The following is a 229,790-nucleotide window of genomic DNA, read 5'->3' as shown; positions in this document are numbered from 1 at the left end:
TCAGATCTGCTTTAGTTTGTTAGTTGCAGCTTTCTTGTCAGTAGCTATTTAGGGAAATCTTTTCTGTTGCTTTTCTTACGCTCTGTTGTCTGGCTGTTTTAGGAAACTTATTTGCTTGACCCAGGAAATTTGGTGAATGATCTAAAGTTAATTTTCAGTTTCAAATCACGATTGCAATTACATTTGAAGCACCTTCAGTTCTCTGGATCCAGTAGATAGAATAGATTAGGTTTATATTCTCAGGTCTAGTAGTTAAAACTCAGCCCTTAATGAATGCGTGGCAGCAGCCGATCACTTTTTCGATTGTGTCGTAGAAACAATCTCGAGTAGGTCCCTAGTCTTTGTGGTTCGACCCCGTTCTTGCCGTTTATACTTAGTAATATTCGTTGCATTTGAGGGAAGTTATAAATCTTGTTGAAAGGAGGAACACGTGCACACGACACACGTGCAAAAATCCTCTCTTCAAAAGAGTACAATTATTTTTATTTCTTTTTTGAGAAAATAAGGTAATTTTATAAATTTAAGATGTTTTTTCAGATACAAGAGACAAAGTACTTTTTGGAATAAAGTTTGCCCCTATAAAGTTTGGACTTCTGGATAATAAGTGGGCAACACGATTACAAGCTCTATGGATGAATTGAAAATCGATGACGCCAACCCTTCTAGCAATAGCCAAGATGTCATCTTCCACAACCTCACTGTAAGGGTCAAGATCCACATCACCACGTAGTCCCCTAATCAAATTTTGGTTATCACATTGCACATATACCTTAGAGATATTCTGCAAAAGGGTCATATTCAAACTATACCGAATTGTGATACCTTCCATCAATGTCGTTGGCCCAGCCACTCGAAGTTCAGTCTTACAAGCGAAGACAACCGCCCCCTTTTCATCTCTAAAGATCACACCCAATCCAACTCGACCATTCTGGAGAACATTTATATCACTATTCATCATAAGAGTGCCCGATGGAGGAGGTTCCCATTTATGCAAACTGCAATGTTCAATTTTATTTCCAGCATTCTTTTCAAAAGTGTCAAGCATTTCCATCCAATTTTTGTGCGCCAATAAAAGAATTTCTTCCCAGTTAAAAACTTTTTGGTCAAAGTAAAATTCATTTATTCTCTTCCAAATATTCCATGCAGTATAAGCAAAAAGTGCAAAGGCTTCATGGGGTAATTTTTCCAAAAGAGACCAAACCACTTGCTTAAAAGAAGAGCTATTAAGGAGATGAGAGTCCAAGCGAAGATGGTCATACCTCTAGACATTAACCACTTCAGTACAGTGTAGCAATAGATGATCACTTGACTCACAACTCAAGCCACAAATCTCACAAACAGTTTCTGCATCAATGCCTCGACAATAAAGATTTCCCTTAGTGGGCAAGCTGTTTACACATGCTCTCCATAAGGAGTGTCGAATTCTTGGTGTAACTTTAGAATGCCACAATCTTTTCTAGCCATTTTCCAGTCTACTTGAGGAGGCTTTATATTCTTGACTTTTCCCAAGAAATGTACCTGTCAAATGATACACTGTCCTGACCGAATATATTCATTTCTTATCATATCCCCATATTCGTTTATCATCCAGTATGCGATTGCTAAGTGGTTTAGCACAAATATGATCCGCTTCATCCTTGTTAAAAAGTTTGTATATTGTCTCCTTTCCATATCAAATTTTGTTGGTCAATCAAGTCATAGACTTAAGAGTTTTATGTTCCTTGGAAGGTTTTTGGCGCTGAGGGGTGCAAGCCATTTATCCACAATTATTCAAAGGAGAAAAGAAATTGGAATCTGGAATCCCAAAATAATCAACTCCTTCCACGGTCTAATATTACAAAGCAATACAGAACCTGAAAAATAAACAAAGCATTACAGTAAAGTCAATACATGATTAACAACATAATTCCCATGGACGACGACGATTCTGCTTCTCTATTTGGGAACTAACCTTCTGTATCCACAATTACCAACTTTGTATTCCAACTCCTGTATTCTAACACTATTTACCATTTGGTTTGTTGATGTATTCTAGCACATCTTGGTTGATCTCGTCGAGGAAGGAGACGAAACCCATAACACTAGTGAACCCACTTCCTTCCACGTCCTGTTCCTCGATAAGATAGTTCTCGAACACCGTCGCATCGTCCTTCCCCCCTCTTATAAAAATCAGTTTAGGAGTAATACTCCGCTCTTGCTTCAGTTTGTTGATGTTTCTTCTCAAAAGGCCTGGTTAGGTATCTTTTATTAGCAAACGTGAATGCAATCGTAATTCTAAAAGGGAGGGGATAGAGAGAGAGAGAGAGAAGAAACAAATGAACGTTCACTTACAATCCTGGGGCGGAGGGAAAGGAAGGGAAGCGTCAGCTGTGGAGGAATAGAACACAATGAGCATAGTGAAAGCATCGAGGAAAAAAATTGGGCTGCCACTTGTTAGTAGTGCAGCGCGGCTCAGGGAATGGCGAGGGTATGCTTGTTTTTCTGGAGATTCATACGACACCAGTGAAGGATATACAGCACGGCTAAGTGAAGAAGGTTCCAGGGCACTGCATTAAAAAGAGTTGTGAGTTTTAAAAAGCTTGATGGCGCCATTATACAACCACTGAAGGTTGATGCAAATGATTATGTCCTGCATACCTGAACAAACACTGAAGATATATCCGATAGTCTGGATGAACACCTTCTTCATGAAACCGAAGAAGAGGATTCCGTAGCAAAGCAAAAATTAAGCGGGGCAAAGATTGCAGCTGAGGGAATTGACTGAAGGCAACATCAACACGGGAAGTTGTTAAACTTCCTCTTCCATTTTCAACAAGCTTGAAAGCATCATTATACTGAGCGACAAGATTTACAAGCCACTCATGCAGTAAAATCCTAGCCTCCCGAATTCCTTGCTCTAGTGAAGACAAAATCACCTAATAAGAATTTTAAAGAACAAAACGTTAAAATAACTTGACAGTATAAATGTATCAGCCATCAGCATACTCCTCGGTAGGGAAGATCAAATCCAAATATTTGGCTATAACTCAGCCACGCTGACGTGACAGTACACAGACACAATCTTCAACAAACGCATGCATAGGACAAAATATGAAATGAATCTTATGACACTTGCTTTAAAATGCAGTATATATGTGACACAAATCTGCAAATCCTCACCTCTCCTGTCGCTACCAAGCTTACAAAATGCATAGATATAGATAGCAACCACAACCTTCCGGAAATAGAGTTTACCTCGTGAACAAGTATGGAGAGAATGACTTCAGGATCCACAGTATCATAAATCTCGTTGATATTGCGAGCAGCTTCAAATTGTACAGTTCTAATCCTCAGTCTCCTTTGCAGGGAATATGTATCTCTGCATGAAAGTAGATCATACATATATAACATTGATCAACCGAACCTCATGCTGTAAAACTCAAAGCACGGGCGAAGGCTCTTTAAACAACAGCAAAAGCAAGTAGCGTATAAGTAACGGCCCAGTCCTCAACTGGTCAAATTAACGGGGCACAAAGAGCTCTTAGTGTGAGAATACTCATTTTAAGATATATAAGATCCAAAAATGAGAAAATATAGAAGTCATGGATAATTATAAAAGTTAATCATTTAACTCATTGTCATAATCCAAACAAGGTTATTTAAGTCAACTCCAGCACTATCTGAATTGTAAGGTCAGCAGAATCAACCTCACTTGGCATAATCCAGCAGAAAATATACATCAGCACTCACATTTTCAACATTTCATTATTCACAGCCAGTGTGCACGAGAAGCTAGCCAGAAAGATAGGGATAAAAAATGCCTCCCAAAATATTCAAAAACCTACACTGTAAATAATTAAGCCGCTATATCAGATTTTATGCAAATAGTATACCATTATGTGACCACTGGAATTAGTTCTTGCCATAATTGAGAACCGGATTTAACTTTGAATTTCTTGTATTACTATTTACATTCATAATCAGATTTCACAGAAGCAATTTAAGAATGACTGAATGAAGCATTTTGAAAATAAGTGAAACTATCAGAGCCAGGAGTTTTTTCGCAACCACCATTATTGTCATTGACACAACCTAACGATCACCTCAACTATTTTTGTGAAACTGCATTTACACTGAGCTCAATCAATGGATGTGTTTAAACTGCTTCCAAAACTACTGACCAGAAAATCACAAGATTCACGAGTTCTAAAACAGTTTATCAATCTTTCCTTTACATCATGGAGTCAGTGAACATGTTGTTCTCTTCTGAATCAACACATTAGATAGTTATTCATCAAGGTTTGACACTCAGGACCATTGCTCTTATGACCAGAAAGCTTCAACTGCACAAAAAGAAGCATACCTCTTTGAAGCTCCTGAACTTGACACTGACAGTTCATTTGGAGGCACAACCACTGAGTATTGAAATGCAATCTGTAATGTTGGGCGTTCTTTGCTGTGCCTGCATAAAAATGTCGATTGTCGTAATTTTATACAGAATCAAACTCAAATACAACAATGAAAATGTAGAGAATGGTAAGCGAAATGAAATTGAGAAATCATTGGAATTTTTTCATCCATCAAGTTATACACGAGTTCTAAACAAATGGCTTTACATATTGATTGAGTCCCCAGTTCATGAGAATGCAAGAGCACAAATAAAGGACTGCAAGATATATGAGGGATGTTGCAAGAGCATACTTGACTTCAGCTTATGAAAACAGCAAGCCAGAAAAAAATCTGAACTCTAGCAGAAAGGGAAAGATTTAGGGAAAAGATGTTTCTTGTGCCCCAACATCCTGGGGGGCTGGGAATCAGAGAAATAATGGGATCTCCAATTACACTAATTAGATGTTATGCCATGATTCATGAAGGTACTTTAGCTGTGAATGAAAATGAATTGAGTAGGATATCTTAAGATGAATCACGGTTAAAAAAGTAAAAAAGAAAAAGGATCTATGAATCTAAGCCAACAGAAAAGAGAACGACCAATATCACATAATTATTGTATGCATATCAAATATCATGGGAACATCAACTTCATGGTAAGTCTGTAATATGTTGACAATATGTACTAAGCAATAAAATCAAGAAATAAAAGTAAAAAACACTTGAGAACTACATAAGAAAACAGATAAGTAAAAGGAAGTATTCACGTTACAGTGAAAATCCAACATCACCCAGAAAATCAAAGTCATAGGCATATGTGGCAAAAGAGTCGCAGCAGATGATGTGCTGAACATTTTCATACTCCGGGTCTGGGAAGAAGTGCCCATACTGTAGCATCAGAAATGGGGAGTCATATTGTAAGAGTTTAAAAATGGCAAAAACAATTCAAAACTGGAACAGCCCATTCTTACTGAATGGTCAATCTTAAATTCAGATGATGTCCTGACACGGAGAACACAATTGAAAGCATATGGTCTACTTAACATACGGTACCTGCATCACATCATATATATCATCTAAGTGTCTAATTGAAGAGGAAAATCATAAATTGATTTAGTTTATTCCCAGCTATTACAAGATAATCCGAAATTAATATCATCTACAAGAATCATCATCAGGTATAACTTCGAAACTCACATATCTTGAGGAAGTGTTGAATCATCGGTACTTGAATATAGAAACAAAGAGCCTCCGCTCTCAATGCTTAGAAACTTCAAAGATGCTAGATCAGTATATTCATTTGTAACAGCAAATAGATCCACACATACGCCAGCTTGAACAGCAACAGCAGCCTGTGAAGCATAAATTTTCAGCTTATCATTTTATTACTTTACCAGTTTCTTAAGCGATTCGTTAAGACAAGCAAACTACCAAATCTTTATAAAATGGAGTCTGCTCAGGGAGTAAAGCACGATCAGCGTCCTCTCCTTTACTAGCATACTGTTCACCGTATCGTCTGGTGTCTAGCTGGCCAAGACCATAATCCGGAGGACCCGATAGAAAGGCAAAAACTCTGGCTGCATTCCACCAGAGGGAGAAGCAAAAGGGAGAATAATTAGAAGTCCTGACTAGGTCAGGGCATCCAGTAAACATATAGTAAATGAGAGGATTTGGCCAAAGTACCATGGTGAAGAAGCAGAAAATGGAAGCAAACAAATTGCTAGTAAATTACAAAATATTCTTTACAGGAATCGTTGATAGATTTATTGTACCCAGCGCATATGTATTCCCATACTCCGATCCAAGATACTTGAGCAGAGCTTCCATTGCAACCCCAAATCCTCGCCCACCAAGTAAAACACCATCTACTCCTTGACCAGCAGCTGTAGTCCGTTCCCAAGAAGTTGTTGGTTTTAGAGTTTCAAGGGCAGATGCAATAAGGTCTTTGCACGTGTCCACCTACAACATTGATATTTAAAGATGTGAGTACTGACTAGTCAAGATCCAAAGCTTCAACCCTACCACAACTCAGAAAAAATATTTCAAAGTGTAAACTAGCAGATATATAGTCTAATGAAATAATAAAAAAGCATGACAACACAAACATCATCAATGTACATACTGGAGCCAGAAATGAAAACAGTGGCATAACATCCTCAAGCTCCACTGTTAGGTTTTCAAGAGACTCTGGGTGAATAAAGACATTCTTGACTACAGGAATGGGCCCTTGAACATCATACAAGCCTATTTTATGGCTGAATGTAGCAAGACCAAAAAGTGACCCGGGCCCCAGTGCTGCAAAATTAGGAGATTAAGACTAGAATTCACTTTAGTAACAACAACTTCAATAGGAGATGGAAACATAACAAACCTTCCAATGCTGCTAAAAGAGCACTTTTAGTAAGTTCCAGAAACTCTTCTGATGCTGCAGAAGAAGACAATTCAAGGAGACCAAATGTTAGTCATACTGAAATTGCATTAACATACATGATTGGTCGAGAATGATAGTAATACTAGTCTACAGTTCACGCATTAATTTTTTTTTGGATAGACTGTTCAAGTTACATCTTCTTCACCAAATACTATCATAATAACATCATCCACTTATGCCTTCGTTTAGCATGGGAAATCTATTATTTCCTACCTTATACAGTTTATAACAGAGTTTGAACTTTTGAACCCCAAAGCATGATTTCCTGACATTACTTGCATTAACATACCCACTATTGTGATCCCAGTACAATTTGTACTCAACAACAGAGACCCATTTAAACCCCAAACTCGAGTGCGAATGATTGATTTATCTTATTTATTTAATACAAATTGAGATGCAGCAGTCAACAGTCGCAATAGGGATATACAATATCTTACAAGAGAGGTCAACAGCAGCAACATACACTGGCCTTGCCTTCATTTCTTCGGATCCTTCCTCTGCCACAACGTAATGAATAATGAAAAACACAAAACAACCTAACCACAGTTTCCAGCAAATCACATTTATAATGAAAGGAAGGCGCAAGCTTATGAATTACAACTTTGCACACAATAACAAGCTATGTGAGATGATCTTCCTGCACATTACTTCAACAGTTTGAATATATTTATGACGTAATACATTTCATAAATGAAAAGAATCAAGACTGATGATATCACATACATTATACAGATAAATAATGTGGCCAAGGTAATCCTATGTCTCCATATTAGATGTAATCCTATATCATAAAATGTGATAGCTAGTTCAACTTCCTGCTAGAGCAATGAAAAATTATTGCAACCTATAATCAACTATACTAATAGGATTGGATTTAAACACATTGAAAAGCTCGTAGACATCGTAAATGAGGAATTCTATTCAATCTCAGCAAGACTAGTTAAGGATTTCTATTCAATCTCAGCAAGACAAGTTAAGTATCTAGAATTGTTACCATTACTTCATACTGAAATTCTCAGTATTATGATTGTTAAATAGATTGATGAAAGGAAAATAAAACCAAATTCAGGCAACACGGAAAGGTCGTAGTGAATCAGCAACAACAAAAAAAAATAATCCAAATTCACCAATTCCACTGGCTCAGAAGCAGAGGAATTACGAGGTAATTCGAGGTCGATGAAGGAGGAGATATTCTCGGCGCAGGAATTTGGCAACGAGTATTGGGAGATGGACTGCGTGGAGAGGCCGTTGGTGGTGCCGCAGAGGGAGCAGTCCCACGACCACTGATCCAGCTCGCAGTAGGTGTTATAGTAGGCCCAGCAATTCTCGCATCGCGGCAGCAGCTCACCGTTGGATCCGTAGACCGGCGCGACGCCGTTCTCGTCCATGGCGGCGAACGGCGCCACCGTCATGCCCCACGGAACGCCGCACGCCTCCTCCTCCGCCGGGTTGAACGGGAACCGGGTCATCGTCTGGCGCACGGACATTGTGGATCCGGATCGCCGATTCGGATTGGAGGTAATTTGGGAGAGGTTTATTCGAGGTTTTTTTTATTAGCGAGGTTTCTATTTTCTGTCAAAAGTGAACGGAAAATGGTTAAACGACAGGACAGCGTAAGAGACACCAATCAGAAATTGACACGCTGGCTTTAATCCTGCCGTTGATGCACCACTTAACTATCATGGTTATTGGCAGAATTCCGCGAATGGAAGTTATGGAGGAACTTATAAGCCATTTGTACCGGGAAAAAAAACGTTTCCAGATAAGGGAAAGATGCGTCAGGCTATCGCGTGTTTTAACTAAACACGCATGAGGCTCTCGCGTCTTTAGTAAACACGCATCACGCTCTCGCGTGTTTCAATTAAACACGCATCACGCTAACGCGTGTTTACCTTGGATGAAAACCGAAGCTTCTGCCCTCTTTCTTCACTCCAGCGCTCCCCCTCTGCACGCGAGAAATCGGCGAAAACGAAGAGAAATCGACGAAAATCGAAGTGAATCTGACATCTAGCTGCTCCCGAATCTCTTTTAAGTGTTGTTAGGTAAGTTTTTACCCTTAATTTCATTTTTTGTTGGTTATAGATTTAGGGTTCAAGAGTTGAAATTTTTGTTTGAATTGTGATGAATTTGTGAATTATTGAAATTGGTGTCTGCCATTTTTTTTTTTGAATTATTGAAATTGGTTTCGAATGTTGAATGTTGGATGTTGGGATGAATTTGTGAAGAATTTTTGGATGGAATTGTGATGAATTTGGGAATTATTGAAATTGGTTTCGAATGTTGGGTGTTGGGATGAATTTGTGATGAAGTTTGCGTTGAATTGTGATGAATTTGTGAATTATTGAAATTGGGGTCGAATTTTTGTTTAATTATTGAAATTGGTGTCGAATGTTGTTAATTGTTGATTATTAGGATGTCGCGATATGGACCAGAAAATCCTTCTGTATTGCATTATCAGCACAGTCATATATCTCGCAAGGCGTGGGCAGGCGAGGAAACAACTCCTTTCAATATTCGGCGCTTTGAGGGCCATTTTTGGGAGATAGATAATCATCACAGACGCGTGATTGATTATGTCTGCAGATTTGGTTTTGGTGGGGTTTTTTACTGTGGGAAGGCGCTAGATGTAGATCATGCTTTAATAACAGCTTTGGTTGAACGTTGGAGGCCAGAGACACATACATTCCATCTTCCCGTAGGAGAAGCTACTATTACTTTACGGGACGTTCAAGTATTATGGGCTCTACGTGTAGATGGAGTACCATTTACAGGAAATGGGTATTGTGAATCTGGGTGGAGGAGTTCATGTGATGAACTGTTGGGCTTCTATCCCCTTCAAAGCGAGATGAAGGAAAACGGTATCTTGGCATCGGCTCTAATCTAGTTGATAATAAGATATCTTTTCATTCAATATAATAAATGATTTTGCACGAGGGGGATCATAAGCAACACCCAAACCTGGGAGCTGAATAATTTTCCCATCCCAATATAAACTCACAAACACCATCACACCTGCAAAATAAGTACGATAAACATCATATACTCTAAATTCAACCAAATTCAACAAAAAAATTTTAAACACCATGAACCGTAAATCTTATACCCAACTAAAATATACCAATAATAACCGAAACAAATGGTAGAAAGTTACCTAACAACACTTCAAATTGGAATGGGAGCAGCTAAATGTCAGATTATGGTTCGATTTTTGCTAGTTGGGATGAATGGGGCTACGAAGCAGAGCAGTTTTCGCGTCTGTGATAGGCAGAAAGCAGAAGCAGCAGCCTGGACTGAATTTTGTATCCAAGGGAGACACGCATCAGCTTATTGCGTGTATAAATTAAAACACGCATGAGCAAATCGCGTGTATACATTGAAACACGCTTGAGCCTCTCGTGTGTATAAATTCAAACACGCATGAGCAAATCGCGTGTTTAATTGAAACACGCATGAGCCTAACGCGTGTTTACTATGGATACACGTGTGAGCTTCTCGCGTCTTTCCCCTCTCTGGAAACTTTTTTTTGCGGAAACAAACGACGGATACTACCTCCCAGGAGGTCCATTCGTGGAATTTGGCCCATGGTTATTAGCCCAAATCGAATCGAATCCGAAAATAGTTCAAAATTAAAAATGAATCGAAATCGAAATACTGAAAAAATCAAAACCAAAATAAACTGAAAGGACATTTTCGTCATTCCTTATACATGGTAGTTTTTGTCAAAGCATCTGCATCGGTGTTATTAGCTAAGAGCAGGCGTCGTGTCGATGGCGAGGCCAACACCCTGCTCTTAGCTAAGAGCACCGTCGTGCCAACGGCAAGAGCATGAGCAGCCGACGTGGCATGCTCTGATTGGCCGTTGGTTTATCATTTTTTTTAATTCGAAAAAATCAGAAAAATTCAGATTTAATAAGAAAAATATTTTCCCACTTTCCAATAAAATATATCCATTTTTTCGACACTTTTAATTTTTTTTCATTATTTGTATCCCAAAATTCACACTTTCATCTATAAATACATTCATTTCTACACAAAAAAATCACACTATACCAAACAACTCTCTCAACCTCAATTTTTAGGATTTTAATCATATAATTTTAAATTTTTAGGATTTCAATTATGTATTTTTTATTTTTTTTGTAATTTGTAATAGTATTTCGGGTATTTTTAATGCATTTTAATATTGTGGAAATGTTTTTATTTAAATTGAATAATAGAATGATGAGACCCTTGAGCATGCTCTTGCGGAAGAGCATGGGTGTGGGTGTTATGCTCTTGCAGAAGAACAGAGAGTAAAAAATGAATAAAAGTGGGTCCGAGCCAACATCCATCTAGGAATTACTAGATATAAGTGTGATCAATGAGTGTTTGAGACCGATTAAGAGTGGTGGTAAGCCAAAGAACTCATCATGACCAATGAGAATTCGGAGTGGTCTAGCGAAGAACCAGTCGTGACCAATGATGATATTGGCCTTTAAGGGGGTTAATTGTTACGGACTCAATGCCTGATATCAGTTGTGAGAGCAATTGGTGTAGAGTTTATAGATATAATGTGACATCTCTCCTACAAACTAGTCTTTTAAGATGAGTTATCTTATTTAGTACTCTCTCGATTTCACCTTAATAGAGTTGTTTCATCTTTTGCATTCGTTTTCGAAAATAATAATAAATACTTAAAGTGAAAAAACAGTATAAAAGAAAAATAGTACTCCATGAAGGAAATGGATCCTCTGCTGTGGAGGATTCCACAGCATACAGTGCCGTGTTCAAAACGCAAATTTTAAAGCACTAAACGCAGGGCATTTTATTAGTTAATTCAAAACGCAAGTTTTAAATTATTAAACGCATATAATTAGTTGATTAGTTGATTTATTTTTTTGAGTCGGTTCATTTTTATATACTCCACTATATCATTTATAAGTTTATTTCGCAAATTTTTTATTTCATTTAGATAATTGTTTTATTTTAGGGATTACTGTAAATTAGAATTTACAAGTTTTTTTAATTTATAAAGAGAGCTCATTTTTATAATTGGATTTTGTAGTAGTGTTTCAATTGAGGGCTAAAACTACTCAAAAAAAATGTTTAGAAATATAAAAATAAAGCTTTTGTGACATACTCTGCAATTAAGTTTCATGCACAACATGTAAGAAATAATGAAAATTCTGAAAGGAAATGCGCTAGAATTATATTAATATGGATTAAGTAATTATAGTTGGGCTATAATTATATTAAGAGGGAACATTATTTTTGGTCCACGAACTTTGTCAAAGTATCATTTTAGGTCCGTGAACTTTGAAAATATCATTTTAGGTCCGTGAACTTTGAGTTAGTATCATTTGAGGTACTTTTTACTATTTCCAAGTTTTTTTGGACGAAAATACTCTCAATACCTTAAAGTTTATATATATTTTTAATAAATTTATCATATACTCGTATTTTTTTATAAATATCTTTACAATATATTTTTGACAAATTTTTTAAATATAATTTGACCTTAAATATTATCACTTAATTTTGTGACATGCAAGTAAAATTGCTTCTTCACTTTTTTATATTAATTTTCTTTAAAAATTGAATAAAGATCTTTTTATAAATATCTTTACAATATATTTTTGACAAATTTTCTAAATATAATTTGACATTCAATATTATCATTTAATTTTGTGACATGCAAGAAAAAATCTTTATTCAATTTTTTATTATTAAAGAAAAGTTCTTTATTCAATTTTTAAAAAAATTAATATAAAAAATTGAAGAAGCAATTTTACTTGCATGTCACAAAATTAAGTGATAATATTTAAAGTCAAATTATATTTAGAAAATTGGTCAAAAATATATTGTAAAGATATTTATAAAAAATATGAGTATATGATAAATTTATTAAAAATATATACACTTTAAGGTATTGAGGGTATTTTCATCCAAAAAAACTTGGAAATAGTAAAAAGTACCTCAAATGATACTAACTCAAAGTTTCAAAGTTCACGGACCTAAAATGATACTTTGGCAAAGTTCGTGGACCAAAAATGATGTTCCCTCTTATATTAATTCATAAGTCCAACAATCATAGAGCTCAAGTAACTTTTCAATTGTCTGACTCTTCATCTACTTGATAATAACTATTTATTCTTCATAGTGGAGAATAAGCTTGGGTGATTAACATGAAAGGTGAAAGTAGAGAGAACAGAAGAGTCATAATACAGATAATACGTAAAGCTTTGTAGAGAGATTTCCTAGTTTTCTTCTACATAGAAATTGTACCGGGATAATTCCTGCATCGGATTGGATTGCACATGGACCTCGATAGTAGTAGATTCAACCTGCAGGATTCAATCAATTGAAGAAAACAACACAACAAGTAAGTTTTAGTTTCGTTGTGTTTTACATGCTCAACTTGCAATATAATTATAAATCTAGATCTGTTATTCTTGTATGCTATTTCCGTTGCACTCATTAGATGAATACAAGAATTCCTAACAAATTCTAATACTCCACTAATCTAATAACAAAATGACCTGCGTTTGTGCTTTAAAATTTGCGTTTTGATCACAGCATTGTATGCTGTGGAATCCCCCACTGCAAAGGATCGACCCCCTACATGAAACATTTGTATCAAATTATCACCCAGTGGTGATAAAAACTATACTCATACAACATTTTGAAACATTTGTATAATTGGAGTGATTGGATGGACGGGTGTTTATCATTCTATCAAAAATATGCAAATCATACATTTAATTATTGTACTTGATTATTTTATCAAATCATAGTTACCATTCAAACCAAGTGCTCTCCTAAATCTTTCAATAACAAGAACAAGAAACAAAATAAATCGAGAAGCTTCATCTGAAATTACTCATTCCACGATAATGCACAACATTTATTACAAGTTTTGCAACTGAGGGAACAACTAAGTCTGCTGTGCTCCTTCATAGCTAACAAGCCAAAACATCAGCAAAACAACACACAATATCAATACAACTCACTTTCCTTGTGAGTGTGGATCACACAATCTGAAGTGGGGTAGGAAACGCAAGTGAGCAGGTACCCTTCCTTCATCTGATTGTCATCAAGAAACGAGCCATCCGACTGATCCACAGAGCCCGACACAATCTTGCCTGCACAAGTGGAGCACGCGCCAGCCCTGCACGAGTAAGGTAGGTCCACTCCTGCAGATTCAGCAGAGTCGAGGATGTAACAGTCATCAGGTGCCTCAAATTCGCACTCCTCACCATCTGCTCCGATCAATTTGACCTTATATGTAGCCATTGCAGATGCCCGGAAATCAGCCTTTGCTGTCAAGCCGAATGCTTTGGTGACACTCTTCACAGACCCCAACGAGGCTGGGATTCTGATAAACGGACTCACAGTTTGCTTTTGTGGCATGCTTGTGATCAGGGAGTTGGTAGGAACACGGGCGGTTGCCATTTCCTCCTGAAAGAAATGCCGTTCAGTATATTAGCAACACACAAACACAGCAAATACAGCATTGCATTTTCATGAAAGTATATGAAGAAATCAAGTGAAGGCAAATGCAGGACTGAATCTTATCGAATGTATGGGATGTACGCCTTGTTGCAAATGACATCAAAGGAAGACAATGATTCAATTGGTATTGCAACAAAGCAATATATGTTTGGAGCATTATGAGAAGGGCAGGCGAAATGCTCTTTGCCCTTCACTCGAAGCTCCAAGGCAAGCAAGCAACTAAGTTGATTTGCAGATACAAATTACCAACAATTTTAGAGAACAATAACAGAAAATTACTGCAAACAATGAGAGGTCGAGTGAAGATAGTCGTGACGAACATAACGTATAGAAAAAATCGACAAAATGCAGCTCTTCATGATGCTTAGGTTAGATACCAAATTACCAATTTTCAGGTTGAAAACTCATAGGAGTGTTAAAAAAAAGCAATAAATTTAAGATGTGAATTTAACATCCAACAAATTTTACCAGAGCAGTGATGATTTTATAAGATCAATATTAAAAAGTGTAGATCGATAAATAAACACGTTTCCAGAATCCAATTACAGAGAAGTGAATCCCAAACGTAATCAACCAATGCTCATTTTGATGGCTCCTCTGAAACGGTCTTAAATATTTAGAAAAAAAATGCAAAAATCAACATCTCGCCGCGATTTACACATGGATCTACGGTAAAATAGCAAAAAATTTCTAGTTCTCGATTTGCAAAAGAAACAAAACCACAAAAATAAAACAGAGCAGATACAGAACATAAAGAAAACTAAAATCAAGACCGAAAGAATAGCAAATGATTCTGCAAAAAACATAGCTAATCGACGAAGGCGAGAAAAATTTAGAGATAAAATGAAGACGTACACAAATCTAATGTGATACAGTGCTTCAGAAATGAGGCGGCCCTTCTTCAACGGAGAAACCGATGGAGGCGAAATAAGGGTTTAAAGAATTTTAGCAGTGCTATTGCCAACTATTTAAAGGAATATATTTCACTTTTTGCCTATTTCTAGAATATTCATAATTTTAAACAATCTAAGATGATTTTTTAAAGATGGTTTGTACTAATATAATATTTTCAAATTTTATACTCATGTATGTTATCAACCACTCTCCCTTTTCTTCATGAATAATTTTGAAACACAGGCACTGAAGAAATGGCTTGAAATACATTGTTGCATGCCAAAATTTTGAACAAAAATAACAATTAAACATTTACTACTCCCCTTTTTATGAAATTAATTATTAATCAATTTGATTAAAATATAAAGCCAGTCTAAATGAAACACCCCCTGTCGGAGTTGGAAGGCCGCATACATAGGGACCCTACCCTAGTGGGTTTCTTAATTTATACGAGTAGTAATTATAATAGTACGTAATTCGTTTGTGCAATGAAAGAAAAAGAAAGACTGGTTAATATTCCTTATGATTAACATACATAGAATTTTTACAGATAAGCCGCATATACGGATATGTGTTTTGGTTAGGAAATTTAATGAATCATAATTGGATAGATACTGAATTACCCACATAATCTATAGAAAGTGATTATACTAGAATTTTGTATAGAATAATACCCCATCCGTCCCGCACTACTCGCACTTATTTCCCTTTTGGGCGTCCCAAGTTACTTGCACTCTTTCTATTTTTAGTAAAAAATTTCACTACAGCCGTCATTTTTGACTTTCCTATACATTCATTCCTTAATCTCCGAGCCGAAAAGAAAATGAGCGAGTAGCCCGGGACGAAGGGAGTATATAAGTCAGAACCACTTTAATCATGATTAAATCAAAGGACAAGCAAGAGGCGGCTCTTGGGACGTGGTAACGGGTAGGAGAGTAGGAGTTGTGTAGCCGACTAGGAAGGCCGTATGCGCCGCTTTTAGAGCATCAGCAATGGCGCCTGTCCTGGCGGACGTCCGATCGGCGTGCCGGTCGTCCGTCATTAGGCGAGAGAGGCACGAATACGGACACCGGAGTTCCGCAGCATTCCCGTGACGTCCGCGCGGACGTCAGCCATTGCGTTGACACGACGAACGTCCCGATTTTTTATTTATTTATTTATTTTTTTAAAAAACTCTATATATGTTAGGGAGATTTTTAAGGAGTTTCGAACATTGTAAATCAGTCCTTCGACTATCAGATATTATATTTCCGGATGAATTTTCTACACAGCTCGATCCCAGCCAGGGGCTCTGCCCCTTGGACCCCGCAACTCGGGGGCGCTGCCCCGAACCCCTGTTTAATCATAATGAATTCAAACAAGCGTGCACTCCGCACTTCCAAACTTATATGATGTCTCATTATGACAATATTGATCAATCAAGTTAATCCAATTACACTAAAATAACCAACACGACATGCGCCAAAAACAAGCCCATATTCGACTCCAAAACGATATAATTGTAGAAGTATGGCAACAGAGGGGTATTTGTATTTATTGAAGTGTACTTTATTTTTAGTTTTTTTTTTTGTTGAAATTTACCTTTCTTTTTTTTTATTTCATGAAATTTTTATTCCGTAATTATGGCGAAATTTTAATTCCGTAAATTGTTTAATTCTGGAAATTATTTAATTTGTGAATTTGTGAATTTTTATTATTGTGGGAAGTCTGTCGGGATGTCTTGGGGATGTCCGTCATTGTGCAGTGGGATGTCCGTATGACGTGGCATCCGCAGTTGGGATGTCCGTATGACGTGGCAGGAGGTGTTTTTGGGATGTCCGTGGGGATGTCCGTCGGGACATCCGCAGCACTGATAATGCTCTTAGCTGTAACTACAATCACGATGCAAATTGTGTATTTAATAAATTACTATTATGACAACCAATAGTATATTAAAATACACTGTTTGGCTGTTTGCATTTCTCAAAAGCCCATTAGAGTGAATAGAGATCGATGTATAACTAAATCTTTGTATATATTTAACAAATAAATCTTTGTATATATTTAACAAATAAATTTTAGCTATTAGATATAAAAAATTGGAAGGATGACATTGTACGGATTTAAAAATACAGTGTTCACTATAAGAGTGTTTTGTTTCACTCCGTTCAAATTTGTGTTATGAACTACACACCTTTATAATGAACTAAAACGCCCTTATGGTGAAGTGGAGTATAACTTAAACCCTTCACTATAATGATATTTTTGTTCACCCTGTGTTTTCAAATTCGTGTAATAAACTAAAACGTCTTTATAGTAAACTAAAATGCTCTTATAAACTAAACTTTGTGTTTTAATCTCAAGGGGTGCATCTAAGTATTGGTTGACCTATATCACTACTCAGAATGATTATCCTTATGTTACCATTAGAAATATCGGCAAAATCGAAACTGTGTATATGCTATACTCTTCATTTAATTAATTCTTTTTAGGGTTGGCCCATTGCAATTAACTCATTTTCACTATATATCATTTTCACTATATAGTAAAATTTGACATGTTTAATTTCTTTTACTATATTCTCCATTTAATTAATTCTTTTAAGAAATTTTAGGTAACCGTATTATAATTGAAGAATAGATACTAAGACGAGGGAATCCCACTTTGCAAAGGATTAAGGATAGGTCACGAGCGACAATATTATGAATAAGTTGACGAGGAAGAATATCGAAAAATATAAAATATGTTATCATAGATACCAAAATGACAAATAATGAACATTTCGTGGTAAAACAACTCTAGAACAATGTTATTTACAATACACAAATATCGATTAGATATCCCGTCGAAAAATGTATTTTGTCAAATATTCTGTCTGAAAATGATAAAAATGTGTTTTGTCAAATGTTGTGTGATAGAGAAATTTGCAATTTAGAAAATTGAGTGCAAAGGTGTAGATGCAATTGCTACTAATACAGCATTATAGCATTGAGCAGCACTGAGGAACAAAATTATGATCTTAACGAAACTGTTGTTGCTATACCAGCCAGTATAGGCCAAAAGCATCTCAACATAAACAAAATTAAACGACCAAAATTCCCATGTAAACATAATATAAGTTCAAAAAAGCACATACAAACTGCACTCTTCCTAACACTCCAAAGAGACAACAACTCAATCAAAAGATGCGTTGCGGCTTGCCCATGGTACTCTTCAGGTACAAACACCTCACCTGTTATAAAAATAACATGTCTGAAATTAGTTTATCTTTAACAGATGATAATCGTAGGAGACACAACAAGATCAAACACCATATGAAGAAATATTTATAGATATCAATATCGGTTATAACATATGGACTCACATTTTGCCAGTTCTTTTTGAGAAGAGAGACCAGAAAGTTGACACTCATTTGAATGTTCTGAAATAGTTGTTTTTCTTCCATGTCCAAGTTCCCAACAGCTACTCCCATGCAGAGCACCTTTTTCAATTGGAACTTGATAGTTGCCTTAGTCTCATTCACCTTGGACTCAAGAGACTCTTGGTGGGTCACGAGTGTAGGGAACTTGCCTGAATTCAAGGACAAAGTGATTAACAAGCAAGCCAAAAAAGAGACTAGTGATTCAATGCCTTCAAACAACCAGATGCAAGATAAGTTTTGGCATGCCTAGCATTACTTAACAATTTTGAGCACATGAACAAATACCTGCTTTGTTTAGACCAGGTCCCAAAAGACGAGGAATCTGCTTGATAACAGCCTCGGAGGCTAAGAAAGCATGATACCTCTTGGCAAGCTTCTTCACCAATTTCTTGTTTTTGTTCAACTTTTTGAGAGCCTCCACATCCATGGACTCCAGACCAATTTTTTCAGCCTGTAGATATATTTGCAGTTTTGCACATCAAGTAAGTTAAACCCAACTAGAAACAACATTTAAACCTTCATAGCAGAATTCCTAAAGCTAAGGTGACTGATCAGATAACACAAAGTATATAATATGGAATTAGATATAATGCATTTGTTTGGTTTAATTGAGCTAACCTTAAAGAGATGTTCATATGGTATCAGAGTTACTATAATCACAAGTAGATTACAGCGGCAACTAAATTCCAATCAAGGAGTTTTTTGTGCATGAATGAAATCAAGCAGATGAAGATAAACAACAAATCATTATAATGCTTTTGCCTCAACTCTAGAAAACACACCTCCGCCACCAATCCGGAACACTGGAAATATAGCTCTAGTATCGAACAAAAAAGGGAAAGAACAGGGATGACTATGATCTAATATGTTTTTCAAAAACATGCAAAATAATAACTTTTCCTAACAAAGAACACAAGCAAAGAATGAAACTGCACCTCTTCCACATGCTGAGCATCACCAAGCATGCAAATCTTCATTTTAGGACGGGGAATATGTGGCAACCTAACAGAACCACTGAAACGCTTATCCTTTTGCGGGTCATAGTTTTTCAGACCAATTTGTAGCTCAACTGTCTCAGTGAAATTTCTCTTTTTCTCCTTGGCATCGGTTACTATCTGAGTGATAGTTTCTCTCAAGACTTCACTCTGAAGCTTACTGCAAAACCGTAATGGTGGAAACCAAATTAACACGCCCCGCCACAAAACTATCTACTAACAGTCTTTTCAAATAATTTAATGCATTAGCCATTTTTTACAATGTGAAAACTAGCTTATAGCTGTCTCCTCAATACAATTGGAGAAAAAACTCAGACTACACCCAAATTTTGCCTCGGACATTCAATTTAGATATTAGTCCGTTCATATAGGTGCAAATGCGTACGCAATTCGTAACAGAGCAATATAAAATCTACAGTATAGTAACAAAAAATTGAAGCTTAATCTCACCTCATCCTTCAAAACTTCGTGATTCGCAGCCTAACTCTGCACATACAAACCAAACAGAACATATCAGCACAAATTCAATCCAATAAAATGCTTAATCGAATCAATACGCACACAACGTAGACGACAGAGTTAGAGGAGAGAGAAGGACAGAGTTGAGGCAGTGAGCGAGAGCGGTGCGGGTGTACAGATAACTGATCTCTAACATAAGATAAACCCTAATGGGCTCCATTCTTTGGCCCACTGGGCCTAAATAAGCAATCCAATCTGAAGCTATATTATGTGTATGTATGTGTCTGTTTTGAGAAAACGCCTTATGGATAAATTGTTAAAACTTAAAATCATGAATCACTAAAGGATATACTTCCTCTATTTCAATTAAGTTGAGTCAAAATTTTTGGAGAAATATTAAAAAATTATATTTAAAAGTAGAAGAGAGGAATAAAGCATGAAAGATAAAGTAGAAGAGGAATAAAGTATGAAAGATAAAGAGAGGATAAAGTAGGTGATATAATAAAATAAAATGATTGAATGTTTTGATTTTTGGTAAAAAAAGGAAATGACTCAACTTGGTTGAAACATCCAAAAAAGAATATGTCCCAACTAAGTATTATTATAAATTTTGTATTTATACAGTAAAAGGTAAATGCGTTTATTCAGGAAATTAAAATATGTTGTGCATATATGATATATATGTATGTACCGAGTTTGTTTCTTTAATATCGTCGAACCTGCAAATTTTACAAACCACACTTGACTCAACTCTCAAGTGACTTGAGAGCTAAACTAGAATGAAAAAAACCAAATGCAGCTTTTAGAGATGTTATCAAATTACACCTGTTAATTTTGCGTCAAATTAGATAAAAAAAATCTCTCGTGTTAGAATTGTGTTTACATAGCGATCAGCTATATTTCGAAATCCAATCTTGCTAATGAACACGACAGGAGTACAATAGGAGGAGAGAGCAAAGAGAGAAACTATAGCAATGTCAAATCCTTCAATCCCCGCCACAACAAGAGTAAGACCCCTTTCAATTGGACACAGTAGTTGGAGGAAACTCACCCCTCTCTCAAATACCAACTCCACCCGACCCAGAAACCAGCACCGAAGAGGCAAGTATGGTGGTTGGAGGACAGGCAACTATGCTAGCTGGCGCTACATGTGTAGCAGCACGGATTTTCAAGAGGAGGAAGCCGAGAGAGCGGAAAGGGAGCGAAACTAATAGCATTATCACTAGTTGTGTTTGCATTGCAAAACTGTAGGCAATCAAAATCTGGAGAAATAATAATAGTCGTGTTCTACATCATGATCAAACAAATCATCATTATATACGTAGTACTACTACTTAATTAGCTTTTAACATTTTATCTGTAGAGATGAGATAAGGGAATCAAACCATGCAGATTAACAAGATAAGCTAGATCCTTGCAAGTTGCAAGAAATAGCGCAGATCAAAACTCTTAATCTCTAATTTTCGACCAGTTAAAGTTCATCAATGGTAAGTGCCAGCTTAGAATATTCCCATTAGCATCTAAGTCAATAAAGAAGTTTAATGTTTAAATAATTATGAAAACCTACACCATACGATCACCAAACGAAAGCAGAAACTGCGGCAAAAGAGAAAGATACCGAAAGGTACAGAAACAAGCAAGGCAAGTGCCTAAAACTTAAATGAGCACAAACTGCAATTGCCAAAACATCGAATTCTCATCAACTGAAGATAAATCATCTCTTTCATCATGCGAGTAACAATAAAAGCTTCAGAAGTAGAAAGTTCCCAGCAAGCAGTAGAAGCGCATTGGTCAGAACACCTATGTAGCTGAATCACCCCTCCACAAAAATAAAAGCTTGAGAAGTAGCAATAGTACTAATATGTTCTTCCAGTTTAGTGCTTAAACTTTGCTTTCGAACATGCCACCAGTCCTCATTCATAGAGATAACTTATTATGAGATAACCTATAGGCACAGGTTCAAATCTTAGTATTACATAATGCAATAACTAGGGAACAAAAACAGATATAGCTACACTTGTTAAGCCTAACAAACAAATAAATAAACTTTTCTACTTTCTTCACCCAATAACAACCAGATCAATGACCTTTCTAGGGTAAGGGAGAGATAAAGAACTTAACACCAACTAAAGCTAGAAACAGCATAGACCAGTTTCATTTAAAAACTCAAACCTGGAAAAGTGAAGAAAACTTTCTCTATTTACCTTTGTGAATAACCGAACAAGTGTTAAATACAGGAATGGCTATTTTGGGGCAATGAATTGCTGCAAAGTGACTGAATAATTAATTTAGGATCAAAGCTATGCTTCAGGTGATTCTAGCAATTACTAGTGTTATTTTACCTTTTAGGACTAACTCTAAAGTCTAAAGTCTAAACTCTTAAACCATCAATAATTCCAGCAAAGCTCAAACCAAATCCGATAGAAATTATCATGATGACTCGGTTCCCAAACATATCACTGATCCTAAAACTATATGTTGATGAAATTATACGTGAGAAAACAACTGAAAATTCACCCGAAAAGAATCCAGCGAGACTTAGAAATGCATAATCATTATCACCATCTACAAACAATTGGTTGAATATAACTCACTGAAAAAAGGAGCTAACCAGAGAATTAATATGAGAAATTATGCAGAAGAATCATTAGTCGAGGCAGGCTGGTGATTTACGACCAAGGGCGGGCGCAGAGCTCGGTGAGTAGCGTCTTTCTGCTTCCGAGCATTGTACATTTCTTGAGTCTCCACCACAACCAACCTTTTCACCTGCATTGAAAATTGTATATAAACATGGAGTACTACTGATTCAATCCAAGCAACATCACAACTAATTCAACCAAATAGAGAGACAGAGAGAGTACCTGTTGGATCATTCCACGGACAGTGGGGGTATTCCATCGCATGACGGTGCGGTTGCACTTGGTGAGGCGCAAGGCTTCTAAGGTGCGGCGGTGGAGCTTCCTCGTGCCCGGAATTCCTCTAACCAGTGTTATGTAGAGATTACGGCTCCACGCAACTGGAACATTCGATTTAAATGCGTTGTATGCACTCATTTTTGTTCTATCTTCTGCCTGAAATCACTAATCTCTGAATTTTGATGCAGCAGACCTGTATGAGAAGGGGGAAACGAGGGTTGCACAGATGATGATCGACGGCGTCGGCACCTACTGGGCCTGGGCCTATAGTCTTTTCATATTTAACCCCAAATATGACAATCAAAATCTCTTTTAATAAACGAGTTAGATTTTGAATTTTTTATGGCCTTGTAAAGGCTTAACTAAAATGAGAGAGAAAGCATTTTGATTCTTAAAGTTAGTTCTATGAATTATGGCAAAGTTTCGATATTTTATACGAACGTTTTAGAGCATCCACTACACCGTCCCCCCACCGTCCATTAAACTACTATTTGAGAGCTACAGTGTACTTTATTCCTTCATCCCTTAACTAAGGGACAGAACCTGCAACGCTCCGTCCCTTAACCGTCCCTTAAATTACTATTCATTCAATTTCATTTTTATTTTTTTTTCCAACTCAATTCAATTAAAACAAACACACTTTATTAAAATTAAAACAACATTAAAATTCAAAAAAATAGATAATGGACATAATTAAAATCTTAAAAAAAATAAAAATGACATAATTTAATTTTCTCCGCAAAAGTTTTCCCAAATGTGCTCAATTAGATCCTCTTGGAGTTGGGCGTGGGCGCTAGAGTCGCCCAACTCCAAATGTGCTCAATAAGATGAAATTGGAGTGGTTATAGAGAGGATTTGAGAGGAATAGATGTGTGTTTGTGTGTGAAATGAGTATGAAATATGATTATTTATAGAGTAAATAAATAAAAAAATAATAAAAAAAGAAAATAAAAAATTAACGGTAACATTACCGTTTGAAAAATAATTTTTTTTATTAAAATTCGAATTTTTTTTTAAAAAATGAATTATTACGTCATCCGTGACGACGCCCACTCGCGGGCCAGCGAGTGGGCGTCACGCATGCATCGGGGGCGCGCAACGTCGCCCCCGGGCGCGTGACGGGCCGGCGCGTCCCTTGTCTCGCGGATACAGGCTATGGGACGGGCTACGGGACGGGACGAACGTTGCAACGCGTCCCGCGGCGGAACCGTCCCTCCGGGACGGAACGCGAGCCGCTCGCGGGACGCGTAGTGGATGCTCTTACGGTAGTTCACATAGAATATATTTCGGCTGAAAAGTGAAAATATCGCAGGGAACTTAAAATTTGTAATATTTTAAATTAATTTTAATGTTTCTGAGAGATACTGGAATTATTTTAAAGTTTGTGATTTATGGACCAATACCACTAGATAAAATCAAACTTATTATAAGAACATCCACAATAGTGGACTAGCGCGCGGAGTAGTGCTAGTCCACTATTGTGCAGTGAGATGTCCTAGTGATGTGGCAGTGCAGTGGCTAGTCCTAATGACGTGGCAGGAGGTGTTTTTGGCTAGTTCTAGTGCTAGTCCGCCGGCTAGTCCGTTCTATTGTGGATGCTCTAAATAGATAAAAACTAATTTTGATAGATAGATCAAAATGATTTTTTTATAATCGAGAAATTACAGTTTTCTTATTTTAAAAACACCTAGTAGCTGTAATAATCATATTCAATTATGAAAATGATGTATCGCTCAAGGCACAAACGAAGATTGTGAACTTCATATGACTAACAACTTTTTTTTTTGTGTACGCCCAAATAATACCACCACAAGCAAACATTTCTTGAATCCTTGCCATAATCTCAACGTCAAACAAAAAAAGTGATAGAATGAGAAAAATGAAATAGTTGCTTCAACAAATCCTTGCATCTTTTACCAGCCAAGAAGCAATAGCTTCAAAACGGCCATACGAATGTAGAGGCCATTCTTGGCTTGTCTGAAATAGGCAGCCCTTGGATCCGCATCGACGTCCACAGTTATCTGAAAGGATGCAGCCCATCACAACTTTGAAAACAAAACACTAGCAATATAGTGGAGACAAGTCAAGTCCTACCTCATCAAGGCGTGGTAGAGGATGCATCACGACTGCATGTTTCTGCATTGCTCTCAACACATCCCCATCCACAATGTACTTGCCTCTAGCTTCTTCATAAAGATCGATTCTCTCTCCAAACCTCTCCTTCTGAATACGGGTTTGATATACCACATCACATTTAGAAGCCACCTCCATCAGATCATCACTCTCTTCCCATCCAATGCCTTTGGATGTTAGATAATCTTTTATGTCATCCTGAAAATTGAATATTGAAGCAGTGTTATATGAACTCACTGGTGACTGTAATCAAGGTAGAAATCTGCAACCTATATAAAAAACTAGCTTTCTCGCACAGATATTTGGCATCTACCTTCATTTTCACTGTTTCTGGTGAGACAAAGTAAATTTTGACATCTTTGTACTTGGCCAGAAGATAGGCAAGTGAGCGAACTGTCCTCCCGTAAGCAAGATCTCCCACAAGCCCGACCTTTATTCCATCAAGCTTTCCTATCTCTCGTTGAATCGTGTACATGTCAAGGAGAGCCTGTTCGCCAACATAGAAACGCATAGGCGTAAAATACATTTAAATAATCACAAAACAGAATTCACAAGATCAATAATTAGATGATTTATACGTTTTGGCCAAGTGACAATATTAACTTGTCACTTAACCTATATCTAATGTACTAGATCGCGAAGAACTGTGATAAGCCAAAGGACTCAGTCAAGCGGATAAATTTAGAGCATCTTTGTTTTACTGTGGTTGTGCACTGGCTTAACTTACTGTTCAGGATTCTCACATGAAGAAACCAAAATAACTCATCTTAATCTTATTTTACTAGCATAGGAACCATATCACTTTTCTTATGATCACCAGAAAGCAACGAATACACCACACATATTGTTCACTGGAGATAGATGCATGAAAATAATATAGTGTGGTCAACCTACATGAACCTAATTATAAATTTCTTTCGTTAGTGCTTACAGAGACCATTAGGAAATAGGAACTGATAAAGATATACTTACTATATTATAAACTCATACTACAAAAGAATGACTTAAAGCAACCATCCATATTTAAGCAGCAATATCAAATTAGCAAGAACGAAAATAGCACCTAGACCAAAACCATCAAAGAGTTCACAACCATTTCCAGGTACATTACAGGTATCAAGATAGTAACCTTCCAATAGCATATAGCAAGAAAAAAAAAATCTTAGAAAAACCTCTGTTCTGATAGCACATTCTAGAAATGTAAATACAAATAAATCCACCCTTCCAAAACCACCTTTTAAGCTTGAAAACTAACAAGTTATTAATAATTCCTTGCAAATTTTTATATGCTTCTCTTGTCTTCTGTCATGGACAAGGGTGAACTAAATGTTAATAAGCAAAAGCAATAAAACAATAATTTCATATCCATCTAAAGGAAAATCCTTGGATGTGAACAAGCCAAAATCTCAGCTAAATTTTAAGAATTCGATTAAAAAGCAAAAACTCATTGCAGACCTGAGTTGGATGCTGTCCAGGACCATCTCCAGCATTAATAATCGGGATAGTGGCTGTAGCTGCAGCCCTTCTTGCAGCACCACTTTCAAAATGCCTCATCACTATGATATCTGTGTATCCTTCAACCGTTCTTATGGTGTCTGGAGATCAATATGGATCAATATTAGCATATTTTCATACAGGCTCAAAAACAAATAAAAATGACTGGCTACCTTCAAGCGTCTCCCCTTTTGCTGCGGATGAGAACTCTCGTGCATTTTCCGTGGTTAACACTTCTCCTCCCAGACGTTTCATAGCCGACTCGAATGAAAGCCTAGTTCTGGTTGAGGGCTCATAAAATAGGGTAGCCATTAGATACCCCTGAAGAAGGTTACTTCCCGTAGAGTTCTTCTCAATCTTCTCCATCTCCAGTGCCACGTCAAATATGGCACTGAGCATATCTCTGTCGAACTGCTGAGCTTCAATGACATCTTCGAGTTGAAACTTACTCCCCAGTGAAAAGGAAGGTTTCCTCTCACCATTCAGCGCTCTGCATTCAACTCCTCTCCTGAGAGCCGAATGCGAAATGCCGGCAGATGCAGATATGGACAGAGACTTATATGTTTGTTTCGAACAATCATTGATGATCCTTGAAACTTTAGGAGCAAGTGCATTCCCATTCATGGTCCAAGCAGAAAACATGGAAGATGATGCCATATTATACCTGGTCATACATAAAGCTTAACATTTATCAGTCAGCACAATTCAAATTGCTAAATATTTGGAGTTCAAATCTCCACAAGCAGAATTCAACAATGTATTCTACAAATTCTTGAATAAATCATTAAAAAGAAACCTTTTTGTCGCCCCAATAATCATATCCACAACTTGGATACAATAGAGTTTTCATTTTGGTTGGTTGAACAAAAATTTTAATGTGGCAGCGAGGTTAAGCAGGCTCTTTGAGGCATAGCATCGAACACTTTGTGAACAATAAGAAAATAAGGTCCATTTCCAATCAAAACATGAGTGAATTTTGATTATACGCAGCATCTAAACATGATTGAAGAATATAGTGGACCACAAATGAATTGATGAAGAGTAAAATTGAGTGAGAAAATAATCTTACCACCAGTTTAGAGGAAAATTGGTCTTCTAAATCTATATCTATAGTATAAATTGCACAAGTATAATAACGTGAGAATGAGTACTGACTGAGCAGTGACCCCTTTTTTGAAAATGGTAGTCCTCGTCCTCGAATCGGCGGAAATACCGATTTAGTATAAAATTATTTTAAAATATTTCATTTTTATCGAACTTTCAATATTAAAATAAATTCTGAATAAAATTCAGAGTATTAAACCGAGTGGCCCAACAAATGAAACCAGATAATAAATGCAATTAACGCTATAATTTTGGGGTTTTCAAATAATTGCAACAGCCCACCTTACAAACCTATGTAGCGAACTTCAAATCTAAATCGAATATTTTGATATTTAAGGCGAACAGGCGACCGAGCTTATTCAAACTTAGTCGAGTGCATTTGGTTATTTGAGTTTAGAGTTTATATTAAGATAATAATTTATTTTTAAATACAAAGTACTTTATCCCCAATTATATTATTCAATGTACTTTTTTGTTGGTGATGAATCCGCGAATTTCTGATGTTAGTAAATGCTGGTAGAGAATATAGATCACGACACAGAGATTTACGTGGTTCAATTTACTGAAGTAAATCTACGTCCACGGGAAGAAGGGAGGGCAAGATTGTATTGCTTGATCTGGGATTACAGCTTACAACACAGACTTGCTATATGATGTTTTATCTCTAGAGAGCTTGACCTTTTTCTATCTGATCTAAGTTCTATTTATACATTGAACTAAGATCGTGGCTTGCATCACCACTAATGATGGTTGTGGATGTCGTGGAGGTCATGGAGGTCCTGCATGTAGCGTAGGTCATGGCCTACGATCGTGGCCTGAGCTGACACCACGTGGTAGTGGGTGTGTTGGAAGTTGTGGAAATCCTGTATGGGTCCACTAACTCCTTGTTCGGTCGAATACTGAGACCGAACTGCTTTGGTTGCCGATCTGAGAGCAGAGCTTGATGTTCGGTCGAATACTGAGACCGAACTGCTTTGGTTGCCGATCTGAGAGTAGAGCTTGATGCCGACCTGAGAGCAGAGCTTGATGTTCGGTCGAATACTGAGACCGAACTGCTTTGGTTGCCGGTCTGAGAGTAGAGCTTGATGCCGACCTGAGAGCAGAGCTTGATGTTCGGTCGAATACTGAGACCGAACTGCTTTGGTTGGTTGGCTTTTACCGAGCTGTAGGCTGGGGCCGAACTCTTTGGTTGTGCCGAACTGAACTCTTTAGTCATGCCGGACTGATACTCTTTCTTGGGCTTTAGGCTGATGGGCTTGTTTAGTACGTACTCCATCACTACCCCCCCTGGAAAGCGAAGTGAATTACTTCGGCATTCTGGATAAAGGTACGGGGTAAGTTGATGTTTGTCCTCGGTCTTATGAAGTGAACTCTTCTTTGACCGGACTCGTCTTTGGTCTGATGAAATAAACATCTTTGACCGGACTCGTCTTTAGTCTGATGAAATAAACATCTTTGACCGGACTCGTCTTTGGTCTGATGAAATAAACATTTTTGACCGGACTCGTCTTTGGTCTGATGAAATAAACATCTTTGACCGGACTCGTCTTTGTGTTCTAATTTGGCGATTTTCGTCGCCGGGATCGAACTTTCCCTTGTCCTAATTCGGCGAGTTTTATCGCGTGGATCGGACTTTCCCAGTTAACCGAAGTGGTCTTATGCAGTAAACCTCTTTGACTAGACATGGTCGTCCTCGGTCTTATGAGGTAAACTTCTTTGACCGAACTTGGTCGTCCTAATTCGGCGAGGTTTATCGCGTGGATCGGACTTTCCCTTATTGCAGTTCGTTTCAGACGAAGTGCTTATTTCTTAAGCCGAATTGTGGTCTAGTATCTTCCTGAGAAGCTTGGACTCACAATCGTTGGCTTATTGCAGTTCGTTTCAGACGAAGTGCTTGTTAAGCTGAATTGTGGTCTTGTATCCTCCTTGGAAGCTTTGACTTCACAATCGTTGGCTTATTGCAGCTCGTTTCAGACGAACTGCTTGTTTAAGCTGAATTGTGGTCTTGTATCCTCTTTAGAAGCTTTGACTTCACAATCGTTGGCTTATTGCAGCTCGTTTCAGACGAACTGCTTGTTTAAGCTGAATTGTGGTCTTGTATCCTCTTTAGAAGCTTTGACTCACAATCGTTGGCTTGTATATGTTCTAAGAAGGGGATCAGCCTTCGAAGAACAAGATACCTCAGTAACATTTGTAAGAGACGACACGCACAGAGACAGACAAAACACACAGACAAAACGCACAGAGACAAACAAAGACCAAGCAAACCAAAGAAAGCACATTGACCGAACAGGACTCAAGACTGACTGACCGGACTGTCTCTTACAAATGGAACTTTGAGGTTGGAAACGTACCATGTTCGGGGTACTTGTGCTCCTGACACGTGAGTCAATTTGTAAGACCCTTTGCCGAGGACTTCTGACACCCGATATGGACCTTCCCATGTGGGTTCGAGTTCGCCCAGCTTTTCTGCTCGGCTTACTTCGTTGTTTCTCAAGACGAGATCTCCCACTTGAAATTGCAGCTTCTTCACCCTTTGGTTGTAATACCGGGCTACTTGCTCCTTGTACTTGGCTGCTTTTATGCATGCCAATTCTCTTCTTTCTTCGGCAAGATCTAGCTCGGCTCTCAGTCTGTCCTCATTCAGTTCTGCTGAGAAATTGAGTTCGGGGACTGGGTACGCCGATCTCAACCGGAATCACGGCTTCAGTGCCGTACACCATCGAGTCCGGTGTGACTTCGGTCATTTCGCCTGCCTCTGACTCCGGCTGCTGTGATTGCTATACTTGATGGTGCCGAACTGATTGCTCGGCACTTTTAAGCGCAATCTGCGAACACACTTGCTCTTTTTCGATCACCTCGGATGACCGCTATCCCTCCTTTGGTGGGGAAGGTGTTCGGCGAGGAAGCCTCTGATCGCTATGATCGGGCTTCTTTTTGTCTTCTCTAGATGAGCTGTCTAAAGACCGTTTTCGACGGTCTGCCTCATCGGCACGAGAAAACTTGTCCGCAATGTCCCACATCTCTTGAGCTGTTTGCGGACTGCATTCCACGAGCTTTCTGTAGAGAGCTCCGGGCAGGATTCCATTTTGGAACGCCGAAATGACAAGTAGATCGTTGAGATAATCTACTTGTAGACATTCCTTGTGGAACCTCGTCATAAAGTCGCTGATCTTTTCGTCGCGACCTTGACGTATAGAAAGCAGCTGAGCCGAAGTGATTCGGGCTTCCGCTTTCTGAAAGAACCTCCTGTGGAAAGCCTCCATTAGATCTCGGTAAGATCTAATGCTGCCTTGGGGGAGGCTATCGAACCACCTTCTTGCGTTCCCGATAAGCAGCTCGGGGAACAGCTTGCACATATGGACCTCATTGAGACCTTGGTTCGCCATATTATACTGATAGCGTCCCAGGAAGTCATGAGGATCCACCAACCCGTCATAAGTCATCGACGGAGTTCGGTAGTTCTGTGGAAGGGGAGTTCGGGTGATATCGTCCGAGAACGGAGTCTTCAATGCTCCGTACATTGCGAACCCGACATCTCTTCGGTATGGAGGAGATGGAGATCTCCTGTGATTCCGGTGCCGAGGAGGAACAGGAACATGTCGGGGTTGAGGATTCTTCTTCCTGGAAGACACGGCACTACTGCGGTAGTGACTTTCATGTCTGGATGAGGAAGGAGAACCCACCGTTTTCGTCTTCGGCTGTTGGCTCTTTTGCAGGAAGGCTAAGAACTCATCCTGCTTCTCAGCCAAGAACAGCTTGACAGCCTCATTCAAATCAGGCTGCTGGGAAGACTCGGTGTGTGGACCTTTTGAGCGGCTTGTTCCTTCATCGTGAAAACTGGAAGTAGATGTCTCCCGAGGCTGTTTTCCGGACCTGCGGGCTGGACTAGCTTCCTCATGGTTTTCACGAACGGTATTACGGGTAGTGTGTGATCTGGTATGCATTTTTTTTTTGGGGTGGAAAAAGGGTCAAAAATTCGCTTTATCACAAATTTGGTTCTCTGCTTCCCACAGACGGCGCCAGTGATGAATCCGCGAATTTCCCATGTTAGTAAATGCTGGTAGAGAATACAGATCACGACACAGAGATTTACGTGGTTCGATTTACTGAAGTAAATCTACGTCCACGGGAAGAAGGGAGGGCAAGATTGTATTGCTTGATCTGGGATTACAGCTTACAACACAGACTTGCTATATGATGTTTTATCTCTAGAGAGCTTAACCTTCTTCTATCTGATCTAAGTTCTATTTATACATTGAACTAAGATCGTGGCTTGCATCACCACTAATGATGGTTGTGGATGTCGTGGAGGTCATGGAGGTCCTGCATGTAGCGTAGGTCATGGCCTACGATCGTGGCCTGAGCTGACACCACGTGGTAGTGGGTGTGTTGGAAGTTGTGGGAATCCTGTATGGGTCCACTAACTCCTTGTTCGGTCGAATGCTGAGACCGAACTGCTTTGGTTGCCGATCTGAGAGCAGAGCTTGATGTTCGGTCGAATACTGAGACCGAACTGCTTTGGTTGCCGATCTGAGAGTAGAGCTTGATGCCGACCTGAGAGCAGAGCTTGATGTTCGGTCGAATACTGAGACCGAACTGCTTTGGTTGCCGGTCTGAGAGTAGAGCTTGATGCCGACCTGAGAGCAGAGCTTGATGTTCGGTCGAATACTGAGACCGAACTGCTTTGGTTGGTTGGCTTTTACCGAGCTGTAGGCTGGGGCCGAACTCTTTGGTTGTGCCGAACTGAACTCTTTAGTCATGCCGGACTGATACTCTTTCTTGGGCTTTAGGCTGATGGGCTTGTTTAGTACGTACTCCATCAGTTCGATCGATTAAGATTACTCTTGCGAAATTGAGAGATCGACTATAACGAAGATTGCAGAACTTACATCAATGTCAAATCATCTTTTTAACTCTTTGATTTCTATGTAACGATTTTTCAAAAAGGCATTCCTTGTTTTCTGGTTACCTTCCAGATAATAACTAAATCCAACCTACAAAAGGACGAAAAAAAAGCCTATAAACTTTCTTTCCCCATATCATGACAAACATTCTTTTATTTTCAATTGTAGTAGTATATTTATATCAGATTTTGATATTTTTTCATAATATACTTGGGAACTAAGAAGTAAAAGAGCAATTTGATACGAGTATGTTACAAAACGCATTTTATATAACAAAATAATGTAATATAATTATTTCTTATTGTGAACACATGTTTTAAGAAATGTAAAGAATAACGAGTTAGAAAAATTAGTGAAATATGAGACTCACTTTTTATATTAGTTTTATAATAAAACGTGTGTGAAGTGAGTTAAGAGAATGTGAGATATACTTATCATTTATGGTAAAAATGAAGTTTGACTCTTATTGTGGGACATACCAAAATAGTAAAATGTGACTCTTATAGTTGGACGGAGAGAGTATTAACTTAATGACCGATGTATGAACAAATTGTCGTTCAATACACATATCTCACATTTCAATAAAACAGTACACGAGGTTTATATAACAATATTGTAGCCTTGTCATAAAATCGTCTTGAGTTCATAATATATTAGAAATTATTTATGAAATCAAAACCAAAAAATCTAACATTAACTCTCTTAGCTTCATCCACAAAAAGTGTGGTATCTTATTGCTAATTTGAATCATCCATGTAGAGCATGGTTTTTCTATTTTAGTATACCCCATAGGAGTATATCTTGAAAAATGATATTGTTAATCTTTTTCAACACATTTACTCACTTTATAATAACGCAAAGAGAGCCGAATTCATCATCACTTGACACGTAAAATTGTACCATGGATAATAGTAGGGCTCAAACAGTATATTAGAAAATGCTCCTTAATTTGTCTACAGTACTATACAAATGACATGTGGTCGTTTCCACTATAAATACAAGGGATTTTGGTGATTCAACCATAGAAAAAGTAGTTGTTGTTGAATGTTGATAATGATTAAGAAGAGATCAGATCCTCTTGTAATTGGTAAAGTGGTTGGAGAAGTGGTTGATAGCTTCTCCCCCACTGCCAAGATGTCTGTTATCTACAATTCCAAAAATCATGTCTACAATGGCCATCATCTTCTTCCTTCCACTCTTATCTCCAAACCTAAGGTTCTACTCCATGCTGCTGGAGATTTCTCTACTTTTTTCACCTTGGTAAATATATGTACCTCTCTCTCTCTCTCTTGCCTGCAAACTTGATCCAGTTTTTGAGTCGAAATTGGGCAAAAATCGAATTTTTAGGGTTTAGGTTTGCAAAGAGATGAAAATGAAGGTGTCGTATGTTGTAGTGATTAACTTGTTCTACTTGTTGCAGATCATGACAGACCCTGATGTTCCTGGTCCTAGTGATCCATACCTCAGAGAGCACGTACATTGGTAAGCTTGCTAAAATACAATCTTGTATTCTTCTTCATAATCATTTAACTATAGTGGACAAGGTTTCTCATATATGGAGTATAATTTATACAAAAGGAATAGCGTTATATTATGTTATGAAATGGATTGATGTTGAACAATACTACTATGACTATCCCTAAATTTTATTTGTATTTTTTCTGTTTTTATCACAAAGAAATAAAAAAAAAAAAGAGAAAAACTGCCACAATATATAATGGCTTAGTAAGGTTTCATTTTTACAAAATTTGTTGAATTTATGTTGGTGATACTGATATGATTTGATCATCCATATGTACAGAAAAACCATGTCCAAGTATATATGAGACATTAGTTGGTTAAGAAAAAAAATTAATTAGAAGAGTGAGTGATGATTTGATCATCTTTTTGAACAGGATAGTGACAAATATACCAGGCAGCACGGACTCTTCATTTGGTTAGAAATTATTTTGATTTTCTTCTACATGAATAAATAAATTCTGTTTTTTAGATTATTACTATTATACACTACTGCAGGGAGAGAAGTGGTTAGCTACGAAATGCCAAGGCCAAACATAGGAATACATCGGCTGGTATTTATTCTGTACAAGCAGAAGAAGAGGATGCAGTCTGTGAGCGTCCCTCATTGCAGAGATGGATTCTGCAGCAGGAAATTTGCCGTTGAACACGAATTAGGACAACCCGTCGCTGCCCTCTTCTTCAACTGCCAACGTGAGACCGCTGCTAGAGCACGCTAGCTCCTAGACCGTACTGCTCCTTAATACGAGAATAAACTATGATTGTAATTTGTAATTCTCTACTATATAATTAAAATTAAGTAGCTACTACGTGGAGTGTTGTATTTTGTTCGATGGAAAATGTTAATTGCGTATATTTAGGACAAGAGTAGTCTTTTTTATGTTACTTGGTATATACTATCTTTTTTTTGTTTCTTTGGAATATTTGTAGGTTTTTACTCTTGGATGTCAAATTGGAAATAGTTCTACAATATTTCCAAACTGACACCGGGAGGAACACTTGCAACATGTCCACTCCGGTCTCGTCCCTCCAGGACGGGACCATCTGCGTACGTCGCGGACAAAAAAAAAAAGTAAACCTCGAGTACTATAAATTGATATTTCTAATGTTTTTTAAAATTATAAAGTTGTAACTCTTTTTCTGATAATTTAATTAATTTATTTGTTTTTGTCAATATTTCTAATGTTAGAATTGAATTTTGCTTTTAGTTATCACACTAAGGTGTGTTCACTTTAGAAGAATTCAAATTCTAACATTTCCAAGATTAAAATCCTCCAAGAATTGAGGCATAACCATTGTTTAGTATACAAGATTTGAATTCAAATAAGGGCCAAATAGAATTATGGATTGACAAATTTATCCATCCAAATGAAAAGGTGGGGCAAATGTGTAAAACCAGTCCATTTCTTGGTGCACTTTTTAATGCACAAACAAATCTTACCTATTTGACAAGATTTCAATTCTTCCTCAATTGGTATGAACCGTGCGGGCTGACCCCCAATTGTAAGGCCCCCAACAATTAATTAGTGGAAGGTAAACAACCATAATTTCCCCAATTGGACCAAGAATTGCCCAATTCTTACATAATGAACACGCCCTAAGATTATCTGTATAATTAATCGTATCAACCCAATATGTTAATAGGCGACTATGTTAATTTTCCGAAATGGCTGAAAATTGAGTGGCGAATTATATGCTTTAGATATTGCGTTTATAGATATATAAATTAGATGTCGAAGCTTGATTATTAGGATTTGTGTCTTAACGCACTTAAAAAAAATAATTATAAGAGTTGCTTCATATCCTAAATGCGGAAGGTAGAAAAAAAATCTAAAATAAATACAGTATAAATCCTAAACAAGGCTTAAAAACAAAAAAAAGGGAATTTATTGATTAAAAAAATAGTGAAATAGTACTAGTATAGATTAAAGCACGTGGGGCGTTAAATGAACAACTATGAAGCCCAACTTTTGGAGCACAAAGTACAAGCTAGTAAACAGAGACCCTGGAGCTAAATCACGCCGGCCTTAATTGGGAGTTCAATTTAAAAAAAAAAACGTGTTTCGACTCTTGGCGCATGGATTAGATGCGAAGGTGCCCTCATTTCCCTTTCTCGTGGCCGGACACATTGATCCCCTCTCTCTCCTTCTTGGTTGACGTTGAGCTGGTGGATGTCTTTCCTCTCTGCTTATTGTTGTTCTTATCCATACTTATTTGTTGGCTATCTTGTTTCATATTTGTTGTCTGATTTGGTTATTTCTCCTTAACTGCTCATTGCTTGTTTTCTTTGGTGGTGTTCGGTTTTCAAGATAAAATAATTATCTCATGATTATTCATCTATGATTGAATTGTGGGATTATTTTAGTCATATGAGGTTAACTATGACTAATTATCCCATGATTATTCATCTAGGATTGAGTTGTGGGATTGAATCCCATGAACCAAACACACTATAAAATTAATCCCAGATACAATCTTGCAAATCAAATACCCATTTGTGTAATTGGATTATGTTACTGTTACATGTACTAATTATCTACTTTGTGGTTCAGCTAGGCATGTGAATTGAATTGAAAGGACAAAAGTTTGGTGGATTATAAGGTTGAAGATAGGACTAAATGTAGTTTATGTAGGTACAACAAGAGTAACCCTATAGCATCGTTCCACTTAAATTTTTCATGCAAAATGGTACCCCATAGAGATATAATTTAAGTTAATTCCTACTAATTGAATGAACAATTATAAGCCCGGCACAATTATTTGATCACTACATATAGTTGAGGCATTTCATTTTCTGCACTCGTTTTTTAAAAAATGATAATAAATAGTTAAAAATGAGAGAGAGTAAAGTAAGTGACAAAATAAGGTAGACAAGAGTCTTATTTGCACTATTCTCGCTCTTATTTTATTTTTTCTCTATTTTAACTATTTATTATCATTTTTCTAAAACAAGTGCAGAAAATGAAATGACTCAACTACCACAGAACATAGGAAGAATTAAATACACCATGCATGGATCATATGCGTTTTCAAAAAGAAGTTATATATATGCACCATGGTTATAATAGTGACATTTAATACAATGAGAAACACTACGTCTAACCATTCTTTTCAAAGTGTATTAGTTTTAGGTAGTGCTACTCCCAACTCTAGTTGACAAACGAAACAAATAAATATTTATAGGTCTCATGAATTACTATATACTTGTGTTATCCAGCCTCAATTTACCCATGTAGAAGAATGATTGGTGTTATTAAGTCTTTTACATTTTCTTTGTTTTTATTGAGGTTTTTGTTGGAATAATTGAGTGAATAATTACATAAAATTTTCTATGATGATTAACCAAGAACGATGGAGAAAAAACACAAACTGAAGAGCAGAAGCGTACCTTGATCCATCTAGAATTGAACGGTTGAATTGCTTTGCAGCGGCTATGAATCTTCCAAACGATCAGAGACATTTTTCACAATAGTTTACCGAGAGAATACAGAGATATCGAATGTTCTTCTGACGTCTGGGGACCATAACCCTAGTTTATATTTATATAAAATATAAACCTCTTTATTTTCTATTCAGTCCCTCATCAAATAGAAAATCGCATATGATATCTACACTTATTTCCATAACAAATAAATACACTTTTAGCCCAAACTATCTTTATAGGATCACTTTAATTGGACAACTGAAAGATAGCCATACACATTAAATTAGTCACGTGGAAGCCCAAATTTCTAACAATCTCCCACTTGGGTAACACATGACACCAAATAAATGTGTACAAATCGAATGAGCGCTCAAATATGCTATCACATAGTGTATTTCCGAACAATCTTATTGTCAACCATATCGACATAGGACTAAAGAGGCAGTCACCATATTTTTTCATGATTAAACCCATCAGTAATTACATATGCAAACAAAATCAACAACAGATCAATTATGGAGTGTAGCATGGAAATTTCATGCAAGGTGATCATACATGCTTATTTCCAACTGGTCCTCCCAAATCCTTAGTGAGATCAAACCAAAACCAAATTACAAAAGTAATGGATAAAACAAAATACTTTATTTCTGCTGAGAATAACATGAGTTTTATAACTTCATGTTCAAAACACAATATAGAGCAATAACCAAAACTACTCCCACTGAACGGAAGTACCCTTAAACAACATAACACTCATTTGGGCTACATGCTCATGAAAGACCTTGGGTGATAGCCCCTTAATGAGCGAATTTGTCATTATCAAATCCGTTCCCTTATGCTCTATATGTATTTGTCCATTCCAAACTCTTTATTTAACAACCAGGAAGCTCCTGTTGTTTTAGAATATAATACCGCAGAGTTATTGTCACAACATAACTTAAGTTGTCTTTCAATACTTTAACAATATGCAGCCTCGTGACAAAACTTTTGCAGTCATATTCAATTACTAGATGCCCCAAAATAAGTTACGAATTTTGTTGTCATGGCAGAAGTAGCTACAAGTGTTTGCTCAGCACTTCTCCACGAAATGGCTCCACAGCCAACGGACAAATTTAACTTAAAATGGATCATTTACGGTATTGGTATCTAACAAAATCAAAATCAAAATTCTTAAAGATCTCTCCAAATGATTTGATTTTCTGTATGTGAGCATGTAATGCTTAGTTCTCTGTATATATCTCATAACTCGTTTTGCTGTTTCCTAATGATCCATATCGAGTTATTGAGATATCTGCCCAACATATAAACAATTAAAACAAAAAAAATAGGTCTAATACATACTTGAACACACATTAGGCTCCCAATAGCCGAAGCATATGGAACCTTCTGTATTTTCTAAATCTCAAGATTTATTTTAGGGCACTGAATGAGACTAAGTATGCCCTCCTTAGTCATAGGAGTATTTCTTTACTTGCAATTATGCATCTCAAATACTTTAGGCACTTTTTCACTATATCCTTTTTGTGACAATCGAAAATTATTTCTTTCGATTCCAAATACAAAAGAGGCTTCCCCAAGATCTTTCATCTCAAATTTCTTCGAGAGAAAATTCTTGGTGTTGTGCACCATTTCCTTATTATTAATGACAATCAATATGTCATTGACATACAATACCAAGAAGATGCATTTGCTCCCACTGAACTTGTGATACACACAACCATTAATGACATTCTTTCCGAATCCAAATGAAAGAACTACTTCATAAAATCTGTGGTACCATTGACGAGAGTCTTGGTTGAGGTTTTTGAGGTTGATTTTAGATGATCTCATCAACATGAGATTGAATGTTTACAACATTACATACTGAGGTTCTTGATATGCTTCTTCTTCAATGGCATGAATTGATCTCTAAACATTGTCAGAAGCAGTATTAGGTGTCAAAGCAGACTCCTCCTCAAAAGTAATGTCCATTATTACATTTTTCCCCCCAAACTCAACATCCTCAAGGGATACTATATTTCTCGTCCCAAAATTAGTTCCTTTTGTGGGATCATAAAATTTAAAAACCCCTAAATTCTTCTTGATGATCAAAGTGAGAATATGTGCTACAGTCTTTAACGCCTCTCCCAAAGTGAATGTGACAAGGAAGAATGAGAAATCATATTCCTTTACATATCCGTAAGAGTTTTATTTCGTCTTTCAGCTACATCACTCATGCTAGGCGATCCCGGCATGGTGTACTAAAGGACGGTCCCACACTCTTCCAAATAGAAGGCAAAAGGTCTTTGACATTGTTCACCTAAGCAGTCATTTCTGTCGTAGTATTCGCCACCACGGCCAGATTTGACTTTCTTAATGCCTTTGTTGAGTTGGAGCTCAACATCAGCCTTAAATATTTTGAACTTGTCTAAAGCCCCAGACTTTTAATAGATTAAATGTAGGTGCCCAAAACAAGAATATTCGCCTATGAATGATATAAAATATTGTTGATCATTCCAAGAAACCGAAGGGAATGAACCACAAATGTCCATATGTATCAGTTCTAAAATGTATAGCTTTATTGGCACCTAATTTCTTATGTTTGGCTTGCTTTCCTTCGATACATTGAACACACAAATCAAATTCTGAAAAGATAAGTGTATTCAATATAACATCTGACACAAGTCTCGCAATCCTTTATTTTGAGATATAACCAAAACACTTGTGTCATAAATTAACCAAATTTTCATTATTTAATTTGCTTAGTCCCTTTTGATTCAACATGTAAAGCTTCTGAATATGAAGTAACATAATTGAGCATACAAAGATTGTTATATGCACTTAAGGAAACAGTGCCCACAATACTAGAATTATTTGAAGGAAGAACTTTATTATTTTTGAATGAACAAGAGAAACCAAATTTGTCCAAAGCAGAAATAGAAACCAAATTTTGTCTAAAAGATAGTACAATAAAGTATCCTTCAAAATCGAAAAATTCCAGTCTTTAATAACAACCTATAATGCCCAATAGTCTATACTTCCACCGATTTGTCATAATCACACTTAGATGTATCTTTCACCATTAGTTGGCTTTCGGCGGTTCAGACAACATTATAACTTTATGTGAGTAGTAGTATTAGAAACTACCCACCAAAATATCATTAGGGTCTGAAGCCAAATTAACTTTAGAACATACCAAAACAAGAATTGTAACTTCCTTTGCACACCATGCGTGATATTTACAATTCTTCTTTTTATATCCATGTTTACCACAAAAGAAACAACTATCATTATCCTTATGTTGTTTCTTTTGTGATGAACCCTTATCTATAACAACATTCTCAATATGCTTTTTCTTAATGCTCTTTAGTTTATATCTTGAGATACTGACCAAAATGTGCAACACCAAATGCACAAGCAAGTCTTTAGAATTCAAGCTTAAGTGAAGCAATGTGAGACATTTCCATAATGTGTTTCCTTATGTTTTCCTTGCCCTTATATACTTTATTGAGATCAAGCATGCTTGTCTCAACTTTATCGTTTTTTGCAAAACGTTCCTTAATTTCGGCAAGGTATTCACTCTTAGTGATATACTTAGATGCAGCGCCTCGAAAGGCTTCTAGGATGCTATACCTAATGATCAGTAGACTTACACGATTCGAGAATTCCCATTTCTCATAGTTACTCCTTTGATTGTAAGTACTACTATCGCCCGTAGGAGAAGTAGGTTGTTCAATCCTTAGCGCGTAGTCCAGATCCATGCAACCCAGAGCAATCAAAACATAATCATTCCAATCCATTAAAATTTGACCCATTCAACAATGACATATTGTTCATGTTGGAAGAAGCTAGAGGAGTAGATATCGTGACATAATAGAGAATCAAAACCGAAATAATTGTCATGCTCACATAATAAAATTCAAATAAGAAGGTAACATCTCGAGGTACCGACACAACATTCATATCAAGTCTTTGGACAGTAATATGAACTTGTAAGTGACAACCTCTTTGTAGTGATCAAACACTGACAATAAGATCATGTCAAATAAAGTCCACCTTTAGGCATCACAATTACTTAAAAATTAAAAGAGATTCCTTAAAAGCTAGCCTGATTTTCTACTGTCTATTAATATTTTGTTTTACCTTCCAATTTGAGGCACTTTATAGATAGCCTCATAGTCACATGTTAATTATCATGCATCATAACATAGCACTTAATTAAGTTGTGATTTTTTGGCGTATTCTCCTGCCAAATCAATGCAGTTATTATCTTTATACAATTTTGGTCTATTCATATTTGTATTCACAAAGGGGAAAATGTTGACTATATTTTTTGCACACTAATCCAGGAAGCAACTTTTGTAGTATTTTCTATATATAAGAAAAATCAACATTTTGGTCTCCATTATCTCGAACCATTTTCTCTATGTATCATTGTGGCTAAGTTAACCTCTAATACAGTACAATTGACTGACTATTGAGCAACCGAAATGTCAAATGCAGTTTGTGTTGCAATAGTTGCTAAGATTCCACAACAATTACTCCACGACTAATTAGAAATCCTAGACCTCCTTTTAACGCCACGGGCCGGACCGCACCTGGGTCCCGGCCCGCGGTCCCGCGCGATGGAGGTGACGAATTTGCGGCCCAGGCCGGTCCCGAGGACTCAGTCGCGGCCCAGGGACGCGCCCGGCATCTGGCCTAGCGGGCGATGGAGCTTCCGGTTGGAGGGGGTTCTGGCCGCTCTTGTGCCCCAAGTTCTGAATTTTTATGCATTTGGAAGAGGAAGAAGAGGGAGGGGGAGAGGAGAAAGAAGGAGGAAGAGGAAGAAGATGGAGAGGGAAAGGAGCGAGATTTTTTTGCATTTTTTTAAAAAAATTAAAAAAAAATTTGCTTTTTTTTTAATATTCTAATTTTTTTATATTTTTTAGTTTATAATTTATTATTTTTGTGTTAAAAATGAATTTCTCGTGTTATAATTGCTCAACGTTTTCAATTTTACAAGTAATACAGGCTGGAGTTGTGACTAGTGTAATTTAATAGTTGTGGCCCGGGATGGGGCCTGCAGGGTTAGAGCAGTTGTGGCCTGGGACTCAAATTTAGGGGAATGATGACGTGGAGGGGATTTGGGGCCTGAATCCGGGCCGGGGTTAAGGATGCTCTAACTGATTTAAAATTTTTAACAATCTATTTTTTAGAAAGTGTGAACGCTATAAATTACTCCCTCCGTCCCGATTAATTGTCACTTTTTTCTATTTCGATCCGCCCCTCAATAATTGTCACACTTCATTTTTACCATAAATGGTAAGTAAGTCTCATATTCTACTAACTCACTTCATTCACATTTTATTATAAAACCAATATAAAAAAAAAGTGGGTCTCACATTCCACTAACTTTTTCAACCAACTTTTCTTTGCATTTCTTAAAACTCGTGCCCGGTCAAAGAGTGACAATTAATCGGAGACGGATGGAGTATATTCTAGTGATTTAAGTTAATTAATCTGGAACATATATTATGGTTTAATATAACCATCTAAATGTTGTGTATACTAATTTATCTATTGATTTATTCAATTAAGTGATCTATTAAGTTAATATAAATACGAGACTAGCATAAGAAACTAACGCTCGGTTCACTCTAACGTTATCAATTGGAAGACAATTTCTTCATTTAGGATTTCTCGACTACATGAATACAAATACGCTTCCGCTTTCATCAATCTTTCGTATTTATTAGTATTTAACATGTATTAATGTGTGAATATTAATTAGTGATTCCAACATCTTCCACTGAATTACCATTGAATTGGTCAAAAGATATCTTTAACCGACGTGAGAAGTGGGAGTGAATAATAAAATTAAAATCGAGATTTGAGAGAAAAAAGTTTTAAGTTGGCTTAAGTTTAGGCTATTCTAGGATTCTCATAGTTGCATGTCTCTTTCCTTAAACCCCACCACTACTCTCTTGGTAAACTCTCAGCATGGGAGTTGAAACTGTTGCCTTCACAATTCTTGCTATTTTTCTTCAACACTTTGTTTCGACCTTGTTTATTCTTTTCTTTCTTAATTGAACAAAAACTGCAGTTTGTTGAGCTAATTAAAAGTAGATGAGTCTTAAAGATTATGGACATTTTTCTGAAAAATATTGAAAATTGGGACACTAGACATAATTAACCCTTTATTTTATTCATGCACGTCGTATTACTATATTATTAAGCTATGTTTAACAAGATTAATTAAAACATAAAACGAAGAATTCAACTCTATCGTGTGTGGAGATAAGAGTCAAGGAATGTAACACACGAAAAGAAAGTAATAAAAAGTGAAAAAAGGTTCACAAAAAGACGAAGGAAACCAAGATTCATAAAATTCAATATTTGGTTCAAGCTTTCTCACAGTATGAGTAATTTCTTCGAGTTCCCTCTCTTCTACCACCAACAACAAAACAATCACAGTCACGATCAAAAGACGATCCAATGTTTGCCTCTTCTTAGCAGATTTACGGAGAAGGAGGTGAAGGAAGAGGAAGACGACTGCAGAATGAATGAGAATGCCGCGGTGGCGCTCCACATAGGGTTGCCTGATATAGGAGAAATTGATGGAGATCAGAGAAACCGCTATGGTTTCAAGGAAGATGACAATGAAGAAGAAGAAGACGAAGAAGATGAGTATTCTGTGAAGAAGAAGTCTTGTAATGGAAGTTTGAATGGTGAGAGGAGATTTTGGATCCCAACTCCAGCACAGATTCTTGTTGGTCCCATGCAGTTTTCTTGCAGCATATGCAACAAGACATTTAATAGATACAATAACATGCAGGTTAGCTCATTATATGTGGATATACTTTATTAATTAACATGATATTTCCATATATATCTTGATTATGATTATAAATCATGATGTATTGATTTAAGAAAACGGTTATGATATCTCAAAATATGGTAATTCATGATTCTTTAAGAATTTATATGCATGCAAAGGGTTAGGATCATTGACTGCATATTAGTTTGATGACATGTTTGTTGAATCGCAAATTCATCCCAATTAGTTTAAGGTCTGTTGGTTGTGAGTGACCCAAAAACAAATATATGACAATAATGTGCAGTCTACTATCATAAGTTCAGTGATCTGGACATATTGCCATTGATTTTGTCCAAACAATTATAATTGCATAAATCACTTATTTATCCTATCATACTGTCCCTTATATTGAAAAATCAACATCAAATTTCATAACCTCTTGTATTCAGATGCACATGTGGGGCCACGGGTCGGAGTTTCGGAAGGGCCCGGAGTCCCTGCGCGGGGCGCAGCCGGCGGCAATACTGCGGCTTCCGTGCTACTGCTGCGCAGCGGGGTGCAAGAACAACGTGAACCACCAGCGCGCGAAGCCGCTGAAGGACTTCCGCACGCTGCAGACGCACTACAAGCGGAAGCATGGGGCCAAGCCGTTCGCGTGCAGGAAGTCGTGCGGGAAGTCGTTCGCGGTGAAGGGCGACTGGCGCACGCACGAGAAGAACTGCGGGAAACTCTGGTACTGCACGTGCGGCTCCGACTTCAAGCACAAGAGGTCGCTCAAGGACCACATTAGGTCCTTCGGGAAGGGCCACGCGCCCCACCCTTCCCTCGAAGGCTTCACATGCTCCGAGGACGACACCGCCTAGAGATACGCTGCATGCGTGTTGTGCTGTTATCTTGTCGTGTCGTAGGTGTGAGTGCTCGGCAGCAAAAAATTCTCGAAATGAGGGGAACGGTTTGCTGCTGAGCATTCGCAGCTATTTTAGTGTTTGTTATTTTCAAATAAGGATCGGAAGACTTGTACAAGTTGTGAAGTTGATGAATTTTTTTCTTGCTAATTATGAAAGGAAATTTGCCAGCTTCAAACTCTGTTGATGTTCTAACTTTGCCTCTTTTTTTTTGTATTTCGTGTTTCGCACTTGTTTATTTATCGAGAATTTGATCCGGTGCAAAACTATTTCTACTGATCTTTATGATATGGTTATATATATATGGCTTCTATTCTTGCGTTGCTAGACTGCTAGACATATGTACAAATATAAAGAGTGATATTTATTTCAAAACCATTTTTTTTGTCTCATAGTACAAAATATCGATTGTTTTGAAGCAATAAGTTTTAAATATTTCAGCAGAATAGCTTGCATACAAGAACATAATTATCATTTGGTAAACGTTTAATTACCTTTATATGTCCATTTGGTAAAGTTCATTTTGATAACGAAACGACGTTATCAAAAGTTCGAATTATATTTCGACGCAACAATAAATAATTTATTTTAATACAATAATTAATTATACTTCCGCATAACAAGGAATCATACTTCAGCACAGGTGAAATATGATTGAAGTGTGATTTATTGTATACTGAAATACTTACATATTCAATTTTTCGTACAAATTTTTGAACATATGCAATTAATACTTCGTTAGAATTCTAATAAAGTTATCATTATATTTTACGTATTGTCTAAATAAATTAATTCAATGTGAGAGAATTATAATCTGAGACAATGTATAACGCAACTTAATTGGTAAGACGTTTCTCATATCCATTTAATAGGTTGGGAGTTTGAGTTATCACGAAGGAACCATTATTGATATCTTTAAAACAACTCAATTAGTAAGATGCTTCTTCTCCTACCACTAAATCCAGGGTTCGAATGGAAAATCGTTATTTATCCTCTGTACTTTCTAGGATATGAAAAAAATTAGGGGAAAAAATTCTAATTGTCTCAAAAATAAATAAGTATACATATCAATAGCTCGAAAAAAGCACAATAATATATTTTTCATCATAACAAAGGATTATACTTTCTCATAATAAATCATGCTTAGCACAATAAAAATTTCATAAATGCCCCCCCCCCCCCAATCTTTTCAGTTAAATAAATGAAATAAATATAAGGAAAAAGAAAAGGTCGAAGACCCTTTCCTCCATTTGTGGTTTTAACTAGTGGTAGACGCAATTATTATTTCTCTGCGTATTTCTCAGTTCATATGCAACTCGCAATGGTGCAATGTACATATGAGTCAGCAATGTGAATTCTATATTGTGACAGGCATAATTTAAATGAAATTAGTCAATAAGTTAAGCACCTAGAAAAGTTAATGATGATGAGTTGAAATTATGAGCAACATATCATGCCTTTTTTTTTCTTCCTTTTCCATTAATATTGAAAGCAAATTAAGGTAAGTTGGAGTAGTGAAAAGGTTAATTGCCAAATTGGATGACTCCCTAAATCACAGGCGATCAGCTACTTGCTTGCTTCTGTTGATCGAATTTTATTTGAGAAATAAATTAACGACTTTTCAGTAAATTAACTCATGTTTTTGAAATCTTTCCCTCAAAATTCTCGTTCTTAAAAAAACACTCAGTTCCCGTCCTATAAAAATATCACAGGATATGGTGGAAGTGTGAACTAAATCTGCAACGACTTAGAAAAAAATATAAATGAAGTGGAAGTATTAGGTGAATGGAAAAAAAAACCTAGTAGACTTCTTTTAATTTATAAATCTGACTAAAAAATTGAAAACACCTACGATAACTAAGAACAAATTACAACAACCAATTAAAATACAGAATCGAGATACGTGATAAGAAAATGAGAGAATTGCGTGCCTATATTGGTGTTTATTTTATGATTTTTATTTTAATATAAATGAAAATGAAAATATATTCAAAACTATCTGATCTTGGTGGGCCCTATTTGGTTTCTAGCCAGTTGCTGGATCCTTTAAAGCCAGGTATTTAAATTTAGGCCCAGTATTGGAGATGGACGTAAATGTTTTCAATTATTGAAGCCCAATTAATTAGGGCTCATGAAGAGTATTAACACATAAATTTATTTACGAGTATTTTTTATTGACAAATACAAACTACGATTTCCGAACTTATAAAACTCTCCCAATTAATGCCAATGGTAGTAATGATATTAAGGTTGTAGTAGTAACTTGTAAAGCCGTTTAGACGCCTATGCGCAACTTTTCCAACTTAACTCTTTTTTTCTTCTTCCAACTAAACTCCCAACAATAGTATAGTGTAAGTGCCTTTTTTTGGTTTGAAGTAAAGTGTAAGTATTTAGTGTTAGAGTGATTAACGTCCGAGGTCCAAAGTCTCGAGTTCGAGTCTACTGCGATACGATATTTAAAATTATGAGTATTCTTTTATTAATAAAAAAATACATGTATGTAGAGTCAAAAAATAAAATTGATGTTACTAATATTTTTAATCAAGAGTTTGCCTTTGAATTTTTTTATTTTTTTAATTAAAAACCCGATAAAAAATAAAAAATTATTTTTCCACTTCCCAAAAAAAATATATCTGTTTTTTACCATTTTTTACCACTTTTTAATTTTTTCCCCCCAAAAATACACATTTTCATCTATAAATACCCCCACTTTCACACCCAAAAATTCACTTCACACTACACAATTCTCATCTTCATTCTCACATATCCATTCTCATCTTCATTCTCTCATATCCATTCCCAATCTCATTAGAGCATCTGCAACGGTGGACGGACGGCGTCCGTCCGTCCGTGCCGCTGCGTGCTGGCAAGGACGAGCTCCGCCGCCGCTGGCACGGCGCTGCTCGATGCATCGAGCACGTCCGTGCCAGCGAGCAGCTGACGTGGCGCGCAGCGATTGGGCAACGACATAGCCGTTGCCTTTGAATTTTTTATTTTTTTAATTAAAAATCGGTTTTTAATTAAAAAAACCGATTAAAAATTAAAAAAAAATTCCCACTTCCCAAAAAAAATATATCCATTTTTTACCGTTTTTTACCACTTTTTAATTTTTTTTTATTTTTTCCCCCCAAAAATTCACACCACACTACGCAATTCTCATCTTCATTCTCACATATTCATTCTCATCTTCATTCTCCCATATCCATTCTCAATCTTTCTTCCACTCCTACAACATAACAATGTCCAGCCAAGGCAATAACCCCCGGGCTCCCACGGGGGTATTTTTAGCTTTTAATTATGTAATTTTTAATTATTAGGAGTTTAATTATGTAATTTTTAATTTTTAGGATTTTAATTATGTACTTTTTAATTTTTAGGATTTTAATTATGTCGTTTTTATTTTATTTGTCATTTGTAATATTATTTAGGTTTTTTTAATGAATTTTAATATTATGGAAATGTTTTTGTTTAATTGAATTTTAAATTGAATTGTGTCCGTCCTTGCGGAAAAGCACAGCTGTGGGTGTTGTGCTCTTGCCAGAGTGCAGGCAGAAAAAGTGGGGTCGGGCCTTCAACCGTGCTCGCTGGCAAGAGCACGGTTGTAGGTGCTCTTATATTAAATCAATACATCTCGTCATAACAAAAAGATCAAAAACCAAACCGATAACAAACCGTACCAAAATCATTGAAATTGATTAGGTTCTTCCTCGAAAAACCCAAATGGTTATGATTATAATTATATACAGAAAAATATAGTAATTAGATTATTAAATAGAAATGATGAACTTATGTGAATTCTTTTCCGCTTGGTTTTCATAATTATAATCATATTGCTTAAGAGGTTTAGGAGATTCCGATTTGAGAGAATTTGTTTATAATTACCTACATTTTCATCATTTTAGGCTGGAAATGGTGTTTGTATGTATATATATTTTTTAAAATAAAATATTGTAAATTTTTGTTATATATACCACGTACATGGTTTAACCATGGAGTGTAACGGTTTTTTTATAATGTTAATTAAACTGATAAAAAGTTGTATAATCATTATTTTTCATGTGTAAAATGCTCTGTTAATCGAAGTATGTTGACCCCTGAGGCTTTGATGTTACCTCCGATTAATGCGTCATTTATATCGAACTTTTACTAATATTAATTAATCTCGCCCATTACGATTCTATTTTATTTGGTGTGAGAATTGTATATCAATAGTTATGATCAGTACTTGAATATCAATAATACTTTCAATCAACAAATGTCAATTTACAAGTGTCAAAGAAGTAGATGTCCATATATGCACCTATTTGTTGGGTTGTTTAACAGTATTATACTAACCTCAATCCATATATATTCACCAACTATCAATTTATTACTACTATTTCTTTATTAGTAAAGTAGAAGCAATTAGCAATATAACTTTTGATGTTGGATTACTTATTATGTACGTATGCTAATACCGCAAGTTAATAAAATAAAAAAAGGAAATACCCGTCATTTATTTATTCCTAGTCCCTAGAGTTATTCAAAAGTTTCGGTCCATCACTCCATGCGCACCTGAAATTAACATTATTATATTATTCTCTTTGTTAATATTAGTACTCCATAATATTATTATTTGGATTTACTTTGGATCAAGCTCTCATGGTCTTGGGGAATTTTTTTTGCTTCATTCCAACGAATTAATTAGCAATATTTATATTTATATTTTATTTACAATTTTACTTATTCAGATAAAGGTTTGTTGATGCATGCTTGAACTCAACATTAACATAATATATTATCCATTTTAGATCAAGCTCTTATATATGTTTTTTTTTAAACACAAATCTCAAAAGACATATCTAATGGAGGTTTGGACCAAGCTCTCAATATACTTGCACATTTACTCAAATCCCCGATGTGAAATTGTTTGCATCCCAATAATCAATAGTTTAATTAGATATATATAATTTTTATTACTATAACTTAATATATATGACGTGTTAGTTGTAGTCACCAACTATAATCACCTTGTTGATGCTTAAACACGTAAACAGGTCAAAAATTACCTATACACAAATAGTGTAGAGAGACAGAGAGTCAATGTAAACGCTTACCAACAAAAATCTACTTTGATTAATTGCGTGCACTCAAACTTATTCAATATAATAGTAGTACTATATTTACATCTCTTACATCTCTCTAGCTATCAATAATCAATCTCTCTCTAAGTTGTGCAATGGAGTTCATGGAGGGAAGGTCTATTCTAGTAACTGGGGCGGCTGGCTTTCTTGCTAAGAGTATGATTTTTTCCTCATATGCATATTTGCATTTTTACATAGTCGTTAAAAATTAAAATTAAAATTTCAATTGTTGATATATACATGCAATGGTGTAGTTTTTATTGAGAAGATTTTGAGAGTACAACCAAACGTAAAGAGGCTTTATCTTCTCTTGAGGGCTCGAGACTCAAACTCAGCTATGTTACGCTTCGACACTGAGGTAATTAACTCTCAAATTAATTAGAACTTATTTAATTAATTATTTTGGTGAATACATAGTTTAGTGGATTATATACATCTACTTAATTGAAAAGACATGCATGGATATTCCGTACCCGGTCCGTCACGCCTCTTTAGTTGTAAAATAAAATTCTCCGCAAAATTTTGATTTGCAATTTTGAAAACTAACCGAAAAAATAAAATTTGAATTTGTTCTCAACTATTCTATGTTAAAATCTGGTAAGATTATATGGCAGCCGAAAGATCATACGGATATCATCATCACTGATGAATTTAACAATATTATCCATTTATAAAGAAAATAATATTTTTATGTTTAAAAATATGAATAATTCATATACGTGGATAGAAATATTCACTATGGAATAACTAAGAGCAGAACAAAACTCTTTGATTTTTCTAGCTAATTTTCAAAGTTTGGGAACGGGTTAAAATTTGACCAAATCTCGTAAATCCGGTCTTATCCACCAAAGTCTCGTACATAATAATCAATTAAACGGCAGCTACGTACATAAATTAGGTGTCATAATTATTCTATGCTGAGGCTTCCTTCCTACAAATTAAATTGTTCCGAAATCGGACAAAAACAACGTACATCGACATAATTGATCATATTGTTTCGCCTACAACTTTTTGTATTTCGATTTCTCGTTTAATTGTTTATTGTGCTTAATTAGTTAGCTATTATATTATTATGTGATATACTACTAACTTTGCACTATATCAAGAATAGGAAATAAAATACATTGAAGATGATGATTAATGAATTAATACATATAGACGTGAAATCCAATACAATAATAGCCTTCATGTAAATAATACTCCACATCAATATCGTGACTAATTAGTTTTCTTTCTTCTGTATTTAAGATCATGTCAAAGGATTTATTTAGGGTTCTGAAAGAGAAGCATGGTGGTAATATAAATTCCTTAATTTCACAAAAAATAAGAGTTGTGGCTGGAGACATCACCTGCGAGGATTTGGGCGTGAAGGACTCATTGTTGCTAGAGGAAATGATTAAAGAAGTTGATGTCGTTGTCAATTTAGCTGCAAATACCAACTTTGACGAAAGGTATTTTAGTTCAGCTATCATTTTCTTTCCAACGTCCATATACGTACTACTCCATTACCTTAATTAATTATAGGTCACAAATTAATTGTTTCGATAATGAATCAACAGTTTAACAATTTACTAGTAATAAATTAATAACCAAAATTAGAGTCAATATATTTAATTTAATTTATTCTATGCATCTTTTTATTATTAGTAATCCCTGTTTTTTTCGATTTGGTGGCAGATATGATATTTCAATTGGAATAAATACGATGGGATCTAAGCATGTATTGAACTTCGCTAAAAGATGTGAGAAGTTAAAAGTGTTGCTTCACGTCTCAACTGGTTAGTACGTTGTTACATTAGCGTGCCATATTTTGACATAATTAAGTTATTTTCCAAACGTTTTGTAAATTATGTTCAAAATCAAGTTCAAGGGTAAATTGTCTAAAAAATCACAAAGTTTAGTCAAATTCTAGACAACCGCAACTTTTAAAAATAGTAGCTTTGACTATTTTTGCAATTATCTCATTATTTGTATTTGGCTAACTTGTGCGTGACATTGAAAGAAACCCATGATCTTTTTTACAAATTTGTGCAACACTGGAAAAAAGGCATTGATTTTTATATAAAAAATAATAGTAGGAGTATAATATTAGGTTAGAGTATGCTGGCTTTCAAATCATATATAATTTCTTGTAAATCCAAAAAAATGGGATAATAGAAAAAAAATATCAAAATTATTATATAATTAGCTATTTTTGATAGTTACATAATTGATCAAAACTTAATCAAACTTCATGATTTTTTAACCAATTTACCCTCGAATTAAGAATTTCGGCAACATTTGTATTTCTCCACATCTACTACATGTCTACTATGCATGTCTATATATATGTAGCCCGCAGCCTGCAGGGGCAGCTCAGTTGGCAGCGGAGGGATATATCTTGCTGCAATGTCTGTATATATGTATCATACGTATCTTATTATGATTTTAAAAAGTTAACGGGAAACTATTATTATATTTTTAGCTTATGTATGTGGAGAAAAGGAAGGACTGATATTAGAAAGAGGTTATAAAATGGGGGAAACACTTAATGGAGCACGTGGACTAGACGTCGACGCCGAGAAGAAGTTGATCGACGATACTTTAAAATCCCTTAAAGCTGAAAACTGCTCCGACGACATTATTAAATCCAAAATGAAGGATTTGGGAATTCAAAGGTAATATTCATAAAATATTTATATAGTGTTATTGCTACTTATGTGGTAGTTTGACAAATTTTATCCTACTTCAACAGAGCAAGAAAGTATGGATGGCCAAATACATATGTTTTCACTAAGGCTATGGGGGAGATGTTGTTGGGGCATTTGAAAGACGAAATGCCTGTCGTTATAATTCGACCTACCATTGTCACAAGCACTTATAAAGAACCTTTCCCTGGTTGGGCTGAAGGAATCAGGTAATTACTTTTAATTATCTTCTACTAATTAATTATATTTTTTCAATTAGGGTTTAATTAGTGTAACTAGCAACATTCAGATAGTGAGGTTATGCTATTTGTGGCAGTTAACCCTGATCAAGATATGGCTTCTATGTAGTGGAGTATTGTTTTGTGGTGATAATCAGATTTAAATTTTTGATTTCATTTTGCCATGCAACATATTTACAGAACAATTGACAGCTTAGCTGTTGGATATGGCAAAGGAAGAATTACATGTTTCCTGGGCAATCCCAACACCATCATTGATGTGGTGAGTTCTCATTATACTGTATTTCTTTACATTGCAAAGATTAAATCTATTCATTCAAAAGGGTTAATGAAAAATTGAAACTTGATTGAGGTTTGAGAATGTAGCCTGAAAAGGAACTCATCTATACACTTGCCATGCACATTTCTTGGTCTAGCTATGTTGTGTTTTCTTGGTCTAGTTATGGCCATTTCGAGAAAAGAAAAGATTGTAAAAAATAAAGGTTTTGCAGATCCCTGCAGACATGGTGGTGAATGCAATGATGGTGGCCATGGCTGCTCACTCGAACCAGTCAGATGAGACGATCTACCACGTGGGATCCTCTGTGGCGAACCCACTTGAATACGCGTCGCTGCAAGATTACGGCCAAAGATATTTCAAGAAGCATCCATGGATCAACAAGGAAGGAAAGCCTGTCATAGTTGGCAATGTCAAAGTATTGAACTCGATGGACAGTTTCCAAAGATACTTAGCCATTCACTACTTGCTACCCTTAAAGGTCTCTTAATTAATTACTAAATTAATTAATCAATTACCTCCTGATCATCTATTTAATTACTTAAAAAAAATTATGTAATAGGGGCTAGAAATGGTGAACAAGGCTTGCTGCCAATACTTTCAAGCCAGGTATCTGGACATGTGCAGAAAGATCAAGTTCGTGTTGCGATTAGTCGAGCTCTATGGACCTTATTTGTTCTTTAAAGGATAGTAAGTGCCTATTCTCAAACATAAATACATCAATGTGCTGTGAATACTTATATGAGGGTGATACATTTTTTATGGTTGCAGTTTCGACGACATGAACACCGAAAAACTAAGAAGGGCAGCGGCACAAGTAGGCGAGGAGGTGGAGAGTGATACGTTTTGTTTTGATCCAAAAATCATAAATTGGGAAGATTACTTCATCAACGTTCACATTCCTGGAGTAGTCAAATATGTGCTCAAATAATACTCGATTTGCATTGTTATTTTCTAGTTGTGAAAAGCTCCATGTTCTTTTTCAAGTTTCGTTTGGTATATCATTCATTCATTATTAATTACTACATGGTTTTTATAGTAGTGATGTCAATGTTTTAATTGCAATTAATGTTTTTTTAGTAGTCACGTTTAATGTTGTGGATCAGAATTTACATTGCATTCATGTACTCAAATCATTTTTCTATGATTTCGTATACTCTCTTCCTCATATTAAAAATGGAAAGTTACTCACAATCTATTAGTCACCATTTATCTTTCTATAGTCTACTTTGTTTTTATTTTCAATTTATCTCTCCTATTTACCCATTTTATCTATTTCTCTCTCATGCTTTTACTACTTTCGCATTAAAACTCGTAACATAACCAATGAGACTATTTTTTGTGAATAAATGGAGTATATTTTTTAATTTTATCATTTCCGATTTTCTCTTTCCAATTATTATTTTTTTTTTGTAATTTATAAGTCTCTCTCTCTGCCTTATAAATTCAATTGAGGACGTGACTGATTTTGTGGTTATGTCAAGAAACATGGGCCATAACTTGAACTGTCCACTGTTTGGTCAATTGGTTGTTGGGCCCGGGTAATTGGTCCGGGCCCAGGCCCAGCATCGCGCCATGAGATGGGTAGTTTAACTTGGACTTGAGGATGATTATTCTTTCTCCTCTCATAGACTCATACTTTGTTTCAGGAGTACTTCAAATTGAGTCAGAGAGAACATTTCTGACAATTCATAATCTAATTCAAGATTTTTAGGTGGTAAAAGAATTTGATTACAAGAATACCTAAAAACCATTTTGATAATTTTGTTAACAAAAGATGCTAGAGACTGAATTTTGGTTGTTGGAGTTCATTAATTTTTGTTGTACTTGAATGTAATTAACTTATCGTTATACAAATACTTTTTATTTTGCATTTGCACTCACAAATTGAAAAACTCCTTGATAATATAATTGGGTACTTTATGGGCAACACCTAAGTTTGAATTTATTGATCAGTAGGTTATGACATTATTATTATTATTATTATTATTATTATTATTATTATTATTATTATTATTATTATTATTATTATTATTCGTATATGTCTGTCAGCAATTATAGTAAACCACACGGCAGACGATTTGTCGTGTCCACTTAATAAAAGATTGTCATTTTCGATTTGGTATTATTGTAAAACCATTCTTTATCTTAGTCAAATAATATCTAACTATCTTAGACAAGAATGAAAATAAGTTGGGATGACAAATTCTCCTATAAGATTTTTGCAGGGATTTTGCATTATGATATGTACCCAATTGCGAAAAAGTACAAAATAATTGGGGGCAGTTAGTTGCGTGGCTATATTGAAAGTACTTTGGGCATCCAATTGATAAACTTAATTGAAGTGCAAGAATCAACATTATCTAACTACCACATCACGAGATTTGCTCCAAATTATAATAGTAAGAAAATGAAATCGAATATAGTTTGTTAATTAGAATACTCATTAGATTTAAAGATTCTACTCCAAATATTTATCTTTGCTATTAATACTCCATTTAATACTTGCACCACAAATCTATTTTTGTTACTCCATAATTCTCAGTGGGTTTATGACAAGTGACAGATTAATTAAATCACTGGGCCAAACAGTTTTATAGGGCTGCAAATTTGAAACATTATTGTTGGCCTTGCAAATTAATTAAATCAACGTTAGAAGTCTAAATATTAGATCCACACGACATTTCATTAAGACGATAACTTGCTTGCACGAACGCACCATACCCTCCTTTATTTCTACGTCATCCCCATGCATGATTATTCCCTTCCCATGCATTCGCACTGTCAACGCGTCTTGACCAGACTTCCTCTTTTATTATTAGCGTGATTTTTAGGGCATCTGCAGCTCGTAGCTTGGTCTCGTCTCGGCGAGACAAAGCATGGGCTAGAAAGCCTTGCACCCGTCTCACCCCGTAGGGACTCGTACGAGGGAGAGGAAATAATAGATCCAACCTACCACACACTCCATCCACGTGGCGCGCTTTCATTGTAGTAGCATAAATCTTTTACATTAGAGAAGTAGGTTTTGCACTGCTTGAGTAAAATTTTATAGATAGGTTTTCAACTTTAATCTTCCTTGTGATTTCGATATGGATTAAATGGTTTTTTTATAGATAGGTTTTCAAATTTCCTTATAATTTCAATGTGGGACAATTAGTTTTACACACAAGAGGGAGTTTGCATTACTTTATATATATATTTGTTTGATTCCAACACAATCAAAGCTTAATTCAGTGGTACAATGTGTCTTGAAAAGTCTTTAGAGGTAGTATCAAACTCCAAACCAAACATTATGTTTATAATTTTAAATTGTATTATATTTTTCTTATTTTATTGCATTCTATGTACTTTTCAAATAGCATGCTTATACTTTTGTTATAATATGAATTTAATTTGGATATCAATTTAATTAAAAATTTTAATTAAATTTAATTTGTATCTGAATATTTTAGTTGTTAATGAATCTAATATTTTATTAAATTAAAAAAAATTAATTACATTTCACAATTAATAACTTCTCTTATAGCAAGTTTATACTTTTATTAATGTAAATTTAATTAGAATATCAATTTGAAATTTTAATCAAAATTAATTTTTATGTGAATATATTATTTTTAAGAAAATTGTAATTTAATTAAATTATTGAACTTCATAATAAATAAATTAAATAGAAAATGAAAAGAATGAATTAGTAGAATTCATAAATAGTTAAGAGAAGACATGTTTAAGAGATGAAGGATTGCAGATTTTATCTCTTAATAATAAGTAGAATAAAAATAGTGTGGAACTCATAATTAAGTAGTGTAAATATAAGATGAATAAGAGAGAGTGTTACTAATGAATTTACCAAATTTATTAGAGGTTGCCGAGGTGCTATATGTCCATTGAATTTAATTATAAGTATGTAGTTATATTGTAAGTTTGTAACCCCTAGTCCCTTACAAGTACAACGTGAGTACCTACCTGCAAGAGATTTGACACCCTCTTGCAAACTCAATTGTGGATGCTCTTAGATGTGGTCATTTGTGCTACACCTCATTGTGTGGAGTACAAAAAAACAAAGAATTAATAACTCAATTGTTGTTGCCTTTAGATGTGGTCACCTGTGCTATACACCTCATGGCTCATGGTGTGGACTACAAAAAACAAAGCATTAATAACCTCAATTACTTTATTATCCATGCAGTTAACTAATAATACTTCCCCCCTTCTATAAAAATATAGATTTTTAAAACAATACGCATTTTAATGCATAATTGTTAAAGTAAAAGATAAAAAGAAAAATGTGTGTGAACGCTCGCGCGTATGTGAGTATTCGTCTATTTTTCCTGAATGCAAATTTCATTTTCTAATTAGGGATATATCAATTTGTAGAAGTCATTCGTGTCAAACCATCGTATCTGTTATTATTAAATACTAGTACTACTATTAAGTTAGAGATATCAATGCTAATTATGATTAATGGGTCTTTCCTATAATTTTTTTAAGAGTGTAGTACTTTTAATTTCATCGCATTAAAAAATAAAAATAAAAACATCTTAGCAGTTAAATTGTATGCCATCTTCTATAATATTGGAAGATTATCTCAAATTGAGAAACAGAAGTAAATATGATCGAATGCAACAGAAACCTGCTTTAACTGAGAGCAAACACAATCTTCAACATTTTTTAAACCGAATTATATACCAATGAGTACTGTTCAATTCTATACATGATAGTAATATACAAAATCTAACTCGTTACTTGAAAGTCCACAAATCAAACGTAATAGACAACAACTTTGGGTTCCTACTATTTTTTTAGTCAACGGCTAATAGTTTAATTCAATTGATTTACCAGCTTTGTGCTGTAACGTATAAAAATTCTATATAAAGAACTAACTTCTGATGAATTTAATTAAGATTTACAGTATGTTATTTTGATTATTTATTACTTGTCTACTGAAGTTTCACTTTAAATTTTAGTCTATTAGCTCTGATGGTCACCTTCTTACTAATCTTGCGAATTTATCAAGAATCTTGATTTTGGCGCATTTATTGGTTAGGTATACATATGAACTTTCGCAGCTAGAATAAGTAAAAAAAATAGGCGCAAGATTTAGCTTACCAAATCATTCATTTAACCATTAAAATATTAAAAGACGCCTCTGTATATAAAGTAGCATCAACTCACCATAGTTCACATAATCACACAACTCCCAGTTTTTCTCATTTCAATTCTATTTTTGCTATGGAAGAAATTAAAATTCTCCAACATTTTGAGGGAAAGACCATTTTAATCACTGGTTCCACTGGCTTTTTAGCAAAGAGTACTCTCTCTCTCTATATATATATATATCGTTATTGTTCCTAATTTGGCCTGGTTCTAATTAATGTTTTTCATTTTGCTATTTTTGTTGGTGTTTTTTTTAGTATTTCTAGAGAAGATACTTCGATTGCAACCCAATGTGAAGAAATTATTTCTTCTAATGAGAGAGAGCCCTAAAATATCTGTCCAACAACGTTTTGAAGAAGAGGTACGAAACCAACTCAATGCATGGTAATATTATAGATGTAATTATAAATCTCCCCTCGTAATTTTTATGTTTGAATGCTCCATTCAAATCTACTTACATGCTACCCTTAGGAGAGAAAAAATGAGTCTCCAACTAAATATTTCATTTTTGTGTGATCAATATTAATTTATGCATATATACAGCATGATGGTGGAGATGGGATCGTGCGTGGATTAATGTTAACGGCTTGTTTGAGTTTATAATAATTATATAATTGGAATGCTAAAGTTGTTAACCTAGCTAGTGTATATCGGTTATGCATTAAGAAAATAGAGTTTTCTATTTCCAAAACTCCATTAAGTCAAACACAATTTTAAAACTAAAATTTCGTCACAATATTAGGCTTCGTAACAAGTTGCCATTTCTTGATTCTTTATTATCTAAGAAAATAACTAAATTTAGTTATTTGTTTAATTTGTATATAGGTCGTGGGCACGGAGCTATTTCGAGTTCTTAGAGAAAAACATGGGGACGATTTCAAATCTATAATGTCTTCAAAAGTTGTACCAATATCGGGCGATGTTGGTTATGAAAATTTAGGTATAGCTGATGCACAGCTGCGACAACAAATGTGGCAGGAAATTAATGTTATTGTCAACTCAGCCGCAACTACCAAATTCGATGAGAGGTGTGGGATAATTTCAGCTAATTAAATCAAATTAAATAAGGAAATTATTAAATACTCCCTCCGTCCCGGGCTACTCGCTCATTTCCTTTTCGGCTCGGAGATTAAGGAATGAGTGTATAGGAAAGTAAAAAATGACGGCTGTAGGTGAAATTTTTTACTAGAAATGGAAAGAGTGCAAGTAACTTGGGACGCCCAAAAAGGAAATAAGTGCGAGTAGTGCGGGACGGAGGGAGTAGTAACAAAATTTGGATGTTGACTTTACACTTATATTTTGGTATTTTGAAATATAGGTACGATGTTGCATTTGAAATAAATTCGTTGGGAGCCAAGCATGTTCAAGACTTTGGCACAAAATGTTCGAAACTAGATATGCTTCTTCACGTCTCCACAGGTTAGTTATTTAGGGTTTGAAATATTTAATTTTTTAATTTCATTTCTATCGACTTAGATCATATATAACAAATGCTCATTAATTTTTCTAATTAAATTTTGAATATGTAGCTTATGTGCATGGCACTAAGGTGGGATTGATGCAAGAAAAGGCTTTTTGTATGGGTGAAACCCTTCCTGGCGCCAAAATACCATATTTAGACATCAACGAAGAGAAGAGTGTAATTCGGGAAAAATTAAGGTCGCTCCAAACTCAGAAGCTGCCAGAAAGAGAAATCACTCGAGCTATGAAGGACTTCGGCATCGAAAGGTTCTTTCACTTCCATGTATTTTTCTCTTGTTTGTACATAGTGAATTAATATACATCATGTATGCTTTGGACTCATATAATTAATGTTGTAAATTAAAACTTAAATTTTGAATCGTATGAGCAGAGCTATGCTGCATGGTTGGCCTAATACATACGTATTTACAAAGGCAATGGGAGAAATGCTGCTGGAGAGATTCAACCAAAACTGCAATGTTGTTATTATTCGTCCCACTATTATTACAAGTACTTTCAAAGACCCATTTCCTGGTTGGATCGAAGGTCTAAGGTGCATTTATTTTCATTATTTATTTCATTCATCTATCTCTCTAAAATTAAATGTAAATATTTACTATTATAAAAGTTATTGAGTAAAGTTATTTAATAGTAGTAGTATATTTTTTGTGGGTGACCAACAGAACTTTGGATAGCATCTTTGTTGCTTATGGTAAAGGGAATATCAAATTCTTTGCAGGTGATCCAGACTCTGCAATTGACTTGGTAAGCTAATATTATTTCTAGAAGAATTTTTTTTACCAAATTTATAAATGTATAGTTATTATTGTTGACATAATTAAATTATAGGTGCCAGGTGACATGGTGGTAAATTGCATGATTGCAGTAATAGCATCACATTCAAATCCAATTAGTGAAAAAGAGGGTATAATTGTATACCAAATAGGTTCATCGATGCGAAATCCAGTGAAATATGATGAGCTTAAGTGGTTTATGCTTCGTTATTTAAACAATAATCCATTGATTGATAGCTGCGGAAAGCCTATCAAAGTTGCCCCTCCAGTTATCCTGAAAACAATGCATAGCTTTCACAAGTATATTTCTTTCCACTATTTGCCCTTTGTCCAGGTCAGCTTTTATTTACTATAATCTTAGAATAATTAATTAGATTAATAATATTGGGCTAATATTTAAGTATATCTGAGTGGTTTTACAGATGCTTGGATTGGCAAATATGATATGCTGCAACTTTTTTGAAAGTTCATACACTAGTGCAAAACGAAGAATCAATCAAGCAATGAGACTAGCTGACCTTTACAAGCCTTACTTGTTTTCACAAGCAATGTATGTATTTTTCATAAATCCAATTATCTAATTATGTGGGGAAAAATAATCTTATTTAATTTAATACTTTGTTTTTATTGACAGCTTTGATGACAGTAACACTGAGAATTTACGAATGAGGATTAAAGGAAGCAATATCGACATGGAATTGTTTAATTTTGATATCAAGTGCATTATGTGGGATGACTACCTTTTGAACACTCATTTTCTTGGAATAGCCAAATATGTCTTGGGTGGCTAGCTGTGATGTGTGATTATATATCTACACTCCTTTCCTCTCTCTCATTGGAGAATTTGTACTATTATTAATTTTTATTTGGGCAAATATATTCATTTAATCTGAATTATATTACTTGTATTGTATACATGGAGATTAATTATCCATATTGTTGGCATCACCCCAAATTATCATTTTTGAACTTCACATGAGACGTATAAGAAACGGTTAAGAAAATTGTTGTATAATTTGCTGACTATTATGCAAAAATGTGATTTTATAGCTGATTATTACGAAAGGGGATTTTTTTTTCTTCATATCACTATTGAGTAAGTTTTTAACCAATCAGTTAACTCTACCTTATCAATGTTCTCTTACCAATTTAAATATAAATTACTCTTTCTCTTTGTTTTAATTAATCAACAACTAATTAATTGATGATTTCCTACGTACGTAAGATATAAGTACGAAAAAAACATTTGAACAAATGGCATGATAGTCATTACGCTTTGTATCTGCTATTAATCAATGTTTATTACACACTTTTTGTTCAAAAACAGAAGATTGATTGATATTTGAGAAAAAAACTGGATTATTATATTTCTAATGCTAATTTGGATCGTGAAATGCCGTTTGTTTTTTGTAAAGGGCCATTAGAGTATCTCCAATCATTATATTAAACTCAAACTCATTTTAGTGTAAATGTCACACTAAATATTGATTTTACTCCAACCATTTACACTAAACTCAAACTCAAAAGAATATTATACACTCACTTACTTTTTACACTTTTCAATCACACCTATATACTTGATCTAAATTACACACTAACCCCATGACTCTTTGTCAATAACTTAAATTAAATTAAATAATATATAGTAATAGATTTTGTTTAAAATTAAGATTCTGTCAATTTTGAAACTAATAAACAATTATTGAAAAATGAAAATTATGTATCTGTAGTAGTATTAACCATTAAGAATAATATTGTGTACGCGTAGTAGTAGAATAGGCAGTGCTACTTCATTTGCTAACTTTTTTTCAATTATGTACGTGTAGTGTTATCAATATTATTAATTTAACTAATAATTTGTAATACTATTATTATACTTATGTTATTATTCCTACCTTCTTCTTCATCCTCTTTCACACCGCAGCTTTTCTTTCTCAAGTTTTTCTGTAAGTTTTCTACTCCATACTTTAATTTTTCTTCCTTTCCTTTTTCTATTTTGATACTAATATAAATTGATTTGGAGATGATCGTAGTTATGATACTGGGCTTATCAGTTAAGACAGTTACCAAAATCGAATAGGGGCAATCCCGTCAATTCAAAAGCCTAAAGTCGAGCGCGGGAAACAGATCCTCTGCCCTCACTATCGCGGCGCATCTCTCACTTTACTCTATTATCCTCCTTTCAACTTCTCTTTCTGCCATCTTCTACCTCTTACATTTTGTTTCCACACTTTTAATTTACTTGATTAATTTTCCTGTTGAGTTATACGAGTTTCCTATTAAGGCGATGAATGGCAGCGACAATAGGCGCAAAGATCGGCGGGATTCTCGTATTTCAAAGAAGCAGCAACTGATTCTAAATGCGGAGGAGCAGCTTGAATCCAAGCTCGGATTTGATCTCTTCACCGAAGGCGATACGCGTCTCGGCTGGCTACTTACTTTCGCCTCTGTGAGCATCCTCCATTTCCCCCAATTTATCATCGCTTTAATTCAATCGACATGCATTTTTGATTGATTCGATTCCTTTTTTTTATAATTTGATGTGGTTCGTTGATGTAGTCGTCTTGGGAGGACCGGGAAACTAATAAGGTGCACAGTTGCGTCGATTTGTACTTTGTCTGCCAGGTAAAAGTTTAATTTTTAAGACAGTATTTAGTTTGGAAGAGAATTTGGTTGTTTGTCATCCGCATTTAGATATATGTTGAATGTTTTTGGTGCAGGATGGTTCAATGTTTAAGGCGAAATATAAGTTTCGACCTTATTTTTATGCTGCCACCAAGGTAAGGCATTACACACTTCGAATGCTACAAATAAATTTCTACCGTAGAGCAACTCTCCTATATAGACAACCAAATGATGGGGGTTTCAATAATGTTGTTGTAGGAAAAAATGGAAACCGATGTTGAGGCATATTTGAGAAGGCGATATGAGGGCCAAATTGCAGATATTGAAATTGTAGAGAAAGAAGATCTTAATCTTGTAAGTAAAAAACGACCTCTATTATATTTTCACTGATGTTATCTCATCTTACCTCATTATGTTCGATTTACACACATTGCTTGTTATTGTTCTCCCATTATAATAGGTGCTCAATTGTAGTTACCTGTTACCTTATCTTCATTAGTAAACATGTTTATTTTCCTACGCTGTTATTAAACAACCTTTTTTTTATGTACATGAGCTTGAGTATGCATAAATACATACTGAAATTACTATGTACTGAAGTACTCCAATTGTCACAGAAAAATCACCTGTCTGGTCTGCACAAGTGCTATTTAAAGATATCTTTTGATACTGTTCAACAACTAATGCAAGTCAAGAAAGATCTTGTTCATGTTGTTGAAAGAAACAAAGCAAAGATGGACGCCGAGGATGCATATGAGTCCATATTGGCAGGGAAAAGGTAATGCCTATCTTCTTTTGATAAATTCATAACAATGAGCACTCTCTGAATCTGCAGATGTTTTGATTGAGCAGCAAACAACGGCTCCAAGATTTCATAGATTGTATCAATGATCTACGTGAATTTGATGTACCCTATCATGTTCGCTTTGCAATTGACAAAGGTAATTCTGTATACATGTGGTTTTCTCTCTTATTCTCTATGTGAATTCACATACAAATATCCCACATAATACATTCTTGAGTTCACATAATTCAGATATAAGGTGTGGACAGTGGTATGATGTAAGTGTATCCAGCACTGGGGTTATAGTGGAAAGGAGAACAGATCTGTTGCAACGTGCAGAAGTTCATGTCTGTGCTTTTGATATTGAGACTACAAAGCTGCCATTAAAATTTCCAGATGCAGAATATGATTCAATCATGATGATTTCGTACATGATTGATGGCCAAGGGTACCTCATCATTAATAGAGAGGTATATATGACCAGACCTAAATTATTTTACATCCATGTTTTTCATGGCTTATCTTAGGTTAAGGATGATAGTTGCTCCCATTCCCCCTCTTCCCTTTTTTATTTGGTGGTTGACCGAGGGAAATGTGGATATTAAAATGTTATAATTGAAAAAAGGTTTTGGGAAGGATTTTAAAACCAAACTCCATTCTGTATTGGCATTTTATATAAAAGTACCCAACTTCTATAAGAGATGAAAACTAGTTCACAAGAAGTTCAAATTAACTAGATTATTATCTTGAGCTTGTTGTTTAAGAGTGATCGTATCTACTGTTTCTATTACTAAAATTAGATAAGCCTGATCTCTGGGATCTCTATAATGTGATTTCTTTAGCAGTACCTTCAAACTTGCCTTACTAGATCAAAGATCTCATTTCGACAGTTTAGCCTAGTCCAAGTGCAGTGTTTTAGTTTATGAAGATAAAACACGTTTTACGCAAGTTAGCTTGTTAGGTGATTAATTTATGTGAATGTGCTATAACTGACAATTAGTTATATTTGCAAATCATTGCAGTGTGTAGGGGAGGATATAGAGGATTTGGAGTACACTCCCAAACCAGAATTCGAAGGTTGCTTCAAAGTGAAAAATGTTAAAGATGAGGTATTAATGGCTTATGACTTATTATTATACATCTGAAACACATATATTTTTAATTATATATGACTCTGGGAATTATTGCAGAAAGGACTACTTAGCTTGTGGTTTGCTCATATGCAAGATGTAAAGCCTGGTATATACGTGACATACAACGGAGACTTTTTTGATTGGCCATTCCTGGAGACCAGAGCAGCCCATCATGGTTACGACATGAATGAAGTATGTGTCACTGCTAGCCACATTAAACTTCTTAAGTTTTTCTGTTTTCAGAAGATTATGTCATTAATCTTTTCCACTGATGTATCACTGCCTAGCCACATGAAACTTCTAAAGTTTTTCCATTTTTAGAGTATTCTGTCATCAAACTTTCCACTGACACATTGGATCATTAATAAAGGATGCTGAATTTTGTATCGCTTTGAAGCTCTATATTTCTGTTGCATGATATTGCATTATGCCCTTTTACTTTCCTGATTGTGGAGATAATAAAATTAGAAATCACTGACTACTGTGTTTGCATTCCAAATTTCCTCTTCTCTAAAGGTTTAACAGGTACTCATGAACAACTGAAAATCAATTATTTTCTGTTGTATAAAATTCAAGCACCGACATCTATCATTTTAGCAGCTTGATTGCGTAATCTTGGTAGCTATTGCATCCATTTATTCGCAAGCTCATTTTCCCTTTACCAAAAATCCAAGCTGTAGATAGTCTTGTTTCTCTGGTTCTCTTGTAACTTATGAACTGCAGGAACTTGGATTTCGATGTGACAAAGTTCAAGGTGAATGTCGTGCCAAATTTGCTTGCCATCTGGATTGTTTTGCTTGGGTTAAACGTGATAGTTATCTACCTCAAGGCAGCCAAGGCTTAAAGGTGCAACTACTTTATTCAACTTTTGGTTTTAGATTCTTCCCTCTTGCTTATAATTTCCTATTTTTGTACACCCTCCGTCCCATGTTACTCGCACTTTTCATTTTAGGCCGTAAATTTGGGATTGATTTTTTAGTGTAAATAAATTAAAATCTAAGTGTAATGAGACATCACTTAATAAATGACCTCTTAACTTAATCTAACATATGAATTAAATACATTAATTCTAACTTAAACTATAAATAGTGTAAGTAGTTCGTGACGAGCCGAAATGGAAGAGTGCAAGTAACATGGGACGGAGGGAGTATGATTTTCCATCTAATACATTTATAATTTTTATTTTCCCTCTAGCTTTTAGTTACCTACCTTGCAGACGTCATTCTGAACTATTGTTTTATTCCCTTATTTTCCCTTTTATAACATAATGGTGTCAGCCATGGGATTCTTTTCAAACATGGAATAGCTAAAAATGCGAGTGTTCTGATTCTAAACTAGGCATAGTTAAAATGACTCTTCTCCATTGTTTCTGTGCTCATAAATGGTTCCAGGATTCATCTCGTGTTTATCCAGTTCAAACAATGCACTCATGTGACTCTGATGAATTTTAATCGTGTAACTCATGTGATTTATCTTCTTTCCATTATATGTCTAGAATCTAGATTATAATATTAACTCTTCATATTTCAGTCTGTTACGAAAGCTAAATTGGGCTACGATCCTTTAGAAGTCAATCCTGAGGATATGGTTCGCTTTGCAAAAGAAATGCCGCAGGTATGTACACTATTGTAAAATATTAATTGGAGAAGATCATTGATGGTAGAGCTTGTTTCTCAGCTTGAGCAATATAAATTTACAAACAATATCAGAACTAGCTTAGACTCATCTTTAAATTGGGGAGAATTACTAGGTTTAGAAGTAGGCGGTATGTTTGGTGAAACCTTCTTCTGTTCTGGAGGCTGATACTAGACAACACACCCAGTCACAATACACGTGCATGCAACTGTATAAGCTGCAGACTGCAACTGTCAAAGCTGCAGACTGCAACTGTCAAAGCTGTAGTATCAATGTATCATGCAATCAACTAAGCGATTAGACAGAACTCTTGAGCAGCTTAATGGTGACTTCCTTTCATAAAAGTCTCATGCTCTTTGGGTTAAAGGTGAACCACTGATTGACAGTGATTCCTCGAACCTATGTGGTTGACTGTTAATGCTCAAAGTTAAGATTCAATGGGAGTTACACAAAGCGGATTTAAATAAATCCAGTAAACAAATAGGACTTCATGTTATCCAAAACAGGTTCCCATCTGTTCCGGGGCTGTTCTATAATAGAGAATTGGTATGGAACTGGTATAAAAAAGATAAATTATATATTATCTCAGTATCTCTACTCTCTAGTCAACAACAGCCACCATTGTCAAGGCTAATGTGTTGTTAATAACAGTGAAGGCATGGTTTTGCACATCTTAGTTGGTTGATCTGAGATGATCATATTTGTGGATTAGTTTAGATAATTGTCAATATTTATCTTTAGTTTATCATCCTTAGTTGCTTTGAGTTGATCTTTTAGGAGTCTTTAGTTAGTAGCTTGTATTTTCCTAGTTTGAGTATGTTTAGGATCTTTATTTTGTTAGAATTTTATTTCAAGTTGGAATCTTTAGCAGGGTTTATAAATAGGGTTACGTTTATCAGTTTTAAGTGTCATAAATTTAGTTGAGTTTTTCCAGTGCAAGCTATGTGTTGTTGGTGTGTTGCCCTTCTTGAAGGTGTGGCATTTTCAAAAGCGTTATCTAGTAATCATTTTCTATTAATTTATAGTATTATATTACTTTCTAGTCCTTTTCTGTTATTTTCCTGGTGTTTGGTGTTGTCTCTGATCTCTACGACTTATCACTCTTCATCCACCTATACTCCTACCATTATCAGTCAAACATATCTTAGAGACTTGGGATATCATGAAACTCTCATGGATACCTTAGAAGGGTTACTAAACTTTTTTGCATTCAATTTCTTAGAAGAACTTGCACTGGCATTGTTTCTTTTGGCCTATTGGTATTTGGTGTATTTTGCCCGCCACCCCCAAGATAACAATGGAGGTATTTAGCAATCAAGGATCCCTCATTTTTCCATCCTGAAAACAAGTATCAGGATGAAGTAACTGTTCTTTATTCCATTAGTTCTACTTTCTGCTTAACTCAATCATGATCTTTACTTGACCTTTTACTGCTTTCAGTATGATGTTTCATGTTTGATACTCCACTAACCATCTCCGTGGTTTACATTGTTGTAACTTTGCAGACGATGGCATCATATTCTGTTTCTGATGCTGTTTCTACCTACTACCTATATATGACATATGTACACCCCTTTATTTTCTCCTTAGCGACCATAATTCCCATGCCACCAGACGAAGTTTTAAGAAAAGGAAGTGGGACACTTTGTGAAATGCTTCTCATGGTTCAGGTGAATCATTGAAGTGCTATACATTATGTTTTATGTTGGAACTGTGGGTCATTGATGCTTTCAAGTGCATACAAGCTTTGTTCTTCATTCACTGGATTTATGCTTTGCATTATTTGTCTTATGAGCCTTCTAGCTTCTCCATGTTCTATAATGTTATTTAACCCAATGAGTAAAGGAAAAGAAATCACATAACAGGAAACATCAGATAAGCCATTTTAGCTCTGTTGGCCTCTTTTAAACTACATATGGTGATAGTTCTTTGCCTTTTTATTCTTGCAGGCATACCAAGCAAATGTTATCTGTCCTAATAAGCACCAATCTGATCCGGAGAAATTTTACCACAATCAACTCCTTGAGAGTGAGACATACATTGGGGGCCATGTGGAGTGCCTAGAAAGTGGAGTTTTTAGATCTGACCTTCCAACAAGTTTCAAACTCGATCCAGCTGCTTATGAGGTAATCATCTATCTCAGCTCCTATTAAATAAAATATGGAGTATGTGTTATTTTGTTACAGCAGCTGTTTATTAGAAGGTCGTCAGCAAAACTTGTTGCAATCTTAAGTGAAACAGTGCAATTCTTTTATCTGGTGCATATCATGAAAGGCAATCTGTACCATCAATTTTGGAATCGTAAACATCATTTTCTTGCATATTTTGAATGAGGAAATACCTCAGCATTCACTATATCTTAGATATGTTGAATGTGTCCTTCCTGTCTTATAACTGAGAGGTCTAGGGTTCCAGCACCACAGTCCCCCCCACCCCAAAGTCAAAAAAATCAAAACATATTACACGTGTTGAATGCTTTCAAAATCTTGTACTACATATGATTGAATATTAAAGTTACTGATTTGGCTGCCAACTGTTCCTATTTAGAAAGTTGTGATACATTATACACATAATGTTGAAGGAAAACATGCTAGGAGGTCGATTATTGTTGTTGGATGATCTGTGCTCAATTTTATAGTCTGCAAAGGCTTGTAACCTGCAAGAAAATTTTCCTTGTATCTTACTGAAGTAAGAATGAATTATCCTTACAGCAATTAATAGACAATCTAGACCGGGACCTGCAATATGCTATCATAGTTGAAGGAAAGATGGATCTGGAATCAGTTACAAATTATGATGAAGTTAAGAATGCCATTTGGGAAAAGGTAATGTAACCTCTTCCGTCCATGTGAAGAATGCTTCTGATCACCTCATTATGTTAAGTGCAGATATTAGACTGTTTCCTTTGCTTCATCCTTATATTTAATCTTATCCAACGGGAGAAGTTTATCTCATCTGAGCTATTTTTCTTTTTTGACTGTGTGATCTGAACTGTAACCCTTTTCTCCCTTTTTTTTGCTGATCACCATCTGAACTAGTCAATCCTTGCTAGTCGCTATTTAGAGCCCAGTGCGGGCAGAGTATTCCATATTCCTTTATGTGCACAATATATTTGATCATGCAAAAATAAAAAAAGGGTTTTGAAGGGGAAGTTCAAAAGCCTCAATATTATTTGGAATTACCTTGTATCTATTTTTCTTCATAAAAAAATAGATGTTGCCCCATGTTTACAAACATACCTTGGAAGTTGTGCATGATCTAGTAGAAGAAAATATCAAATTAGTGCAAATTGAGAGGGTTGTATATGCAAACCTGAATACGAATATTGTGTGCATGTGGGTAATAAAATGCATATATTATTAGTGTGTATGACAAATATGTGCTTGTTTAAATCTCCTCAAATCTCTTCTTATCTGTTATCATATTCAAGTTTGTAACAAATGCATAGCCTGTATCCATGTGACTTACTAAAATTTGTTTGCTTCTCTCCTTCTATGTGCAGCTAGTGAAACTGCGAGATGACCCAATATGTGAAGAATTTCCTCTCATATATCATCTTGATGTTGCTGCTATGTATCCAAACATCATTTTAACAAACAGGCTTCAGGTAATCGTATATCACATATCTCATTATGAACTTCACTTTGTAGTGCAATTTAGAGTATTATACACAAAGGATAAAATTTAGATGCACATATCAAACCACATTTGATCCTATCATCTCAACTTGATCCTATATCTGATGATCTGAACATGATCCATGACCAAATAGGTAGTACTGTTCCATGAAATTCAAACCAAGCATTTTATTTTTGTGAATTTTTGGGTTATTGCTTATGGGGGCAATTAGCCATTTCTGAAGCTTCCAAGCCCTGAAGCTTCTGTCTGATAAATGCAGTCTCCAATATTTTATTGCAATATAATTACAGTATATTATCTCTACTTGACTGTGTGGGTGCTATGCTCAAGAGTCACTGGAAAGTTTCCACTCGATGGATTCATGCAACAATAGTCAGCATATAATTTAATTAAAGTTCATTTAGGCTGATATGTACTTGTAAGCCATAATATGACCCTATTATGAGGTGGCATCTGGCTTAATATGCTGTTTTGCTTATGTTTCTTCAATCTCAAATTGTAGCCACCTTCAATAGTCACGGATGAAATATGCACTGCATGCGATTTTAATCGTCCTGGAAAAAATTGCCTTAGGACGCTTGAATGGGTTTGGCGTGGAGAGACATACATGGCAAAGAGAAGGTTTGATTAGTATTCCTCTATTATTTAGTTAATTAAACAAAATACTGCCGTGAGTATTTTTTAATCAATCCAGTTGATTATATTGCTACAGTGATTATTATCATATAAAGAGGCAAATTGAGTCTGAGTTTGTTGATGGCATGAATGGAAAATTATCCAACTCTTTCCTTGACCTGCCTAAAGCAGAACAACAAGTGAGACTAAAGGAGCGACTAAAAAAATACTGCCAAAAGGTATGTCTATATCGTTTCCCACATCCCTTTATTTATAACAGCAGGTGCTTGAAACAGAGTTTATACTATTTTCTCCATCTTTTAGGCATATAAAAGGGTACTGGATAAACCTATTACTGAAGTTCGAGAAGCAGGGATCTGCATGCGTGAAAACCCATTCTATGTTGACACTGTCCGCAGGTAGGTGTCTAAAATATTGTCATGATTCTTTTTGACACATTCAATCCACTATTTCATATGGACCCTTCTTTCACATCCTTATTAACCATAAGTTGGAATTTCAAGCCAAGTGGCCATACTCAAGATTGTTCTCTTTTTTTGTTGTTTGGTTTAGCTTTCGAGATAGAAGGTATGAATACAAGGGGCTTAATAAAGTTTGGAAGGGAAAGTTGTCAGAAGCAAAAGCCAGTGGGAACTCTATCAGAATCCAGGAAGCACAAGTATTAATCTCTCTTGGTCCAGTTTACAATAATGTAAGGCTGTTGTGGAAGTAAGACTAACTCTGATGGCATTACTTTTTCAGGACATGGTAGTGCTTTATGATTCACTGCAACTTGCACATAAGTGCATTCTCAACTCCTTCTATGGATATGTTATGCGCAAGTATGTTGTTAGACTTCCATGTTATTGAAGTCCTATCTTTCATATAAATCTTATGTGTTCTTAAATGTCTTGGTGAACTTCTAAATTTGCCAGGGGTGCAAGATGGTATTCAATGGAAATGGCTGGGGTTGTTACATATACCGGAGCTAAAATAATTCAGAATGCACGCTTACTGGTTGAAAGAATTGGGAGGCCTCTTGAGTTAGACACTGATGGTATATGGTGTTGTCTACCTGGATCTTTTCCAGAGAACTTCACATTCAAGACAAAGTGCGTTTTTGTAGCAGAAATGCTTGGCTGCCTTTTATATATTCACCTCTCACCCATTTGATTTTTCAGTCTATGTGGATAACAATAAACTGAAGTTGCAACATGATGATTGAGTTGTTATTGTTTATGTTTTGATATAATGTCCAGTATTTTTCTCATGTGCTAATGTTGTTTGAAGATATGCTGACCATATTTTTTGTAATGTATAATCAGAGACTCAAAGAAGAAGCTGACACTTTCATATCCATGTGTCATGCTAAATGTGGATGTGGCTAGAAACAACACCAATGATCAATACCAGGTTAGTAAATAAACCTTCCCTTTGTATTCCAGTTAGTTCCGACGTAACTTCGTAATTTCCAAATGGTTTGTCATTAACGTTGGGCAGGAGAATTAAACGTCATATTACTAACACAAGAATCATCTACTGCTTTTTGCAGAATCTAAAAGATCCTTTGAGTAAGACATATACAACGCATAGTGAATGCTCAATTGAGTTTGAGGTGGATGGGCCATATAAGGTGATGCCAAGTAAATGCATGACAGCTGTAGATTTGTGCTTTCGGCAGTGGCTGTCCGTTAACTTTTCATATATTACTGATTACTGAAGGACATCTGTAATCTTATGCATATAGGCAATGATTATACCAGCTTCCAAGGAGGAAGGGATTTTGATTAAGAAACGGTATGCAGTTTTCAATGATGATGGTACCCTAGCTGAACTCAAGGGTTTTGAAATCAAGCGAAGAGGCGAGCTGAAACTGATCAAAGTTTTCCAGGTAATTCTGTAACAGGCAGTGCCCCATGCTGTGACATTTGAAGAACTAACAAATTTTTCTGCCTATTTCTATCTCCCATGTTTATGCTTTTGTGGTAATTTATCCTTATCAGTATTCTAGTGCCCAGGTTTTTATTATCTAAATTGTTTTTGTTTTTTGTAGGCCGAGCTTTTTGATAAGTTCCTTCGTGGATCAACCTTAGAAGAGTGTTATTCAGCTGTTGCTGCTGTTGCAAATCGCTGGCTTGACCTTCTTGACGTATGTTACTTAGTTTGATTATGACTTCCTTCAACATATGCAAGACTGCAATATCCCATTTCCAACATGATTATTGATCAGCTTTATCTCAGTCTAACTCAAACCATTGGAGAAACTGGAATGGTTACCTTTCTTTTTTAGACGTTTTAGCTTGCTCTGAATAGTAGAATGCATTTCCTTTGAGATTAGGCTATTTTGAAAAGTACTTTGGACTTTGGAGTATGTTTGACATATTTTCAAGTACAGCAAAGTATTGTCTCGAAGATATTCTGTAGCTTTTATTTTGACTCTCTTCACCAGCATCTATGTATTTCGTTTCTTGTATAACTAACAACTCTTAGCTGCATTTCCATGAGATTTCATCATCTTAAATATCTTATAATTACAGAACCAAGGAGAGGACGTCACAGATAGTGAATTGCTTGATTATATATCAGAATCAAGTACAATGAGCAAGTCCTTAGCAGATTATGGGCAACAAAAGTCATGCCCAGTAACCACAGCAAAGCGCTTAGCTGATTTCCTTGGAGATGCTATGGTTAAAGATAAAGGGTTGCGCTGTCAGTATATTGTTGCTTGTGAACCGAAGGTATACAATTCATAATACTATGAGATGGCTATCAACACCACCAGTCCTGTTTCTTGTTCTCTTCAATTAATTTAGCTTCTTTGGCAAGGATAAAAAGAATAGCATTTAGCCATTTAGTCAGGAATTGTTCTGAATGCAATACAATATTCTAATGTGCTTTTGGATGGATACTGATTAATTTTAAAGAAGCATTCACTCAAGAATTGGTTCCAGTGCAATTTGATACAGCATTATTGGCTTAAAAGATTATTGACATACCACATTGAACAGGGAACCCCAGTAAGCGAACGTGCTGTTCCTGTTGCAATTTTTGAGACTGAACCAGGTTGATTTATACAGAGTTCTCTCTTGCTCTTTTTTTCTAATTTTATATCAACAGAAAAAAAAGTGCTTAGCTGGCATGAAAATACATTACAGAAATTATGAAGTTTTATGTGAAGAAGTGGTGCAAAGTCTCATCAGATGTTGGCATCCGGTCAATCATTGATTGGTCATACTACAAACAAAGGCTTAGTTCAGCTATTCAAAAAATTATCACAATCCCAGCTGCCATGCAAAAGGTCACGCAAGTTACTGTGTCTCGGTAGCTTATTTCCCTTTTATACCCCTCTCCCTTTACTGAACTGCAATCTCTTAATTGCCAGGTTGCAAACCCTGTCCCAAGGGTTATTCATCCTGATTGGTTGCACAAGAAAGTTAAAGAAAAAGATGACAAGTTTCGCCAGCGGAAGTTGGTTGATATTTTCAACCGAAAAGAAAACGATGATGCTGTGGGATTGAGTGGTTATCCTCATGCTAATGGTCACACTATAGATGTACAGAATATTACAGACATGGAAGACTTTAGATCTGGAAAAACTCCTCCTGTGAGACCTCAACCTATTGTTCATTCATACGTGATCTGTAATGAACAGCATCAAGTTGAAACGAATAGTCTTGGGGGGAGTACACAGCAAAATGATAAACAAACTGGACAAAATCAGTCTACTCATCCATTGCAAAAGGCTCCTGAAGAGACTATCGATAGAGTTGTCGACTATCAAGGATGGTTGGAGTCAAAGAAGAGAAAGTGGAGAGGGACTCGGGAAAAAAGGAAACGCCAACGGTATTCTTCATCATATCTAATGTATTTAAATAATTGTTTCTATAACATTTTCATAATAGGATACTTAAAAATTCTAATTATTTCAATGTTAATTTTTGTTTGTTAACTTTTACTTTCACAGGTTAAACCTTGTAAATGATGTGGAGGTTCCCAGTGGCTCTGCACATAACATGCTCTAGGTGGAGTTGGGGTGAATTCCTATTTCCAGAGGCATGACTTAGCGCTCACCCGTTGCCATTGGCAGGTGATGCATTTTTTAAGAATAATTTGTTTTGTAAATTTTCAGTTGCTTTGTATTTTCCTCCATAGAGAGCTGACTGTGATTCTTCCTTTTGTCAGATCATTCAGCTCGAACCAAGTGGACAGCATGGCCAATTTTTTGCTTGGGTAGTTGTAGAAGGAGCAATGCGTAAGATCCCCATATTAGTTCCCAGAGTATTCTACCTCAACTCTAAGGCCCCTGTAACAGAAGAATTCCCTGGAAGGCGTGTAAACAAGATTCTTCCCCACGGACACCAAAGCTACAACCTTATTGAGGTACACCTTCTAAAGTGTACATGAGTTGTTCTAATCACAGAGACCAGCCTTTAAGTAATCAAGTTACAGTTTAACGTTGCATTTTTATTGAAAGGTCATAATTGATGAAGACCAATTTGGGACTGAAAGTAAGAAATTAGCCGCTCACCTTGCAGATCCTGAAGTTGAGGTATCTTTTTTTCTAGCCCAGAGTGATATGCTGCTAGCTTCTTCAAGTACTTGTCTGGATAATTGCAGTGCAAGATGTTAATATTAATACGCACAATTTGTCTTCACTTTGAAACTTCTGAGGTCTCTTGACTTAATGAATTTCTCTAACATCATATTTCCCCATTTCTACACTCACTGCTTTAGGGAGATAAAATTTTACATTTTCAGCGGATCATATAGTGAGTTCATAGTTAAAGGACTCAATTACACTAAAATAGTTTTGATGTAATACTTGCAGTTGTCTCATAGTATGGCCCATTTCACATTGCAGTAAACTTTCTGTTAAATCATTCCTCACTTTCTGTTAAAATCTACTCTTCAAGTTTGTTGTATGGCTTCATTACCAACTTAGACCATGCATAAAACTTGACGTTAAATAGCCGCAATTGCAACCACTTTTTTCACCCAACTCTCAATGGTAATGATATCCTCATAGTAGAAGTAGAAATTGTTTCCATTTCCTCCTTATGTAATTTAGCATTGTCTAGAAATTAGACGGTGAGAACTTCCCTTGTAGTCATGACAACATAATATCAGTCGCATTGTTCAGTAGAGCTGTTTTTTTTTATCTCATTCCTCTAGTTGTGGTGGGGTTGGAGATTCAGGACTTGTACATTAAGCCTCATTTAATTTGGTTGATAAGGGTGGATTACCAGAAATTATGCAACTTTGTTAAGTCTATGAAAATTGCAATAACCATATTTGCCCACTCATAGAGCTAGTCTGGATTTTACTTTCAGATTATGAATTTATGATGATAAGAATGTGAAACTTCTCAGGGAATATATGAAACCAAGATTCCACCGGAGTTTAATGCCATCCTTCAGATTGGTTGTGTCTGTAAAGTGGATAAATCAGCAAAAAAAAGAAACTTCCAAGATGGCTGGAGTTTGAGTGAATTGCACATGAAGACAACAACTGAGTGCCCATATCTGGAGCATTCATATAATTTCTTCTACTTGTATCATAGGTACTATGTGTTGTTGAAAAACAAGTTATTTTCCTAGTTAATAAACTAGATTTTCTGTAGTTAAGGTAATATTGTCTATCAAATCATACTAAATATTTTGGCATTTAATTTTCTTCAGCATCTGTGACAGCCGAGCCATTTTTGTTGCATATTTTCCTGCATCAAGCCAAATTGCTGTTGTGGTAGTCAGTCCTTTCCAGAGTAAGGAATTGTCATCTCAAATGCTAGAGAGACAATTTCGTGAAGCTAGCCAAGCATTATCCAAGCAAACTACTACAAATAAAGACATTACTTTCAAGGTATTTTGATTATTGATGCGTTTTTTCGTAATAATATATTAATTGTTTTATCATGTTCTTGCACTTTCTCGTAGGTGGACTATGTTGGGCATGTCAAAGATGCTCAAGGAAACTTGCAGAGGATGATAACCGAATACAGGTCTCTCTCATACTTTACAAAATCTCAGCTCCCTAGTTGATGTTGGCAAATGAAACAAAAATAACATAATAATGTCCCACATGCATGTAAAGAGTCTAATGGGTCACTCCTCCTATCACCAATTGGGCGGGTCGCCAATTGTGGACTAAATTTAACTGACCCAATGGTATAAATAAACTGGTATAACTGAACTGAAACTGAAAAATGACGGACCCAATGGTATATTTGGGTTTTAAATTTGCTAATATTCTCCTGAACTTTTCTTTGATGTAATTTGACACTCCCTCCGTCCCATAAAAATAAGGACACTTTCCTTTCCAGTCCGTCCCATAAAATTATCCCATTTCCATTTAAGAAAAGCTCTCTTATACATCAATTTATTTACAATTTATAGCACTAGGGCCACCGTTAAACACTAATAGTAATATGGGTTCCACTCTCTTACTTTACTTTTTCTCCACTTTAACTATTTATTACTCCTTCCGTCCGCCATTAGGAGTCCCATTTATAGGCGGCACGGGTTTTAAGAAATGTTAAGAAAAGTGGGTGGAAAAAAGTTAGTGGAATAGGTGTCCCACTTGTATATATTAGTTTTAAATAAAATGTGAGTGGAATGAGTTAGTGGAAGGTGAGACCCTATTACCATTTATGGTAAAAGTGAACCGGGACTCCTATTCGCGGACGAACTAAAATGGAAAAACGGGACTCCTATTCGCGGACGAACTAAAATGGAAAAACGGGACTCTTATTCGCGGACGGACTAAAATGGAAAAACGGGACTCCTCTTCGCGGACAGAGGGAGTATTATTTTTCCAAAATGAGTGCAGAAAATGAAATGCCTCTATTAAGGCGGAACGGAGGGAGTACTAATTATGTGGCATGTATGATTTGACATATACCCTCTGTGTAATTTCTTTGGCAGACATCGGCATCATGGACCTGTAATCGCTGTTATAGAGTGCCCTAATATTCAGTTATTGAAGTCTGGCATTAGGTCACTGGAAGACTTTCCTTGTGTAACCATACCCTCCAATGCTCATGATAGCAAATATCAGGTGAATCTGAGTGTTGCATTAAGGTTTATGGGTTTTATTTATGTGTTGGTTTATTGTTGTACTAAGTACTAACACATTGCTGGATTCTTTGGTTATCAGGCTATTGGTTGGCAAGTAATTGCTGCAAAAATTGGACTACAACGATGTGCTGCTTCATCACAATGGTTGAATGAGAGAGTTACACTTTCACGATATGCCCATGTAAACGCCGCTGCACTCATTACTTGATATGTGCTGTACTTTATTATATTATTTTCCAGTTTTTTATGAAGATATTCATATATAAACAGGTTCCGTTAGGAAATTTTGAAGTTGACTGGCTCATACACACTGCTGATATTTTTTTCTCAAGAGCTTTGCGTGATCAGCAACAGGTTTTTACTTTCTTTATTTGTTAAGATTTACTTTCCTTCCAACCTTAAGTAAAGTTCAAAAGATGTAATGAGCCACTTGCGTCCTTATATATTTCACCCTGGGCGTGTTTTCATTGGCATGGAATTTGGTCCAACAGGTTCTGTGGATATCTGATAATGGCTTCCCAGACTTGGGAGGCACTACTGAAGATGTACCGTGTTTTATAGATGAAGTAAGTAATATAGACTTCAGAATGAGTTATATTTTGTTGGGCCTGGCATTTTTTTGTGCTGGCCAGTGGCCACAGGAAAATACTTGCTCCTGTGCTCCTGCTCCATTGTTAGTAATCAGAGAGTTTATAATGATCTCTGTAACCAGGTCAATCAACCTATCCTCACTTACCCTGGTGCATATAGGAAAATTACAGTTGAGCTTAAGGTATAATTCTCGTATCTCATTCTCCCTCCTTTTCTTCTGTTTTCCCTTATCTCCCTTCTATCCATTAAAGTAATCTGTGTCTCTTATTTTTTAGATTCATCACCTAACTGTCAATGCTCTTCTCAAAAGTAACCAAGTGAATGAAATGGAAGGAGGAGCATTATTTGGTTTCGATCAGGATATGAATTCATCTTCATCTAATACAGAGAAACAATATTGTTATGATGAGGAAATTTCCTGTGCTCCTGCATTTCGTGCTCTGAAGCAATTAATCCAGAGATGCCTTGCTGACGCAGTTACATCAGGAAATGTGTTTGCAGATGCTGTATTACAGCATCTCTACCGATGGCTTTGCAGGTTTTTTACTGAAGTTTATTTCTGTGCATATAATATTGTTTTACTAACCTCCTTTCACAATTTGCAGTCCAATATCTAAACTTCATGACCCAGCTCTCCATCGCATGCTTCATAAGGTGATCTTTTTTAACAGGGAAATAAGTCTTACTTCTCCAATTGATAAAGAAATATGATGGGTTGCATATGAGTCAGCTCATGTCATTAAAATTGTTTTTTTTCCTATCTCATGTTTTATTCTCAGCAACAGTGTTAAGCTGATTGATGTTTTCAGTTTTTACTACTAAGTGATCTTTATGCTTGCTGCAAAGGATTTCATTGCCAATCCAGTGATATCTAAGTTGAGTTGTTGGAATCTACTACTCAAAAGAGAGAATATATGCTATTTCACATACTTCCATTTTTGAAAGCATGTTTGTCCATCTCATGAGGTGTTAATTAATTTCTACTTAGTAAATAGATGTTATCTTCAATGCCAGGTTATGCAAAAGGTGTTTGCTTTGCTTCTGGCAGAGTTCCGCAAATTAGGTGCAACAATTGTATTTGCAAGCTTCAGCAGAATTATAATTGATACTGGAAAGTCAGATCTATCTGCTGCAAAAGCTTACTGTGATAGTGTACTTAAAACTCTGCAGACAAGGTTCGTCTCAACATGCATTTTGGTGATTTATTATCTTTATGCAAATATGTTTGTTGGAGGGAAGTGGCTGGGTTGGCAGGTTTTGTATTTTGACCACTTTTATGGGTTGTTTCTTGGGTGGTGCATGTCATCTCAAACTTCCTTTGTAGCAGGGACTTGTTTGAGTGGATTGAACTTGAACCTTATCAGTTTTGGCATTCCCTACTCCTCATGGATCAGGTAAACAACCCTTCTTAGTTTGTTGAGAACCAAAATTGACTATTTTAGTGTTGTAAAATCATGATACAGCTTTTATCGATCGTTGTGATATTATTGATTTGATTATGGAGTGTTTTTCTCTTTTTCTACACTTAACAGTTTATTTCACCTGAATAGAGATCTGCTAAGTGTAGTCTTTGGTTATGTTAGAATAATATGTATAATTGTTATAGCTCATCTTTGCACTTTAATACACTTCTAAAATAAGTGATACTTCTAATGGACCCAAGACTTGTACAATGGTTTAAAGCATTTGTATGTCACCAAGTGATTAGGTACCTGGAAAGTGTCATCCAGCATTTCCAACACGCAAAAGGGCTTTATTGTCAATCTAATAAAAACATTATTATAGCAACGAACTACTAATTTCTGACACCTATACAAACTTTATTTGCTTTATCCTTTCCCCTGTACTTTTGATACATTATTTACATTGCCAACCTCTTCCTTTTCAACCTTAGTACAACTATGGTGGAATCCTAGCTAGATCAGAAGATAGACCCACAGAAGAATGTACAAGTGCTGTTGCAGAAAGTGTGTGCACTGACTCTCGAGTAGAAATCGTCTCCAACTGGGCCATAGCAGAAAACTTGACAAAAGTAACTCAGGTAGGCTAATCATCCATGTGAAAGTTAATAAGTACTTCTTTATCTTTTTAAGATCAAATTGTCCCTTTATCCTCTTTACTTCAGAAGGTTGTTTTGCGTCAAAGCTTACTCAAAGCCCCTGAAGGAAAAACAAAGAAATAGATATTAGCCACAAACAGTGTGGCACAGATACATCAGAGCAGAAAAATGGCCTTAGCTAATATTCTACCCATACCGTTCCCTGAACCTCAATTCATATGAAAATATTCTATAGCTGTTTAGTTTAGCAAAGATACTACCTTTGTACTACTAAATGAATTCCGGAATTAGTATCAGCTGCATACTCTTTGCATGCACTGCCTAATCAACTGCTTGTCTTTTGTGCAGGATCACTTTATCTTAATTGTATCAGAATTTTTGTATTTTCCATGGAAGTTTGCTCAAGAAGAAGCAGCAAAACGAGCATCTGGCATGGGAGACCTGTGCACTCCATCAATCACAGCTGCTACGGCTGAGATTCTTGAATCACAGAAAACAGAGTTTCTGAAGAAAAAGGTACTAATATTTAGTTCATATGAAGTATGCTCCAAATCCTAACAGTTTAAAATTTATTGCTTGATAATCAAATTCTGTGTTCTACAGATTGCGTCTGACTTTACAGACAAACTTCTCAAAATTGTATGTGATCCACATCTTCACATAAAAGGAAGGAACCAGTCTGAGGTTGATCCTCCTGAAAGTTCACATTCTTCAACCAATGTCCAAAAGGGAGATGCCGCTCTAGATTTCATCAAGTATGTCTGTGCAGTTTTGGCACTTGACCAAAATGTTCAGCATGAAATCCTGGTACAGATTATCCATTTTCTCAACTGCCAAAAGTCTAAATTCATTATGTATTTTGCTTCTATACTGATCCCGTTCATCATGCGCATTGGTAAATTAATGCTACATGTCCCTAGCTACTGGCAGTTTTCATTTTGGAAATGACATTTTAGACTTTTAGAAAAAATGAATTCCCAATCTACAGAGGTCTAACTCTAAGGACATTCTGTTCAGAAAATAATCAGTCTTTGATATAGCAAAATAAATCGATTCTTACTTTACATATTCATACATGCTGAGGGCACATAGGAGTTATACTCATATGTAGCTCCTCTGGTAATTCTTTGGTTGTTGTAGACCAAAGATGTCTTGTTTATGTAATTTGTTTTCTTGGTTTTGGATAGGTCATGAGAAGGAATCTTCTGAAATTGGTACGTGTAAGGGAATTTGCTCCTGAGGCTGAATTTCAGAATCTGCAGACATCTTTAACTTTACCAAATGTCATTTGCAGGTAAAAAGGCTATGGTTCTGACCGGAGTCTCATCTTATTTATATCATCTTCAGAAGCGTTGTTTGTTGATTATCAGGTCGTGGTGCTTGATTGTTCATAGAAGGCAGAATTACATAAGGATCAAATATTGCCTGTTCTTTGTTCATTGATAGTTTATGTTCGATATTAGCGTTAATGCTACAAATTTCTAATTCACAACATTATGTATGCAGTTACTGCAACGACTGCAGGGATCTAGATCTGTGCCGTGACAAGGGATTAATCGGTCAGGAATGGCGTTGTGGTGTGGCTCACTGTGGTCAAGCTTATGACCGGGAAGTGATTGAGAATGCTCTCCTCCAGATTATTCGGCAGAGGGAAAGGCTGTACCACCTTCAAGACCTAGTGTGCCTCAAGTGCAATCAGATCAAAGCTGCACATTTAGCCGAGCATTGCTCGTGCGCGGGATCATTTGTTTGCAAGGAAGATTCAGCTGAATTCTGCAACAAAATGCAGACTTTCCAGAATGTGGCGGTGGATCAGAAGTTTCAGCTCCTCCAAGAAAGTGTGTCTTGGATCTTACAAGTCAAATGGCTGTGATCTCTATATCCCAATGTAAGCTTTGGATGAAAGTTGAAGAAAATCACTCGGATTCTATATTTAGAAACCCAAACCAAGATGAATACAAGTCGAGTCCACTTGTGTGTAAAAATGTAATTTAGCATTCATTGTAGCGTATGTTGAGACAATATTTTACTTGTGTATAGAAATGCCTCATTGGCTCATTATATGAAATCATTATATAATGTCATTTCATTAAATTTGTGCCTATGTATAATTCATCACTTATTGGGGAATACTCCAACTTTAAACCATGGAGTATATTATATAGTACATCTTTCTTCTCTTCCACGCCCAATTTTGTGTCATTCTTCATATCGGAGGCAATGGATTTCTCTAGACGTTAATTTAAGTAGAGATTTAACCAATAATTTTGGCTTGTATGATTGTACCATAGATAAACTATTAAACCATGCCATATACTCCTACTTCTTTCGTCTTTGCCTAATTTAATCTTAAAAAATAACATATATAGAATTGATTAATTTATTCAAGCAAAACACAGTTCGTTAAAAATTTTAAATAATGAGTTGTTCCAATACTCGAGTTTTCAATGAAATTCAGAAAATTGAAGTTCTCTTCGAAGACATCGAAAACATAGACTCGGTGACTCGGAAAAAGGGATAAAAAAAGGAAAAAAATTGGAAAAATGATTGGTAGATCCAAATTTGAAGGCCTTAGAAATCCGAAGGCCCAAAAAGTAAGCCCAAATGAAACGAAACCCTAACACACGATTGTGGAGTATATTATGATACTACAATCTGTATTCCTGAACCATAGCTGCAAAAATTACAGATCCACGCCTCCGTCCTCAAAATATCCAAGTAATTCTCCGAATGAGTTCTGATTCTATTATATGTGGCTCCGTTTCTTGTTTTTATTTAAATGCTTTTTCTTCCTTAGCAATCACCATCAATAATTTTGTGATTTTTGATAGATATGAAGGTTGTAGCTGCTTACTTGTTGGCTGTGTTGGGCGGTAACGCTGCCCCCTCCGCCAGTGATATTTCCGACATCCTCGGCTCAGGTTAATTTCTCGGCATGCATATTTCTGGTTTAATCACTGAATTGTCTGAATTCTTTAATTTAGGTTAGGTTAGGCTAGGCTATATATGCTCTTGGAGTTATGGAATTGTTTTTACTTACTAGGGCTTAGTATTTCGTCGTAATACTAGATGTTTATTTCCACATGCCTTTATAGTCTGCTAGATCTTGTGATGGTTGTATTCTGAGCTCTACAGCTTTTTGTAATCGATTGCCTTCATAGTGTGCTAGATCATGTTTCTGTATCCACATGCCTTTCACGTTCATTAGCGTCTTTAGCTATTGTATATTGTCCAGTATTCATTGTTATTGATGCAAAGCATGATTGTTACTGGCTCTTGTTAGTAGTGTTTCACGTATGACTATTCATGATTCCATGTTTCTGAGATGTTGTCTGTTATGTTGAGGGCTGTGGTGACTTATTATTTTACATATTTCCTGTTTATGAAGTATATATGTTAGTTTAGGTATTTATTTTTGGTGTTTGCTCTAATACTATTTGTGTTTCAGTTGGAGCTGAGTTCGATCAGGAGAGAGTTGAATTGCTCTTATCTCAAGTTGCCGGCAAAGATATCACTGAGTTGATTGCAGCTGGAAGGGAGAAATTGGCTTCAGTACCATCAGGAGGTGGTGCAGTTGCTGTCTCCGCATCTTCTGGTGGAGGTGGTGCTGCACCTGCTGCGGCTGCTGAGTCGAAGAAAGAAGAGAAAGTGGAAGAGAAGGAGGAGTCTGATGATGTGAGTTTGCCAATACTTGTATTCTTTGTAATACTTTCTTGATGCATATAGTATCCTTGTTTACAGCATGCTGCAAATTACCCCCTGACTAACTGTTTATTTATTTTGCAGGACATGGGGTTCGGTCTCTTTGACTAAGAAGTTTGTGAACAATTGTTATGTGAATTGTTTGTTTTTTTAACTTTTGTGGTAGTAGATTATGCTATCTTTATGGTTTTGTTTTAATTGTAGTTGGAGAAGATTTTGATGCTTCAATGAGGCTATGTGCACAATGAAGATATTATATACACTCAATTTTGAATTTCAATTGTTTGATCAGCTCTCATATTTTGTTTTGGCTTTAGATTTTCGTTACTTACAAATGACCTTACTTCAATTCTGGGATTCCATCATCTTTTTTGCTGTCATTCCATTTATAATCCCTACCCTCTTCTCAAAGAATCTGTTTTCCCTTGCAAACTGCAAATCCATCAACTTCATCCGATCAAATTCAGTTTTCCCTACACATTGTTCATCTTTCCACACACCCATACCCATCCAGCAACTTATCTGCCACAAATTCAGTATACTTGTTCATCAAATTGCCATTCATCCCAACAAACACAAGGTAGAGCATTGCACCTATCTGCCACAAATTCAGTTTGCTTGTTCATCAAATTGCCATTCATCCCAACCAAACACAAGGCAGAGCATTGCACACTATTTCTATTTTGATCTCCAATGCATCTGCCACAATCCTCGTTCATCATCTTCATCTTTGTTTAGGCATGAGACCCTGCTTCGACCAGAATATTGCATAGAAGCTTTCGGAGAAGATCCCTTCTTTAACACAAGCAAATGTGATCTGAAAGCCACAGAAGCCTCGAGTCCTTGATGTAGGTCTCGAGGAGGCTATACATTTATAAAAATAATCTTAGAGCATTAGCAGTGGGGCGCCCTAAGGTGCGCCACGTCATCAGTTTTATCCTCCTACCCCCACCTGCAGTGAGCGCGCCCTAAAGTGCGCCCTATGGCGCGCCCTATGCATTTTCTTTTATTTAAATATTTAAATAACTACAAAAATTGGGAAAAAACTCTATTTCATTTATAAAAATTAATGTTCATACATTTATAAAAATTAATGTTCATATGCTTATGAGTTAGTCAAGAGTAGAGTCACATTATTAGTAATGTAATTGGATTTAAAATTAGAAAAATTCATGTTATAAAAATTACATACATTTTATAAAAATTAATTTTTATCACATTTTCATCTTAATAAATCTATAAAACAATTTAGTTTTCAAAATATCTCAACTAGTGTGTGTAGCCCAATGGTAAGGATTATTTCCTTCCAAGCAATAGACCCGGGTTTGAACCATGGCAAATGCATTTTTTAAGTAAAATGCGTGCCATCGTCCGCGCCTATCGTCCGCCGCGCCCACAATGGCGCGGACGATGTATTGGGCACCCACAATGGTTCAATCGGGCCCCATTGTGGGTGCCCTTATGATATGATCAATAAAATGCCAGCTAATCAAACTATTGTTGTAAATGTATTTGTTATATCGTAGGGAACACGCCGAAAAGGCTTGAAGTTATAAGCCCTAATTTTCTAAGTGAATCCCATATATATGAGCTTTCCCGTACAATAAAAATTTCTTCATTGATTTGTTGCTAAGTATAACAAAAATTTCGGAGTATAAAATTTCATGTAAGCTCGAAATTTATGTATTCTAGACCTAGTAACACATTTAGCTCAATTATTTAGCTACAACTGAATTTTATTTCAATGCATGACTGGTTATAAATTATAATATCGTAAAATGGTCTTGAGCGAGAGTGTCAGTCAGAATAATTTGGTAAAAATAATGGTCTGAGCTATATATAATGGGTAAGGCGCAGATGCATACATGTAATGCCAATATATAGTCCATGCTATATAACTTTGGTATTGTACCAAAACATCATCTCAAAGAAAAACTGCTAATCTAAAGCCAACAATAAAGAGTTACCAACAATACAACACCTCGTTTCCTTTGGTCATTAAAAATCATTAGATTTCGCCTTAAGACCAACTTCTAACCCTTCTGCCTCTACACTTGACTAATCGGAGACAATCATGAGAAGATAATCGAACTTTCCAGTCACATGAGGTAGAATGGAAGAGGCGCTGCACTTCTCATAACTGATAGCAATAACTCAATCGTCTACAAGTTACAAGTGTTGCTTATAGCTACTACTGAGGTCGATGAAAGGGAAAGATTGATAGAAAAAAGTCGTAAACATAGAAAGAGAAGTGGCCTCACATCTTCATGGCTTTCAACCAAGAGCTTCAAGGAAAATTGATTCAGTTAGGGATAGTCACGTTTAAGATTTTCACATCTTGATACGGCTTATCTGTCTTGTCTGTCTTCACTTTCTCTATCCCCTGTTAAGTCAAAGACCAGTGAGCTTTCAACCAAGCCTTCAATTCAAGACAGAGATCGGATAATAAACTGAATGGTACCTGTACAACATCCATTCCTTTAACCACTCTACCAAAAACAGTGTGTTTGTTGTCCAACCATGGAGTGGCAACAGTGGTAATAAAAAATTGGGAGCCATTGGTGTTCGGCCCAGCATTAGCCATTGAAACCGTGAAGGGCCTGTCATGCCGCAAACTGCAGAAACAAATAGAACGTTTATGAACATTGGAACTTATATAATGAAGGCAAGAGCCACCATGGTATTTGATATCCTACGACCTACATATAAAATAATAAAATGGTAGTAGTTATTCAATCCACAGCCAAATACTGCAGCAAGGCTTCACCAAACAACAATACAAAAAAACCACATTTCCCATTGCACAACCAATATAACATTGTTAACTTTGTCAAAAATGCACAACCAGCAACCACCTTTTTCGGACCCATAAAGATTTAGAGAACCACATTCAGAAGTCACATTGTTATAAATGGGTGGAAATATATTAAAAATAAGCCCCTAGATGATCAAATGTAGCAGTTAAAAGCATGCTTTAATTCTGGCAAGGATCATAAATTTTAGGCAACTCGAACCAAGGACCTTCTGTTGACAGGTTGTCAGTGTCCATGAGCATGAATCAAGCAGATCATTAGTACATACGTATTTTCCCAGTGTAAGGAGATCAAAAGCCTCAGCGGCAAGGGCACGACATATGCTTACCCAGGTGCAAGGATATTCTAACAGAATCAGAAGTCAAGCATACCTTTTATGGAACTCATCTTCAAATTCCCTTCCCCATATAGATTGTCCACCAGTGCCATCTCCTAGAGGATCTCCTGTCTGAATCATAAATCCTCTGATGACCCGGTGGAATATCAGATTGTCATAATATCCATTTCTACAGTGTGTTGTGAAATTCTCCACTGTTCTTGGGCATTCTTCTGGATATAACCGCATGTGGATATCACCCATTGTAGTATGCATGATCTGGTAAAAATGGGGTAGATGATCAGCTATTATTCAAAAATGATTTTAGGACAAAAGAATAGGCTGGGGAGGGACAAACTAGCAAGCCCACATCATCCGAACCGTCTCCTTAAGTGTCACTTAGAGAGGTTCTAAATAACCATAAAACATTTTCAAGAGAAAAGCCATAAAGAGGGACCCAGTTGGGGGATAAAAAAGATACGTCACTCACCACATTGTCTGGGAGAGAAGTCGTAACAGTTTTTCCAATATCTGATACTGCCAATAATTCATCAGCAGGTGGTTTTCATTAAAGACATCTCTGCCCTTGGTAGTATCTTCAGGTTCCTCAGGTTCTCTCCGGCTAAAGACGCAACAACAATCATTCACGACAGGTTAGAGAAGGAATTCAAATATACAATATCATAGACAGGTTTTCTACCAATATTAAGGTGTCAGTTATTTACAGTATCAGAATATCCATACAAGACCATCAATGTAATGGAAGAGAAAGATCGTTGATAACTTGATGCACCAAAAACATAACGCTTAACATGTACAAGCACTATTATTAATACCTGAATAAGTAGATCCTATGCTTCTTAAAAGCACAGCACAAGAGAGTAGGATCTACAAATGGGTCTTTGCTTTCATTGGCATTTGCAGCAGCAGCAGGGATTTTCCGAGCTTTTTTACTGCTCTTTTCACCTTGATACAAGGCGATTCTTAGGAATCTATCATTGTTCTCTACCTTTCCGAGGATCCTGGAAACTCTGTTGGTGTGCAGATTTACAACCTATAAGAGACCAAGAGGAGTTACTCCCGTATAAACTGAAACCACACTATGTGTAAATTGTAATTTGTTGATGGAGAATTACAGTGATATGAGCATCAGAATATAAGCCATAAACAATGCCAATATGAACACTTTTGTCTATGAAGACATTTTATATCTTACTTTAATTCCGAGAAGGGTGGCATATATGAGGAAGTTGGAGCTTTCATCAAAAACTGCATTCGGCTGTGGTACATTTTCTGTTTTCTCAATTTCTCTCTCTACAGCCATCCGTCGTCCAAAATCAATAGCCTCAAGCCTGTACAGAGGGACATCTCTCCTCTGGAGTTCTTGGGCAACCTACATAAGTAAGATGTGCAGTTTATATAACTAAGATAAAGTTGATTTAAGTCTAAATATAAATAGGGATATGTATATAATCATTACGTCAAGAGATTCATCATATACACGTCTCAGTTTTCCGGTTCTGAACCAAAACACGCGTATTCTATGGTCAGGAGATGTTATTGAAAATTGCTTCCCATCTGGACTGACCTAGAAAGGAGTTAGAACAGGCAGTAAATAATGGATAAAAGCCACCAATCTTCATTAGTATCTCAAATGAAAGCGAGACAGCATACAACATACTACTAACTATAGTACCTCAATAGAAGAAACGGCAGTCTTGCATTTTACAATTGTGAAAAGGTCTGTATCGCTTTTGAGTCTGAAATTCACCCTGCATGTTAATGAATAAAAAAAATCCATTACATATTTACATTACATACAGAAACAAGTACCAAGCCAAGAAGTCCACGGTAATTCTGTAATTCACATCTAATAGTTACCAACCAATGAATTTCATAATCATATCTACCGCAAAAAATCCAAGCATCCAATGTAATAGGAGGAATAAAGTACAAAAGATAATTAATAAACCAACCTGGATCACATTCCTTTAACTCATTGAAATATGTTCAACAAATGGCCGCATAAAATACATAATTTAACACCTAACTGACTCCAATACACCCACCATAAGGATATCAATTGCCTTTAAAAAGGTAAATACACTTGACTGTGTAAAAACTCGTTGAGATGCGTGTCTCATATCTTCATCTTTTACCCATGAAAAACTTCAGTTGCAAGGGGCAGCAACAATTTAAAGAAAAGGAACATGAGAGAGAGAGAGCTTCAATATCTGGATACCGAAATCAAGCACATCTCAGTCCTGAGACATAGAAAGCTTACCCAGTATCTGGGAACTGAAGGGTTGCAGGATTCCAGTATTCAATGACTCCTTTGTCGTCTGCAGAAATCACAGTATCGTATTCATGGTTGTACTTCATAGATTTTATCGGTCCAAGGTGTATCTGCTCAAAAGATGCCATACATGTTAATTTGTTCTAAAAGAAATCTTATCCACTGCCAATCTCTGCTTCACATTTATTGCGAAAAAAGAAAGAGGAAGATACCACTTTAGATGCAATGGAATCATTTGAGCCCGAGCGAGCATCGTATATGTGGATAGAGGGAGAATCACGATCACTAATTGCTAGTTTTGCCTTTACATCCCCTTGTTTGTAAATCCATTCAATGCAACCGGCCACAAAAGGAAGACGTATCATAGCCATCATATCATAGTTAAATACATCATAAATTTTCACGGATCGGTCATTTGAAATTGTACAACAAAGAGCACCATCAACGCTAACCTGCCAGACAATTAAAATAGGAGATTACTGATATGAACAGATCAGTTTGTAACAAACAAGGTATATCCAATAGAGACAAATGAATAAAATGATTACATAAACTAGAGAAATATGTAGGTGATCAAATCCCAGGTGGGGTGTGTGAATTGGAGTTATATGTCAGAAATGCTATTGTTACATGTAAGTTGTAGAAAATAAGGTTTGATAGGGAGGGGGGAAAGGTGCATAAGAATTACCAGAACTAGGATGATATAAAATCACCTGATTATAAAAATGTTAATCAAGCATGACAAAAGGTGGAACTCACCGCAAGGCCTTCAATTGGACCAAGATGGGACCTAAAATGTTTTGCAAACTCTATACCAGTGGATTTTTTCTTCCAAAACTTTATATGTCCTGTAAAAAACCAATGCTTAGTACAGTAGTTGCAACCTAATATCAATGAAATGAAGAGTTCCAACAAAAGGCAACATTACAGTAGGTTTTATACATAGGTTGTTATCAGTAGGTTTTAGATCATCAACTACGAAAATTAACCCAAAAAACAGTATAACGCATTTTTGTGTGGCAAGAAGTTTGAAGTTTCATCTGTATTTACGAGTGACCTGATCCGATGAGCACTTCAACATAAAGAGATCAAATTAAGTTCTTTCCTATTTTGTCAGAGTCTCTATTTTCCGTAAAAGTTGGAAACTATCTTTACCACCGAGAAAGGTGTCCAACAAGAGGAAAGAGTTGTATTTCAAAATATCCTCTTCACTAGTTTCTCTTTCACAAATTTAACAAAATTGCAACAACTTATTTTTCAACAGTTTCCACTAGTAGAGAAAACTCGAAAGGCAAGTGGAAATCAGAGGCTTCCAGGGATTATCTAAGGCAGCAAAAGTCGAAAAATTAGACATCCGAACTTGAGATTGGAAACAAAAAATTACAGAAATTAAATCATCTATGCAACTAGAGAACAGCTAAATTAAGCGCTAGTATATGATACCATCCGCGCTTCCCGATATGAAAAACTCAGCCGCCGAAACAGCAACATGCGTAACCACATCGCGGTGCATATAACTCTTCTCGTACCTGAATTCAATCTATAGCAAATTAATCCATCACGCATTTTTTTGAATAACTAAGCATTTTCCTCGACATGGCAAAACCCTGGAATCCAAAATCCCAGACCCTAAACCCCTATATACGCAAATAGATGGGGATTACATACATGTTGGCGGAGGGGAGCGCATCGAGATAGGCCTGTTCGAACTGGAGAGGGCGTTTGGGTCGGGCGCGGGGCGCCGGGCCGGGCCCAACCATGGGCTCTTCCTCTTCGGCGGCGGCAGAGTTAGCGTTGTCGTTCTGAGCTGCTTCCATCCTCTCCTCTTCCAGATTAATGGCGGAATGCCGTTGCTATGCGAGATTTAATTTGGGTTTTAGAATTTCACTAGTGTGGGAGAATTTTTTGAACGATGGGAGAACATGAACCGGTTAAAAAATTGTATTTTGGTAAATACATTGACATACTAATATTATGAAAATATCATAAAATTTTAAAATAAATTAGAATGAGATTTGATGGTTGGGAATTCGCTTGAGTAATTCTATGTAAACTGACTAATATCAGCCCATTTCTGGTCCAGGCCTAGACTGGATTTGGCCCACCCACCCGTTTTACATTTTGAAAGAAGGGAACTAGATTTACGACAACAATTGTAGTTCATTCATTGACAACAACAATTGAAAATTAGGGTAGTTCATAAGTTTCTAAATGTTCAGCTTGAAAAAATGATTGGTGTAAAATTGACCTTGTAGTCAAGTCACTCAGGATGAAAGCTTCAAAGGATTATAACGGATTCAACAACTTCAATAGATAACAACAGTCTATATATTGTAATTTGTATGTATGTTACATGCAGTATAATTCAATACTTAGAATACCAGTTGAAATATTGATATCATATTATAAACATTTTTCTGTCAAACTTATCAAGCAAATAAGTACTTAGAATATACAAGTCTTGAATGTTTTAATCAAGCTCCACTGCATTTTCATTTTGTTTTCCATTTGTAAGCTGTAACTTTTCCCTCTAATAGCAAAGGAACTTAGATACTGTATGAGAAGAGAAAATGAGATAAATATTTAGGACCACGGAAAGAATGACAGTGATGGGCCGGTCTTCATGGGCCCAATGGCTTAATACTGTAACATACGGTGCCTAAAAGTCCAAGAAGATAATAACGTTGCCATTGCAGTCTCACTGTCTTTGTATGAAGAAGATATCCATATCTTTGTTATTAATTGTGTTTGCTTCTTTTTATAAAATGTTGATATGCATGTTAAAAAATTTCATGTTATTTTTATTATATTAGTCTATAGCGAGATAGCGTGTATGTGCCTGTGGTATGTGGGTATGAAAAATCAGAATATAGTTTAGGTACTTTATATACTTACTTCTGCTTATATATGAATATTAATTGTTTTGCAAATAATGACTGACTTACTTTTCCTTTTGGAGATGAAATCATTGAACCTAACTTTGTAATGAATTATCTGTAAATCCTCACATTATCTATAAAATTTAACTTTCAAGTGATCGACTTTAATTGCCTATTTTCTCATTGGAAACTTAAATTTGAGCAACTAAGTACTAGTACTCCATATTGCATTGCATCAACACCAAACTACGAGCATGCACATCAGTGGTCGTCAATAAGGACAACGTCCATGCCGTCGGCGTGGCATGTAGGTGTCCGCCGCTGTGCTCTTGCCGATGGCACAACCCTGCTCGATGCATCGAGCACGTCCGTGCCAAAGGCAAGAGCACAAGCAGCCGACGTGGCATGTTCTGGTTGGCCGGTGGTTTATAATTTTTTATTATTTTTTAAAAATTGCAAAAAAATCTGTAAAATTCAGATTTAATAAAAAAAATATTTTCTCACTTCCTAATAAAATATATTCATTTTTTCCACACTTTAAATATATATTTTCCATTAATTTCACCCCAAAATTCATACTTTCATCTATAAATACTCTCATTTCAAACACAAAAAAATCATACTATACCAAACAACTCTCTCAACCTCAATTTTTAGGATTTTAATTATGTAATTTTTAATTTTTAGGATTTTAATTATGTACATTATTTTTAATTTTTTAGTAATTTGTAATAGTATTTTGGGTATTTTTAATGCATTTTAATATTGTGTAAATATTTTTATTTAAATTGAATAATAGAATGGTGAGACCCTTGCGTATGTCCTTGCGGAAGAGAATGGATGTGGGTGTTGTACTCTTGACAAAAAATAGGGAGTAAAAAATGAATAAAATTTGGTCCGGGCCCACATCCATGCTCTTTGGCAAGAGGATATGTGGATGCTCTAATAAGTGTAGTTTATTAAGAGCATCCACAACGCGTCCCGCGCGCGGCTCTCGCCCGTCCCGTACCGAGCCCGTCCCGTAGCCCGCCGCGAGACAAGGGACGCGCCCGATGCATGCGTGATAATTCATTTTTTTAAATTCGAATTTTAATAAAAAAAATTATTTTTCAAACAGTAATGTTACCGTTAATTTTTTATTTTCTTTATTTATTTTTTTATTTATTTACTCTATAAATAATCATATTTCATACTCATTTAACACACAAACACACATCTATTCCTCTCAAATCCTCTCTATAACCACTCCAATTTCATCTTAAATCAACTCAAACAAATGGATCCTTTTGAGCAAATGCGTCAACTAATGGAACAATCACTTGAAGAAGATCAACGACGAGAGGCGGAGGAAGCCGCACCGCCCCCACGACGCTCCCGGAAGGACATCCATCGGAACTGGGAGGAAGCCGCCGCACGGTTAGTACGCGACTACTTCTGCGATAACCCGATTTGGGGAGATACCTACTTCTGTCGCCGTTTCCGCATGAGTAAACCGTTATTTCTCCACATAGCGAATACTTTGGCGGCCCGGGAAGGATTCTTCCAAGAAGGGTTCGACGCGGTCGGTCGTCCCAGCCACACGACGCTGCAGAAATGTACTGCAGCAATCCGTCAGCTTGCGACTGGACAAACGACCGACATGTTCGACGAATACCTCCATATCGGAGACACCACTGGGCGCATGTGATTGCTCAAATTCTGCAAATGCGTCCGGGCAGCCTTTTCTGACGAATTTCTCCGGAGGGCAAGCAGGACCGATTGTCAGTTCCTCCTCGACCTGCACGAACAAGTGCACGGATTCCCCGGGATGCTTGGCAGTGTCGATTGTATGCACTGGCAATGGAAGAATTGCCCGGTGGCTTGGAGGGGGTCCTACACGAGCGGCCACAAAGGCACCCACCCAACCGTTGTACTCGAGGTCGTTGCCGACTACCGGCTTTGGATCTGGCACGCGTACTTCGGGGTCCCTGGATCGAACAACGACATAAACGTGCTCCACTAGTCCGACCTCTTTACCGAAGTTTTGGATGGTAAAGCGTCGGCCATCAACTTTGTCGCCAACAACCGGTTGTATAAAATGGGGTACTATCTCGCCGACGGCATCTACCCGAAGTGGCCGACCTTCGTGAAGACGTGCAGCAGGCATGCGAACCCAAAGCAGGCTCCTTTTGCTCAGAAGCAGGAGGCTGCTCGCAAGGATGTGTAGAGGACGTTCGGGGTTCTCCAAGCGCGCTTCAACATCATCAAAGCCCCGGCTCGTTCGTGGTTCATGGAGAGCATGGTCGACATCATGTATACGTGCATAATCTTGCACAACATGATTGTCCAAGACGAAGGACCCGAGGCGGGAAATTGATTCGACCCCGAATCCCCCGGAAGCTCAACCGCAAGTAGTCCGCCGCGAAGTGGAGCGCATCCGTCAATACAAGAACGATTGTCTATTCGGGCAAGGACACGCGACTCTAGCGCCCACGCCCAACTCCAAGAGGATCTAATTGAGCACATTTGGGAAAACTTTGGCGGAGAAAATTAAATTATGTCATTTTTATTTTTTTTAGGATTTTAATTATGTCTTTTTTCTATTTTTTTGAATTTTAATGTTGTTTTAATTTTAATGAAGTTTGTTTTTTAATAAAGTGTGTTTGTTTTAATTGAATTGGGTTGGAAAAAAAATAAAAAATGAAATTGAATGAATAGTAATTTAAGGAACGGAATAAGGGACGGAGCGTTACAGGTTCCGTCCCTTAGTTAAGGGATGTAGGAATAAAGTACAGTGGGGCCTCAAATAGTAGTTTAAGGGACAATGGGAGGACAGCGTAGTGGATGCTCTAAAGAATTTCATTATTTATTAGGTGAGTTTTGTTTAAAGTTAGCATGAAGTTAAAGTAAGTAGAATGATAGTATAAACTCTTGATGAATAAACAAACAACCACACAAAAAATGTAGTGGATTTCCGATGTAATGGTTGTCGGCATCAAATATTGTTTAGATGCATTTTGTCGACAAATGATAGACATTAATACAGGCATTGACTTATATCAAATAAATTAAGCTGTCACACCTTATAGGATTTAAATAAATAGAAAACGAAGTTTCCTCTGTCCCCTTTTAATTGCAAGGAAGTATGGGCTATCAAACGAGTGTTTTTTTAGCTCTTTGTTGTGAGCAAATTTTGGGTCCTTTTCAACGTTGGCGCCACAAGTATGTCAAACAAACATTCGTGAAAGTTACCCTTTTATATACTATCCATTTTGCAGCCTATTTTTCCACACATGCATATCAAATTTTATTGATCTCTATTTGTGAACAAATACAATTATATTTGAATTCTGAAACACATTTATTTACGAAAGTTCTTAATTAGAATCGTGAAAAAATCGTGTTGGAATATTCATTAATACTCTCCATCAATCAGAATATTTATATTTTAAGATTTTAATGCAAAAAGATGTGGCTGAGCTTAGATTTTGTTTATACAAATTATATTTATTTTAACAAATTAATTAGGAAAAGGATCGCTTAGGCAGCCGCCTCTAACAAGATTAATGCACAAGTGGCTCATGGTGATAGGAGAATTAGTTAGAATGTTTCACAAGTTATGAATTTACGTAATAGTCAGTCATTATCTAATTTAACTATTTTTTCTACAAGTCCAAATCACAAAAACAGAAGAGTAAAAGGTGAGTATAGTTTGTGTAACAAAAAAAATTCAAAATATTTTTGAACACTATCGACAAGTAAACTAATCAATTTCATTTTCTTCAAAAAAAATGCAATACTTTGAATGATAATTAATAGCTAGATTGACATTCATATTGCAAAAACTATTTGTGCTAGTAATAGTCAACAATGTTGTCTTGATTAGTTACAACATCTCTCTTAAACGGAGGAGGAACAAAAGGGGGAGATGCACATCTCAATAGCGCCCAATTGACTCCATTGAAGAAGGGGTGCTTCTTAATTGCCGACGCGCCCATGGTCGAACCCATACGTTGGTTCGGGTCCTTCACGAGCAATTGCGACATCAAGTCCTTGGCCGCACTAGGTATGGCCGGCTCCTTAGGGAACTCGAGCGCCCGCGCCATAATATTTTCTAGGGTAATCTCATGGTCCATCCCACGAAAAGGCGTCACTCCATAGAACAACTCATATATGAATATCCCCAAAGTCCACCAATCCACCGCGCTACCGTGACCTTCCCCAGAGACAATCTCGGGTGCCAGGTACTCGTGGGTCCCAACAAACGACATAGAGCGGATATCTATAGGCTCGGCCACAAAGGCGGGTCCCGTGTGGCGGTCAGGCTTCTTCTTACGCTTGCGCCTAGGGTTAAAGCACGACACGGAGGGAACAATGCAATTTGGAAGGATGCAAGAGGTGGAGCGGAAGGGCTGGGTTTCGATGGCGTGCTCGCTCAAAGGTGGTGCGTTTGGCTGATTGTGGCTCGATATTACTTGAGCCGGTGTGGAGGTAGAGTCGTCACACATCAAAGAGAGATCGAAATCGGTTAGCATTATATGGCCGTCGGATCGAACCAATATGTTCTCCGGCTTAAGATCACGATATACAATTCCTATCATGTGAATGTACTCCAAAGCTGCGACAACTTCAGATGCATAAAACCTGGTTAAATAACATGGCATCAAAACATTGATCAACAAAACATTAAAGAATTTCAATCAAAGTCAAATAATGTAGAAGACTATTGATTATGGATAGTTGTCACAGTTTTGTAGTCAATGCCAAAATCTACAAGACAAAAGGTGTCCTAACAATGTGACACAAGATCATTACAACATTGAGGATAAATGGATAGTAGGATAAAACTATATCTTAAGTCAATCATGTCTTAAATCATATTATGAGGAATGAGCCAATGACTAGATCCCCCACCAGTGGCGGATCTAGGGGGGGCAGAGGGGGCGGTCGCCCCCTCCGTGCGACTATTTTTCCCTTATCGGGATGTAAATTTACCAGGTCCGCCCCCTCCGTTTGCCTCCGGCGTCGCCCCGAACAACAACAAAAATAGCCATGTCCGCACTAAACCAAGCTAATACTATATATTCCGCCCCCTCCATTTTCGGATCCTGGATCCGCCACTGTCCCCCACCACCCCCACAAAACTAACTTTTATTAATCCCCATGCAACAGAGAAAAAAAAAAGATAAAGGGGCTTTTGTGAGTTCCTTTGCCCCATCTCTAAATTTCAACATTTTGTACTGCTATTGTTCAGTTTTTGTTGTCCTTTTATGATTCCTTTCGAGAAATGGTAAATTTGAATGAGGAATACATCGTGGTAATAATAGTAATCTGTCCAAAAATAAAACAATAAGATATGAGACACATCAAAACACTTTGAAACCAACCCTTTTCATGAAATAGACAGAGATAGAAGATAACATATGCCAAACGACAAAATTAATTAATCTTTTATTTATGTTTTACGGAAGGACTGACCAAAAAATCAGATTCGATAGGGAGTAATTTTTAATTTGATAAATGTCAAATATCCAATCATGTAGGGGCCACATAGTAATTTCGTATGGGGTCACCAGATAGTGATGTAAATTTTCAAAAAGGAAAATATGGAATCCCCTAAATTCTGCAAAAGTTAATCCAAACATATTTCACTGGATTTTGTGGCATTGTGCCCTCGTTTCAAGGATCCTCTACATAAATATATGGACAAAATAGAAACTTCTCCCCCAAATTCCTCAATATTATTGCTATATTGGTCAAACGTGAATTTATTACTCTTTGTATTCGAAGTTGAAGTAATATAATAGTATTAAAAAAAAGGTAGGATTATTAAAACACATAAATTCACGGACCACGTTAGTTGGGTGGTGCAAGTTAATAGGTCAACCATAATTAGTAAATATTCCAGCTAAAGTGATTGGCAATCAGTAAATTGTGTCTTAACTACAATTAATAGTCTGTTTGAGCTGGCAGCCAACTTATAGTAGTAAAAGATTATTGCATATAGGTGTACATCCAGAAATTAAATGACCGTCAAAATGCAGTTATATTTACTACAACCAAAACGTACTTACACTCTAATTGAATGTGTTAATTGTTTGATTATGAATATGGACGATGCTTTCCATCACGTGAGGTAATAATTACTCGTCAGCTGCCACCATTTCATTTCCATTTATCCACCCTAGCATAGCTTCCCTCTCTACAGTAGAATTCTGTTTTCTCTCACTCAAACCGGACAGTGTCACAGTAGTTACCCACAACCCGGGCCCCACCACCTACGTAAGGCTACTAAGGGCCCCACTTCCCTCGTATGTACATATAATTGCAATGAATAGACAGACGATCGTGATTTTACTAATAATAGTGGAGTATTTCAACAATAACTGGGTGTTAAAAATAATCTATCCTTCAAATACAAGCATACAATTTGAATAGAAATTGTGATTATTTATAAAAGGAAGCGTAATTATATATAATTAGGGCGGGGATATGCATGAGAAGTGCGGAACTTATTAGTATTAATTAAAAAAAGAGTCAGAGAGATTTAATGAGATGAAAGAGTAATTTGATTTGGGATAAGATGAGAGACCTGACAGCGGAGTCGGGGAAGCGTTTGTATGGCTGGCGCTGGCGGAGGACGTGGAGGTCGCCGCCGGGGCAGAACTCGGTGAGGAGGCAGGACCATTTGGGGGAGTCGAGGACGGCGTAGAGCGTGGGGAGAAAGGGGTGGTCGAGCATTTCGAGGATTTCCTTCTCAGTCCTCGCCCTCCCTTCCTTGTTGCGGCTCGCCAGCTCCTTCTTGTCCATCACCTTCGCCGCCAACAGCCCCGCCTCCGCCTTCAGCTCGGCCAGGTAGACGGCGCCGATGTCGCCGGCCCCGAGGCGGTGGAGGAAGCGGATGTCGGAGAGGGAGAGGGAGAGGGAGAGGGGTTTGGGGGGAGGGAAGTGGGCGGAGGAGGAGGCGGTCCAGTCGGAGCTGGAGCTGGTGGAGCGGTGGATGTCGGTGGTGGTGGTGGTGGTGGCGGAGTTGAAGCTCATGCTGGCGAGGTCGTTGGCTATGTCGTCGGCTCTCGCCTCCATTTGGAAGGGGAAGAGAGGGATTGGGAGATGGAAGATTTGATTTGATTTGATTTGATTTGATTTGAGACGATTCAGTACAAAGTGAAGAATATAGATAGGACGCTTCATTGGGCCCCACTTTTGGAATGGACTTCTATTTATTTTTTATTTAATACTCTCACTAGCTCGGAGTATTATTTTTTGCTTTAATTATTTAAATAAACTATACTGTTATATACTCCAAGTACTACCATTCTATGAACTTCAATAGCTTACGGGCATTAATATGGAGGACTAATACATTATTCATCTAATATTTAATAGAATCGATACTAATCACAGTCATTAATATACTATTAAATATTTATATTAATTTTAAAATAAAAAAATTTGAATGAATAAAACAATATAATCTCATAATGACATCGTCTTTACTTCGGTGGTATTATCCGGTTATCTAGATACGAAGTCACTAAAGCTTAATTAAGTATGGAAGTAATCACAACACATTGGTTTCAGTAGTTTTGTAAAGTACTAAATTGGTCGAAATTTTCCACCGAAGACAATGGGATCATTTTTCAAAAATAAAAGAAATTGAAATTATGAGTAGTAGTAGTAATTAGAGAGAAAGGAGAATGTGAATGTATGGAAAGAGAGATGAGTATATTTATAGATGAAAAAAATAGTTTCGGATTATGTGCATGTCATTCATTTATATATTGGGCACTAGACTCGTATTTAAGCAATTTGCTTAACCCTGACCCGAATTCAGGCTTTAAGTCCTCTTCACGTCATCATTCCCCTAAATTTGAGTTCCATGCCACAACTGCTCTAACTCCGCAGGCACCAACCCGGGTCACAACTAATAAACGACACTATTCACAACTCCAGCCTATATTACTGGTAAAAATTTAAAACGTTGAGCAATTATAACATGAGAAATTTATTTTTAATACAAAAAAATTAAAAAATTAGAATATTAAAAAAAAAGTGCACAAAAAAATTTAAAAAAAGTGCAAAAAAATGAAAAAAATCATTTTCAATGTCGCCCCTCTCCCTCTCATCTTCTTCCTCTTCCTCCCTCTTCTTCCTCTCCCCCTCCCTCTTCCAAATGCGTAAAAATTCAGAACTTGGGGCCCAGGACAGCCCGAACCCCCTCCAACGCCGGGCCAAGCCGGGACGCAACGAGTCACGGCCCTGGGCCGCGAGTGAGTCCCCGGGACCGGCCTGGGCCGCAAATTCATCACCTCCATCTCGCGTGGCTGCGGGCCGGGACCCAGGTGCGGTCCGGCCCGCGGCGTTAAGGATGCTCTAAACAAACAAAGCAAAATCGATAAAGAGCACGGCATTGTCAATGCCCTAAACTAATCAAGCAATTTGTAAATGATTCGAATTTTCATTTTATTTAGCCTTATTTGGTAAAGTCCATTTGCTAGATAAACTAAATGCCTTAGTTTGCAGTTATATTTTCGCAAAAAAAAGTAGTACTATTAATTAAATAAAAAAAAAATCGATATGTTACATTTCAATATAAGAAAATATTTAAGAAAGATTAATTAAAACTTTAAATATAAACTTCAATTCTTAATGTTTTTTATGTATAATAATATTGGATTCAACTTGATTCGAAATGTTTGTTTATGCTCGAATAAGTCTAAAATCCTTGAGGATCGCTAGCAATGGGGATCGAAGTCTTGAGTCTTTGTATATATATTCTCTCTTTATTAATTATCTCTTTCCATTTTTCTATTTTATATAGCACAAAATATACTAGTAAGAATGAGGATCGCTAGCAATGGGGATCAAAGTCTTGCGATTGAAGCACTAGGGAAGAAGGCGAGGGTTTCTACCTCGCAGAACACCTGATTTGTTTCCCCATGTCGAGCCAATTCCTAGTGTGGAACGCTCAGGGTGTGACGAATACCCACGTCAAGAGGCATCTAAAAAATTTGATTCGGGAACACAAGATTTTATTTGCTACTGTGATTGAACCCCAAAGGGCGGCGCCGGCAGTGGGGAGGAACTTTCAGGGGCTTCGTTTTGTTGGAGCCAATGTGAGTGGACATATCTGGATACTAGCCCATGAGGATTGGACGGAGGAGGTGGTAGATGACTCGAGGCAGGTCCTACATATTAAGGTCACTGCTGCAGTCTTCTCGTTCCCTATCTACATCTCTATAGTATATGGTAGACATACGAGGGAGACGAGACATGAGCTATGGAAAAAGCTTGGGGATATCTCTTTGGCCGTGGATGGCAGACCGTGGCTAGTGGGAGGCGACTTCAACATATTCCTGACTAATGAGGAGCGACAGGGGAGTGACACGGACAAACACAGAAAGATGATGGAGTTTGCTGATGCCATTGCGGACTGCCAGTTGATAGATCCGGGCATTGATGGGCCAATCTTTACCTGGCATAGGGCAGGTCTTAGGGAGAGGTTGGACATGATCTTGATTGGGGAGCATTGGACATCGGTGTTTGCGACAACCAGAGTGACCCACTTGGCGAGATTCAGCTCTGATCATGCCCCTTTGCTAGTGAGATGTCAGTTTTCCGTTCAGAGATCTAGGCCGACATTCAGATTTCAGAACATATGGGTAAGGCACGAGACCTTCAAGAGTGAGATTGCTAGAGTTTGGGAGGCGGAAACATGCTATAACGGTATGATGAACCTTCAGCTCAGGCCTATCAGGATCAAGAAATTCCTAAAGGTCTGGAACAGAGTGGTTTTTGGCAACATCCACCAGAATCTGAAGAATGCTGAGGATGTAGTCCTTGAGACTTAGATTTTATATGATAGCACGCCTACACCAGCACACGAGCCAACTTGAGCAGAGTCTCGACGGAGCTCATAGTCACGACCAAGATGGAGGAAGAATTTTGGAGGTAGAAGACGGCAATTAGATGGGAGGCAGATGGAGAGAGGAACTCCAAGTTCTTCCACGGTTGGGTTAGACAGAAGAGAGTGAAGTCGAGGATACATATGATCGAGGCAGGGGGCAAGTGCTGACTGAGGTGACCGAGATTAGGAACTCGGTGACCACCTTCTTCCAGCAGCTCTTGACTTCTGATGTAGGAGGCCTTGACCAGCCAGATTTGACACTTATTCATAGCCTTCCAGATTCAGTGGACCAGGATGCCTTGTGCTCGGTTCCGCAGGAGAAGGAAGTTCGGGATGCAGTGTTTGGTATCAGTGGAGATAGTGTGTCCGGACGGATGGTTTCTCTTCATTGTTCTTTCAGCATTGCTGGGACATTGTAGGGAGTGATGTGATTGAAGCTGTTGGGGATTTCTTCAGTGGGCCGTTCATGACTCGGAGCTTCGCGGCGACCATGATCATACTCATACCGAAGAAACTGAATCTAGTCACGTGGGGGGATTACAGACCGATAAGTCTTTGCAATGTCACGAACAAGATCATCACAAAGATCTTAGCATCGAGACTAGCACCTCTGCTTCCCCTTGTCATCGCACCGAATCAGAGTGGATTCATTAGGGGGCATCTTCTTAGTGATAAGTCTTGCTTGCTCAGGAGTTGATTCATGACCTGGGGAAGAAGTTATCGAGCAAAGGTAGGTCGCCAAATCTGGCTCTCAAGCTAGACATGGCGAAGGCGTATGATAGAGTGCAGTGGTCTTTTCTGTTGAAGGTCCTTGAGAATATGGGATTCTCACCTGCTTGGGTGGGAATGATTAGCAGATGCATCTCGTCCTGCTGGTTCTCTGTCTTGGTGAACGGTGGTCTGGCAGGTTTCTTCCAGTCTTCCAGGAGACTGAGGGAAGGGGACCCGTTATTGCATTCTCTCTTTGTGTTGGCGGCAGACTACCTCTCGAGATGTCTAGATGGACTGATCAAGGGGGACAGTGAGATGGTCTACTGATGCCGCAAGAAAGCACCAGTTATTACTCATCTCTCCTATGCGGATGACATTATCATATTCTCGAGGGCTCACAGAGAGGCGGTGGAGAAGCTGGTGGGATGTCTGGTCAGATGGTGAACAATGGAAAGACTAACTTCTATTTGGTGGATGAGCACATGCAGTTTGCTGACACAGTGGAGGAGGTTGTAGGGTTTCAGAGATGAGTACTGCCCTTCACATACTTGGGAGTGTCGATATTCCGAGGGGCTAGGAGAGCAGACCATCTCTTGCCCCTAAGGCAGAGGATGCTGGACAGGATAAATAGTTGGTCCCACCGTTACCTGGCTTATGGGGGTCGCCTTGCTCTGATTAAGAGCACGCTAGCCGCCATCCCCCTGCACATTCTACAGGTTATGAGCCCCCTGATTGGTTTCCTTGATGAGTTGGAGCGGATTCTGACCAGATATTTCAGGGGCACTGTGGGGGAGAAGAGGAAGCTGCATTGGATGAGGAGGTTTGGGCATTCGCCGTTTTCGAGAGGTGGCAGTGGCTTTGGGGTTCAAGCTGTGGTGGAGGCTTCTTGCTCAGGGTTCTCTTTGGGCTCAGTTCATGACTTAGAAATACAGTATTCTTCATTTTCATTTGCATACATCTACTTGGCGTCGTTTGCGTCGTATTTGGTCACTCATGCACGATTATATTCGTTGGTCCTTGGGTGAGGGGAAGATCAGCTTCTGGGATGCTGTCTGGCTTGGGGCTAGCCCTATCCGGAGTCTGTGCGTCCCGGGATATGATCCTCCTCAATCCCAGGCCGTTGCATCATACTGGCATGAACATGCATTGGACGAGGATATGCTGCATGATTTATCTTTCAGGTTTGGCGTATCTCTCGATGCGATCAACCAGATCAGAGCCACGCCGAACGAGTTGGGGGTGAAGGATGTGAGGCACTGGAGTCTGACTAGCCATGGCGAGCTCTCTGTGACCTCAGCCTGGGAGAGCATCCGGACGAGACTGCCGAAGCATGAAGTTTTTGGGATGATTTGGAATGGAGGAGTGACCCCTACCATCTCGGTGTTCATTTTGAGGCTGTTGTTTGGTAGGCTGCCGGTGGATGAAAAGTTGCAGCGACGGGGTATTGAGTTAGCGTCTAGATGTCAGTGTTGTCAGTCTCCTTCTGTCGAGTCCTTCAGTCATGTCTTTCTTTCTAGTCAGTCGGCGATTTCTGTGTGGGAATATTTCGATGCCTGGCTCCCTTCTTCTCACACACCGATTCACACGAGCACTGATATTGCACTTAGACTAGGTCCCTGTCGGAGGTCCTCTTTTACTAGGGCTCCCGCCATGCATATTAGTTTTTTAGTCCCTTGTTTGATCGTTTGGTTCCTTTGGAAGGAGAGGAACGGCTGCAAGCATCGCGGTCGCCCTTTCCGTCACTCTCATGTTATTTGTTAGGTCACTCGTCACCTGCATACGTTCGTGTTGGCCGGCAGGATCACCCCTATTCACTGGAAGGGATGTTCGCCGTCGGTCGATTTCATGCCTTCTTCTCCAAGACAGAGTGTACTGCGTTCGCTCGTGGTCCTTTGGCATCCCCCAGATGCCCCTTGGGTGAAGCTGAACACTGATGGAGCCTTCTCTACTTTGACATTGGAGGTGGGAGAAGGAGGATTGGTTCGTGGTTCTGATGGAGGTCTTCTGCGAGCCTTCTGTTCTCCTGTTGCTGCATCTTCGAGCTTTGAGGCGGAGCTTAAGGCTCTTATTCAGGGTTTGGAGATGGCTATGGAGTTCTCTACACACATTTGGATAGAGCTGGACTCAGCGGCTCTGGTTACTTTGCTGTCATCTGGACAGCTTGGCTCTGCGAATCTTAGACATCATATGGCTTCGATCCAGAGTATGACTTCTCAGCGGCAGGTTCGATTCTCACACATCTACAGAGAAGGAAACCGCACTGCCGACTTTCTTGCAGGTAGGGGGTCCAGACCTCTGCCCTGACGTATTATGATTCAGTCTATGTGCCTCGGTACCTGAAGGCGCTTGTTAGGATAGACCAGCTGGGATATCCTAATTTCCGTGTAGATTGGTATTGCTCTCATGGTAGTTCTCATTTTTACATACCTGTTCTTTCCTTTTGTTTATTTAGTATCTAGTTTTACTTTGATAGCCTGGAGGATCCCAATTTGTGGGGACCTCCAGTTTGGTTTTTCATATTCTTGTTTTGGATCCTAATCACTTTTGGGCTAGGATCATGTTTTGGAACGTTATATTTTGATTTTATTCACGGGTTGGGGGTCTGCCTAAACCCCCCGCCTACACTGGGTGTTTTTGATAAAAAAAACATTTAATATGTATATATAATTATATGGTTTTGATCCATGTAAAACTAGATCTAAATACTAAAAAGCACAAAATAAAATGATACGAAGGGCATTTTTAGGTCATTGTTAGATTATTTTTAGGTTATTTTAATAAAGGATGGCCTAAAATGGTCTAACAATGACATCAAACCACTTTTTGATAAAGGATGGTCTAAAATGGTCTAACAATGACCTCAAACCCATATTTTATAAGATCACCTCGAATTGGTTAATAATGACCTTCCTTGTTTTTGGTTAATCATTGACCATCAGATGGCTTAATTTTAAACACATTTGGGTTGTATTTTTGAATTTAGATGCATTTTTGTTTGGATCAAAATCCTACTATAAATATTTAGTTGCATTTTCATTACATGGTTTTATAGATTTATGAATGGATTTAAGGGATGGAGAAGGGGTCTCATTTTGAAATTTCAAAGGCATTTATAGATTCTGATTTCGGACTTCACATATTTAAGCGACGTTGCAACAACATTTCTGTACCATGTAAGTACCTGAAATATGCAGTATCTTAATTTGCTACTCCAGCATTTATATACTTTCATTAATAGATTTATGTCAATTTATTGGTGTAGATTAGTAGAGGGACTGGTGGGTTTCCACTTCGCGCTTTCCTTTGAAATTTCAATTTCATACTAGCATTCAACAATTTTTTATGTTGTGAATTGTGTTTCATTTTCTTCTTTTTGAATCATCCACCAAACTTTCATGAGTTTATACTTAGTCCTTAATTCTTATTAATATTGATCTTTAGATAAATTGTAGAAGAGCACAAACCGATTGACAGAGGATATTTGTTTAATTTTCTTTTGACTTAACCAATATAGTTATGCTCTAATTTTATTGCAAAAAAAATATATATGTTATTTTTTCGATTCTTAATCATACATATCTAGGATTTGTTACCCAAAAATAGCATGCCCAAATCACCAACGTAGCCCAATTAATATTTCAAGATCGAGCCCAATTCTCGAGTTGATCATTTTTTTCAAAGCCCAATTCTTGTATCCGATTAACTCCATTCGAAGACCGCAATCATCCACTGAAAATTAATTAGAGCAACTGAAATAGTATATGTATGTCTGATTCCAAATTTATAAGTTTAGTTTATTTTGATTTATTATGGTCGTTGCAACTCTTATACTATTATTTTTACCTTATAAATCATTTAAATTACAAATTTCGAACTATATACAAAAATTTTGTTTCGTGCAAATTCGGTATTGAATTACGAAACCAAAACCATCTGATTATACGGGATGGATGCATGCTGAATTCATGCTCTATATTTAAATTATACTCGCGATTAATAAATCGTGAATTCATGATATATAAATCCTCAATAGAAATGATTAAACTTTCACTAAAATCTAATGAGCATCTGATTTACCCTTAACTAATTAATAAATTATACTCCCTATATCCCATAAAAAATAAGGACATTTTTTCATTTGGGATGGCTCATAAAAATATCGCATTCTATTTTTTGTAACTTACATTCTCTCTACAAAGGTGGACATCATTCTTCGCTAATAATACTATAATTACTTTTCTTTCTATATCTCTCTATTTTACCAAATGTACATTAATTCCGTGTCATCCTAAGAGTTTATATTTTTATAGGACGGAGAGAGTATAATAATTTCGGTCATATAATAACAAAGTTTTTTTTCCTAGGGAGAAAAAGTACACAAAACATATCACATATTTCTCTCTATTGAAGTTGGTTCTTGCGTTGGAAAAAGTATAGACATAGCACATATTTCTCTCTATTATATTTTGGTTGATGTCCAACCATGTTGGAGTTGGGCATTTAAAAAACCAAGTACTGTAATTAAAACCTAGACCATATAGGGAATCAATCATATCATCGATTTATTTTAAAAATCAGAGTTAATAGCAGTTAAACCTAAAGATGAAATATAGGTGTAAAAGGTCCCTCTTTTGGGTGGCCAATAATATTGATACTATTAAGTGTGGTTGCAATTAAATGTATACTTATATTTTACATGTTATAACTCATTTATATATTTTGTATGTTATATTGCACAAGAATTGAGTTTATTGAGGATGTATTAACAATAAGATAATTTTAGTCACAAAAATATGTTTGTGCGCAATGATGATCCACATGTATGAATGATGGGGCATTTCTCCACCTCTTTATGATTCAACCCAAATTATCTATAAATATTCTAATTATGTATAAAATTATAAAAATATACGTGTCTCTATGCTTTTTGAGATATTTTGATTAATTGATTGTGCAACTGTAATTTTATAATATGGTCCCAAGAGACAGGTCTATTACGTGAATTTGATTGCATTGATATATCTAATTTGGGCCAACTTCTAAGCAAGTACGTTATTACTTATTACTATATGACATCGACGCATGTAATTGTAATCAACTCATATTCTAACAAATGTGGTTAGATTTGGCCCATTTTGATTTAATTGTGACTATTTTCCTGTTTTGACTAGAGGTAAAAATGATCTTGAAAGAGTGTAGAAGTTGTATTCGAACAGAAGCATGTTAATATGGTCATATGGGGATAGGGTTGTTTTCAATTTATTGAAAGCAATTTTTGTCATTCTTATTTCAAATGAAGAGTAATGATGGGAATGTGTCTTTTACTTCACTTTAAGGTAAAACACCCCGCCGTTAATGGCTACAAAAAGTCTTTGCCATCATCATTGGACAATTTGGACTTCACCATTTTTATGTACGTAATTTTACATATACAAGGTGATCAATTTTATGGATTGTGAAAGTCCTAATTTTGACGATTAACATTTGTATTGTATAACTTTGCATAATTTTATGAATTGTGAATGACCTAATTTAGACTAACATTTATATTGTATAACTTTGCATAATTTTATGAACTGTGAACGACCTAATTTAGATGTTCAACATTTGTATTGTATAACTTGCATTTATAAGCAAATTATAAAATAAAACATTATAAAATTGAGAAATGGCTCCTCTCTCCCCTCAACTACAGTTCGTTGTGAGGACAAATGCAATCAAACGGTCTGATATGATCCTGATCCTATATCATAGGATATTCCAATTATAGTTTCCTATTTATTCACCACATTTTTCCCATTTATATTTAGATATTTGTTTCTTATTTAATAAGTTATGGTAGTAGTATTCTAGTATTATAAACAAGAGAGATTATATCATTGTATCAATCAATCAATGAATATAATATTTTCCCTAAACTTGTGTGGAGCAACAAGAATATTATCTTTCGTTTCCTAATTGCTGTTCGTCGGAGAACGTCCGAAAATCAGCAAATTGAGGTTTATCTTTCGAGAACGTTGAAGGTCAGATCGTCAAATCCATACGAGAAGTCTGATAACTGGTCTCGTTGCTGAGCACGTCTGTAACAACTGGTGCTTTCATCTCGTGCTCATCCCCCGTCTTCGTTCATTCATATTCCCCAAATAAATCACCATTATAAAAAAAAATACAGTCACAGGACCTGCCCCGATCATCTCCCACTGCCGAGCTTCACCGCCGCCGTTCAACGTCATCATGTCACGCAACTACACCGAATTGGGGCGTTATGAACAACTGTTTGATCAATTGGATGCCGCTATCTCCAGGTTGGAATCACGTTGTGACAAAATCGAACGGCGTGTGACAAACTTGCAGGTGTCAAAAGCAACGTATACACAATAGCCTTATGCGTGCTACGATTCCCGCAGAAAGCTTCGCACTCGTCCGCTGCCGGAGCCACCGCCACAGCCGGCTCGAGACCTGCGTTACTGTTCGCTGCCTTGCTGGGACCCTCCGGACCATCGACAACAGTTTGGTCGGGCCGCATATGGGCCGCTACCTGCTCGCCGGATGTCGCACAACACATGTGTGTACAATCAGCCTACATGCCGGGAGACGCAGGGACAATACACTTTCCATGGGTACTTGGCATATGAACAACCGCCGCCTAGCTACTAGGACCCCCCACTATATGGACAGCCGACCTACACCAACATGGATTCCTCCTATGCACCGCCAAGGCAGTACACGACCTCGAATTTTGGGCAACCGCCCTATTTGTCAGACGAGTCCCCGCGAAAGCCCTACATCGGATCTCACCGGGGGCAGCATGAGGATCAGCCCACGCCACCCCCATACCGGCCACCACATTCACCTACATGTTGGGAGTCACCGCAATATGTTCCACCAATCCCTCTTGGCTATCTGCTGCCTCATGCCGTGGAATCCCGACACCTCTCACTTCCTTATCTCCGTCACGATCCATCTAGCCCCTCGCTACCTGTTGTCGTTGCTGTTCCGCCTTCAACTCCACCAGCACCGTCGTGCTGCCCTGACGTCAGTAGAGATGAGGGTGAATTGTTACACGATGACCCGCCCCCACCGACCCCAATTTTGCAGCTGTACAACCCAGATATTAGTGAAGAGAATGAGACATTGCTAGAAGATAAATAGGAGGATGGTTCTATTGGTGAAGTGGAGAATATAATCGCATCGTTCAATGTTGCTCAAATGTCATCGAAAGATGTTGAGAATTGTTGGTTTAAGAGAGGAGGTGCTTGCACTGGTGTAAGGATAATTGCCTATATCCATGTGGATTTCTTTGATGGTGATATTCCAGGTACTGTTCATCGTTCGACATCACTCAACGTCGATGTATGATTCATCCCTCCGCGCAATGCCACGCCATGTTTGAGCATTCTGAGAGGCATGAACAAAGCTTTTCATTTTGGCATGGAATTTTGCCGACAACATTGGGTCTCCTTTGTTGATTTTTGACAAAGGTGATAAATAGAGACATTCATCTGTTCGATATGTGTTTGATCGGGAGGAGACGCCTTGCTAAAGCTTTTGCTTTCAACTCTCGTCAATGGTTCGTGGTTCCCACCTTGAGGACAATGTGAATTTTAACCGTGGGGGAGTTGATACGATCCTATATAATAGGATATTCCAATTATTTAGTTTCTTATTTATTCACCATATCTTTCCCATTTATATTTAGATATGTGTTTCTTATTCAATAAGTTAGGGTATTAGTATTCTAGTATTATAAATATGAGAGATTATATCATTGTATCAATCAATCAATGAATATAATATTTTCCCTAAACTTGTCTGGAGCAACAAGAATATTATCTTTCGTTTCCTAATTGCTGTTCGTTGGAGAACGTTCGAAAATCAGCAATTCGAGGTCTATCTTTCGAGAACGTCGAAGGTCAGATCGCCAAATCCATACGAGAAGTCTGATAACTGGTCTCCGATCCTTTTGCTTTATCAACAAATGAGATTGTTCCATAAAAAAATACTTCATATGGTTAAGTTGGATGAATATTTATGATGGGTAAAAGATATAATCAAATTTAATATTAAAATTTAACTTATTAAGTTGGATGATTGCCGATAAACATAATCATATCATAATAATATATTATTGTAATATACTCCTAAAAAGTTATATATATATATGGCGATAAAAATATCATGAAAAATTGATGTGTTTTATGGAGTATATTTATTGTATGGTTGTGTTTTATTAATTATGTGTCATGTATATGAGGTGATAATTCTTCGAGGTCAAGTTCGGAGTGCTGTTATTAAATGTTGATTGCGACTAATTATCTAGCTACACGAACATGTCTATTATATGTCAATTTATATTAATGAAGATGTAAAACGCAAAGATATACGATATTTCTTGTTCCCACAATAGTATAATAGGAAAAATACGCATTTACCATACGTTGTGTATACGTAGACATCCATCTATATATTTAGTTTTATCCTTTATTATTTTATCTATGCGTGTAATACTTATATACATAATCCTTGTCTATTTTTTGGATACATGAATTAACATGCAACTGCTAAAACATTAAGCACGAGTTGTCATCTTCGTCTTATTAAATGTTGATACTTTTTGCTTTACTTTTTGCTAATTCACTGTTTTTGTAGAATTATATATGCGGCTATAAGCAAACATTCAATCTCCATATGTAAGAAAACAAAGTTTGAACCATTAATGATTATTGTTCGCATGTTGGTGAAGTTTTACTTTTAAACTTTGGCTGTTTTCAATTTTATCATATCATTTTCAAAATGTTTTATAAATTGAATTAGGTGTCTTACAAACTAAAATACACTTTGTTTTTTCGTTAAATATGTTAAGTTATTAATATATCAGAAAATGATACTATGATACATTACAACATAACATGTTACATTTAACATATTACATGACTTACATCAGAATCATGCTTTTTAAATATACGTTTATCATTGTTGGTTTTGTTTTACATATTTAGTTTAATACTAATAAAAAATGTTATTGACATTTTTAATTTTACAATTTTCATTAAAAATTAAACTCAATTTAATTTATTATTTTATTCATTTACTTGAAGTTGCATAGAATAAAATAAATTAAGCTGTCATTTTTATAAACAGTATGAATTTAAATAACAACTACTAATGTATTAAAATTAAATTAAATACGTAAAACGAAATAAATACTCTTTTTTTTGTACAAATAATACTAGATCTACATTCAATGAACATGGTGCTCAGTTTGTAGTATAACATTTTCCTTATCATAATTGCACCAATTTTAAGATTAAAAAATAAACCAAATTTGTCTCATCATTTGGTTCACGATTTAGCACTCCTAAGTCCTAACATTTATCACAAATACACCTATCGAATTTATTTATAAGCATATGAATAGAGAATTTATGTATAGTATATTGATATAAAATGATATTGGCGTTGAAGAAGTTGGACGACACGAATGAGCAAATCAAGGTGGTTGAAAATTGAAATAAATTGTTGCAGAGAAAGAATTGACATCCTCGACCTCATCCATGGCGTTGACACACACACCCCTCCTTCCTCTTCCCTCCAAATATACACAGCAAATGCAACGTAGTAGTACATAGTTATACTAGTATTCAATTTCTTCAACTTTCCCTTTTCCGCCATTTCAGTATTTACAACTTAGACTATACTACTACTACTACTACTGCTGTTCATCATCATCATTATTCATACCCAAAAAGAACCAACGCCGCTTCTTCTCGTGATTTGCATAAAGAATTCCCCGCTCCCTCCCTCTCTCTGCTTTACAGTTTTCACTCCTTTTACTCCCACTGCAATTTCGCAAATTGCAATTACACCCCACCCTCACTTTCTCGTGCCCTTCTTCACTGGTAGATTGAATTGTTATGTTCACCCTCTATATATTTCTTCCAATATAATTTGTGGGGTTTTCTTGTTTCCTCCTTTTCTTTTCTTTTCTTTTTCTGTTCCTTTCTTTATGCTCTTTTAAAAAAAAATTTTAATTTCCAGTTTTGAATTGTTTTTTGCCCTCGGCTTGCTGCTTTGGTCCTTTCAACAGGTAGGTACCTTCTCTCTTTCACTCTCTCCATTTTCATGGCTTTTTTTTGGGTATGCTAATGTTTGAATTATGTTTAGGATAATTTTGGTGTTTGCTATATTGGGTTCTAAATTTCATTAGTTGCGGTTGGATTGTAGTGGGATGAAGAGTGGTCCAACTTGTTGATGTATCCTTGTTGTTAGTCTGGAAGTGAGAGAGACAACTCGTAATCAATGAGGTTTGGGATCAGTTTCTTTCATTTTTTCTCGTCCAATTTACTCAAAGTGGCCTCTTTTTATGAACAAGAGAGAATGATTAGGTTGTGCTAATGGTTTATGCGTTTTCCTTTTTCTGTCTAACAGGTGATCTTTGTGGTTTCAAATTCCATGAAAAAGCTCAACTTTTTGTGAACTTTACCTTTTTTTGTTACTTTCTGTGAATTTTTGACTGGCGTATGTGATCTTCATTTGTTTAATCAGTTAACAAGATAAGTATTTTCAAAGAGTTCTTGGATCCTAGTATGAAAGAATCCCAGATTGAAGTGTGAAGAAGATCTAAATTTAGAAGAAGAAAAGTAGGATCTCAGCTTGAACTTGACTTTGGATCTGCTTCTTGTTGTCTAAAGTTAATGATTTTTGCAGACTACCTTTTCAGCACAAACATTTAGAACCTTATGAATGAATTTTGAAAATATCACAACTGACACAATTTCTGAAAAGCTCATTTAGAACTTTTAATGTCGTCGATGCAAAAATGACTAGTTATATTGCTAAACTGAATGCTGTTTGGTAATTTCTCGGATATATAGCTGATGATACCTTGTCGTCTGTGACTATCAAGGTATTTTCGTATGACCACAAATTATATTCTGGCATGATTGTCGAGTCACCTCCATTTTGCCTTCCACGATCATGAGTGCGCTGCTTGGTAGACATGAGATAATAGAGTTGACAGAAAGCTACGACTCTGAATCTAATATTAGTAGAGACGCTGCTGGAAAGCATCATTTGGGGAAATCACTAAAGAAGCCTAGTATTGAGGATGACATCAACAAAATCTTTGAAGCAATTGAGATTGGGAGCTCTCGTCGAGGTATTGGTCAATCAGAACGATATGTTAGAGACGCATCACACAAAAGTGCCATGAAGAGGCCAATGCGAGATGGCCCTTCTCATGCTTCGGGTATTGGACTTTCGGAGCCAGTGAGTTTGAAACAGGCGTTGAGAGGGTTATGCATCTCTCAAGCATCGGAGATGGCTGCAGTGAAGAAACGCATGTCAAGGCCATCGGCTTCTCCTGGGATTTCAGAAGTAGGAGCTGTCAAAAAGTTGTACAGGGCTGTAGTTACTGAAGCAAGTGAAGCTGCTGCTCGGCCTCTTGACGAAGTTAAAGGGAATTTGATGGAGATATCATTAGTACATGAAAGAAGCTCGTCGAATGTATCACACAAGGCTGAAGTTTCCGAGAGAAACAGGCAGTCTTCTGTTCTTTCAGAAGATATCACTCCTATTCCCACTAACGATGGATGCAGTCTTCCGAATTCTGATCCCGTGGGGAGGTTGAAATTGCCATATTCATCTGTTAACATTGCACTTAACAAGAAAGTCGAAGAGTCTGAGAGTTCAGAGACATCAAGTGGGCTGCAAAAGAAGCATGTGAAAACGGAGCAAATCAGAAGCACTGACAAAGGTTTTGGTACATCTCAACAAAATGTAACAACTCAAAACATTGCGAAGAAGAAAATTGTGCCAAAAAGGACCTTTACTAAGAAGAATCGCAGTCACCATAGTGAAGGGCCTAAGAATGATAGTGGTAACGAGACTAGCAAACTAGCCCACCAAACACCAGATTCTGTCCTGGAGAAGCGATGGGAAGAGTTGGAGGAATCATTCCCATCATGCTCCATAGATTCTAGTGCTCCTAAGAATTATCATGTTCCACATACCTTTAACAAATCAAAGAGTGTTTTGATGAAAGCTGATGAAAGGTCGAGATCAAGGGAAAAAGGAGAGTTCTCACAGAGCTCAAAAAGTAGCATAGGAGAATATAGCAGCACAACAAGCTATAGTGACGAGAGCTATCCCAGTGGGTCTAGCCGAAGTGGCTATCGACCTCATATGTCGAAGGACTTGAGATGGGAAGCCATAAGTTCTGTCCAGAAGCAGCACGGTAGATTGGGCATGACACATTTTAAGTTGTTGAGGAAGATTGGTGGTGGAGATATTGGCACGGTATACCTCTCTCAGCTGATTGGCACGGGCAGCGTCTTTGCCATGAAAGTTATAGATAATGAATATTTGAGCAGCAGAAAGAAAATGCAGAGGGCTCAAACTGAAAAAGAGATCCTTGAAATTCTGGATCATCCTTTTCTTCCTACACTTTATGCCCATTTTATGACAAATAAGTATCTGTGTTTAGTCATGGAATACTGTCCTGGGGGTGATCTGCACGTGCTTCGCCAAAAGCAGCTCACTAGGAGTTTTCCAGAGAAAGCTGCCAGGTAAATTCTTTAGCTCTGCTTATGACGAGTACGTTTCACTTTTCAATACCTCTCTAACATGATCAGCTGAAAAAAATCGAATACTTGCTTTAGGTGATTTCAGGTTCCCACCATAATAACTTGAAATTTTGATCTGTGATGTAGGTAGAAAAAGAGTGAATACTTGCTTTATTATCGATTTATATCCACTCATCTTCTGCTAGGAAGATAATTCAGATTTCCCACTAGATACAGGCATTTGAAGTAGTTGGAGCGATGTTTTTATGGAAAACCGATGCAAAACTTTAAAAAATGAAGATTAAGCAGAAAATTTTCTAAATACCTGAAGGCATATTAATTGCTTAAATGAAGTCTGATTTGAATCTCTTCAAATGCTCTCATTGGAGGTGGTACACAACAGTTTGAATCTCTTCAAAATTCTCTCTTGCACCCAATAATCTGAACATGGGCGTGCAGGTTCTACGCTGCTGAAATACTCCTCGCTTTAGAGTACCTTCACATGCTCGGTGTGGTGTACAGAGACTTGAAGCCCGAAAACATTTTGGTTCGTGAAGATGGTCACATCATGCTCTCAGACTTTGACTTATCCCTCAGATGTGCGGCAAATCCTATGCTACTCAAGTCGTCTTCTCGTGTTTCTGAGACACCAAAGAAGATGTCCAGTCCCTGCTCGGATTCCAGCTGCATACATCCCTTCTGCCTTCAACCATCATGGCAGCTTTCATGTTTCACACCCAAGTTCCTAACTGCTGCAGCCAAAACCCGCAAGCTAAAATCCGAGTTAGCTGCTCAGGTCATCCCACTGCCTCAGCTGGTAGTCGAGCCTGTAACTGCACGATCCAACTCCTTTGTGGGGACACACGAGTATCTGGCTCCAGAGGTCATCAAAGGGGAAGGTCATGGGAGTGCAGTGGATTGGTGGACGTTTGGGATCTTCCTGTATGAGCTTTTATACGGTAAGACGCCCTTTAAAGGATCCAGCAACGAGGATACTATATCAAACGTGGTGTCACAGTGCCTCCAGTTTCCACAATGTCCGATGGTTAGCTCTCAAGCTCGAGACTTGATGAGGAGGTTGCTGAAGAAAGAGGCAGAGAACAGACTTGGGTCTGCAAAGGGGGCTGCAGAAATCAAGCAACACCCGTTTTTCGAGGGGCTTAACTGGGCGTTGATCAGATGTGAGACGCCACCAGAGCTGCCCAAGTTCTTTGATTTCGGTAATGTTATCTCTAACACTGTTTCTCACAGTAAAAAGAGCAAGCTCCCCACAGAATTTGAGGAGAGGGGTGAGGGGATAGAGTTTGAGATGTTCTAGCAAAATCAGAATGTGGTATAATCAACACTGAAATAGGTTAGTCTTTGTGTTTTTCCCTTTGTTTTTCTAACTCAAGATTACCTCTTTCATGTAATTGATATATAATTGTAGAGTATATAATGTAAATGTGTTTGGAAGTTGGCAGCACATATACAAGCTACGATGAATCTCAACTTAATCGAGACTAAGCACATGTACAATGATACATGAAAAATGGGACTACAATTTATGAGATTACTTAAGTTAAAATCTAATTCACACAAAAAGGGAAAAACAAAATAAGAAAGGAATCAATTTACTGATTTGCCCTCACTGACTCCCACCTAAAATGAAGCACAACAGCAAGATTTGCTGTAAAACCCAAAACACTCTTGATTTCAAAACCGATCATCAATGGCTTCGGCGCCATCACCTGCTACTACTAAGCCATTTTCAGTTCTCTTTGTTTGTCTCGGAAATATCTGCAGAAGCCCCGCTGCTGAAGGCGTCTTCACCCACCTCGTAAAGCAAAGGAATCTTCACTCCCAATTCTTCATTGATTCCGCTGGAACCATCAATTATCATGAGGTATTTCTCTGCGTGTGTCGTGGGAGTTCATAGGAATTGTAAAAATTGATTCTTGAATGGGGGCTTGTTATGATTTTCTAATTACTTTTAATGATTAACCTAGGGAAATCAAGCAGACCCAAGAATGATAGCAGCTGCGAAAAAGCGTGATGTTGAGATAACTTCGATATCGAGGCCGATAAGGCCCTCCGATTTCACAGATTTTGATCTCATTCTTGCCATGGACAGGCAGAATAAAGGTGTGCCTGTGTTGTTTGCTGTTTCAGTATTGCATTCTACTGCTTTTGATGATGCAAATGATTTGTAGATTTCTATCATGTGTTTGGCTTTTATTGTTAGGGAAACACAATCGTTTAGCCCCATAATTCGGCTTAGCCCCTAGTGATTTCCGGCGTAGGCCTCGTTGGCAACCGGAGTTTACTCTACCTGCATAAATTTGGTAACATGGAAAATGAAGATATTCCGTCATTGAAATGACATTGTTTTATGTGTCTATTTAAAAAACTACATATAGCATAGAAAGAAAAAAGTCGTTTTGATGACTCGGTAAATCCCAATTTTCCAGATATATTGAATCCGGGAATCACCACCGGGCTAAATTGTGCCTAAATCAGTAATTACAAGGCTTATATGGAGTATGTATTAATTTCATAGAAGGTCAGGATAGGTTGGTTTATGGGCCAAAATGAGTGTATTTGCCTTTATTATTAGTATATGGTTGAAGGATATGGAAGGGTATTTGCTAAATGGATGAGACTCGTACTGTTGTTGTAACTTGTAAGAGAATATACTTGCGGCATTTGAGAAGTGGAAGAAGAGAGAGACATTACCTGCTGATGCAGCTAAGAAGGTATGTATGCCAATATCTGATGTGATTGTTTTCGTCTAAATTCCTTTTTCTGACATAGGATTGTCGTTCATCGTTGAATTGATGCTTGCAGGTTCAGTTAATGTGTTCCTACTGCAAGCGGCATAATGAAACTGAGGTGCCTGACCCGTATTATGGTGGCCAACAAGGTTTCGAGAAGGTAACACACATTTGTTGCAGCTTATCTCATACGCAAGTAGTTATGCTTAGATTTTGGCTAAGATCCATGCTTCTTTTAAATAAAACATGAAGTAACAAATAATGACTTTGGTACAGACTGCAGTGATGGCAAATAAATTTCATACTGAAATAGAAGTTTTTATTTGAATGAGATTAGAAGGAAACACATCACAAAATGATGTGACATGTTTTTTGACAGCACAAGCTTACATTGAAGTTTATCTGTAGAAAACTCCCATGGAACATGAGCTTCTAGTTTCAAACTCTCAAGCTTAGTTTTACTGTTTGTCTCGACTTGAATCGTTATGTTTTTTTTCCGACTTGGTGTTCCTCCATTCCTCAGCTGCCTTAGTTCCACAGTATGTGCTCAGAAAGCGACATGATTGTAAACTCATGTTTTTTATTATGTTTGTGGTAGGTTCTAGATATACTCGAAGATGCTTGTGCATCGCTCTTGGAAAGTATTCTTGGCACAACAAGTCTTGGCTAAGTTTCGGGCTTTCTTCTCCATCCATGCTTGTTGTCTTCCATATTTCTACTCGACAACTAACTTTCAATTTGCATCGACACATGAAATTTTTGATGCTACTATCACTCTGTTTAATCTTCCATTAGTATTACTTATCATTGTTATTCTCTCTTTTTGATGCCCTAAAATAAAAACTATTTAACCAGTGAATTTTCTCAATCTGAATAATAAATACTAATAGCATATCTATATATTTTATGCATGATATCACACGTAGAAACGAGTTCAAACTGTTATTTATTTAGTTTTGAAGTATTGCTAGTTTCTAATGAGACCCGCCTCATAGAAAATTTTCCTTAATTTTGGTGGACAATTTAAAATGAAAAAACATTCTGAGCTTTCGTTTTAAATAGATAGGGCATTTACCTAGATGGTCATTATGAAGTTGAATAATTCCTGAAACTATTGTGTTTAGTTTGTGAGGGTTCCTCTTGATTTATCATTATATCTGTGGCTTAATATTCGGTTCATAATAATTCTATTGACTTATCAAACGAACATCTGCCTTCATGTCATTACTTTCGAGTATTCCACATTTTTGGAGAAATGATTTGCAGACCATTGCACAAGGACATGTAAGAATCTTGAAACTCAAATTCGACGACGAGTTGAGTTCTTTCCCGGAGATTTCCTTGCAACGTAAAGAAGATCCTCGGGTACACTCCTTGTCGCCTAACGAGGGCAGTGTCAATCCATTTCACGTTCATTCCATTTCATCATACTAAGAATGACCTTAGTATATATGACACAATTTCCACCATGCCCGTGGAGATGGTCGGGCCCGTGTTGAAATGGTTGATTTCCTTTTCCACCTCCCATTTAATTGAGGGCATATGTATCATTTCTCAGGATCAGATTTTTATCGTCCCTTAGATCCGATCTTTAAAAATTTAACAAAAAAAAATCAATACTAATTGCACTAATTGCAACTAACCATATCAATACTAATTGCACTAATTTCTTGACATTTTTGAAAAAAAGAGACTTTTTTCCATTAATTGCAATTCTGCTTATAATTCCCACTTTCACTCTTCAACACAAACAGTGACACACACAGACTATTTCATCAAAATCTCTCCCCAGATATTCTCAACAAATTGAAAAGACTTTTTCTTTTTTTCCCTTTAAAAAAGTGTTTTCTTGCAAATTGTAGCAGTGCAACGTCCGTCATGATTTGCGTGAGAAATAAGTATCGTAATGTGATGAATTATTGCAACGGCGAAAATAAAATCCAATGTCACACTTGAGAAGCAAACATTTGGAAAATTACAAGAGGCTTTAGCAGTTTCCTCACCAACAACTGAAGTCTCAACTTCAATAAAATAAGCAAAGCCATGGCCAATATATTGAACTTTTTGGATCAAATGCTATCCCCAAACTCTCAAAATCTTTTGGTAGTTAATTTAAATGGATCAATAATAGGTAAATAGTAAAAAATGATAACACAAGTAAATTACGATAAAGAAATGTATAAACTAAAATGAAATTACATTCTCCAAACCCAAATCTCTTTTGAGTAAAAGATAACTTGGAGTGAGAAGAATGGCGTTTATATTGTAACAACCATCATCCTTTGTGCCAAACAAACTAATTTCTATAACATTTCTCCTCTTGTATGAGTAGTATAAAAAGCACTTCTCATCACGTAACATCAACATGTCGCCATTTCTGCAATGTTATCAATCTCGTATGGCGGCTTATGGCGGTTTGCCTAAAAACCGCCACAGGGATATGGCGGTAAAAAATTAAATAAATAAAATAATACTTATATATTTATATATAATTCAAAAATTAAAAAATATTAAAAATATAACATCTAAAACACTTTAAACAATTAATAAAGCATAATATACTACTCTAACCACCATGTTTCTTGCATAATGTCTTATTCCTAAATGCAGTACACACGCAATGTTGTCAAATGTCGGATATGGCGGTGCTATGACAGCGACATGGTGCTATGGCGTTTCCACCACCGAACGCCATGCCATAGCGCTGCCATATCCGCTATTTGATAACATTGCATTTCTGTAAACTTTGATAGGCTGAAGACGTGGGTTGGAATGTCTGAATGGGGGATGATTAAACATGAAACATAATCCTAAATAAGGTCGGTCCACGATGAAAGGTATCTTGCTCCAACGTCTCTTGACATGTTCAGATTTCCATATCTCCTTATCATATGGTTCATCATTACAAAAACACAAGGAATCCCCCAAAGCATACAACCTCCACTTGATACGATCTCTTCTTTTAGCATCCACAGGCGCAACAAAAGTGCTAAAATGTTCTGTCTCAATATCAAAACAACAAATGCAAGGAATCTTCTCCTTCCATTTTGTAATCAACCAATAGAGCTTGCCATTAACAAATACACCAACTGAGCTGTAGCACCAATCAAACAATGGTGGGAAAACCCGTCTCCACGAAGATCCTCTTTCAAGAATTAATCTAAAACTTCTGTATCTACAGTTAAGAAGGACAACCTTGTGTTGTCCACTTATTTTGCTCACTCCTAGTCCATAACAATCTAGATCACGTAGGTAAGGCGCATGGAGCTCAAGAAATTCACGGGTGGTCGGATTACATACATAAAGTGGATCACTAGACGGATTCCTTTTAGGGTTTTTAAGGAGCAGACCATTGGCAGAACCAAGTATTGATGATGCGTGAGAGAAATCAAACTTGGTGATTGGGTCTTGCTTGTGCTTGTGCTTGTGCTTGGCTTCCGATTGGAAAAAAATTAACCAATTTGAAGCTGTCACAGGAATGGAGACGTCCAATTTGAAAACATTGAATCAATTTGAATCAATGCCCCGTATCGAGACAACTAGGACGGGAGCCGATTCAGAAAGATCCAACTTAATAAAATCATCACTCTCAATCATATTGAGCCATGGCTTGCAAACACATTTTGACGGCATATTCAAGTTGCTTCTTCAGTGATGAGGCGGATGAAATCATCTGCATCATGCATATGAAATCTTGTGTCTCGGGATTACACCGTCGTATTATTTCGATTGCCCGATTTTGGCACCAAGTGGATATCATTCCACGTATCCGTTGATTTCTGATTATAGGTGAGGGTGGTGTGTGTATCATATTCTCAGATTTAAGCAACTCTTCACAATCATATGTCTGCCATATTAAAGTATCTTATCAACAAACAAAACTGAAATATTTAATAGAAAAAGATAATAAATCGACAAGAGAACGAGAATATACTCAAATATGTATATGAACACACTTGATAAACAGCATAAGACCAAACCATATATGCACATAGCCATCCCAAAAATTCTCCCTCTAATAACAAAACAAAGAACATAAAAACACCCATGCATTGGCACACATAACCATAATTAACACACTCACAATTCCAAACAAGTTGAAAATCATAAGTTAATTCTAAATAAACTACAACATAAATAGTGGAAATTGAACCAATCCAGTGGAAAGAAGGACGGGATCCCTCATGAGTTTCTTGGATAGCGGGCACTTGAACCTCTCCGGCACCTTGAAGGAGATCGTATCTTCATCCTTGTTGAGTTTCAAACGCTTCAATGCAACGAGTATATCACGTGTCTTGTCTAGCTTATCAAGGCTGAGGTCACCCTCCACACCCAAGACCTCCTGCAACCTTTCCCACGTCCTTTTCTTCCAGTCGACCGCATTCATAATAATTTCACCATCCCTTTCGTCCATTTCACCTCACAATCTCTTTTCTTTTCTTGATTTAGTCCTACAAAACAAGTAAGCAAAAGAACAGCTTGTTGGAATATATAAGATTTGAACCTCTCCGACACTTGAAGGAGATCGTATCTTCATCCTTGTTGAGTTTCAAACGCTTCAATGCAATGAGTATATCACGTGTCTTGTCTAGCTTATCAAGGCTGAGGTCACCCTCCACGCCCAAGACCTCCTGCAACCTTTCCCGCATCCTTTTCTTCCAGTCGACCGCATTCATAATAATTTCACCATCCCTTTCGTCCATTTCACCTCACAATCTCTTTTCTTTTCTTGATTTAGTCCTACAACAAGTAAGCAAAAGAACAACTTGTTGGAATATATAAGATATATGTTGGAAGAGTAATTTAATTTGGAGGAAGTATTTGAGAGGAGAATGAGTGGAATATATAGGAAATGATTTTTGGAGTGGTGATATGGAGAAAGTAAGACACACTCTTTATTTCTCAAACTTTTTCAAGTTCTCAACTCATATAAAATGTTACAACTCACTCCTATAAATAGGCATCCTCTTCCTATTCTAGAATCTACCTAATAATTTTATATTATAAATATCTAGATTTTTATCTATAAAAATCTAGATATTTTTTACATAATATCTATAATCTAGATTATTCTCCTAAAATATCTAGATATTTTCTCAAGCTTATTTCTAGACAATTCTACAATAGCTAGATATTTCCATTACAAAATCAAGTTTAATAATATTCCAACACAGCTTAGTTTCGACCAAAAATGTAACATCAGTAACTATGTTACAATAGGTAATCAAGGGCGGACGTAAGAATTTTTGTTGGTAGCACCTTTACTTAGTACTGTCAACGAGAAATTAAAAATAGTCTTACCTGTGGACCGAACAACTTTAAAGAGACAGTGGGTAAAGCACAAGAGAGAAGGAGAAAAATTAGTGAAAAAAATTCAATAAATAAAAATGACACTAATTTTTGTGGACATACCAAAATGAAATTTTTGAAAACGGATGGAGTATTTTTTTTATAATAAAAATATACAGTAAAAATAAAATAGAATATTTTTGCAAATTAAATGGAAAAAAAGAGAAAATCTTATCTTATGGTTTAAAGTCACTAAGAAAACCAATTTTGAGTTTGCATGGATTATTTGCAAAGAAAATTGAAATAATACTTAGTAAATTATGATTCAGGAAAGAGTTGTAGTGGAGAAGAAAATTTAAATTTTGTTGAACTCATTAATTGGAATTTGAAATTTAGTTAACACTCTAAATAAAAGTACAAATTTAACACAGCACATTTTTCAAAGAAATTCATAGTAGTATATTTCAAACAAATCGTAATGAATTTTAAGAAAGTATTGCATATATAATTTAAATCAACAGCCAACAAATGAACCGGCATTTTTTAAGAAACAGAACATCTTGTCACATTAAGCACAAGCAAAATTTTAGAATAATACTAGTATTAATATTAATTGTTTTAGTATTAACTTATTTAATCGTGTCATCTTCTTCCTCAATCCACCTCGGTAGCCACTGTAGTTCATTTCATCTTCTCCAATTTTTTTATTTCTTGATTGTTCAGCCCCTTCTCACCATACAACTTCTGATGATTTAGTCTTAAACCACTTCTAGAATTCCTACCTTAATTTCGCAAGGATCTGATCTTGGGTGTTGAAGCGAGAGAGAGAGAGAGAGAGTGTGTGTGTGTTTTGTTATTTCTTCTGGTCGCACTTACTACGTAACTAAAGATAAACCAACTCATTATCTAGTTTTAACAACTAACTACTCAATAACTATGCATGCACTAAGTAACAATTAAAATGAAAAGGCCGAACATTATTTAACTTCTCATATTTTAGTATATTACAGATTGATTTAAAATTCTTTACCGTTATTTTTAAAAAAAATTATAGTACTCCTATTATTTTATTCTTATTGTACTCACTCAAATCAACTTTTAAATTTTGGAGCGTTACAACTCTTTGCTCCTTGAGAAATTTCGTTATGATGGAGATCATAAATCTTGACAATTAAGAAATAGAATTTGGCGTACATTTCGTAATTGAAAAAAATATTCAGTGGTCATAGTATACCAACATAGCAATCTCATTGGGTATGTCTTATTAATACATTTTTGATAAGCGGTAATATATAAAATTTCACTTCCGACTAAATATATAAATTATGGAAACATATTTAATTTTTCAGATAAAGCATAATATTAAATTATGGAAACTATGCTAATCTTTATGTAAATAAACATATATACATAATCTTTAAGTCAATAGTAAAAAAGAATAATCATATTACTCTAGACATTTAAAATTTGATTGAATTGCTTATCTTTTTTCTTGATATGTAGTAGTACTATAGATAAGACAATCTGCATAAATAAAAAGTATGATCATAACTTAATTACTTCATAACTTAATTTCATGATATAATAGAGAGGATTTAATGTAACAAAATGAACTTTTAGATAATCTTATTATTATTAATTACAATTATATTTTAAAATAATATGTAATCATTCATATAGGTTCGCAAGATTATATCTCGAGATAAAATATGCAGTGTGTTTGATTCATGACATTGAATCCCACAACTCAATTCTTAGATGAATAATCATGTGAGAATTAATCATAGTCAACCCTATAACAAAAATAATTTTACAATTTAATCCTAGAATATATCTTGGTACCATTTTATCTATGAAACCAAACACTACCATAGTAAATTTAATTTATAATGTTCACTGTTAACAAAATTTAATTAATAATCAAGAAAATGTAAAAGAAATCCTATCTAATTTTAAATGACTCCGTAATATGATTATTTTTATCTTGTTTATTTGAAGATTATGTCTGTGTATAGTAGTACTATATCTAGTTGGAAGTGAAATTTTATACTGTATTTTCATTTGTAAAAAATATGTTGATAGGATATAGCAAGTCAGATTGTCACTTTAATATTCATATACATATCAGGGCTTATTTGATGTACAGTGACTTTAGAATTCGACACAAGAATTTGAGGGGCAACTCATGAAAAAACTTGATGAGATTTGTTGCCGGCTTCAAAATCTGCAACCACAAGTGGAAAGATACTCGGGATTATATAGCAGCAAGTCATATGATAAAGCTCTGTTTGGGTCCCTTTCGACGTTTTCCCCTTGGATTAGCATTCAGTGCACAAGAGAAGACATTCAAAAGCTCTGCATCTTCAACACTCACTAGAATGTTAGCAGCACTTGGGTTTTTCATGAGGAGTTTTGCCACCAGATAACCTGCAATAGACCAGCTCTGGAACAGTCGCGCCTGTTTCCCTATGAATCTTGCTCCCTTGGTGTCGTAGTACTCTGGCCACTTATCCTTTGCCAGGCGTTTTTCAGCAATCTTGATTGCATTTTCAGCAATCTCTGGTCTATTCATTTTTAAACATGCCACTGTCAGCTGAAAGACCAAAGATTTCAAGGATTAGAAAAACAAACCGAACTTGCAGTTCAACTATTGGTCATAGAGGGAAGTAAATAACCCCGGTTGTAGTCTGTGTCTCCACATAACAGCAACCATGATAAACAGCAAATAAGAGCATGATATTGTTAGTATCACAAAACTAGTAATTTTGCTCAACAATCCTTTTCCAGTTGATATCTTTGCTTGCATTAGGGTCATTTTGAAACACTGAATTCAAATGATGACTGATGCGGAACATAAAAAAGCGAATCAGAGATAACAGAAGCAGATATCTTCAAATGCATTCGAGCCTACAATCTTTTTTAGAGTAACCCTCAGCAAATTACTGTGCGTGTTTATGCAGTACATTCAACTTCATAATTTGAAGAATAATTGTGATAGATTAGTCCACGGGAAAACAAGAACAAAACTAGCATGAACAAGAAGTGTGTGTAACAGATTGGACTTTACCTGCCAGAGCAATGTAGGCCACGAACCTCCATTGTGGTAAGACCAAGGCCTGCACAAACACAAACAATACATATCATTCTATGAAAAACAAAGTCCAACTAATGCAACAAGAGACTTGAAAAAGAAAACATTACGTGTTCTTTGGATCACTTCCTGTGATTATGCTCCATTCCTGACCCTCTAACGCTGGGTAACAAATTTTCAACGGCATGTTGCTAACAAGATCAGACCATTTGGCTTCAATAAGATCCAATATAGCATGTGACTGCTGAGTGGTGGCAAGGCTGCATGCTATAGCCCATAGATTTCCAAGTGAGAAGAATCGGAAGTCCATATGTGCCGGCTGCAGGTTTCCAATAAGATAGCCTCCTCTTTGGGGCATCCAGTCCACAAGCCAGGGAGAAATTTGATCTGGGTAGATGTTGAACTTGTTGATTGCATCAAACGAGTACTCTTCTGTCTTGTATCGATAAATTTCATTCAGTTTCTTCATATCAATCCAGTAGTACTCCCGGATGTGAATTGATAAAGCAACTAACCGGTTGTTCAGTGCCATCGTGAGGTCTGCAGAAGCTTCCTCAGGAGCAAGCATTTCACGTGCACAAAGCAGAGCAGAATAGAATAATGCCTGCAAGATATAAAGGTATACTAACTAGGAATTACTAACTGAAAAAGAAATTACTAACTGAAAAAGATCCATCTAGAAGAAAGGGAGGGGAGGGAAGCACATCTATGCATAATTTAAAGCTAGTGGGTTAAAACTTAGTAATTGTGCTTCATTAGATAAATACTAGGAATTTCTTGCTTATGATTCTAAGAAGCAAAATCTTAGTGATTTACAGCCAACTTTAGTAGCAGTATATTTCTTGACCAAGGATCAATGAGGCGCATGGCTGGGAGAAATTTCATTTAATCATGAACACTTACATATGAACATTTTGCTACAGAGGACAGAAAACCTTGTATAATAAGGCATTTGAGAGTCATGATTGCAATAGAAGAAAGAATAAAGAAAACCTGAATTTCGAGTGGGTGGCCATGGATTCCCATGCGGCGATCTATCATGCAAGATCCATCTGTTACTAACAAGGTTGGAAACATATCGAAACCATCTGCCAAACAAAGCTTTAAAATCATCTTAATGCCAGTCTGTACATCAATCCTTTGCTGGACAGAAAGGTCTCCTGAACTTTTTCCATATGCACGTAACAATATGATCCACCATAAACCTGAGCAGCACAGTAATGATGTTCAACATGCCCAGATTCCAGATAGTCAGAAATGCCATAATGAGAGCAAAATGTACCAACCAGAATCAACTGGCGCCACCCGACCAATTGCAGCCTCTCCAAAGTCGGGATCTAACACCTCTTCAGTTGCAGAATCATCACCATCTAGTGGCACAACACGTACTTTAAAACTTGCTGGCATTAGTCCTTGTCCAGGACTATGGCAATCTATAGTTTTCTCCCAACTCTGTTCATATAGAAGAAAGATATTTATTCAAAACAAAAAACAGCAAGACCAAAAATACAGAAAGTCAATTTTGCTATGATCATTTGTTATGATCATCTCTCTCTTTCATTGTAGAAACACCAATGCAGGGTACAAAGGAAATGTGTAATATTTCAGATCCAGTGTAAAGTTGACTAGTATAATATGGAAGCTTGTATTATTATGTACAACTATTTAAAAACAGATGCAATCATGGCAACCAATGAACCTGCAGCACGAAACAAAGAAAAGAGCAATTGGATTTCTAAAACTTTAATGTACATATAATAAGTATTTACAACTGGGAATGCATTAATTAATTTCAGTGGCCCTAAGAATGCATAGAGAAAAACCAGTAAATAACTCATGAACATGCAAAAAGTGCAATTTGTTGATGCCTTATAATTAGTAAAATTAAAAAAGCCCATGCTTTTCTTTCAAAACATAGAAATGGATAAAATGGACAACTCATTCATTTAGGATAGTAATATGATACTATAACAGAACCAATGACTAGAGTTGAGGAGCTGTAAGTGGCATATTCAAATATGGCTAATCAGAATAATGAACATTACCTGCAGCTGAAGCGTGTGAAGGATGAAGTTCCTAACAATTTCATATTCTCCATTCAACAGGAAAGCAATCCCCGAAGGTACAAAATCACGTATAAACACTTGATCGTAGTTAAGCATATTCGAGTCACTTGGATCATTTGCAGCAATGGTCCCGACTGGACTGCCACAATAATACACCATTGATGCTCGCAATAGATTCCACGCTTCTTCCTCCAAAGAATTTGCATCCGTTCTACTAATAGTTTGGCCAACTGCTGTATCAGATGCCAATTCATCACCATGCCGAGGACCTTCCTTCTCATGTTTCAAATGTTGTGCTGCTTCAAGCCTTTGATCATCAAGATCCTTGGCTATATCATTAACCAACCTTTTACTTATGTCCTCTCTAGAAGTCTCTCGAGCACTTTCTCTCCCGATGCAATTGCAACGCAAAGAATTTAAGCAATTGCCCTGGTTCTTTTGTGATACGGATCTATCATTTTGGCTACCATACTTAAAGGAAAGCCGTGAAGCTGATCTCAAATTTCTAAAGACCTGGAATGGCACCGCCCCAGGCAAAACTCGAGGGGCTGCTTCTGAGGGTGAGACAGCCATTGGAACTGCAAAAATATAGTTTGGGAATCGTCTCAGCTTCAATATTCCTACAAAAATAAATGCCATAACCATTGATAATACGTAAACAAGACAATCAAACCAATACATATTTATTTATACGAAACATCAATTTCTAAGTTGAGTAGTAGTATGATTCAACATAGACCACGGATCGATCAAATGAACTACAGTACAATGGTAAAACCTATCATGTTTTCCAATTCGTAGCGCTGTATCCCCCTTTTCGTATGCGTTGCTTGATGACTCAATCCAAACAAACCCTATTCAGAGAAATAATAACGCTGCATAATCCGGTGGTAGCGAAGTGACGAAAAACGAAACGAAAAAAAACCTCACGCGATTTGCAAAAATCATGCCATCTTCTCTACATTTCAATTATCGCATAATTTTCATTTCATGAATAGGAAAAAAACTGGAGAAGCCAAATGTCGAAATCTAGAAAGGTCCCATTCGCACAATTAAAAAAAACGATTTTCTGAAAAAAGAAGTTACGCAGCGAATGATATAAACAGAACAACAGTTGATCTAGTTGCTCACTTGATTTGTGGAGGTGGCCTTTTTTTTATTTTGTTGGAGACTGTTTTGACTAGGGGGTTGCCAGCGGAATTTGGGCGGCGCCGCCACGAGATAGAGGGTTGACACGGCGGAAGAGAAGGGAGGAGGTGAGCTATCTTATCTCTTATTACTACTATGCTAAAATTACTAAATAAATAGATAAATTGGATATAAAAAACAATAAGATTATGTCTAAAATAATTACACGTGCATTGAGATTTTTGTCTATATTTGAATTCAACCAGCAAAGGGTAATCTAACAGATCATGCATTAGCCAATAGTCACACAAGTTAAGTAATGACACCATTATCTTTAGGCACGGAAGACGTCGTCCGCCGCTGCGCTCGCGCCGCTGTTACGGCGCTACTCGATGCATCGAGCACGTCCGTGCCAGCGAGCAGGTGACGTGTCGTGCTGCGATTGGGCAACGGCTATGCCGTTGCATTTGAATATTTTTATTTATTTTTTCAAAAATTCGGTTTTTAATTATAAAAACCGATTAAAAATAAAAAAAATATTTTCCCAATCCCCAAAAAATGGCCATTTTTGCCCGTTTTTCTGTATTTTTTTATTTATTTTTTTCCCCAAAATCATCTATAAATACACACATTCATCTTTCATTTTCCACATCAAATCATCTCTCATTCATATTTTTCATACAACTTATCTACACCTTCATCTCTCACTCAAAACCTCAAATGGATTTCACCCATCTTATTGCGAAAGCGGAGCGCGAAGAACAAGAATACTACACACAACATCGTGCCACTTATGATGCATATGTCGCAGCGAATACCCCCGCCCCTCCTCCTCAACCAACTAGATCAACTCGCCGCTACATCCATCGTGACCGGGAGGGAGCCCATGAAAGGCTCGTTGCCGACTATTTTGCCGACCCGCCGCGGTTTCTGGCGGATTACTTCAGGCGCCGTTTTCGCATGTCAAAGCGCCTGTTTATGCATATTGTCAACACATTGTCCGCCCGTGTTGAATTCTTCCAAACAGGTCCAGATGCGCATCCATTCAAGTAAACAACCACAAACTCAGAAACAAACATCATCCATACTCGAAATCAACATCATCATAACGGAAAATAGAAATTGCATAGAAGAATCAATAGTATTTCAACAGTCAACAAAAGCCGAGCTTCGAACAACGAAGACTCGGTGAAATTCACAGCAGAAACTGAAATGAAAACAGTAAATTGTTTCTTCGCCCTACGTGAGGACGGTGGTACGCAACATCAAACCGAAAGTGAAACTCGAACCCCTCTCAAATTCCGAAACCCAAGTGTGTAGAAGTGTGTGCGAGTGAGCTGAGAGCCAAAAGAAAATTTTCTCTCTCCCTCTGTAAATTGCATGCTCTCTCTTATATAGATGCAGAGGTGATCTTCTAGAAGCCTTCACTTGAAATCTCTGTTCTGCCCTTCAGCTTAGCGATCTCCTCCGTCTGGCTATTTTTCCTTCATAATGCTCACTTTATTGCCATATTTCCTTCGCCAGACAATTGTCTTCCTTTCTTCCTTGGCATGGCGATATCTTCCACACACCTAGCTTAAAAAATGCGTTAGACCCCGTAAATGCATGAGTTTATCCTCCTAACCAATGCATGAAATTAGCCTTATCACTCTTCGACGAGTATTTGCTTGTCGGTGAGTCCACTGGAATCCTTTGTCTTAAAATTTTTTGCGAGAGCGTTCGTATAGCTTTCGGTGATGAATTCATTCGGGCACCCACCACCGATGATTGCCAACGGTTGCTTCGTCTTCACGAATCAGTCCATGGCTTTCCCGAAATGCTTGGCAGCATTGACTGCATGCATTGGAGGTGGAAGAATTGCCCGACTGCTTGGAGGGGGCAACACTTAAGCGGCCACAAAGGCGGCGACCCAACACTTATCCTTGAGGCGGTCGCCGACTACCGCCTATGGATTTGGCATGCATATTTCGGCGTTGTCGGATCCAACAACGACTTGAACGTGCTCTATTCTTCACCCCTCTTCAATGATGTGTTGAATGGTGTAGCACCGGCGATCGACTTCACCGTCAACAGAAATACATACCACATGGGTTATTATCTCGCCGATGGTATCTACCCAAGGTGGTCGACTTTCGTGAAGACGCTCAGCAACCCGCAAGACCCGAGACAGGTTCTTTTTAGGCAGCGTCAAGAGTCCGCGTGAAAAGACGTCGAAAGAGCCTTTGGGGTCCTTCAAACCCGATTCAACATTGTGAAGGCCCTGGCTCGGCTGTGGTACTTGAACAATATCGCCGACATCATGTACACGTATATTATCTTACACAACATGATTATAGCCGACGAAGGACCGAGGGCGGCTAGCTTCTACGACGAGGATGAAGCCGGAAGCTCAAGCGCTACGACGATGGGTGAGAGGATCGAAACAAGACACACAATGCGCGATACCCGAACCCATGTTGAGCTACAAGAAGACCTAATCAAACACATGTGGGCGAAATTCGGCAATGCGTAGCGGATTTTTTTAATTTTACGAATTTAATTATGTAATTTTTAATTTTTAGTATTTTAATTATGTAATTTTTAATTTTGTGGGTGTTGTGCTCTTGCCTAAGAGCGGGCAGGAATAGTGACGTCGGGCCCACAACCGTGCTCGTTGGCAAGAGCACGGTTGTGGGTGCTCTAATGGGCCACTCACCCCTTCAAATGCCTTATAAGAGGGAGGGTTATATAGAGGAACTAAGATTATCACCGAGTAAATGTGAGACAAGATTTAAGAGTTTTAACGTATCATTTTGCTCTCTAAGGCCATGACAAGCGTAAAAGTCTAATAGAGAGTTCTTCATTCTTCTTCAAGCTCACTATTGCGGACTTCTTCCTATTTTCGATAAAATCTTTTAGCCTCTTAAGCATCTCTTATCTGCCGTGCTTTTAAGTCATCGAGAGGTGTTGCTTCAATTCTTGGTTTTTAATTTGTTTCATATTGTTCTTTGATGAATATGACTCTCAACGTGTGCTTCGTAGCTGGTAGTACTTCAATTTTGTTTTCACAAGCGCATTTGGGTTCAGCCCCATTTCTGATCTCCTTTAAATGCGTGGACAAGTTTTTGAAATCCATTGTATTCAAACCCTACTCGGCGAAAGGTCATTGAATTGAAATGGAAGCTTCGTCGCTTCTTCCTTGAAGCCTTCAAACCACATTGTAAGGTCAGTCAGTCCATCTTAACTTTGCATTTGAGCACAATAACTAGCACTTCTAGGAGCCTGGATCCGCCACTTCTAATTAAGTCTGACAAATTTTATTTCATTTCTAGGATCTGATAAATTTTATTTCGCCCCTTCTAAGTCTGACATATTCTAATTTGATTAAATTTTAAAATATTTACAAATTTGGTTGTTGATAGTGCCTCCTCTTGACCTCTTCCTACTTGGTTTTACTTAATTATTACCATCCAGGGTAATAGACTTATAGCAGCCTCCAAATGGCTGAGTTCAAAGGCAAAAAGATAAAGTACTTACTTCTGTTATATTACAGTATCAGATTAGTAGAAAAAAATAAAAATGCTTTTGCCTGGAGTCGAACCAGGGTCTATTGCTTGGAAGACAATTATCCTAACCGTTGGACTACAAACGCTGGATGACATACTCCAAATATAATCTACATTGCCGAAGTACTATATGCAATTATTAATAAATCTAATTTCTATAATTCTGAAAGGAAGTCGTCCAGTGCTTGTAGTTCAATGGTTAAGATAATTGCCTTCCAAGCAATAGACCCGGGTTTGACTGCCGGCAAACGTGTTTTTATTTTCGTTATATCTCACATCCTCTCTTGAAATAAAAGGGATTAATATCATTAACAATTATAGTAGCTTGTCTTGAATTCATATAGATTGTGATTATCAGTAAGTGATATATAGCTTTTCTTTTCTTTTGGTGTTTCCTAACTATTTTGATGGAGTATTTGCTTTTTTTTTTGTATCACATGGGAGTTGGGACTAAATTATTTTTGAAGTTAGTCATCCAAGTTTTGTTTTAGTTTTGCTGAATTCTTGTGATCTGCAGAAACAGAATGGAATTTAGTACTATGAGAGCAGAAATGATTTAACAGAAATTATTGCCTCCAAAAATAGGAAGCCTTAGGCTGTCTCCATAATTATGAAGCTTGTGATGGTGCATAAATGTGATGCAAAAGTTAATCCTGAATAAAATGGAGATCTTTTATCACATTCCAAAAGAAAACAAATACTACTAATAATTATGATCTCGCGATCGTTCTGTTTCCTGGAAGAGATATTATATTTTAGTACGGTGATTATTGTGTTATACTAATTCAATATATGGGGAACACTCTATATTAGTTACTAATTTAATCTAATGATGCTAAAATGTATTTTTAAAATTTATAAATCATTTCCTGCTTTATTAGCCGATGTAATTCATACAAAATTCGATATGGTTTGTCTTTTTGGCGTATAATATTTTTCTGAACTTATTTTATTTAAATAGTTTCTGGAATTTGCTTTGTTTGCATGTCTTTTGACTGTTAGTTGAATGTTTCAAACTAAATAACCATAAAAATGATAAGAAAAAAATGAGTTGTTTCCTTAAAACTTTATGTGGGAAATCTAGACAATCTGCATCGTACAAATGCTTTCAAACTTGTTACAACATACAGAATAAATGTGGGCCTAAATAATGATGAAAAATTAAACCAGATGGCGATTTTGCAATAAGAATAGCAATAATATCCACTTTACGCAAGACAAGTTAAGTTCTCAATTGGTACATTATTAATACAACCTCACAATCAAAACATCTTATACAAAATCTTAAAAGTAGCAACACATATTCATCTATTCAAAATTAGGGTTCTTTCAACTGTTCCACTTGAAAACAAACCAATTAAAAACTTGATCGATCTTTTCTTTTTTGTCGATATCGATTTTCTACTAAATAACAATACGAGAATAAAAGTTGCAAAAGTTGAAGTCCCTAACACAAGCCTCAGTTTGAAGTGTAATAATTAACTGATAAAGAGAGGATTTCTCTCCTACTTTGTCTTGGCACCTAAGTCTTTCAATTTATTTTTCTATTTTGATGTTTAAGTGGGTAAACTCTTACCGTCTATTTAGTACAACAGACTTTTTACACAAGCACTCTGCAAGAACAAAGTTAAAAAAAATCTAAACTAATAAGGTCTTCAAACACCTTATAAAATAAGCTCGTTAAAATAAGATTAGCCAAACTCGAAATTAGCTACAAGAATGTGTAAAATGTGTGTAAGTTGTGACCGTATCTGGATTAGCGAGAAGGATGGAATGTCAATAAGCTCTTGTTTATATTAAAGAAATTGTTGTGTAACATGTAAGAAAATAAAAGATTTGCTTACCAATAGTGACTCTTCAACAAATGCCATTTACACACCTTTTGGTTTATTTTTGGCAACTTTTTACTGAGGTTTTCAAATATGGTTGAAATAAGTTGAGAGAATTCACCACATACAAAGTGAAGTAGTTAGTAGAATTTGCAGCGTACCCACTTAAGAAAACAGTATCTTCACCAGAAAAGAGGTCCCCTATATAGTTTATACATAGACTTGTATGGCAACACATTTAAAAAAAATAAAATAAAATCATAAATAGAAAATATTAAACCAAGAATTTCAGAAATAAATTTTTGTAGCGGGTTCTAACATTATCAGTTAATCGCAGGATCTGTTAATAGTAAAACACAAAAAATTAGTATGTAAAAAATTTTAAAAAAACACTCGAGTCTAAGGCATTGACAAACTAAATATAAATCATAAATTTTAATTGCATGAGATAATTGCGAAAGTTATGATTTAAATAATTAAATGGCAATATAGTTTCAAAAATTTGTTGTGAAGCAAGGAGGACAAAGATGGTTTTAAAAAGAAGAAATCCCCAAACCATTTGTAAACAGTGGAAAGAGAATCATGATTTGAAAACATAAAAGCAAAAGGACAGCACACATATATAAAGATAGATTACAAGTAGAATTGGTATTAAATGACAACACAGGTAGAGCAAGCACAGATGATGGTGAAGGTGAAGAACTCAAGCAGCCCCAACCACATGATGAAGGAAGACCGAGACGAGGAGATGACTCGTTCCGCCTTAGCCGCCTTCCACGCCCGGGAAGAGGAGATCGAGAGGAGGAAGATCGAGGTCAGGGATAGAGTGCAAACGCAGCTAGGCCGCGTTGAAGAAGAGACCAAGCGCCTTGCTCTAATCCGCGAAGTAATTTCAAATTGTTTATAATAATTAATGTTCAGCATATGTCTCATTCATTGTAATCAATCAGCTTCTTCATTTTGTGTTCTAGTAGGAGCTGGAAGGCTTGCATGATCCAATGAGAAAAGAAGTAGCCATTGTTCGCAAGCGAATCGACCTCATCGATCGAGACTTAAAGCCCTTAGGAATCACCTGCCAGAAGAAGGTGTGGTGTGTCAATGAATACTTTTCTAATTCTTGATGCATATTTTTATTTGATGATTTAAAAATGACAGGAAAAAGAATACAAAGAGGCTCTAGAGGCTTTTACTCATAAGAACAGGGAAAAGGGACAGCTGATAGCCAAACTAGTTGAGGTAAATTGTTCAAGAAATTTATTAGTTTTTTTTTTTTTTAACTTAGGTGTATGTTTATATTGTCATCTATTTTTTGATGAACTATTGGACAGTTGGTGACTGAAAGTGAGAAAATGAGGCTGAAGAAGCTGGAGGAGCTTAGCAAGAACATAGATGCCCTGCACTGAGAAATTTTTAATAGTAACTTTTTTTATTTTCAAGAATTTACTGCTGATTTTGGGGATTTGTGGCATTATGTTGTGTTTTATGTTGTTTCAAGATTGTTTGAGACACAGATATGCTTCTGACTCTGAGTGTGAGAATTATTTGAAATTTGCTCTTTTGTTGTGATATATCATTAGTTTGGTGCAATTATGGGCTAATTAATGTGATACACTTACTTTGGTTCTTGAATTCACAAGCAAAGTTTTAGATCTCGATTTCTATTTGCCATCTGCATCACAAATCATTTTAAAACTGGACAAGAGATTGATTGAGTAAGAATGGAGCTTGATTGAGTCTTCTACCTTCGGATAAAATTTCTAGTTAGATTGGACAACATTTGGACCTCTGAACCAAGACTGCTGCTGTACAAAATCTGGTGCACTTTCCACTTATTCTAACCCTTTTGTGCATCTCTCTTTTTCTTCTTACACAGTAAAAAAAATAAAAAATGGGCCAAGTTTTATTGGGCTTTTTTCTCTACAAGCTGGGAGCCCAGAACCCAACAAGATTCCATAACTAATGTTAATATTTCCTTTTGTTCAATTAAAAATAAAACATTTTTTTTATTCTTCTCATAAAAAAAATATTTTTAATATAAAATTAATATCTCTACTTTTAATCTCTCTTACTTTATATTCTATCCACTTAATTCACAGAACAACACTACATAAAATCATGTGTCGAAAATCAAATACTCATATTTAGAGGGACGGAGGGAGTATATGCTAATGACGGTCATTTTGATGGGAAGTACAAAGGGAGGAAGAATAAGCCAATTAATAGAACCAACGTGATGATATAGGAGCATAATTTGATCGGCAAAATTCTTCCTCTCACTAATAAGTTGGGCGGTAAAATGTTTTCTTTTACTTATAAGCTGGGGGTGTTCGAGCCACCTTGAATGTATGTGCTGAGTGTATGAACTGTAATTCACGAAAAAATAAAAACAAAAACAAAGACAGGAAGACGATGATAATGACGTTGTATGGCAAGAGAGGAAATATCATCAAACCATGAAAGAGAATTCAGTAGTGATGCTAGCTTTCTAATAAAATTCAAATATGTGAAAGTGTAGGGAAATGCTATCTGTGTAGTTATAATTAAATAATCTCCATATTTCATTCTTTGTTTCTTGGAATCTGCTTTATCCCACATCTTTTTCTTTTCTTCTAAAACGTTAGTTGCAAGAGTGAATAAAGATAAAAGAATCACCTACTTGAGAAGCAAAGTGCATGCCTTGCTTGCTATATGGGGGGGCTAGCCTGCCTTGTGGTTATAACTCATTGCGAGCGAGAGAAAAAAGGCATTCAAGAAAACATCAGTGAAAGCGAGACGAGAGCAATGGATGACATCGTAGAGAGGTTCCTGGAGGAGAAACTAGAAAAAGAAATCAAGGATGCCCAAGCTGCTGTTGCTGTTGCGTTGGGTCCTGGCTTGAAAACCAAGTTGAACTCCATTCTCCGCGATTGTGAAGAGTTGTTGAATAAGGTAAAGGAGAAGAAGGGCACGGGAAGAGACAAGCTCTACAATCTCCTCAACGTTATCACAGAGTGGCACGACCTCTCCACCCAAACCAACTGCCCCACGGCAACCTGCTCCATTAATACGATTTCCAACTATCTGAAGCAGCTCAAGAAAGATCTCGAAGAGGAACCTGCAGCCAGCGAACAAGAACTAGGAGAACCGACGAAGCCACAGCTCTACCGCTGGAGCTGCCACGCAAAGAGCCTCGCCACCATTCATGGCTTCGACGACAGGCTCAAGATCATGGAGCGCCTCCTGCTGAAACCAACCCCAAAGCCTATTGGGATCGTCGGCATGGCCGGCGTTGGCAAAACAGCGCTTTGCCAGCTGGCCTACAACCACGCTCCAGTGAAGGACCACTTCCCCCTCAGACTCTGGCTCTGCTTGTCCAACAACCAGGAAGAGGCGTGCGATCGCAAGGACTACCTCAAGGTGATGATGAGCTGTCTCGGCTACGAGGATCAGGTCATCCAGAAGATTGGCGACGACCCGAAACGGCTCCAGGTGGCGCTGCAGCGCCACCTGAGCCGCGGGAGATACTTGGTCGTCCTGGACGATGTGTGGATAGAGAAGGAGAAGGACAAGTTTGTGATGGATGAAGAGATTCATAAGCTGTTCGATTTCTTGAATCAGCCGCTAGGGACGCTCGTTGTCACGAGCAGGTCGCCGGAGCTGGAGGAGATGCTTGGCGCGGACAATATCGATGTGCACAAGCTGTTGCCTCTGGCGGATCGCGACAGCTGCTTGAATATTTTCAATGATGCGTGGGAAGAGAGAACTGAACTAAGTAAAGATGAGAAGAATGGCATTGTCGAAAAGTGTGGTGGCCTGCCATTGATGGCCAAGATGCTGGGGGAAATTGGTCCACCGCCTATATTAAACGAAAAAAGTACTAATAATAGTAATCAATAATGTGCCTAGTACTGCTATTGCATTTTATATGTTGTTTTCTGGTTTTCTTCATCTTTTGTGTGTTCCTAATAAAGTGATTGTAGTGTGAGATCAGTGATGTATGTGTATCTCTTGTTTTCAACTATAGATTGTAATAATGTTATGTGGGTAATCTATCTATCTATACATACATATATAAAAGACGAAGACGAGTTTTGACCGTCTTTTGAAATATTTGTAAGTTTTGTCCTTATTTTGAAATATTTATAAATTATTGACCATTTTGAATATTTATGGAATAATTAATTATGATAAAACTGATTTCCTTTCTTTTCTACAAAATTTATTCTATAGCACAATCTGCGATTACCACATTAATCTTGAGTCTAACACAAACTAGACGCCCAATAATATATGATTCTATTCTTATCAATTAAATGCAAAGTTATGACCTTATAGTCATAGTTTGACTAACTTATATGGTTTTATTATAATTAAGTGAATTTATTATAATTATTGTACAAATTATAGAATGTATCAATGTATAAGCCGTTACACAATAATTCCATTCATGAAAATTTATTTAATTTTATTTAATTTAATTCCTATCAAGACTTTGTAACGTAAGTAATTATTAGTGAAATCCAAATAACTTCATTAGCCTAATTTGGTAGAGAGGTTGTAACGTAATATATACTCTAAGCCCTCTATAAATATGTCTAATTTTCTATCTTCTTTCTCACTTTTTCATTGGATTTTCCCTTTCCATTATTAGATTTTCTCCAACAAGATATTGTTTTCCATATGAATATCACATTCCTTAATGAATTATATAGCCTAGCAATACTCCATCGGTCATCAAAGTGAGATATGTACATATTTTTTGAGATGGCCAGGCCCGACGACAAATCAATTGTCATTGGTGTGTGTTCCATGACAAAATGGTAGGGTTATAAAGGGCGAGTTTTGTTATTTTTTGTTTGAAGTTCTTATATAGCTAGAGGCAATCCGACATGATGGAGAAGATGAACGATGAAAGTGCTGGAGATGATGAACGGAAAAGGAGGCTATTGAAGATAAAGACAAGCAAGTACAAAAGGTTGGGAAAGATTAGAAGTAAGATGAAGGCATATTGGAATAGAAGAGAAGATCGATGCAGATTAATTCTTAATTAATAGTAATAAACTTTTTTATTGATTCCAATCAGTTGGTCATTTTATTTTACTGAGAATTTTTTGCTTAATTTACTAAGCAATATATTTTTACAAATTTGTTGATTTCAAAATTTGATTTTATATATTTATATAGAATTTTTAGTATATATTTTATGATTTGTGGATGGGGTAGTGTTAATTTCTGTTTCATAATTTTATTTATAAGTTTGTAATATGGAGTAGTATATAATTAAGAAAAAAATAAAAAATAATATATGTAAAATAGTTTTTGCATGTATATATAAAGTTGTGCATAGTGCAGAAAGCATGTGTGAAGTGAAAGTGTTTTTTCACCCTTAGAAATGTCCGAATTTCATGCAAAAGCCCCAAGAAATTGTTGTTGCTAATAAAATAGGAATTAAAAAAAGAGTATATTGTAGGTATAAGATATATTTTGATATACTTGAAGTGGCTGCTCAATAACAAACATAATCTCATGTGCATATGTGGAACTGCATATACATACACATTAGTTTAATTTGTGGTATTCGTGGTTTAGAGTGAGAGATGCATATATATGTTGAAGTAGAAGTAGAAGTAGAACTAGTGTTTCCAGAGAGTGAAGTCGAAGTCGATATGAGGATTGTCATGAGTCCAATTAAAACCCTTCTTGAGAGCTGGGGGAGTGAGAAGCATCCCTTGTGCCATGCTATCCACCAGCAGCGGCATGTTATACATCGCCTCCTCATCCACAAACTCCACCACCTCCTCCTTTTTCAAACTACTAATGTTTTCTGTATCCAACGAAGGCGGCCTGGGGCTCGGGCTCGGGCTTTGCCGCCTCCTTTTCTTCGTCTTACAAGGCTCGGTTGACGAATTTGGAGCTTCCGAATCCATAGATAACTGTACGTAAAGATTAGATGTGCGTATGTTGAATGTTGTTGGAGCTTATGAATTGTTTTGTATTTATAGTAACAAAGCCTAGGATCGAATGAAGTCTCTAATTTGTTGTGATACGGCGTTGACTTTAGAGAGTCACGTGTTTTTCTATTTTCATTTCGACGTCTACGGCTTTCAAATTTTGGGCTGCACGTGACGTTGACGATGTCAATTCTCAAACATTTGGCTACACGTGTGCTTGCTTCTCTTGCAAAATTTGGACTGCACGTGTGTTCCATTTTAAATTTGGGATGCAATAAAAATTGCCTGTTAACAATTAACATCCTTAACATATGGACATAGTATATCCTAAAATGATAATAATTCCTAATTACAAATCATACACATATTTACTCTTTCCTTTCTGTTTCATTAAATATGAAGTATTTATAGTTGTAAGTTAATAAAGAGAGTAATAATGTAATATGGAGAAAAAATAAGGATAGTGTTATTTTCATTTTAGGAAATATTTTATTTTTAATTGGACAATATAAAGAATGGAAAACGTTTCATTCGTAATGGAATAAAAGAGAGTATAATTCAATTGAGAATAAATTTGTGACTGTGGATTCAATTTCCATTCTATTATCCTACACCAGTTAGGCAATTACCAACCACCGTTAAGGATTTATTTTCCCTTAGAGCATCCACAATGGCGCCTAGCGCACCGCCTAGCCGAGCGCAGCGCTAGGCGGTCGCTAGGCGAACCATAGGAGGAGCCGAAAACCGCCGAGCGGTTTTCCGGAAATCAATTTCGCCTAGCGCTAGGCGGTCAAAATCCGCTGGGCGATCCACTCGGCTCCATTGCAGCGCCCGGATCGCCCAGCGCATAGCCCAGCGGATTTTTTATTTTTTATTTTTAATTTTCGAAACACTATATATACGCGATTTGCACTTCATTTTCATTCGCACCACTTGCCGGCGATTGATTTTTTTTAAGTAATGTACTTTTTGTGATTTTGAATGTCATTTTTTTATTAATGTACTTTTTAAAATTTTTTGTACTTTTTTTAATTTATTGTACTTTTTTTTAAAATTAAAATAGTATTATTAATGTTTCCCGTATATGTCTCGTAAATTAAATTCTGTATATTGTGTTATTAGTGATGTGGCTATTGATGTGGCTGGGCTATTTATGATATGGCTAGGCTATGGCTGGGCTATTTCTGATGTGGCAGGAGGATTTTTAGTATTGATGATGTGGCAGGAGGAGTTTGTGGCTAGGCTATGACTGGGCTATTACTGGGCTATAACCACTGTGGATGCTCTTAGTGAGATTATATATTGATATGACAAAGAAGGTGGCACTTCTCTTGTTACATTGCGATTAATCAAGTATTCAAACAAATAATTTGGGATGGGGAAGACAGGTATAAACGGTTATGCAGTGCAAACGTCCTGGTTGATTTCAAAATTTTACTGCAAAATTTTAGGTGATTTAGAATATTATTAATAAGGTTTAAAATTTGAATAATTTTATATCACTATAAAAGAAAAAGAATTAATTTATAAAAATAGTAGGGGAATAAGCGCGTATACACCATTGCCTTAATTAATTGTGTCCACCACCACGGGCAATCACATTATAATTTACAACTGTATCAAATTAAACCCGTAACGTCATAAACTCATTTAACGGCCCATAACAATAGATAATTGATAACTCGATCATTTTAAATACCTGGTCATGAGGGAGTATATCTTATTATTATTTTATTTAAAAAAATCGAACGTCACCTACTAGTACTATTATAGTGAGTAAGGGTTTGCAATATTATATCCCATAATTAAATTATTTATGTTTGGTTCATGAGATTGAATCTCATAATTTAATCTTAAATGGATAGTCAATCCTATTAAACTAAACAATCTCATAACTTAATCCTAATAATTACTCTCTCCGTCCCCAAAGAGTATGAACTTTGGGTTTGACACGAGTTTTACTGCATTATTAGTAAAGTAAGAGAAAGATAGATAGAGAAAAGTTTTTTAAGTATTGTTAGTGGAGAATGAGTCTCACCTTATTAGAGAGAAGATACTTTCTAAAATCGGAATGTTAATACTTTTTGGGGACAGATAAAAAAGGAAATAGTGCATACTCTTCAAGGACGGAGGGAGTATATCTTATTATTATTTTATTTAAAAAATCGAACGTCACCTACTAGTACTATTAAAAGAGTGAATATTAACCTCTAATTAATTAGTCGAGCACTTAATAATTTTATGGTACTGTTATGTGTGGCCAGTGTAACTTTATAGCTTTGACGAGTCAATATAAGTAGGGACGCCGATGTCTTACCATACACGTGTATATATCCTACTAGGTTATATTCTCAATATATAAGAATATATTTGTGTATATACGAAAATTAGTAGTGCTGTGTAATCATTTCTCAATTCTGTGTAGAACCTAATTAAATTTTATATATAGATTGAAATTCTACTTATTGTAAAATATAATCTTAAAGTTCACTCAATATTTTAATTCGGTACAATATAATACTTGAAATTAAATTCTTAAATTTGCAAATTCTTATTAAAATGTTCAATGTAGCTATATTTCAGAGTGAATCTTTTAATTAGGGGCGAGATATACTAATCTTAAGTTGGAAAAAATAAAACCTTTTTTTCAAAAATTCCACAGTTCATAAATTATATAATTTCCTATGAATATTTTCGGATAAAACAAAATGGTGTGGGCCGGCCGTGACATCAAATATTGATAACATTCCAAATTTCCAATCAAACATTCCTGTTAAAGGACGGTTGTTATGTATAGTTTTGCTATTGACCAGAATACTGTGGTTTTTAAAACGAAAAGGACAATTATATATGATCATTATTTTACGATAAATTAAGAATAATGGTTTTGACTCTCAACGCCGCAAGTTAAAATCAATCACCAATATAAAAAAAAACCTTAATGAAATGACAAAGCTTTGACTCGCGGCAACAAAATGTCTGTGTTGGACTTGGTGCTTACTTTGAAAATAAATTTGTCTTTATTTAATATGGGCGGTAACGATTTATTGGCCCAATAGACTTTTACCGGCCCAATCTGTTAAAGAAAATTAATGGTCTTGTGGTTTGAAAATGATAATTCTATTCATAGTCCTTATATTATTTACTATAGCCGTTGGAATAGAATTAATTATTTTATAATAGTAGTATAACTTATAGTCATAAATTAAAAGTGATTGTTTCATAATCATACTCCCTCCGGTCCACATTAAATTTCCCATATTTCCTTATTTGGACGGTCCCCTATAAATATCTCATATCAACTTTCCTACTTTTAATAAATGGACTCCACATTCCACTAACTCATTCTATTCACAATTATTATAAAAACTATTTATATAAAAGCGAGGTCCACATTTCACTAACTTTTTCCATCCATTTTCTTTCACAAAGTCAAACAATTTCTTAAAACTCGCACCGGTCAAATATAAGACATTTAATGGGGACCGGAGGGAGTATTAAACTTAAAAGTTATACAACTAACAATACTGAGGAGCTCACTTTCTTTCAAGCTTCGATGACCTATAATTGACGGTTAGGATGATTATCAATTGCTAACTAATTAGTGATCTAAAATTAAGACCAATTCCTAACCGTTAGATAAAGAGATCTAATAGTTGAAATAATGTCAAGTGGATTATAATATAAATTGAAATAATAATTAAATAAAGTTAAAGGTTATTAATGTCAATTCATAAATATAGTAGTTAAAACTAACTTCTTTCTCTCTTTTCAAAATCATCTCAAAATTTTAAATTTACGTAACTCTCTCGATTTAAATTATTTTTTCACAAAAAGTATATCAAATTAAAGAGAATTTTTTAAGGATTCTAACGAGATCTCAATTGCATAAGTTCCGACGACGTTCGAATGATGAAATTTGATAAAAAAAATTTCAGTTTTCGTATATTTTGATAAACAGATTTTTATCAATAAATGCATCAAACAATCTCAATATAATGCATGTACAATATCAATAAAACTGTTTTGATATTTTATGGTACTTGTGTTGAGATTTTCATGTAACTGTGTTGATATTTGTAATACACTATATTAATATAAAAAACCACGAAAATTATAATATGTTAACTAAATGATGATCTTACTCCTTTGTTGATATTTTATCTACTATTTATTAAAATTCGTGAGGTTTATTCTCATCCATTCATTTTAGAATCTAAGGGTATAAATTTGGTCTTAATTTTGGATTATGATGCTATAAGTAATATAAGAGAAGCCTTGAAGGTTAAATGCCAACGGTGAAGAGGGGTTCGCGGAGTAGCTCTATGTCTGACGTATTTAAGATTTTTGGTGCAATAAATTTGATAAATTGTTAGCCATTTGGAGTTTCAAAGGGCGATTGATCATTTTTCTTTTGCCTGTTACCTAAGAATTGAACTAATGTCATTGAGAAAAAAGTAGAGGTAAGTATATACCACTGAATTACCCCGATATAGATAAGATTAGTTAATAAATCGATAAAGATTATTAAACTCTATTTTTGGGTATAGATGTACCCCTTTTTCCCATGTCCCTGCTTGCAAATTGCAATACATCTTCTAACAAGATAAGTCATACTACTATATTGCATTTAACTCCAAAAAATTCATGCGTATAATATTTAAACTGTGCCGAACGAACTACTTATATCCTCATAATTAGGAATTATCCAACTCTACATTCCAAGTCGTTGTTTATTTAGGTTGAGATTGAAATTCAAAAGATCATACTTCCTTTATCCCCTAAAAATAAAACTCTTTTATTTTTGATTCGTCCCATAAAAATAGAAATTTTCTATTTTAGAGAGTTTCTTTCTCTTTAATGAGATGAGACCTATTTTTCCATTAACCCACTTTTCTTTCGATCTCTCTATTACTTAACAATTTTATATTAAACACCGTGTCATTTTAAAAGTTTCTATTTTTAGGAGACCGATGGAGTAATTATTTTGATCCCTATTAAAAGAATATGAATTAAAAGAAATTACAATGAGAATCAGAATTAAAACATCCATACATACTTTTCAATGAGATAGACGTAAAGTAATGTGCCCATCCATAATTGAAAGAAGGAAAAGGGAAAAGGGAAAAGGGAAAAGGGAAAAGGGAAAAGAAAAAGTGAATAAAATCAATAGCAGCAGCCAACGGAATCATACTATATTCATTTATTTTCTTTTTTGCAATAAAAACGACGTTGATATGTTCTTACAAACAAAACGGAATTGTATAAACCAATAAAAGTTACTAACACATCCAAGAAGTCTTATAGTTTAGCTACTCATGGACAAATAGCAAAAACTACAAATTATAATACAAAACATAAAGAAAAAACAAACAAAACCCAAAGATGAATTATTGTGCAATCTTTAGTCTTCTCTTGCCTTGCTCCAATCTCCAAGAATGGTGATGGAATGATGGATGGAGGAATTAGGGTTGGAGAATGGAGGGGGAGCCATGAAGGCTCCCCTTTTGGGGGCTATGAATCGGTAAATATTATGAATTAGGTTATGGGGTATATGTAGGCTTGAAAAGGATTTAAACTTGGTAAAAAGTTTCCTCCAAACAATAGCAAATATGGAATTTTCGTGCCCCATAGGTTAAGAAAAAGATTTGTCTTCACAAGGTAATGTCTTCTTTCCTTCTTTGAATTTCAGCATAAAATTCTGCACTTGACAGCTTTGAGCGACTTTGGTAGAACGGCCATAACTTGCTCTACAAAACTCCGATTGAGATGATAAAGGTACCAACACGAAGCTCTTTCAAAGACGAAGAGAATAGTATGTCGCACGCCCTGATCAGACTTAAAAACACCGGCAAATAGAGTTTGAACAGAGGATGTCGTGCGCGAACATGCCCAGCGGGCGCTGGAGAGAGTCAGAACGTTCTAGAGTGATTTTCAGCGATCGCTGGCGTGTGCCAGCGGTCCGCTGGGTTGCCTTATGCTCCAGATTCCGAACTTTGACTTTTTTATGCCTATTTTTGTTCTATTTTGCACATTTCTCACAAAACACGTCAAAATACCTAAATGGATAAAATATACAAATAATGGACATGTAATGCAACTTTGACATTCAAAACGGACCAAAAAATAACCTTAAAATAGTGCAAAATCCGAGCGTATCATTCCAAACACATCCGGAGTGACAAAACGAATAAATAAAACTACTACAAGTTAATTTACCATTTATTCTAATGAATTAATTTTAAACGGGTAAGTAACTTAATTAGTTCATACTCCATATAATATTTAATGAATTATTACACTAAAGATTGGTTGGGTATATGAAGAATTAACAATGTCTCTATAGTTGTACGTGCAATATATTCCATACATCATTTTGCGTTTGTCTGTGAACTGACTATAGTCTTTATAGAGATGGTATGAGTATGATTATAGTCTTCAACTTTATGGAAATCTTGCATTATTATTCCTCTTTTGCAGAGTACTTTTGGACACACACTGATTTTATTAGGAATTCCACGTTCTTGTGCACGAGCCATCTCCCTTTCTTGTCGGCTATTTCTTCCTGCCACACTTTCATCTCTTTAATTTCTACTTATTTCATCATAAAATTTTGGGAGATTACTGATAGGGGTTAAGTTCCTATAGAGAGGTTTGTAGAGCACGCGAAGATTGAACGGAGCGAAAGAGATAATTCCCTAGTTGAAATTGTAGGGTTTTTGGAACAAGAATGAGAATAGAAGTTTATTTCATATTTCTCAATGCCCAAAATACTAAACATAGTTCTCCCTATACAAGAATTCTACCGAGATGAAAATAGCTAATAAATCAAAGACTAGATATTAAAAGATATGACTAACTAATCAAAGATATGTTTCCATCTAAAATAATATTTATTTGGAGACATAATCTTGATATCTAATTAGCTTGGATTCCATGCGTTTGATGTGGGCTTGATCGGTTGAAGAGCATTGGGAGGGCCAAGCCCCTATCAATTACACTTGCCATCCTAGAGATCGTATAAAGATGTACATATACTTACTTTATTGCCTGAACCGGGAGATATCCATGATTTCGACTCTCGAGTATAAGAGTTAAGAACTCGGGTGCACATCGGGTTCGAATTAAAGGACGATGGTCCAATCCTGCACATGGTCGGATCGTCAAAAGCATCTCACGACATTTGCCTACAGAGGAAGACCTCGATCGAATTATAATTTATAAGCATGAACCTATAATTCGTGAGATCTAATTGAGCTCGATATGATAGCTACATGGTTGTATTCCCCCACTCAACTAAATCAACATCTTGGCAAGCAATCGAAGAAACAAGAAGAAATAACTAACATCTCCCTTAAGATCGATCATATGCTTATCGCTAGGATATATATAACCTTCATATATTAAATTGACAATAAGCATGAATACTTTACTACAAATAAAAAAATGATGTCATTGTAGAATTTATTAATTGTGTCGAAAACAAGAATTAGGTCAAAGTTCCTAAATTGTTTAGGAATTAGCCGTTGTGTGTTACTGTCTCATGCGCTCTCCATCTCCAAATGTGTGTTTATTTACATATAATACGTGTCACCTAAGTAGCGTCATATTTTATATATACAAAATAGCTGCATTCATATATGTAAATTCTTCAGTCATCTGTTTTTTTTCATGTAATCAATTAATGATTGAATAATTAAAATCCTAATATTTATGACTCGACATTATGTTTTCACGACATCGCTTTTGTAATAACAACAGGCACTGAGCAGACAAGTGATGTTGTATCATCGATTTCGTTCACGTATACAATTAATCACATCACATTGGCTGGAAATGGGACATATACGTGATATGACTTGCAAATTGCAAGAGTCTTTCTATCCATTATTATAATGATTTTTTTTCAAATTATGCTCCACATTTATAGCTAGTAAAATTATGCGCCACGCATAAAAATTATGAATATGATGGTAGAAAGTGCATTATTAGAGTGTAACAAGTATATCATTAAATAAATAAACAATCACTAGATTCACTAGTAAAATTGGGAAGAAATATTCCGAGAAAAGTTTTCATAATCAATGTTTTAGAAGAAAAAAAATGATAAAAATTACTCCCTCCGTCCCACATAATTTGACCCAGTTTTCCATTTCGGGACGTCCCACATAATTTGACCCATTTCACTTTTACCATTTTTGATAGTGGACCCCACATTCCACTAACCCATTCCTAATCACATTTAATTATAAAACTAATATATAAAAATAGGACTCACATTCTACTAACTTTTTCAACTCACTTTTCATTACATTTCTTAAAACTCGTGCCCGGTCAAAGTGTCCCAAATTATGTGGGACGGAGGGAGTATATATTCTCAGAGGACTCTCAGTAGTCAGTAAGCATGCCAAGAAATTTGGTCCGCACCAAAGACTAGAGGTCAGGCCATGTGTTATGGGTTGGTGGCGTGTGTGACATGAAGGTCTGGGCGGTAGTTGAATAGTTAAAGCTCAACCCAATATTTGAGGTTTGAATAATATTAGTATAAAATAATACTGGATTATAGTTATTGTAAATCAATACAGATTTATACATACACATTGTTTTATACTACTAGTATTTACTAAACTATTCTTTAAAAATATTTAAAATACTATCAAAATCTATATTGCATCCGTATAAACTTTTCCGATAATAAATAGATATAGGATTTTCTTGTATGATAAAATGATATAGGAGTATTATAAACTATTGAGATATGGAACACAATGCTGTTCTAATAACTAGAATCCAATTTGCACAATTCAGAGTTATATGTCTGTTTTTTTTTACAAGGAATTAGAATTCCATTGATGACAGCTAAGGCACTACCACTACCACAACCACAATAGCCATTCAGTAAACAACTTGTTACATAAACAGTGATGAGGAGACCACTTTTATTTTTATTTATTTGGATTCTTGCTCCTCCCACACTAATTTTTTCATATGATATGATATGATATTTCACACATGTGACATGCATTAGTAGTAGTAAATAAAAAATATATGATTCAAAAAATATAGCATAAGATCTTATTTCCAATTATAAATGTTCTTGCACAACCATTTTTGGAGGTGTGACCTTATATACTCAAAATTTGGTTTTTTACAAACAAAAAAACATACATGTAGATGAACATATGTAATGAAGATCTAGCTGGAATAACCCAGAGGACCCAATTGAATTGAAAATCCAAAGTTGAAAAATTGGGTGAGAAAATGTGAAAACACAGAGAGGCTAGTGGGAATTGGCCCCACTAGAACAGACTACCCTTTAAAAATCCTACATTGTCCAAGTGTTATAGTGTGACACTCTTGACTGTCCAATTCACACTCAAATTGTGTGCATATATAGTAAGGGTGTGGTGATATCATTTTGGGTCAGCAATGGCTGAATTCAATCATCTGGTGCTGGTGAAGTTCAAAGACGACGTCGTTGTGGACGACGTCTTGCAAGGATTGGAGAAGCTCGTCTCCGAAATGGATACTGTCAAGTCCTTTGTCTGGTTAGTACTAGTTAGTTAGTTAGTTAACCATTTCCATATGATCATTGTAATAAAATTGTTTATGATATTGATTTGGGCAGGGGGCAAGATAAGGAGAGCCCTGATGTTCTGAGGCAAGGGTTTACGCACTCGTTCTTGATGACATTTGGAAGCAAGGAGGATTTCGCTGCGTTTGCTGCTCATCCGAATCACCTCCAGTTTTCGACCACATTCTCTGCTGTGATTGACAAGGCTATTCTCCTTGACTTCCCAGCTAAAACTGTCAAACCTGCTGCTTGATATTCTCTTAATTACTACATGTTTAGTGTGTTTGTGTTTGAGGTTTACTTGCATGGATTCTGTTCTGTAGCCTAATAATGGAGTTGCTTTTGTTTAACTTCTACTACTACTGCTCTTGATGTATCAGAATATATATGTTCTGTAGTTTAATGAATGAGTTATGGGTTCTTTTTTTTTTACCTTTGTTGCCTCAACATATATACTTTTTGATTATTTGAGCACTGCCAAATCTAGACTGCATTCTTCTTTCATATTGAAAAACTGCTTAGGCATTGAGGAATTCTTTTAGTTCAACTTTTCTGATTACAAAAAAGAGGAAATCCTTTTTCTTGATGTCAAAGAAGCAAGAATATCATAGAAGAAAGTGTTAATAGGTTCTCTGTGAAGCTCTGATATATTCAACTTTTCATTGTTCAAGAAAGTGAGCATCAAAATCCAACAACCTTTCATTCATCAAAATTCGTAAGCCAAAATCATCCTCTGCAAATCCGAGAAGCTCTATCGATGGGCTTATTCCAAATCAACCACACAAACAAACCCATCATCGTGTCTCATAATTCATCTTCTCCCTCTTCGTCTCGCCTCTAATCGCCACATTAGCTATGTATGTATCAGAAATGCAGTCTGTTTATCTATGTGTTCTTGCACTACTTGAAGCTCATATGGTGTTTATCTGGTTTTCTTATATGGAATTTAAGCTTGTGGGAGTTTTGGATTCCCTTTTTATTAAATGTAATTGAAGAGTGCAGAGTTAGTTCATCTGAAATTCCTACTTGCTCAGTTTTGTTTCTGCTTGCATGATTTCATTCCTGTTTTTTGTTATATTTTAACTAGTTTAGATCCTTAATCTTGCAACCAAGTTTGTTTGTTGGGTTAGGAAGCTACTTCGTTTAATTACCAACATGATAATATTTTGCATATGTAGTATAGAGTATATACTCTGTAAACTAGTGTACTAGTATTAGTAGTAGTATTTTGCAAGGCTCAAGTGGGCAAAGTGCAATACATGTGCAGTATATTTTTCGCATTATGTTGATGTACCTGTCATGTTAAATATATTTTCAACATTTTGGTACTATAGTTGTCACGTGAAATATAATTATGAGATGATGGTGATTCCACGAGTGGTGTGATATATATGCAATGGGCTCTAATGGATTCGAATTTTCTGGTTCAGTGGATAAGTGGTTTTGGACTCATATCGCTCTCATCTAGAGATGCCCACCGGTTCCGGTTCCGGCGGTTAACCGCCGAACCGGAACCGTGTCAATTTTTTCAAACCGGAACCGTCGCATTTGGAACCGCGGTCCGGTTCCGGTTCAAGATTTTTCGAACCGGAACCGTCACCGAACCGCCAGTTCCGGACGGTTCGGTATCGCCGGTTAACCGGCGGTTAACCGTGAAAACCAGCGGTTTTCGGTTCCGGTGCGGAACACAAGGCAGACAGTTTGTTGACCGAACCGGCGGTTTTGGCGGTGAAACCGGCGGTTCCGACGGTTTTCCGAAATTCAATTTTTTTTTAATTTTGATTTTGAATTCAAATTCATCCATTATCCCCCCATTTCATTTTTTTTATTTACGTTCCGACGACACTTGTAAATTATATTACATTGTTGTATGTTGTATACTTGTATATGTATTGTAAATTGTAATGTATAGTTGTCTGTTACAACTCAAATTCAATAAAATTGATATCATTTTCACCTTATTCGTCTTATTTCAATTTAAATTATCCGTTGTCTTGTTCCAATTTATTGTATAAGTCAAAATTTCAAATTACATAGAAAATAAAACCGAACCGTGAAACCGCCGGTTTTCGAACCGGAACCGTGTAAATCGTCCGAAAACCGGCGGTTCCGAACCGGAACCGTGAAATAGCCTCACGGTCCGGTTCCGGTTCCGAATTCCTATAAACCGGAACCGGCGGTTCCGAACCGAAACCGCCGGTTTTGGAACCGTGGGCAACACTAGTCTCATCAGTGCTGAGTGCTCCTTCCATTAAATGGAAGGGGAAAATCACGTTCCACATCGGAAACAAGTAAAGTTGTATAAAATAATATGGGGCATTTTAGAAAATGGCAATATCATACTAATGTGAGTTCAGACGTTTATTTACGAACTCTCACAAATAAAGCTATCTGAATGTAGGTAAAATGCTAAAAAAATGAGCAAAAGGGGAATAGATGGACCAAATATTCTTTAATCCACATATTCAACTACTGTTTCCTTGGCATGGCAACATCATGTGTTGACGATATTACATTATGTTGCACAATCATGTGAAGAAAGGTTTTCAGTTTTGTGGGATTTGGACATAGCAATCGCAAAATCCAGTTTCTACATGTAAACTACATCGATCATCATCATGTGAAGAATCAAAAAATTTACCACAAAATAAGCCATTCGTCCACCCTTTCTTCTCCAAACTAAACTCTTTTTGCACCGGTTGCTTCTGCAACGCCTCTACCTCTTCTCCTGATTCGACGTCGTTTTCCACCAATTTATTTTCATAATTTTGCTTTAAAACAAGATGAAGAAATAAGACAAATTTTGTGAGTATTGTGCCATAAAGGAAGTAGTAACACATGGACAACAAAACCATGGCTGGGTTAGTTTATTTCTTTTTCTTCTTTCAGTAATGCTCATTCTCATTTTAAAGAGTCTATTAATATATTTGAGACGATTCAAGATATTACCAACATAAAAATTCATTGAATCCACTTTCCTACTTAATTTTGTCAACAATGAAAATCTCATTTAAGTTAAGTTGGAAAATCTCATTCAAGTTGATCGGGACGATGGATTAACAAACATGGAAAAAGAATACTATGATAAGTTTTGCAATCCACCACTATTTATGAATGAAATATGACTGCATTAATTATATGCAAAGGTACAGTATTACACGAAAAAGTAACAATTAGATTAGATAAATTATGTGTTAATTTCATACTATATATTTGGGTAAATATAATTAGGTTAGATAAATTACGTGTTTCATTCATATTTGGGGAGAAAATCAAAAATACCCAAAAATTTTTATTTCCAATAAAGTTGTTGTGTAGAAAATTCATCCGAAAATATAATTTCTGATAGTCAAAGGACTGATTTGCAATTTTCAAAACTCCTAAAAAACTGTTAAATTCAGTTAAGAAATGGAAGAGACGCAATGCTTCGTGAAGAGATGCGATGTTTCGTTTCAGGCCGTATTTATAGAATTTTAAAAAAAATCAAATAATCGGGACGTCCGCACGGAGGTCCGTGGGGGTCAACGCAATGACGGACGTCCCGGGAACGCCACGGAACTCCGGTGTCCGCAGTGGACGTCCGTATCCGCGTCACCCTTGCACGATGGCAGAAGTCCGGCACGCCGGTAGGACGTCCGCCGGGACTGTCACGCCCGCCCACCCCAGAGGTGTTACAAACGAGGCAATCGTGACCAAGGGACAAACATTAAGAATAACATTTAAGGATAACAGTTCATAAGAAAGACTCAATTAGCTTAAAGGAATAATATATATCAGAGTGTATGATACACAGAGTGCAAACTCGACTTTAGCTCCAAACAAATGGGAAAAGCTCGAATAAAATCAGAGTGTCTTTTCAACAATCAGCAACTCGAGATAAAATTTATCTCAACAATACTTGGCGGAAGCATTCGAGAGTAGAATACTATTATGTATGAAGACATAATATATTCAGAAAGTTTTATTTACAATCTTCTTCACTTTCATGCTCAACACCCATCGGGCTCGTCACCGCTCAACCTGCACATAGAGAAAACATATGCAGGGCTGAGTACTTAGTGTACTCAGTGGACACGTGCCAAAATATATTTTATAAAAACAGATTTTGCCAAGCCACTCTTTGAGTGAACTCGGGATTTTAGGAAAAGTCCGAGAACACTAAACATTTTTCTTTTCCTTTTTCAAAAGCGATCTTTCGATCTATTTTCCTGGAACATATGCCGTATCTGACAAACCCGATTTCACTATCTCTTGTTCATTCTTCAGTCCATTCATCATTCATCGTTCCTGTCATCATTCATCATATCTTAACATTCAAGTGTCGGGGAAGTGGTTACCTCCCACGGTCTCCTATCAATCCATTCCATTCATCGTTGCAGTCAGATAGGCATAGTTCCAAAACAAAATGGGGCTTGACATAATCTTTTCAACTTTATTTTCCTCCAAACGTTTTTGAAACATAAATCTTTTTTCTTTCAAGATCGAGCATCATCTCATATCACATCAACAAGTCGAGCAAATCACAAATCACTCGATATATCAACACATATATCACATAACATCACTTTCACCTTAATTATTTCACTTTAAGCACATAATCACATCAACATCGAATAAAAATTAATAATGCTCGCAATCTCTGTTAAAAGGAATTTCGTCACATAAAATGATGCTCGAATCAAAATATTAAAACTAAAGCTCTTGAAAACACTTTAGTTCGAAAGCCCATGTAAAATACTTTTCGTAAAAACTGTAACTTTAACAGAAAGCCCATGAAAAACTTAGTTAGAAAGCCCTACCTCGTTCGTTTAAAGCCTTCACGCCATGCTCCTCTCTTTCTCCTCTCGGTCGAAGGTAAGGCTGCACTTCCCTCGATCAAAACGCAGCGCCGCCACCGCTGCGGGTCCGCCGTCGTCGCGGATCCGCCTCAGCCACCGTCGCCGAGGATCTCCCCCAGCCGCCGACGCCGTTCCCGACAGGTAGGTGGTCGGAAATTCGTTCCTCCATCCCCTCTCTCTTCTCTCTCTCGAATTTTCTCAATTCTTTGGTAGTGAAGTAAAGGATTTGAAGTGGAGGGAGGTTGTATTTATAGAAAAAAAAAAATCATAAAAGACAAAAATTCACGTCTTTTCGTTTTGATGCGACGAGTAATTAATGCGGCCGTCGTTGGTAAACGTGCCTGATGCGACGTGGTTCTTATCCAACTTTTCGTCTTGATGTGACGCGGTTCTTATCCAACTTTTCGTCTTGATTTGTTGTCGAAAGTGTATTTGATACGTGGTCTATTATTTCGTGTAGGTATAATTTTGGGCTCGTAACAATTGAGTTTCAAATTGGGCTAGGAAAGAATAATTGTTTAGCCCCAAAAGTGAAATACTTCTCTCGATAAAAGAAACAATGTAGAAAAATTTTCAAGTGCACAAACGACGGTCCTTTCAAGAACACAAAAAAAGGTAGAAAAAGTCGGGGTGTTACAGGGACGGACGCCATTGCAGATGCTCTTAATGATGCAAACTGTCATGAATTTGAAAATTTATAAAAAGTTGATTGTAAAACAACGAAAGCCACTATTTGTCACATTATTTGGAATCAAAACTCAAAAGGAATAAAATTGAATTACGGAAATTATAAAATACCCAAAAATATAAAATGACGATTTTGCCCTTAAACGATGTCAACTGACCAAAATCCATCGTACGCCATAAAAAAATTTGAGTCATTCCGATAAAGTTGACCTTTTTTACGTTTTCGGTGTCACCAGCGTTGACTGATGGAACTGCGTCACTTAACTCATTTCGAAACTGTTTGCTCAGCCCTTGTTAGATTTGCAGTTTTTGTTTATGGAAAAATAATGCTCCAATTAATAGATAGCCATTTATAAATGGGTAAGTCTAGTGGCCACATTATGGCTGGCCATATTAGGATATTTTGGTCAATACACATAAAAAACAAATAATAAATTAAATAGCTCTCTTTAATGTTTATGTGTGTTTACAAAATAACCATTTACAAAATAACCCTTTACAATAAACAAATAATATTGCTTCAACTAGAGTGATGCTAAATGGCCATAATGTGGCTAGCCATCAAACCTGAAATATTAATAAAAAATTCTACACTGAATACTAATTTACTTGAAATTAGTTCATCTCAACAGGATCAATTTTGTGAGACAATTCTACCCTTACGGATAAATGTAGTACAATGAAGAGACTAAGTCATTTTGTAAACACACATAAACATTTGTTATTAGAAATGAGTCACTCACCCCTTAAAAGGCTCATTAGGGGGAGGGTTATCCACACTTATATAGATTAGATAGGATCTTCACCAAGCCGACGTGGGAAAGAATTTAGAGAATTTAACACACCCCCTCACGTGTGGGCAGGAAAGGACATCGGTCTTCCATCACGTGGGTAAGCAATGCAAGAGAAACCATCATCGATGTGGGCGGAAAGGACATCGGTCTTCCACTCGTGAGGTAGATAAGAGATAAAGATAAAACCATCATCGACTTGAACCCGCTCTGATACCATATTAGAAATGGGCCACTCACCCCTTAAAAGGCCTCATAAGGGGGAGGGTTATCCACACTTATATAGATTAGATGAGATCTTCACTAAGTCGATGTGGGACAGAATTTAGAGAATTTAAGGCCACCCACAACGCGTCACGCGGGTGGCCAGTAATCCGTCACACAGGGACGAGACGGTGGCGTGACGCATTGCAACGCCCCGTCTCGTCCCCAGCCCGCCGAGCATTCCATCCCGCCGAGACGAATGGCGAGACGTCTCGCCACGCGCCAGCGCGACGTGGCGCGCTCCAGCCCCATGCATGACGCCCACTCGTCGGCCCGCGAGTGGGCATCGTCACGCAGACGCAGTAAATCATTTTTTAAAAAAAAATTGAATTACAAAAAATTAAAAAAATGAAAAATGGTAATATTATCGTTAATATTACTGTTTTTTTACTCTATAAATACTCCTAATTCATCTTCATTTCACACACAAATACACATCTATTCTTTCCAAATCATCTCCATTTCCTCTCCAATTTTCATCTAACCTCTCATCACAAAATGTCCGGCGACGGAAACTCTGGCGGTGGCGGCTCCGGCGGGTTCGACATCAACGCGTTCGGCGACTGGGGGGCATGTACAATATCCTGGGTGGTGGTTCCGGTTCGTCGACGCCGGGGGGTACCAACCACCCCATTTTGATGTGGATGCATACGCCCGTCCCTCCGCCCCGAGGTATTCGCAGGGATTATCCCAGATTCGGGAGGATTATTCCGTTGAACCCACTCCGGAAGAAGGCCGAGGCAGTGGAAGCTCTAGGGCGGAGGCGGAGGCCGACGAGGAGGAGGATCTAGGCCGGCATCCGTACAGCCCCAAAGAAACGCTGACGGTGTACAACCTCTGGATCAGCGTCTCGTACGATCCCATCATCGGGAATCAACAATCCCGGAAGTGCTTCTGGGAAAAGGTCACCTAGGCCTACCATGAGATTAAGCCGAAGGGGTCCCGCCGCCGCACATATAAGATGCTCCGCGCTCACTTTGACTGAGTCGACAGAGTGGTCAAAAAATACTGCGCCATCTACAAGAGTAAAGCGGCTCATTACCAAAACGGAGCCACGGGAGCCGACATTGTGAGGTCGGCTTTGCGAGTCTACTTCGACGACACCGCCAAACAATTCAAACACGTCGATATTTGGGAGGTCGTCAAAGACGATGAAAGGTGGGTCGGCGGTGTTCGGTCCAGCTCGGGCTCGACCTCGAAGCGCACGAAGCACACGATGGGTGGCCAATACTAGTCTAGTGAGGGCGGTTCAGGCAGCGCCGCACAAGAGTTTGCCTCGCAGGAGGTTGAGGGCACGGCAGACGATGCCGGGGGTCCTCCCGTGGGCGCCGTCGGCCGCAAGGGAGAAATGCGGCGAAGGCGGCTAGAGGGAAGAGGGGCCGAGCCGAATCAAGCAAGGCGGGCTCGGGCTCGGGGGCACCCTCGAACTCCCTAATGTCCATGTACATGACCGCCACAATGGCGAACACTTCCCGCATGACGCCTCCCCAATACCAAGCTTATCTTGCCGGAATTGAGTTTATGGACAACTTGGTATTCCGCCTCCAGGTGGCTTCAGTGCACCTCCACCGCCTTCGGGTTATGATTCGCCGGCGGAGTAGTTTTTTTTATTTTTTATAAAATTATATTTTAAATTATGTAATTTTTATTTTTTAGGATTTTAATTATGTGTTTTTTTAATTTTTTTGATCTTTAAGTTGTATTTTTATTTTATGTTGTAATTTTATTTTATATAATGGAGTGTGTTTTTATTAATTGGATTTGGTTGGAAATACAAATAAAAAATGAAATTGAATGAATAGTAATTTAAGAGACGGTTAAGGGACAGATAAGAGATTGAGGGTTGCAGGTTCCGTCCCTTAGTTAAGAGATGGAGTAAAAAAGTACAGTGTGACCCATGAATAATAATTTTAAAGACGGATAAGAGAAAGCGTTGCAGATGACCTAACATTTGTTATTTTACCTTTATATGTAATAACACTCAATGGCCATAAAGTTAAGTGGAATCAATAAAGAGCTAGGAACAAAGTGCAGCTCAGAAGATAGACAAATTTGTGGGTTTACATCTGTTGAAGCAAACTGAGAACCACCAGTTGCATAGCCCAATATAAGGGGCTTTTCTGTTCGAATTCTGATAACGTGGTCCAAAAATTGAGGCACAAACAGCCATTTTAATGGGGTCTCTTTCTCATCTAATCAAATTTAATTCTCACTTTCCCCACCATATATATCTGCTGCTTTCCTCAATGTAATTCTTGTGACACCTTTTCTGCTGTCTTCCTTAATTGGATGTTGATTTCTTGTTGGTTTCTCAACTTTCAAATGAGTAGGTAAGTGTTTCTTTGTTGTTAGTTGTTACATATAAAGGTGAAATTTTGCAGGCTAATCAAGTACTGCTACTAACATTGATATGTCTATTGCTACAAAAAAGATTACTACTACTACTACTACTATATACACTTCTTTTACTCATTTGCTAGTTTAAGTTCAATTTTAAACCGAGGATAATATCACCTTTCTAATTTGCGATTTTTATAATATCGGTTTATTTTCTGTCAAAAATGGAGCGAATGTAGTTGCTTAGTATGATTATGTGGAATATTCTTACACACAGGCGGCGTTACAAAAATTAAAACGATAACGTTTAAGATGGTCGACCGCGCGACTAGTTTTTACAAGTACTTTTTCAGTAGCCACGCCAACTTTGATTTCATCAAATTTCAGCCGTCGATGCAAATCACTGTGTTTTATGTGAAATTTTAAAAGTCATGCTGTAAACAAGAAATTAGTAAAAGTTGTATTATTACGTGCAATTAATTAACCTGTAATTAAACGTCTCCTGAAAAAGAAATAAATACACTTAATAAAATGGTTAAAAGTATACCCCCATTCTTACTATATTTTGCTCCTAAAACAATTCAAGAAATTGAAAATTAATTGAAAACGAAGTTTTCTGATATTGAACAGATCACTATATCACTCCATTGCCCTTCTCGATCTAAATCAAGTCATTTTCTGAATATTCTCTAATTTTTGAACAGATCACTATATCTTTATTGAGATACATAGAAAAGCAGAAAATATGTTCATAACAATCCTTCAAACACCAAATGAGTGTTTTTGGTGCCTTTTGTGTTCTTTTGATCTTTTTGCTACTATAAGGATTCTTGTAAGTCATGCACATGGGTGCCAAATTGTGACCAATTTCAACAATCAATTATGAGTCAGTTTATCTTATCGTATTGGACAACCAATAGCATTAAAGATATATTGAAATTTGAATTCCAAACTTTTGACCAAATTACAAGTTAGGTATAATGTTTAAATGTTTTAATAATGTCCTTAATCTTTCGATTTGTTGCGAATTGGATTATTCTATTTTTTTTGCACGAGTTTGAAGTTCAGACCTAACCTTAACGACAAAATTTCTAATTGATTGAGAACTTTTGAAGCCTTTGGATTATTGTTTTTACTGTCAATTTCGATGTCAAAACGTCTGGCGGCCGTGTAGTTTTGCCGCTTGTGTAGTCGAGACTTGGGAATTAGCGCGGTAATTTTTTAGCTTTTCAAGTTGGACTACATCCCAATTCCAAAATATTAGTACTATAAAATAATAAAAAGATCAAATTTGTAATAAATTGAATGATTGAAACATTATCAAAACACTCTAAAAGATGAAGTATATATACCGTGTAAAAAGATCAATTAATTTGAGAACTTAATTGCAATAATCTGATCCTTACCTGAAACCCCAACTAATAATTTTATAATAAACAAAATGCTGGTGAACTATAGGTTCAAATAAAATAAGAAAGCAAACCTAAACAAACCATAAATTCAAATTATAGTTAGGCTAACCAAACACATAAAGGTTAAAAGTAAAATGAACACACGAACAAACACATTGAATACTCTAATACCAGACAATCAACCTTTATGCAAATAGAAAAAAGTGAATGAATGACTGAATACGTCATAATAAAAATTTTAAAGTACCCAAAGATGTAAAATTCAAATTCGTGAATCAAATGAATTAATTATAAACTCGTTCCAATTGGGGCAAAAAATGAAGAAGAAAGAAATGAAGCAAAATGAGACATGATCATTAATTCTTACAAGCACAAATCATGAAAGAGAAATCAAGGTGGTGACGATGATGAGAGTTGTTGTGGTGGTGCATCCAGAATGTGGTGCTATCCAATCCGGTGGACCTCGCCTTGAACATGAAGACCGCGCATCCCGAATCCGGATTGTTATTGTAGAACCAGTCATGAACATCCCACAGCAAATCCACCAGCATTCCGTCCACAAATATCGTCTGATTCCCCCTGAAATTCCACTGCACCTTCCTCACCTTCATCACCGTCTTCTTATCCACGCACACCCACAAAATCGGATTCTGCTCCATCTCCCCTCCGCCGCACCGGATCCACACATCGTGCGCGCCGCCGCCCTCGCTGAATCTCGCCTTTGTCGAGTACACCGCGCTCCCGGACAAATGCTCCTGCCGCGACACCAGCGCCAATTTATTATTCGCGCTGGTGCCGAATTGGTGAGGCGCCGCCTTGTCCCCGAGGAGTAGGCCGAGGGCGGAGTCGACGACGACGGCGAGGTAGAAGCCGTCGTGGGGCTCCGGGCCGGGGTGGTAGCGGGCGGTGGAGAGGTCCCAGAAGAGGTCGATTTTGGAGGAGGAACGGAGATGCAGAGACTTGGAGCCTTTGGATTTGCGGAATAGGCGGGAATTGGAGGTGATTTTGAAAGTGGCGGAGGGATCGTCGTCGAAGGAGATGGTGAGGGCGTGGGAGGAGGCGGTGCGGCTCCACGTCAGCGTCATCGTCATCTGCTTGAGGATGCTTCTGTAGAGACATGTGACGCTGTTTTGGATGGAAGGGGCAGAAATGATGCAGGGGTTTATGTTTTTGTAGCTTGAGCACGATGTGTCCGAGACCTGCACTGCGTGATCGCTCAGACATGATGCTAAGTCTCTCATTTTGTTGTCTATAGAGAGAGAGAGAGGGAAGGAGGAGAAGGAGAAGGGGAAAGAAAGCTTAAAATTCAGTTCCTAAGATTGTGTAGTGTCTTAAATGTGTTTGTTCTCTTGATAATTTCTCTCTAAATTAAATTAGTGTGTGTGTCTTGACAGTTCATTTGAGATCTGTCGTTTTTATAAATATAAAAATATGTTTAAAACTAATATACTTGTAATGACTATAGTATTTTATACACGGTGATGTTGTATATTTTAATGTATGGTCAATGGTCGACAAGAATGTCCTTATTAATTGACGAATTTTAAGAATTAGAAAGTGAATGAAATAAAAATAGTCAAATGTAATTAATATTTTTATATAAATATAATTCGTTCATAGAATGTGATCTCGTTTACTAAAAATAATAAAAATAAAATAAAATATTTAATAGAACCGAATAAAAATAGTAAAATGAGATAATTAAGGGTGTCTTCAGTCAAAAGTTGTGGTAACAAAAATATTACTAGTAACTTAGAAAATCATTAGATATTAGTGTAAGAATTGGTCATTAGTCAATAGTGGGGAAGAATAGTGAAAGCGTCAAGAATGGTGGTAATACAGAAATAATAGAATAGACGCATATGGATATGTATACAGGTGAGTGCCCAGAAAATTAAAGATAGAAACTGATGTTTATTCGAAGTGGGAATATTTACTATGAATGACTGACATTTTATGTGTACCAAGATGAAGAATGATGGACCCACTGTTTATTTGCTGCCTATTGAATACTAGTACTATAGTATTTATTAATTGAAAATAAAAAATTTTTAAAAATTATAGTAGCATTTTACATAGTGGGGGACTTGATTGTCAGAGTTTTGAGTCGTGCCAGCACTTCTATACCGTGTTATATAGGTTATGAAATTGGCATCTAGAATCCATGATTACATATGCTTAATAGTACTATTTTATTTTTTTCTTTTTAATTGTCCACAATTGACAATCCAACAAAGAAGTATTTAATCTACTTATAACTTAGGCCCAAGAAGTATTTAAAAAAGGCCTAACTGAACCAATATTTGGTAGTATAGTTCAATTAATCTTGCAAATATCTTAATGGGTTATCGTTACACATCAATTCATGGGAAAGCATTATTAATGTGGAATCTGAAATTGTAATTTTTTCAATTTATATGGTTTATATTTATAAACACGCAATGACTTGCAATCTCAATGTGTTAATTCGAGAGGAAGCATCTTGTCAATTGAACTGAACGATAAATTGTTGTGACGATGAAATGTTGGTAGGGGCGATAAAACAAGAGGTGTGTGATAGGGAGTGATTTTGGCACCCCACATATTAATGCCGGAGCCACCAACTTCTAATGAATATAGCCTCTATGATTGAAATCATACGAATAATGTGAAATCAGCAATTGCTCCTTTATTGGATGGATCTGTACCATTATAAAATCAATTCAATTGCATATATATACTTCAATTTTGTTCTTTTTAATTTAATCATAAAAAACCTCATAATAAGAGTTGGATCTGTTGCACACTTCTTCTATATATCATTACAGAGTTCATTAATTGCCAGCTTTTTGCATTTTATAGGTAGAACTAACATCAATAATCCATGGTATTATACTTGGAGAAAAGAAAGAAAGACTAAAGAAAAACAAGGAGATGATGATATTGTTGGCTCAGGTTGCACAGCAACTGCACCGGGCTAAGGACGTTTGCGTGGAGTACACACGTGGCGGCAATCATGTATGCCCAGATAAATGAATGGTAAGCTGGTCTCACAGTCTATTACTCACAAACAAATTCAGCCCAAATAATGAAGGTCCATAATATTCAACAATGTTCTCTGTGTTTTTTTATGACCTCGAAAAAAGCCTCTAATTTAGCTTCGAGAGCTGCAATTTTAGCCATTTAGAATCTATGTAATTAACATACTAATTTACATTAGTTGTTCCGCAAACAAAACAACGAGACTAACTAACTAAGTAACTAACCACTAATGACTCGAAGCGTGAGGATTCTGTACAATGTATCGTTGCATAGAATATTCAGTGTTGTGATTATTGAATTATATTGTGATTATGAATTATAGAGACACATAGTCTCGACCAAATAGATTTTTTTTCTCTTATTAGACAGCCAGACGACAACTTTAATATTATAATATTACTACTTATATTTTAATTCTTTACAATTTATATTATCATTATTTTTGTTTAGTGGAAATGAAACATTTTGTAGACAAATCAGATCTCAGGCCATGCCGGCCGTTAAGATGGTGGTATGACGCGAAACAAAAGTTTAATAATTTTATGTGATAACCCACAATTATTAAACTTGCTGGCATTTGATTAGACACTATATAAATATTTATAATAGTTTAGTAAATAAATAGTGCAAATTATTCCCTAAAACCTAATACTCAGCTTTCTTTCCAATTTTTTCCATATACTTAAAAAAAATAGTCACATGTTTCAATTATCATTAATTATAACGAATTGTATTGATTTTCCAACCCGACCCGATTCTGTTTTTTTCAACAAAATTTAACACTCCGCCGCTATTACTGAAAAGTGTACTAAGTTGGTAATGAAGCATATATGCATTGATATCTCATACTTTTAACTACAAGTATGGATATATATATTTTTTTTAAATCTCATACTTTCAACTAAAATATGTACTACGATTATAACTTACTCCATATTGTTAAATAAATGAAACATGATCATCTGGATTTGCGAGGCCCAAGATGCTCTTGGTGTTCTGTTTTGTTGGACCCCATCAAACAAAAACTAATTTAATTTTTGTCTTCTGCCAGCTGTCTTGTCTTCATTTGTTAATTAATCCAATATAAAACTGTTCGACTTAGATTGTGTACTATGTATTAATCTTTTTTAAGTCATAAGAATTCAATTATTGGTCGCTGCGTATTTTTGTCTACAGTTTTATTTTGTCCTATTTTCCCTGCTAGTTTGGCTCTATCATTTCTGTCGATTGAAATTAAAAGTGAATAACTTTACACGAGACTCCTAATTTGGAGCATTCAATAGAAAGATTATAATACAGATGACTCAAATTAAATATTTTCAGGCTTTATAGAGATATACTCAATTGCTAACTTATCAACTCTGCATATTAAAAACGTCAATATAAATACATAATTTTTGCATATTAAAAATGTCAATACAAAATACATAATTTTTGTTGTTAAATCAATGTCGTCGTGTTGACATTTTAAATATACATGCTTGACAAGATATACAGCCCGTAAAAGGCCCGTATTGAATTTTTAGTTTTTTAGAATTGGGCACTGTTCCCCGCTTATAGTTTACTCGACGATGAATAATTTTGATACACTAAGAGTTGGGCCACAAAATTGCTCAATTTGGCCCAACCTTTCATTTAGGCCCATTTTGTTTTGTTCTCCCAGTGCTAAAGCATCTTTTTATATTACTGTATTGATAACGGGATTTTTATGTTGTTTTTGTCCTTAATCCATAGTCATATTCTATATTTCAAATTACTTATAAAATCAGTCAATCTTTTATTTTGGTCAATTTCTCTCTAATAAAACAGGGCATATTTTCCGCTTATAATAATTCAACAATAGTTTTCACTATTTTTCTACTCACCCTCCATCCTAAGTTAGTAGAGATATTTATTTTTAATACGAGATTTAAGAAATTAATGTATTAAAGGTTAAAATAAAGAGAATAAAATAAGAGTGAGAAAGAGAGAGAAAAGCTTTTGTCAAATAAAAAAATAACTCAACTACTTTGAAACAATCCAAAAAAGAATACGACTCAACTACATTGGGTTGGGACGGAAGAAATATTATTTTACTAATTTTTTATTTATACTTAGTGTCAAACACTGTCAAGATTATTGATAATGGATAAGGGAGTGCTTAATAAGTTTATAAATATAATTATTGACTAATGTAGTAAATAATTACCTATATAGTCACAATCCTCCTACATAGTATAAAAATTAAAATGGTAGAGTGTGAAGTCCCGGGACTCTCCACTGTTCAAGAGATTGATCGAGATTCGGGACGAGATGCTAGGCGATCGACAACAAAGCGAGGTCGAGACGCTGTGGGAGAAGTGGTATACATCAAAAGGAACCGTCGAGGCCTAAGACTGGTTTAGGCCTAAAGGGGAACGGAGACTTTGGCACAGGTTCATTTGGAAGGATTTTATCCCTCCAAAGTATTCGTTCACGACCTGGCAGGCGCTTAGGAACCGGCTACCGACGAGGGACAGGCTCGGCTGCAGAGACACTGAGATAGATCAACGATGTCCAAGTTGCACCACAGAAACAGAATCAGTGGACCACCTCTTCTTCAAGTGTACCAAGACAAGAGAAGTTTGGCGAGTGATCAAGACATGGGCTGGCATGAGGAGGCCGATTACAACCATACCGAGCGCGATCAAGTGGTTCCTAAAGGAGCGCAGTGGTGTAACGGTGATCCGTAAGGCGAGGAGCCTTGCTCTTATAGCCACGATCAGCTTGATGTGGAGAGCTAGGAACGCAGTAATCTTTGATGGAGCTACCTTTGAACCGAAGCACTTGATCTTCCAGATAAAGAAGATCACATACGCTACACTCTACTCCATGTTCCCGCACGAGACGGTCCAGGAGCACCTTGGAGTCTAGAGCCGGGAGACGATGGGCTTTACCGACATGTTCGAAGCACTTAACGATTGCTCGAGCCGCTGCACCTATCGGGTTACTCTTTTTCCTCTTGGGGACTTTTTATCCCCTTTGGGGTTTTTGGCCCCGAGAGGTTTTAATGAGGCCCACTTCGTTATTGTAGTGTGCGGCGGCTCGGGGACAAAGGGTGAATCACCGGAGGCCGACCGAGGATTAAGGCACTATGGGGTAACGTTGTAACATTATTGATAATCCTTATTCTTTTTTGGTCTTAGTAGCGAGTCTTTTCTTAACCTTGGGAGTTCACGTCCCAAGAGTATCTTCCCCCCTCGGCCAACTAGCCTAGGCTTGTCGGTGTGTTTTCCCTCGGATATGCCTGAGTATACTTGTATTGCTTTGTCATTTATATTCCATTCTTTGATTCACCCAAAAAAAAATGGTAGAAATATTTAAAATGTGCGCCACGCCCCACTAATTTGTCCACAATATAAACGCCTATTATTACTTGATTTCCCAAATATTGAGAGGATTTTATTGATCAAAATGTGCGCCACGCCCCCTAGTTAATCAGTAAAGCCTTTTCTCTAAATTTCGGTACGTTTCATGTCAATTATGTGACATTATTGCATACACATATACACATAATAGGATATTCTAGTAATTTAGTAGAACTAGTGATTAAGATGACATTAATGGTGATTAAAGCACTATTGGCTGATATTTAAGGAATAAATTAACAAAATTATACCGCCAAATATTCAAAATTCTTCCTAGATATGGAGTACACATATATATGTGACTATATATGTGTGTTAGTTGTGAGAACGTGTCTATAGACATGTGGTTATGTAGTTGTGTTATACTACTAAGTATTAACAATAATTACTTCTCTGTTTTTACATATTAGCATTAAAAAAAATGACTAAAGTCCCAAAATGGTCCTTAACATATGTCGTTTTTTTGATTTTGGTCCAAAACATTATCTTTTGAATTATTCGGTACCTCACATTTGAAATCGGGCCACATTTAGTCCAAAATTGACGGAATAGTTAAAATGTGACGGAATGTGAGGGTCAACGTAATTTTAATCAATTTTGACCAGATTAAGATTCCTAATTATGTTTATTAAGGGCTAATATCTAATTAACCTAACCTAAAACTTAAAATTTTAAAATATAAAATAATTTAAAAAATAAAACATGAAAATAGATTAGGGCTCTTTCTCTTCACAATCGACGCAGCTTGGAACTCGAAATCGAAATCAAAATCCCAACAACCATCCACGATCTATGAATAAATCAGAAATCCAAAAAAAAAAAAGATGAGAATCAGAACTCCGACCTCGAGCTGAATTGTTGTACGAAGCGCTCGAGGACATCTCAAGAGTGTCCGAGATATGGAGTGACGTCGGTTTGCGATAGAAGGAGAGATATGGAAGACGTGCTGGCGATTTGCCCTACCTTCGCAGCGATGATGGTGATATGCACTTCTTTGGTGATTCCAATTCTCGCACGTGAGTAGGAGGTGCAAGGAGCGGATGCACGAGATCGTGAGAGACGAGTACGATAAGGATGGCAGCGGCGGTGGCGGCGTAGCCTCGGTGGGGAATATGCGATGGCCCAGAGCTTCAGGAAGATGGAGTTTCTTTTAATTCTCTCTCTATTTCATTCATCTTCTTCGTCTGACATACCCTCTCTGCCATAAGCTCTTCCGCGATGCCACCACGATTATCGAATGCCTCCACACCTGTGAGCTGCCGAATCGGATAGATTGAAATCAAGGGGATGAATCTCCATCCTGCCACTGGATTTAGAACTCACCTCGAAAGGAGTAGCCATTTGCATCTCACTATTCCAATTTCCAGCCATCGCGACGATGTAACTAGTTTCACAAATTGATTAACTGATAATTTCCTCAGATTTCACTTCATAATTTCCTCAATTTCATTCCATATACAAGTGTGAGAGAAGAGAGATACGAATGAGTTTTGTTTTATTTTTTTGTTTTATTTTAATTATTAAACTAAATTTAGCCCTTAATAAAACATAATTATAAATCTTAATCTGGTCAAAATTGATTAAAATTATGTTGACCCTCACATTCCATCCCATTTTAACTATTCCGTCAATTTTGGACTAAATGTGGCCCGATTTCAAATGTGAGGGACCGAATAATTCAAAAGATAATGTTTTGGACCAAAATCAAAAAACCGTCATATGTTAAGGACCATTTTAGGACTTTAGTCAAAAAAAATTGAAGAAGTGTGCGCGTGGGATGCTAGCCAATATAAATTACTCCTATATTGTATGTGTATGCATGCATGGAACATAAGTGACATGTGGAAATTAATCTTTTATACTTTCCTTTTTTATCTTGATTTTGACTTTTAGCACTTTGAGTTTGAAGATATACATGGATTTTGATTCTGACTAGTTTGTATATATTCATTTTTTGAAATCAGCATAACTCTTATATATGAAGTTGCATATTAGCCCGTGTATTAGGCTTCTCTATCCATAAATGTAAAAAGTACTCCATATGAAGCAAGAATATAGTATTATCGATGAAGTATGTGTCTAAATTGGAATCGGTTGCGAATGCAATTTTATTGCTGATTGATGTCCATTGGAATCATTTTGATTAGAGGAGATATCGCCTTCTTTTGGCATCCCGGGAGTTGAAGGCTATCAATGCATCCTATATTATTATTTTCGGCTTTTAAATTTTCCTAGTAATCTCTGATATCGTTGTTGCGAGATGTTTAAAAATAATGTGTTAAGTGGATGTTGAATAAAGTAAAAGAGATTGTTACTTTTTTACCAAAAATAGAATTGAATCAATTAACTTGGAACTTTCTAAAATAGTAAAATGATTTTATTAATATGGAACGGACGGAGTACAATGAAAAGGATTGGATTTCCATGTTCTACCTTCTATTGTGGTCTATTTTTCGTATTCAAAACTAAATTATATTTCAAATGTTAGGATTCGAAACTAACTTACTCGCTCCATACCGGGGAAGATGATTCATTCTTTGGGCGGCATGAGATTTTATACAACTTTATTTTGTGTGTTAAGTGAAGAGAGTAAAGCTCTAAGAGAGAGTGAAAGTAGAGATAAATGTATTTTCATTTCTAATAATGAGTCATCTTGATTGGGAAAAATCAAAAAGGTAAGTGAATCATCTTCAACCGGATGAGTATTTTAAATGTAATTAGGATTTATGTTGAAAAGAGTGTATTTGTAACTTGTTTGTTCAAAATCAATTTTCGACCGGTCTTATATCAAAATGCGAACAAAAAAAATCAAAGGTTATGTGCCCAACAATATTCATTTAGTTTTGAGCTTCAAAAACAATTTTCAGCAGTTTTGATTTGATTATGTGAGTGGATTATACGTTTCCCCCCTCAAATTCCAACTTTATTTCTCACATTAATTTATTTATACACCATCGTCCAATTTTTCCCATTTACATTTTAAAAACCAATTTAGCTAATTGTATAACAGTACTCTGTTAAGGAAAGTAAATAAAATACTAATTTTCAAGGATTAGGATCACATATATGCATAGCGAATCAGTTGTCCAATGAATGATCTCCAGAAGCATTTCTAACTACTACTTGCAATTTTGTGGTACTATTATATGTGTCACATAGTATTGGAAACAAAAAATATCGTAACCACGCACTATACATAGTGTTTCCAACTATCATTAAACTTAGAACTGATTCAGGAATCGTTTGAAACAAACATATTACTATAATTATGAAAAAACGAAAGTGCTTGGACAGAGTTAATCAGTAATTAACAAATTTAGTCCACCGAACAATATTGCAATGAAGAAAATGGAACTTGATATTTTGTTCATACGTGTCACCTAATTTGTGCAGTTAAGTTGTTTATGACTCTGAACTAAATTAAAGATTATTAGGTCATCCACAACGTTGTTGCTATACCGTTTCTTAACCGTTCCTTAAACTACTATTTGTGGACCTCACTGTACTTTTTTACTCCATTCCTTAACTAAGGAACGGAACCTGCAACCCTCCGTTCCTTAACCGTTCCTTATATTACTATTCATTCAATTTCATTTTTTATTTTTATTTCCAACTCAATTCAATTAAAACAAAAACACTTCATTAAAAAACACACAACATAAAAAAAAGTACAACTTAAAATTTTTAAAAAAAATAAAAAACACACAATTAAAATCCTAAAAAAATTAAACGTTGTATAATTTAAAATACAAATTTAAAGAAAAAAACTACTCCGCCGGCGAATCATTTCCCGAAGGCGGTGGAGGGTGCAATAAGAGGCGGAAGGCCAAGTTGTGTTGCCATATACACAATTCCGTTCCATCAGGCTTGGTATTGGGAGGGCGAGAAACGGAAAGTGTCCGCCATTGTGGCGGTCATGTACACCGCCATAAGGGTGTTCGAGCCTCCCCCGATCCCGAGCCCGCCTGACTTGATTCGCCTCGGCCCTTCCTCGCTCTAGCCGCTTTCTCCGCCTTCATCCCTTGCGGCCGACGACGCCCACGGCTGGATACCGCAGCATCGCAGGCCGTGCCCGCAAACTCCTGCGGTGCATCCTCTTGTGCGCCGCTGCCCTCACCGGTGTCACCAGACGAGTATTGGCCACTCGCCGTGTGCTTCGTACGCTTTGAGGTTGAGCCCGAGCTGGAGTGGACACCGCCGGCCCACCTTTCCTCGTCCTTGACGACCTGCCAAATATCAACATATTTGAATTGTTTAACGGTGTCCTGGTTGTAGACGCGCAAAGCCACCCTCAGAATGTCGGCTCCCGAAGCTCCGCTTTGGTAGTGCGCCGCTTCGGTCGAGTAGATGCCGCAGAATTTTTTGACATGTTTGTTGACTCGGCCAAAGTGAGAGCGGAGCATCTTATATGTGCGCTTCCGGGACCCTTTCGGCTTAATCTGGTGGTAGATCTCGGTGACCTTTTCCCAGAAGCACTTGTTGGGTTGTTGATTCCCGACGAAGGGATCGTACGAGACGGTGATCCAGGCGTTGTACACCGCCATCGTTTCGTTGTTGCTGTACGGATGCCGGCCTAGATCCTCCTCTTCCTCCTCCTCCTCGCCCGCCTCCGACTCCGCCCTGGAGCTTCCACCGCCTCGGCCTACTCCCAGAGTGGGTTCAACGGGGAAATCCTCCCGAATCTGGGATAATCCCTGCGAATACCGCGGGGCGGAGGGACGAGCGTATGCATCCACGTCAAAAGTGGGTGGTTGGTACCCACCCGGCGTTGCCGAACCCTGGGTGTCCGGCGTCGACGAATCGGAACCACCCAGTGTGTTGTACATGGTCTCCCAATCGTTAAACGTATTGAGATCCCACCTGTCGGAGCCACCACCGCTGTAGTTGCCGTCGCCGGATATTTTGTGATGAGATGTTAGATGAAAATTGGAGAGAAAATGAAGCTGATTTAGGAAGAATAGATGTGTAGTTGTGTGTGAAATGAGGATGAATTAAGAGTATTTATAGAGTAAAAAAATAAAAATAAAAATAAAAAATGGATATAAACGGTAATATTACCGTTTACAATTTTTTTTTAAATTCGAATTTTAAAAAAATATTGCGTCATCTTGACGACACCCACTCGCGGGCTAGCGAGTGGGCGTCACGCATGGCGTGACAGCCCGTCCCGCGTCTCGCAGGGACGGGTTACGGGACGAGATGGGAACGGTTCCGGGGCGGGATGGTGTGCCGCAACGCGTCGCGCGGCGGTTCTGTCCCTCCAGCACGGAACGCGGTACTGTTCCGCGCTGCGTTGCGGATGCTCTTAGCCACATATGTTTCTTCACCGGCTATGCTAACAGATAGAGCAAAAGGAGGTGGCAGATTAAGATTTAAAACTATAGTTTCCCATCAAGTTTTAATTCTATGTGACACATTATTTGTGTAGTACGGAGTATAATATTACACATGATTATATTAATGTTAATACATAACAAATTGAAGATCTCCAAACTTTGTTTTATAGCTATGAATCATTAAAAATGTGGTGAACATAATGATCTACATGCAAGCAATCTATATACTTTTTTCCCTCCGTCCAATAATAGATGTCACACTTGAAAAATTGTGTACAAACTAAGATCTAAAATCTACAAACTGAGATCTAAAATGAGTATAATTGTGTACAAACTAAGATCTAAAATCTACAAACTAAGATATAAAATGAGTATAATAAATACGTTCATTACATAGCCATCATTTTTTATTGCTGTCAAACCAAAAGTGAAAAAAGAGGTAGAAAGATGGCATTGAAAATAAGAGAGACAGAGTGTTGAAAGGAGGTAGGTGCCTACTTGAACCACGCACTACATCTTCAACCACACTATATATAATCTTCTCTATCCTCGTTTCTTATTTCCACGGCTTCCACGTTCCCTCTTAACATCTCGTCCCTCCACTTCTTCCAAATTGCGCTTTCACCCCAAACCATGCAATCCCTCGCCCCTTTCTCATCTCTAGATCTCAAATCCATAACCCGTTTGACCCACACCCGGCCCAACCCGGCCCGATTCCTCATCCAATGCGCTTCCGTCAGCCACGACGCATCCAATCCCACCGCGGCTCAGCTCCCCGCCGCCCAATCCAGCCGCCGCTACGAGTGGCAGAGCGCCTGCGCCATCCTCGCCAGCAAGGTCGTCTCCCAGCAGCAGGACACCGAGAAGTCCGACGCCATCGCCTCCGTTAACGGCCACCCCTCCCTCGACCTTGTCCCCGCCAATAACTCAGCTCTGCCGAAGCCGCTCACCATCGCCGACCTCTCCCCCGCGCCGATGCACGGCTCGCAGCTCCGCGTCGCCTACCAAGGCGTCCCCGGCGCGTACAGCGAGGCCGCCGCCGGGAAGGCCTACCCGAAGTGCGAGGCCATCCCCTGCGACCAGTTCGAGGTGGCCTTCCAAGCGGTGGAGCTTTGGGTAGCCGACCGAGCCGTGCTCCCCGTGGAGAACTCGCTGGGCGGCTCGATCCACCGCAACTACGACCTCCTCCTCCGCCACCGCCTCCACATCGTCGGGGAGGTCCAGCTCCCCGTCCACCACTGCCTCCTGGCCCTCCCCGGCGTGAGGAGGGAGCACCTGCGCCGAGTCATCAGCCACCCGCAGGCGCTCTCCCAGTGCGAGCACACGCTGACGCGGATGGGCCTCAGCGTGGCTCGCGAGGCCGTTGATGACACGGCCGGTGCGGCCGAGTACATCGCCGCAAACGCGCTGCGTGACACGGCGGCGATCGCATCAGCACGCGCGGCGGAGCTGTACGGGCTGCAGGTGTGTTCCATCCTAAAACCAATTGGCCTATTATTAGTAGTTCATTATAGTTCAGTTCTCTTTTTAAATCAATGTGCAATATTGTTATTTTTGTTTCACTTGCCAACAACAGGTGGTGGCGGACGGGATTCAGGACGACTCGAGCAACGTGACGCGGTTCGTGATGCTGGCGAGGGAGCCGATCATACCGCGCACGGACCGGCCGTTCAAGACAAGCATCGTGTTCGCGCACGAGAAGCAGGGCACGAGCGTGCTCTTCAAGGTGCTGTCGGCGTGCGCCTTTCGGGACATCAGCCTCACGAAGATCGAGTCGCGGCCGCACCGCAGCTGCCCGATACGCATCGTCGGGGACGCGGACACAGGCGCCACGGCGAAGCACTTCGAGTATCTATACTACATAGACTTCGAGGCCTCGATGGCGGAGGCGCGTGCGCAGAACGCGCTCTCCGAGGTGCAGGAGTTCACCTCTTTCTTGAGGGTGCTCGGCAGCTACCCCATGGATATGACGCCATGGTCGCCTTCCTCTCCTCAAGATTGATTCATCCCAATATTTACTTTTTCCTCTTTTTTTTTTTGTTTCTTTTTCATGCCTAGGTTAATTGCTCTTTTGTCTCTTTTTTAATTCGATTGTCGATTAGTATTGTGTTACTACTATTTGATACTATAATAAATATTGGATCTTGGTAGTTTAAACATCAATAAGGTTAAAAATTATTGATGAATCCGCGAATTGCTGATGTTGATGAATGCAGGAAAATGCAGATCACGACACAGAGATTTACGTGGTTCGATTTACTGAGGTAAATCTACGTCCACGGGAAGAAAAGAGGGCAGAGTTGTATTGCTTGATCTGTTTTCTACAGCTTACAATACAGACTTGCTATATGATCTTTTATGTCTAGAGAGCTCTTTAGAACTTAACCCTATCTATCTGATCTAGGTTCTATTTATATATTGAACCAAAATCGTGGCATGCAGCACTATTTACTAGGCAGTGGATGTCGTGGAGATCGTGGCGATCTTGCATGGGTCCACTATCCTGCATGAGTTAAAGACTGCTTGACACCACTAAATAGATCGTGGGTGTAGTGGAGGTGGAAATCCTGCATGAGTCCACTATCTCCTAGTTCGGTCGAATACTGAGACCGAACTGCTGAATTATTGCCGAGCAGCTTTTGCCGATCTGAGAGTAGAGCTTGATGCCGACCTGAGAGCAGAGTTTTGATTGGTTGGCTTTTACCGAGCTGTAGGCTGGGGCCGAACTCTTTGGTTGTGCCGAACTGAACTCTTTAGTCATGCCGGACTGATACTCTTTAGTCATGCCGAACTGATACTCTTTCTTGGGCTTTAGGCTGATGGGCTTTACTGCTGTTGGGCTTGTTTAGTACGTACTCCATCACTACCCCCCCCGAAAAGCGAAGTGAATCACTTCGGCATTCTGGATAAAGGTACGGGGTAAGTTGATGTTTGTCCTCGGTCTGATGAAGTGAACTCTTCTTTGACCGGACTTGGTTTGTGTCCTAATTTGGCGAGTTTTATCGCTCGGATCGGACTTTCCGTTGTCCTAATTTGGGGATCGGACTTTCCCTTGTCCTAATTCGGCGAGTTTTATCGCGTGGATCGGACTTTCCCTTGTCCTAATTCAGGCAAGTTTTATCGCGTGAATCGGACTTTTGTTGCAGTTCGTTTCAGACGAAGTGCTTGTTTTTTAAGCCGAATTGTGGTCTTGTATCCTCTTTAGAAGCTTGGACTTCACAATCGTTGGCTTATTGCAGTTCGTTTCAGACGAAGTGCTTGTTTAAGCTGAATTGTGGTCTTGTATCCTCTTTAGAAGCTTGGACTCACAATCGTTGGCTTATTGCAGCTCGTTTTAGACGAACTGCTTGTTTAAGCTGAATTGTGGTCTTGTATCCTCTTTAGAAGCTTTGACTCACAATCGTTGGCTTATATATGTTCTAAGAAGGGGATCAGCCTTCGAAGAACAAGATACCTCAGTAACATTTGTAAGAGACGACACGCACAGAGACAGACAAAACACACAGACAAAACGCACAGAGACAGACAAAGACCAAGCAAACCAAAGAAAGCACAAAGACCAAGTAAACCAAAGAAAGCACATTGACCGAACAGGACTCAAGACTGACTGACCGGACTGTCTCTTACAAATGGAACTTCTTGAGGTTGGAAATGTGCCATGTTCGGGGTACCTGTTCTCCTGACATGTGAGCCAATTTGTAAGACCCTTTGCCGAGGACTTCTGACACCCGATACGGACCTTCCCATGTGGGTTCGAGCTTGCCCAGCTTTTCTGCTCGGCTTACTTCGTTGTTTCTCAAGACGAGATCTCCCACTTGAAATTGCAGCTTCTTCACCCTTTGGTTGTAATACCGGGCTACTTGCTCCTTGTACTTGGCTGCTTTTATGCATGCCAATTCTCTTCTTTCTTCGGCAAGATCTAGCTCGGCTCTCAGTCCGTCGTCATTCATTTCTGCTGAGAAGTTTAGAGTTCGGGGACTGGGTATGCCGATCTCCACCGGAATCACGGCTTCAGTGCCGTACACAAGACTGTACGGAGTTTCACCGTTGGAGGTTGTGGGTGTAGTTCGGTAGGACCATAGGACTTGAGGGAGATTTTCTACCCATTGTCCTTTGGCTTGTTCTAACCGAGCTTTTAACCCTTTCACCAGGATACGATTTGTTACCTCCGTTTGTCCGTTTGCTTGTGGATGAGAGACCGAAGTGAACCGCTGTTGAATATTCAGCTCTTGGCACCAATTCTTGAACGTCTTGTCGGTGAACTGAGTCCCGTTATCCGAGATGAGGATGTGGGGTATGCCAAATCGGCACACTATGTTCTTCCAGACGAAATCCAATGCCTTTGAGCTCGTTATCGTAGCTAATGGTTCAGCCTCCACCCACTTCGTGAAGTAGTCCACGGCAACGATAAGGAATTTCATTTGCCGAGGAGCTTGAGGAAGTGGTCCCACTATGTCTATGCCCCATTGCATGAAAGGCCAAGGGCTTTGCATAGTGTATAGATCGGTCTGCGGCATCCTTGGGATATTTGCATGAATTTGGCACTTCGTACACTTCTTGACGAGCTGCACTGCCTCTTGTACCATGGTTGGCCAATAATATCCCCATCTCAGAACTTTTTTAGCTAAAGCTCTGGCTCCGATGTGGCTACCGCACGATCCTTCATGAACTTCTCTGAGGATGTAGTCCGTCTCTTCTGGTCCTACGCACCGCAATAACGGCTGGAGGTAAGACTTTCTAAAGAGGACTCCTTCATGAAGTTCGTACCGAAGTGCTCGGCACGTGATCTTCCGAGCTTCCCTCTTATCCTCGGGCAATTGTCCTTGATCCAGATACTGCAAGATCGGCGTCATCCAGTTCGGCGAGCTGGATACTGAATGTACCTCGGCTTCATCAATGCTTCGATGCATTAATTCTTCCGCCTTTGAGCTCGGATCTGAGGCCAACTTACTTAAGGTATCTGCTCGGCTATTTTCCGCTCTGGGAATGCGGATTATCCGAAAATAGGAGAAACTTCGGCTGATGCTTTGCGCTTTGTCCAAATACTTCTTCATTCTCTCGTCACGAGCTTCACTTGTACCCAACATGTGATTTACTATGACTTGTGAATCACAATGGACTTTGAGAGATTTGACGAGCAGACTTTGCGCTAACTGGAGTCCGGCCAGGAGGGCTTCGTACTCGGCTTCATTATTAGTAGTGGGGAATAGGAACCGAAGTGAGTAGGTTACCTCGTGTCCGTCGGGAGCGACAAGTAAAATACCAGCTCCACTTCCCATCTTGTTTGAAGCTCCATCTACGAATCCGCTCCAGCAGTCCGGCGGCTCTACTTCGGATTCCAAGGGCTGTGCTAGTTCGGCATTGGCAGAATTCTTCAGTTCGGCAATAACAGGAATTGCTTGATCGAACTTTGCTTCTGCAAGAAAATCTGCCAAGGCTTGTCCCTTGATGGCTTTCCGAGGTAGATACTCGATTGAGTGTTCTCCCAGCTCTATGGCCCATTTGGCGATTCTGCCTGATGCTTCTGGCTTGGTCAAAACTTGCCGAAGAGGCAGATCGGTTAAGACGCATACCTTGTGAGCATAGAAGTATGGCCGCAGTCTCCTTGCTGCATTTACTAACGCCAGAGCAATTTTTTCCAGAGGTTGATACCTTATTTCTGGACCTCTTAATGCTCGGCTTGTAAAGTAGATGGGAAACTGCTTTAGGCCTTCTTCTCGTACAAGCACCGCGCTAATGGTTTGATCGGATGCCGCTAAGTATAAGAAGATCACTTCGGCATCTGTTGGAGCAGAGAGAATTGGAAGCTCGGCTAAATAACTTTTGAGCTCGTCAAAAGCCTTTTTCTGCTCGGCTCCCCACTCAAACTTTGGTGCCTTTTTTAACACTTTGAAGAACGGCAGTTGCTTTTCGGCTGCTTGGGAAAGGAATCTATTCAATGCGGCTAGACATCCAGTTAGTCTTTGCACATCGTGTATGGACTTCGGCATCGCCATGTTCTGAATAACTTGAACTTTTGAGGGATTTGCCTTGAGTCCGTCCTTCGAAACCCAACAACCCAGAAATTTTCCCGAATCTACCAAAAAGGTACATTTTTGGGGATTGAGTTTGAGGTTGGCTTTTCGGAGCACGTCGAGAGTGGATTTGAGGTTGTCTTCGTACTCCGAAGTGCTTTTGCTTTTGACAACTATGTCGTCGACATACACTTCAACCTGCTTTCCGATTAGGTGCCGAAAAAGCTTGTCTACCATCCTTTGATAAGTGGCTCCGGCATTCTTTAAACCGAATGGCATCTTTTTATAAGCGAAAATGCCGAAATCGGTAATGAAAGCTGTTTTCGGAGCGTCACTCTCATCCATCAACACTTGGTGATATCCTTTGTATAAATCAAGAAAACAGAAAATTTCGAAGCCGATCAAAGCTTCTACTTTTTTATCTATATTCGGAAGGGGATAGCAATCTTTAGGACAGTGCTTGTTTAGATCGGTAAAATCTATGCACATCCGCCATCCTCCTTCTTTTTTCTTGATCATCACAGGATTGGCCACCCAAGAAGGATATTTCACCTCGAATAGTACATCCGCTTTTAGTAATTGGCGGACTTCGTCATGGATGACTTGGCTTCTTTCTGCCGCAAAGAGTCTTTGCTTCTGTTTTACTGGCCGGATTGAAGGATCAATATTTAACCGATGAGTGATTACCTCGGGGGGCACTCCGGTCATGTCCAACGGAGACCATGCAAAGACATCTTTGTACTCCTTGAGGAGCTGAATGGTCTTTTCCCGGAGTAGAGGCGTTCCTGCGAAGCCGATCTTGACCGTTCTGGATGGATCATCTTCGTATAACTGAACGGTCATTGAGTTCGGCTCTGAAGTGACTTCGGTCATCTCGCTTGCCTCTGACTCCGGTTGCTGTGATTGCTATGCTTGATGGTGCCGAACTGATTGCTCGGCACTTTTAAGCGCAATCTGCAGACATTCTTTTGCTCTCTTTTGATCACCTCGGATGACCGCTATCCCACCTTTAGTGGGGATCTTGATGGTGAGGTGATAAGTAGAGCAAACGGCCCGAACTGTGTTGAGCCAGTCTCTCCCCAGGATGATGTTGTACGGGGACCGAGCTTTCACCACAAAGAACTCGATCATCGTATTGGAGCTTGTAGGTGCTTTTCCCACCGTGATCGGAAGGCTGATAATACCTTCAGGGCGGGTGTCCTCCTGGGCGAAACTTTTCAGAGGAAGTGGAGCCGGACTGAGCCGAGCTGGATCCACTTCCATTTTATCGAAACATTCTTTAAAAAGAATGCTGACTGACGCTCCTGTATCCACAAATACTCTGTGGATCAGTTTGTTTGCCACTCCGGCTTGAATGACAATAGCGTCTTGGTGAGGAGAGATGGCTGGGACGGGATCGGCATCTGAAAATGTAATCACTTCGTCTTTCTTCAGCCTTTTATGTGTTGGCTCCTCTTGATTGGAACCTCTGCGTTCTGCTTTTAGGGACGACTTAGTCTTCCCGGCAGGGAGAGCATCAATAGTCTGGATTACTCCATCATATTGCGGCTCGTCGTCGTCTTCGGGATCCTCATGCCTTTTCGGATCCTGAGGATTGCAGTTCGCACCTCTCTGCCTTTTGTTCTTTTTCGGCTGCTTGCTTTGGTATTCTTTTAACGTTCCTGTTTTCACAAGAACATCAATACCTGCAGCCAAATTTCGGCACTCCTCGGTATCGTGACCGTGGGCTTGATGGAAGGAGCAATATTGATCCTGAGGTCGCCGCGCGGCTGATTTCGTCATCCGCTTTGGTTTTTCGAACATATCGGAATGTAGTTCGAAAATTTCCGCTCTTGACTTGTTTAATGGTACGAACTGAGCGGGCGGCTTCTCAGGATTGAGACGTGGCCCCAATCTGCCTTGTACCGGTGCCCTTTGAATTCTTTCAAAAGGAGTTCGGCGAGGAAGCCTCTGATTGCTATGATCGGGCTTCTTTTCGTCTCCTCTAGATGAGCTGTCTAAAGACCGTTTTCGACGGTCTGCCTCATCGGCACGGGAGAACTGGTCCGCAATGTCCCACATCTCTTGAGCTGTTTGCGGACTGCATTCCACGAGCTTTCTGTAGAGAGCTCCGGGCAGGATTCCATTTTGGAATGCCGAAATGACAAGTAGATCATTGAGATCATCTACTTGTAGGCATTCCTTGTGGAATCTCGTCATGAAGTCGCTGATCTTTTCGTCGCGACCTTGACGTATAGAAAGCAGCTGAGCCGAAGTGATCCGGGCTTCCGCTTTCTGAAAGAACCTCCTGTGGAAAGCATCCATTAGATCTCGGTAAGATCTAATGCTGCCTTGGGGGAGGCTATCGAACCACCTTCTCGCGTTCCCGATAAGAAGCTCGGGGAACAGCTTGCACATATGGACCTCATTGAGACCCTGGTTCGCCATATTATACTGATAGCGTCCCAAGAAGTCATGAGGATCCACTAGCCCGTCATAAGTCATTGACGGTGTCCGGTAGTTCCGCGGCAAAGGAGTTCGAGTGATATCGTCCGAGAACGGAGTCTTTAATGCTCCGTACATGGCGAACCCGATATTTCTTCGGTACGGAGGAGATGGAGTTCTTCTGTGGTTCCGGTACCGAGGAGGAACAGGAACATGTCGGGGTTGAGGATTCTTTCTCCTGGAAGATACGTCACTACTGCGGTAGTGACTTTCATGTCTGGATGAGGAGGGAGAATCCGCCGTTGTCTTCTCCGGCTGTTGGCTCTTCTGCAGGAAGGTTGAGAACTCCTCCTGCTTCTCGGCCAAGAACAGCTTGACAGCTTCATTTAAGTCGGGCTGCTGGGAAGACTCGGTGCGATGACTCCTGGAGTGGCTTGTTCCTTCTTCGTGAGAACCGGAGGTAGATGTCTCCCGAGGCCGTTTTTCAGACCTGCGAGCTGGACTAGCTTCCTCACGGTTATCACGAACGGTATTATGGGTGTTATGTGATCTGGTATGCATTTTTTTTTTTTGGGGTGGAAAAAGGGTCAAAAATTCGCTTTATCACAAATTTGGTTCTCTGTTTCCCACAGACGGCGCCAGTGATGAATCCGCGAATTGCTGATGTTGATGAATGCAGGAAAATGCAGATCACGACACAGAGATTTACGTGGTTCGATTTACTGAGGTAAATCTACGTCCACGGGAAGAAAAGAGGGCAGAGTTGTATTGCTTGATCTGTTTTCTACAGCTTACAATACAGACTTGCTATATGATCTTTTATGTCTAGAGAGCTCTTTAGAACTTAACCCTATCTATCTGATCTAGGTTCTATTTATATATTGAACCAAAATCGTGGCATGCAGCACTATTTACTAGGCAGTGGATGTCGTGGAGATCGTGGCGATCTTGCATGGGTCCACTATCCTGCATGAGTTAAAGACTGCTTGACACCACTAAATAGATCGTGGGTGTAGTGGAGGTGGAAATCCTGCATGAGTCCACTATCTCCTAGTTCGGTCGAATACTGAGACCGAACTGCTGAATTATTGCCGAGCAGCTTTTGCCGATCTGAGAGTAGAGCTTGATGCCGACCTGAGAGCAGAGTTTTGATTGGTTGGCTTTTACCGAGCTGTAGGCTGGGGCCGAACTCTTTGGTTGTGCCGAACTGAACTCTTTAGTCATGCCGGACTGATACTCTTTAGTCATGCCGAACTGATACTCTTTCTTGGGCTTTAGGCTGATGGGCTTTACTGCTGTTGGGCTTGTTTAGTACGTACTCCATCAATTATCAAAGTCATTGGCTCCCCCACTAGGCAAGGATATTTTCTTGATATTCCATTTTAAGGAAAATTTGTTTTTGTTTTAGATGATTATTAGGCTAGTTTGATGTGAAGTAGTAGTATATGCATATGCGTATGGTGCTCTGTCTAAGGTTTTAGCTAACTTAGCTTGAATATATTGGAAATGGGCGTAACATCATAATTGTGACAATCAAAATCATAAAAGGGTCCAACTGCATTACTTTATCAGTATTTTACACATGCTTATGCAGGGTTTAGGTATAGCTATAGCACGATTCAATTCAGTTCGGGTAATATTGTACTATCATTTCCTTATCTATTTCTCAAAACTTTTATACATATTTATTAGTAAAGCGTCATTTTGCTTATATTAAAATTTGAGTCAACTATTAAATGTTAATTTTTTTTTGATAAATACTCTTTCAACCTCCAATAAATAAGTTTAATAGTATCATGCAACACAAATTTTAGTAAGTAAAAGTTATTGATGTATTATAAAGGGTTGCGTTAGTGTGCTAACTAATTTACAGTAATAACTAATAACTTTAAATTCTATGTATTAACATTATCAACATAAGGACATAATTATATCAGTACAACATTAAATTTAAATATCAACACAAAGATATAAGTTTATCAACACAAGAAGATTGATAAATTTATGGCTTTGTGTTGATATTTTTAAGATATAAAATTGATATTAGTTATTAGTTATTACTGTAACTAAGTTAGTATTTGATCGCACACCGCATTATAAATAAATAAGAAAAAATACCACCTTATGAATAATACTAATATTAATTTATAATGTAATTTTATTAGTTGTCACGTGGTGAATTATGGAGCTGGCGTTATTTGTGTTATTAGTGAAATAAATGTCTCAACTTTAATATTGTTTGCATTGTGGACGGAGAAAAGAGTTTCATTTATGAATATTGTTATATAAAGAGATCGTAAATAAATTATATTAATAAAAGTATTATCATAATAATTTATAGGCAAATTTGTGGTACGAACAAATAAAGAATGTAGGCATATTATTATGACTTATGAGACGAGGGTAGCATTACTCTTTAAATAGGCAAATTTCGTTTTTAGTCATAATTTGCCCCCATTTAAATGTGCAAATCACTTGTCTTTTTTTCCTATTCACTTCTTAGTCTTAATAATCATAACCGAATAAAAACCAACAGTTAAAAAACAAAGAGTCTATGCCAAAAAAAAACTTAAAAGGGGCGTGCTTGGTGGAATGTGTATACGGGGTTAGTTTTTTGCCCATATTCAAGAATTTGCTTGCATGGACATTGCAGTTGGTTTCGGAGGGGCAAAATTACAAGAATGACAGGTGATTGATTCCCACTATTGCCGTGTAGTTGTAACATCTGTCAGACACAAGCGTGAGGCCTTGAGAGATGAGCTTCTAGTAGGACAATGGGTTACGATCCTTCCCCTTAGTAGGTCATTGCATACCTTGATTGAACACCCCTCACAATACTATTGGGGCCAAAATGTGAAGTGCTCTTGAGGTTGAGGTTGAGGTTGGGGTTTCAATTTTATTTTTGCAGGAAAAAGAAAAAAACAAAACTAGAAAGTACCACATGTGTGGTGTAGAGATGCCCAAGGTTTTCGGTTCCGACGGTTAACCGCGGAACCATGACTTTTTTCTTGAACCGGAACCGTCATATTTTGAACCGCGGGCCGGTTATGGTTCCAAATTTTTCGAACCGAAACCGTGCCGGAATCGCCGGTTCCGGACGGTTTCAAACCAGAACCATGAAAAACAGTCAAAAAACCATGAAATCTAGCCGAAAACCGCGAAAACCCGCTAGAAATCGGAGGTTTGGAACCGTGAAAAACTGTAAAAAAAACCGCCGGAAAACTGACGGTTCCTAACCGAAACCGTAACCTTCGGTTTTGGAACCGGAACCGTGAAACACCCCGCAGTTCGGTTCCGATTCGATAATTTCCGAAACCGGAACCGCCGGTTCCAAACCATAACCGCCGATTCATGAACCGTGGGCATCTCTAGTGTGGTGGAATATCTATTTAACGGTTGCAACTAGGATCCAACTTACTTCAAGTCCATTTTTTCTTATAAAATATACTTATGACTTATTTATGCTAATAATTCAGAATATCTAAGGTCAAAATGAGAGCGATTTGTTAAAAAAATTGTAGTTATAGACTCGATTATTGGTGAAGTTTATGTAGTTTGAGTTTATTGGTAGGTAGAAATTGAAATGGGCTGCTATGGAGTGGACTGGAGAGGCACCTTTCTTTAATAACGTTAAATACTGCACACTGGTGTTTTATTTTATTTTTTATGTTTTACTATTTGGGATCAAGATTTGATGATGGCTCAAAAGTTGTTTTGAAAGTTTTAAGTCTCTCTACACACTTGTATTTTGACTAGGAAATTCAATAAAAACATCTCTCACTTATGCTTCAAAAGTTCAATAATAAATAATGTGTTTAAAAACACAAAGTAGCATCTTTAATCTTTAATATAATAAAGAAATGGTCCTAATCGGTTTTTTTTAATGTTGATTACAACTTGAGGGTAATGGAGGAAATAAAGAAAACGATAAAGACCATTTCGATGAAATCACTTCATTAAGTTGCTTTTTTTTTTGTATTTTTAAATTTGTGAAGCAATTCATTTCATGCCTCACCACTTGGCTTATTATTTATTCGATCTATTTCCTCCATTTTTAGATTGTGTCATTAAAGATTAGCCACCGTTTACCTACGGTGGACAACATGCTATGAGGTGAAATTAGTATTAATCAGGGACGGAGCCAGAAAATTATAGTAGGAGGGGCAAAATATTAACATATAATAAATAAATAAATAAATAAATAAATAAATATTAAAATATAAAAAATACGTATAATAACAAGAGAAAAAAAATTTGGTGTTGGGAGAAGGCCTCAGCTATTGCGGCTGTTTTCAAAAGGAACACAGATTTTTAGATTTCTTTTTTGTTATTTTCTAGGGCTTTTATTTATATATTTTAATTTGGGCCTTGGATCTCCCCTATTTTGTTACTATTTTGTTATGTGTAATGGTGCTAAGCTGTGTTTTTCATAGGTGAGGGGCAAGTAAATAATTATTTTATTAAATGAAGGGGGGCATATTATCGTGAATATGTGAGTATTAGATTAACATAATGTATATATGTATATATCTATTGGAAATTGAGGTGGGGCATTTGCCCCATCTAAACATATATTAGATCTGTCCCTGATATTAATGTATCAAAATGGTGATCCTACGTATCATATATATAATATCCTCTACCCCAATGACTCTGTATATGGTTATATGTGTGCAAAGTTATTCTAGACAACATTATAAATTGGATTAAAATCAAGAAAATTTTAATGAAAGTGGGAAATGATCTCATCTTAAAGATATTAATAATAATGATTAAAAATATATTACAAGTAAAGACTGTGACAAATTAGATGATAGAAAGAGTAAAAAATAATACTCCATATAAAATGATAATAAATTACATATTAAAGATAATATGATTGAAATAGACTACGTTTGAGTACTATTAACTATTCCAAAATGACAAAAAAAAGAAGGTATATTCATTTGAGAGTGTCGGAGCATATTCCATGTTAGCATTTTCGAAAATGACTGGGAAACTTGGGTTCCACCGCTACACTCACCGTCATAGCAATACCCTACAACTTCCAAAATTTCCTATGAAATTATTAAGATCCTTTCAAACTATTTTTCCTTAAAAAAGAAGACTTAGGTGCAAGTTATATTCAAAGTTTAAAAGTACATGTACTTTGATTATGATATTAAATACTCCCTCCGTCCCGCACTACTCGCACATTTCCTTTTGGGCACGGAGATTAAGGAATGAGTGATAGACAAAGTCAACAATTACGGCTGTAGGTATAAATTGTTACTAAAAATGGAAAGAGTGCAAATAACTTGGGACGCCCAGAAAGGAAATAAGTGCAAGTAGTGCGGGACGGAGGGAGTACATTTTAGAAAATACACATAGTTTAATTAAAAATTGGTCACGAACTACTAATTTATTTGGATTTGTTACTTGACTTAAATTCAAACCAATCAAAACTGACATAAATGCCAAAATGATCGATATTTAGATAGAGCGTTTGTCTGTAAATTTTCAACTTTCTCGAATAATTTTGATTTTTGCACACTAACTTTTAAATCCACATGTGAATTACCAAAATATTGATTTATACTATAATTTTGCAATTGATCAAAATTCGAGCGCTAACATTACTTAATCAAAGCGAAATGACGTTGTATTACAAAATTAAATAATTTCAATTGTTGTATGCCCTTTCATCTTGTTTTATTTTCGTTTCTCATTTTCTCCATTCCGTCACATTCTTTCTTAATATAGATCATAATTCAGCAAATGAAATTATTTAAATTTATTAATAAGATGGTACATTGATGCCTAAAACGTGATGTTGTTTAATTGACATTAAATAGTGCCATGTAAATAAATCATCACGTCGAAATCTTAATTGATCGCAAAATCTAAACAAATCAACAATTTGATTAAAAATTTAAAGCAAATTAATTGTTTACTAATTTACAAAAAGATTTTAATATTAAAATGTAAAATCAAAATTTAGCTAAAGCTTAGAAATTTATAGATAAATTACAATTTTTAGAGTATGCTAGATACATGTAGACCAAACTCACGAGCAATTATGATTGGGCTTTTTTATGGGCCTCTTCTCTATGCATTGAACAGCCCAACAAAATAGGTAAAGAAGTTGGTATAAAATTCTGAATCGTGATTGAATAATAGGAGTACTCCAGTAATACAAAACAAATTTTAATATCATAAAATATCCTTCAGAATATAGTGCATTACATATAACAAATACTAGCATACATGAAAACCAATTTTTAGATATGGTTGAATATTGATGCTGTGGATTAGTAATAATGGATTGAATTAATATAGATATTTCATATCCATCTACTTTTTATACCTTTTCAATTACACCTACATACTAATTTAAATTACACATTAATCCCTCAACATTATACCAATAATTTAAATTAAATTAAGTAATTTAATAAATTTTCTTATTATATACTCCTTAAATGTACTTTATATTAAAAAATACACTAACTTGAAAATTAATATATACTCCATATTATATGATAAAATTAAAACATATTTAAAAATATCACCATTACAAAAAACATACCACAATATACATATAAAATTGAAAAAATCCAAGACTCAAATTTTTTATTTGTTCCTACAACTAATCAACTAGCACAAGTCCAAAGGAGCATTTTATTTCTTATTGCGTCATATCAAGTTAAATACTTTTGAAATCGAACATCTTCATTTGTTATTGTAATTTATTTTTCGTGTTTTAATTCACATAATTAAATAACAATGGACTGATTTGCAATGTCTCATAAATTTTTGCAATAACGCCAAAATTGGTGTCGTACTCCATATTTGGTGTAAATTTGTAGAAAACACCAAAAATGGGTTTGAGTTTATCGTATAATTGGAGATGATTTTTACACCAGAAATAGGTTTTGGTGTATGGTTGGAGTTGGTCTTAAAGAATAAAGACCAACCGCGTTGACAAGCTGCTTCAGTTGATAATGTCAGCACTGATAGAATAAAATGGTTCCATTCAGAAATTGAGTTTAGTTAGAATTGTTGTACCGTAATTCATTCATTTTGATGTAGCTTTTGGGGTTATTGAAATTTAATTTCAGTGAGATCATTAGAATTTTATTTCAGTGAGTTTATGCCACATTGAATGCAAGGAGGAAGTGCATATGAGTAGTATAAAATCATGGGCCATTCAAACTCGTACCTTTCTCGGCCTTTTGACTAAGATCAAGTGTAATATCTTATCAATTTAATATTTGATGTGTACCATCGGTCCATATGATATTAAATTTATTTTTTGAGGGGAAAGACTCGACAAAGTAGCTTGCTACTTGGGTGTTCATGCGTCGCCTTTGTGTTGCACTATTGCATTGGCCAGGTGCACCCCACCAATCTTAGTTATAATAGTATATACAGTTTTGTGTTTTAAAAGATTTGTAGCGCTTATAGGTTGGCTGAACAACTCGTCTTCTCCAAATTACTCTGTGAATGGAGAAAACATTCGAAGCACTGGAGTTGAAGGGAATTGAAGAAAGATTACTCCACACTGATCAACTCCTTGACATGGTAGAGGAGCTGATGCAGGAGGCGAAGAGCAAGAAAATGCTGAGAGATTCTTGAAGGTACATCAAAGAAGGGATGATGTTGCAATCATGAATCGCATAAATTTAAGAGTCTCGGACAGTAATCGGACTACATCTAAGCGAGAGATGTCTCCATGAAACTTTGATTATTCTTGCCGTCATAGAATTCTGCACTGATAGAAAAACATTTCAGAGATTGGCAGCGTTATTAGAATGGTTGTTAGATGTAGAGGAGGTTATAGAAACTTTATTCCCACATCGAATGCATAAAGGAGGAAGTGCATAAGACATAGCATAAATGATTACAAGTGCCCTTGAATGGAAGATTCTATTCAATATTCTCTAATTGTTGTTTTGTGGGAGAACTAAAAATGATTGTTTAAATTCATTGATTTACCAAAAATGCAACTTTTTGTTACTTTACTCTTAATTACCTGCTAAGTGCTAACCATATAAACACTAGTTCCTAGATTTTATTAGAAAGATTGTAGATAAATAAAAAAAAACTTTTAATATGTCTCCCTAGATTTAGAAATCTTGAAGATAGAAGTTAAAAAAGAAATTAAAATCCAGAGAAATGATGATCACAGTGGGGATCGAACCCACGACCCTTAGATTCGGAGTCTAACGCGATATCCACTCCGCTATGTGATCTTTTTTGCTAAAATAAAAGGTAGAAGTTCACAAAAACAGGAACAGACATAGCAACGGCGATTTCTGACATTTTGCCGATGATGAACAGAGGAAAGAGACAATCAACAAAATATCCCAAATAAAAAGACAAAACAAAACACAAACGAAGAATAAAAACAAGAAAAATAGAATCCACATCAAAATCAAACGCAAAAAAAGTATAGAACACATAAAAAAAATCACCTTCTTTTACTACAGGAAAGATCGGATGGGAAAATGTTCGATGCAAAAAAAAAAAACGGATGCTTGGACATCGAATAAGTTATTTGGGTTGCTTAGCGAGATCGAGAAAGGCAGATAGGAAGAGTTAATTCGCCATTGTGATAGGAAGAGTTAAATAAGATCAAAATGTAATGTTCCAACAAAATGATCTTAGCCCAAAAATGACTAAGATCTAAACAAGAACATGAAGGTGCAAAGTAGAGGTCTCACAAGTCGGGATCCTCCATTCTATCAAGTGGAAAAAGGATGACTAAATACACTAAAGGGAGAAACGAAAAAAGCCCAAAACCAACCACCAAAAGAGCTAGATCAACCCACATCTCTACGTCGGAAACGGAAGTTAGGATATCTCAGCTGGTCCATCCTAACTAGCGCCTTCATGCCACTATTTAACTTAATTCTTGCAAAATTGCACATTATAAAAATGTGAATTATTTAAGGCATTCAAAGCTAAGAATTTCCTAAGATTGCAAATGAACTAATGGGCCTTATTTCTATCAGCTAATATCTGAGTAATTTTCTGAGATCTTACAAAATACTTCATCCCCCTTTTTTTCTCAGTTTCATATAGTTGGTTTTATAGGATGCATCTTTATTACATTTATAAAGTTTGTATTATAAGTGTGGAGATCTTGGAATAGATCAAATGAAAATCGAAAAGATTTTGAATCTGTGTCGCTCATTTGTGCACCCATGGTCTGAAAACCATCACTATATTTAATTGTTTCTTCAACTTGTAGAGCACATGATTTATTCTAATTATTAAAATTACTGTTTTTGTATCATTGCACATATCTATCCATCCAATGCATCTTCCTGGAAACTTCCTCCAAACAAATTGACAGTAGCATTGAATTGAATGATAGGGAACATTCATGCTATCACAATACATGTGCTTAATTTTTAAATTAATAGGAGTAATCAGTACAATACTGGTGCAGTGGTGTTAGAATATAGGGTTTATATCATGTAATTTTAAAGAATATTACTAGTAACTTTTTCCACTTCAGTTGGTATATAATATCATGAATTTATATTAGGGTGTCAATATTCCACCAATAACTAATTACGGATAAATTCAAATGATGTGGCAGATTAGCTGACATTTAATTGATGATATGGACGCCAACATTACATCCTTAAAAATGCAACTGATTTGGCAAGTGTAACTTGACATATCACACAGCTGTTTGTTTGTTAGGCCATCTCCAACTAACTCGTTTTTTAAATATATGTCACACCAAAAAATAATTTAACTTCAATCATTTACACCATTTTAGAGTGTATGTCTCACAATTTTTTTGCGATAGCTATAGTTCGCACTCATATTCGGTGTTGTTCCGTAGAAAAACCTAAAAATGAATTTGAATTTGCAATATGATTAAATAAGTTTTCTACACAAAAAATGAGATTAAGTATATGGTTGGAGACAGTCTTAGTTGCATCCCCCATCTGAGTATATCTACAACAAAATGGACCTTTTGGAGAAGGCAAAGAACAACTGTCTCCGACGTGATCGTGAACATGCAATGTTGGAGTGACGGTAGCGAACGTCGATCTCTCAAAGGCTTCGGCCTACCGCGTCAACATTGTTTTGGACTCAAATGATCTCCGCTCGATAGTTACATAGCTTTTTATAGGTTCCAATTCTATCTTTACATGACTTCCCTTAATTTTTCTTTGATTTTTGCCCTCATTCATGCATTTGATTGAGATATTTCTTTCCAATAGTTTTTTTTCTTAAGTATCCTTTGATAGAAATTTGATTGGAAGTCAAGAAAATATACTAGTGGCTACAATTAGGCAGAAAAATATTAGCAGAATTGTTGGAGTGCACATCTCCTCCACACGAACCATTGCTCAAATCTGCAAAATACAAATAATATTGAGTTTGAATCAATAAGAAAATTTAAGCAACTATATTAGTATTACTCCATATACCCATCCAAGATTCCATGATATTAACTGATCGATTATAAGTCCAAGTACATTGAATATTTTAAGGACATATACAAATAATTGGTGTTCATGACAAGAAATTACGTCCCCTTTTAATTAATTAGAATTTAGTTAAAATGGATTGCAGAATATGCATTATTAAAAACACATCTCCCACTTCACTCCACTATTCCACGTGTCTTTTCATTGATAAATTAATTAAATTGCATATGATATTGTGGATACAGCAGAATATGCATTTTGTGTCGTTTTGTAGCCCAATTCTAACTGGGAAATATTCATCTTACGGCCTCATTATTTGCCTGACCAATTTTGATGTTCAAAATTTATTTTTTGTAGCAAACGTTTTTCACTCTATCTTATTTTATGTCTTCACAAGTTAGGGCTGGTTTGATTGCCTATATAGTCCTAGATATCCATTCCTATCCATGTGTTTTTGAGTGTTTGTTTGCCATGAGAGTCTAGCACTATGACCCGGTATAAACAAGCAAACCCGACACTGTTCACATTGTTTAGCTTAAAAAGTCACATATGATTGACCCACAAAAAGCCACCGATTGTCCAATATCTCTAAATTCATGATATACATTTCTACTTGCAATTACCCTCCACCAACCAACCAGTACACAATTTCAAATTCGACATTCCCCAAAAACAAATTCAACAGTCCCCAAAATTCATAAACGACGAACAACGCTCATTCTAATATCGACAACAATTGAAATCGGCCGATTCTTGCTGGGTAAAGTATCTAGATCATTGGGCTATCTAGATCATTCTCCGGTTTTCAAGTTTAGTCCAGTTGGAAGGACCATCATTTTCGGAGGAGGCGCCATGGACAGGGAAGATGAAATTAGCAAGGTAATGCTATTTGTAACAAGTGAAATTGGGTTTCGATGAAGTAAATCTATTGAATTATGTGTAATTTTTGGTTAGTTGTTTTCCCAACTTGTTAGGTTTTCTTGCTTTATAGTGATGTGAATCGTGCAAATCTGATTTGATTAGAAGTGAAGAAGCAATTGAGCAGAAAGACAATTCAAAAACAATTACTTCTATTATAATGTTTACATTATAACCTCAGAAGACTGCAATCAATAGCCCACCTAATAGAACAGCAAATTGGAGATGAATTAACTAAAATAAGGGCTTAGCGGAAATAAGATTAGTAGTTTGGGCGATGAAACGACTAGAATCAGACCCTATTTGTGAAATTGCCAACAAATTGAAGATGAATGGTATACAATCATGAATCAGTGTAGTGGATACTTGCAATTCGGCTATGACATACAGATTCCACAGTTTAACTCAACATGAAATTAAACCGGCCAAATTATGGCTCACCGGAACAGGGATAAACAATTGAAACACAGTGCAGCATACCAGATCTGAGGATTGAACGTTACCAGGTATTCCCAATGTCAGTCGACGGACGTGGTTAGTTGCTAGTTTTTGAGTTCGCACTTTGTATCCTATGCGATATGCAAGGTTGAAATTGGGAGCGGGAACGAAAATTGGGTTTTACCGCCAAAGACGAGGACAAAACTGTCATTTCGAAAGATTAATAAGGACAATTTTGTCATTATGTATCTATATCAGTGATTATACTTTCCATATCAAACAGAAGTTAACAAAACATAATAAAAAAAAATCGGACCAACCAAACAACAAACTAAAATAGCTATCCATAACTAAATCATGAAAAATGGATATAGACTATCAAATCCTATCAAACTCTATCAAGGCAATCAAACCAGCCCTTAGTTGTTGTCTACTTGTCTCGAAAGTAATGGTTGTAGACCACTGTGTCCCACCTGCGAATCTCAACTTGCCCGACAACATTAAATGGCTAACTTCCTAAAATTTAAGGGACAACTAATTATTGATACCCACTAGTATATCAGGCCATCCACATACGTGTCTCAATACTGTCTCTTAACCGTCTCATCCATTCACTATTCATGGTCCCACTACACTTTTTACCTCATCTCTTAACTAATAGACAACGTATGCATTCATCCATCTCTTAACTATCTCATCCCTTAACTATTCATTCAATTTCATTTTTTATTTTTATTTCCAACAAATTCAATTAATAAAAACACACTTCATTAAATTAAAAAATTACAATTTAAATCCTAAAAAAACAAAAAAAACACATAATTAAAAACCTAAAAAAACACATAATAAAAATCCTAAAAAATAAAAAAAAACATAATTTAAAATACTAGAAATTAAAAATTGCACCCTTAAATTATAAAAACTACTCCGTCGATGAATCATCCCCCGAAGGCGGTGGCGGTCCCCTCAAGCTAGGTGGAGGCGGAATACCAAGTTGATTTGCGAGATACTCAATGCCGGCAAGATGGGCTTGATATTGGGGAGACGTCATGCGGGAAGTGTCAACCATCGTGGCGGTGAAGTACTTGAACATTAGGGAGGACGGCGACCCTTGGGAGCATGACTGGCTTGATTCGCCTCGGCTCCTCCCCCTCTCTCTAGTCGCCTTCGCCGCTTTGTTCCCTTGCGGCTGACGTCGTATACCGGAGAAGCCCCCTGCATCGGATGTCGGAAACTCAACCTCTTGTGAGGCGTTACCTTCCCCGCCATCACTAGACGAGTATTGGCCACCCGTCGTATGCTTTGTACGTTTCGAGCTCGAGCCCGTTCTGGAATCGACACCGCCAGCCCACTTATCAAGATGTTTGACCGCCTCCCAAACATCGGGAAATTTGAAATCTTTGTCGGTGTCGGATTTAAAGACTCGCAAAGCCGCTCTCAGAATGTCGTCTCCACTGGCTCCGCTTTGGTATTGCTCCACTTCCCTCTTGTAGATCCCACAAAATCTTTTGACATCTCTGTCGGCTCACTCAAAATGAGCGCGAAGCATCTTGTGGTTGCGGCTGAAGGCCCCCTTCGGCCTTTTTGTGTTGTATACTTCGGTGACCTTTTCCCAAAAACACTTGCGGGTTTGTTGATTCCCGAGGATGGGATCGTTCGATGTGCTGATCCAAGCGTCGAAGAGAGCCATGGTCTCCTCTAGTGTGTATGGATGACGGTCGTCGTCCTCACCGCCCTCCACCGCCTCTGAAGTGTGTTCCTCCGAAATATCCTCCCTAATTTGGGATAATCACTGCGTTTGCGTTTGCGCGCTCCTCGGACCGGCGGGACGATAGTATGCATCAACTGGAAAAGATGGTGTTTGGTACGCTGGCGTCGCCGAGCCTTGGGTGGACGGCGACGAACCGGAACCGGAAGCACCCAAAACATTGTACATGTTCCCCTAGTCGAACGCGTTCAAGTCGTACCCTCCGCCCCGCCACCGGAGTTTCCGTCACCGGACATTTTTGCAGAAATTGGAGAGGAAAGAGAGATGGTGTTTGTAAGAGTGTAGTGTTTGTGTGTGGAAAAAATGGTGGGGGAATTGGGTTATTTATAGATGAATTGTGGGGAAAAAAAGAAACAAAAAAAATTCAAAAAAAAAAACAGCCGAAAAAAACGGTCAATTTTTTTTTTCAGATTTAAAAAAAAATATTTTAAAAATAGCCTAAAATCGACACTCACTCGCACAGTCGGCGAGTGGGCGTCACGCCCCAACTGCTGCTCGCCACATGGCCGACGCGCGTGGCGAGACAGCCCGCGTCCCACCCCTTCTCCCGAGCCACGCGACGAGACGGAGATGCTGCAGCGGCGTCTCGCTGCGGGCTCGTCTCGCCGGGACGAGACCGAGCCCGCAGCGAGACGTTGCTGCGGATGCTCTCATAAATAGTTACAAAATTTTGAGAATAGTCAATTTGTAACGCTAAACATGGTTTATCCAAGCTTTATATCTTAGCTACTACAAAGAGTTAGTACAATTTTAAAATAGGAGAATGAAATTACATACTCCGCATTAAGAACAATTTGTGCGGACAAAATTATATTTTATAAATTAAATATATACAAAATTCAACATAAATGTAATCAATAAGTAATACCATAGGAGTATTTAAGTTAGTGAAATAATATTAAAAATTAAACAATTTCTGTCATTTGGATTTGCTTTCAGCTATTTTTGCGACCTTTCAGCACTAATATTTTGGACAAACTACATGTGCAGAGTATTAATAACACATTAAACCTTTTCAAAAAAAAAAAGAAAAAGGAAAAGGTTCAAATTGCTCAAAATTCCTTTCCTTAGGGACAAAATTCCTTTCCTGCTTTGACTGATAGTAGCCAAATAGTACTAGTCTAGTAATAGTTCTTGCCGCCATGACACGCTTCTGATTTTGCATTTTACTATGAATCAAAATGATTATATTTTGAATACTCCTATATTGGATGTATGCACGACCAAAGTCCACAAAAGGTCAGCTTTGATCAAATTATTTATAAAAAGTTTGCCCATTTAATCTTGTAATAAACCCAATCGCTTCGGCGGTTCAATTTTGAGTAAAAAATAGTACTACTACTATTCAAGCAATTAGCAAAAGTTAATTTGGATTAATATTTTGAAACTATTTATTATTCTATAAATTAATGTGTTATTTTTTTAATATATTCGTAGAATTGTAGTGTTGTTTAAACGAATTGTTTAGTTTCATGATTAATTAATTTCCCCGTTAATTAACAGATTCTTTAGAGCATCTCCAATGGCGGACGTCCGGTCGAACTTCCGCGACGGGCGACTGGGACGTCCGCCATTGTAACACATACAGTCGGATACGGACGTCCAGTATGGACGTCGGATATCCGCGCGACGGGAGGGTGGACGTCCGCCATTGTGGCGTGGGTCGGACGTCCGCCGCGGACGTCCGAGTTATAATTTTTTTTTTCGAATCATGTATGTTTTTTTAATGAAGTTGTTAATTTTTCCCGTTCATATTCATGTTGAAATTTTATTTCCGTAAACGTAAATTGCTTTATTTGTGAATTTGTGATTTTTTTTATTACGGGAAGTCCTAGTGGGAAGGGCGATGGGAAGGGTGGATTGTGCAGGGGAAGTCCTAGTGACGTGTCAGTGGGATGGAAAGTCCTAGTGACGTGGCAGGAGGTGTTTTTGGGAAGTCCTAGTGGATGTCCGAGTGGGACATCCGTGCATTGGAGATGCTCTTTGGTAGAATAAAACATCATACATGGGTCCCACTTGTGGCTCTCTCGCCACGTGTCAATGGCGGCCGAGAATAGCCCACCAAAAAGTTTGGGGCAATTTTGATAAATCAACCAACAGTCAAACGATTATTATTGGTCACAGCTCCAACCTAAATTCATCTCCTCCTACGTTTCTAATTCTCTAATTGATGGATATAGGCCATGTTCAATCAATTTCAAAATTTTTCTCTCATATAATTGCAAGAAAATGCTTCATGCTGCTACTATCCATTTTTTTTTATCAAGGGTGCAATTCTTTTTTTATGACGTATTTTACGTAATATTATTTGAATTCTTAATATTTCCAACTATGTATTACATCAATGCCAAAAAATCACTCTCTATATTCTATATGTATCATGCTTCGACATATTATCAATTAATTTATTTTTATTTAAATATAACTAATACTAGTAGAGATGCCCACCGGTTCCGAACCGGAACCGTGGCAATTTTCCCGAACCGGAACCGTCGCAATTCGAGTCGCGGTCCGGTTCAGGTTCAAGATATTCCGAACCGGAACCGTCACCGAACCAGCGGTTCGGGGACGGTTCGGAACCGGCGGTTAACCGGCGGAACCGCCGGTTCGGGCGCGTATATCAAGGCATCGGGGATGGGGCCGACGACGGCAGCTTTTCAGCTGCAAAACCGGCCGGTTTCGGCGGTTTTTTTGGCGGTTAACCGGCGGTTTTGCCCGGAAACCGGCGGTTCCGGCGGTTTTCCGCCAAAACCGCCGGTTTTTCCGAATATTCAAATTTTTTTTTTTCAAATTCGAATTCTTCCATAAGAGTTTCTCTCTTCAATCTCCCAATTCTCTCTCTTTGTCTCCAATTTCTCATTTGTGCTATTGTGCTTCCATTTAATTACGCAAGTGCTACTCTTATTATATTACATTGTTGTATGTTGTATACTTGTATACTTGTAGTTGTAGTCTTGTAGATGTATTATGTATATGTATTGTAAATTATAATGTATCGTTGTCCGTTACAACTCAAACTCAATAAAATTGATATCATTTTCTCCTTATTCGTCGTATTTCTATTTGAATTATACATTGTTTTGTTCCAATTTGTTATATAAATCCAAATTTCAAATTCAAAAAAAAAAAAAAAAAACCGAACCGCGAAACCGCCGGTTTTCGAACCGGAACCCGAACCGTGAAATAGCCTCACGGTTCGGTTCCGGTTCCACCTTCGACAAAACCGGAACCGGCGGTTCCGAACCGGAACCGCCGGTTTTTGAACCGTGGGCAACACTAAATACTAGTACATGCTGGAGCGGTCACTAGAAACAATCGATCTATCCTAGTTTGTAGCCCAAAATTTCTTGTTAAATATGCTAGTCATAGATGAATTAGATCTTCAATTAATTTTCCTTTGTCGCATATATGGAACTAAGCTCTCACTCTTATAGTCTACAGAGACACTTCTCCACTTGCCATACCCTTACCAATAAAATTATTATCTTTTCATATAAAAAAAACTCAACGAATTTATGTGGTGTTTTTTAGTTTAAGAATCTAAGATTATCACTCAACAATACCGATTATACATTAATATAAAAAAACGTGGGATCTTAATACCTTAGTAATAGTGATGACATAATCCTATAAACTATTATCATTATTGATCAAGATTCAAGAAAACGACATATGTTGGAACAGTCTTCACATCCCAATAATGCAACGAACGAAATATCCATAGAGCTTCTCATTCCTTAATCCCCTATTTAAAATCCCCTCTCATCATCCCCTTTTCTTTAATACTCCCCTCCTCACCTATAACTCTATATTTTCTCTCCTCCTCCGCCGTGGAATTCTGGTTATGTTCGCCGCCAAAGGTAATCAAGCCGCCGCAACTAAACGCTTAAATATAGCATTATAATGCCGTCGCCGAAGAGTCACCGGAAGGGAGGCCATGAGAAGAACAAGAAGGGGCGCTTGTCGGAGAAGGCGTCGTCGTTTCACGGGAGGGATGCCGGAGGTATGGCCGACATGCTTCCGCGGCCGAGGACGGTGCCGGACTTACTGGCCGGCAGGAGAGGCGGCGGGATTCCGGCGGCGGCGCCGGCACGGGCGAAGCTGACGAAGTTGCTTGTGAACGTGACGATACAGAGGAGCCCTGGCCCGGTCCACGTCTTGATGGCGCCGGAGGCCACCGTGCATGACCTGATCACGGCGGCGCTCCGCCAGTATGTAAGTGAGGCGCGGCGGCCGGTGCTTCCGTCTACCGCTTGCTCCGCCTTCGATCTCCATTACTCTCAGTTCAGCTTAGAAAGTGAGTCCTCATTAATACAGTTATATATTGCTTGCAAATTTTTTAATTAGTCGATGTGGGATGGTTAGAACCACAATAGAGCGTGTGCTTCACATCCAATTTTTCATAGATAATTAATTTGTTTGAACTAAAATGATAAACAGGTTTGGATAGGGAGGTGAAGATAGTGGAGTTGGGTTCAAGAAACTTCTTCCTCTGTCCGAGGCAGATTGCGGCGGAGAGCGGCGGCGGCGGCGCATCCAGCTGCTCAAAGGAGGCTGAGGAAAGCAACACAAAGAAAGGGTTACCGTGGCTTAAATTCATGGATTTTTTACTGTAATTCAAGGCTGCCTAATTACAGCCACGATTACTTTTGCGGCTAATTCTTTTAAAATGTGGAGTTAGGTTTGCAAAAGGAGTAAATATTGTGATATCATAGAATATGCGTTTTTAGATATCTATAGAGTTTAGTTTAGCTATGTAAGTAAGATTCAAGGATGGGATTGCTCTTTCTGTTTTACAGATTATGTTTTAGTTTGTCCAAAAAAACAGAAAAAGTGTATATATTAAATTTGATTTAAAATTATTTTACAACATGTCTTGTGGTATATCTTTGGATTTTGGATTTTGGATTGGATTCAGAAGAATCGAATTAGTAGTCATCAAAAATTGAAGTTTGCTTTCTGATCAAAAGAATAATTAGTTAAACACCAAATTTCGGGAGTTGTTTACAAGCAATTAAATTTGTTTACTACATCAAGAGATGAAATTTTAAATTGTTAAATTATTCAGCAATAATATATTCCAAATTTAAAATAAAAATTACAAATACGCCTTAAAATTTGAAAATGAGCCTAAATAAAATTTGAGATTCCTTGCCGAGTCGTGTGTTGATAAGAGCATCTCCAATGAGGAAAGGTATATTGAGAAGGTATATTTCTCATTTACTTTCTTAAAAAGGTTATTATACATTTTTAAAAAGTAATGGACTTCAAGAAAAGAAGGTAAATTGAAAAGGCAAACAAAGATAACTAACTTTTTATTTTTTCTATCAAGAAGAGGTAAAGATATATTCTCAAAATGAAAGAAGGTATAATAACTCCTCAAATGCCATTTCCATTGGAGCATGAAATTTTATGAAGAAGAAGTAAAGATGGTAGTTATTTCTTTTTACCTAATCATTTACCATTTTCCTTGGAGATGCTCTAACATAACATATAGTACTACCATGTACTCCCTCCGTCCCAAGGAAGTTGACCCCTTCTTGGGACGACATAGGATTTTATGCATGCCAATTTTAAAGTGTTTAAGAAGAGAGAGAAAATTATTGGGTGTTTAAAAGTAGGAGAGATGAATAAAGTAAGAAAGGAAAAAGATAATTGAGTATTTTAAATATTTCCTAAATAAGAAATGGGTCATCTTGGTTGAGACGGACGAAAAAGAAAAATGAGTCATCTTCAGTGGGGACTGGGGGAGTACCTAAATTGATTCCAACAGCATCTAAAATTCACTGTGGAATGCACTATCTGTTCTACAAAAAATTTATGAATTTGTTTTCATAAACTTTAACTCTACTATCACAGATTTCGCAGTTTCTAAGAGAATACATACCATCAATCACACATTCACACGTAAGAATGTATCTATATTTTTAATTCACAAATAAAAATGCATAATTGAGTTATAATATAAATGATTAACATGTATATAGTGATGGTGATGGAGACTCTATACCTGCAACTTTTAATTCGAGAAACTTGTTTTACATATCATGAAGAGGCACAATTTTTAATGGGAAATGGCCCAAATATTTGGTCCAGAGACTAGTCTAGAATTTTCATGTTCATGCATCACAGAAATATAATTGGTGTAATTCATAAGGTCAGATATGTGGACACCAATTTAATTAATTTTTGTTGAATATTTTTTCAGTACTATCATTTAATTGGGAGGAGAAGTCAATGAAATGATAAATAAAAACATTTGTAAAATACAGTGAACCTCGCTCGAAACAAATTCATGGATACTTAAATAGTTTAAGAGATCAATATAAAATTCGTCTTCTGTCTCCATAACTCTATAAACAATTACTAATTGTTTACTAATATATCTGCAACATTTTTGTCAAAGAATTTTCTCTATATGTCATTACGTTAATAAATAATAACCTATAGGTTTCTTCCTGTAATCCTGTCAACTTAGTCAACTAATAAATCATATCATGGTTAAATATTCTCTCTATTTTCTTTTATTTATTCTCGTTTAGCACCCCTATTTACAAAAAAAACCAATATGCCATTATCTACACACTATCATAAAATGTACTAACAAAGTGAGATTTAATAACAAAACACACCAAAGTGAGCACTAACTATAAATTATACAGGAGTACTTTTTACCAAAATACTTTCGTATTATTTCAATTTAACAATCAGATTAAAAAAATTGTAATTCAAAAATGAGAAAAAGTTACATCAATCAAACAATGTACTATCTTCTACATAGCCGACTACGTGATTAGTAAACATGGTGGTCAATAATACCCATTATACATGTGAAAAATAAGCTTCAGCTATTTCATGGTGGAATGGAAATTTTGCAGTGAAATAATGATTAGTGAATCACCTTTAAAACATGACTAAAACAGGAATGATCAATCACTAGAGCATCATAATCAGGTTGTAAATACCTTGTACTGTCATAGAAAAGCATTCATAGGCTCTCTGTTATGATTCTGGGAAGCATTACATAAATGTGAAAAGAAAGAGGAAGTCTAGATATAGAATTAAAACATTGGTCCTCTAGCAAAATGGATCATCAAACAAGCAGCATCCCTATAAAGAGGAAAAATGAAGCTTAATAATTGCTAAATCTACAACTCGACCTCCACGGGCTTCTCAATCCGACATCACCCTGAAATTACAACTCTTCCCTCACTGCAACAACCAAAATACCTGTACAATTTGCATGGGAATCTATAATTAAAATCTGTGCTGAATATCTTTCTAAGCAGGGTACCTGGACCTGCAAAACTAGTAAATCAGTGTGAGATCTGCAACTATATATACTTAGAAATAAATTGGAACAATATGCGAAAACTCACTAGCCTTGTTGTTTTGTGGCTACAGGATACCTGACTGCACACACAAACACAATGTTTTTGACAGGGAACAACCAAGACAGACAAAGGCCAAATTAGCAAGGTCGCTAGTAGGAAGTCATGAGAGGCAACTTTAAAAATCAAGAACCTTCCAATAGACAATATCAACAAACCACTAAACTATGTCTATGTCGATGCAAATTGCAAAGCACTGTACCATATAAATCCACTATTATTTTATCCAACAAAACAAAGGTAATGAAAATTAGAGCATAACTTTTTTTGGAGAAATACAAGACATCGATGTCGTGTGCACTGTGCACACAACATCTTGAGAATAGCTAGAGGATTATAAGATCATTTTAGAAAAATTATCAGAGCTAGCACAGAACAATAGCTTCCTCACACAGATTGCTTGCAAACATACAGATGAATGCAGGAGGCAAATTCAACTTTGATGTAGTTGAGAAGGAGACTGGCAGGAAGTAAGTCAAAAAGCAATTATAGCTCCTTCTAAAGGTTTAGGGCTGAAGACTATATATATGCGAAACCAAACTCAAACAATACTTTAGCAAAAAAACAGAAAAAAGGCAAGAAAAGCACGATGGACATAATGAATGGTACTAAGAAACATATATTTATCATGTTGCATATGACAGAATTGAAAACCTGCACACCACCTGCAAAGTGGAAAATGTGCAGTAAGTTAAATTTTAAGACGGGTCATTCGTAATGATAACTGTTGCCAGTGAAAAAATCAAGAATACCGAGGTAGAAAGGGAGTGAGAACAAACCAGTGCTAATATCGTCAATACACATATCCATCCTACTGTGTTGGTTCATTGTGTCCTCCGTTGTCTATATTGCCAGAGTGGTCATTTTTAGCCCTACGATCTTCATCACCAGCATTTGCCTTGTTGCCAGAACGTTCTGTTTCTTCCTTCTCCCTATTCCACTGTGCAATTTTAGCACGTCTTTCTTCACTACCTTCCCTAACAGGACTACGATTCCTCCTGCCACCTGGGCTTCTACCCCTCCTGCTTCTTGGACTTGTGCTCTTGCGCCTCCGGCTTCGACTTTCATGGCGATCGTGGTCATCATACCTTCTGCTGTGACTCCGACTCTCATGTGAGCGGTCATCATAGCTACGGTGCCGATAGGGACTCCTGCTCCTGCTACGGCTGTGTCTACTCCTACGCCTCCCAAATAATTGGTGCCTCAACTCCCTGGTGAGAAGTTGTATTAGTTACAATAATGCTCAAACCTGCATAAGTTTGCATGAGTACAAACAATTAAATGACCTGTTAATCCTTTTCAGATGCATGAAGTTACAGTAGCCACCACGGTTACATGCGTCCTCCTCGTACTGCCTACAGGTGGCTTCACGAAAATCAGTCACTGGGGAGAAATCAACAATGATGGGGCGTCCTGCAGAATAACAAAATAACTCAGAAGAATGTTCTACATGTGAAATATAATGGAGGATATTCCTTCACTTGAAAAGAATCCAGTAAACATGAAAGAAAGCTATGCCTAAAAGAGCTGGTGTACATAAAATAAGGTAACACTTATTACCTGCATAGAACCGACCAGTCAGGTTTTGAAGAGCATTAGCAGCATGCTCTTCCTCCCTAAATTGGACATAAACATTGCCAACCTGCAACAAAAACAAATCTAATGTCAGTATTTGAAAAGCCAGCTCCAAAAGTTACAAAATCCAAAGATGTGTTGGAAAAGCTTACCACATGATCAGCTAAATTGTCACAAACATTCAAGCTTTCAATCTCTCCGTATTTGTTTAGCTCCTCAAATAAATCTTCATAAAAGTCCTGCAACACCAAATTAAAAGGAAATATGGAATACAGTCACGGTCAGCAAAACAAAGAAGTTTATCCATCACTTTCTTTTTAATCCAAGTACACAACTACACATAGGATAATTTTATTGATTTATCATATCAACATTCTATTCATTAGAACATCTATCCACAAAATCCGTTTTACTCTATACAAGTCATGCCAATGATTGAAATTGACCCCAGTATTGATAGTATGCAACCTTACATCTAAGTCACAAGGAAACAAAGTACACTTAATAAATAAGTATCTAAAAAGGCATCTAAAACAACATCAATAATCAAAAGGTCCAATTATCATGTGTACATTCGCAAACATTGAAAGACAAATATCATCCAGTAAAGGCTAAAGATACAATTTCAAGGAAACTAGCAACAAAATCCAAATGTTAGTGAATCACTGATTATCATCGTCAATTCAATACGATAAGTACACAATCGCCCAAAAATACTACTCCAGTAAATCAAAGACTATACATTTACAAATTCACAAGCACGCACACAAAAAAAAGTTAAGGAAAACAAACAGCGTCAAATTTAATGACGAGAGAGAGAGAGAAGGGGGGAAAGGCAACCTCGAAGTGTTCCTGCATTTTTTTGGGGTCGATCGGCTGGCCCAGAGCGTCGACGCCAGGAGTAATCATGTCGGGGCGCTGGTACATGTTGGAAAGAAGGATCGTGGGGCTGATGCTCGGCTTGGTGTGGAGGCGGGAGCAGCGGTCGCCGTGCCTGCACGCGCCGATCTTGAAGTAGAATGGGCAGTTAACTCTGTCCTTCTCTGTTCCGAAAATTGACGCCAAGTGCTCCGCCATCACAAAATTTCAAGAAGATCGAGGAGCTATTCAAGTGCTTATTGGATTCAGAGAACCTTGCGAGTAGGGTTTCAAAAGGGGAATTGAGGTGATTACAGAGAGTGAAATTTTTATATGATGACGAGGAGTGAGAACTCGGTTAGAACACACACGCCACTTGTTTGTCTTTTAATTTTAACATAAACAAGTTAAATTGAGGCATTATTTTTGGGTTGGGCCAAAATATATATCACCTTTTTCAGTTGTGGGCACACAGAGAAAAAAAACCTTATTCTGTGCTCTAATTCTGGGGCCCATATTTCGGCCCAAATTTGTTTATTTTACACTCCTACTTGGCATTCATACATTTGTTGGACGTAGGGTTTAGGAATAAATTGTTAACTTTTTATTAATGTGATCTAAAATGCATCTACAGATCTTGTATTTTTTAAATTTGATTCTAGATTCCTAAATAAGTACTATACACCAATATTTCGTTTGAAAGAAAGAACGCTTTGATCATATTTAGAAAGAAAGTCTGATTCATCAAATGCGATGACATATTGGATTTGATTTCTCACTAGCTTTGAAAATAATCATTATAAACTTTAGTTCGTGATATTCAAATACTCCATATGTCCACGAATAGGAGTCCCACTTTTTCATTTTAGTCCGTTCGTGAATGAGAGTCTCGGTTCACTTTCACTATAAATGGTAATAATGTCTCACATTCCACTAACTCACTTCACTCACATTTCATTTAAAACTACTCCCTTCATTCGTTAAATATTGTCCAGTTTTGTCATTTTGATCCATCCATGAAAGTTGTCCACTTTGTTTTTTTTTCTATTTTTGGTAAATGGACTCCACTTTCCACTAACTTTTTACACTCACATTCTATTATAAAACTAATATATAAATGTGGGACCCTCATTCCACTAACTTTTCCAACTCACTTTTCTTCACATTTCTTAAAACCCGTGCCGAGTCAAACTTGGACAATATTTCATGGACGGAGGGAGTAATATATAAAAGTGAAACTCATATTCCACTAACTTTTTCTACCCATTTTTCTTAATATTTCTTAAAACTCATATTCCACTAACTTTTTCTACCCATTTTTCTTAATATTTCTTAAAACTCGTGCCGTTAAGGAATGAAACTCTTAATGGTGGACTGAAGGAGTATTTAGTTTGTGGCTAGAAGCAATTTTGCGAATTAGTCCGATAAAATAAATGTATATTTCTACGAAATTAACGCGTACGGACATAATAGGAATAATTGAAGTGGGGCAAAGAATTTGAAAGAAAATGGTAGAGAATATTTGATGGGGGCAAATGCCAGATAATGCATTAAATGAGGACCCTCAACTTAATTAGAAACGTGTAATACTTAAGAGCATCTCCAATGGTCGGCGTCACCACCGGAGCGCCGATTTTTCGCCCACGCCGGTTTGACGCCGAACCATTGGAACCGGCGTGGGCGAAATCGGCGTCAAAATCGGCGTCGCCATGCCGATTCCCGCGCTGACGCCGGTTCCCACGCCGATCCTCACGGGCGCCATTGTGGCTCCCGGATCGGCGCCAAACCGGCGTCGGATTTAAATATTTTTTTTTTTTTTTTTCGCAAAACACAATATATACGCGCGTTGAACCTCATTTTCATTCGCACCACTTGTTTTAACGAGTACTCTCTCTCTACCTTACTTTCTGTACAAGATCAATAACGAGCAATGGAGAACAACTACGAAGGTACTCCAGTTAATCCCGGGGGATGGTCTCAGACTCCCCCGGCTCCCGGTGTAGGGTCTCAGACGCCCCCGACTCCCGGGGCAGGGTCCCATACTTCCCCGGCTCCTGGGGGAGGTGGTTGGCCTCCAATGAGCGGGTACTACAACGTGTACCCGTGGCAGCAGATGATTCCGGGGTGGGCACCCGGCATGCAGCCCCCTATGCAGATGATGCCGGGGTGGGCACCCGGCATGCAGCCACCGGCGCAGCAGATGATGCCACCGGCGCAACATATGATTCCACAGTCGCAGGCGACGCACGGGGGGGACAACGCCTATCGGCCGACTTTTGATTTTTCCACCGGTTCTTCGCACACATCGACCCCAACGGATGCACAGTATTCGGAGACCTTCTCCTTAGCGGACTTGGGTTTTGATATTAACGACGTTTCTGAAACTCTCATTCAAAGCCAGGGAGTAGGGCGGGGTAAGAAGAAGGGCAAGGCGAAGAAGGTCGGCGAGTCGTCGCAGCCCCGCGCCGAAATCCGGGGCCGGAGGAAGTGGACGGACGCGGAGAACGTTGCGGTTGCCAAGGCGTGGGTGAGTGTTTGCGACGATCCTCTCGTTTCAAACAACCAGAGGATCGTCAACTTGTGGGCGAAGATAGCTGCAGCCTACAGGGCATTTTGCCCTGAAGGGAGACCGTGCACCGGGGAGGAGGTCCGGAAGTGCTGGGACCGAATCAGGGCTGGCGTCTCTCGATTTTCGGGTTTGTACGCCAACGCCCTCCGCATGCAGACCAGTGGCCAAACAGAGGAAGACTGCAGGAGGATTGCGGAAAGAGCCTACCCCGATCCGGATAAGAAGTACTATGAGTTCACCTACTGGAACTGCTACGTTGTGCTCAACGAGTCGGAGAAATTCCGGGCAGGCGTCGACGCTGGCTGGCCGAAGAGGCAGAGACTGAACTATACCGGAGATTATAGCGGCAGCAGCGGTGGTTCGTCAGACCTCCCCGAGACGGCCCAGGAGGTCCCGACTCCTCGGTCGTTCGGTCGCCGACCTCGCCCGGTTGGGCAAAGGCGGGCGCAGCAGGTTGCGAGGGGGGGCACACCGAGTTCCCAGGATGTCCATTCGGCATCCCCCCTCGGCAGGTCTACCGAGGAGCTCAAATTCTTCGCGCGCCAACAAACGCGCGCTCAAATGGTGAAGACCTTAGCCGACTTCCAAGCGGCGGTGGACCCCGAGGTGAAGGATTTTCTTCGCGTATTGCTCCAGAGCCAGCGTGAAGAACTGGAGGCGATGAGGAGGGACACCGGCGGGAATAGCCGCGGCGTAGGTGGCGACGGAGGCGGCGGCGACGGCAGTGAAGAAGCGTTGGGCGACGACGGAGACGAGGACGGCGGCGATGAGTGATTTTGTTTTACTTTTTTAAATTAATGTACTTTTTACTTTTTGTAATTTTTTTAAATTGTTGTACTTTTTTTTAAAAGTAATGTACTTTTTAAATTTTAATATTATTATTCGAATTTTCCGTATTTGTCTCGTAAATTAAATAATGTATGTTGATACAATTGTAAATTAAATTATATAATTGTTATTAGTGATGTGGATAGGTAGTGTGAAGGCTATTTGATGGCTATTTGATGTCCAGTTGATGTGGCAAGCTGATGTGGCAGGAGAATTGTAGTGCTGATGATGTGGCAGTGTGAAGGCTATTTGACGGCTATTTGACGTCCGCCAGCATTGGAGATGCTCTAATGGAGTATTAGGCCATTAGCTTCTTTTATTTTATTTTTCTGTTTTATAATTGTAAAATTTAAATTTAAATACGATGCTACTGTGAATTCCAAAGCTAAGATCTTTGGTGACTTTGTGGTCTGATCATTTTACTGGCTAGCAAACACACACATTATGTACTTTTCTCGTTTGTCATAGTGTCACTTAATTAGCTATTGTTGTAATATATAGTAGAATATAAAGAATAAAATTGAGGGACATACTATATGTTATCTCATTTATACAGCGCAGTTGAGGGAGACATCTCATCAACTATACTACTCCGTTTGATAGGAAGGGACCCTTTGTCACACCTTTAAGGTTGATGTTGCTCTACCCTATCGAAAATATGATTCACATTATTTATAAACATACCTATGTGAAAAACAATAGGTGTTTATTTTTTCCAAATAAGCTGATGCAATAAACATAATTTTGTTTTCCAAATCTGACATGGGTGCCGAGAAACATCAATTTATTGGGTTTATCTTTTCATAATTAGCTATTTATTTGATTAGATTTTTAAATATGAGCTTATATACCACATATTACTAGCGAACTTATGGTCATATACATAATCAAAACTCAAAATAATAAAAGATTATATTTCTTCTAAAAATCCAAAATGCCGACAGAAGAGTAGGCCATCTGTTCACTCCATACACATGGATTGCTCAATTAATACAATTTGGGTACTTTCCTCTCCACATGAGTTAGCTACTACTTGTCCTTATTATTGTCCATATACCAATACCATCTATTATAAAATTCAAAGATGAATGAATTGTTTTGATTAATTTAATTTATATTACTATTTTCCTTCCGAGTTTTTTATTTCATCATATATATTCATTTTCTAATGGAGATGAGAGTGCTAATTCTACCATTAAAATACATAATCAATTGTAAAATAGTAGAACTGACTATTGGAGATGGCCAAACAAAATTTATAAGTGTATACAGAAAATCAGACCACTATAACTCTAATAAAAAGAGACAGAAAAAAAAGGAAAGTCTAATCAAGACTTGGATATATTTCCGTATAACTAAATGAATATAGTTTCCTTTTCCACAACTGCAAATCAAATAAACCAAACAGAGCAATCCTGTGTACATTCACCCTTCTTTGTGTGGACTACAAATGCAGTAGTTTAGCTAAGAAGTGGGGACGATGGTGCCAACGTAGCCCAATCCGACGATGGTGAAGGTGAAGACTTGAAGAAATAGGTATATGAAATAGTTGTTCTTCCCATAGGCGAAATCATAGCATCCACACACGAACAAAAACACCGCGAATCCCAGCTCGTGCACTTGAATCCTGTCTCCCAGCAGCTTCCTCAGAGACTTCTTATTCGAACCACTCTTGTTACCTTTGATGCTGAGCTTATCCCCGAGCTTCTCAGTCACCACCCACTCGTTCACCCTCTTCGCCTCCAGCAGCCCGATAAATGCTGCCTTGGTGCGGTGGAAGGACATCACGTTCTCAAACAGCACCCAATAGAAGAGCAGATGGAACGACCTTGGCGTTCCGACTGAGTTGAGGGCAGTGATGATGCAAGGAAGGTAAATGGCTCCCCATTTCGGGACGTATACTTCAGGCACCAAAATGGAGAGAGGCAGAACCACGCAGTAGAAGAAGAAGGTGAAGAAGTGAGCGATGATCTTCCTCACGAAGAAGAAGCTGTAGATCACGTAGAATTTCTTGTACAACGTTACTTTCTGCCATCCAAAAGCATTTTTACTATTAAATTTCATACTTGCATATGACAATTAGCAAAATAGTAGTACTAGTAATTTATAAGAGAGTAACCTTGTTTGTTGCTATTCCCATCATCATTTTCCTAAAGAGATTAGCCGGTCCACACGACCACCTATGCTGCTGGAACCGGAAGGCTTTGAAAGTACTCGGGAGTTCGCTATACACCTACAAAAACCAACAACACGCATCAGCTTCGTGTAACACAAATCTTCGAAAAACTGCATAGGAAATGATGATTAGAAGTAGACCTGGAGATCACCAAGGTAAAGAAATTTCCAGCCTTTGAGACCAGCACGGACAGCAAGATCCATGTCTTCGACAGTTGTTCTGTCGTTCCACCCTCCGGCCTCGTTGATTGCTGCAATCCTCCATATTCCACCAGTTCCTATAACATAGTGTTTTATTTTTTTTAGCACAAAAGATTAATGTTAAGTGAAATAACAAAAAAAACATGGGTTGTTCTTACCGTTGAAGCCAAAAAAGGCATGAGTGGCAGAACCTACTTCTTGCTCAACTGTGAAATGATAATCTAATGACATCTCTTGCATTCTTGTCAGCAAGCACTCATTTGAATTCACTGCAAGTAAAACATCCATGATCATTCTATTTATCTTTTATTTCTACAAAAAAAATTAGTATAACAAGATCTTCACGTGTATATTCACAATACACGTCGCTATATAGATTAATGTGAAATAATGATAGACAAAACAAATTGTCCAAAGACACCAAAACAACAAAAAAGCATTTGATTAGGACCATCAACCATGTGAGCAGCAAAAGAGTTGTCACTTTTTCTGACACTCGTGATAACATGTTTAGGAGTTAAAATCGATTGCCACGTCACTTAATAACATTTTTTGACACCTAAATTTATAGTAATTGTGATCGTCGGTGGGAAGTTGAGACTGCTGTGCTAAATAATTAATTGCTTATTATACTACAAAGCACATGGATAAAATGACACTTCTACCCTTATGAGCAAAGAATTTACTATGTTGATCAAACTTAGGTATCGTTTGTCAGCTTACACAAAAAAGACAAACTTGACATCCATGCCGTTACATCCGTGACTTGAGGAACAGAAAGATCAGGACAGTTTCGTCATTTGGTATTTGGTTTGCCGAAAGATGATGCGTTGATTAAATCTTGCATTATCTTTCATAACTATTTAAAACTTAGTCAAATTAATAAAATATAAAAAGGTGAACATAATATGGTGGTTGTTTATTTTTACTACCTACCCAAGTCAAAAAAAGATGATCACCTAAAAGGAGGGAAACTAATTGTAATAATCAAGATTTAATGGGTCCTAACTCCTAATACTAATAGCATATATTAGTAAAATACTAGTAAATAATAATTGCAAAACAATTCCAACGCCCCCCGCAAAGCATGCAACAAATCACTCAAATGAGTAAAGAGAAAAAGTGCAAACAAACTGCGTATTTACGTTTATACCCCCACCTCCAAAATTAGCAACACTATAGATTTAATATGAGGACCACCGACACTTTCATATGGAGAGAATTTATGAATAAGATTATTAGTATAATATTATGCGACCTATATTTAATACAATTTCGTGAAAAAACATTGAGACTCACCGAATCTCCACCGGGCTTGTACAAGTGCAATGTCCGGATTGTGAATGAGAAAAGGGACCGCCCTTCGGAGAAATTCGGGTTCGGGCCGGAAATCAGCGTCGAAAATGACGACGTACTCGCATTGTTTGACGTAGTCGTGTTTCAGTCCTTCCTTGAGCGCCCCGGCCTTGTAGCCTCCTCTTGTCTCCCTAATTTGGTATCTGATGTTAACCCCTTTGCTTGCCCACCTTAAGCATTCCCTCTCAATCATGTCCTAACCATCCATATAAATCATTAGTACTCCATCAAATACTCATAGTAATGTAATTACTAATAAATGACCCTAATTGTAAAATTAAGTAAATTGAATAATGGTGTCGGTTTTGAATTTTGATTACTAAATGTAGGAAAATTAGATTGGTGCATTGCCCAATGATGAAACGACAAGAAATGCCACAAAAAATCATGTGATTACTAAATATGAAGTGAATTTCATCACTTTTATTCTTGGGAATTCCTCATTTTATGGCTTTGACCAAAACAAACCTTGATTGTAAAGTCGGTGGAGTCGTCGAGAACTTGAATAACAAGCCGATCAGCAGGCCACGACAGATTACAAGCTGCGCCAATTGATATCTTGTAAACCTGCGATTAAATACATTTCATCAAACACGACATAAGAAGAGGTAAATTCGATTTTGATAAAATTAAAAAAAAAAACCTCTTTCTCATTGAACATGGGGATCTGAACAAGAACCATAGGGAAAGCAGCATTCCCATCTTCCAAATCATCATCTCTCATCGCCTCCCATTTGTATCTCTTCTCTGGCTTCTTCCAAAACAGCTTCACCAAAACGATGACGATGCCCATGTAGAGGCGCTCCATGAACACCATGATTGACATGGCCAGGCATATATACACGCAAATCGTCAGCAAAGGCACAATCAACGGCGCCTTGATGAACTCCCACAGCATCGAAATTTGGCCTCCAATGTCGGGAGAATAGAAGGATTCTGATGTGAAGCTATTTGCGGCCATTTTTGAAACAGGGGAATGCTCTGTTTTTTCACAGATCTGCTCTGTTTTAAGAGATCTTGGAATTCAGAGAGCAATGTTTCTAGTTTGTTGTGTGGAGTGAGAATGGATAGGAGAGAGAGAAGGAATGCTGCATTGCGAGGAGGGTGTAGAGAGAGAGAAGGGGGAGAGGGTGGAGCAAGTTATGGGGGATTTGGTGTTGTGATTGAGGAAAAATGAACATTATTTTATAGTGAAGATGTGGTCTCATTCACTTGGACTTCTGTTGCTGATAAGTGTGGCCTATTTTTAGTATTCATAATTACACAACAAAATATATTGGGATTGGTGGAATTTTAACTTAATCTGAATCTCATATTGTACAATTAGTTTATGGACAGTGATTTAGAGACATAATACCCTATGCCATAATACCCCTATGGCATTTTGCCATAAGTATAATTTATATCTTGACTAATATATCCTTTATAAATTAATTATGGACGATTCTAATTTAGGGAATTTTAATGTGAAGAAAATTTCAATTAATATGATAAATTAAAGTGATATCTAATAAATGTAACTACATATTTTTTCATTTTCTCTTTGCATTTTTATTCGTATTTTTTTAGTATGTATTCTACAATTTTGTACAATCTTTCTCCTTATTTAAAATTTTAAGAATTAAAAAATCAAAATTTAAAAACTAAAACTTAAAATCAAAATTAGAAAATTCTTATAGTTAAAAATGTGAACTCAATTATTATTAATATACTAAGTATCATATATCAAATTATGAGTAATTTATTGCATGATGAATTAAGCTAAGACTCTAGTACTACTATATTTTATAAAAAGAGTAAATATAAACTATGAAGCTTTAAAATATTTAATAAATGAGTTAAAAATATATGTGATCATTTTTTGGTAGAGGTTCGCCATAACGTTCCAAAATCAAAACTTTATAGAATTTAAAATTTTGGAAAGTAAGGAATTAAATATAAAATTATGAAATTCGTAAACTTAAAACCGTAAATTCAATCAGTATTAATAAATCATATACTATCAACTTTTAGTTGAATGATATGAATTGAGCCAATAACGCTGTTTTTATAAATGAAAGAAAAAATGCTAACTAATATTTTTAAGATATTAAATACACAAGTTAAGATCATGTGATTATTTTTTGATCGATGTCCAATTGTAACGTTCCAAAAACCTAGACATTTAAAGATATTAAAATTTTGGAACATAAATAATAAAAATCAAAATTATGAATTCTTGAAATCAAAATCGCACACTCATTTAGGATTAATAAATCATATATCAAATATAAATGTGTTGCATGTTATATTGAATTGAGCCAAGAATTCTAATATTTCATAAAATATTAATTTATTTATTAAATATTAAATAGATGAGTTAAGAACATGTCATTATTTTTTTATCAAGGTATAATTGTAACATTCCAAAGAGTTGAGAATTTAAAGAAATTATAGTTTCGGAAAGCAAAGAATTCAAATGAGTAAAAATTATGAATTTCATAAATTGAAACCGTGAACTCAATTAGTATTAACATATCGTACGTCAAATTTTAATTTGTTTCATAATTTTATGAATTGAGCTAAAAGCTCTATTACTTAAAGAAGAGCAAATATATTAACTATATAACTTAAAATATTAAATAAATGAGTTAACAACGTGTGATTATTTTTATGGTAGAGTTTCGACCGTGCACTCCAAAAATTTAGAATCAAGTTATTATAAGTTGGACAAAATAATATTTATTAAAACTGCCCTAGAAGCTACATAGGAAAATGGCTAGATTAGGAGTATTGTAACTTATATAGAAAATTTTAATTAAGAAAAAACAATACAAAGAGAATTGATCATGCATATTATAAATTGTACTATGAGATAAAAATTATGTGAATGGATTTTTTTATTGTTAAATAAAATAGAATTGAGAATCAATATGACAAAATTTGTTTATGGGAATTATATTTAGAAATTTGCAGCAGAAGCTACAGAGAGAAATGGATAGATCAAATAGGATTTTTAATTTACATAAAAAAATTTAATTTGGGAAGAGACAAAGCAAAGGGAATTAATCAAATGTGTATTGTAATTTGTATGTGATAAATTGATGTAAATAATTTTTTTTAATTATTATAGAAAATCAAATTTGAGAAAATTGAAAAAGAGATATTTTGTTGATAGAGAATTATATTTGGAGAAGAAGAAAATTATAATTTATTAATAAAAGAATTATAAAATTTATAATTGAAGAAGAAGAAAGTGATAATATATTGATAGGCATATAATTAGAGAAGAGGCGAGAGAACTTGACAACTAATGAAATAAAAACTTTGAAATGTAATTAAATGCAAGGCACTTAATTTAACAAATCTCATTAAAACACTCACATTCCTTAATTAAAAAGAAATACACGTTTTATAACTATAAGGGTAAAATAGTATTTATGTAAAACATAGATTTAATAATAAATATAATATAATATCAAATTACTATTTTAACCTCATTATGACATTCTCATTATGTCTCTAAAACATTTCTCTTAGTTTATATTTTTGGGCACTGCTATATGTGAGTAAAAGTAGGGCTATATGAGTAATAAAAGTATTTTACAAAGGAAATACTACATGTTATTAAATGAGATAGTCTTAAAATGTATATGTATCGTGAATAATGGAAACAATGGAGTATTATTCCTTTTCTTTATATAAAATAGTCAAATTGCTATTCATCTTTTATGGTATATTGGTCTTAATACTATACATTTTGGGTGAATTATTGTATGTTTCATTAACTTTGAAAATGGTCTTCAGAATCACAAACTTTAAGATTTATGTCAATTTTCTACGGCGGATCATTCTTTAACCCAACAAATCCACGGGGCATATTTAAGCACATATTCAACATTAAATTTAAGAATAAGGACATCGAAATGATGTTGTTTCATGTATATTCATACTATTAAACAACATAGATTTCACGAATAGCCATCAAAATGTGCCGAACTTTTTTATTTAGGCCAGATTAAAAAAATTGTACACTTCGAAAAATTATAGTAATTTTTAAAACCGACATATCTACTTTTATTTACTTCGTACTAATGCTTTGACCAAAAATATCCAACCTATAAGAATTAATGCCAGTTTGGAATAAATTTGACTATTTAGTTTATTTTGTTATAAATCTAATATAAAAGCATATAGTAATTGAAATTATAAAGCAAATAGAAAAGGATTTTTGAAATCACACTATCCACGAGATATCGGTACTATTTTTGAGTTAGCAAAACGCGATGGATTTCTTTCCCGTTTACGTTCTCCTTCTATCTTATTTTAATTTTTTGCCTTTTTTTCTAGAGGAATATTCGAATGAAATGAATATAAATAGACAGTAAAAATTGTTGGGTTGACCCACCAACCTTCTGGAAAGGGAAAATTACTAAAATTGTCCACAATAATTTTTGTGATAACAAATGGCCCCACCTGAAAGACCAAACGTCCGGTGATCGGAAAAATATTCCGGTGTCAGAGTTTCCCCTAATAGATATTATGCCATATGTAGTATGTTCCCATGGTAGGCCGAGACCCATGCAGGTGTAGGACATATTGAATCAAAATTTTTAAATATGGTGTTACTTATTAGTAGGCGTACTTATTTTGGAATGAAATAATGATTCAATAAGTGGTTAAATGATTTAGTAATTGTATTAAATTATATAATCGTTATCATTTACATACAAAAAGTTTATGGTAAGTAAGATAAAATCCAATAGACAACCATAAATTTGAAATCTGTTGAATAAAAAACTTGAAATCGTCAAGATTCATGTGATGAGATACACTTACTCTCAATAAATCTCTATTTTTAGGAGAAAACAATAAGTCTTCAAGTCTAATTACCAAAACAATTAGTATTTCTAATATTCTAACAATGGTAAGCCCTGTAATGTTATTGTTTTTCGTTTCTCATTTCTCTTAACAAAATTACATGTTTCTTTTTTGTTTAGTCTTTTGAAGATTAACAAAACTATCAGTCTATTACTTTTTTTTTTGTTTTTGAAACAACCATACCCCAAAATTGAGTTTTGGTGCGGAAATCTTTTCCAACCATACACCAAACTCAAATTCATTTTTGGTGTTTTTTTTTAAACAATACCAAATATGATGTTACTGCAAAAATTTTATGAGACAAAAACTCAAAATGGTGTAAATTTTGAATTTAGTGTAAATGGTTGGAGTAAAACTACTTTTTGGTCTGACATATACTCAAAAATGAGTTTAAATTTGGTGTAAATGGTTGGAGATAATCTAACAAGTGTACATTATTAATAGTAGTATCATATCACCTCTAAATTAACAATATTTTTTAAATTGTAATGTGTAAAATCATAAAATAAACGTACTGTTAATTATAATGGAGGATTTTTACGGATTGATTTATTAACTTTCTTGAATTTGATTTTATAGAAATTTATTTGTCTGAATTTAATTAGTACGTTCAAATATGAAAAGGCAATCATGATATAAATGGCGCCATTAACACAGTCCCAATTTTCTAGTGTAAACGTTTCAGCAAATATCCAATTATTTTTATAGGAAAGTGATAAATGTACATAATTTACTTTGAAAATTTGAAGTTTTAAGGCTATGAATGTTGTACGTGACTTTTACTTCTGTGATTGAGGTGCGTTTCGTAAACATCCGCCGTTATAACTTTACTGATATGAAAATTAAATTAGAAATAATTGGGTTTTGATTTTTATAATGAGAACTGGATTTTTGAAAATAAATTATTTCCTTAAATTTCGCCGAAATATATAATGCAAGAACTGAATTTTCATAGTTCGATTGTGTGGACTACGGACCTAGAATTTCTCAATTTAACTGGTCGACCTCCTAAACTCTATTTTAAATTAATAACGAGGTTTCCCCTTTATTTTCTTCCAATATTTTTATTTGGGAAATGATTTTTTGATCAATGTCAATATTTTTTTCATAATTATATTTTATATATTTGACTAATATATTATGTATATATCCTCATATTATTTCATATGGAGACGAATTAAATCACAAAAATAAAATAATTAACTCAATATGTTATCCAAAAATACATACTATTTGTCAGACATGCATGATATTAACATGGATTATATGATAATCATGATCCAAATTTATAAAGATTAACGTGGACTCAATATATATATAATCATGGTCCAATAATAAATTAACATGGGCTCATTTAAATTTCAAATTGAATTATGTGAATTATATTTTATGTTTTGTATATATTGATTTAAATAATACCACATTTGTCTTTGAAAAATAGAAACTTTTGAAATAACACGGATTGTAATGTATAATTGGTAAATTAAGAAAGATAAATGTAAAGAAAAAATGATTGAATTTTAGTGGAGAATTAGTCTTAACTCATTAGTGAGAAAAAGATTTCCAAATATAGAAAGTATATAAAGTTTTCATTTTTAAAGGACATGCAAAAATAAAAATAATTTTTATTTAAAAAAAACGAAGGTAGTAGAAATTAAAGGTAAAAGTTTATCAAGTGAAAAAAAGGAGAATTCTAGGGATATTGATTTTCTTGACTCTTGAGGTATTAATTAATTAAGTTATTAAATCTAATAATCCAATTATGACACGGACTTTACTAGGACAATCACCATTATCACTAAACTCTCATTAAGATTGTTGGTTATTAACCAAGTTACAAGTCATGAGAATTGCAACTCCTAAAAATTCCCAAGATTCCTTGTTTCATTCGTACTTAATTTCAAATATTATTGGTTATAATTGATTTGATGTTTATTAATTTTATGTTCAAAGTATAAATATCCATCTCTCGACTTTTGTAACAGTACAATAATCAATTAATTATTTGCCAAATAATCTCATGTATAATCGTTGAGAATTTTATACTACAAAAGTGGAGTCTGGAGATTGAATAGATCAATAGAAAAACATATTTAGTCAAGTACACTCTCAATTAGTAGAATTCCATAAGTTTAATTATTCATAGACATATTACTTGAAATAAACAAAGGGAAAAACAAAGTAAATATAAGATAAACTAGAAAAACCTTTGTGAAGGGATCCACTATCTTTGAATGACTAATGACATTGAAGTGTGGTAATTGGTTAGCTCTAAGTGAATCTGTTGAATAATGGTGATGGACTTCATTGGGCTGGTTTTATTCTTGGCCCATGTACTGTTGATTTGGGATTGGCCCAAAACTAATGCACTCCACTCCAGATGCCGCCACGTGTACTCTTCACTCGGATCTTGGCCTTCAGCCTTCGGATTGCAGAGTGTGCTTGTTATGTGAGTAAGTCCTTTGAGTTTCTGATTTATTCTTCATTATTTACTCTCACTCTCTTTCTCTCTCTCGAAGCTCTCTCACTCTCCCTCTCCTTCTCTCTTTCTGCTTCCTTCTCCGACGGTTCTCCAGCGGTTTCTTTGAGATCTCTCACGGTTGAAAGTGTAGTAGATCTTGCTACAGTGTCAGAGGAGGTAACCACTTGGTTGCTGAAGTGTTGGTGAAAACTAGGGTTTCGTGTGTGAGTTTGTTCTCGAACGGTCTAGATCTGGTGTTGTGGAGTCTGTTGGTGTTGGAATCTGGAGTGTGAGGTTAATCACTGGTAGATTCGGCGGTGCTCATTTGGATCTGTGTTCTGGAGAATAGGCTTGTATCATCGGCGGGTGGCTGAGCAGTTGATTGTTGTTTCCTTGTGTTCCTTTCTGTATATTTCTTGTTCCTGTGTAACTAATCTTGATCCGAGAGGATCTCTCTTATATTACTGACAGGCTTTGTGAGTGTGCAGGGTTGGAAGACTTCAAGGAGTTTGGTGGCTATTTTTCTAGTTGTAATAGCTAGATAATTCTTTTGTATTCAAGTTTCTTGTAAACTTAGAAGTGTAAAATCAGTCGCATGGTTAGAGTTTGACTGAGCTTTCTAATGAAGAACAAAGAGGTCTTGGTAATTAGTGAATAAAATCTTAATCTGATCCTTACAGAATTAAGTTGAGATAAATAGTTCATGTTGAATAAATCAAGTACGAACGAGATTTCGATGATCGATTATTTATTTCCAAATTTATATAAGTAACATAGAACAAACAGTGTTAGTCATAAGTTACTTTCACTAGTCAATATTTATGGATATTTCGCTATCCGATATGATGTCATCTTGAGTACGATGGTTAGGGCATCCGCAACGCGGGCCGTCGGCATTCCGCAGGCCGTTCCGCCTGAACGAAACCGCGGCGGCACGCGTTGCAGCCTCCGTTCCGATGCCAAACCGTTCCCAAACCGTGCCGGGTGCCGACGGCACGACCCGCGGCACGGTCCGCGCCGCCACGCGCTTCGGCGACGTGGCTTCTCCCCGCGTCGTGCGTGACGCCCACTCGCCGGTCCGCGAGTGGGCGTCGTCACTTGCTGACGTAATAATTCATTTTTTTTAAAAATTCGATTTTTTTAAATTTTTTTAACGGTAATATTACCGTTTTTTTAACATTTTTCATTTTTTTAATTTTAATTTTTATTTTCTTATTCTATAAATACTCATACTACTTCATCCTCATTTCACACACAACTACACATCTATTCTTCCTAAATCAACTTCATTTCCTCTCCAATTTTCATATTCAATCTCTTCACAAAATGTCCGGCGACGGCAACTACGGCGGTGGCGGCTCCGGTGGGTGGGATCTCAACGCGTTCGGCGATTGGGAGACCATGTACAACACACTTGGTGGTTCCAATTCGTCGACGCCGGGCACCCAGGGGTCGGCGACGCCGGGTGGGTACCAACCACCCACTTTCGATGTGGATGCATACGCTCGACCCTCTGCCTCGCGGCCTTCGCAGGGATTGTCCCAGATTCGGGAGGATATCCCCGTTGCACCCACCCAGGGAGGAGGCCGAGGCGGTGGAAGCTCCAGGGCTGCGTCTGAGGCGGCCGAGGAGGAGGAGGAGGAACAGGAAGATGAACCGGAGGATCTAGGCCGGCATCCGTACAGCAACGAAGAAACAAAGGCGGTGTACAACGCCTGGCTCACCGTCTCGTACGATCCCATCGTCGGGAATCAACAGGCCGCCAAGTGCTTCTGGGAAAAGGTCTGTGATGTCTACCACCAGACTAAGCCGAAAGGGGCCCGGAAGCGCAAATATACAATGCTCCGTGCTCACTTTCGCCGAGTCGACGTACATGTAAAAAAATTCTGCGGCATCTACTCGCAAGAAGCGGCGCAATACCAAAGCGGAGCTTCTGGCACCGACATTCTGAGGGCGGCTTTGCGCGCCTTCCACCAGGACACCGGTAACCAATACAAATATGTTGATATTTGGCAGCTCGTCAAGGACGAGGAAAGGTGGGCCGGCGGTGTCCGCTCCAGCTCGGGCTCAACCTCAAAGCGCACGAAGCACACGGCGACCGGCAACTACTCGTCTGGTGACACCGGTGAGGCCAGCGAGGGTGAACCGCAGGTGTTTGGGAGTACGGGATATCCAACGCCCGACGAATACGGCGGATCCAGCCGTGGGCGCCGCGGCCGCAAGGGACGAAGGCGGCTAGAGCGAGGAAGGGTCGAGGCGAATCAAGCCAGCCGGCCTCGGGATCGGGCTCGCGGGGACGCTCGGACACACTTATGGTGGCGTACATCACCGCCACAATGGCGGACACTTCCCGCTTCTCGTACGCCCAATTCACGGCCTGGTGGAACGGAATTGTTGCTATGGCAGCACAACTTGACCTTCCGACTCTCCCTAAACCTCGACCGCCTCCGGAGGATGATTCGCCGGCGGAGTAGTTTTTTAATTTTCCCACGTTTAATTGTGTGTTTTTTATTGTGTGTTTTTTATTTTTTTAGGATTTTAATTGTGTGGTTTTTATTTTTTAAGTTTTAGTTGTAATTTTTTTTAATGTTGTGTGTTTTTTAATAAAGTGTGTTTGTTATTTAATAAATCGTGTTTATTTTAATTGAATTGAGTTGGAAATAAAAATAAAAAAATGAAATTGAATGAATAGTAATTTAAGGAACGGTTAAGGAACGGTTAAGGAACGGAGGGTTGCAGGTTCCGTTCCTTAGTTAAGGAATGAAGTAAAATAGTACAGTGGGGCCCTCAAATAGTAGTTTAAGGAACGGTTTAGGAACGGTATAGGAACAGCGTTGTGGATGGCCTTAATACCCTTATGATAAGTGATTGTATTGCGGGTATTGATATTGTTAGAATCAAAGATCTTCTTATCCGATAATCTAATGGGATGATTTCTAGAAATTCATAAGTTAATTTACGAAATACTCCCTCCGTCCTATATAATTTGTCCCAGTTTTCCATTTCGGTCCGTCCCACATAATTTGTCCCATTTCATTTTTACCATTTTTGGTAGTGGACCCCATATTTCACTAACTCATTCCTACTCATATTTGATTATAAAACTAATATATAAAAGTAGGACCCACATTCTACTACCGTTTTTCAAATTACATTATGTGATCTTTTGTCCAAAGACAATTTTCGTTCGAAAATCTCATCTCCTCCATATTATGATATTTATTAAGTATCTCCTAAGTTTAGAAATTTGATAATTTATCGAATGCATTATAACAAACAATGAACAATTGAATTCAGATTGAATAAATCAATAAATGGTTCACAGTTATATAAAGAATGTTATGCTAACTCGGAATTATTTTGCCAAGGAACCCAAATCCCACAACTGTAAACATGAAGGCTTGAATGAATAGATATATGAAGTAGTAATCATTTCTAAATAGGAATCCATATATTCCACTCATGACAAGAAACATCCCAAATCCCACCTCGCTCAACAAAATTCTGCACAATAAATTTAGCTGTCTCACTATTCAAACTGCATCATCACATCATATATTAACAGACAACAAAAGGAAAAATTTACCTGCTTCTGATGAGCTGATAGAGTGATCTCTTAGGTGCATTAGCACTTGCTTCACTCTGAATCTTCTTCCTCATTGCACTATCTCCGAGCTTCTCAGTGACGAGCCACTCATTAGCGCTCTTCGCTCCCAGCAAGCCCGTGAATATGGCCTTGGTGAGGTGGAACGACATCACACACTCGAACAGCACCCAAACCACCACTAGATGGAGTGACCTGAAATATTATCAACTCTCAACATTTGCAAATACTCTCTAATCTAGTAATAATACTAGTATTAGGGATGACCTTGGAGTCGACAAGGCTACGTTGATGGCAGTGATGATGCACGGCACAAAAACTGCGCCCCCTTTTGGAACATCAACCCCGGCTACTACAATCGTCAAGGGAAGCACTATGCAGTAGGAAAAGAATATGCAAGTATGCCCAATTATCTTTCTGACCACAAAGAAGTTGTATATCATATATATCTTCTTCCACACTGAGATTTTCTGCCAACATCAAAACCACTACTTCATCACACAAATTCAGTGCTAGCTACTTATTTCTCTCAAAACAAACCTTGCTCCTAGCAATATCCATCATTGTTTTCCTAAACAAGTTATTCGGGCCACAGAACCAACGATACTGCTGTGAACGAAACGCTTTGAGAGTAGACGGAAGCTCACTTTTCACCTATTCAAACCACAGATTGTCATTCTACATTAGAGTGTAGGTTAAAACAATAAAATATGTCACTCCATACATACCTCAAGATTTCCTACATATAGAAGTTTCCAGCCTTGTAGGGCAGCTCGAATGGCAAGATCCATGTCTTCTGCAGTGGTTCTGTCATCCCACCCTCCAGCCTCTTTCATTGCTGCCACTCTCCATATTCCACCACTTCCTGATCAAATGCTCACATCTCATCAGACTATTCCAATTTTACAGCAAAGTATAGATTTTTATAGACTTAATGCTACCATTGAATCCGAAGAATTCATGGACAGATGATCCGACTTCTTGCTCAGCCATGAAGTGATAGTCCAGAGACATTTCTTGCAGTCTAGTCAGTAAGCATTCATCTGCATTCACTGCATCCAAAGGTTTCATTTATCTCAAAATGGTAAAGTGAGTGCAGAAATTGATGAGTGATTAGTGAGGCAATCTTACCAAACCTCCAACGGGCTTGAACGAGAGCGAGATCAGGATTGTGAAGGAGAAAAGGGACGGCACGTTGGAGAAAGTCAGGGTCGGGCTGAAAATCAGAGTCGAAAATGGCAACGTGCTGGCATTCTTTAACATACCCATACTCCATGCCTTCTTTGAGTGCTCCGGCTTTGAAGCCTTCCCTTGTGTTTCTACTTTGATATCTAATGTTAATGCCCTCACTTGCCCACCTCACACATTCCTTCTCCACCATTTCCTACAATTTTAACTGATAACTTGAAATAACTATATAACTTGGCACCTTTGTCAATTCAGAAGAGCTTATACTGTTTTGATTCAGAACAAAAGTAGAAAATACAACACAAACTCAGTGAAATGTTGGCCTTTTTGACACTACCTTGACGAGAGTGTCGGTAGAGCCATCGATGACTTGAATGAGCAGACTATCAGCAGGCCATGTGAGTTTACATGCTGCACCAATCGAAAGCTTGAAAACCTACAAACCCACCACAACAATATCATAAAGGATAAACCTTTGGTCTCTCTAGCTTTCTAGAATAATGAAACTGACCTCTTTTTCATTGAAGATGGGAATTTGAACAAGAACCATAGGAAAAGCAGCATTTTCAGATTCTGGGTCAGCCCGAATGGGCTCCCATTTGTACCTCTTTTCGGGCTTCTTCTTATACAGCTTGACGTATGCAACAACAAACCCAATGTAAAGCCACTCCACGAACAGCATCGTCGACATTATCAAGGAAATAAACAGACCCAATCGCACGCCTCGCGCCAAGAATGTAGCTTCGACTGTGCCCCACAACCGCCCCATGCTCTCCGCCGTTGTCGATCCCACCGCCCATTCCATCACAAAACCCATCATCTCTGCCATTGTAAGATCCAGAAACAGGGGATGCTCTGTTTTCCTCTGGTTTCTAGGTTGAGAGTGTACAGTTGTTTGTTTCTGTGATGAGTTCACAATCAATCAGCATGGGATAATTGTTTGAGTTCCATTATTGCCTTCTCAATAAGCAGGGGACACTTACAGGTAGCCAAAATGAAAAAAAGGAATAGTAGTGCATGATTATTGATAATTTATTGAAGAAGATCAACGAGAAAGCATTTACTACAATCGATGTATGGCTGTTAACTTGTAGAGACAATATATATTTGGCGTTTTCAGATCATGTGGAAGCATCTGAGCTACGAATATTCGTTAATCTAAAGGTCTTTATTAATATTGCACATATTTTTTTGGGTACAAGCATCTACAACAGCACCAGATTGTGGTCCTCTCTTTTTTGAATATCTAGGTTCCTTAAATTTTTAATTTAGATTTTGTAATTGAGAGTAAACAGTCTTAACATGATCATCAACTTTCTTTTGCCAAATTTAGAAATCGGCCAAGGTTGGCACAACAAATTCAACAATTGCATTGGTGTTGAATGGGGAGATAATTGAACAATGCCCACGTGACAGAAGCAGTTAACAAGTGGGCCATGTTATAGTAGGATCATACAGTCGCTGTATTATTGGATATGGTAGTATTTCCAATATTTAAACAAGTAGTAGTCCCAGTAGCATAAATATTTTTTAACTGGTAGAACCCAACGAATCTTTATCTTTGTCAATGGTAAATTTTGTCACATTATTTGAAGTGATTATTATTATTAAAAAATGTTCCACTATTTAGATATCATTCTGGTCTCAGCAACCAAAATCTTTAGATATCATTCTTGTTGAAAGCAGAGATTGTTCATCAGAAAGCATTCGCCATTTTTGTCATAACTCCTCCCTAAACCATACTCTACATGCTTCAACTTCCCACTAGCTTCCAATGTATCCCAGTATCGTCTAAGGGAACATGATATCGCTTGGAATAATATTCCTCAACAAACCAGAATCCAATCGGGAAATCTGCAAGAGAGGTTCCCTGGGATTTTGATACTGTTAGATGCATCAGTCAAAAGCCTCATCTAGTTAAGAGAATTTTTAGTTCCTCTATTCGCGCAGTTCGCACTTCTTGGTCAGTTAGAGCACCAGATATCATTCTCTGCTTCCTAGCCTGTACTGCTTCCATTCTCTCCTCGGTATCCTGACACATGATGATTGTTATATTAGCATAACTTGGCCCGCCACAAAAACCAGCTTCAACACTTTCAGATTTCATGATTCAATCTGAAACACATATTAGAGATCCCCATCAATAACAAATTCGCAGTAAAATACCTTCACAATAAACCTTTTGACTACAACTTTATTAGTTTGTCCAATGCGATGAATCCGCATGACTGCTTGTTCTTCAACTGCTGGATTCCACCATGGATCCTATACAAAGTTAAATATAGGCAAGCAAATATATAATGTCCTTATCTCAGTAATAACTAACTAGAGGCAAATAAACACAATATTGCAACAGATCTTACAGCTTATACCATAAATAAAACCAACTGGAAATTAAAACCCAACTACGTAATTGGTAGAATAGTGGACACATTGCAACTAAACATACCTGTCAGCAAGCTGATAAGCATCCCAACATGGGTGCATGGTTGTTGTAGCCTCATCCCCACAGTGCCTCCTCTCAAGTTGGATCATCCAGCTGAGAGCTTGCTTCTGGTAAGGGTGAAGTTCACATAGTAGGGTACTGGGAGGCTCCATTTCCTATAATATACTCATACTAGTATTAAACTAAATTATGCAAAGCCTAAGGAGAGCACCACAAAGAAATAACAAAGATAATTGAATGCCTTACCTCTAACTCAGATCTGTCAGTCACACCTACAATATTGTCAAGGTCATTCTCAGAACTGATTCTTCATTTTCACCATTATTTCATTTCCAGAAGATGCACTCTTGAACTTATTTATATGTGAAATTGTTGGAGGCAAAAAAGAGCTGTCCTGTTCAATTGAAATTAACACTATAATTACTTACTTCGCCATATAAGTATCCAGTAGAGTTAGTACCTCAGAATTCAAAGGCCTCTTCCTTGCATACAGATCTCCAGGGGTAAATTCTACCTAAAACAAAGATAATGGTCAGATTCCAGCAGGAGCAGACATATACACATTCTTAGGAAAAACACAAAGTCTCAAACCACTTGTACGGTCCTTCCTAGGGAAAACTTCATAGATTTCATTAGATTATTAAAATTTATTAAAAAAAGCAAATAAAACTGTCATTCATATGAGGGTGAGAAGAAGAAGAAGAAGAAGAAGAATAAGAAGAAGAAGAAGAATAAGAAGAAGAAGCTGTACAATACCTCTCCGCAGGTGCTGGTAGAAAACCTTACAATCTCAGAGCATGTAGCCACCTGGCGACCTCGCCAACCACCAATCTTCCCTGTTGAGGATGCTGTCAATTTTTTCTGAGCAGGGAAAGTAAAATTCACCTCATCGCCAGGATTCATGGTTCTCCCTTTACAAGTAAAAAGCTCATTAACCTCACCGCTTCCAACAAACCACCACTCACTCCCCGTTTCTTCTGAATTTCCACTATCAGTACAACCATTCCCGGAAAACTGGTTGTTTCCACTCAAACTCTTTAAATTCACGCTCGAACTCGCAGCAGAATCGGGATCCTCTAGCCAACTAACGCTATGACTTATGGTAACCGGAGGCTCCGCATTAAGAGAGGGATCGGGCTTATTGGGAAATTCAGGCTTCTTAAAGCTCCTTGGCGTGTCGAAGATGATATTAATCGTGTCGGTTGGGTCATTTTTGGCCAAGTGAAGAGCGCGAATCATGTCCATGTCTTAAAACTCGCCGCCGACGATCGACCGAACAGTGGTGATGATATCTTCCGTGGCCTTGTTTCCCGTCACTACCACCGGTAATTGAATAGAAAATGGAGATATCAAACATGTAATTGATTGTGCAAGCAGTGGCGTATCTAGAGTTTTTAATTTGGGGTACGAATTATATGACAAGTAATTATTATAAATAAAATAATATTAATAATAAAAATAATTTAAATAGTAAGAATTTTTTTATATGAAGTACGAGTTGTACTAAAAATAATACTCCATCCATCTCATTTTAGGAGTCTCGGTTTACCATTTTAGTACTCCCACATTAGGAGTTTCGGTTAAAATATTCCATAAATGGCAATAGGCCCCACATTCTACTAACTTTATTTTACTCATACATTATTATAATATTAATATATAAAAATGAGACTCACATTTCACTATCATTTTTCACCAACTTTTCTTTATATTTTCTAAAACGCGTACCAAACTCAAATGGGACTCCTAAAGTGGGAAGGAGGAGTACTACCTAAAATGTTAAAAATAAAAATTTCATATTAAAAAATAAAAGCAATAAAAAAACTTAGAATTTTTTTATTTGAAGTACGAGTTACGTTACTTAAAATGATAAAAAAAAATAGAGTATCAATATAATAAATAAAGCAATTAAAATAAATGAAATAACAAACATAATAGGAAAAATCAAAATAATTTAATTATAGTAAACAATCCTAATATCTATAAAATAAAATAGGAATGCAAATTTTTACCTAACTAAAAATTAATTACTGGATTACTATATTACAATAATGAAAATGTTAATAGGCGTGCAAATAATTAACTAACTAAAAAACTAATTACTATGTACGGTAACAAAAATGAAAATGTTAGTTCAATAATAAAAAATATTCAAACATAAACATAATAAAAACAATGAAAAGGAGAATGCATAATAAAAATGAAAATGTTGAGTATAGAAATAAAAAGGTAGTAGTTTTCATAAATCAAAAAGGAAAAAAAGAAAAAAAAATAAAAAAGAAAAGGAAAAGGAGAATAAAAGTTAAAAGTTTTGCTCCAGCCGAGAATCAAACTCAGAGCAGTAGAAAGGGATTATGAGCGACGGATCACTAGATCACCAAGCTTTGATGTAAATTGTCAATAAATATGGTATTAATATCATTAATTTTAGGGTACAGTTGTACTCCCTTGTTCCCACTTCCATACGCCACCGTGTGCAAGTGATTAGATGTAGGGGTTCAAATTTTAGGAATTTATAAACCCTACATTGGCGCGAAATATAACGGAAACATGTTCCCGCTAGAATTTTCTTAACCGCCCCAGTTGATAATTCCATGAGTCAACTCGTTAACTCGCTACATACAACTACATGCACCTTTGTAACGTTGCAACAATTCATGTTATTTTGATTCCTAAAGTTGAATATCAGTGTATCAACCAATTATTTATATCTTGCAATTATTAAACTT

The 229,790-nt window shown here is 37.0% G+C and overlaps 27 protein-coding genes, 3 non-coding genes and 2 pseudogenes across 44 annotated transcripts; 17 read left to right on the top strand and 15 right to left on the bottom strand.

The window, feature by feature from the left end:
* Positions 1-1,787: 1,787 nt before the first annotated feature.
* LOC121811553 (protein transport protein Sec24A-like) lies at positions 1,788-10,213 on the bottom strand. Of its 3 annotated transcripts, none has more exons than XR_006052677.1 (15): positions 7,962-8,935; positions 7,240-7,299; positions 6,740-6,793; positions 6,491-6,663; positions 6,141-6,327; positions 5,800-5,945; positions 5,566-5,720; positions 5,340-5,421; positions 5,141-5,256; positions 4,343-4,441; positions 3,235-3,358; positions 2,638-2,915; positions 2,332-2,546; positions 1,952-2,229; positions 1,788-1,853 (listed from the first exon to the last, which is right to left on the bottom strand). XR_006052677.1 is itself a non-coding variant. In XM_042212434.1 (15 exons), the coding sequence occupies exons 2-15, from the start codon at positions 9,807-9,809 to the stop codon at positions 2,003-2,005; spliced, it is 1,965 nt and encodes a 654-aa protein (XP_042068368.1). In that variant the 5' UTR covers positions 9,810-9,814; positions 9,954-10,213; the 3' UTR covers positions 1,788-2,002. The 3 variants fall into 3 exon arrangements, 2 of the variants coding, with proteins under 2 accessions (XP_042068368.1, XP_042068367.1); XM_042212434.1 differs by lacking the exon at positions 7,962-8,935 and adding exons at positions 9,761-9,814; positions 9,954-10,213 and having other exon boundaries at positions 1,788-2,229; XM_042212433.1 differs by having other exon boundaries at positions 1,788-2,229; positions 7,962-8,933.
* Positions 10,214-13,633: 3,420 nt separating this feature from the next.
* Positions 13,634-15,283, bottom strand: LOC121811554 (ferredoxin, root R-B1-like). The gene is made up of 2 exons (XM_042212436.1): positions 15,149-15,283; positions 13,634-14,239 (listed from the first exon to the last, which is right to left on the bottom strand). Exon 2 carries the CDS (start codon positions 14,231-14,233, stop codon positions 13,778-13,780), a length of 456 nt encoding a protein of 151 aa, XP_042068370.1. The 5' UTR covers positions 14,234-14,239; positions 15,149-15,283; the 3' UTR covers positions 13,634-13,777.
* Positions 15,284-18,165: 2,882 nt separating this feature from the next.
* On the bottom strand, positions 18,166-20,253 carry LOC121742542 (60S ribosomal protein L10a). The gene is made up of 6 exons (XM_042135704.1): positions 20,144-20,253; positions 20,033-20,068; positions 19,523-19,742; positions 18,873-19,038; positions 18,531-18,736; positions 18,166-18,398 (listed from the first exon to the last, which is right to left on the bottom strand). Exons 2-6 carry the CDS (start codon positions 20,035-20,037, stop codon positions 18,345-18,347), a joined length of 651 nt encoding a protein of 216 aa, XP_041991638.1. The 5' UTR covers positions 20,038-20,068; positions 20,144-20,253; the 3' UTR covers positions 18,166-18,344.
* Positions 20,254-22,672: 2,419 nt separating this feature from the next.
* Positions 22,673-23,094, bottom strand: LOC121741761 (50S ribosomal protein L30-like). Its single transcript, XM_042134648.1, has 2 exons — positions 22,903-23,094; positions 22,673-22,807 (listed from the first exon to the last, which is right to left on the bottom strand). The coding sequence occupies exons 1-2, from the start codon at positions 23,092-23,094 to the stop codon at positions 22,673-22,675; spliced, it is 327 nt and encodes a 108-aa protein (XP_041990582.1).
* Positions 23,095-24,715: 1,621 nt separating this feature from the next.
* On the bottom strand, positions 24,716-28,077 carry LOC121811011 (aspartate carbamoyltransferase 1, chloroplastic-like). 4 transcript variants are annotated; one of them, XM_042211762.1, is made up of 6 exons: positions 27,970-28,077; positions 26,757-27,247; positions 26,545-26,684; positions 25,403-25,576; positions 25,051-25,287; positions 24,716-24,977 (listed from the first exon to the last, which is right to left on the bottom strand). In XM_042211762.1, the coding sequence occupies exons 2-6, from the start codon at positions 27,238-27,240 to the stop codon at positions 24,870-24,872; spliced, it is 1,143 nt and encodes a 380-aa protein (XP_042067696.1). In that variant the 5' UTR covers positions 27,241-27,247; positions 27,970-28,077; the 3' UTR covers positions 24,716-24,869. The 4 variants fall into 4 exon arrangements, with proteins under 4 accessions (XP_042067696.1, XP_042067694.1, XP_042067695.1 ...); XM_042211760.1 differs by lacking the exon at positions 27,970-28,077 and adding an exon at positions 27,653-27,847 and having other exon boundaries at positions 26,757-27,263; XM_042211761.1 differs by lacking the exon at positions 27,970-28,077 and adding an exon at positions 27,653-27,846.
* Positions 28,078-33,639: 5,562 nt separating this feature from the next.
* On the top strand, positions 33,640-34,937 carry LOC121740968 (CEN-like protein 4). The gene is made up of 4 exons (XM_042133639.1): positions 33,640-33,854; positions 34,015-34,076; positions 34,490-34,530; positions 34,611-34,937. The coding sequence occupies exons 1-4, from the start codon at positions 33,648-33,650 to the stop codon at positions 34,829-34,831; spliced, it is 531 nt and encodes a 176-aa protein (XP_041989573.1). The 5' UTR covers positions 33,640-33,647; the 3' UTR covers positions 34,832-34,937.
* An 8,978-nt stretch (positions 34,938-43,915) lies between these two features.
* LOC121741760 (zinc finger protein WIP3-like) lies at positions 43,916-45,180 on the top strand. Its single transcript, XM_042134647.1, has 2 exons — positions 43,916-44,332; positions 44,764-45,180. Exons 1-2 carry the CDS (start codon positions 43,916-43,918, stop codon positions 45,175-45,177), a joined length of 831 nt encoding a protein of 276 aa, XP_041990581.1. The 3' UTR covers positions 45,178-45,180.
* A 5,199-nt stretch (positions 45,181-50,379) lies between these two features.
* LOC121810240 (fatty acyl-CoA reductase 3-like) lies at positions 50,380-54,732 on the top strand. Its single transcript, XM_042211006.1, has 10 exons — positions 50,380-50,498; positions 50,597-50,700; positions 51,591-51,793; positions 52,020-52,120; positions 52,807-52,999; positions 53,077-53,238; positions 53,449-53,530; positions 53,760-54,026; positions 54,108-54,235; positions 54,317-54,732. Exons 1-10 carry the CDS (start codon positions 50,438-50,440, stop codon positions 54,474-54,476), a joined length of 1,461 nt encoding a protein of 486 aa, XP_042066940.1. The 5' UTR covers positions 50,380-50,437; the 3' UTR covers positions 54,477-54,732.
* A 3,965-nt stretch (positions 54,733-58,697) lies between these two features.
* On the top strand, positions 58,698-61,848 carry LOC121811208 (fatty acyl-CoA reductase 3-like). Its single transcript, XM_042212018.1, has 10 exons — positions 58,698-58,853; positions 58,957-59,060; positions 59,525-59,727; positions 60,018-60,118; positions 60,229-60,427; positions 60,552-60,713; positions 60,844-60,925; positions 61,010-61,288; positions 61,377-61,504; positions 61,589-61,848. The coding sequence occupies exons 1-10, from the start codon at positions 58,775-58,777 to the stop codon at positions 61,743-61,745; spliced, it is 1,494 nt and encodes a 497-aa protein (XP_042067952.1). The 5' UTR covers positions 58,698-58,774; the 3' UTR covers positions 61,746-61,848.
* A 1,301-nt stretch (positions 61,849-63,149) lies between these two features.
* LOC121741821 lies at positions 63,150-83,202 on the top strand (annotated as a pseudogene).
* A 482-nt stretch (positions 83,203-83,684) lies between these two features.
* Positions 83,685-85,090, top strand: LOC121810869 (60S acidic ribosomal protein P2A-like). Its single transcript, XM_042211592.1, has 4 exons — positions 83,685-83,826; positions 83,940-84,029; positions 84,557-84,783; positions 84,895-85,090. The coding sequence occupies exons 1-4, from the start codon at positions 83,751-83,753 to the stop codon at positions 84,919-84,921; spliced, it is 420 nt and encodes a 139-aa protein (XP_042067526.1). The 5' UTR covers positions 83,685-83,750; the 3' UTR covers positions 84,922-85,090.
* Positions 85,091-86,626: 1,536 nt separating this feature from the next.
* Positions 86,627-92,179, bottom strand: LOC121811133 (annotated as a pseudogene).
* Positions 92,180-96,899: 4,720 nt separating this feature from the next.
* On the bottom strand, positions 96,900-100,246 carry LOC121811066 (serine/threonine-protein kinase D6PKL2-like). Its single transcript, XM_042211839.1, has 2 exons — positions 99,686-100,246; positions 96,900-97,737 (listed from the first exon to the last, which is right to left on the bottom strand). The coding sequence occupies exons 1-2, from the start codon at positions 100,174-100,176 to the stop codon at positions 96,948-96,950; spliced, it is 1,281 nt and encodes a 426-aa protein (XP_042067773.1). The 5' UTR covers positions 100,177-100,246; the 3' UTR covers positions 96,900-96,947.
* A 1,786-nt stretch (positions 100,247-102,032) lies between these two features.
* On the top strand, positions 102,033-103,697 carry LOC121741759. The gene is made up of 3 exons (XM_042134646.1): positions 102,033-102,926; positions 103,114-103,345; positions 103,420-103,697. The coding sequence occupies exons 1-3, from the start codon at positions 102,033-102,035 to the stop codon at positions 103,695-103,697; spliced, it is 1,404 nt and encodes a 467-aa protein (XP_041990580.1).
* A 6,707-nt stretch (positions 103,698-110,404) lies between these two features.
* Positions 110,405-110,863, top strand: LOC121741757 (leucine-rich repeat extensin-like protein 3). The gene has a single exon (XM_042134642.1). The coding sequence runs from the start codon at positions 110,405-110,407 to the stop codon at positions 110,861-110,863; it is 459 nt and encodes a 152-aa protein (XP_041990576.1).
* A 2,301-nt stretch (positions 110,864-113,164) lies between these two features.
* On the top strand, positions 113,165-118,297 carry LOC121811660 (serine/threonine-protein kinase D6PK-like). Of its 4 annotated transcripts, none has more exons than XM_042212548.1 (6): positions 113,165-113,798; positions 113,936-114,015; positions 114,618-116,277; positions 116,734-117,628; positions 118,060-118,159; positions 118,263-118,297. In XM_042212548.1, exons 3-4 carry the CDS (start codon positions 114,689-114,691, stop codon positions 117,590-117,592), a joined length of 2,448 nt encoding a protein of 815 aa, XP_042068482.1. In that variant the 5' UTR covers positions 113,165-113,798; positions 113,936-114,015; positions 114,618-114,688; the 3' UTR covers positions 117,593-117,628; positions 118,060-118,159; positions 118,263-118,297. The 4 variants fall into 4 exon arrangements, with proteins under 4 accessions (XP_042068482.1, XP_042068484.1, XP_042068483.1 ...); XM_042212550.1 differs by having other exon boundaries at positions 113,936-114,139; XM_042212549.1 differs by having other exon boundaries at positions 113,876-114,015.
* On the top strand, positions 117,986-119,697 carry LOC121741756 (putative low molecular weight protein-tyrosine-phosphatase slr0328). The gene is made up of 5 exons (XM_042134641.1): positions 117,986-118,159; positions 118,263-118,398; positions 118,942-119,009; positions 119,101-119,187; positions 119,626-119,697. Exons 1-5 carry the CDS (start codon positions 117,986-117,988, stop codon positions 119,695-119,697), a joined length of 537 nt encoding a protein of 178 aa, XP_041990575.1.
* A 6,649-nt stretch (positions 119,698-126,346) lies between these two features.
* Positions 126,347-130,740, bottom strand: LOC121742033 (neutral/alkaline invertase 3, chloroplastic-like). 5 transcript variants are annotated; one of them, XM_042135046.1, is made up of 8 exons: positions 130,605-130,740; positions 130,252-130,327; positions 129,453-130,093; positions 128,694-128,859; positions 128,401-128,612; positions 127,518-128,011; positions 127,384-127,432; positions 126,347-126,909 (listed from the first exon to the last, which is right to left on the bottom strand). In XM_042135046.1, the coding sequence occupies exons 2-8, from the start codon at positions 130,256-130,258 to the stop codon at positions 126,586-126,588; spliced, it is 1,893 nt and encodes a 630-aa protein (XP_041990980.1). In that variant the 5' UTR covers positions 130,259-130,327; positions 130,605-130,740; the 3' UTR covers positions 126,347-126,585. The 5 variants fall into 5 exon arrangements, with proteins under 5 accessions (XP_041990980.1, XP_041990981.1, XP_041990984.1 ...); XM_042135047.1 differs by having other exon boundaries at positions 129,453-130,051; XM_042135050.1 differs by lacking the exon at positions 130,605-130,740 and adding an exon at positions 130,399-130,414.
* Positions 130,741-134,160: 3,420 nt separating this feature from the next.
* On the bottom strand, positions 134,161-134,232 carry TRNAG-UCC. Its single transcript has one exon. It is a non-coding gene; the product is annotated as a tRNA-Gly (tRNA).
* A 2,283-nt stretch (positions 134,233-136,515) lies between these two features.
* Positions 136,516-137,590, top strand: LOC121742401. Its single transcript, XM_042135525.1, has 4 exons — positions 136,516-136,861; positions 136,950-137,060; positions 137,131-137,211; positions 137,304-137,590. The coding sequence occupies exons 1-4, from the start codon at positions 136,631-136,633 to the stop codon at positions 137,376-137,378; spliced, it is 498 nt and encodes a 165-aa protein (XP_041991459.1). The 5' UTR covers positions 136,516-136,630; the 3' UTR covers positions 137,379-137,590.
* Positions 137,591-138,663: 1,073 nt separating this feature from the next.
* LOC121741753 (probable disease resistance protein At5g45490) lies at positions 138,664-139,851 on the top strand. The gene has a single exon (XM_042134636.1). It carries the CDS (start codon positions 138,664-138,666, stop codon positions 139,849-139,851), a length of 1,188 nt encoding a protein of 395 aa, XP_041990570.1.
* Positions 139,852-141,587: 1,736 nt separating this feature from the next.
* LOC121741752 (dehydration-responsive element-binding protein 1F-like) lies at positions 141,588-141,881 on the bottom strand. The gene has a single exon (XM_042134634.1). It carries the CDS (start codon positions 141,879-141,881, stop codon positions 141,588-141,590), a length of 294 nt encoding a protein of 97 aa, XP_041990568.1.
* A 9,365-nt stretch (positions 141,882-151,246) lies between these two features.
* Positions 151,247-151,911, top strand: LOC121811591 (stress-response A/B barrel domain-containing protein At5g22580-like). Its single transcript, XM_042212455.1, has 2 exons — positions 151,247-151,453; positions 151,534-151,911. The coding sequence occupies exons 1-2, from the start codon at positions 151,335-151,337 to the stop codon at positions 151,730-151,732; spliced, it is 318 nt and encodes a 105-aa protein (XP_042068389.1). The 5' UTR covers positions 151,247-151,334; the 3' UTR covers positions 151,733-151,911.
* Positions 151,912-162,164: 10,253 nt separating this feature from the next.
* Positions 162,165-162,893, bottom strand: LOC121741751. The gene has a single exon (XM_042134633.1). It carries the CDS (start codon positions 162,891-162,893, stop codon positions 162,165-162,167), a length of 729 nt encoding a protein of 242 aa, XP_041990567.1.
* Positions 162,894-167,121: 4,228 nt separating this feature from the next.
* Positions 167,122-167,721, top strand: LOC121741750. Its single transcript, XM_042134632.1, has 2 exons — positions 167,122-167,171; positions 167,244-167,721. The coding sequence occupies exons 1-2, from the start codon at positions 167,122-167,124 to the stop codon at positions 167,719-167,721; spliced, it is 528 nt and encodes a 175-aa protein (XP_041990566.1).
* Positions 167,722-173,984: 6,263 nt separating this feature from the next.
* On the top strand, positions 173,985-175,714 carry LOC121742364 (arogenate dehydratase 1-like). The gene is made up of 2 exons (XM_042135484.1): positions 173,985-175,015; positions 175,128-175,714. The coding sequence occupies exons 1-2, from the start codon at positions 174,185-174,187 to the stop codon at positions 175,551-175,553; spliced, it is 1,257 nt and encodes a 418-aa protein (XP_041991418.1). The 5' UTR covers positions 173,985-174,184; the 3' UTR covers positions 175,554-175,714.
* A 13,472-nt stretch (positions 175,715-189,186) lies between these two features.
* LOC121742758 lies at positions 189,187-189,375 on the top strand. The gene has a single exon (XR_006038103.1). It is a non-coding gene; the product is annotated as a U2 spliceosomal RNA (small nuclear RNA).
* A 775-nt stretch (positions 189,376-190,150) lies between these two features.
* Positions 190,151-190,223, bottom strand: TRNAR-CCG. The gene has a single exon. It is a non-coding gene; the product is annotated as a tRNA-Arg (tRNA).
* A 9,086-nt stretch (positions 190,224-199,309) lies between these two features.
* LOC121811002 lies at positions 199,310-200,421 on the top strand. Its single transcript, XM_042211748.1, has 2 exons — positions 199,310-199,846; positions 199,990-200,421. The coding sequence occupies exons 1-2, from the start codon at positions 199,453-199,455 to the stop codon at positions 200,163-200,165; spliced, it is 570 nt and encodes a 189-aa protein (XP_042067682.1). The 5' UTR covers positions 199,310-199,452; the 3' UTR covers positions 200,166-200,421.
* Positions 200,422-202,486: 2,065 nt separating this feature from the next.
* LOC121742719 (splicing factor U2af small subunit B-like) lies at positions 202,487-205,749 on the bottom strand. 3 transcript variants are annotated; one of them, XM_042135956.1, is made up of 6 exons: positions 205,356-205,749; positions 204,668-204,754; positions 204,501-204,582; positions 204,227-204,353; positions 203,720-204,151; positions 202,487-203,605 (listed from the first exon to the last, which is right to left on the bottom strand). In XM_042135956.1, the coding sequence occupies exons 1-5, from the start codon at positions 205,590-205,592 to the stop codon at positions 203,752-203,754; spliced, it is 933 nt and encodes a 310-aa protein (XP_041991890.1). In that variant the 5' UTR covers positions 205,593-205,749; the 3' UTR covers positions 202,487-203,605; positions 203,720-203,751. The 3 variants fall into 3 exon arrangements, with proteins under 3 accessions (XP_041991890.1, XP_041991889.1, XP_041991888.1); XM_042135955.1 differs by having other exon boundaries at positions 202,487-202,779; XM_042135954.1 differs by having other exon boundaries at positions 202,487-204,151.
* A 4,333-nt stretch (positions 205,750-210,082) lies between these two features.
* Positions 210,083-213,675, bottom strand: LOC121810893 (glucomannan 4-beta-mannosyltransferase 2-like). The gene is made up of 7 exons (XM_042211615.1): positions 213,146-213,675; positions 212,971-213,069; positions 212,446-212,698; positions 211,305-211,415; positions 211,087-211,223; positions 210,890-211,003; positions 210,083-210,798 (listed from the first exon to the last, which is right to left on the bottom strand). The coding sequence occupies exons 1-7, from the start codon at positions 213,461-213,463 to the stop codon at positions 210,235-210,237; spliced, it is 1,596 nt and encodes a 531-aa protein (XP_042067549.1). The 5' UTR covers positions 213,464-213,675; the 3' UTR covers positions 210,083-210,234.
* Positions 213,676-223,167: 9,492 nt separating this feature from the next.
* Positions 223,168-225,614, bottom strand: LOC121811100 (glucomannan 4-beta-mannosyltransferase 1-like). Its single transcript, XM_042211898.1, has 9 exons — positions 225,127-225,614; positions 224,953-225,051; positions 224,559-224,811; positions 224,369-224,479; positions 224,156-224,292; positions 223,968-224,081; positions 223,695-223,897; positions 223,410-223,622; positions 223,168-223,327 (listed from the first exon to the last, which is right to left on the bottom strand). Exons 1-9 carry the CDS (start codon positions 225,442-225,444, stop codon positions 223,168-223,170), a joined length of 1,608 nt encoding a protein of 535 aa, XP_042067832.1. The 5' UTR covers positions 225,445-225,614.
* Positions 225,615-229,790: the final 4,176 nt, after the last annotated feature.

Source organism: Salvia splendens, chromosome 7, assembly GCF_004379255.2.
Source record: "Salvia splendens isolate huo1 chromosome 7, SspV2, whole genome shotgun sequence".
In the NCBI taxonomy this organism is placed as follows: Eukaryota; Viridiplantae; Streptophyta; class Magnoliopsida; order Lamiales; family Lamiaceae; genus Salvia; species Salvia splendens.
This window is presented reverse-complemented; position numbering and strand designations above follow the sequence as displayed.

Bases quoted from the DNA above. Each gene is read 5' to 3' on its own strand.
- LOC121811066 (XM_042211839.1), bottom strand. From the start codon at position 100,176: ATGGAGGCGAGAGCCGACGACATAGCCAACGACCTCGCCAGCATGAGC. The intron at 97,738-99,685 runs GTCTCTCATCTT...TTATTTAACCAG, and splicing joins TTCCCCGACTCCGCTGTCAG to GTTTTATGCATCTGAAGTTG.
- LOC121811208 (XM_042212018.1), top strand. From the start codon at position 58,775: ATGGAAGAAATTAAAATTCTCCAACATTTTGAGGGAAAGACCATTTTA. The intron at 59,728-60,017 runs GTGTGGGATAAT...TTTGAAATATAG, and splicing joins ACTACCAAATTCGATGAGAG to GTACGATGTTGCATTTGAAA. The intron at 60,428-60,551 runs GTTCTTTCACTT...TCGTATGAGCAG, and splicing joins AAGGACTTCGGCATCGAAAG to AGCTATGCTGCATGGTTGGC.
- LOC121811553 (XM_042212433.1), bottom strand. From the start codon at position 8,289: ATGTCCGTGCGCCAGACGATGACCCGGTTCCCGTTCAACCCGGCGGAG. The intron at 2,916-3,234 runs GTAAACTCTATT...AATTCTTATTAG, and splicing joins TCTCCATACTTGTTCACGAG to GTGATTTTGTCTTCACTAGA. The intron at 2,230-2,331 runs GTAAGTGAACGT...ATACCTAACCAG, and splicing joins TTTCCCTCCGCCCCAGGATT to GCCTTTTGAGAAGAAACATC.
- LOC121741753 (XM_042134636.1), top strand. From the start codon at position 138,664: ATGGGGGGGCTAGCCTGCCTTGTGGTTATAACTCATTGCGAGCGAGAG.
- LOC121741751 (XM_042134633.1), bottom strand. From the start codon at position 162,893: ATGACGCTGACGTGGAGCCGCACCGCCTCCTCCCACGCCCTCACCATC.
- LOC121741761 (XM_042134648.1), bottom strand. From the start codon at position 23,094: ATGAGTGCATACAACGCATTTAAATCGAATGTTCCAGTTGCGTGGAGC. The intron at 22,808-22,902 runs GTACTCTCTCTG...TTTTCAATGCAG, and splicing joins TCCGTGGAATGATCCAACAG to GTGAAAAGGTTGGTTGTGGT.
- LOC121741760 (XM_042134647.1), top strand. From the start codon at position 43,916: ATGAGTAATTTCTTCGAGTTCCCTCTCTTCTACCACCAACAACAAAAC. The intron at 44,333-44,763 runs GTTAGCTCATTA...TCTTGTATTCAG, and splicing joins ATAGATACAATAACATGCAG to ATGCACATGTGGGGCCACGG.
- LOC121741757 (XM_042134642.1), top strand. From the start codon at position 110,405: ATGGATTCCTCCTATGCACCGCCAAGGCAGTACACGACCTCGAATTTT.
- LOC121742401 (XM_042135525.1), top strand. From the start codon at position 136,631: ATGACAACACAGGTAGAGCAAGCACAGATGATGGTGAAGGTGAAGAAC. The intron at 137,061-137,130 runs GTGTGGTGTGTC...TAAAAATGACAG, and splicing joins GAATCACCTGCCAGAAGAAG to GAAAAAGAATACAAAGAGGC. The intron at 137,212-137,303 runs GTAAATTGTTCA...ACTATTGGACAG, and splicing joins TGATAGCCAAACTAGTTGAG to TTGGTGACTGAAAGTGAGAA.
- LOC121742719 (XM_042135954.1), bottom strand. From the start codon at position 205,592: ATGGCGGAGCACTTGGCGTCAATTTTCGGAACAGAGAAGGACAGAGTT. The intron at 204,755-205,355 runs GTTGCCTTTCCC...TTGGTGTTGCAG, and splicing joins AAATGCAGGAACACTTCGAG to GACTTTTATGAAGATTTATT. The intron at 204,152-204,226 runs GTCATTTAATTG...ACTTCTCACCAG, and splicing joins CATCTGAAAAGGATTAACAG to GGAGTTGAGGCACCAATTAT.
- LOC121741756 (XM_042134641.1), top strand. From the start codon at position 117,986: ATGGCTTCGGCGCCATCACCTGCTACTACTAAGCCATTTTCAGTTCTC. The intron at 119,010-119,100 runs GTATGTATGCCA...TGATGCTTGCAG, and splicing joins CTGCTGATGCAGCTAAGAAG to GTTCAGTTAATGTGTTCCTA. The intron at 119,188-119,625 runs GTAACACACATT...TGTTTGTGGTAG, and splicing joins GCCAACAAGGTTTCGAGAAG to GTTCTAGATATACTCGAAGA.
- LOC121811100 (XM_042211898.1), bottom strand. From the start codon at position 225,444: ATGGCAGAGATGATGGGTTTTGTGATGGAATGGGCGGTGGGATCGACA. The intron at 224,082-224,155 runs GTATGTATGGAG...TGGTTTGAATAG, and splicing joins TATATGTAGGAAATCTTGAG to GTGAAAAGTGAGCTTCCGTC. The intron at 223,898-223,967 runs GTTTGTTTTGAG...TGATGTTGGCAG, and splicing joins TGGATATTGCTAGGAGCAAG to AAAATCTCAGTGTGGAAGAA.
- LOC121811011 (XM_042211759.1), bottom strand. From the start codon at position 27,402: ATGATTATTGGGGCGACAAAAAG. The intron at 26,685-26,756 runs GTAGCCAGTCAT...ATTGATCTCCAG, and splicing joins AAAAGGGGAGACGCTTGAAG to ACACCATAAGAACGGTTGAA. The intron at 25,288-25,402 runs GTAGATGCCAAA...TTCAATTTTCAG, and splicing joins CAGAAACAGTGAAAATGAAG to GATGACATAAAAGATTATCT.
- LOC121742033 (XM_042135046.1), bottom strand. The intron at 127,433-127,517 runs GTAATGTTTTCT...GTGTTTGTGCAG, and splicing joins GGAAGTGATCCAAAGAACAC to GCCTTGGTCTTACCACAATG. The intron at 126,910-127,383 runs GTAAAGTCCAAT...TTGGTCTTTCAG, and splicing joins GGCCTACATTGCTCTGGCAG to CTGACAGTGGCATGTTTAAA.
- LOC121742364 (XM_042135484.1), top strand. From the start codon at position 174,185: ATGCAATCCCTCGCCCCTTTCTCATCTCTAGATCTCAAATCCATAACC. The intron at 175,016-175,127 runs GTGTGTTCCATC...TGCCAACAACAG, and splicing joins CGGAGCTGTACGGGCTGCAG to GTGGTGGCGGACGGGATTCA.
- LOC121811660 (XM_042212551.1), top strand. From the start codon at position 114,689: ATGAGTGCGCTGCTTGGTAGACATGAGATAATAGAGTTGACAGAAAGC. The intron at 116,278-116,733 runs GTAAATTCTTTA...ATGGGCGTGCAG, and splicing joins TTTCCAGAGAAAGCTGCCAG to GTTCTACGCTGCTGAAATAC.
- LOC121811591 (XM_042212455.1), top strand. From the start codon at position 151,335: ATGGCTGAATTCAATCATCTGGTGCTGGTGAAGTTCAAAGACGACGTC. The intron at 151,454-151,533 runs GTTAGTACTAGT...TGATTTGGGCAG, and splicing joins ACTGTCAAGTCCTTTGTCTG to GGGGCAAGATAAGGAGAGCC.
- LOC121810869 (XM_042211592.1), top strand. From the start codon at position 83,751: ATGATACTACAATCTGTATTCCTGAACCATAGCTGCAAAAATTACAGA. The intron at 84,030-84,556 runs GTTAATTTCTCG...TTTGTGTTTCAG, and splicing joins TTCCGACATCCTCGGCTCAG to TTGGAGCTGAGTTCGATCAG. The intron at 84,784-84,894 runs GTGAGTTTGCCA...TTTATTTTGCAG, and splicing joins AGAAGGAGGAGTCTGATGAT to GACATGGGGTTCGGTCTCTT.
- LOC121740968 (XM_042133639.1), top strand. From the start codon at position 33,648: ATGATTAAGAAGAGATCAGATCCTCTTGTAATTGGTAAAGTGGTTGGA. The intron at 34,077-34,489 runs GTAAGCTTGCTA...CTTTTTGAACAG, and splicing joins CTCAGAGAGCACGTACATTG to GATAGTGACAAATATACCAG. The intron at 34,531-34,610 runs GTTAGAAATTAT...ACACTACTGCAG, and splicing joins CAGCACGGACTCTTCATTTG to GGAGAGAAGTGGTTAGCTAC.
- LOC121742542 (XM_042135704.1), bottom strand. The intron at 19,039-19,522 runs GTGCAGTTTCAT...ATATATCTACAG, and splicing joins ATGCTCAGCATGTGGAAGAG to GCTGAAAAAATTGGTCTGGA. The intron at 18,399-18,530 runs GTGAGTCCATAT...TTTTTATAACAG, and splicing joins TCAAAAAGAACTGGCAAAAT to GTGAGGTGTTTGTACCTGAA.
- LOC121811002 (XM_042211748.1), top strand. From the start codon at position 199,453: ATGCCGTCGCCGAAGAGTCACCGGAAGGGAGGCCATGAGAAGAACAAG. The intron at 199,847-199,989 runs GTGAGTCCTCAT...AATGATAAACAG, and splicing joins CTCTCAGTTCAGCTTAGAAA to GTTTGGATAGGGAGGTGAAG.
- LOC121810240 (XM_042211006.1), top strand. From the start codon at position 50,438: ATGGAGTTCATGGAGGGAAGGTCTATTCTAGTAACTGGGGCGGCTGGC. The intron at 52,121-52,806 runs GTTAGTACGTTG...TTATATTTTTAG, and splicing joins GTTGCTTCACGTCTCAACTG to CTTATGTATGTGGAGAAAAG. The intron at 53,531-53,759 runs GTGAGTTCTCAT...AAGGTTTTGCAG, and splicing joins CCAACACCATCATTGATGTG to ATCCCTGCAGACATGGTGGT.
- LOC121810893 (XM_042211615.1), bottom strand. From the start codon at position 213,463: ATGGCCGCAAATAGCTTCACATCAGAATCCTTCTATTCTCCCGACATT. The intron at 212,699-212,970 runs GTTTGTTTTGGT...ATGGATGGTTAG, and splicing joins CCACCGACTTTACAATCAAG to GACATGATTGAGAGGGAATG. The intron at 211,224-211,304 runs GTAAGAACAACC...ACTATGTTATAG, and splicing joins TGCCTTTTTTGGCTTCAACG to GAACTGGTGGAATATGGAGG.
- LOC121741750 (XM_042134632.1), top strand. From the start codon at position 167,122: ATGCTAGGCGATCGACAACAAAGCGAGGTCGAGACGCTGTGGGAGAAG. The intron at 167,172-167,243 runs GTATACATCAAA...ACTTTGGCACAG, and splicing joins GAGACGCTGTGGGAGAAGTG to GTTCATTTGGAAGGATTTTA.
- LOC121741752 (XM_042134634.1), bottom strand. From the start codon at position 141,881: ATGGATTCGGAAGCTCCAAATTCGTCAACCGAGCCTTGTAAGACGAAG.
- LOC121811554 (XM_042212436.1), bottom strand. From the start codon at position 14,233: ATGGCAACCGCCCGTGTTCCTACCAACTCCCTGATCACAAGCATGCCA.
- LOC121741759 (XM_042134646.1), top strand. From the start codon at position 102,033: ATGTCGAGCCAATTCCTAGTGTGGAACGCTCAGGGTGTGACGAATACC. The intron at 102,927-103,113 runs GTAGTCCTTGAG...CGGTTGGGTTAG, and splicing joins ATCTGAAGAATGCTGAGGAT to ACAGAAGAGAGTGAAGTCGA. The intron at 103,346-103,419 runs GTATCAGTGGAG...GGGACATTGTAG, and splicing joins AGTTCGGGATGCAGTGTTTG to GGAGTGATGTGATTGAAGCT.